Source organism: Natator depressus, chromosome 11 (genome assembly GCF_965152275.1).
Source record: "Natator depressus isolate rNatDep1 chromosome 11, rNatDep2.hap1, whole genome shotgun sequence".
In the NCBI taxonomy this organism is placed as follows: domain Eukaryota; kingdom Metazoa; phylum Chordata; order Testudines; family Cheloniidae; genus Natator; species Natator depressus.
Genome location: NC_134244.1, coordinates 8,406,037 through 8,694,394, shown reverse-complemented (window position 1 = coordinate 8,694,394; position 288,358 = coordinate 8,406,037). Strand labels below are relative to the sequence as shown.

The 288,358-nt window shown below is 42.2% G+C and overlaps 4 protein-coding genes across 10 annotated transcripts; 1 reads left to right on the top strand and 3 right to left on the bottom strand.

Annotated features, from left to right (window-relative positions):
* Positions 1-95,471: 95,471 nt before the first annotated feature.
* Positions 95,472-104,357, bottom strand: INHBB (inhibin subunit beta B). The gene is made up of 2 exons (XM_074967078.1): positions 103,958-104,357; positions 95,472-98,065 (listed from the first exon to the last, which is right to left on the bottom strand). Exons 1-2 carry the CDS (start codon positions 104,355-104,357, stop codon positions 97,290-97,292), a joined length of 1,176 nt encoding a protein of 391 aa, XP_074823179.1. The 3' UTR covers positions 95,472-97,289.
* A 20,307-nt stretch (positions 104,358-124,664) lies between these two features.
* RALB (RAS like proto-oncogene B) lies at positions 124,665-203,366 on the bottom strand. 3 transcript variants are annotated; one of them, XM_074967077.1, is made up of 6 exons: positions 176,661-176,820; positions 146,827-146,991; positions 145,974-146,182; positions 134,040-134,217; positions 130,733-130,756; positions 130,375-130,507 (listed from the first exon to the last, which is right to left on the bottom strand). In XM_074967077.1, exons 2-5 carry the CDS (start codon positions 146,938-146,940, stop codon positions 130,745-130,747), a joined length of 513 nt encoding a protein of 170 aa, XP_074823178.1. In that variant the 5' UTR covers positions 146,941-146,991; positions 176,661-176,820; the 3' UTR covers positions 130,375-130,507; positions 130,733-130,744. The 3 variants fall into 3 exon arrangements, with proteins under 3 accessions (XP_074823176.1, XP_074823175.1, XP_074823178.1); XM_074967075.1 differs by lacking the exons at positions 130,733-130,756; positions 176,661-176,820 and adding an exon at positions 203,240-203,366 and having other exon boundaries at positions 124,665-130,507; XM_074967074.1 differs by lacking the exon at positions 130,733-130,756 and having other exon boundaries at positions 124,665-130,507.
* LOC141995742 (kelch domain-containing protein 3-like) lies at positions 176,883-254,973 on the top strand. Of its 5 annotated transcripts, none has more exons than XM_074967069.1 (8): positions 176,883-176,946; positions 242,864-243,130; positions 244,141-244,220; positions 244,616-244,694; positions 246,501-246,547; positions 247,331-247,451; positions 248,986-249,172; positions 249,844-254,973. In XM_074967069.1, the coding sequence occupies exons 2-8, from the start codon at positions 242,968-242,970 to the stop codon at positions 250,541-250,543; spliced, it is 1,377 nt and encodes a 458-aa protein (XP_074823170.1). In that variant the 5' UTR covers positions 176,883-176,946; positions 242,864-242,967; the 3' UTR covers positions 250,544-254,973. The 5 variants fall into 5 exon arrangements, with proteins under 5 accessions (XP_074823170.1, XP_074823171.1, XP_074823172.1 ...); XM_074967070.1 differs by lacking the exon at positions 176,883-176,946 and adding an exon at positions 204,371-204,446; XM_074967071.1 differs by lacking the exon at positions 176,883-176,946 and adding an exon at positions 225,572-225,957 and having other exon boundaries at positions 250,021-254,973.
* Positions 238,285-288,099, bottom strand: LOC141995743 (band 4.1-like protein 5). Its single transcript, XM_074967073.1, has 13 exons — positions 287,712-288,099; positions 287,323-287,495; positions 285,459-285,553; positions 278,541-278,669; positions 277,895-277,956; positions 276,941-277,051; positions 271,067-271,160; positions 269,800-269,877; positions 268,945-268,986; positions 268,180-268,313; positions 245,912-245,953; positions 245,327-245,470; positions 238,285-239,347 (listed from the first exon to the last, which is right to left on the bottom strand). Exons 1-12 carry the CDS (start codon positions 287,822-287,824, stop codon positions 245,386-245,388), a joined length of 1,158 nt encoding a protein of 385 aa, XP_074823174.1. The 5' UTR covers positions 287,825-288,099; the 3' UTR covers positions 238,285-239,347; positions 245,327-245,385.
* Between the last annotated feature and the right edge of the window lie 259 nt (positions 288,100-288,358).

The following is a 288,358-nucleotide window of genomic DNA, read 5'->3' as shown; positions in this document are numbered from 1 at the left end:
GGGTCTTTAATACTGTTTAGACAATCCATGTCACTTTTAAATCAAAATTTTTAACAGTGAGGTTATAATCCATTGGAACCAACTAACAGTTGATATGGTGCCATTTTTCATCACTTGGAATCTTTAAAACAAGACAATGTCTCTCTAAACCATATGCTCAAGCTCAACCACAAGTTATTGGGCTCGATGCAGGAATCACTCGGTGCAATTCCATGGCCTGTGTTATTTAGCCTGACGTCCTGTATAATCATGTCTCTTTCTTGCCTTAAAACCTATGAACTCTCAAACTAGGGCCCCTCTCTGCCACCTGATGTGGACATACAGCCACCACCATTACAGAAAACGAGAGATGCATGTGCATATCCAAGAGCGGGGGAAGGAGAGTTGCGAACGTTTCTACTGAATCCATACACTTACAATTTAGAAAAAATTACAGTCAACATTTTTTGAGAAAAAACAAAAAACAAACAAAAAAACCCTAGTGATTTTGGATGCCCCTATTTTTGGATGTCCAACTTCAGAAACTTTAAAGGGGCCTGATTTTCAGAGATGAAGGTGTCTGAAATTGGGCAACCAAAATCACAAGCCAATTTTGAAAATCTTGGCCTACACATTTCTAAATTTGGAACCTTGCATATGTAAATATTGATAGCTACTGAAACTGGACTTATCGAATATACAATACTGAGGCATGTGCAATTCATTAAACCACTCAGTACAAATGTAAGAAGTGATATCTTCTGATATATTCATAAATGTGAAAGCATTAGATTTATACATGCTCAGTATAAATGATGATTTAGATGGCACAAAGAACCTTAAAAAAAAAAGAAAATTAGGTCTTACCAGATTTTTGTTTGGACAAAATGCAAAGGATTCTGGGATACAGAGTCAAAGAAGGAAAAAGAGGGTGATTTTGAGGTCCTGTGTAGAAAAGAAAGTTTGGGAACCCACACCTAAGTAGGTCTTTTCCCTCTTCTAATTACTTCAGGAGGCTATAATTAGCCCTGCAGATATATCCATGGGAAGAATCTAAATAATCCAGGAATCTGTGAGGTCAAAGTATGTTGAATATAAATGCAAGTAAAAATAAGAAGGCCAAAGAAATGGAGCAGTTGGGCAATTGTCACTGCTGTTTCGAGACACCGTATTTTTGAGAAGTTTATTTTACTCTCTCCACTCAGTTGTCTCCAGGGGCAATGAGTCTGCTTAGTGCCAGGTCAATGCTTGGTCAAGCTGTAATGCTTCATGGTTCTTGACACAGCTCTGAAATAGAAGCTTTTACTCCAGAGGCTGCAAACAGCATGGAAGAGATAAGTGGGGTTTCTTTTATTTATATCTCAGTATAGTCAGTATTCACTATTCTATGTTGTCCTGTCTTCTGAGTAGTCCAAGGAGAGTTTTGGACTTCAAGAGTTGGTTAATTTTGATTGGAAGAGAGGTGTGTATGTGCAGATATTCCTTCAGAGTTTATTTATCACAATATTTATGTATTTGTTTTAGTCTCTTCACATTTTTGTCCATCACAAGCTCTAGTTCTTTAATGTACATGCTGCAACACGTTTAATACCAGAACAAGTATATATCCACTAAGCCCTAATGAGGCCCCCTGAAAAAAACGTTCTCAGCCATCAACATGGCCTCCATGTCAGGTTTCATCATAAATCCCCCAATACCCCTTCAACATGCACATCCACGAGCAGGTTCTGATAATCATCTCTGACAGATGAAGATGGGTCAAAATGAGTTCCAGCTAAGGACACCTCCCCATGAGCACTCTATGGCTACTCCCACCTCATAAAGCCTGTGGGTGCTCATTCACATCCTACAGTTGGATTCCGTGGCAAAGTTTTAGAAGAAACAGATCAACCATTTGTGAGTGCTGTAAGAGGGACAAAAACAACTTTTTAGGGTTTAACACCAACCAGGTTGATTGTGGTATCTCAGACTTTAGCTTGTGGTTAGTTCTCAGTGGCTGTGTGAAGTCTGACACCCAGCATCAAAGCCTGAGCCAACATCCATTGACATCAACAGGACTCTTTCTACTGATTTCAGTGGCTGCTAGTTCAGAACCTAAACTGGCACCTATGGAACAAAAGCAACAGTAAAGTTGTGAACAAAAGAACGCCCATACTGGGTCAGACCAAAGGTCCATCTATCCCAGTATCCTGTCTTCCAACCATGGCCAATGCCAGGTGCCCCAGAGGGAATGAACCTAACAGGTAATCATCAAGTGATCCATCCCCTGTCGTCCATTCCCAGCTTCTGGCAAAGAGGCTAGGGACACCATCCCTGCCCATCCTGGCTAATAGCCATTGATGGTCTTATCCTCCATAAACTTATCTAGCTCTTTTTTTTAACCCTGTTACAGTTTTGGCCTTCACAACATCCTCTGGCAAAGAGTTCCACAGATTGTGTGTTGTGTGAAGAAATATTTTCTTTTGTTTTAAACCTGCTGCCTATTAATTTCATTTGGTGACCCCCAGTTCTTGTGTTATGAGAAGGAGTAAATAACACTTCCTTATTTACTTTCTCCACACCAATCATAATTTTATAGATCTCTACCACACCCCCTCTTTTCCAAGCTGAAAAGACCCAATCTTATTAATCTGTCTTCATATGGAAGCTGTTCCATACCCCTAATCATTACTGTTGCCCTTTTCTGAACCTTTTCCTGTCCATCCTCCTACCCCACAGCCCTTTCACCTTATGGAGGTGTTGATTTCAAAACACCCATATAATAATGCAGTGCAACAATCTTGATTAATTACAAAGTTATGATGTGCCATGTGTAGTCCATTAGTGCTTAAAGGCCCCAACAGAGGCCAGGGCCTCATTATACTAAGTGCTGTGAATACAGAGAGAGTAAGACATATCCCCCACACAAAAGAGCTTAGTAAATACTAACTTAAAAAATGTAAACTCTCACGCACAGCTCTTCCCCCACCTTGGGGGAAAAAAAGAAATGCAAAATTTAAAGGTCAGGAAACAACATTGCTCAGTCCACCTGCTACCATCTGCTCTGTAAAGTTAAGGCTGAAATTTTCCATGCTTGACCTCTGTCTGAAAGCGGGGTTTTCTGCTCTTATTTTTGTGAGGGTTTTTTAAAGTTTGAGCAAAGTCTCTTCATTTGGTTTTGAGATCAGAAAGGGTTAAAATACACTTTTAATGTTATTCAGATTTGGTAATGAACCAAATTAAGCTACACCAGTGAAAGCCCCACTTTGCATTGATACAGCCCATTACATGAGAGGTTTGCAAGGGGGAAACTAAACTGAATTAATGGAGTTACACCAATGTAAATGTTCTTAATGTAGATAAGGCCTTTGGATGTAAACCCATCAGGGCAGGATTCACATCTGTGTGTTTGTACAGCACCCAGCATAATAGCCTCCTGATCCCAACTGGGGCCTCTGCACACTACCACAATACATTGCTGGAGCTGGTAAATTCTGCTAACCAAATAGATCTGGGGTTTAATTTTCCCGCGCCCCACCTCTTTTCTCCTTCCTTAAAAAGCATGAAAAACAGACAGAAAAAAAATATGCTCCAAAAATTCAACATTATCTGCACAGTTGAAAAATCACAAAAAGGTAAGAAATGCAGATATTAAAGTACAATGGCTTTGCGTAGATAATACTTTTATTATTCCTGTTCTTGACAAATGTGTATCTTAACCCATAACTGTTTGTCATTTCATATGTGCAATAAAACATACAAGATGTGCAGTATATCCATGTCAGCTGCTGGACCCTTACTTTTTGATTTTCCTTCCCTTTTGTTGATTTTCATGTGTGTGTCTGAAATGTCATAGAAACACACTTTTTTTTATTTAATAACTAAATAATTCCCTCAGCAAGGGATGGACTCATTAACATTAACAAGAAAGAGGACAATGGTGAGTGACATTTTATATAGGCATCATGGTCACTATTTTCATGAAAGAGAATCCTTCTCCCTTAAATCCCGCAGAAAGAGGCTACCACTTTGAGACCCTAATCCTTGTTTAAACAGATGACATCTAAAGCTTTTCTCTTATTATAGGTGGGGCTTACTTATGACTCCTTCCCCAACAATGCAAACAAGAGTCCATGGCTAGTTTAATGAATGTGTGTACAGGCCTGAAGAGAGACATAGAATTTCCATGCTCTTTATTAATACATAAAAAGAAATGATTTTTCCCTCCCTTTTTCTTCTCTTCCTTTTTGCATTTTTGGAATGAAATAGGAAATGATAAAAGCCTGAACAAAAATAAAGATGCTAAACTTTCAATACCGGCCTGGAAAAAAAAATCACCTACCATTGAGATACTGAGCTTGTTATAAAGAATCATAAGAGAGATGGCAAACCCATACATCCCTTCCTTTCCAATGCCAAGTATTCATAACAATGTTTGCTAGTGCTTTTTCTCAGCAAGTTTTAAATCCCTCAAAGGTTTGGGTTTCCAACACTTCAACCAACCTTGGATGCTATTTCAGCAGAATCAGTCCAACTGCGATTGTAGAGCCAACTGCCCACAACTTGTTATCTTGTCAGACTTCATAAGATCCCACCAACAGCCTTAGACCCAGTATATACTTGGATGAGTGACCTACAGATGTGATCTAAATTGGAAACTCCCAAATGTTTTCATAGCGTGGACCACACCTCAATACAGAAGTTGTGTCCTGGAACACATGTTCCCTACCATTAGCATTGCATCAACCACTTCATCTTGCATTGGCAACTGAATAATAATAATACTGTGGTAACTAAAGCAGTTCCTTACAAGGAAAACTAATATAGGAAAATATTTAATATATTCTTAGCTGCCTTTTAATGCAATTGCTGATGGAAAGGAAGAGGGATCATGTCTCCATAGTCCACCACCAAGTGTTACATGGACCACAGATCTAATCACCTTCAAGACAATATGTTAGTGAATCAGTAGGTGGCACTCTTCCTTTTGTGCTTATCCTCAGTTAATTATCTAATGTTGAAATATGGGCAGTGCAATCCCAGAGAGGCTGTTATATGTAAGAGATGCAAGACTTGGAATCTGACTAGAGAATGTAATTAAAAATTCCATCCTACTCTTAGTGAGAACAGGGTTATTTATCCTGTTGGCCTGGCCGTTTACATCACCCATAACCCCTTTAGTTTCAGTCAGAAAAAGTATTCTCCGTTGTCTGTCCTGAGCTCTGTTGTATACTGTCAAACTTTTGTTGTGTTTCACCCAGAGTTGGCTACACTGGAGTAAGTGATCCCTCAGTGTTTGTATATTCAGTTTAAGATTTTTAAATTCCATTAGTACAAAAAGTGCTGCATAGATATAAGATCATTATTTATTTAATAGGTATTTTATCTAATTAATTTAAAAAAAAAAAGACAACCCTGCCCCAGAATAATTTCTTCACTGGCATTTCTGGAAGAGCAAATACTCACCTTAGCCACCTGTGTGGAATAACTCAGAGAAAGTTTCTTCTCTGAGCACAGAAATGCTGCCTCTTTCTAAGCTTCCTTTACTGAGTTGTTGAGTGATTATTAATTATGTAACAGTGACATTTTGTAAAGTGTCATCGGTAGATGCTAGTGAATTGGAAATAAGAGAATGTCTTCCACAAAAATGAACTTGTCAAGCCTGCTCACTAGCTGGTTTGTGGGACATAGGAGATGGGATATAATCATGCAGTAATCATAATACTCTATTTTACTCAGAGATGAATTAGAAAAAATACTATTTAAAATACAAACCAGTTATAACGGGCCAGGACATAGGCAGTCTGGCCTAGTGATCACAGCTCAGCTGGGCTCTGCACATCAGGGATGGTAGTCACTGAGCAGGAGTCAGAGGAATTGCAAGGGCTAGGTTTGGTAAGCAAGAGTCAGGGTCTGAGACTAGACTTCAGAGGTAGTACCAGGCTGAAACCAGGAGGCAGGAATCAGGGTCAGAGTGAGGTTTGAGTCGAAGACCAGGAATGAGATATAGATCCAGGGTGGAGTCAGGAGGCAAAAGTCAGGGTTAGGATCAGGCTGGGATCAGAGACCAGAAATCAGGAGACAAGCTGAGGTCGGGAGTTGCAGCAGGCCAAAAAGTCTGCGTGGTTTCTCGGGCAACCCCTGGGGTTAAATAGGGCACTTGGCCAATCAGAGGGTGACAGGATACTGTTACTCTGGATCCCTTGGGTGGTACTTCCTGCGGTGCTTACTCTCCATAGTGCTCCCTGGCTAGGGTTCTGTATGGCCTCCCAGGGGCACTATGGGCACATCAGCCATCCCAGGTTATGCAGACCTGGGTTCTAGTCCATGGACCCTTATGACAGCATTAAGAAATTCCAGAATACTCAAGACTCAAATTAACTAACTGTTACTAGGATGCCATCAACCCCTTCAGAGATCCAATAATTACATCGTCTCTCTGAAATATTCAATGAGTACTCCAGTTGTACAGCAGAAACGGTAGCTCTCCAGTGAAGATGGTATTGAGTCTGAACACCACTAAACTTTGTGGAGTTTCAGATCTGGATCTAATCCACAATTTACATCTGGTGCCTGTCTTTATAATGGGCAAGGCTAAATCCCCATCAGTATACTCCTGAACTTTAGATCCATAACTGAACATCAAATCCATCTTTGCTCGCTATCCTCCATGACCCATATACATAAAACATAAAAAAGTGAATGTCTCCATTACCAGGCTAGCTGCATCTCTGACCCCTTTCTCTGGTCTCTTCGAGTATACCCTCCCAGGCGTCAGGTCTCATGCCTTTACCTCTGTTAGGGTGGAATCACACAATTTTCCCACTCAGACCAGATGATGGGCTACAAATCCTGTGGAATCAACCGTGTTTCCTAACAAGTCCAACTGGGTTTGTTGCTTGCCTTCAAGAGATTGTGATCAGGAGTAAATACAGTGACCAGAGAGCCACTCAAGCTAAAGTATAGTTTAATATTAACAGTAGAAATAAGAGAAAAAACTAAAACAGTCTTGCGCAAGTCTATCTTACCTTGAGGCTTGCCAGTTCTAGGCAGGCCTCCCTTTACTCTCTCCCAAACAACTGCCCCTTGACTAGACAGAGAGTCACTTTTATATCCACTTTTATGGGTCCTTTCCCAAGCCTTTTGGCTCTGCTGCCCAAAATCAGTCCAGGGCACTTAGAGTGTTGGCGGTAGACTTCAAAGTGAATGGCTTTTCCATTTTCCCTGGAGTGCTAGTATATAGACGGCTATATGAAGCCATTGTACTCTTTCTTGCCTACATGCAGAGAGCCTCTTATTGAATTAACCCCATGTAGTCATACAGTAAACTCCTGTACAACAATCAGACAAACATGTAGTACATATACTATTCATAAGTTACAGAACAACTCATACTCTCATTTTTTTGTGAAAATTTTCTAAAGGTCGCATTTTGTTCTGTGTCAGAACAAAAACAGATTTTGAAACCTTGAAATGTTTCATGAAAGGGAATTATTGTTTTTTGGCCAACTCTAATACAAAATGCCATAAATGCTAAACAAACTCACACTAGAAATAAGATGCACGTTTTTAACAGTGAGGGTAACATCCATTGGATCCACTTACCAAGGGTTGTGATGGATTCTCTATCACTGGAAATTTTAAATCAAGATTGGATGTTTTTCTAAAAGATATGCTCTAGTTCAACCACAGCTACTGGACTTGAAGCAGACATTCAGGGAAGTCCTATGGTTTGTGTTAAGCAGGAGGTTAGACTATATATATATATATATATATTACATGCCCAAATGGACAGAATTCATTGTTTTACCTTATCTAAAGCAAACATCATAGGCTTAACTGCCTTTTAATCATGTGAATCTAGTGCAAACTACATAATCTAGCCAAGTCATGCACCTATTGCCAGAGCAGTCTACAATATTAGGAATAAAATTATATATAATAAATTGAAATACATTATGAGAGAATGACAATAGTGTAACAAATATAGTATTCTTTAGAATAAGTTGTCACTTTCCAAGACTGCCTCTGTTCAAATATTTAGATGTCACTGTAAGACTCTTCCATTATGTAGGGCCAAAACTTGAAATCCTTACTCTGTCAAAACTCCCATTAACTGTGTAATGTGTGTAGGATTTGGCCTATGTGAAGAGTCATGCCACATACCAAAATTAGCCTTCCAAATCTAAAGAAGATCATAAATTCAAATTGCCATCAGATAACAAGCTGCTGTTTCTCTCAAGCACCGTACAGGGGACTAACTGCTCATACAGAGCTTATTGCAGGATCCAGGCCAGTGTGAAGTTCAAAAACTTTCCCATGGTGACATGTCAAATTTACCTCAGAGTCAAAAACAAAACTCAGATCTCCTGATCCACATCCTGGGCTTTCACCACAGGAGACCACTCTTCCTGTCTTCATAAACACATCAATCCGGCATACATATATTGTTGTTGGTGCATAGCAAATTTACATAATGAAAATGAAATCACCACTGTATAACAGTTAAGAATTTCATTTTTGTTTGTTTGTTCCTTTTAATTAATTTTACTTTGCCCCAAGCTCTTCATTTTCTATTAAATAGTGTTTGCAGACACGGCAGAATTGCACAAGAGGAATAAAGAATGTGTTCCTTAAGCTGATTACATTTATGGGAAAGTATGTGTGCCAGGCAATTAAGGAACTTCAGTGTTCCGTTTATACAATGTTAGCTCACCTCTATCATCTTTGCTAAAGATATCTACAACTTACAACCACCTCTGTGCGTCACAACAGCAGGATCAAAGATTACTCATTTTGCTTAGAGTGTTAGGTTTTTTTATTTGAAGGGAGGGAAAAAACACACCTTTGAACTCCTGTGTGTTTTAGCTGTGAGTCCTAAATGGAGTCTCCCATAAATAATTCAAGTTCCTCAGTTTCTTATTTTAGCATGAGAAGTCTAATAGTGCATGACTTAAAAGAACCGTAGCCAAGATTTTATTAAATCCTAAGTCAAAAGGAAAATGTAAGAGATTTAATAGAGGATTGTAAAACAATGTTTAATTAAGATGGTGCTGTTTAGTGCGGTTAAATGATTTTGTTTAGCTCTCTCTATATTGTTTTATGATACTGGTTAAAAATTGCTAAACTAAAATTAAACTATAATTAGACAGGTGAAGCTATAAAAAAAGACCACAGACAATTTTGTAATGTTTCTTCCTTGGGATAGTCCCCAACATCAGCAAACAGTGAAAGGATAAAAAAGGTGGGTGGTTCTATTTGCATTACGTAGCAACTATTTCTTCAGAAAACAAACATAGAACAGTTTTTTCCTTAGTATTACATCATCTTCACAATTGGACCAGTTTAGCCAGTTTATTACAAGGAGGAAATTATTCAGATTTCATCATCACAGTCTGATTCAGCGTTTGTTTTTGTTTGAAAGAAAATATGTCTCATGCAATTTCTAACCACATCTCTTGAAAGGATCCTGTTGTTGTTGAAATCCATAGGGCATTTTGCCTTGACTTTACTGGAGTCAGGATAGGGCCCTATAAGAGTTGGTTTTGATAATTTTTTAGTTATTTTAGGGCCTATGCCTGCAAACCTGAATCATATGGAGTAGTCCTCTTCAGAAGCCATGATGCGAGGGCTGATGATGTATGTGGAAGAAAGTAAAGAGGGTACACATTCACCATCCACCACCAAAATAAACTGATAAAAAATCCTATGACTAGGCAATGCCTTGTCCTGTGGTAGTTGGGGAAGAGAAAACCTTTAATCGCTCTGCAGAAACCCATCTGGTAGATTCAGCAGCTGGATTGGTCTCCAGAGAGAACCCTGTGTAACCTTGATTGTAGTGAATCTATATCTACGAATCTATGATTGTGATCACCACGTGTCATCTGCAAATGCTGCCACCTCACTACTCATCCTGCTTCTCCAGATCATTAATAAATATATTAAACAACACAGGCCCAAGTACAGAATCTTGAGGCCCCTACTGTTAACCTTTTGCCATGATGAAAATTGACCATATTCTTTGCTTTTGGTCCCTTGGCCAGTTTTGGATCCATGCCAATACTATATCGCTAACTTATTACTATTCAGCTTCTTTAGTAGCCCCTTGTTTGTTGTGTTGTCAAAAGCCTTTTGGAAACCTAAATACATTATGTCAACTGCTTCTTCTTTATCCACTACTTTACTGGCACATTCAAAGAATTTGAAGAGATAAACAAGATAGTATTTTCCTTTGCAGAAACCAACCTGGTTAGACTCTACCATATTATGATCTTTCAGGTGTTTTGTTATTCTGCTTTTCATTATCATTTCAACAAATTTGTCATGTACAGATGTAAGGCTTACTGGTCTATAATTCTCAGGATCACCCCATGGCCTTTATTAAATTTAGGTTCACCATTTGCTACTCTCCCATCACCTGGAACAGGGGGTGTTCTTAATGAAAGGTTGAATATTTGTGTGCGCAGCTCAAAAACTTCATATTTAAACTGCCTCAGAAATCTTGGATACATACTATTCAGGGCTGGTGACTTATTGTTTTTCAAATTATCAATTTGCTCTAGAACCTCTTCTTTTGATACCTTCAATCTCCCAGCGCACCGCATTTTTGTTGCCCAAAAAGAGCAGGCCTGGGGTAGGTATTTCCTCAACATCCACTGTGGCAGAGACAGATGGAAAAAAAAATCATTTAGCTTCTCATCAATGTCTTTATGTTTTTAATTATTCCCTTTAACCCCTGATGACCCAGCAATTCCTTTTGTCAACTACCTGCTTATGATATACTTAAAGAACCTCTCATGCTGTATTTTTACACATTTAGATATTTGCTCTTCTAAACCCAGTGTGACTAATTTTCCTCTTACTTATTTCCTGCTGTACTTTATACTCCTGTTTATTGGCTTCCAGATTTTGTAGGACTTCCCTTTGTTGTGAATAGCCTCTCGATGCTTGCCATTTCTCTACATTGCTCCTCGCCTTTGTGATTCCCTTTTTGTTCAGTGGTACACATCTTCGGAGCCTTTTTTTAAAAAGTTGTTCCATGTCACCACTAAGGATTTTACCTTTAACTTTCGGGGACCTTTTTAATTAACCTCATTTTACTGACACTCTCTCTTTTTAAAGGTTTTGGTACCCTGCCTGCCCCTTCAATGTTTAACCTAATTATTCCTAGTAGTGGCTCAGCTATCATCACTTCCTGAATTAGCCTGTGTGTGTTACTTAAGACTAAGTCAAGAATAGCCTGTCTTTTTGTGTGCACTAGAATTAACTGTTCCGAGAAAGTAGTTCTCTACTTTTGGTCCTGTTGTGCCACTTGACCAGTTGAGAGTAGTTGCAGTCCCCCAACACCACCATAGTCATTCTGTTAGCTTTTGCTGCCTCTCATCTCCCAACGTTGTGCACTCAATTTCCTTTTCTTGATTCAGAAGTCAGTAGTATAGTGCTACTAATATATTTACATTCTTACAGCTTGGATTTATAGCCATATAGATTTAACCATGTGATCCTCTTCACTCATACATTTTATCATACTATCTAGATACAGCACTATTCCTCTACCTCTTTTTCCAAGTCTGCCTTTCAAGATCCCCCCTTTTTTCTTTTTTGTCATCATTCCACCAAATTTATGTAATGCCTATTATATCAAAGTCCTCATCCATTGCAAGACATTCTAGCTCACCTATTTTTGCCTTTACACTTCTTGCATGTGTATTTAGACAACTATAGTTTTTCTTCTTGACTAGGTGTGTGTTTTCCTTTAACTTCTTGATCTCACATTTGCACAGAATTAACCTCTATTGATATTGTTATTAGGGGTGTCAAACAATTTAAAAAATTTATCATGATTCATCGTGTGATTAATCATGCTGTTAAACAACAATAGAATACCATTTATTTAAATATTTTTGGATGTTTTCTACATTTTCAAATATATTGATTTCAATTACAACACAGAATACAAAGCGAACAATGCTCACTTTATATTATTATTTTTATTACAAATATTTGCACTGTAAAAAACAGAAGAAATAGTATTTTAATTTACCTAATACAAGTACTGTAGTGCTCTCACTTTATCGTGAAAGTTGAACTTTCAAATGTAGAATTATTTCCAAAAAAAACTGCATTCAAAAATAAAGCAATGTAAAACTTTAGAGCCTACAAGTCCACTCAGTTCTACTTCTTGTTCAGCCAATCACTCAGACAAACAAGTTTGTTTACATATGCAGGAGATAATGCTACCCGCTTCTTGTTTACAATGTTACCTGAAAGTAAGAACAGGCATTTGCATGGCACTATTGTAGCCGGTGTCTCAAGGTATTTACATGCCAGATGCACTAAAGAGTCATAGGTCCCATTATGCTTCAACCACAATTCCAGAGGACATGCATCCAGGCTGATAATGGGTTCTGCTCAATAATGATCCAAAGCAGTGTGGACCTACGCATGTTCATTTTCATCATCTGAATCAGATGCCACCAGCATTTTTGGTAGTTCGGGTTCTGTAGTTTCCGCATCGGAGTGTTGTTCTTTTAAGACGTCTGAAAGCCTGTTCCACACCTTGTCCCTCCCAGATTTTGGAAGGCACTTCAGGTTCTTAAACCTTGGGTTGAGTGTTGTAGCTATCTTTACAAAGCTCACATTGGTACCTTCTTTGCGTTTTGTCAGATCTGCAGTGAAAGTGTTCTTAAAACGAACGTGTGCTGGGTCATCAACCAAGACTGCTATTAGATTAAATATATGGCAGAATGCGGGTAAAACAGAACAGGAGACATACAATTCTCCCCCAAGCAGTTCAGTCACAAATTTAATTAATTGATTATTTCTTTAACGAGCATCATCAGCATGGAAGCATGTCCTCTCGAATGATGGCAAGAGCAGGAAGGGGCATACGAATGTTTAGCATATCTGGCACATAAATATCTTGCAATACCGGCTACAAAAGTGCCTGCGAATGCTTGTTCTCATTTTCAGGTGACATTGTAAACAAGAAGGGGGCAGCATTATTTCCCGTAAATTTAAACAAAATTGTTTGTGTTAGCGATTGGCTGAACAAGAAATAGAACTGAGTGGACTTGTAGACTAAGTTTTGCATTGTTTTGTTCTTGAGTTCAGTTATGTAACAAAAAAAAATCTACATTTGTAAGTTTCACTTTCATGATAAAGAGATTGCACTACAGTACTTGCATGAGGTGAACTGAAAAATACAATTTTTGTTCAATTTTATGGGACAAATATTTGTAATTAAAAATTATATAAAGGGAGCACTGTACACTTTATATTCTGTGTTGTAATTGAAATCAATATATTCGAAAATGTAGAAAAACACCCAAAATATTTAACATATTTAAATTGGTATTCCATTGTTTAACAGTGTGATTAAAACCGTGATTAATCACGATTAATTTTTTGAGTTAATTGAGTGAGTTAACTGCAATTAATCGACAGCCCTAACTGTGAGATTAACAACATCTTTAATAGAAGTCTCACTTGTATGCTCTTAAGCTCCCACTGGCTTCCCCAAGCTCGTAGGGTCAACATTCTCCCCAAATCTTATTGATTTTACATGCCAGCAGCCTGGTTCCATTTTGATTAATGTGGAGCCCTTCCCCTCGTATAAGCTCCCCTCTTTCCTCAAAATATTCCCCGGTGCCTCATAAACTTAGACACTCTTTAATACATGATCTTCTCAACCACACACAAAGACCCTGAAGTTCCCTTGATCTAGCTGGATCTATTCATGAAAATGGACACATTTCAGAGAAAGCTACCACTGAAGCCTTACACCTAGTAGTCTAAATTTTGCTTCCAGGACCTCTCTCCTACATCACTGGTACCAATACACACCATGACCACAAGTTCCTCCCCAGCACTCTCAGGTATGTCAACCTCACAACAGGCGTGCAAGTCACCAAGCTGTTCTCACAGTCACCAAACACCCAACTGTATGTTTCTGATTATGAAGTCCCCTTCCAAAATAGCCTGTCTTTGCCACCCCACTGTAGTTCCATCTCCTAGACCTAGAGCATCCTTCTCGCAAGAGGAACTGTCAGCCTCCACTATCCCAGTCGGAAGGAGGGTCCCATCTAAAGGGGCATGTCCCTCCATTCTGTCAACAGTCCTTCCATCATTAGACTTGTTTCCTCAAGTGGAGGGATTGGGGAAGTCAGTTCTGAGGTGGGCCCACTTAATGATGTCCCTATATGTCATGTCTAAACACAGTTCTCTCTCTCTCTCTCTCTCTCTGCTCCTCCTGTTCAATAACTCTGGTACCTGGGTTCTGAGGGCCAAGAGCTGCTAGTACATGTATGATACTTGGCCACAAACCAAGCAGTTACATGTTCTGCACTCTGGGCAACAATCTGGGTAGCACTCACCCTGGTCAGTGTGCTGCTGGTCTTCTTCCTGCATAGTTAGACTAGCTTTAAACTCTGAGTAGAAATTAATCAAATGTATCTGGGGTCTGTTAATTATTCAGAGAAAAAGCTTTATTATGATCGTTTGAATTCTTCAGTCTGCCAGCCTATTCAGTTAAATTTGGAGCCAACTCCCCCCCCCCATCCCAGTGCCTAACATCTACTCAGTCCAAGCTCCCCTGTGCTCACTCCATCTGTTGCCTTCTCACTCACTCTGGGGCCTCTTCTTGCTAAGAAAGGCCTCTCACTGCCTAGCTCTGTCGCTACCCAGAACAAAGGCCAAAAGCATTAGCTCCTCCCACCTGCTTCAGTTGCTGATTATTAGTTTCCTGAAATCTGGCTTCCAAGAGCCTAGCAAAAAGCCGAGTCTAACTAAGGTCCCAGAGTCCTTTGAGTTAAATACTCACTTCCACAAGGGGAGAAGCTGAATGTTGGGAAGGAGAAGCCTGAGGACATTAGTTCAGGGGGAGTACATAAGGGAATGAATGACTGAGGAAAGGTGAAGGAAGGGTATTTATTTAAAGAAAAAAAAACCACCCACCAAATCTATGCCTATCACCATACTAATTGTCATGCCTGTATTTTGTATCCCTTTCCACTCCATTTGTCGTCTTAGACTGCATGTATTCTGGTACAAGGAATGCACCTTCCTCTGTGCTTGGAAAGCACCTACCACTTGTTGGATGCTATTGCAGTCTAAAGAGGAAAATAAATAAACAAACAATGATAATAATAATGCGTTAAATCAGCCATGTTTTGGTCCACTGTATCCAAGCCACAATTTAGCAAGAGCAATTTCAGACAAGAACCAACCTCCAGCATTAGACCAGCTGTTTCTTCAGAGCATATCATGGAAATCTTGCATGGGGAGCAGGTCAATTATTTCCCAATAGATGAGCAAGAAAAATCTTGACTATGAAGTCAATGGGATTACTCAGACGCTTAAACTAAATCATGTGCTTAAGTGCTTTGCTGGATCAGGGTCTATCACAGGGGTTCTCACACTGGGGGTTGGGACACGTCAGGGGGTTGCCAGGTTATTACATGGGGGGTCACGAGCTGTCAACCTCCACCCCAAGCCCCGCTTTGCCTCCAGCATTTATAATGGTGTTAAATATATTAAAAAGTGTTTTTAATTTATTAGGGGGGTTGCACTCAAAGGCTTGTGAAAGGGATCACCAGTACAGATGTTTGAGAACCACTGGTCTATCAGATCTACATGCAGAGAAACTCATAAAAAAACAAAAAAAAACCCCAAAAAAACGTTTTCTTCAAAAGGTCAAGCTCAGAGCCAGTTGAATATCCAATATGTCATCTCTCAGGAGACTGAATCCTATATTCCCTGGGTAATTAAAACAATTTCCTAAGTGTCATCACAAAAGTTGAGATCAGCTTGAAACATCTGGAGCCTTCTGGTAGGTTCTGCTTGGGCCCTTGATGCTAAAACACTTTTCCTTTCCGTTTGTTGACTTTTGGCTGAAAGCTGGCTGTGTAGTATGTATATAGCTTATACAGGAGTTTCATTTCTTTTTGTTGTTGGGGTTGGCCAATCCATGGTATATTTAAACATTTGTTGGTATTTGCTCTGGCATTGGGAGCATTATATATCTAAAATTTTACAGGTTTTAGGACTTTTCAATCTAGACTGCACAAAACACTAACATTTACATGATCAATGAACAAGCCAAAAACTGAACAGTCCTTAATTTGCTGGGAGATGGACTGGATGACCTAATAGATCTTTCCCATCTCTCACTTACATGTATCAGCTCCTTTTAAGTACTTGCTCAATGAATCATGGGCAAAATTGAGATTCCTACAGTGTGTGAAATATCAGGGTCCAGCCTCATTGCAAAACCAAACATTACAATTTCATTGGAAAATTAATTAGAATCAAGAGCCATTTGAAAATTTGACACTTCCTGATTTAGTTTGTCGTATCATAACATTTCAATTTGTATCATATTTAGCTGCCTATAAAGAGACCATAAGATTCAAACTAGGGTGTGATCATTTCTGTTTCACTTTTTACTAACTCAAAGTGCAGGACATACTCTATTAGACTGATAATTACAGTTATTGACTGATCAGATGCCCCGCACAGTAAATAGGAAGTTTAGCCATTTTTATATTTCTAGGTAATTATTTTTCCAACACCAATAAACATGAAATAAGAGTGGGAAATTATTGCTCAGAAGTCTACAGAAATTATCTTATAGTTACCATTCTATTATATCAGTAAAAGGTTGCAGTAAAGGAACCTGCATATAATTTCATTTTTCTTGCAGTATCTACAATGATGCCCCACTAGAAGCATTACATAACCAGTCACGGAGTTATGTGCCTTTAGATCACACTTAATGTCTCATCAAAGTTGCATCTCAAAGGAAAGAAAATCATAATTTATTAAATATGAATACATGATGTTAAGATTGATTTTAGTGTAGTTATGAAATATTAATTGTTCTGTGGCTAAGATGATGCATAGATCATATAAAGATCACATATGACAGTGTATTTTTATTACACTTATGTCAGATACATCCCTAATAACTTACTTTAAATGTTCTTGTCTTCTTGTTTTAGAAGGCATTTAAATCACAATGTGCAGGGGAGCTGTTATATTCCAAATAATTTAGAAGCCAAGGGAAAAATAATTTAGAAGTTTCTCTTTGGAGATCTTGGTTCGCTATCTGAATTCAGGTGGCAGGACTAATTAACGGGCTCCATTTCCATTTAGTCTGAGATACCATAATGACAGTTCTTGGGGCCTCCTTCTCAATCTACTATGTATATTCAGCCCGAGTAGACTCTGGCACTGTTTCAACACTGGAAGGATTTGGTAGTCTCAGCCTACTTCAGTGACTATATTTAACCACATCAAAAAGTCACTGCACCGTTCAGTGCGATAGCCAGAATCCTGATCCAGAGTACAAGGGAATGTCAGAGGGGTCAGAGCTGAGGTACATGGCTAGAGCTGTGTGGGGAGCTTTGCATATCCCTTACTCTTGGCACTAGCTGGTAACATTCAATCCTCTATTTCAAACCTTCCCTCCCCCCCATTTGCCTTACCCTTTTTTCTTCTTTTGGTAAGCAGATTTAGTGCTATTGATTGAAAGCCATAGAGACTGCAGTCCTATTTATCCATCCAACAGCTAGAGCACAAGCAAAAGCAAAGAAGCAGTGGAGACTTCCAAGCCCTGCCACACCAACATGTTTCAACCTTGACCTAGAGGATGACAGTAAAGTTCAGATTCCAGGCCCATTCAGCCTCTGGCTTCTGCTGGGACTTCAAACGTGACTGTGACAGTGACTTATACATACTGTCTTCTACTATAATAAAAGAAACTTTGGGGCCTACAGAAAGGACAATAATGGAGTGATTCATTCCCTGGAATATTTTCTTTGCACAACAAAAAAACACAGTCAAAACGAACAAACCCCCAGAAAAAGATGTTTGACCAGAAGGTCTCTCTTTTCAGTGGGGGTCAATTCCTTCTTTGATACAAGCTTATTTCCTGATGATGGCCAACACAAATGACTGTGCATCAATGATGATAACGATACTTAGCACATACACTTGCACTGAACACATTAAGGAGTTAAACTTCACAATACAGATATCAGAGTAGCAGCCATGTTAGTCTGTATTCGCAAAAAGAAAAGGAGTACTTGTGGCACCTTAGAGACTAACAAATTTATTTGAGCATAAGCTTTCATGAGCTACAGCTTATGCTCAAATAAATTTGTTAGTCTCTAAGATGCCACAAGTACTCCTTTTCTTTTCTTAATACAGAGTAATTCCATGGACTTCAAATGGAGAACAGGCCAGGTCCTATCCAACTGAAATCAATGGCTAAATTCCAATGGCTTTCAAAAGGGAATAAGATCAGGCTCTTGCTCCAGATATGCAATGGTGTAACAAAGCAGAGTTTGACCTATAATACAGAAAAACCCTTTTTGTTAATTGGTGGGACATGAACAAGCCCCATTCAATTTAAACCACTCCCCTCTATCAAAGAGGACAAAGCTAGGCTAAACCAATCGACATATGTACTAGCAATGGATAAACCTCCACAAGTTTAGAGAATCTGGGTTTTCAATTAACCAGATTAAAGCTTTTTCTTACTGTGATAAACTAATTCTGAGCATGCACTGTTTGGTAAATTTTCAAGGTACCACTTGTTCACACCCAGAAGTAATTACTAAGTGTATTGTATAGTATCAATGACTGGAAAAGCAGTCAAAACATTTATTTGAATGGACTGTAAGCATCAATGCAAATTCTTCCATCCTGAAGATGGCCAATATGCAAACATGGGTTATTTATTAATTTTTGTCATCCCTGATTGATATCTTGATTAATTGCCAGAAGGCATTAGACCAGGTGTTAACTATGTGCAGATTGGATGCACTGTTCTGTGAACTTCATGCTATATTAGAGGCACAGCTATGCCCAGTTGGAGCAATAAGCCTTTGTTTGATTTGGCAGAACTAGCAGCTCCCCGGGGCCAATGCCATAAAGAAGTTTCTGTTAAAAGCAGCAGTCCTCAATGTAGAAAAATTGCCCCTCAAAAAATTAGCATAGTACAATGAAGAATGCATAATGTTAGGCAAATGACAGCTGCTCAGCTGAAACAATAGCTAGGAGATGGCTTTTGCTGAAGTGCATGTCTCATGTAAATTAATTTACTAACTGCTTAGAGAAAAGAAAAAATGTGGAAACCCAAACCCTTAAAACCAACTTATGGATCCATCCTGCAATTCTTATGTACCCCAAACCCACAGTGGTATCAAAGAACGTAGATTTCAGCATTTAATGGGTAGCATTCATAAACTACAGGTTTCAGAGTAGCAGCTGTGTTAGTCTGTGTTCGCAAAAAGAAAAGGAGTACTTGTGGCACCTTAGAGACTAACAAATTTATTTGAGCATAAGCTTCCGTGAGCTACAGCTCACTTCATCGGATGCATTCAGTGGAAAATACAGTGGGGAGATTCATAAACTAGGGAGTGATTGGGTGAGTGTAGATTGGCAGCAAAAAGTTTAGTCTACTATGGCCAAAATAGATTCAAAGTATTCAGAACCTAAAGTTAGTTATAGCAGTGCAAATCCAGAGTAATTACACTGAAATCAAAAGACCTGCAACTGCTAACCCACAGGGATATGTTGCCCATCCCAATTCCCATCTGTAGAAAACAAGTTCTGCATTACAATCATTCCCTGGGGTTTCTGACCCCATGTACTCTCATCTGATCTTTGCCCATCTCTTAGAGCATAGGCTTAGCAGCTTTGATCTCACACTGCAGTATGTCACAGACATTCTCTCCCACTCACACCAGTTTTGCTGAAGGGAAAATCCATTGATTTGGCTGGAATTTCTCCCGATTTACCCTAGTGTGAGTGGAAAATCAGGCCTACTGACTGGAGTTAAAAGTCCATAAGTTACATCAGACTCAGTCCCCATATTTTTCTGTGTTCCTTCCACAGCAAAGAGTATACTGGTATTTCTTAATGGATTAGAAATAGTAACCAAAATCTGGCCCCAGAATGCAAACCAAACTAAAAGGTTGCAGTGCACAAAAAAACCCAACTACTTAATGTTAGAAAAAATAATTAGCAATTAGCTCTCTTTTGGTTCATCTGGTGCCAATTTTGGATCTTCAAACCCAGATCCTAAATAATTATCGATGTATCTTGTTAGAAAGTAAGCCTAGCGGGACCTCAAAGCAGAATCCGTGGGAGGATGGGGGGGGGGGGGGGAATATGGGCTTAATTTAACATCAACAAGCAGAAGGGTGATCATTTCTTTTGTCACAAACCAAATGTGTTGATAGAAAAAAAAATACATTAACGCCCTGGAGCCTGGACTGTAGAAAGCTCCTGATGGCAGAGCATGAGGCAACCAGTGAGTGGAAGGAAACAGAACAATCAGTTCAGGGTGCAGTGGGGAGTGAAGGAGAGGATGGAGCATTGGTTTGATTTACGTAGTCTCCACTGAAAAGAAATAAGGACTCCAAAAGCAGACATGATGTTTTGGATTTCTCAGAGCCAGCCGCATGATATTGCAACTGTGGATCATCTCATTAGCAATGCGGGAACAGAAAAAAAACTGCTATAAAAGGGGAGGGGGGACTTGACAGCAAACTGAGGCAATTAAAACCTAAAATAAAAGGTGGTTGTGAAACCTTCTTTGCATTAAGGGCACAGCCAACAAAAATGTTTACTTTGAAGCACATCAACTATAATTGCTTGAATAATAAATTGAAACCAAGGAATTACTCATCACTTATTTGGGTATGGAAAAAAAACTATGATGAGGGGAGGCAGGGCTCAGCTCTGAGAAGTCCGGATGCATTTAGAGAGAATTCAGCTTCTACTGCTGGAATTAAGTTATATTTGCATAACACAGCTGTACACTTCTCACCCACAGCATCAAAAGAAAGTGCCTCTTAAAGGGATAAAAATAAAAGATGGACAAAAATATGTCTCCTTTAAATCACATAGTTATACCTAGTGGTCCATGGAGCTCTAGACTTTCCTCCCCTTTCCACGTACCATCCATTTGGGAACCTTTATTACTAAAGCAGATACTAAGACACCTATTTTGGATGGCACATTTTGGATTACTGACTACCTAAATTTGAAATTGCATCCTCTAAATTACAGCTGTTGGGTGATAGAATAGCTACTATGGAATCATGCTTAATCAAGATTAAATACCAATTAAAATTCAACACATTAAAAAAGGCTATAGTTAGCACAGTTCCTGGGTAGCCAGATGTTTTGAGCTCCTTGAAAAATCAGATCTGCTATAGAAATCTCGTGGTCTGTGGAGTCCCCAAAGTTAAAAATTTTGAACAATTTACTGACTAATAGAAACTAAAATTCCAGCACTGGTGGATATGAACTTAAAGAAGAACCCAGTGTATGTAGTAAAGTGCTATAGAACGCTCTGAGAAAAATCTTTGGACAGACTCAAGCCAGAACCTGTGGGTTTTGTAGTCAGCTGACTCAAGTGTAGTAACTTTGATCCTCTTGCCCTTCGTTCCATTCAGGAGCCCCCATTTCTAGGCAATCCTACTGTTCCCAGAGGGAGTTCAGCTCACAGGGTCTTTTCAGAACCCAATTTACAGTCCCCCTGTCTCTAACCGCTGGTGGTGCTTCCCAGGACCCACCACAGGTCACTGGCTTGAAATAGCTATCTTGGGCCTTTGCTCTTACCAAGCCTGTAGTATCCATCTGCCTCAAACAGGGGGGTTGAAGGAAGTGTTTAGCAACTGCCTTAGGCTGAGCTCCCCTTATTACTGGAGCTCACTAGCAGTCCCTGGCAACCTCCCTGTTCCTGGGAAAACTCCCCCTCTTTCTGTGGCCAGTCTCACCCTTCTCCAGGTGTAGCACATTCTGCAGGTGCACCTAATTGGTACTGCCTTAATGCAAGTATGCTTGTTAGCCTTTCCACCAGAGACATGGGGGTGTGTCTCATCACAGGTTGCCATTCCAACAAGTTTTTTTTGAAGCAGGGAAATTGATGCAGCTCTGTTGACTTTAAGTTTTCCAATTTACATCAGCTGGGAATCTGGCCTTGTATTTCAAAAACAAAATTTTCCTGCCTTATCTTACTCTGTTCTCCCAAATTCATGCTTCACCTGATGTCATTTGGAATAAAGATTTTTTTTTAGTAGACAGCAAAGTCTATATAATCTAATCTTGAGAGACAGCTATTCCACAACCCTATAGATTAGTTCCTGGGGCCTAACTCCACAAACATTTCTGGGCTTAGTACTTTCTACCATGAGTAGCTGAACTTAATGAGGCCCAGCTGAATTCAATGGGACAATCAAAGCAGCATACTTCGTAGGAAGTGTCTAAAGGTTCAGGTTCATGGTGAGTATGGGAGAGGAATCTCCAGATATGTTACTTCCCAAATCTTTGGGAAAGCATATGAAAAATGATCAGCAATCTACTTTTTTCTTTACCTACCCATTCACTGAACTGCAGCACTTTTAGGTTTGGCAGGACATATGAAAGAAAAAGATTACTATAAATACAAGATTAAAACCAAAAATAATGGGAATGGTATTGTTACAGTCACATGACCTTCAGTAATCTATAAAGGAGACAATATTGTTCCTAGCAAATCTCTCTAATAATTTACTGTCCTTGGAAATTTTTAAATGCAGTTTTTATCTACCAAGTTCTCCCTCGGCTCTTAATATTTAATTTGACCTCATGCTTTGATAGCATTTATAGAGAAGTAGTTCTAGTCCTGAAAGTACGTGTATAATTGAGTTCAGGACTGCTGTGAGCCTGCAAGAGACCGAATGATCTGGAAAGGGGCAAGGATTCATTCTGTATAAAGCTATCTCACTTTAATATATCTTTAAGCAGGGAAATACAATGGTACAGTTTATATGCGTGGAGGTTGGTCAGTATCATCTGTCATTGTTTTCCACAATGATCATTTACAAAGACTAATCCTATGTTATATTGCTTTGCCAGACAAATCCCTACATGACAGGAAAGATGTGAGAAGGGGATCTGCACTAATATGAGATGGCGCTGTTACATAGGCCTACTAGTTCTTTTTCTTTGCTTGCAAGCAGTGTAGAGTCTTTGAAGAAATGTTGCATTCTTGTTAGTTGCTGATTAAATTTGTCCTTGCGGAAAGTGTTGCAAACAGCAAGAGAGGATACTTTCTACTCCAGTGTCTCTATCTAGAGCCAATTCTTGAGTCAGAGTTGCTTCCTGCAACAGACATTGGCTAAGATTTCTGAAAGAGACGATTGCTTATGTGCTGTTTGTGAACACCGCTATTCAGGGACCAGTTAACAAGTGATGCTAAGAATATACCCAGATGTCACATCCCTGAATTCTCCTCTGACAGGAAATCAAGCTGTAAGGCCCCAGAATCTGCCACAGGTTGGCAGGAGGGCCACAATTCAGTCGAGATGTTTGATAAAAGTGATTTCAATACACTGATTCTGAGACCCACAAGGAGAAGTACTTTTTGTTTGTTTGTTTTAGAGAAAGTCTATGAAAGTTTGGCCCTTGATTGGCCAACATTGAATGAACATATGGGGTTTGTGTCTGTCTTAAAGCATCCCAGATTGCTGATGGAATATAGGAACCAGCTCTGCAAGTATGGGAAGAGTGGGGGTATAGCTCTTTCTCATATAAGAATCCTGTGACACAGAGCAGATGTTTGCATGAAATCAAACACTCATAAGAACATAAGAATGACCATACTAGGTCAGAACAATTGCTCCATCTAGCACAGCATCCTGTCTTCCAACTGTGGCCAGGGCCAGATGCTTCAGAGGAAATGAATAGAACAGGGTAATTATCATCATAGAAGGAAATTAGGTTAGACAGACATCCTTATCCACATGCTTGTTGACCCCCTTAAAGGATTCTGATAGATTGGTGAGGCATGATTTCACTTTTAAAAAGCCACGTTTGACTCTTTCCCAACATATTGTGTTCATCCATGCGTCTGATAATTCTGTTCTTTACCATGGATTCAACCAATATGTTTGGTATTGAAGTTAGGCTTACAAGCCTGTAATTGCCAGGATCACCTCTGAAACCTTTTTAAAAATCAGTGTTATATTAGCTATCCTCCAGCCATCTAGTACAGAAACCCATTTCTCTTCTGAGAAGTAAAATATATTTTCTTGTCATGTATATTTAAATGCGTCTCTTGAATCACAGTCCACAAGGCTGCAGTCACACCACCAGCAGGGGACATGAAAGCAGCCAACCTCCACCCCATCGGAAAAACTAATAGCTGTACTCCAGTCCACACATCAGCCTTTGTATTCTGCAAAATGCCAGCCATTGTCATGAATCAGTAAGTTTGCTGGTGCTACCCTTAGTTCAGAGTTTCTCTCCTGCTGGTAATAGCTCACCTTACCTGATCACTCTCGTTACAGTGTGTATGGTAACACCCATTGTTTCATGTTCTCTGTGTATATAAAATCTCCCCACTCTATTTTCTACCGCATGCATCTGATGAAGTGAGCTGTAGCTCACGAAAGCTTATGCTCAAATAAATTGGTTAGTCTCTAAGATGCCACAAGTACTCCCTTTCTTTTTGCAGATACAGACTAACATGGCTGCTACTCTGAAATTTGAACGTTAGACCTGTGTCAGCCTTTACTGTGATTGCAGCATCTCAGGAGCATGAGGTTCATCACCATGAAAATACTGTGGGGGTGAGATGGTTTTCTCTTGAAAGCCACTTAATAACGGGTCCTGCCAAAGGGTATTCCAAGAAGTTGTGAAATCCCCATCAGTTTTATGTACGCAGTGGCTGCTGTATTTCCTACTAGCTGCCAGTATTTTAGGTCTTGCCTAATCTGTAACTACATTTGTGCCGGAAAATTTTAGTTACAACATCTTTATATCCAGACAGCAAGCCATGACACAGATGTCCTGTTTCAGCTGTGTTGTAACGTAGTTTGATTTGCCTGTAGAGATATGACCAAACTCGATTACCACCTTACAGCAAATGTGCTGCTGTCCTGAGAAGAAAACATATTGTCGTAGCATTTTTGCCTTGACTCGGTTATGGAAGTGGTAAGATTCCATCTATATAGGTAAAACCAAATCAAGTTATACCAAGATGAGGGCATAACTGGGTTATAATAATTGAATACCCCAACATGGCTGTAATATTTTACACAAAATCTAACACTCTGAAAAGAATAGTTTCTAACATATGAAACCAAATTCCAGTCTAGCCTCGTCCCTTTTTAGGGAGTCATGCAGAATGGTCAATTATTCTGTTTATGAACAATTGTAAATAGCTAACAAGCCATTTACAACACACACTTTGCTTCTCTACAAAAGAAAAAGGACACTAAACTTTCTAAACTACTACATGCCACAAGGGGCCACAGCAATGGTTCCCTCAACCCACCCAGCAATATTGTTAACCTAATCAACTATACTCTTAGCCCAGCAGAAGCAGCTGTCCTATCTCGGGGCCTGTCCTTCTGCCCCTCCACCCCCACGAACATGATACAGTTCTGTGGTGACCCAGAATCCTATTTTCGACGTCTCCGACTCAAGGAATATTTCCAACACACCTCTGAACAGCATACTAATCCACAGAGACCTCCCTACCAACACTACAAAAAGAAGGATTCTAGGTGGACTCCTCCCGAAGGTCGAGACAGCAGACTGGACTTCTACATAGAGTGCTTCCGCCGACGTGCACGGGCTGAAATTGTGGAAAAGCAGCATCACCTGCCCCACAACCTCAGCCGTGCAGAACACAATGCCATCCACAGCCTCGGAAGCAACTCTGACATCATAATCAAAAAGGCTGACAAAGGAGGTGCTGTTGTCATTATGAATAGGTTGGAATATGAACAAGAGGCTGCTCGGCAGCTCTCCAACACCATTTTCTACAAGCCATTACCCTCTGATCCCACTGAGGGTTACCAAAAGAAACTACAGAATTTGCTCAAGAAACTCCCTGAAAAAGCACAAGATCAAATCCGCACAGACACACCCCTGGAACCCCGACCTGGGATATTCTATCTACTACCCAAGATCCATAAACCTGGAAATCCTGGGCGCCCCATCATCTCAGGCATTGGCACCCTGACAGCAGGATTGTCTGGCTATGTAGACTCCCTCCTCAGGCCCTACGCTACCAGCACTCCCAGCTACCTTCGAGACACCACTGACTTCCTGAGGAAACTACAATCCATCAGTGATCTTCCTGATAACACCATCCTGGCCACTATGGATGTGGAAGCCCTCTACACCAACATTCCACACAAAGATGGACTACAAGCCGTCAAGAACGCTATCCCCGATAATGTCACGGCTAACCTGGTGGCTGAACTTTGTGACTTTGTCCTTACCCATAACTATTTTACATTTGGGGACAATGTATACCTTCAGATCAGCAGCACTGCTATGGGTACCCGCATGGCCCCACAGTATGCCAACATTTTTATGGCTGATTTAGAACAACGCTTCCTCAGCTCTCGTCCCCTAACGCCCCTACTCTACTTGCGCTCTATTGATGACATCTTCATCATCTGGACCCATGGAAAAGAAGCCCTTGAGTAATTCCACCATGATTTCAACAATTTCCATCCCACCATCAACCTCAGCCTGGTTCAGTCCACACAAGAGATCCACTTCCTGGACACGACAGTGCTAATAAGCAATGGTCACATAAACACTACCCTATACCGGAAACCTACTGACAGCTATTCCTACCTACATGCCTCTAGCTTTCACCCTGACCACACCACACGATCTATTGTCTACAGCCAAGCTCTGCGATACAACCGCATTTGCTCCAACCCCTCAGACAGAGACAAACACCTACAAGATCTCTATCAAGCATTCTTACAACTACAATACCCACCTGCGGAAGTGAAGAAACAGACTGATAGAGCCAGAAGAGTTCCCAGAAGTCACCTACTACAGGACAAGCCTAACAAAGAAAATAACAGAACGCCACTAGCCGTCACCTTCAGCCCCCAACTAAAACCCCTCTAACGCATTATTAAGGATCTACAACCTATCCTGAAGGATGATCCAACACTCTCACAAATCTTGGGAGACAGGCCAGTCCTTGCCTACAGACAGCCCCCCAACCTGAAGCAAATACTCACCAGCAACCACATACCACACAACAGAACCACTAACCCAGGAACCTATCCTTGCAACAAAGCCCGTTGCTAACTGTGCCCACATATCTATTCAGGGGACACCATCACAGGGCCTAATAACATCAGCCACATTATCAGAGGCTCGTTCACCTGCACATCCACCAATGTGATATATGCCATCATGTGCCAGCAATGCCCCTCTGCCATGTACATTGGTCAAACTGGACAGTCTCTACGTAAAAGAATAAATGGACACAAATCAGATGTCAAGAATTATAACATTCATAAACCAGTCGGAGAACACTTCAGTCTCTCTGGTCACGCGATTACAGACATGAAAGTTGCGATATTACAACAAAAAAACTTCAAAACCAGACTCCAGTGAGAGACTGTCAAATTGGAATTCATTTGCAAATTGGATACAATTAACTTAGGCTTGAATAGAGACTGGGAGTTGCTAAGTCATTATGCAAGGTAACCTATTTCCCCTTGTTTTTTCCTACCCCCCCAACAGACGTTCTTGTTAAACCCTGGATTTGTGCTGGAAATGGCCCACCTTGATTATCATATACATTGTACGGAGAGTGATCACTTTAGATAAGCTATTACCAACAGGAGAGTGGGTTTGTGTGTGGGGGTGGAGGGGGAGAAAACCTGGATTTGTGCTGGAAATGGCCCAACTTGATTATCATACACATTGTAAGGAGAATGATCACTTTAGATAAGCTATTACCATCAGGAGGGTGGGGTGGGGGAAGAGAAAACCTTTTGTAGTGGTAAACACCCATTTTTTCATGCTTTGTGTGTATAAAAAGATCTTCTATACTTTCCACAGTATGCATCCGATGAACTGAGCTGTAGCTCATGAAAGCTTATGCTCAAATACATTGGTTAGTCTCTAAGGTGCCACAAGTACTCCTTTTCTTTTAGCTCAAGCAAAAGTTACAATGTACAATCAGACTTTCCTTAGAACCCCAAATTTCCACATGTTTCATAACTGTCCTCTTGGGCTGAAACATTCCTTGCTCAGTTTCATCCCAGAAGTAAATGGTGCGGGAAAGTCTGAGGAAAATCTGTTCAGCTCTTTGAGAGTTAGGGGAGAGTGGGGAAAATACACTTTCAGCTCGAAAACAAACCAAAGAAAAAAAACCTTAAGCCCTATTTGCCTATCAATAAACCCAAAATGGCAGAACAGAGGGAAAACACTCTAAAATTTGGTGTGTTTCCCATCCTCCACTGGGAATAGTGTCCATGCTAAGAAAATATATAAAAAAAAAAACCTTCCAAGCAATTGAAAAAAATCACGTTTATAGCCTAATGAAATCATAGCCTGCTTGCAGCATTGCTAAGTACTGTGAGAAATCCTTCTCTTCTTCTCTAGCCTGGCATGCACCAACATGGCTGCTGGGCAATTTGCATGAAGGCAATTGTAATATCTCACTGAGAAAGGCCCAGCAAAATCTCCCAGACAGTGCCATAGAATCAAAACCAGGTTAACCTTAAACATCAGCAACTCACCAATATTGCCAAAGGAAAGAAAAGTTTGTCTCTCCTGTCATTTTAGATTCTGTGCACAACTTTTTCTTTTCTGTACACTGAAATTTTCTGAAAATCCTAAACTTCTGAACTCAAATAGTGTTGGTAGTCCATTGCTGATGATGATGATGACAATATTGTTCCAATTCTCATCTATGGCTACAAATATGACTCTGAAATCTGAACCCTGATGCACAGAGTCAGCTACACTGAGGGCATGGGAAGTCCATATCTATGATGTTTGATGATGCAGCTCTGTGGTGCCTTTCTCATGTAGTCTGGAGACTATTTCGTCGATCCTGCTTGAACCTGTTGCATGTTGATCTTGTCAGAGACTACCAGTGAGTCCTGTTCTGAGCGATTTGCTCAAGTTCATAGAGATTGATGCCAGCCCACTGGAGACTGCTCTTCAGGTTATCTTTGAAGCACTTATACCAACAACCCTTTTCTTTTTCCCTGACTCAGTTCCCATACAAGATCCATTTTGTGAGACTGGTCTTCCATTCTGATGCCATGTCCAGTCCACCTAACTTGTGCTCTCAGTAGCATTTTCTCAATATGATTGTTTGCTCTCTCAAGGACCTTAATATTGGCCACACTGTCCTGCCAGCAAATGTTCATTATTGAGCAGAGAGAGCACATGTGAAATTGCTTAAGCTGTCTAATGTGCCATCTATAAAAAGTCTATGTCTCAGATCCATACAGGAGAGATGTTAGAACCACTGCATTGTAGATCTTCAATTTGGTGGAGAGAAGAATATTGTGTTGGTTAAAGATTCTTGTTCGGAGTCAGCCAAGAGCCTGGCTGGCTTTACTGATTCTGGAGGCAATTTCCTTATCAAGGGAACCTTCACTCAAGATGGTGCTACCCAAATACTTGAACTGATCCATATTTTTCAGCTGTATGTCTTGGATGAAGATGCCTGGTGCTAGGACATTGGAATGAGGTTCTGGTTGGAACAAGACCTCTGTCTTACTCAGATTGATGGTGAGGCCAAAGAGCTGGGATGCTTCAGAAAACCTATCGATGATGACCTGAAGGTCATCATGTCTATGGCCCATCAAGGCGCAGTCATCTGCAATAAGTGCCTTGACGAGAAGTCTCTCCAACATCTTGGTCTTAGCATTGAGTCATTGAAGATCAAAGAGGGAGCCATCGAGTCGGTAGCAGATGTATATCCCCGATCCAAGTCCCTTGTGGCATGGCTGAGGACACAGGCAAAGAATAAGTTGAACAGCACTGGGGCAAGTATGCAGCCTTGCTTCACTCCATTCGAGATTTCGAATGCATCAAAAGAGTCACCACTGGAGAGTATTTGCACTGTCACATGGTCATGGAACAGACGGATGATTTGTATGACCCTTCTTGGGCAGCCCAGTTTATGTAGAATAGCACATAGTCCCTCTCTGTTGACCATATCAAAAGCTTTGATCAGGTCAATAAAGACTGCATCCATGTTCTACTCTAAACATTTTTCCTGGACTTGCCTTATGACAAAAAACATATCCATAGCACAGACCTGGTCTGAAACTACACTGCGCTTTTGACAGATTCTCCTCAAATAAGGTTGCAATGAGTCTGTCCAGTACAATGTTAGCTAGTATTTTCTCTGATGTACTGGAGAGGGAAATGGCTCTGTAGTTTCCACAATCAGCTTTGCTGCCTTTGTTTTTGAACAGGGATACAATAATAGCATCTTTGAAGTCTTATGGCATTTCTTCTTCCTCCCAAATGCTACTCAAGATGTCGTGAAACACCTAGATAGCCTTTGGGCCTGCTACTTTATACAGTTCTGCTGGAATACCATCCTTTCCAGACACCTTGCCAGAGTTCAATTGTTTGATGGCTTTCATGACCTCTTCAACTGATGGAGGAATGTCAAGATCCTCCTTGATGGGTTTCTTGGGTAATTGATCAAGTACACACTAATGGACTGTGGATGGTCTATTAAGTAGACTACTGAAGTGTTCAGCCCATCTCTGGATGATTCCCTCCTTGTATTTGATGAAAGTTATGCCATCTGCCGACTTCAGGGCAGCTGTGCCAGATTTAGATGGTCTGTAGACTGCTTTGAGAGAGTCAAATAACATCTTTGCATAATGTTGAACTTCTGCAGCTTTCCTCTCACCCCTATTCTTCTCAGTTCAAACGGCCCTTGCTCTGTAGGTACTTCAACCTATCTTTCTTTGAAATAGAAGTGAGATCATTCTGCCAGTCAACAAATGCTTTCTACTTTTCACTTAGGAGTTTGGAAATGTCCTCATTGTTCTCATCGAACCAATTCTGATGTACCCTTTACTTTGGCCCCAGCACTGATTTAGCTGTGTCAATAATCACGTTTGAACTGGTTCCATTTTTCTGTTGGGTTGCCAGTGAATGGTGGGCATAAGAAAAGCTTGTCATCAAGGAATTGCTGAAACTACACCTGATAGTCAAAGTGCTTGAGCTTTGCTATGTTGAAGGCTGTTCTGTTGAGCTTGAGATGCCTGCACAGTGAGGAGATTATATGCAGGTTGAGCAATGCTCTTACCCATCTGTGGTCTGTCCAGCATTCTGTACCACACACGGCCCTGGTAATTCTGACATTGCAGATGTCTCATTGGTGGATGATAACATAGTCGATCAGGTGCCATTGTTTAGTGGGTGCATTCATGTCATTTTATATTTATCATTTTGCCTAAAGATGGTGTTAGTGATGAAAAGCCTATGTTGCTGTTATCTTTCCCACTCCATGTCATCCTATCATACCTCTCCAGTCATTGCTGTCTCTACCAACTCCAGCATTGAAGTCTCCCAGCAGGATGAGCTTGTCATGTGCAGAGGTTGTTCTGAGGATGGAGTCCAGGTCAGAGTAGAACTTCTCCTTGCTTTCCTCTGTGCTGGTCTGTATAGGTGCATAGGCACTGATGACAGTGACATTCCATAAAGGATTCAGGAGGAATGGAAGTTCCATGAGCCGTTCATTCAGGCCAACAGGGAGGTCAGGAAGTTGTGTCAGGAAAGATGTTCTAATTGCAAATCCAACTCCATGGATCCTGTCTTCATCCTCTGCTTTTCCTTTCTAAAATAAAGTATAGTCATCTCCTAGCTCACTGATAGAACCTTCTCTGGCCAATCTAGTATTACAGTGTTTCAAGTTCAATATGTTCTGGACAAGTTCTCTGGAGATGAGCAGTTTTTCTCTCAGGCCTTCGTGCATCGCCTCCGTCCATAGGAGTGTGGACGTTCCATGCTCCTAGAATGAGTCTTTTCTTCTTTATTGTTTTTTGACTGCTGTAGGATGATCTGCCAGCCACGGTAGTCTGGCCAGATGTTCTGGGGCAGGAAATGTTTAGTGCATCTTTTCTAGTCCCCTCCCTAAAAAAGGGTGAGCGGTGCTACCCTAAAAAGGGCTGCTCAGGATGCTAGGATGCCTAGGATGCTGCCAAACTTTTCCACTGTCCTGGGGGCAGAGCTGAACGTCCACTAGTCTCAAAGCTGCCTATGTGCAGGACTGTGGCTACAAAGGCCAGTGGTCATCTCCATCTGTCGCTTCACCATGCCCCCATCGCCGCAGGACTTGGGCTAATGGTATAATGTTCATGATGATGAGATTTGATAAAATGATGTTAATGGGAAGAGATTTGTGAGAACATCTCTGAGGGGAACTCAGATAGTAATAGTACAATAATTGCTAAGGGTTGCAGAATCTGATCTTAAAGGAGAACAAAACAAACATTTATGATATTAGAAAAGAACTACTGTGGAGGATAAACTAAATAGAACATGCTACGTAGGCACAGTGAAATGAGCGTTAACTAAATATTTGTATTTATTAGAGAATTTGAAGTATGATGGATTGTATGGGATATGATAGGATAAAACAGATTTTGAGACCTTGAAAATACAGTGAAACTTCTTGAGCACATTTTTCAAACCGTATCTCTCTAAGCCTCAGGTGTTGCTATGGGCCTGATCTGCAGCCCACTGTAGTCAGTGGAAAGACTCCAGCGTCTGTAGACTTTGGATCGGGCCCTAGTACCCCAGTTGCAATGTGAACATTACAATGAACTGGAAGGATCTGGAACTTAACTGTACATGGGTTAGCATAAGTGTGTGCACTATATTCTAAATAACCAGTTATTTCCTTTGATGATTGCAGCGTTAATATATTTTGAGTCATCTGAATGTCATATCCCTGTGTTAATAAAAGATAACTGCACCTCCGCTTTGTTAGAGTGATACAATTTCTAAAACCTTATCAGGTGTGTAACATTTGGCAAAATCTTTAAAGCTTTTAAATTTACAAACACTCTCCATCTCTCTTGGCTTATCTTTTATTTACCCTACTGGGTATACAACTGAATTGCTGCTTCTTCAAAGCAAGGACTTCACAGCTGATTAGCAGTGCTGAGCTGGCTAAGCTTATTAAAGATGATTAACGCATTCAAGTAAGAGGGGTTTTTTTCCTCATTGGTTCAATTTCTTGTTTATTATGCTACTGTCTTTTTATATTAAAAGAGACCACCTGGATAGCAGAGATCTTCATAATCAGCATCAAACAAGATCAACACCTGTTGTATGGGTGATGTAATTAATCATAATGCACTAGCCTTTTGTCAGTTAAGAGGCTGAAGAACATCTGTTGACAATAGAAGTGGTGCTTTGTGTTAACTCAACCAGCTTCTGGATCCTCCAGGATTCAGGTAAACTCAGAAAAGTGAGTCGGTAGGAGGTTCATATTTATTCTCTCAGTCTCGCCCATTCCACATGGCATTTGTGAAGTTTACAGGTCAACATACAATTTTCCAGCAGCCAGTTCTAAAAATTCCACCTGCGTTCAGAAACATCCAGCTGTGGCCTTTCTGCTGCAGACACTTCACTCTGCAGCTGCAAATCAGTGACAGGTTTGGGATGAGATGTCAGGCACAGTAAGAGCACAGAGATGCAATGCTGTCTAGTGGAATGAGCATGAGTTAGGAATAAGGAACTTGTTTGAGTTTTCCAATCCTGTGTCTGCCTTCAACTCACTGTGTGGGTTACTTAATCACTGGCCTCAGTTTTCCCATATGTACAGTGTGGAAAATGATACTTACCAATCTGGTGAGAAATAATGTATATAACATGTTTCCATTAGTAAAGCACCTGATGTATATTATTAACCCGGGCCTGCAGTGCTAAAAGGAAAAAACTCTTTGTCTTAAATAAAGCAGGCAGCTATACCTTTGATCCACCCAGAACTCTGAGAAAGATGTAAATTTTCTGCTCAGAACCAGTGTTTTAAATCTGGTGTTTCAAATTTAAGTAGTACAAAATACAATATAATACAACACAAATTCTACAAACTTAAACAAGTTAATAGAGACAACCCATATAATTACCAAAAGAAATAAGGTACTAATCCTAAAAAGATATCAGCCCAATATATTTGAAATCCCTCCAGGTTCTCATTCAGTCACATGCTTCAGTGCTGTCAGGCAGAGAAATGAAAGACATGGGACAAATGATAAAACTAACTTCATCTATCAGTGTTAGTATTTTATATGAGTGGAGTAAGAGCTATTAAGAAGCAAAACACTGCATAACCAATGTATAAAAACTGGTACACATGAGATAGTCCTGGGGTTGAAGTATAAATACATACAATGTGTATGTTAAATGCCACTGTTTATGCATTTTCCTATACAGCTGTAGATTCTTATGGGATCAGAAGTGTTGTGGTTTTTATCACAGCTGAGCAGGTGTGGCAGGATTCATCCCAAGATTACTGGTCTCCCTTAGTGCTAACAGCATACAAGCATCCTGCCTGAGTTTAAGTTCATAAATCTGTCTGGTTGAACATGCAGCCCACACTGCCAAGTTTAACAATCCTAACTGTAAATAAATTCAGACTTGGTCTGGTCACATGATATTTAGTGCAGAGCCGAAAACTCCCAGGACAAAAATCTCCTACATCTCCTTGTTTGCTTGTTCCTATCCCTCCCCCATTCTGCTCTACTTACTGACCTCCAAGTTCTTCATTATTATTATCTTTATTGTTATTTATTACTTCTATTACAACAACATCCGGAATCTGTCATTGGGATCTTCTTTTGCCATTTTTATGTCAGTAGAAATGGGCAAATATTACAAAAAAGTCAGTGTTTTTCTTAACATCCATGGCTCTGCTTTGACTCTCTTGCATTCATTGTCTGCAAACATTTTTTGTTCTAAAAATTTTTTTAGGAAAACAAAGGACTCACGTGGACTTAGGCAGTCGTGTGTTTGCCTATAGGTTAGCCCCAGGCATGGCCTTGCAGCCATCTTCAAATTGTTTGATTTTTTTCCCCTCCAGATGGAGACTAGCCCTGTAGATCATATCTTAGTATAAAAGGACAAGCTGCCATACAAAATGAGGCAGGCAAAGCTCCCACCCTATTCTCCCCTGACTGATCATCATTTACACTGCTCTTCACTGAACTGCAGCCAGTTCATTTCCACCTCTGCCAAGCACTAAAAATGCAAGAAGAAAAGGAGGACTTGTGGCACCTTTAGAGACTAACAAATTTATTTGAGATTAAGCTTTCGTGAGCTACATCGGATGAAGTGAGCTGTAGCTCACGAAAGCTTATGCTCAGATAAATTGGTTAGTCTCTAAAGGTGCCACAAGTACTCCTTTTCTTTTTGCAGATACAGACTAACACGGCTGCTACTCTGAAACCTGTAAATGCAAGGGAACCGGTAAATACAGGTTCAGTGGGGAAAAGATCTACAGCTGAGTGTTATGCACATGCTGGAAATACTTCACAATCTCCCATATTGAGCGTGGAGGGGCACGGAATAGACTAAATAAACCTGAAGTCTATTTTCAGTCTTCAAATGCATCTTTTTATATGGTATCTGAATCCTTATGTCTGAACTAAAATATATTCCCCACTGATGAAACTTGTGAAAGGTCTAAGTCACTGATTATGCTAACACAACAAAGATACGTTTGAGGATTGCAGTGAGCTAGACGTCCACAGCAAAAAAGAAAAAAAAACCATGCACACAACTAACCTAAACTTATGCAACAAATGTCTGGGAATCTGGACACTTCACATCAATGTTTGCAAATGTTTGATTAATTATCTTAACAGAACTGTATCAAAAACCTTGAAATGTTTAATTTCCAGTTGCCATTTTTTGTTTTACCACTTTCAGAGAAAGTTATGGCTACACCACGAGTACTGAGTCTACTTAATAAAATTTATGAAGAGTTCAGTACGAATAGAAATATTAAAATATCACCATTCCTAATTTATAATTTCACACATATTGTGACGGATATTTAAAGTAGACATGCCTGTGTTTGCATACTCTCTTTGGTTTGAAGTCTTTACAATTCAAAAGTATCAAAAAATAAATATTCTTGACTCTTCAAACAAAGCTAGATCTAGAATCTTAGTCACTTGTTGGCTACTATTCTGTCCTTGCCTAGATATTCTCTCATCTATGTAGTATATCCTTCTCAAAGAGACTCCCTACAACCAGGCCACCTGAGACTGTGATCGTTTCACAAGCTAAGCACAGAGAGGCCTAATTAGTACATGGATGTGTAACCTAAAGAGAAAACTCATAGTTCTGGAAGGTAGGGTACTGGCAATTCAGTATGTGGCCCTGAATCGGCAGTGATCCAATCTCCAAAATGTCATAAGAGTTGCCACCTTTCAGATGAGGCCAATAAAAAATACTAAATAATGCACATCATATATTTTCAAAACACTACACTAACATATTCTAATGAAAACTAGAGCTGATTCACAAAGAAAAGCTATCCTATGAGTCACACAGAAATGGAAAATTTTCATTTGGGTTCCCCCTCTGTAGTGACAAATTGGGAAAAGGAAAAAGGGAGAGACAAAGGGCAGAGGGTGTGGAAATCAAATTTTTTCAAGATTTCAGGGAGGTTTCACCCTCAAAAAACAGAGCGGGGGGGGGGAATTTCTGCAAAAAGTTTCATTTCTGTAAAAAGACCGTTTTCCATCAAAAATGGTTTTGAACAAAAAATTTAAACTCAGTCTAATAAAAACCAAGGCCCTCATTACTTGTAGCATTTGAAGATCCCATGGCACTTTCTGGAAGAGCTACAGCTCTCATCCCTAATGTCTTGACCAAATTCTGATGTAGGTAACTGCCTTCTGTCTACCTAAGTCCCACTGCTCCACTTGCAATTTCAAAGTGGGTATTTGTATTCATTACCTGAAGTGTTGTGTAGGGAAACAAGGAGCACTTGAAAGATCTGGGCACATTTGTCTCTTGGAGGAAACTGTCTGCAGAACATTTCTGGTCAGCATTGACAAGCCTGACACCTCATTCCTAGCTGCCACCCACCTAACCCCTTCAGTGAAGGACAAGCTCCTCCCATCTCCAAAACACCCCTGAACCCTCATCCATTCACCTTAAGCTGCAACAATCCCCTCAACCCTCCCACCAGCTCCTTCCAGGATTCAAGTTCATAGCCAAATACATGTATTTGGTTGCCATACTCTAATTACCCATGCAACTGGGGACATTGTAGGTCTGAGGGGCAGGATAATGGTACAGGGAGCCTTCTACCTCAAAGGAACTGGTGCAATCTGACCAGAATGACGGTGTCTGGAAGTTACCACCCACCTGATGGCTGTCTGGGGGCTGTGTGAAGTGAGTCCATTTCACTCAGCAGTCACTGTAAAAGTTCCTAAACCTGATTCACCACAACTGGCATCATTATTAAGAGACTCATCAGAGATGTCAAGGACTGAATTGGCAAAGAGGTTAACTACCCCCTCAAACATAGAGAGGGTCCCTCCAGGTCCTGGTAGAAGCACACTGAAGCACTGACTGAGTGGTGCAGGGAGGACTGCATTTCTGTTGTCCAAGTTGTACCGGTGCGATGGGGAGCATAATAGGGTGAAGTCTTCTGGCAGCAACTTCCAGAAGAACTAAGCTCACATGTAGCAAGTGTATCTGCCAGCTGAGAGTGGCCACAAGCCAAGTTTGAAGTTTTAAAAATTAGCCTCTTTTGAATTATGTGAGTACACAAAAAAATGAACACTTTTATTTCAGCTCAAGAGAAGAGTTTTTATACTTTACTTTATACTTTTATACAAGGAATTCTTCTGAGATTGTGATTATTGATTGAAAACGAGCTTGAATGGAATGGCTTTTGGACACTCAATAAAAAATGAAGTATACACTTGGTTTTTCCTGATAAATAGTTAACTTGTATATGAGCACGGGGAATCTAATGAGCTTTTAGACAACATTGTCTGCTTAGAAGCAGCTCTGAAACAGATTTCCTGCTCCGCGCTGACTCTAGACTAAAAAAAAAGTACAAATTATAACATTATATACAACAGTGTGAATTTCAAAAATCTTCTGGCCAACAGCAATCCACCAACTCCACCTTAGCCTATATGCACAGAGCACAAGGTAGATATTGAATCTAAAAATCATGTTCAAGAATATAAATTTCCAGATTGGCAATAACACTGAAAAAAATATTCCACAAAAAGCTACATTTACAAAGCTACCTCACTACAGAAGACTGGTGGTCGAATAGATCTTTATTCCTTGTGGCTTAGATCCACAAAAGCACTTACATACTGAAATGTTTAACTTTCAGGTGCCTTGAAAAAAATCACTGGAATACATAAAGCTTGAGTTAGGTGCCTACGCTCCCTACAAAACACACAGGGAGAGAGAGGCACCTGAGAATAGGATCCACAAAACCCCATATGCTAGGTGGGGAGCTGCCAAGAAGGATGTATCCTAAATCCAGTCAGTCTCACTGAGTTACATGCCAATCTCTGCTTGTGATCCACAACAGGAAACCCTTCTCCTGGTGCCACGTGACTTAGGCACCTAAGCTGTTTCTTGCAGGGATGGCTTAGACACCTGCCTAACTCCACACAGAACCATTGCAGGTGGTGGTGGTGTATGCCTCACTTATAACCTTTAGCCCAGTGATTAGGATATTCCCTGTGATCTGGAAGACTCTGGTTTAATTCCCTAACCCCTCTTTCTGTGTGACGAAGGGAAGAGTTCTGAACAGGGATCTCCCACCTCTCAGGTGAGTGCTCTACCACTGAGCTATAGAGTCATTCTCACTCTGTCTCTGATACAATTATTTAATTAATTATGGCACACGTTTCATCCGAGGATCTCAATGCCCTTTGCAAACATTAATCCTCATGACCCCTGGAAGGTAGGCAAGTACTGTCCCTAATTTACAGCTGGGAAAACTAAGGCACAGAGGAGTTAAGGCCAATTTTTCAGAAATGGTTTCTGATTCTGAACAGCCACCTTGAGACTTAGGGCATGGGTTTTCAGAAGTGCTGGGCACCTGAAGTGAACAGGGGATGCAGGTAACCCAATACCTCAAAAAATACCAGTCCCAAAGTGACTTAAATTGCTCAGCCAAAAAATGAAATACCCAAAATCAGAGGCCATATCTGAAAATGTTGACTTAAGTAACTTGGACAAGATCCCAAAGTGATTTAGTGGTAAAACAGAATCCAGGAGTCTAGTGATTAGAAAAGGGGCCTGGGAATCCAAACAAACTCTCTTTCTCTATCTTATAGGTAAACCTCTCAAGGCCAAAGCTTTCAGATGCATCTTCTGATTTTGAGTGTCTAACAGGAGACAATGTCAGTTCATAAATGTGTCTTAAATTGAGGCACCCAAAATGACATGACACATTCAAAACTGTTGACGACAGTGTTTTGCTACTAGATATTTATAATGTTCCCAGACACTGGATTTTTGGCCCTAATAATAGCATTATTACTATGATGCTAAAATAAATGCCATCAGAGACCGCTGAAGAAAAACTGAAAGGGTTCTGTAGATTCATCGAGCACTCGTTAGCATCAGTTTAGACATTTAGCTGTGATTAATTCCCCAGCATAATACCAGCTTAATTCTTGGAGTGTAAATATAGCTTCTATTTATTTTTAGCCGTAATTTGACAACGACAACTGCAAGATTTATCTCCCTGCCAAAATCAGTTTACATATGAACCAAACAGGGCATTTGTGCCACAGAACACTATGAATCACTAGTCTATGAAAAATTAAAGTTGGCAAGTAATCTTTTACTAATTTTGTAACCTCCCTGACTCTATCAGATCTCTCAAGCTAAGCAGGGTTAAGCCAGGTCAGTACTGAGGTGGGAGACAAAGGGTATATATCTACACTGCAAACAGAAATGTGAATGCAGTATGTGTATGCATACCTGAACTAGCTTGCTAAAAATAGCAGTGAAGCTGCAGTAGCATAGGGTAGCCACTCAAGTATGAAACCGCAGTCCCAGGTTGACTGGCACTCTGGCTCAATCAAAGCTTGCACAGGTGTGACTACACATGCTGCCATTACACCTCCATAAGAAAAAGCCAGGATGCTGCAGGAAATGGTGGTGGTGATCCAGTAGAGGGAGAGATTTCTTTCTCTTCAGTCAGTATCAAATGCTCTAGGATGGTGTTGGGGATCACAATGCAGCTGTGGAGCAAACCTGAAGTTCTACCTACTTGTGGTGATTAAATATCTCAAGCATGGGAAAGTGAACAGTGGTTACCAGGCCAAATTCCATTCTGCCTGTATTTCCCCTGCAATACCAAATGGAGACAATATTCTTCATTTCCCGTGGGGAAGCATTCCCATGTGTAGTACCTGCTGCATTCTACCCCATTGGTAGCCATGTTTCAGTGGTGGGTGATGGGATTCTGGTACAGAACCAGTTTCTTCAAAGCTGCATAGGGCACCACATTGTAATGGAAGAACTGAAACGCTAACAGGAAGTTCACGGCTCACGCTCCATTGGCAAAGCTCTATGGTGCTAAGATCCCCTGGAGAATCAAGCTGAATCTCCCATTATTTTAGCACACCACAAGCACCCTCCTCCCCCAACCTTTTTAGTTCTACCCACTCTTCTCAACTTTGTTCACCAGTTCAGAACCCATTCCTCCTCCAGCCTCACATAGGGCCAAACTCTCCCTGTACACACACACCAGAGCAAACTGTGGTACGTATGTGCATGGCACAGGGAGGAGAAAGGAGAAAGCTTGTATCTTGGGCATTTTAGCAGGGCATCTCAGATGTGCTTCAGTCAGCCTTGTTCCTATCTGGAAGACACTGTATATAAAGCACTTTGGGAGCTTTAAAGATGCACATTCGAAGTGTCAGGTGTTTTGAAGTCAAGGGAGGGCTCTTATGTCAGCACTTCGCTCTGATTTCTCTCACAGTCTCCTCAATCCGTGCTAACCGCAGCCTTGGGCCTGGTTGGACTAAACCCATTGTCCTTTTCTATGAAAAAGAAAAAGTACAACTTACTTCTAAACCTTTGGACTTCGTCTCTCTCTCCAGGCCCTGACACAGAACAGCACTTATCACTCACCCCAGCGGATGCAAACTATGAGCTATACAATCAGGCACCTCAGCATTATACAAATTAGAAGCTCCTTGAGAGTTCAAGCCAAATATCTCCTGACAACATAAATGTCCGCTGAAATTAATGAGATGATTTGGGGGTTGCCTGTGAGGAAACTCAAATCCCGCCAATTAAAACTTGCTGAACTGTGAGAGTGATGAATTACAGTCATTGCGGAAGCTGCCGCTACTTAAAACCTGTCCTCTCTTTCATTAATATAAATGATTCAAGAGTCTTGGACCATTGCTTTCAATTGTGCAGTTAATAATAATAATGAAAAAACCCTCCACACTTATTCAGTGCCTCTGTATCCAAGCCTCTCAAAAGAAATCAAATTAATTTCCCCGCACTCTGTGAGCTTGATAAGCACATACCCACTTTACGCAGTACACTGACAGAGAGACACTATGTAACTTGCCCAAGGACACACAGGAAGTCATTTGCAAAGCTCGTTAGGAACCCAAGCGTCCTGGCCACCAGTCCTCAGCTTTAACCACTAGGCAGCACCACAATGCTACCTGTCCGTCTAACGATAACAAAGCACTTTACATGTATGAAGGCCAACGTATTCAAAAATGGGTGTCTAAGTCCACATTTAGACACCTAAAAAACTGGCCTGATTTTCCAGAAGCGCAGTGCATCCAGCAGCTCCCATTGGACTCACTGGTTGTTCAGCCCTTTTGTAAATCTTGTGCCCCTCCCCCTCCCCGATGGTAGGATGGTATAACAACCCTGGCTAATCCCTTCAATGAGTGTTTCTAGCTATGCTTATGACCTGCTTCTACAATATTTTCCCCATGACTGGATGGCATGGTGTATATTAACCTAGATGACTTGACTGTGGAATCATTTTCTGAGGATCTTAACCCTTTCCAAACCCCCTCCGCCACAGCTTTTTAAAAAAAATATAAAATGCAAGGGGAAGAATAAGGCATTCAGGGTACATCTACATAGCCCACAGCAGCAAATCTCCCAACCTGGGTCAACAGATTCAGGCCTGTGTGACTTGTGCTAGTGTTCTAAAAATAGCTGCATAGACAGCTCTTTGAAGCTGCAGCTGGGGCTGGAGTTGGGGCTATGAAGCTGACAGAAAGGGTGGGCTTTAGAGCTGTCTTCGAAGTACTATCTACACAGCTATATTTAAAGCCCAAGCACAAGCCCTGCAAGCCCAAGTCCATCAACTCAGGCTGGGAAGTTCATGGGCACAGCAGATGTACTTTAGGTGATTCCTGGGCTATCCTATGATGTGCCATCCCCTCTTCTGTGAGGAGCCAGCCTTCAGATGGAGGATTTAAACATTGATTGTGGGCAGCTTTGAGTGAGGTGTTCGCGTGTGCGTTCAGGATCAGATGAAGGCACATGCATGGTAGGCCTACGTCTAGGGCCCTGGCTGGAGTCACTTGGTGAGATCAGAATCTCAGCTTTCATTAAAAAAAAAAAACCTTACATTTCTGGTCTCCCCTGGCTGTGAAGAAAAGCTCGAAAACGTGACACAAGTGTTACCAAGGTCTGCCTATCTCGGCATCCTGAAAAACAGCTCTGAGAAGTGTGACTCACCCTGCATCTTAACTCTGAAACTTGCTTTCCCGGGGTGGGGGTAGGAAGCCTCCTACCAACGTCATCCCAGCACAGAGCTCTGTGCATGTGGAGAGTGATGGGCAGGAGGAGGATGTCTCACTGATGCTAGCTACCACAGCTCTGCTGATTCACCCACAGAATCCTCTGCACAGGTGGGAGAGGACAAAGTCTTCCCTCTTCAAGGACAGGCCCCAGTCTGCCAGAAGACAGTGCAGTGAGGTCCAGGGAGGAGGGTAGGATCAGCTTTCCCAAAGATTAGCAGCAGCAGGTCACCCACCACCCAACAGACAGCTCTTATGTGGGTGGCCCTTGCTACTGCCAAGTCAAGGAGCGAATGGGCTTTGGGGTGGGTTATGGCTACAGTGCAGGAGAGAAGCTATGGGGAGCCTCACATGTAGTTCTGCCAGGACCTCAGATTGCCTTGTGTGTGCACACAATGTCATTAGGGGAATTCCAAGGATTTTCACTATCATGAGCAATCACAACCCCTGGGAAAACTCCCAGAAGTGTATGGAATGTCCCCAGTGCAAGGAGCAATGTTTTGACCTTCTTACTTCCATTTTGCCTCAGGGGAAGGGAACAAACACAAACAAACATGCTTTCTAAGTGTGTTAACTTGTTGGTGTATTCCTGGATTTGTCAGTTCACTCGCTCAGGTTAGCCAGGGTTGTTTTCCATATCAGACTAGCTCACCCACGTTGTGCCAGTAATTTCAGGGCAGGTTTATTTTGGCCATTAGAGCTGCGCAAATAATTTATTATGTGAATTTAAGCCCATTGTGAACTGTCTGCACATCATAGAAGCATAGAATATCAGGGTTGGAAGGGACCTCAGGAGGTCATCTAGTCCAACCCCCTGCTCAAAGCAGGACCAATCCCCAACTAAATCATCCCAGCCAGGGCTTTGTCAAGCCTGACCTTAAAAATATCTAAGGAAGGAAATTCCACCACCTCCCTAGGTAACGCATTCCAGTGTTTCACCACCCTCCTAGTGAAAAAGTTTCTCCTAATATCCAACCTAAACCTCCCCCACTGCAACTTGAGACCATTACTCCTTGTTCTGTCATCTGCTACCACTGAGAACAGTCTAGAGCCATCCTCTTTGGAACCCCCTTTCAGGTAGTTGAAAGCAGCTATCAAATCCCCCCTCATTCTTCTCTTCCGTAGACTAAACATCCCCAGTTCCCTCAGCCTCTCCTCATAAGTCATGTGTTCCAGTCCCCTCATCATTTTTGTTGCCCTCCGCTGGACTCTTTCCAATTTTTCCACATCCTTCTTGTAGTGTGGGGCCCAAAACTGGACACAGTACTCCAGATGAGGCCTCACCAATGTCGAATAGAGGGGAACGATCACGTCCCTCGATCTGCTGGCAATGCCCCTACTTATACAGCCCAAAATGCCATTAGCCTTCTTGGCAACAAGGGCACACGGTTGACTCATATCCAGCTTCTCGTCCACTGTAACCCCTAGGTCCTTTTCTGCAGAACTGCTGCCGAGCCATTCGGTCCCTAGTCTGTAGCGGTGCATGGGATTCTTCCGTCCTAAGTGCAGGACTCTGCACTTGTCCTTGTTGAACCTCATCAGATTTCTTTTGGCCCAATCCTCCAATTTGTCTAGGGCCCTCTGTATCCTATCCCTACCCTCCAGCGTATCTACCTCTCCTCCCAGTTTAGTGTCATCTGCAAACTTGCTGAGGGTGCAGTCCACACCATCCTCCAGATCATTTATGAAGATATTGAACAAAACCAGCCCTAGGACTGACCCTTGGGGCACTCCACTTGATACCGGCTGCCAGCTAGACATGGAGCCATTGATCACGACCCGTTGAGCCCGACAATCTAGCCAACTTTCTATCCACTTTATAGTCCATTCATCCAGCCCATACTTCTTTAACTTGCTGGCAAGAATACTGTGGGAGACCGTGTCAAAAGCTTTGCTAAAGTCAAGGAACAACACATCCATCGCTTTCCCCTCATCCACAGAGCCAGTTATCTCATCATAGCCAGTTATCTCATCATAGTTTGTTGAAATCTCCTATTTATTCATTTTTCAAAGTTACTCACTAAATTCTTTCTGTGAAAAATAAATCTGTGTCTGTAGGTTGTTCATGAGCTGATTGTTATGAGCATTTGTTAATCAATGTTCATCAGTCAGTTTGATTAAACATACAAGTCACATTTCTAATCCCTGGACATTGCTCTGAAAAGCAGGTTCCAGTGCACATGTTCATGTTCACAAATTCAAAAGTTTTCCTCTCTGTGAATATTCTCTAAAAAAAAAAATGTAATCCCATGTCTGTGAGCATTCCTGCCATTAAACTCAATTTTATGGGAAAATGGATCCGTTTCTGAGCCATAGAGAGGATGACATTTTCAAAAATGCGTGAAACTGGGGAAAATTAGGTCAATGTTTAAGCAAAGGTGGCTGTGCCATTAAAAACAGTCAAGAAGTCACATGTCCAGGTGTTCTTAAAGCATCTGGCCTTCACCACTGTCACATTCAAGATACAAAGCTAAAGTGATCTGGTCAGACAACTTGATCAAACACTTTGGTAAGTGTATTCTGTCTTCTTCAGTCCCATTCCATTTCAATTTCACTACACCTTTGTGCTATAGCTCCCCTTTAATGCTGCTGCATTCCACCCCAAAGGAGGCTGCATTTTTGTTTTAGATGAAATAATACCACAGGATATAAATATAAATATGTAGATATAGATATATTTTCATTAAGTTTGTAAAGTCCTGTGGGATCCTTCAAGATTCCAGAATACATAGATGGATGGATGGATGGATATAGTTTTTTTAAAATATATATATATTATTCTCTTCTAGCACAGCCAAACTAAATTATGTATGTTACAGTCTAATAAACAGAGAATGTTCCACTGAGACAGAAAGGCTAGTAATGGTTACACCCTTTAGCCAAAGGCTGATCAGCATTATTTTTGAGTACCTGCTCTTAATTCATCAGTTGTAAAGAGTGTAAGTATACATGTAATTTCTATGCAAGCTGAGCCATAGCTTGTGGCTATTTAAAAGTTGGAAAATGTCTTCTTAAGTGGATGACTTGCAAGGTGGCAGCTGATGCGAGGGATAGAATGCATTCTACCAAAAATGGCTGTGAAAAGTTCCCCCAAAGGTCAGCTTTTTGACCAATGTAAATGAGCTAACTCTCTCAACCTACTGCACTGGGATTTCTATTGCATAATTGAGTTTTAAGAAGATTGCTCAAGCCTCTGACTGGGATTGTGCAATGGACACAGTTTTCTGTGCTTGACAGCCGGAGTAGTTGTCACTTACTTCCATCTGGTAGAAAGACGAGCATTAATGAAATGTTATGCTTAATGTTATAGCTCAATGGCCTGATCCTGCAAGGTGCTGAGCACCCCCTAAAAGGTGCTGTGCACTCTGAACTCCCAGCTTACTCAGAAGGAGCTGAGGATGCTCTGCCACCTGCAGGATTGAGCACTAACTTTCCTTGGGAGAGATATGATTTCCTCCCACAGCATCATTTCTGGATTCTTTCCATTTTAAAACTCTCTCACAGAACAAACTTACTGCCCTTTGTAACTGTCCAAGTTGCCATTAATATATATGGTGCAAAATAACTGCAAAAATATGACTAGCTGAGCTGACTGGACAGGAGATGTCAGTGGATATGAAGCAAATGCTTACAGGTCTCTTGGGTTCTATGGTTCCAACAAATCAAACCCTTCAGCCCTGTCACCACACTAAGTATGAATTATCTTGGAGCTCGACATTTGGAAACAAATTAAAAAAACAGAGTTAGGATTCCTGGGTCCTATTTCTTGCTTTGCCACTAATTTTAGACCCTGATTCATCAAGGGGCTCTCTGCAAGCAAGCCCGTGGGTCTGTGCAGAACCCCAGTGAAGTCAAAATAGCTCTATATAGGCACATGGATCCACCCTGAGAGATTTCCTTAAGAGATCAGGGCCTTACTCTGTGACCTTGGTCAATTCACTTAATCTTTCTGTGCCTCTGCTAACCACCTGTAAAATTGAGCTAATAATACCTATTTAACTATCAGGGGTATTGCCATGTTAAGTAATTAACATTTCAGAGTGCCTTGAGATCCTCAGAGGAAAAGCAATGTACAACTGCAAAGCACGATTATTTTATTAAATGGAGTACTTATCACTATTTCAACATCAGTCAAATGACTGCTGAGTCTGAATTGCCTCTTCATGTTCGTTATGATGAAAACAAATGCATTAAGAAGCGGTGACAAGAGAAATGCAATTCATTCTTCACTCAGCAAAAGAACAGTAGCTTTGCACTTCTGTGAAACAATGTTACTGGATATTTGAAATGAAACCTGTTAGAGTTCTTAAGTGGGTGAACAAGTGGCAGCTAACGGGAGTTTGGAGAGGGAGTGTGGTTCCCTCTATTTAAGTATGGATCTACACCACATAGCATATATAAACGATGAGGGAACAACTGCTGTGACTTGCCTTGGAAGTACTGTGTTTTCCTTTCTGCCAAAGGACAGAAGAGATTTTCAGTGCATGAAGTGCAAGATGGTGGCCATACTGGAGGAAAATGCACGTTGTCTAGAAGCACAAATTTCAACACTATCATCATAAAAAAAGAAGACGACTTCTTGGACAACCAGATTCTGAAATCATTGTCACATACCCCACAGGAGGACAGATCAGTAATAAATGAACTGGAGAGAGTAAAAACTGAAAAAAGCAGACTGGTGATTTGTGACAAAGAAGGAAAAGAGAACCCGAAGGCATTCAACCCAGCTAGAAATATCAAATTGTTATCAGATACAGGGCAAGTCAGCTTTCAAGGAACCTTCCTCGGGAGGAACGTAATAGAAAGCTAGAAGGGGACATACCTGAAGGGCTTCCTTCTGGTATGAAGCAAGCAGCTACCAAGAAAGTTTTTTCAGTCATCCTAAGAAGGCACACAATCATCACTGGTGACTCCATATTAAGAAGCATAGACAGAGAGTTCAACAAAGGACAACAGGACAGTGTTCTGTCTCCGCGGAGTGAAAATACAAGATGCTAAGGCCAGGTTAGGCAGAATTATGAAGTCATCTGAAAAGTCTCCACTGGTGATGATTCATCATCATGTAGAACTACACAAATTATAGGACTCTTCAGGGATCTTGAAAGGGAGCTGAAGAAGAAGAAGAAGAAAGTCCTAGTGATCTTCTCAGAGATCCTTCTGGTCCAAGCTAGAGAAAGTAGAAAATACTGGAGGTTAATATTTGGCTGCATGATTGGTGTGAAGCTGAAGGTTTTGGTTTTGTGGAACACTGAGCCATGTTCCAGTGAAAGAGGGGTCTGTATGAATGAGACGTCCTGCATCTCACAAGTAGAAGGAATTAATCTTCTCATTTGGAGAGTAGTTGGATTGGCCAGGAAGATATTAAACTAGCAATACAAGTGGAAGGTAGTAAGAAGACAAATTCAGTGCAAACTCAAACTCAGTATGTCACAACAAACTCAACTGATGTGGCAAAGAATGTGAGGAAAAGAAATTTGTCAGTATCTTATATACCAAGGGTAGGAGTCTGCATAACCAAGAGGAATTGGAAATTCTCACTGATGAGAAGAAATTAGATATAACTGGCATTATTTAAATCTGGCAGGATGATTCACGATTGGATGTGAGATATCTATTTATAGCCAGTTCAGGAAGGATAGGGTAGGTATAGAGGTTGGGAGGTGACACTCTATATTAAAAGATGCTTGTTTTAGACCATCGCAACAAACTCAAGAACAGGATGAGTCATGGGTGCCAGACGGGGGACACAGTGGGGGGGCCAAGACCCTCCCACTTTTGAAAGTGGACAGGCCTGGCTCATCCACTTTTTGCCATGGGCCCAGCCCCCCACCCCCAAGGCTCCATTCCTCCAGCCAGGCCGGAAGCTGGAGCCCAGCCCAGGTAAGAGCTGCCCAGGGAGACCAGGCAGCTGTGGGGATCCGCAGACCCTCCACCTGGCCAGGGGCTGGGGGGGGGGAGGGGGGCACTGAGAGCAACCCCCAGTCCATGTCATCACCCCTGGGGGCCTCTGCCCAGGGGAGGTGGAGCATCCGCGGCTCCCAACAGCTGCCCGGGTGGCTCTTACCATAGCCCGGCTGCAGCTCTTTGGCCCCCGAGGCCCCACCCTTGGGCCAGGCCAGAAGCCAGAGCCGAGTCGGGGTAAGAGTCGTGCGGGCAGCTCTAGGGAGCCACGGACCCTCCACCCTACCCTGGCCAGGGAATCCGGGGGGTGGGAACATGGGCTGGGGGCTGCTCTTGGGCCCCACCCACCACCCCGGGCAGGTGAAGGGGCCCAGGCTCCCCAGCCCAGCTCCGGCTCAGCTGGGGAGCGAGGCCTCAGGGGGAAGAAGAGGGGCAGGAGTGGGGCAATGGAGGGGGTGTGGCCTTTCCCCCCCTTCACACACACTTTTAGGAAAAATCCATTGCCTCTGGGATGAGTTACTCCTTAAGCAAATATCTGTAATGTGTGGAAAGAAAAATTGTGTTATGGGGGACTTCAGTGTGGGAGACGTATGCTGAAAGTCTCATCCAGACAGTAGTAAAACATCATTAGAGTTTCTAAAAATTACAGATGATAATTTTCTAACACAAAATTTACCGCACCCAATATGAGGTAACTATTTTTGACTCATGATGATGGATGAAGATGAATTAATCTTTGGACAGGAAGCTGGTGGTTTCCTAGGAACCAGTGATCATGACCTGATTAGATTCAATACAGGCAAACAGAGGACAGTCCCAACCGTTAATATATATACTCAGTGCTCCAAAGGGCTAACTTCCCAAAGCTGAAGAAAGTTATAAATGAAATTAATTTTTTTAATCCCATTCAGAGAGAAAAACGTGAATGAAAATTGAAAGTTCTTTAAGAAGAACTGATTGTAGCCAAAAAGTCACAATCCCATAATCAAGAAAGAGGACACCTTTAGCTAAAAGTCCATTCTGGTTCAGTGGGAAAATGATGGCAGCAATTAGAAATGAAAAAGCACTATATAAAACTTAGAAAAAAGGGGAAATAATCAGCAGTCAATATAAACTAGGAGTGACCAAGCATGGAAAATTGATAAGGATAGCTACAGACTAAGGTCAATAAGAAGGCATTTTTAAGTATATTAGGAACAGAAAAAATGCTAGCAATGATAAAGGCCCATTACTGGATGGAGATGGTAGAACTGTAAATAATGATGGAGAAAAGGCAGAAGTATTCAATAAATATTTCTGTTCTGTATTTGGAAAGGAGGAGGAGGATGGACCTGTATCACATGAAAATGGCAAAGTACTTCAGTCTATTAGTAACCAAGGAGGATGTTAAACATCATCTACTAAGAATAAACATTTCTAAATCAGAAGGCCTGGATCCAAGAGTCCTTAAAGAGTCTGCTAGCCCTCTGACGTTCATTTTCAGTAAATCTTGGAATACTACGGAAATTCCAGAAGACTGACAGAATACTAATGTTGTGCCAATATTCAAAAAGGGCAAATAGGATAACCTGGGTAACTATAGGGCAGTTAGCTTGACATCAATCCCAGACAAAATAATTGAAAGGTTGACACAGGACTCAAAGAATTAAAGAATAGGAACATAATTAATGCCCATTAGCATGGTTTTATGGAAAACAGGTCTTGACAAAAAAATCTGATTTAATTCTTTGAGAAGATTACAAGTTTGGGTGATAAAGGTAACTGAATAGATGTAATATATTTAGACTAGAGCTGTTGATTAATTGCAGTTAACTCATGCGATTAACTCAAAAAATTAACCGTGATTTAAAAAATTAATCATGATTAATCACAGTTTTAATCGCACTGTTAAACAATAGGATACCAATAGAAATTTATTAAATATTTTTGGATGTTTTTCTACATTTTCAAATATATTGATTTCAATTACAATACAGAATACAGAGTGTACAGTGCTCACTTTATATTACTTTTTATTTCAAATATTTGCACTGTAAAAATGACGAACAAAAGAAATAGTCTTTTTCAATTCACCTCATACAAGTACTGTAGTGCAATGTCTTTATCGTGAAAGTACAATTTACAAATGTAGAATTTTTTTTTTTGGTTACATAACTGCGCTCCGTAACAAAACAATGTAAATCTTTAGAGTCTACAAGTACACTCAGTCCTACTTCTTGTTCAACCAATCGCTAACACAAACAAGTTTGTTTAAATTTACGGTAGATAATGCTGCCTGCTTCTTATTTACAGTGTCACCTGAAAGTGAGAAGAGGTGTTCATATGGTACTTTTGTAGCCAGCATTGCAAAGTATTTACGTGCCAGATATGCTAAACATTCATATGTCTCTTCATGCTTCGACGACCGTTCCAGAGGACACGCTTCCATGCTGATGATGCTTGTTAAAAAAAAAAAAATATGTTAATTAAATTTGTGACTGAACTCCTTGGAGGAGAATTGTATGTCTCCTGCTCCATGGTTTTACCCATTCTGCCATATATTTTGTGTTGTGGTAATCTTGGATGACAACCCAGCATATGTTGTTTGATTTAAGAACACTTTCACTGCAGATTTGACAAAACACAAAGAAGGTTCCAATATCAGATTTCTAAAGATAGCGACAGCACTGGACCCAAAGTTTAAGAATCTGAAGTGCCTTCCAAAATCTGAGAGGGACAAGGTGTGGAGCATGCTTTCAGAAGTCATAAAAGAGCAACACTCTGATGCAGAAACAACAGAACCCGAACCACCAAAAAAGAAAATCAACCTTCTGTTGGTGGCATCTGACTCAGATGATGAAAATGAACATGCGTTGGTTTGCACTGCTTTGGATCATTATGGAGCAGAATCCATCATCAGCATGGACACATGTCCTCTGGAATGGTGGTTGAAGCTTGAAGGGACATAAGAATCTTTAGCGCATCTGACATGTAAAAATCTTGCAATGCCGGCTGTCATAATGCCATGCAAATGCCTGTTCTCACTTTCAGGTGACATTGTAAACAAGAAATGGGCAGCATTATCTCCTGCAAATGTAAACAAACTTGTTTATCTGAGCGATTGACTGAATAAGAAGTAGGACCAAGTGGACTGGTAGGCGCTAAAGTTTTATATTTGAAAGCAGTCATTTTTTTGTACATAATTCTACATTTGTAAGTTCAGCTTTCATGATAAAGAGATTGCACTACAGTATTTGTATTAGGTGAATTGAAAAATACTATTTCTTTTGTTTTTTACAGTGCAAATATTTGTAATCAAAACTAAATATAAAGTGAGCACTGTGTACTTTGTATTCTGTGTTGTAATTGAAATCAGTATATTTGAAAATGTAGAAAACATCCAAAAATATTTAAATAAATGGTATTGTATTATTGTTTAACAGTGCGATTAACCACAATTATTTTTTAATCACTTGACAGCCCTAATTTAGACTTTTGTAAGGCATTTGACTTAGTCTCACATCATATTCCGATTAAAAAAACAGCACTAAATAAGATCAATAAAGCACACATTACGTGAACTAAGAATTGGCTAACTGACAGATCTCAAAAATAAGTTGTCAATGAGGAGTCATCACCAAATGTGGGTTTTTCTAATTTGAATATGTCAGGCATTAACTTTCAGACATTGGTTCTTTGTAATTCCTTCCTCTGCTAGATTCATGAGCTTCAGTTAGGAATTTTTAAGGAAGCATCAGGGAAATATCAACCGGAATATCCCTTTTAAAAAAACAAACACACAAACAAAAAACAAAAAATAGCTCCTTCCCCGCCCCAACAAAACCATTTTTCCTGGAATTCAAACAGAGTGCCGATTATAGTAACATAAATCCATTGTCACCTAACACTTCATGATTGTCACTACACTGTTATACACCACTTCACAGTACAAGTACAAGGGTCGAACTCTCATCCTCCAACTCCAGAAGCAGATCCTATGCTTACAACTAAAGGATATTTTCCTTCAGCTGTTAGCAGTACAAAGCCGATAACACAGCTGGGCAGTTCTGATTACAACCAGTAGAATGCAGTGGCATACATGCACCTTAAACTCTTCCTTGGTAAATGAAAACAAACAGCAAGTAAGTTAAGAGACTTGCATATAATTAGTACGATTTACACAGATTTACAGAATCCATGTATATCACTAGCAGATAAAAATTACATCATAGGAGCCCTGAATATTGTATCTGTATCCCAGCAAAGTCTGAGAAATCTTTGTCTAACCTCTACACATGTAAAGTGAATGTCCACACTGAGCGCCGCATAATAAGAAAAAGAAACTTTGAAAACCTCAACAAACCACATCCACATCTGCACTTCAACAAACTACATCTATGAAGCCAACCAACAACACTCCGACACCACCTACTATGAAGAACTCAAAGATGACTCCACACCACAATTCACCCAGGAATTTAAGGATATGCTTCCCAAGATACCCGCCCCCCCCAAAAAGGAACCCAGGCAGACCTATCCTATCTGGCCTCAACAGTTGTGCTGAAGGAACACAGGGACTCATAAAAACCATCTGTGAGGCTAGCAGACTAGATGCCAGCTCTTGCCCAGGCTGCAGGTGTGTTAGCTAAGAACTGATAAACTTCTAGCTGGAGACCAGACCAGTTCACCTGTATGTTACTTTTGCTCGGAATAGGTATTAGTCTTATAAGAATGTATTTAGTGAATAGACTCTATGAAATGCTTGTAAATTGCTGCATACATTACTCTCACTTGCAACATCTATATTCCATGCTATAAGAAAATATGCAAGTTTTGAGTTTTAAAATGCTCGCTCTGAACTTGTGAGCTCAGGCATAGGAATCGTCCCCCACCATCCATCCCAAAGGATTATCAATCTCAGATGGGTCATCAAGGACCATCTCCTCAACACAAAAGATTGGTTAATGGCCCTATTCCCCACTGGGAAATGCTACATGCAAGGAAGCTTGTCCTGTGGGCTTGGAAGCTCAATGAAGGAAATCAAACAAAGCCACAGGAAAAATGTCCGTCTTTTGGCTGTTTGCACTCTGAAGGGCCAGAGACTCCAAACTGAAGCCAGAGATCCCCAGTGGCTGCTTCCTCGAGCTGCCCTGAAAGACCCTTTGAACTGACAACTCTGTCACTCTTAGGATTTACATGGTAAGTCATTTGTGTGTGTGCATTTGCTTGCTTTAACCTATAAATAACTCATTTATTTTTCTATTTACTAAACCTTCAAATAGTTTATTACAGGATTGGCTACAGGCATTGTCTTTGGTGTAAGATCTAGGGTACCAATTGAACTAGGGGTAAGTGACTGGTCTCTTGGGACTGGAAACAACCAGAATGTGGTGTATTTTTGGCATAAGTGACCTTTATCACTAAGTCTAGTTTGTCTGGGTTGCCAGATAGACTTAGAAGTCTAAGGGGATTGTCTGTTACTCCATGATAAGACTGTTATACTGATCCAGGAGTTCACATTTATTACTGGCTTGGTGAAATCTAAGTATAGAACACACCAGCAGTTTGGGATATCTGCCCTGTTTTTAACAGTCTGCCCTGAGGTCATGAGCCTCTCCAGATAGCATGACACCATCCTCAAACTACTCACCACACAAAGAGCCAGTTTCCTCCAAGATACAACCAACTTCCTCCAGAAAGTCCACATTAACAACCTTGCTGAGAACACCATATTTGCCACCATGGGTATCCCTATATACCCTCATCCCTCACCATGATGGCATCGCTGCCTGCCTCAGATATCTACAACACTCAGATATCCACCCTGAGCATGTTGCCAAACTTATCCATTTCATCCTCACTCATAACAACTTTACATTTAACAACAAACACTTTGTCCAAACCATAGGATACTGCGATTGCTCCCCAATATAACAACCTCTTCATGGTCCACCACAAGGAAGAATTTCTGGACAAATGCACCATAAAACCAATGATATACCTGAGATACAATTGATGATATTTTCATCATCTGGACAGACGACCTAAATTCCCTCACAGATTTCCACCACAACTTCAACCATCACCACCCATCCATCAAACTCTCTCTAGAACACTCCCACACCAGCATCAACTTCCTGGACACCACAATCAGCTTCAGCAATGGAATCCTACAGACAGCTACATACAAAGAAATGCACGGATCACCACAATTACCTTCACAGATCCAGTAACCACTCCAAACACACCAAGATATCTGTTATCTGCAGCCAGGCCCTCAAATACCACAGAATATGCTCAGAGGAAAAAGTCCAGGATACACACCATAACACACTTAAAACCACCTTCACCAAAACAAAGACACTCCACCAGAGAAGTAGATTGCACCATGGAATGGGCCACCCAAATACCCTAAGAGAACTTGCTTCAATACAGGGGGAGGGGGGAGGGAATCTCTGACCGCACACCCCTAATTTTCACCTACCACCCTATACGAGGTGTCATTAAACAGTTACAACCCATATTTGATGGGGACCACATCTTGAGAGAAATCTTTTCTGAACCTCCATTTCTGGCTTTCAAACAACCCCCCAACCTCACGAAGCTCCTTATCAAAAGCAAGCTCCACACAGACCAGGACACAGCAACTCAAAGATGCACCAGACCTGGCCAGAATGACAGATACAGACATATCTCCACTGCTACAATGATCAAATACTCCCCACAACATAACTTTCAAGATCCATAGGTCCATAACCTGCCTATCACAACATGTGGTGTACCCCATCCAGTGCACTAAATGCCACCATAACAACTATTTGAAGGAAATGAGACAATCACCATACTCTCGACTTAACTCAGACAGAAAATGATAAGATAAAGCACCATATCACCTGTGTGTGAACACTTTTCACAAAACAATTATTCCACATCTGACCTCTCAGTCCTCATCCTTAAAGGAAACCTGTACAACACCTTCAAAAGACAAGCCTAGCAGTTTAAATTCATAACTTTGTTAAACACTAAACATTATGGACTCAATAAAGACACTGGACTTACAGCTCATTACAACAATCTCTAACCCACTACCCCTCACTTGTCCCATGACTGCCGAGGTGTTACCCATTTTACCTTGAACAGTCTCTTACAACATGTTAACTCTGTATGCGAAACAATCTGTTCCACCTTGTGTTTAGCTGTGACACTCTGAATACCGTTCCCAGATCTGAAGAAGAGCACTGTCTCTTTCACCAACAGAAGCTGGTCCAATAAAAGATATTACCTCACCCACTTTGTCCCTCTAAGAGGCTGAATACTTCTCTGAGCCAGATGGGTAACAAATGCTCTTCTTGGCCTCGGTCCCAACCCAACTCCCAACAAAGCCAATAAGAGTCTTTCCATTTATTTATATAGGAGGTTGTCATAAATATAAAGGGAATATACAGAACTATAAAACCCCTCCTGGCCAGAGGCAAAACCCTTTCACCTGTAAAGGGTTAAGAAGCTAAGATAACTTAGCTGACCAAAATGGCACCTGACCAAAATGACCAATGAGGAGACAAGTTATCTTCAAAGCGGTGGGGGGGAGGGAGGGGAACAAAGGCTCTGTCTGTCTGTGTGATGCTTTTGCCGGGAACAGATCAGGAATGCTCTTCAGAACTTCTGTTAAGTTAGTAAGTAATCTAGCTAGAAATGCATTAGATTTCCTTTTGTTAAATGGCTGGTAAAATAGGTTGTGCTGAATGGAATGTATATTCCTGTTTTTGTGTCTTTTTGTAACTTTGCCTAGAGGGATTCTCTAAGTTTTGAATCTGATTACCCTGTAAGGTATTTACCATCCTGATTTTACAGAGGTGATTCTTTTACTTTTTCTTTAATTAAAATTCTTCTTTTAAGAACCTGATTGCTTTTTCATTGTTCTTAAGATCCAAGGGTTTGGGTCTGTGTTCACCTATGCAAATTGGTGAGGATTTTTATCAAGCCTTCCCCAGGAAAGGGGGTGTAGGGCTTGGGGGGATATTTTGGGGGGAAGACATCTCCAAGTGGGCTCTTTCCCTGGTCTTTGTTTAACACGCTTGGTGGTGGCAGCATAGGGTTCAAGGACAAGGCAAAGTTTGTACCCTGAGGAAGTTTTTAACCTAAGCTGGTAAGAATAAGCTTAGGGGGTCTTTCATGCAGGTCCCCACATCTGTACCCTAGAGTTCAGAGTGGGGAAGGAACCTTGACAGAGGTATATTGAGCCCCCATTTATTTACTTAGGTTTGCACACACACACACACACACACACATGAGCATCTGCCCATATGCTCTAGGCACTCAACACAACTTAATACAACCAGAATAATACCCAAACATTCTTATTTAGATAAGCGCATTTAATGGGGTAATTCAATAGACGCATTTCAAGCATTCCAATAATATATGATATCCACCTCCAGGCCATGTTTAAACACATTTTGATTAATTCAGGGACTCAACCTGATTTTGTAGCTCAAGGCAGGGGCAAGAGTTCTCAGGGGCAAGGTTGGAAGGGACCTCAGGAGGTCATCTAGTCCAACCCCCTGACCAATCCCCAATTTTTGCCCCAGATTCCCCAAATGGCCCCCTCAAGGAGTGAACTCACAACCCTGGGTTTAGCAGGCCAACGCTCAAACCACTGAGCTATCCCTCCCCTGTACCCCCAATAGCTATGTTGGCGGAGAAGTACTGTCTACAGGAGGGTGGGGAAGGGTTAGGTCAGTGTAACTACATCGCTCAGCAATGTGAATTTACACCCCTGAGCAATGTAGTTATGCCAATATAGGTCTGTAGTATAGACCAGACTTCACTGACTTGCCCCAGGTCACACATGAAGCTTGTTATCACAGCCAGGAATTGAACCCAGATCTCCTGAGTCCCCTCCAGTACCGGAACTCGAGCTCATGCTTCCACCTCATATGTTCTTGTCTGTGTGAATTCAGTCAAATAATACAAACAAAGATGTGCAAATAAAAGCAGCAAGATTGGTTCACTGTTATTAGTGGAGTCATTAACTCTTCAGATGTACTTGGATGGTTGCCCAGAACAATGTTCACAAATAACAAAGTTTCATGAACCTTAACGAAAGATTTCTTGTATTCTTTTGATAATTCGTATCACATTTGAACCTGTATTCATTTTATAATTCGTATCACAAAGTGTATTATTTCACTGCTTTTTGTGCTTAAAAGGTTTCAGTCACCCAGTGAGGGAGCAATAAATACACTGTGATGCAGGTGACCAGTCACGTATCCTGAACAACAAATACCGCCTAGTCAGAGTCAAGAGCTCTCCAACAATCCCTAGGTGGGAATTTGTTCACAAACTCTTTGGTAAATATTTATAAATTACAACTAGAAAGCAGGGTTTGATTATGAAGGATTTGCAAATAGACAAAAAGCTAGAATTTGCAACAAATCATTTGACAAACTTTAGTTGCACAAAGAGAGATTTGTCTGTTTTCATGACTGTTCAACAAGCTACTGCTCTTAAAGTAGTTTGCACATTGCTACTTTGTGTTCAATATGCTCTGGGAATGGCATCATTGTTCCTGTCTCCCTCAGAATTTTTCAGCATGCTCATACATTAATTGGGGGAGGGGGTGATCTAGTCCCTGAAGCTGGTCATTTTTCACTTGCCAGTTTTATATCCTCTGGTATTAATTTCAATAGGATAGGATCTAGTTACTCTGCTCACTCGTGATCTAGCATTTCATCTAAACATCACTCTGAAAACATGGATCTAGACTTCTTCCTGGAAACAGCATATTTCTGATCCGGTGCTTAGACCCCTGCTATTGCAATGACATGATAGTTTAAGGCAGTGTTGCTAATTTCAGAACATGAAGATTACAAGGTGATGTCCATACAGCTCACTGTCTGGTGCTGGCAGATTGTCTGGCTATTGGGCAGTTATCAGAAATGTTTCCTGAGCCCCACTTGTGGCTTTCAAACAACCCCCCAACTTCTCCAAGCTCATCATCAGAAGCAAGCTCCCCACAGACCAGGGCACACCAACTCAAAGGGGCACCAGATCCTGTCAGAACAACAGATGCAAAACCTGCAGACATATCTCCATGGCTACAATGATCAACACTCCCCACAACACACCTTTCACAGAATCATAGAAAATTAGGGTTGGAAGAGACCTCAGGAGGACATCTAGTCCAACCCCCTGCTCAAAGCAGGACCAACCCCAACTAAATCATCCCAGCCACGGCTTTGTCAAGCTGGGCCCTCTAAGGATGGAGATTCCACCATCTCCCTAGGTAACCCATTCCAGTGCTTCACCACCCTCCTAGTGAAATAGTTTTTCCTAATAGCCAGCCTAGAACTCCTGCACTGCAACTTGAGACCATTACTCCTTGTTCTGTCATCTGCCACCACTGAGAACAGCCTAGCTCCATCCTCTTTGGAACCCCCCTTCAGGTAGTTGAAGGCTGCAATCAAATCTCCCCTTACTCTTCTCTTCTGTAGACTAAATAAGCCCAGTTCCCTCAGCATCTCCTCATAAATCATGTGCTCCAGCCCCCTAATCATTTTCGTTGCCCTCCACTGGACTCTCCAATTTGTCCACATCCTTTCTGTAGTGGGGAGCCCAAAACTGGATGCAGTATTCCAGATGTAGCCTCACCAGAGCCAAATAGAGGGGAATAATCACTTCCCTTGATCTGCTGACAACACTTCTATTAATGCAGCCCAATATGCCATTAGCCTTCTCGGCAACAAGGGCACACTGTTGACTCATATCCAGCTTCTCGTCCACTGTAATCCCCAGGTCCTTTTCTGCAGAACTGCTGCTTAGCCAGTTGGTCCCCAGCCTGTAGCAGTGCCTGGGATTCTTCCGTCCTTGTCCTTGTCGAACCTCATCAGATTTCTTTTGGCCCAATCTCCAATTTATCTAGGTCACTCTGGACCCCATCCCTATCCTCCAGCATATCTAACTCTCCCCCAGCTTAGTGTCATCCATGAACTTGCTTAGCAATCCATCCCATCATCCAGATCATTAATGAAGATGCTGAACAAAACCAGCCCCAGGACTGACCCCGGGGCACTCGGCTTGATACCAGCTGCCAACTAGACATTGAGCCATTGATCACTACCCATTGAGCCCGATGATCTAGCCAGCTTTCTATCCACTGTGATGGGGCAAGGCCACATGGCTATAGTAAAGTAGTTGGAGACAGATATATTAGCCACAGGCTAAACAAATCCCTGTTACCAGGATAAGCAAATGGCAGCAGCTCCAGGTCAATTAAGATACCTGGGGCCAATTAAGATCTTTCCAGAAAGCAGGGAGGACAGCTAGGTTGATTGGACACCTGAAGCCAATCAGGGGCTGAAACTAGTTAAAAACCATCCAGTTAGTGAGGTGGGGGCGTATGTCAGGAGCTGTAGGAGAAAGCTGTGCTGTTGGAGAGACTGAGCAGTACAAACCATATCAGGCACAAGGAAGGAGGCCCTGAGGTAAGGGTGAAGTGGATATTGAGGAAGTGGGGGCTGCTGTGGGGAAGTGGCCCAGGGAATTGTATGTGTCCTGTTTTTAAAAAGTCAGCTACCATAGCTGATACTATTAAGGTCCCTGGGCTGGAGCCCAGAGTAGAGGGCAGGCCCGGTCTCCCCCCTTCACCCCCCCCCCCGATTAATCACTGAGACTGGGAGACAACACAGACTGTGCAAGGGAGGGTAGCTTCTCCTCACCTCCCTTGCTGGTGTATGATGAAAATGGCTCAGTAGGCTGTGACTCTTGCCTCTAGAAAGAGAAGGGCTACATGGAGGGTCACAGTGAGCCTCTGAGGCTAACAAAATCCACCAGGAAACACAAGACCCACAGAGATAAGGACAGAGCTTTGTCACACCACCTTATAGTCCATTCATCCAATCAATACTTCTTGAACTTGCTGGCAAGAATACTGTGGGAGACCGTATCAAAAGCTTTGCTAAGGTCAATGTATATCACATCTCCCATATCCACAGAGCCAGTTATCTCATCATAGAAGGCAATCAGGTTGGTCAGGCATTACTTGCCCTTGGTAAATCCATGTTGACTGATCCTGATCACCTTCTTCTCCTCCAAGTGCTTCAAAATGGATTCCTTGAGGACTTGCTCCACGATTTTTCCAGGGACTGAGGTGATCCATGGAACCTACTGATGCCTATCACAACATGTGGTGTACCTCATCCAGTACACTAAATGCCCTAACAACAACAACTGTGGGTGAAACCAAACAATCACTATGCTCTTGAATGAACTCACATGGGACAATGATAAAACACCATATCACCCATGGGTGAACACTGTTCACAAAGTGGTCACTCTATATCTGACCTATCAGTCCTCATCCTCAAAGGCAGGGGTGCCCAACCTACAGCCCATGAGCCATACACGGCCCAGGAGAGCATCTCATAAGGCCTACAGCCTGCTTCAACACAATATATTAACAACCAATTCATTCGCGTTTTGTCATCATGTTTACATCATTTTAGTTTACACTAGTGTGTAAATACAAAATATTGTACATAGAAACAAGCTGAACGTAAAATATAAATCAATACAGGTGACTTAAAATCTTATTAATATATGTAGAATCTGTTTGGCCCACACAAGATTGCGCTTAGGTTTATGTGGCCCTCCTGTATAATAAATTGGGCACCTCAAAGGAATCCTGCACAAAACTTTCAAAAGACAAACCTGTAATTCATTACTCTGCTAGACACTAAAAGTCATGGACTGAACAGAAACAATGTATTTATGGTTTATTACTATGAAAATTTGTAATACACTAAGCCCCTCTTTTTGTTTTATGGCTGCAGAGGTGTTAAAGGGCCTCTCTACCTTGAATGGTCCCTTAAAATATGTGCTAACTATTTATGCTAAACAATCTCTTGCACTTTGTTGTGATGCTGAGAGTACCTTCCCCCAACCTGAAGAAGAGCTCTGCATGGCTCAAGAGCTTGTCTCTCTCACCAATAGAAGTTGGTCCAATAGAAGATATTACCTCACCCACCTTGTCTCTCTAACATCCCGGCACCAACAGGGGCTCCAACTACAATGCATACTAATCGGGCAGTAAGGCAGTTAGCATGAAAGATGTGTTTTCAGGGCAAGTGAAACTTTTCTCTAGGGTTACCACTACATCTATCGGAGGACCCAACTGTCTAGTAAACAGTTGGGTTGCTGGCTTAATTAAATCTTGCTTCATGCACAAATTGTGAATGAGAAACTTTCCACTGGTAACTAGCTAAATGATGCACACAGACACAGGGAGGGAAAAATACATATGTTTCCAGTAATGACGAATGTGAACCAACATCCCAGATCCAAAAACTCCCAGAACTTTGGCACAGCAGTTCAAAATCTGATCTGAATGTTTCTATTAACATTTAGATTGAAGACACACACGCACACACACTCTAAGTCCCCATTCTTATCACTGTTTAGTACAACAGATAAACTTGAAAAGACAACATTTAGTGTTTTCCCAAGAGAAGAATGTGTTGTTGTGTTGGAGAAGATTATACTGTTATGTCTGCAAACTAGTAACCAGGCACTGGCGCAGACTTAGTTAGCAAAGTCCCCCAATCTTTTGCCTCAGATTCTGAGGTGCATTTTAACATATTTCTACAATTGATGTCTGATCAGCTGCAGCTTATGTGGATTCCTGGCAGCAACCATACCAGGTGACCCATGTGGGAGCCTGTCTATTTCCCAGTCAGTAGGAGCCAAGCTAAACTTGTCTCAGCTGGAAATCTCTCCCTATATGTAACATATGCATTTATTATATGCCAATTTCTAAGGTACCCTGATGGTACAGGGAGAGGTGCAGACAGACAGGCAGGTCTAAATGGCATCTGCCGTCTATGGATCTCAAAGCACTTTTCAAACATCAAGTCTCACAGCCTCCCTCTGAGGTAAGCCCTAGGTTCTACTGTTTTTAGTTACATTTTTCACAGACTTTATAATTCCACAGGGAGCCTTTTACAGAGCTGGAATAATGTGAGAACTGGTCTTCTGGAATTTCGGTCTTCTGGAATTTCAGTCTCTGGATGGTGAAAATACCATACAGCCCAATCTCCTGTTCTCTTTGGCCCCATGCAGGGTTCCCCAAGGCACTAAAAAAGCACCAACCCAAATGTCTACGAAGATTCAGGCTTTATATGGGTTTGCTCTGAATACCCTGTTTCAGCTTTATTTGAGTTCCCCCAGGAGCCAAGAACATTGCATTGCCAAGCTAGTTTTACAAATGGGGAAACTTAAGCACAGTTAATGGATTTGCCCAAGGTCACAAAGGTAATCAGAGGCAGGGGCTGGTATCAAATCCAGTCCCCCACCACCACTCTGCTCTGTCACTAACAACAGCCTCAGTCCCCCCTTCGTTTACGTATCTCACAAACATCTCTGTGCCTTCTCCCATGACTTCCCTTATCCTTGGAACACCCATCTAAAATCTAGTGACCAAGCATCACTCGTCACCTCAGACAAACCACTCCCGAGAAATCCCTTTGCCAGCAAATATTGAGAGCCAGATCCTCACATGGTATAAATAGGTGTAGCTCTACCCACTTCACTTGAGCTACACTGATTCACACCAGCTGAGGATCTGGCCTTCTGCATTTACACAAACACAGAAGCCACCCAAGATATATATATATATACACCTATGTCTAAACTCAGTGAGTATGTCTACAATGGAGTGGGGGAGTATGAATTAAAGCTAACTGAGACATACCCACACTAGCTCTGATTGAGCTAGCAAGCTAAAAATACAAGTGTAGCTGTGGCAGTGCAAATGGTGGGAGAGGCTAGCTGCCTTGAGTACATACCTATGGTCTCAGACAGGATCAGCTAGCCCCTCCGATACTCACACCACTGTGGCTTATGCTTCAACTTTTAGCATGCTAGCTTGATCAGTGCTAATGTAGGTATGTTGCTTTGAGTTGAATTAATACCTTCCAGCTCTCAGGTAGACATAACCTAGAGCCCTCCTTGGCCCTTAACCCATCATCTGGATCCCTCCTCTGCCCTTCCCATCCCTAGTGGCTATTATATCCTCCCTGTCTCAAGTCCATTATTTAGAAAGTAAGCAATCTGGGACAAGGACCCAACCTCTGAGTGTATCCTGTGACATACCAGGAACACAGGCATTATGCAATAAAACATCAGTAATCCCAGTGGCCAGCTCAGAAAGCACAGTAATAGTTTCAGACAGAGTGACTAAAATCCTGCGAAGGCAAGAAAGCAAATGGAAACATTCTGTTTTGAAAATATGATGTCTGGGCATTTTCCCATGGTTGAACTTATTTTTCGAAAGGGTGTTTGTCTCAAAAGAAGTTAAGCTTTCTGAACTTTTCCCAAGAATAAAGAAGCATATCAGTGCAGAATTCCAGACGTCAGTGAAACTTGTATTTTTTAATTCTATCCCTAGCCTGTCTGACCTCTTCCCTCAACTAAGCCAGTTTGTCCTCAGCTGAATCCTCTCCAGCAGTCCAGTCTGTAGAGATCAGAGGTACTCCATGGTCAAAGCTACTGTCGTAAACTCTGCACTGGATTTTTAAATGTACCAAGAAATAAAGGATGGGTTCTTCGTATTGGAAAAGTTAATACAAGGAATAATACAAAGTACTCTTCTCAGATTTTTCACTGTCCTTGGAGGAAGCATACAATGACATAATGTAGCAGTTTGCCGTCATTCTCAGCTAACCAAATAGAAGGCCTCAGCACATCTATTTGTCTAGCACAAAGAAAACTAGAAAAATGGGTCCAGTTCATCCCAGGTGTAACTCCTCTAAAGTGTGCTGCTGGAACAGAAATAATAATAATAAATGAGTAACTCACTAGAAATACAACAGGTTGACAATAATTCTTTTACCTTATTGAAATACAAATTTATTTTTTGCATTATTGCCTTGAGTTCCCAACAGAGTTCAGAACCCTATGGTGCTCGGTGCTGTACAAATACAGAGAGGAAGGGACAGTCCTTACCCTGAAGAACTTACAATCGAAAGAAACAAGACAGACAAAGGGTGGGAGATAGGAAGTATTATTATTTCCTTGCTATATACAGTAGAACCTCAGAATTACGAACACCAGAGTTACAAACTGACCAGTCAACCATATACCTCATTTGGAACTGGAAGTACGCAATCAGGCTGTAGTAGAGACCCCCCAAAAAAGGCAAATACAGTACAGTACTGTGTTAAATGTAAAGTACAACAAAAATAAATGGAGAGTTTAAAAAAAAGATTTGCCAAAGTAAGGAAATGGTTTCTGTGCTTGTTCCATTTAAATTAAGATGGTTAAAAGCACCATTTTCTTCTGCATAGTAAAGTTTCAAAGCTGCATTAAGTCAATGTTCAGTTGTAAACTTTTGAAAGAACCACCATAACATTTTGTTCAGAGTTACAAAAAACCTTCATTCCCAAGACGTTCTACTGTATGTGGAACTGAGGCAAAGAGAGACTATGGATGTGTCTACACAGCCAGTGGCAGCAAGCCTCCAAGTTCAGGTCAACGTACTCCGTCTCACACTACAGCCCTAAAAATAGCTGTTTAGACATAGTGGCTCGCCCAAGCCACAATGTCTGCGCAGCTATTTTTAGCCTTGTAGCACAAGCCCCATGAGCCTGACTCTGTGAGGCCACAGGCTGTGTAGACCGACCTTAAGTGACTTGCCTCAAACATTTCCTGTGTGACCTGGAGCAAGTATTTGCACCATATGATTGGACCTGAAATTTTATTTCTGTGCTGTGACCTAATGATCTACACAAACTAAATTTGGTTTAATCATGAAATGAATACAAGTTTGATCAGAAGAAACAGACACATGATTGGAGCACTGCTATTGACAAGAGTTTGAATTTGAGCCTTCAAAAAAAAACCACATTGTTACGCAGGACCACATAAACTTCACCAGAGATCTTAGAAACAGTGACACTTAGCTAATCATTTAACCAGCACTTCTCTCAAGGTGCTAACTTTGGTCTCCAGAATCTCAACTTTCATTTTTTAAAAAGAGTTTATGGAAAAAACATGAACGGAGTGTACACAAATGCAGAGATGCCTACATAAGTCTGTAGAATCTGGAACCATAGCTCCAAGAGGTGTGATCTATCCCATTTAACTCAGAGACTCGTTAAGTCAGATGCCCAGTGGTAATTAAATTTAAATGTCAACACTGTTAACGATTTCATTACGCATGTAGAAAGGAGAGGTTGGCTTGCAGATCTGCACAACTGGCGAGGGCATTTGGGTGGTGTTTGGGAGCTATCACCATTTATTTTTCCCACAATTTAAAAGGAGCCACACCCAAGGAGTCTAGAAGAACCCATAGGCATATTCAATCCAGACAGCCGACCTCAGGAAGGCCAGAGAGTGCACACAACCAGGCACTGTATTGCTCTTCTCATTAAAGCAATGAGAGCTTGTATTGAACAAGTTCACATTTTTAATTAAAGACCACCACAGAAACCAGAGCCCGCAGCTCATTCTCCATCTCTGCAGTCCAGGGCTGGCCTTCCAATATGGAGGGTGACCCTTCTGACCTCCGTAGCCATGCCTCCAGCCTTACATAAAACAGCTACTCCTTTACTAATGTACTGTGAGCCGCAGCTCATTTTGGCAACTCCTGTAGACTGAGCTTATTTTGCGGCTGGAACTAGAGTAAGAGTAACACCACCATTCTTTCCCCAAGTCTGACCCCTTCATTTAGTAGGTGATTCACCATTACAATTCCTATTGCAAGTGATGGCTAGTTCAGTAATTTCAGACCCATCCTGCTCTCTGCTGGACAACGGTCTTTGCTTGTGAGATCTATGCTGGCTGCATTAAACACTATTTGTAAACCAGTTTCCCAACACAGGTCCACAACCATTTCCACGACTGATGATCCTCAGGTATTTGCCTTGGCCATGGGCTCCTTGAGGCTATGTATATAAATGACCCAGGGCTGGCCTGAGCCAGCTAACTCAGGCTCATGGGGCTTGGGCTGCAGGGCTATAAACAGGTAGACTTTCGGGCCCAGGCTGGAGGCCTGGCGCTGAGACCCTTCGTGGGCACAGGGTCCAAGAACCCAGGCTCCACCCCAGGCCTGGATGTCTACACAGCCCTCAGCCCAAGCCCCACAAGCCTGAGTCAGCTGCCCCAGGCCCACTATGGCCTTGCCCCAGGTCTTTTATCGCAGTGTAGATGTACCCTAGGATTAAGCAATGTAAGGCTGATGATTGCTGACTCCTCCTGAAAGAATGTGCTAATCAAAGCAGAGTAAAGCAGCATGCAGAATGTAGAAGTGGCAGGGCTGCTGCAGCTGAAAGTGGACACCTGGCCTCTCCAAGCATGTGCACCAAAAGGTGGCAGATGTTTGCAGGGAAGGGAGGTAGGTGATCATGCAAGTTGTAAGCGCTAAAACCATAAAACAGCCTCCCTACGAATTAGCACGACGTGTCCAGTGACCTTGCTAGGGACAGACTGCCAGGGAAAGCAGCAACATTGGGATAGTTATATGAGGAGCAAACTTGGTGACCTTTGCAAGTCTTTGTTCTGCTCTTCTCAGGTATGATTTGATTACCTCCAGAATGGGCCTGAGTCACAAATTTCAGATCCCGAATCAAGTCTCCATCTGAACACCCACTAGCAACGAGAAGTGTGCTGATTTGGTGTTCCGACTCAGTCCATGACAGACATAGGTCTGAGTCATTATGTTCAGATGTGGATGGGAACCTTCCTCTAAGCTCTAACAGGAGAGTTAGATCTGGTGTTCCAGACTGAGCCCATTTCTAATTTCCTCAAGAAAAAGTAACAGCTCCAGTACAACCCAGTTAAGCCTGTGCTGCCTGATACACTATGCCCAATGCCAGCTTTCTGTGGCATGATTTGCAAACAATGCCTAATTCAAATGAGCCTAGTTTAGTGCAGGAAGCCATAGGCTTGTGCTGATGTGTCAGCATGCCAAAGTGAAGGGCCCTGACTTACAGGAGGGAGAAGCAGATACTCATAAATGCTATGAATATTATACCAGCACACCCAGGATGCATCTAAGAATCTGAAGCTCTGTTTAACACGTGTCTGGGTGATTCTCCAATACCATCACTATAAAGCACATGAGAGCCTCTGACAAAGGAATGTCAAGTCACCCAAAGAACATTACACACAAAAGAACAAAAAAAACCCACAACCATTGCTGATAATCTCTACTAATTCCATAATGTTTTTTTCATTTCAAAGGCTCTTATATATCCATTACATGCAAAAAACCATTCAAAGAATATTACTGAAGTTGCAAAGCCAAGCACTCACAAGTTAGGAAGTGCCAGAATTAAGACTGCCTGTACAACCTTAATTTAGCCCAGTCATGCATAATGCTTTGAGATACAGGTTTTAATAAATCTCATCATTCATCACTACAACTGAGTGAAATTTTTCAGCAAATAGTAAATTCACTGAAAAATGCAGTTTCAATACAATCAAAACCGTTCACGAATTTGGCAGAAATTTGGTGAATAGTTTCAGCCAAATAAAAAAATTAGGAATTTTTTTTCAAAAAAATCAGAACGGTTCATTTTAAAAATGATGTTTTGTAGTGACATTTCATTTAGAAAATGTTGATTAGCTCGACCCAAACAAAATCTTTCAGGTTTTTGTTTCAACAAGAAAAAGAGGGAAAAAAAACAGTTCCAGTTCCAACAGAACTATTGTCCCTCCTATCCACTTTGGCCACCTAACTGGAAAAAAATAAAATCAATTATTCGCTCAGTTCTATTCAAAACTGAGATGCAACTACCTCTGGGGTGGAATGCAAAAACTATTTAACAGTGCACAGCAAGACTAAATGACTGTTTACAGAGGGAGAGAAGAAAACTGTATGTAACTGAAAATACAGAGGGAGTTTATAGCACATAGGCACTATACAGCTACCTAAACTGCAATGTGAATGGAAACTTTGAGATTGAAAATACACTTTCAGCGGTGTCTCCCCCCCCACCCCCACCAACACACACTTTGTAGTGGGGGAAAATCTGAAAGATGTAGAGATAAACCTAACTTCTTTGGACTCTCCTAGCAGAGATCTAGTGTCTTTGACTATGATTTTGAATAGTCACACCTTTGCCAGCCCAAAGCATTCAACTATCATAAGTCAGGCCCTAAAAAATCATGAGATTGGCTTAAAATCATCAAACTTCAAAAATAATTAATAGTGGGATCTTCTTCTTTATTTCCTGATATACGAACCTTTAGGATGAACTCTGGTCACATTTTCAAGCTTCTCTCCACAACTATGAGAGCTAGAAACTTACTTGTTTTAAATGAAAGCTGAGATTCTCGTGTAATATCATGTCAGGAGCTGACCCTTTGGGGGAAAAAAAAAAATGTTGTGAGACTAATAATTAATATAATGGGAGTTGGTAACGTTGTAAAAAACAACCAGAAAAAGTTGTTTTATTTTCTAGTACGTTGTCCTATCTGATTTATATGCCTCCAGAGAAGGGACTTCTCCAACTTCCCGCAACAGACTGTGTCACAGTTATGTTGATTTCACTTTCAGAAAGCTTTTACTCTGGTTCTGGTTCTTCCCTATAGGACTGGTGCTAAATTTCAAGATCCAGAACTTCAACACCCTTCTTTGTTTACTTCCTTGTTTGTGCACCAACATCACTGAGGATACTTAGCTACTGAGAGAGCGGTTCTTAATTAACTTATACTCCCTCTGCTGGCGAAAGGGTGGTGTAGCAAAAAACATTTAAATTGTTCTGGGTTCTTTTAAGTCTCTTGGCAAGTAAGTGGGGGGGGGGGTTTCTGAGTAGTAGTTCGGGTGGTGGGTTGTTTGTTTTGTTTTGTTCTCCCCTACCTCTCGAAGCAGAAAATTAGAATCCAGATGAGCTTCCTCATCAGATTTTAGCAAGTTCAAGTAAGGGCAAATTTTTAGACTGAAGCAACTGGACAGTGTCAGTGATGTACCTCTGTGTTTAATTACGTGTCCTGAACAAACCAAGATAATTCATGGTTCTTGTAGTATCAGCATAATGTATAACAGCAGACAGCTGCTCATTCTTCCCAGAGACCTTGATATCAGCAGCAGCTATGGATTGCACATATTCCAGCCTTGTTATATATACACAGAGTTGCACATTGCCTGATCTGGTATTATACAGATGAGTTCACTCTGTACCTAGGAGATGTTGTGGGGGAGGGGAGTTAAGGCTGTGCCTGAAACATCTGAGAAATTGTGAGGCATGAGGATTTCAGAGACTCCTAGAACTTGGGTATGGAAAACACCCATTAGGTCACCTGCTCCATACCCCTTTGCAAGATTTTTCACTGCAGCACATTTCCTAGTGTTTCTAGCCTGGCTTCAACATCCCACTTCTCCTGCGAGGTTATTCCTGAGTCCTAGACTGATTCCCCAATTGACAAGCTTTCCCTGATAGTCAGCTTGAATTTCTCTCTATTTCATCACATTTCCCCGAGATACACCTTCTCGTATCACACTGACCAGTTCCTCCCCACTAGATGTTCATATGGAGAAGTTTGTCCCGCACTAGACAATGGTCAGCCACCTATTACCCAATTTTCCTCATTTCCATGGTCTTCTCCTCTCTCTGTAAGCCTTCTGACTATGCATTCTTCCTTGGTTCCCTCTTCTTTCTCCATTTAATTATAATCTGATATCCTACCGTGAGATGCTGTGATTCTCTAGAATTCCAATTAACAAATGAGACATGTGTGGCCCATTCCTAGTACAACACAGTTGTGATTCAGCCAGTGCTTTCAGGACATTTTGAATGAAACTGAGTGAACAGGAAAGAAAAAGGTTTCTATGGATATTTGTTTGAGTTTGAAGGTGAATTTCTGGTTCATCATGTTCCTGACTTCTCCTTCATTTTCTGTGAATATCTGAGCGCTCATGCTTCATCCTTATGAATATTCTTGTGTCTGAAGCTTGAATGTACAAATGTTTGCCTGAAGTGAATTCCGGATTGTTTTTAATGTGCAGTGTTGGTTAGTTATATAAATCACATGGTATTGTTTCTGTTCCCTCACTGGATACCATAATTAATTAACAAAACAAATTGCCAACTGCAAAAATTACAAATGTACGATTTGAAATTTATGTTGAAATTTATGTGGCTTAGTTGATGACAATAGTTATGTAAGTTACCACAAAGATTGCCTATGGCAAATGACCTACAGATCAAGAAATTATTCACTGAAGAAATTAGTGAATAATTTCAAATGACAAACATTAAAATTTCACAATTTGCCCCTGGAAAATTCACAAAGAGATAAAAGGTAAAATATTAATTTAGCAAATTAATTATTTGTTGTGAATTAGCCAGTTGGAGCTGTGAGTCTTCATCACCTCTGAAAATCAAACTGTGTGTGTCTAAAGAAACACTTCTCCCCCAGGCAAAGTGGGTCTACCTCAAACGTCAGATGTTTCTATTAGTTAGAAGGGTTGAGAATACAATTAAAGAAATGGGAGTAACAAAGCATGCTAGATGGGCTTTAGACAACCTGTGTTCACAGCTTGGTTTTGGAGGCTCTATATAGCATGTAAAAATAACATAACTGAAGGCTTGTAGAGCCAAAGAGTTCATATATAGAACCTCTGCATATAGACTAAGCCAATAACAAATGCAACTTCTCATCTTTAACCATAGCATTCTCAGGCCCCAATCCTGCAAAGACTACTTACACAGGTAAAATTACACACATGCTTAAGTCTTTGCAGGATCCAGGCCAGGACCATGTCTTTGTTTAGTGCCTAGAAGAGTGGGGCCTTGATTCTGTTGGTGCCTCTGGGTGCGACTGTAATCACTATTATTACTAAAGCCATGAGACAAAACAAATAAATGGAACTAACAAGGTTTATACATATCACTGCCCCAACAACTTGCTTGTACCAGTATTCCTTTCCCCCAGCCTTCAGCTGTATTTTGATTTACTAGACTTCAAGTTCGTCTGCTCAGAGACCATGCATTCCTTTAGGCACATTTTGGATGCTAACACACACATGTAACAGATCACTCACAATAAGATCCATGAGGTTTTCTGTACTGCACTACACAATTATGACCACAGCAACAGGTAGCCTTTGAACAGTGTTACATATCTAATGACATGTACCCAGCTATGTGTCACGCAGCTGTATTTTTATCAGGAGGATTTGATGACATTATAAAGCACAAGAGAGTTAATACAGTGGCTTGTTTGCTCATGTCAACAGAGCCCTAAGATAAGAAGCTACCAAGGCCTGAAAATGTACACTTTGGGTGGTATCCAGAACATGTGGGCAACGAAAGGCCAGCTGCTTCCTCCTGCTGAAGTGGCATTCCCTGGTTTCTCACCAGCACTAGGGTACCACTTGACTGTACAGTAACTACAATTCACTTGACGACAATACTCGTTTTCTAATATTTCCAGATGTGCCATTACTATTGGGAAAACACACATGATCCAAAGGTCTTTAAACCAGTTACATGGCTGAACATCTTCACAACACAGCATGCTGCCCTAGCCAGGTACCTGCACATGCCTGGGGTGTATCGAGAGATATGGAGTCATCAGCACCTGAAACACTGTGGTTCTCCCAAACACCTGTATCTACACACCATGACGACAGCTGCTAAATATCTATAGGTAGGGGGACAAGAATAGGAAGGGTGCTGTGAAGGGTACTGAAAACAGAGAGGCAAGAAAATACAAGGAGAGCTTGAAACGATTCAGACAGCATAACTTAAAGAGAAGACGAATAAGCCGAGATATAGGTATATAAAATAATCACTGGTATAAAACATGTCATTCAGGCCCTCCTATTTGCCCTTTAAACCAAGACCGACTATCTTTCAGAGAGACAGACAACAGCACAAACAAATTGTGGGCTTGGTGCAGAAACTACTAGGTGAGGAGGTCAGAACAAATGATCACAATGGTCCCTTTTGACCTTAAAATCTATTAGTTGGCCCTCTCATGTAACTACTAGAGCAAGAGGACAGAATAGTATTTGAAAGGCAGCACATTTAAAAGGAGAGGGTTAACATGGTAAAACAAAACACCCCTCCCCCCCCACACACAAAGTTGACCAGTGGAACCCACTGCCACACAATGTTATTGAAGCCAAAATCTCACTAGGGTTCAAAAAAGGATTAGCCATTTACATGGCTAATAAAGATCTCCACAGACACATTATCCAGGATAAAGAAAGCACTAAAGGTTATGAAGTCATCATTCTTCAGGGCATAGGCCAGTTGCTAACTGTCTGGAGTTGGAAATAAATTTGTCTATGCCCATTATCAGATTTCTTGGACCTTCCTCAGAGGTGTTTAGTGCTGGGCACTGTTGGAGATAGGATGTTGGACTGAATGGTTTCAGCTAGTTTGGCAGTTCCTCTTTTCTTATGGTCTGTATTATTCTATTTAGAAAATGGTGAGTAGTATGTGTGAAAAGGAAGATTAAAGAATTTAAAATAATGTAATTTAGAGATGGAATCAGATTCCAGGAATCCAGCTAGTGCAGGATTGTTACCTATAGCATATCTGAGTAATTCTAACCACATGGTTATTTCAGGTTTCAGAGTAGCAGCCGTGTTAGTCTGTATTTGCAAAAATAAAAGGAGGACTTGTGGCACCTTAGAGACTAACACATTTATTTGAGCATAAGCTTTCGTGAGCTACAGCTCACTTCATCGGATGCATCCAGTGGCTATGGTTATTGTCACTGAATTGCAAAGGTTGGAAATTTAACTAGATAATCAGATGCGTGCCTTCAGTCCAGCCCATTTTCTTACCCTGCATTATCTAAGCAATGGGAGCAGCACTGTGCAAGGCAGTGATTTACTTTGGATAGCATCATGTTTCCTTATCTTGTTTCTAGATTAATTTCCTGACCAAAGCACATAAAACCAAGCTAGTTAGCCAACATGTGGCAGGAGCCACGTGCCCAGTTCAGACTTGAAAAAGAGAAAAGCCAAACTGACCTGGAGACTGGCTTGTTTTGTTTTGTTCCTACTTCTCTGGCTTCCCACCTTCAACCATGCCTGGATTAATGCATAGGCATAATAAACCTGTGCCTAGGGCCCCAGCTCCTGGATTCATGCCATTACACATCAGAATCTCTGTTTTCTTTCTTTGTTTTTAGTGCTTCTAGCCTTCATGGATGCAGAGAATGGCTTGAACGTGCAACCCAAGTGTATCTGGCACCTATCTGAATATGCAGATAGCCTAAAACAATAGGCTGAAACAATAGCTCCAATAGGTGTGAACTTACCTTAACTCTGAAACCTGTTGCCATCCCAAGAAGGGGCAAGGTCAAGGAATGAGGGAAAAGACATGAGGACACCATGTGGGGTGTGCAGATGGCCCCAGGTTGCCTCCATCTCCAGTCCCCTTAGGAATGTTAACACTTTTTGGTGTGTGTGAAGGAAAAGGAAAAAAAGCAAAAATCTATCCCTGAGCCAGTTCTAGAAGGTACATCAGAAGAGACAAGAATTGAGATCACTGAAGGACTAGAACCAAAGGAATAGTGTGACATAAACCAAACTAAAATGTCAGGTGAATATCCAGAAATGTCTCCTAATGGCTTGATAGTCTAGAGAGTAAGGTCTCGTGGTTAAGGCCTGGACTGGGACTCAGAAGATCAGAGTTTTACCACCATCTCTCCCCAGACTTTCTGCATTGACCTTGAACAAGCCACAAGGTCTCTGTGCCTCAATTTACCTTCTGTAAAATGGGGCTAATAGTACTTAAGCCTGACTCTCCGCTGCCCTGCACCTTGTGTTGTATTTACACCTGTGCAAAGTGAGAGCAAACTGTTGCCATATCAAAAGTATGCTAATGATTTACACAGAGTTTGCACGGGAGTATATGACAACACAAGGCAGTGGAATATCAGGCCACGTGTTCTCACCTGCAAGGCTGTGCACAGCTCTGTTTCACCTAGATCTCTTTACTCCTCCACTCTACCTACTTCTCCTTCTTTGCAGATCCCTGCCTCTCCTGCACCACACAACTCCACTTTTCCCATGCTACTCTGTACATGGGGAGCGGCCTCCTTTTTCTAAGCAGACAGGGGTACCCCAACTCCTTCCTTCCAATCCCTCCTCAGAACCCACGTTGCTTGGCTAGCTTTCCACTCCTGCTCTCTGTTCCGCTCTCTCCCAGGGCCTGACTTTCCTAAAGGAAGTCCAATTATACTATTTAATATAAATGTTTAAAAGCCTCAGTGCCATGGTCTGGAATTCAACATATAGAACAGCTACAGATTGCTAGACCTTAGCCCCATGCATTAGGATCTCCCTGTGACATTGTCTCTGATATTCTCATTGTTCCCCATTACGTTTAGGTTCTGAACAACCTGGGACAAAAATCATGGGTGAAATCTTGGCCCCCTTGAAGCTGATGGGAAGTTTGCCACTGACTTCAGTGAGGCCAGGATTTCACCCTGTATCTTCTTGCTTGCAAATATGGTACCATGCACTCCGATTACACTCGTAACCATATATAACAACAATGAGCAGGGGCTAGCAAGAGATCAAGCTACAGCGGAGAATCTCTTGGCAATGGCTGAGAAGGTGGACAATCACTGAACTGAGCCACATCAAAAGAAATGCAATACATGAACTGCACTAAGCACAAAATGGAGAAAACCGATGGCTGGGACAGCCAGCAAGAGAGGGAAAAGCAAACTGCAAGCCTTTCCCACACCTATGCAATTACATCTGACCCAGCATAGAAAGCCTTACAGATCCCACAGTAGGACATTCACCCAGCAGTAGACTGACTGAGGCTATGCTTGAAATAAGTTCTATCATGGCCAACACCTGTTTACTGAAGAATATGGTGATATGTACTGAAAAAAACCCTGGCTCTCTATGGAAGTAGAACAGCTCCAATGTGCATCATAAACCTCATACAGTTAAAGCTCAAATAGCAGAGTTTTGAAAATGGAGGATCTGAGTTCTATCCCTGTTGTAGTCACGAATGTTCTGAGCTGCTATGGTCTGTAGCACAATGACAGCAGTGAAGCCCTAGGCAGCCGTAAATTTGTTACAATTTTTCCAGTGCCTAGAGGCTTTCATTGCCAACTCGACATATATAAAGAAACCAATAACGTTTTTTTCTTCTCAATAGCACCTCTATCTTCAGTACTGAATCAAAAGCCACATGATGGAGATGCCCCCTGAGAATTAGGAAAAAACATACCATCTAATCTTGCTCCTTGTGAAAATTCCTTTGAATTCTGCAACTATCTAATTTAGTTTGATTGGTGGTTTTTTTCCTTCCTTTTTCCCCCCTCATCTGTGCTGGCCAGAAACAGTTTGCAGGTGTTCCATTTTTTAAAAGTGATGATTTCTCAACATTTTCAGTGCAGCTCTTTCTCGTGTATCATGTTAACTTCTGATCACCTTCACTTGAAGTCTTCTCCAGTTAATATCTTACCAGGCATGCAAGCCCCCACTGTTTTGCGTTTGCACCTTGAATGCTATAACAATCCATAACTAAGGGGAGCTTAACCTTAAAACAGCATTTGGAAATACTGACAGTCTGAAACCCAGATCCAAGCAGAGCTGCAGCAGAGACATAACAGAGATAATTTTGCTAGCATTCTATCTAAGCAGAACAACAGTGGACAAGGGACAAAAACAGAATACTTATGTCTCAATATATCCAGCAGGACTTTTTAACCACCCCTCTCCTCCCCCCCTCCCCGCATCAGATAGGGCCATTGCTCATGCCATGGAAAACATATCAAGGGAGACAGATAGTCAAAGGCCCAGAGAGAGAGCAGTTAGGCAGCAGCTTTGAATTTCTCCCCCAACATTCTTTATAAAACAGCAGCACCTAAGACTCCAATCAAGATTGAGCTTCCATTGCACTAGGCACTGTACAAACACATAGGCTGAGATTTTTAAAGCCACTGAGAATTTAGGCATATAACTTCTGTAATTTTCATGGGAGTTGGGCATCTAAATCCTCTAGTCATCTTTGAAAATTCCAACTATATTAAGGCCCTAGTCTATACTTTAAACTTAGGTCAACATAGCTATGGTGCTCTGGGGTGTGAAAAATCTGCATCCCTGAGCGCCATAACTATGCCAACCTAACCTGCAGTGTTGATGCAGCTGGGTCAACAGAATAATGCTTCCATCAACCTAGCTACTTGGGGAGGTGGAGTTCCTACAATTATGTATGAACCCCTCCCATTGCTGTAAGAAGCATCTATACCCAGTGTGACCAAACTGTGGCTGACAAGCTGCATGTGGCTCTTTTACAGTTAAAGTGCAGCTCGCAGAGCTCCCCATCCTCCTACCATTCTCCACTTATCAAACTGTGGAGGGAGCTCAGGATCTCTGCCTTGCAGCGGGGTGGGGGGGTAGGGGCTTCTGCCCAACCGGGAGGGGGGTCTCAGGGCATAAGTAATTAGCACATATTCCAAAGGACCGTTCAAGATGAAGTGGCCCGTTAATATTGCTGTTGTCATAGGAGAAAAATGTGGGTTAGTCGGTTACTTTGTGACAGGCCCAGTCCTGTGAACATGGGGGCTAACCTGACAATTCTGTTAAATTTAAATTTAAGCAGCATTAGTAAGAGTAGAGGACTGGAATCCAGGTTCCTGGGTTCTAGTCCCAGTTGGTTAAGTGACTCACTGTGCAATCTTCCATGAGTCACATCCTATCTGCAACCCACTCTCGCATAGAATGGTCATAATAAGATACTGACTTGAATATCAAGATGTATTCAAACAGGTGATAAATATTGACAGAGAAAAAAATAAACATCAATATTCACCAGAACAGGAAGTCAGTAAAGACCATCCTACATGAGAGTTAACTCACCCAAGTTAGAGTGATGGCTCCCAATGAACACAGTACTGCTAAAAGAGAGCATTGGTCTTTCCCCCTTCCAACCTCGCCAGAACTGAGGATAAAAGTTAAATTAAGCACAAGGCAAAGATGGAGATTTATCTGCATGAACAGTACAGCTCTGCCTTTTTATTCTCATCTGTGCTGGCCAGCAAGCAAAACCAGTTTTGCTTTCAGCCCTTAACTCATATTTCCTTCAATCCAGCAGGGACTGACTCCTCATGAAAAATATACTACTGACACCATTGTACGCTGCACTGTCTGGTACCATTACTGCACAGCTTTGAATGGACAACATTTTCAGGGATGCAGAATTTGTGTCTGATTAAACCTTTACAGCACATTTTATTTCCCCCTGCCGGTTTAGGTTTTTCAAACGTTCCCAGCAGTGGAGCAGCTGCTAAAGGAGGGAAAATGGACTCTCCATCTCCTGGAAACTGAGGCAACAACTGGTAAAACCAGCATTCCTGTCTTCCAGCATAGAATGAAGGGCTCCCTCCCTTTATACTAGTGGGTTCTGAGTCTGGGGATGGAAGCACTAAAAAGCTGATCAAGAAAAAACACAAATGCAGCTAAAAAGGTTCTTTGGTCAGCCTTTTCAAGGCAGGGCCCAACCATTAGAGGCCAGGAATGGGAAGGTAGAGGGATGGAAATTGTCCCCTTATGGGAAGATTTATATTCTAGGGGTGTAAACATTTTCAGTGCCCTGAATTTGTGTCGTGCACATCACAGAGTACACACTCTGTGGAGGTATGTGACAATATCATTTATATAACCTGAATGAAGTGGATGAGTCCAATGGAGATGAAATAGACACATGGCCTGGCTTCCACTTTAGAAGTTCAGTTTCCCAAAGCACATGCTGTATGAGAATTTCAAGGCCTATTCTATAATGCTGCATCAGTGCTCTGCATCACATTAAACTGAACTCCTTGTTTCAAGGTTCAGTTTTAGCTCCTGCCTGCTGCTCTACTGTTGTTTTGCCCTCGACCACATGTTCTGCAGTATTCTATTGTAATGGTCCAAAAGGCATCCTCTTCCTATAGTGATACTACACTGTGTCCTTCTCCCACTGTTGACTCCACATTTACTCCCATGTTTCCACAATTATAAAAGAAGGGGTTGTGGTTAAAATACTTGAGTGGGACTCAGGAGATCTGGAGCCAGTTCTCACTCACACCTCTGCTTACATGCAAAAGTTGCACTAAGTTAACTTAAATCAGTTCTTAAAACTACTGCAAGAGGCTCTGTGGGGTCTTATTTTGGTTTAAATCAGGCTTTTTTTTTTTTAAATGTAGCTTAAACTCTTTTCCAGTTGACATTAGCAAAACTGAAATAAATCTGATTTAAACTGAAATAAGACTGTTCACACAGTCTTTTGCACTGATTTTTTTAAGTCACACCTCCAGTTAAAGTGGTGCAACTTTCTCCAGATGAAAAACCCTGTGATTTTGAGAAAGTCACTTCATTTCTCTGTGCCTCAGTTCCCCATCTTGAAAATGGGGCTAATATTACTTCCTTTCTCTCACTTTTTATCTACCTTATCTAGTCAGATTTTAAGCTCTTTCTCTGTGTAGGGGGCTGAACTAGATGACCTCTTGAAGTCGCTTCTCACCCTACGTTTCTATGATTCTATGTTCAGGGGCCCTGACCTCAGTTGAGTCCTCTGTTCTCTATGTTAATACAATTAAATAATCATGACCACGGCCATTCTGAACTCTTTTCCTGACTTGATTCTGCTACTGCTTCTCTCCCTCCTTCTTCAAAACACACTCCTTCAAAGGCACCTATAATCCCTACCATAGCTCTGCTCTCAGAAAAAAGTTCACAAAATACACCAGAGGAGAGAGAAGATAAAATAGAAACTCAAAACAAAAATTATGTAACTAACAAACTCCATGCTGGATTTTACCACTCAGTCACTTTGTTTTTGGTTGCATCCCATTCCCCATGCTTCATCTGCATTTTGACTGTAAGTTTTTGGAAGGGAGTGTGGCTGAAAACCTGATCTTACTGAAGTCAGTGGGAGTTTTGCTATTGACTTCAATAGGGCTGGGATTTTCACCCTTTGTCTTTATACGCGTCAATAAAGCATTTAGCACACCTTTGGCACTATATAAATGTTAATTAACTAATATTGGGATTAGGTCAACATTTTTTCAAATTTCAAAATTTGACAAAATTTTATAATTCAGAAAAAGGAAATTGAGAAAAAACTGATAACATTTTAGTAATTTGATCCCCCAATCTGCTAAAATTTTGAGTATTTAACTGTGCAACCTTAATATTCTGCTAATTCAATTTTTTCCCTATGGAATTACCAGGTTATTTTTAAAAAAGGAAAAAGATTGAACAAAGTAGAAAGTAGTTTCACTTTCCAGGACTGTGACGTTGTACAGATTTGCAAAAAAGCCCATGTAAATTCCTGAATCTGAAGCAATCTCGCTAGACACCATCCGTCTGATTTCTCCTACATATCATAGGAAATCTGCCAGATAGAATCCCACTCCTGGTAACCTTAGGAGTTACACAGCGAAGGAAAAAGAAAAGGAGTACTTGTGGCACCTTAGAGACTAACAATTTTATTTGAGCATAAGCTTTCGTGAGCTACTGCTCACTTCATCGGATGCATGCAGTGGAAAATACTATGGGGAGATTTAGATACACAGAGAACATGAAACAATGGGTGTTACCATACACACTGTAACAAGAGTCATTAGGTAAGGTGAGCTATTACCAGCAGGAGAGCGGGGGGGGAAAAAACTTTTGCAGTGATAATCAAGGTGGGCCATTTCCAGCAATTGACAAGAACGTGTGAGGAACAGTGCGGTGGTGGTGGTGGGGAAATAAACATGGGGAAATAGTTTTAGGCTTGGATAAAGACTAGGAGTGGATGTGTCATTACACAAAGTAAAACTATTTCCCCATGTTTATTTTCCCCCGCCCCCACTATTCCTCACACGTTCTTGCCAAGGTACCACAAGTACTCCTTTTCTTTTTTGCGGATACAGACTAACACGGCTGCTACTCTGAAACACAGCTAAGGAAGACATTTGGAGGGAAGGTGTTTATTATTTGTATTACACCACCACCCGGAAGTCTGAACCAATAACGAGGCCCCATTGTACTATATGTAGGGTTGCCAACTTTCTCATTGCTGAAAACTGAACACCCTTGCCCTGCCCCCATCCTGCCTCTGCCCCAAGGCCCTGCCCCTCCCCCGCCTCTTCCACCGAGGCCCCGCCCCCCACTCAGTCCTCTCCACCCGCCCCCTCTCAGACTCCCCCCTCTTCTGGGACTCACCTGCAGAGCCAGGATGGGAGGAGCTGATGCGGAGCCTGCCCACCTGTCCAATCAGGGCACAGCGGGGGTCAGTCCCCGGAGCAGAGGGCTGGGAGGGGTCGGTCCCCATAGTGAGGGGCCAGGGCAATCAGGGCACAGTGGGGGGGTCAGTACCCAGAGCAAGGGGCCAGGACGCAAAGGGATTAGCGATGGTGTAGGGCTGGGGCAATCAGGGCACGGTGGGGGCTGGTCCCCAGAGCAAGGGGCCAGGGTGGGGAGGGGTCAGACTGTTCCATGGCCCAGAAGTTGCTCCCTGCCGGGGGTATCCTGTGAGCCCTGTGAACAGAGCCCATCAACTGCATGGTTCGGTCCTTGAGCCACACTGTAGCTGTCGCCATGGAGATGGGCCTAGCAGCCTAACCCAGCACACTGGAGGCGCCTGCAGCCACTGGCCCAGCCCTGGGTGCATCCTCGGGGCCTATCCATGAGAAGGCAGCTTGCAGACCCCTCATCCTGGGCTCAGGGCCTTGTCACTTCACCTGGGTGGCTGATATTTAAGTGGTTCAGGTTCTGTAGTTTCTGCATTGGAGTGTTGCTCTATTAAGACTTCTGAAAGCATGCTCCACACCTCATCCCTCTCAGATTTTGGAAGGTACTTCAGGTTCTTAAACCTTGGGTCCAGTGCTGTAGCTATCTTTAGAAATCTCATTTTGGTACCTTCTTTGCGTTTTGTCAAAAATGCAGTGAAAGTGTTCTTAAATCAAACAACATGGGCTTGGTCATCATCTGAGACTGCTACAACATGAAATATATGGCAGAATGTGGGTAAAACAGAGCAGGGGACATACAGTTGTCCCCCAAGGAGTTCTGTCACAAATTTAATTAAAGCATTTTTTTTTAAACAAGCGTCATCAGCATGGAAGCATGTCCTCTGGAATGGTGGCTGAAGCATGAAGTGGCATACGAAAGTTTAGCATATCTGGCATGTAAATACCTTGCAATGCCGGTTACAGAAGTGCCATGTGAACGCTTGTTCTCACTTTCTGGTGACGTTGTAAATAAAGAGGGCAGTATTACTTGTTTGTCTTAGCGACTGGCTGAACAAGAAGTAAGACTGAGTGGACTTGTAAGCTCTGAAGTTTTACATCGTTTTCTTTTTGAGTGCAGTTATGTAACAAAAAAAAAATCTACATTTGCAAGTTACACTTTCACAATAAAGAGATTGAACTACAGTACTTGTATGAGGTGAATTGAAAAATACTATTTCTTTTGTTTATCATTTTTACAGTGCAAATATTTATAATAAAAATATACACTTTGATTTAAATTACAACACAGAATACAATATATATGAAAAGATAGAAAACATCCAAAAATATTTAATAAATTTTGGTTAGTATTCTATTGTTTAACAGTGCAATTAAAACTGCAATTAATCGTGATTAATTTTTTGAGTTAATCACATGAGTTAACTGAGATTAATTGACAGCCCTGCTCTGAGGTTCTACTGTAGTAGTATCCCCATTTTACTGGAGAACCGAGACACAAAGAAATTAAGTGTCTTGCCCATCATCACACAGGAAGTCTATGTAAGAGCAGGTACTTGAACTGAAAGGTATCTTGAAAGGTATCTTTCAGGCCCAGTCCTTCAATCACAAGACTCTCCTTACCCTCAAGATACTAGGCAAGTGCTAATTATTAAGTGCTAAACATTACTGGGAATATTGGAGGGGCACATGTAATATTCCCTCCCCAAATTGCTCCTGAGCTTGAGAGTAACTTTCCATTCTTGTGCAAGTCGTAGCCCCCTGTGTGGGCCTTAAGTAAACATTAGCAGATTTCTTTATCATTGCTGTGGTTTCTGTAAGTCTCCAATACAGGAGCTTTGTCAGGCTCTGGTGTTTGCCAGCAGGAACACAGTCAGTTCTCTAATCAGTTAAACCAGGTTTGGTGTGAGGGTGTTGGGGTTTTTTTAGCATTCATAACTTCAAACTTTCTTCATTTTGCTCTCCTGTAGCTCCTTCAACCAAAGATCTGAAAGCGAGTGAATGAATTAAACCTTCCGACACCCCTGGGAGAGAAGTAAATCTGATTATTCCCATTTTAGAGATGGAAAAACTAAGGCACAGTAAGGGTTAAATGCTCAGTGTCTAAGTCCTGTCTCTTAGCCATTTCTACCGCCTGATGACAGCTTTTGAAGTGTAACGTGTCAGACTGCTATCTTGGAATTACACATGCAACCGTCCTCCCTAATCTGTCTTCCCCGAACTCCTCCAATTGATGCCAGTTTTCCTCATTCCTTCAGAAAAATAAGAACAGCCGTATGCCATCAGAACAACAGACCCTCTAGCTTGGAATCCTATCTCCAATAGTGGCCTGTAGCAGATTCTTTAGAGGAAGGTATAAAAAAAAAACAGTAGTAGTCAATTATGCAATAACATGCCTATGGGGAGAGGCTGCTCAAATACATATTGCCCTAATTATACATACAAAAGCTTTCATCCCATCTGAGTATTTCTTTTCCATGATACTTTGGATTTTCACTGTATTGGAAATAATCATCGTGAATTGCATTGCCTTTACCATACTCTTACCACCATCAGATTATCCACTATCAAGATAATCCCTTTTCCCTCTTTTTAGACAGTCAAAGCATATAGTTTCCCTCATATTAAGTTTCAGAGTAGCAGCCATGTTAGTCTGTATTCGCAAAAAGAAAAGGAGTACTTGTGGCACCTTAGAGACTAACAAATTTATTTGAGCATAAGCTTTCGTGAGCTCTAAGGTGCCACAAGTACTCCTTTTCTTTTTTCTCATATTAGGCTTGGGTCTCGTTACACTGGTGACAGACAGGAGTAATTCCAGTTGAGTCAGAACCAGTGGAAGACTAGTATAAGTGGGATTAGAATCAGGTCCCCTCTCTTTTAGCCCCTACATAGTTTATTTGTTTTTTTTCCCTGCACAAGCACCAGTGCTTCAAGTTCATGGGGAATGGCTATAATATTTCTACGTTATCCTGAGTGATGTGGCAAAAAGGTAATTACAGAGTCCAGGGAAGCTAAGCAACACTGTTGAAACAGTGAGTGGTCTAATGGCTTGAACACGTCCTGTGCACTTGTGTTCTAGTGGGAGTCCTCCAGACCCCCACTTTGCACCCTAGGTTATTTAACCGCTCTCTGCAACACTGGCCTTTTTGTCTGGGACATCTTGGCACCAGCATTGCATAGATATATCTGATTTCTTTCAGATGGTCTGCAAATAAACTTGCTCTTTATGAGTTTGTCATCAGTATCCACCAGGTTTCCGCCACCCTGTTTCAGACTTGAGCTTTATGCAGAAATATATTGAAGTCTGCAGGAGGACTTTATCAAAGGCAGCTACTCCACCTCTACAGGCTTTTGCCCAATATAAAGCTAACTTGGGCTTCTCTCTAAGACCTACTTTTCCAGTAAAGGAGCCATTTTCCATGTCTGATGTGGGGAAATACTTTGCCCCAGCACATCTGGTCTAGGCTATCTAGAATCTATAGACCTTCAGCCAGAATTTAAAGCTGGCCTCCACTGGCAGACCCCTCATGGGAGTTCAGTAACCACACCATAGGTACAGTGGGCTGTATGTACAATTTTGTCAAAACAGAAATGGGAAACCTTTAAAAGGACAGGTCAGTTCTATCAGTTCTATCACAGGTCAGTTCTATCACAGGGCTTGATTCCTGCTCCCACTGAAGTCAACGTGAGCTACTGAGTACTCAGCACTTTTGAAAATCAGCCCACTTATTTAGGTGGCTAAATATGCACTTGGGGTCCTTATGTTGTGCTGCGTTTTTTAAAATCTTGGCCTGTATGAATATAGTGATGTAGTAAACAGGGAAGCTTTTAGAGTGCTGATTTTCCCCTGGTTGATTTTCAAGCTTCAGCTTCACCTAACTATATGGGACTCTGCTTAGAAATAGAATTGAGAGAGACTGTGGAGTAGGATTTTCTGACCTCATGTCCAGATCCCCACAAAACCTTGGCAGCATTTAAAATTAGATGGCGTAAAATCCCCATCACACGCCCATGTCTCGCTCAGAAACAAAACCCCAACCATCAAATTTGCCTAAAGGTCATTCCCCAGATAAAGAAATTACGAGGGTTTTAATTATTAATCTTTCAAGATCAAAAATTCCCTTCAGCACAGCACAGTGGGTTGCACTGGAGGTGTTCAGGGGAAAGTTTATCAGAGGCCAGTGAGCTGAATTTTGTAAGCATAGTACTACAGGCTCATTTCTACTCCCATTGAAATCAATGGCAAAAGTCCCAGCTTCCTTCAAAGATCAGACCTTGCTAAGTTTACTCCTGTGAGTCCCCCTTAAGTCAGCCACATAACTAAGAAAGGCAGGATTCAGCCCTTAAAGAGCTGCCAATGCCTAACAGTGCTGAAAAGCCTCTGAAATAATTCTGCTCATACAATGCATTGTATGTTTTCAGGGATGTGAGTGGATTTCTTGATTTAAGACTAGGGATATTTGCATGAAAACTGCATCTATCTGACTTAAGAGCTCACCTGCTCCTGCACCTGCTCATGATTATTCCTTGTCTGAGATCATATTATAGAGAGGAAGGACGATCCAGTGGTTAGTGTTAGCCTGGGACTTGGGAGATCTGGATACAATTCCCTGCTCTGCCAGACTCCGTGTGACCTTGGGCAAGTCACTTAGCTTCTCTGTGCCTCAGTTCCCCTTCTGTAAAACAGGGATAACCATACTTCTCTACCTCACACAGGTGTTGTGAGGATAATTACATTACAGATTGTGTGGTGCTCAGATACCACACTAATGAGAACCATATAAAGAACCAAAAATAGAGCAAAACTCCCTTCCTGTGATATGGAATCTAGAGCGGCCCAACACCTGCCAAATCATCTAATTCTTTTCCCTGCCCTTGGAATATTGTTGTTGAAGTCACTAGCATTTTGACCTGCCAAGCAAGGGGTATCCCTCCACATTCCTTGAGGACAGAGTGAAGCAAATACTTCACAAAATTATTTATCTGAGGACTTCTACCTCCTTTTCTGCTCCTGGGCAGATTGTGATTCCTCTTCATTCGTCGTATTTATTTGACAAATTCCTACAGTTTGATCAGCAAATGTTTTGCTGCAAGTATTTAAAATGTTGGTTTTGTACATCCCATGGAATGGGTTCTGTTGCCTTAACCAGGTGAGCCCACGGGCACTCCTAACATGAGGACCCTCAAATGGAAATTTCAAATTCATTAGATAAACCGTTCATTGCAAATTGCTGAGCGTCAACGGAAGATGCTGGTACAGAGATGGCACTCATCAACCACCGCCCAATAGGCCAGGTCTAGATTCCCTTCAGTCATAGAAGCAGGGGACATATTCTGACCCAAGGAACTCAGAATCATAGAACCCAGAGATGGAAAAGACCTAGAGGGCCATTTAAGTCCATTCTCTTCACAGGGCAGTGTTGTACACATTCCTGTTTCAGCCGAATACCCCTAGTTAAAATAACAGAGAAAGAGAAATACAGATGACAATCCATCAGCACTGCAGAACACATCTGAGTGAGAGAGAGAGAGAGAGAGTTTCAGCATGGTCTATGAAACGCTGTTGAGTCTTTCCAGAAATGTACTCTCCCTTCCTGCTATGTACCCTACTCTAATTCCAGTTTAAAAGCTTTTGATTCAGAGGAAAATGGATAACAGGATTTAGAAACAGATACAAATAGTAAAAGTAGGGCTTTGTACAGTCCCATAGCTACAGGGGATGGGATTGTCCAAACATAGGCTCTACTAATCCACCAAGAAAATGCCCTTAAAACCTGTTCAGAGTCAGGCTTAAACTCATAAAATCCAGGAAATTCAGGGCTAAGCCTGGATATCTGGACTGATGTTCTATCCTCAGTTCACCTTAGTGGGCAAATGCTGATTAATTCATTCATTAATTCCCTGTTATGCCTGCACTGAAATATCAACAATCAGATTTTATAGGAAGAGGAGAGATTATTTTTCTCTTCTAGTTGTGGTAGGGTCACTCAGTATCATTAGCTCCTTTTCCTGGTAATGGTTTATCACCCTATGCAGTAGTTCCTTTCAGATCTCTAAATCTAGCAAGCAGCTGCCTTGTTAGTCTTTGGATAAGAGACCTCTAGGGAAACTCCAAGCTATTACAGGAAGTGAGGTTGGTTATCAATAGGTGGCAGCCTGTCCACTGCATCAGTATTGAACTAATGTTCCAGTGTAAAACAACCATCATCTTGTGCTTCTAGGACTTCCAGGGACAAGAGGATGAGACTAAGGGCCATGTTTCTAAAGGTACTTAGACACCGAATTTCCATCAATTTCCATGGAGGTTAGGCACCTAAATACCTTTAAAAATCTGGCCCTAGATCCCCTAGTTAGAAGCTGCAGATCAGGCACACGAAACACATACAGAGCCATGAGTTAGACCAGCCTGGTGTTATTAGAGGGCACTGTGCTACTAGAGCTGCCATCTTTTGGATGAAACATTAAACCACTTCTATCTAATTTAGGTACTTATACGACCCCCCCATTACCATAGTATTTGAGTGGCGCTCAACCTGTAATATATTTATCTTCAATACAATATTTATCTTCACCACCCCTGAGGTCACCATTATCCCTATTTCACAGATGGTACAAAGAGGCAGAGAAACTATGTGATTTGAGCCATGGTCCCACAGGAAGTCTTTAACAGAACAAGGAATTGAGTCCAGGTCTCCAAAGTCTCAGGCTACTGCCCTAACCACTGGACCATCCTTCTTATCTTCTGGTAATTGAAGTTCCTAGGGTACTTTACAGGCAGGACAGCCTATTAACCCCAGCATCTTGGCCAAATTCCAGTTTGGGTAAATACATTCCACTCAGCAGCAGTTTCCAATGGATACAGTGGTTCTTACTTCTAGTTCTAAACTATTTTGCAGGGCAGCTGTTTCATCCTGGTGATGACTGCACTTCAGTGAGTGAAGGGACCTGATGGGCAAAATAAATTAGGTCCCAGCAACACTAGAAACCCTATCTCCATCTCTGAACCACCAAGACAACTGCATTCCTCTGAGACACACAAAGCCCAAATGTGCAGACACACAAATGCAGCTCACAAAGCCCAGGTCAAAGCAGACCAGAATGAAGCACAAAGCATTCTCAATCAAGAGGATCTGTTTGTGGAATGAATTTCCAGCAGAGATTAGATGGATCCACAATCTTCCCATGCTTAGAAACCTGCAAAACCTTCCTATTTGATAACGCTTTTCCACCATACCCAAGATGATACTCACAGGATCAACCATTCCTTTCTCTCCACCACCAGAATAAACAAAACATCAACAAATGCAGGCCAAGCAGCACTTCCTATAATCTGAGAAGGCAGAGGAGCCATAGAGCTTGCTACTTCCAACCTACAGTGATGAGCAGCAGTACAAAACCTCAAGACAGATAAGACTCAAACTACTTATATCCAGATTCATCACTGGTGAAATGGGCACAATTCCACTGAAATCAGTAGAGTTGCACCAGCATACACCAGCTGTGAATTTAGCCCATGGCTCTTAAACTGCGTAAAGCACTCCAGAAAGAAAGGTGCTATATTTAGGAACCGTAGTATTGCTGTGTAGATATTTTCATAACCCCTAATTATGCGGGGGGGGGGGGAATTGCAAGCTCTGTAGTATTAACTAGATTGGATACATATATGATTAGAGAATGTTTCAACATGTAGACTCTTGACACTGGAAGCTTTATCAGCTCTTCCTACCTTCCTGATCTGTTTTGTTTTGATTTTAAAGCTGTTTCTGTCAATCATGGCAAGATTTACTCAGAGCACCTACGGCCACTGTACATACTAGCATAAAATGTACAAGTAACAAACTTGTGTTCAAATCATCCTTATACTACCGGAAAGAGAACTTTACGTTGTTGTTATTATTGTTATATAACACCCAACACATGCTAGGAGCTAAACTGATCAGACAAAAGCAACTGATCAGACAAGGTCACTGCCTAAATCGCTTATAGACTAAAGCCCTCCCCCCCACAGGGCCTCCATGAGCTCATGTCTGCAGGTGGGAAGGGGTTCAGACGGGGACTTCCTTCCCCAAACTCTCTCTCTCTCTCTGCAGAGTAGAAGACCCCTGAACCAAAGGCACCAGCTCCTGCAGAAGTGGGATTAGGCAGAAGTGCTGAGCCATGGGTCATTAGAATAGATGCCCGTTCTTTCCTGTAGATCACCAAGATGCACAAGTATCTTAGAAGATCTGTGGATTTATGGAAGATGTTCCTTAAGGTGCCAGTGGCAGGATGTATCAGGCCCTAAAACAAACTAGAGTTGGCTAATGACAAACAAAAGTGGAGGGATTGCCTTTTGGAGGGGCAAAGGGAGAATATTTCATTTTTTGTCAAAAATTCCATATATCACTGAAGTTAGAAAAAATATTCAACCAACTTTCTTAATAACTCATTTTTAAAAACCATGCAACTCTAGGATTTGCATTTCATTTCTGTGTATTGCTGAAGTGATTAGTTCGTATTACTATCTATTGCCTGCAAAATAAAGATTTTTTTATTTTACTTGGGGGGATGGGGGCATTCTTTCCTACTCAGAGATAACCAAATGGATTTAATTGCCAGATTCTGATTTTAAAAAGCTTTTGTGGACCCAGTCTTCTCATGCCAATTTCTAGCCCAATGAGAATGTTAAGGACTGGAGTATGGGTATAGGCACCCCAAAGCATGAGTTAATAATAGAAAGAGACAAGCATGTTGGTATAGTGAAATGATATGGCTATTCTAATAGTCTTGTAACCAAACCACTATTGTGGCATGATTCATAATACCCAATGCCATGGACATCATAGAATCATAGAATATTAGGGTTTGAAGAGACCTCAGGAGGTCATCTAGTCCAATCCCCTGCTCAAAGCAGGACTAACACTAATTAAATCATCCCAGCCAGGGCTTTGTCAAGCCAGGCCTTAAAGATATTAAAAGATATTACAGAATAGACCAATAGCAGCTATCTCTGGAGATGTAGATATAAAGGAACATAATACAAGGAACCCTCGTGCTGACTGATTTAAAATAGGGTTCTTGCCTTCAAGCTAATGGGATAAATTCACACCTGGTTTAACTGGGTGCCACTCAATTGAGGATAATGGAGCTGCAGCCTCTGAAACTGCCCGAAAATATTATAGGCCTTGTTCTCCAATATCTTGCACTTTGTGCAGTCATGTACAATTGTACAAAATGGGTGTAAAATGCCTGCATGCCATGCCAGTCACATCCCCCTCCCAGCCACATGACGTGCAGACACCAGTAATTACAAGATTGCTGCATGGTGGCCACTGCTTGTGTGTGCAGCTTAGAGGGAATGTAGGTGCAGGGAAGAAAAAAAATGGCACATTTTCACCAGCAACTAGCAAAGCACTACAAAATCCACCCTGGACAGTTAAAAACCAGCCAGGTGTCAACCTTACCAGCATCCCCTGGCATCGGAAACATGACTAGGTAAGAGGTTGTGAAGCCAAAGCACCACTGTACTCTGGATATTCTCAGTCATTGCAACAGCCCCTTGGGATTATAGGCACCTAGAGAGAATATAGGACAGCCTTCGGGTTGCTCTACCCTGTCCTAGAGACTAAACCAGACCCTGACTCATCATAAAATGAGGGATAAGCAAAGGTGGTTTGCCTTCCTCTTTGAGTGCTGAGCTGACTGGAGCTCAGCCACACTTGAAAATTCATCCCATTGCCATCTCTTTAGCTATTTTATGGGCACGTACACATTATATATATATAGTGTTACAGGGGAGTACTCAAGAGTCAAGAAATGCCCCCTTGTGCAAAACCTATTATAATATTGTCACTGAAAAGAAGATCATATGATGGCTACCACAGCATACAATATACTTTGTTCTTATAGAGAACCATACACTCTTCAAGGTACTGTCTCTATAAACATTAACTAATTTATGTATATGTGTGTGTGTGTGTGTGTGTGTTTATATACACAAACACACCATCTAGAACAACTGAAGTGAAGATCAAGCAAAATACACAAACCCACACCCATCTAAAATACAAACACAGATTCTCATGAGTCATTATTAACCACCTCATAAATGACAGGGTTTTACAAAATATTATTACTGGAGATGATTCACTCCAATGGACCTGAACTGCACATACATAACTCCCGTTAGTAGTGATAAGAGTTGTTTGCTTTGCCTTCACATGACACTGGAATCCCAAGGCCTGGATTTACAGAAATGCTGAGCGCCCACAGCCCTGCCCAACTAGAGTCCGGGGAGCTTTGGGTGCACGGCACCTCTGGAAAAAAAAATCCAATCCAAAGATTAGCTGGGGAAGACTAAAACATGGTTACAATATGCAGTCTGAGTAATGGAAGGTGGGGGGGCTGCTGAGGAGCGCCTCATGGCATAAGGGGTTCAAGAATCCATTTCTACTGCCATACCACAGGGATGAGAGAGCCACCCCCTGGGCTGCAGGTAACACTTACAATTCCTGTATCACTGCTCCTGGAGGGAATGACTACTTGAGCTATGCAGTTCAGGCTCCACTGTCCCTTACACCATTCCTCCCATGTTGCCCCACCAGTCTCAAAACTCCCCCTTCCCCCATACCTGACCTGGGATATAATGAGCCCCTGAGGCAATTAGTTTCTTGGCACTAAGTGAACATAGTCTTAACTGCCCTGATTCTGTGCTCAGCGTAAATACTGCTCCCTGAAATGGGGAAGGATTAGCACATTTCCACAGATACCAATGAAACAAAACTCATAGGCAATGAGCTCAAACCTGCACTCTCTACTTAGGAAAAATGCTAACAGGATGCAAGATTGGGACCATCTGACTGATGTAAGTTCTACACAAGGTGCTGGCTTTCTTAGGCATATGTATAAGTTTGCTTTTCTGCAGTGTCTTCTTTTCCCTCTAATGAATTTGTCACCTTCATGGCACTTCATAACACATTTTGCTGCAATATGGTGTTGGACAATTCTCCTCAGAACCAGAAAATAAAACCTAGGGGCAAGGCTACTTACCAGCTGGAAGGAAGCAAGAAATGTGCAGCCAGCAGCAGCTAATTACAAAATGGCCATTTTAGGGCTGCAGCTGCCTCATCCTGCCATATTTAAAAAGCCTATTCCTCAGAAAGGCATGCTGGGGAAAAGAGGGAAGCCCTACAGTAAGACGAGGCAGTGGGGACCGGACAGTTGCTAAGAAAAGCCTTGCATCAGTGTATCTTACTGAGGCATTACAGTATTATAATTATTTATAAAGTCTGCCTGTGAAGCGTACATGGGTCATAGATGTATTTTTACAGTACATTGTTTCAGTTGGGGCTGGGTTGTGCAAGGCATAAAGCATCCTGAACTTCCATGAGGTGCTCAGCGCCTTGCAGGAGTGAGCCCTTAACTGGGAGATGCAGCATGCTTCAGGCCACATAGAACAGGACTGAGACTTTGAAGCTCTGGGCTGTTGTCCCAGATGTTCTGCTAGTCTGTGTGAGCCAAAGGAAGTCACATGGCCTCTCTGTGCACCAATTTCCCATTCTCCCTGTCGTCTGTGTTTATGTATTTAGATTGTAAACATTTCAGGGCAGGGATGGTCTCTTACCATGAGTATGTGCAGTGCCTAGCACAATGGGGCCCTGATCTCTGCTTGAGCCTGTTGACACTACCATCATACAAATACTTCACAATAACAGCTGTGCCCTAATCCTGCATGGGCAGACCCCTGTACCCCCACTGAGCTCATTGCAGGATTCAACCCTACAACTACAAAGCATACACTCTTACCACCAGTCACTAGGGCCCAGACCCTGAAAAGTATTTAGGTACCTAACTCCCATTGTACACCCCACACTGGAGGCCATGCCACTGCATCTTTACTGCTATTTTTAGCTGTGCCAGCTAGATTAAAGCTAGCACAGCTATGCTTACCGGAGCTGCTATCACAACTCCAATTCCAGTAGAGATTTAGCCTTAGTCTATGAATCGGATTGATGTTTTGCCTTTAAATTTTGAGCGGTGGATAAAATATAGACAACAAAACACAGGAAATCAGCTTTAATATAAGGCTGCCGTGTGCATACATCAGGATTTTGATGGCGCCACAGAGTTCTCAGCCACTGCTGCTTGTGTTTGCCATGACACCATAAAGCTTTAGCTCATCACTTTGCAAAGGGAATCCCAGTGACAACTGGGTACATTCAAAGAGGGTTCTTGCTGGACAGAAGTGGCGAAACCAGAGTAAAATAAGAAATTTATAAGATTGAGCCTGCAAGCTCTCTGCACACAGACATTCTATTGAAGACAACAGGAGTTCTGTGCATGGGATCAGGCCCTAGATTTGATATTGAAAAAAAACAGGCTACAGCTCATGTCTCACAAAGATTTTAAAATACGGCATGTTACACAGAGTGGTTATGTGAGTCCAAGTAATCACACCAATTATGTAATTTCATTTAATTGTGGTAATTACTGAAATACACAACAGCTTACTAAAAGTTATTCCAAAAGCTACACCCGAAGACCGTGATAGAGCCTAATTCTGTTTTCACCTATTCTGGCACAACTCAGGAATAACTCCACTGAAATCAATAGAGTTATACTGATGTAAAAGTGGTTGCTACAATTGTGAGAGACCAGGGAAATCCATCATTTGAATAGAGATCTTGACCACTTGAAATAATTAAAGATCCTGTGGTACTTTGCACAAGAGGCAGGTGCTAGTTCCTGGCCAAACACCAAGGCATGTAAGTAAATAGCCCCTGTATATTCAACCTTCACTGCTTAGTTCTAAACTGATGTGTAAAGTTGTTGTACTCAGTTAAGCAGTTGCTGATTCCAAACCAAAAGGGTGGATGCATTTTAATGGTGTACAGAGTATATATATATAGAGAGAGAGAGAGACTGAGACAGAGAATCTGTGCTTACTTGCACTAGAGTGTATCAGTGGAATTACTCCAAGCTGACACCATTAGTGAAAGCAGAAACTGCTCTCAGAGAAAAATCTTTTGCTTTATGAAAGAATCTTGAAATATTTTGTAAAGTGCTTCACAATCTTTTGAGCAGAAAGTCACTGTCCAAATGTAAGTTAGTTTTAAGAATAATTAATTCATTAAGCATAAAAACTGGGATTTTCAAAGGACCATAGGGGAATTGGGTACCTTATTCCTGTTGGCGCCTTTGCAAAATCCAAGCCTAAATCCTCAGTACTTAGGCACAACTGTGCTTTTTTTTTTTTTACTAATATTATAGATCTGTAGCCAGTTGTGGCAAAGTATATAAAGTTTAACCCTTGTTTTTCATGATCTGTCTGTACTGACTTTCATTTTCATATGTTATTGCTGTGTGAACAGACTATACAACAAATACATTGTTAATTTCCAGTTCTGACTTCTCCTCTCTCACAAGTGACAAAGCAAAGCAGGTGAGTCTTGGATGATTTCTGAGCAATTATCTATTACCAGTGGAAATGCACAGTGTGCAAAGTCGAACCGTCGTGTGTTCTGTTGGTGCACCATATTGTGACATGCCTTTCACAGAACGCTCATTAACACCAGTAGGAGTTCCATGTAGGGAACTTAGTTTTTACTTCTGTTAGAATATTTTAAATGAGGAAGGAGCATGGATTTCCAGCTCCAGAACCTCAGTGCACCAGCAGGACTGAATAATAATATGTAGCATTTACAAGGCCTAAGCCGAAGCCCACTGAAGTCAATGTGAAAGACTCCCATTGATTTCAATGGGCTTTGGATCTGGCCCACTGTGCACTTTTGCAAACATTAACTAACCTTCACAACACCTGCTGTGACCTGCGACCTTTGCAACAGCTGCAGATAAGTGCTATTCCCATGTTATAGAGAGGGCAACTTGAAGCAAAAAGATGAAGGCCAACATTTCCAAAAGTGGCCTATCATTTTGGGTGCTTCTTTTTCTGGGTGTTCAACTTGAGATACGTGGGGCCTGCTGTTGAGATGTGCTGAGCCCCTACAACTCCAGCACCTCTGAAAACTAAGCCCATAGTGCCTCAAATTGGCACTCAAAATCAGAGCCCACTTTTGAACATGTTGGTCTAAGTGATCCCTGGGCTGGGTCATTGTCAGAGCCAGGATTAGATCTCATGATTTATTAGCCCCCAGCTTTGTGCTAAGACCAATAACTCATTCCACACCTAAGAGCAACAGACGTTGCCCAGACATTGGGTAAAATGTTAAAAAGTGCATACATGACTTGGGAGCCCAAATCTTATTTTCAAAAGTGACCTAGGCCCAGATCCTCAAAGGTACATAGGTGCTTAACTCCCACTGATTTCAATTTAGATGCCTAAATAGCTTTGAGGATCTGGGCCCAAGTCATTTTTGTATGCCATAATTATAGAACCTGCTTGCTTAACAACTGACTTTTGACTGTCCCTTAAGTGGTGCTTGAAGACAGATTTCATGACATACAAAAAAAACCACATGAACTGAAAATACTTCTTTGACAACTGTTCAGGTGCCTGAAAAGCTGGAAAAGCATAATATACGATTTTCAGGCCAGGATCGGGGCCTGACACCAGACTTTGCTGTGGTGAGCAATGTTAATACAGTCTAGGGTTGCCAAACCTCCAGGATTGTCCTGGAGCCTCCAGGAATTAAAGGTTAATCTTTAATTAAAGATTATGTCATGTGAGGAAACCTCCAGGAATACATCCAACCAAAATTGGCAACCCTTATAGTAGTCTCATGCTCCATCTTACCCACCCTCCTCACCCTTAATCCTGAGAGTTGTAAATTATATGTAACCAAGCTTCCCAGGAGGTGACATGCATAAAAGCTCATCCAGTTTTCAATCTTTTTATTTACTTAATCTGTACACAAATGCAAAATACTTCACAGCAAATCTAAGTGAAACTTGTTTGGTTTTAAATTACTATGGAACAGAACCTAAAAGGAACTTTATTAAATAAACATAAAAAATGGATTTAAAGGATGTACATATTGTAATGTATTCTAGAACAGTCATTTTTTCACGCTACGTTCCATGTGCGTACGGTATAGAAAAGACATCGAATAGAACAAACAATCCATTTTGTACCCTGAAAGAATCGGTAGGCCTTGTGAGGGATTGCTCAGTACAACTACATGATATACGATGGCTTTGCCATCTCATAAAAATTATAACTAATACGTTGGCCTCTTTGGTTCCAAAATTTATGTATAATACATTTAAATGTATTCATTTTTGCTGCTATAAAAATAACATTTTTTTTCAAATGGCAGGTTTTTGACTAATCATGCAACTAAATCAGTGCAAACATTAAAAGCAATCATTCGCTTTAAAAAAGAAGCAAAAGATTTAATTTCAAGTATAAAAAAATATAAAAAAGTCATATCATAAGTCCAGTTTTGTCTAGTATGGGTCAACACTTTAAATTGCATAGCTCATGCGGCACCTGTTTACCTAGATAGTGAGCAAAGATAAGTGCACTATCAAGTACCACTTTTCAAGGCATTGAAATCTGCAAGTGCTATAATATGTGCATTCAAGCAGTTTGCAAGTGCTATGCTGTATCTTTATTTTCGGATCTTTATGGCCATCCTTGACACTTCCTGGTAAAGAAATTGAAAGCACTCTCCTCTCTCCTCCTTTCCAAGACTTGTTAAAATGTTCTTCACCTTTTATTAAATGCACAGCATTTTTCAGAGTGTCTCCACCATGTTACTGTAATTCCTTTTAGGGTTCATTGGTTTAGTTGTGGTAGCATTTGTTTTTGTTTGTTTGTTTTTTCTCCCACATTACATGTCCTTGCGGAGTCTCCTGCTGAAACACACAGATTGCAACTTTGATTTTTTGTTCTTAAAACAGCGAGATGCTAATGGTCAGCACAATCCAGATATGACAGAAAAGCCCCTTTTCAATGGCACAACAGACATAGCCGTCCATGGATTTCTAGCAGTCAGTTAAAGCATCAAATAATGCCAACCAAACGTGATTTAGAAGAATACAGCAAGTCTCAGAATTACAGTAGCTGCTTAGGTGTATCTCTCCCTCTCTCTCATGTTACCATGTGATATTCCTTACTGGAAGTGCTGTCGGAAGATAAGGATATGTGTGGTGTTTATATTAGGAGATTTTAAATTAAGAGGAAGTTATCACCTGCGTAGGCAGGTGGACTGCGGCTTCCCTTTGGACCTAAGAGGTGATGGTCATTTTTAAGTTTGGTGATTTTGACACCTGCGTGCAAGAATATATTATGTTCTCTCTTTTTTGTGTTCTTTTGTATGAGCACATAGAGCTCATTTCAGTCTGACTTTCCAGGCAGGTGGGGAAACAGGTGCTTAGCCATTCACTTGTACTGGCAGGCATTTTAGTTATGTTGTCACTGGTGACTGACTTCCTGTTGCTTGTATCTCTTTTTCATGTGTGTGTGTGGGTGTAGGTGTGTTTAAAGTATTTCATAGCATTAGTTTACAAGTGGTAGAATATTTAAATATCCAAGATCCACAAACTGCCACTGTCCTGACACCGATGTGAAACTTTTTTTTTTTTTGCCAGACTTTTCCACAGTGACTTAACACCGATGCCTGGATACACAGTGAAACTTCCTCCAACACCATCTAGTATGGGAATGTTCTCTTTCTCCCCCCCGAAACACACCTTAAATCAAGCACAACCACATTCTTCCACAATCATATTGGGAACGTCCCTTTTCACAATGTTGTATTCATCGTCAAAGTACAGCATTGACATTGTGCTAAGTTTGGTTGGAATGCAACAGGAGTTCACGGTGCCTGGGTTCAGCCCTCGCATGCGGTACTGATTCACTACCGCAGTGTGAAAAGAGGAAGCTGATCCTGGGACTCCAGCCAAGTAGGCTGGGCAGCTCCCTTCACAGTAATTCCCATAGTAACCTGATGGCGCTATGATCCAGTCATTCCACCCAATGAGTCTAAAGTCAATGTAAAACTGTTGCCTGCAACATAGATTGGTCCTGCCATCACACTCCAGGCCTCTTTTCCGGATCCTGTGTTTGTTATCAGCTAACCGGGCTTGCACTACTAAAAAAGGACGGTGGGATTCCTCCCCAGGGTCCACATAAATTGGCAGCACTGAATACTCTTCACAGCCCTCACATTGAACATCCAGGTTCAGTCTCCTTTCTCCTTTCTCAAACAGAGCCTGGATCACCTCGGTCATGGGAAAAGTGTGCCAACCACTTCTTTTGAGATCAACTTTCTTTTCGACCACATTCCACTTGTTGCTAGTGTCCAGGTCTTGGAAATAGATTTTGACTTTTACTTTTCGCCTGCTGCCTTTCTCTAAGACATACGGAAGCAGCTTCAAGTAAAGCCACAGGCTGGCTTGAACGACAAACAAGTTCTGGTTCCCTTCATTTGAGATGAAGAAATAGAGGCGGACTCTAGATGAGGCCATATCATCTGCAAGAGAAGGAGAGACCAGCAACATTAAGTCAAGAAGAAAATGCACTATTTGAGCAATTCTGGATTCAGAAAAATGCTAGAACATAACTGATCAAAACTGCTGGGAGAATTTATTAGCCAGGAATAATGCACTGAATTAGAGATCCAGAATTTGTATTAGAAATACATTAAAAAGTGACTTCCCAGAGCAAAAATCTAACCAGGCCATAGCTGAACATGTCAGATCCAAAGAAAGCAAGATAAATTATTCAGAGGAATGGCTCTGAAGAGCCAGAGAGATTCAAGCGGGTATAAGAGTACCCTGAAAAATACAGCATTTGTATCTTGATATCTACTAATTAGTTTAGGAAAAGGTTCAGCCTTCAGATACCTTTTGGATTTTACAGGAAAGGCTTTTTAACAACCAGTGAAGCTTCAGTGACTAACGAAGGATTTTGTTACAATTTCCCATATGCGAATCTTAACAGATAGCATCCAGAACACCAGGGAAAGTGTTCTCAAAAGCATGTCCACTCGTACAAAGGGTTAAACTAATCTATATCTACTTTTCCTAAGTAGCAGGGTATCACCCATCAGATTTTGATCTCTGCCTTTCCCCCGCCCATAAATGCTAAAAAGAGGTCAAATGAAACAGCCATGGTCATTGTAATATCCTTCTCATTGACTGGTCTTAATGTATTTCTTAATGTCAGAATTAAATGAGTGAAACTATCACTGATATTCCACCCAATGTCTAGCTTTAATACATTATTTGCAACCAAAAGTGTTCACCGCATGAAAGGTACCAGAACTACTTGTATCTGCTGGAATCATGTGCTATGAGCATCACACAGCTATGCTTTAGGTGATAAATGTCCAGTCTAGCCTTTTTAGTGTGCATTTAATCTACATGTTCTAATTACATTCTCCTGACTGCTATTTAAAATTATTGGATGGACAGGTATTTCTAATCTGTTACAATCTGTTTGATTGCGTTCTGTATATTGCCAAGCTCAGATTTGTATCCCTTTCGGTTGCCCAGGAACCTTTCTTCTTTTTGTCCACCTATATATCTTTCGGGGGTTTTGTAAAGTCAGAGTCTTAGTGTGTCACCCCAGATCCCTTCAAAATATGTCTGTTAGGCCCAGGCAGTGCATATAATGTTTCTGGTGCCTTATCATGTTTGCTGTGTCTATGTATGTTTTATATAAAACAGATTTGGAAGGTGTTGAAAAAATAAGTGATTGTCAATTGAGTACTGAATAGAACTGCAACCCCAGCAGTGATGTCATAGCATTAGACTTTTAAGAAAATGGTAAAAAAAAATCCTATTACTTGTCAACACACAACTTTTCTATAAACTGTGATCACAGTTTATAAAGGAAATCAACAGCATAGTATCATTATATCAGTACAAAAATGCATATTACCTATGGTAGAAGAGCACCTAAGAGAAACATATTCATATGTAATATATAAACCTATAAATATTGATGTGATTATAAACAGACAAGCATGTATCTATTTTGTTTATACACAAAAGATACTGTAAATGTATGCTTTTGATAGATAGCTGCGTAGATGCTGTAGATAGATGGGCAGTATACATACAAATAGATTTTGTAGATGGGTGGGTAGTCAGATACCCCAGAGAAATAAAAATAAATTTAGTGATACAGCAGATTGATTGAGGGATACAGCAGGAAGACAGGCATGTACTTATGGTGGATTGACAGTGTAGATGGATATGTAAAGGACATAGATCCAGTGGATGAATGGAAGGATGGATGGATACTGCAGGTTAGATAGATAGATACAGTGAATGGATCAGATGGATGAACAGGACTGATATGGTTGATGGACAGGTATTGTGGGTGGATGGATACAGTGAACATGCGGCTGGATGGATGGACAGCCAGAGCAGATGGACAAACATTGTACGTAAAAGGCTGAACATAGTAGAAGATGGATACGTTAAGTGGAAAGATGGACTGACAGAGTGAGTGGGTAGATCAATAAAGTGTGTGAATGGGTGAATGCACTAGGTAGCTGGCTGGATAGGTAACATAGGTGCAGGTGAACCATGGATAGATGGGGTGGGTAGGCAGATGGATGGGTACAGTGAATGTGTACAGTGGATACATGGGTACACTGGAGGGATGCAACAGAGGAGGCTGAAAGACATACAGAGATGGGATGATGGAACAGACAGGGCTGTAAGGCATGCGAGTGGTGTGTGGATGGATGGAGCGAGCTGAGGGCATATGGAAGGAGGAGGTGAATGGATATAGCAGTGAGGCTGGAGGGTGTGGGTGGATAGACGGATGGATGAGTATAGCAAAGGGGGTGGAGGATATGGTGGTTAGATGGGTAAAATGGATGTGGTGAATGGATGGGTGGGTGTAGCAGAGGAATTAGAGGGTATAGAGAGATGGATGGAGTTGATAAGTGAGGGTTGCAGAGATTGCTGAAGGACAAGTGGAAATGGATGGGTGGATGGATGGATCTGTCAGTCAGGCAAAGGTGATGGATGGGTGACTGGGTATAGCAGGGGGGGTTGGATGGCATGGGTAAAGGAATGGCGGTAAAAGAGGAGTGGGGAATGGAGGTAGCAGAGGGAGTTGAATGGCATGTGAGTAGAGGAAAAGAGGATGGATAGATGTATATATGGATGGAATAGCTTGGCAGAGGGGTGGATGCAATGGTGTAGCAGAGGGACGGATGACATGGGGCGGGTGGATGTGATGATGTAGCAGAGAGATGGATAGCATGGGGGTGAGCAGATGGAATATTGTAACAGATGGGTGGATGGCATGGGATGGGCAGATGGTGTGGTGTAGCAGAGGGTGGATGGTGGGGCAGGTGGATGGCATAGGGTGGGCAGCTGGAATGATGTAGCAGAGGAATGGATGACATGGGGTGGGCGGATGGATGGATAGATGGAGAAGAGGGGTGGGTGGACAGATGGATGTATAGATGGATTGATGGGTGAAGCAGAGGGGTGGCTGTCATGGGATGAATGACTGGGTGAAGAATAGAGGTGGCAGGCATGGGATGGATGGAGGAATGGGTGAAGCAGAGCTGTGAATGGATGGATGGACGCATGCATGGATGGATGAACAGGTGTGTGGGCGGGGGGGTGAAGCAGATGGGTGGCTGCCACGGGGTGGATGCATGGATGGATGTGGGAAGCAGAGGGGTGGATGGACAAATGGATGGATGGGTGAAGCAGAGAGTTGTCTGCCATGGGATGGATGAATGGATTGATGAAGCAGAGGAGTGTCTGGCATGTAGGAAATGGATGGATGGACAGATGGGTGAAACAGAGGGGTGGCTGGGATGGGATGGACAAATGGATGGGTGAAGCAGAGGAGAGGATGCATGGATGGCCGAAGCGGAGGGTGGCTGGCCTTGGATGGGTGGATAGATGGACAGATGGGTGAAGCACAGGAGTGGCTGTCATGGGATGGATAGATGAAGCAAAGGGGTGGATGGACAGATGGGTGAAGCAAAGGAGTGGCTGGCCTGGGTGGATGGACAGATGAAGCAGAGGGGTAGCTGGCATGGGATGGACAGATGGATGGGTGAAGCGGAGGGGTGACTGGGATGGATAGATAAATGGATGGGTAAAGCAGAGGGGTGGCCGGTATGGTTTGAATGGATGGGTGGGTGAACAGAAGGGGTGGCTGGCATGGTGTGGATGGACAGATCAGTGAGGCAGAGGAGAGGCTGGGGGCGGATGGTCAGGTGGGTGGGTGAAGCAGAGATGGCTGGCCTAGGGTGGATGGACGGATGGTTGGGTGGAGTGGATGGATCATTGAACAAGTATGTGAAGCCGAGGGGTGTCTGGAATGGATAGATGGACGAACAGAAGGATGGGTGGCTGGGTGAAGCGGAAAGGTGGCTGGGTGGGATGGATGGGTAGGTGACACGGAGGGGTGGCTGGCGTGGTGTGGACAAATAGGTGGGTGAAGCAGAAGGGTGGCTGGGATGGGGTGACTAGTGTGGGGTGGATGGATGATTGGATGGGTGAGTAAAGTGGAAGGGGTGGCTGGCATGGGATAGATAGGTGAATGGATGGATAAGGCAGAGGGATGGCTGGGTGGGACGTATGGGTACGTAACACGGAATGGTGACTGGCATGTGGTGGATGGACAGATGGGTGGGTGATGCAAAGGAGTGGCTGGCGTGAGATGGTTGGACAGATAGGTGGGTGGGATGGACGAACAGGTGGGTGACACAGAGGGATGGCTGGGATGGACGGACCAGTGGGTGGGTGATATAGAGAGGTGGCTGGCCTGGGGTGGACGGGCAGATGGGTGAAGCAGAGGGGTGGCTAAGTGGGTGAAGAAGAGAGGTGGCAGGCATGGGGTGGGTGGATGGATGGATGAAGTGGAGGGGTAGCTGGGACAGATGGATGAACGGATGGGTGAAGCAAAGGGGTGGCTGGGATGAATGGGTGAAGCAGGGGGATGGCTGGGTGGATGGATGGACAGGTGGTTGACGTGGAATGGTGGCAGGCATGGGGTGGATGGACAGAAGGAGGGTGACACAGGGTGAATGGATGGAAGGGGTGACACAGAGGGGTGGCTGGGACAGGGAGGATGTATGGAAGGGGGTGAAGCAGAGGGGTGACTGGCATGGGGAGGGCAGATGGAAGGGGGTGGGATGGGGTGACTGGGACAAGGTGGACGGATGTAAGGGAGTTGACGCATGGAAGGGGATTGACGCAGAGGGGTGGCTAGGACGGATGGCCGGGGAGCGTGGTGAGATGGGGTGTCTGGGATGGACTGACAGACAGCTGGGTGATACAGAGATGATACAGAGGTGGGAGGGATGATCGGGTGATGGGATAGGGTGGCTGGCATGGACCCATGGACGGATGGAAGGGGGTGACACAGAGGGGTGGCTGTGGGGGATGGGATGCAGTGGCTGGCACGGGGCGGACTAATGGAAGCGGGTAACGTGGAGGGTTCGCTGGCCAGGGGTGGGATGGTGGGATGGTGTGGCTGGCACGGGGAGGACAGGTGGAAAGGGGTAATGTGGAAAGGTGGCTGGGACGGATGGCCAGGGGTGGGATGGGGTGGTTGACACGGGGTGGACGGATGGAAGGGGGTAACGCGGAAGGGTGGCTGGGACAGGTGGCTGGAGGGACGGGGTGGCTGGCACAGGGCGGACAGGTAGAAGGGGGTGACACGGAGGGGCTGGGACAGGGTGGATGGATGGAAGGGGGTGACTCGGAGAGGTGGCTGGGATGGACAGCCGGGGGTGGGATGGGGTGGCTGGCACAGGGCGGACAGGTGGAAGGGAGTAATGCAGTAGGGTGGCTCAGACAGATGGCCAGGGGGATGGATGGAAAGGGGTAACATGGAGAGGTGGCTGGGACGGATGACCGGGGGGAGAGGGTGGCTGGCCCAGGATGGACGGGTGGAAGCAGGTAACGCGGAGGGGTTGCTGGGACAGGCCGTATGGGTGGAAGGGGTAACGCGGAGGGGTGGCCGGGGTGGCTGGCACAGGGCGGACAGGTGGCTGGGGGGGATGGAGTGGCTGGGATAGGGCGGATGGGTGAAAGGGGGTAACGCAGAGGGGTGGCTGGGACGAATGGCTGGGGTCACAGGGTGGCTGGGCAGATGGGTGGAAGGGGGTGACGCGGAGCGGCTGGGACAGATGGCTGGGGGGACGGGGTGGCTGGGATGAATGGCCGGGGTCACGGGGTGGTTGGGCGGATGGGTGGAAGGAGGGGACGCAGAGCAGCTGGGACAGATGGCTGGGGGGACGGGGTGGCTGGCACAGGGCGGACGGGGGAAAGGGGATAATGCAGAGGCTTAGCTGAGATGGATGGCCGGGTGGCTGGGACGGACCGACGGCCGGGTGGGTGAGGCAGAGCGGTGGGGGGAACGCGGAACCCACCTGTCTCGGCGAAGCTGATGATCTCGGACACTTGCTCGTGCAGCGGGGGCCCGCCGCTCGCCTGCCCGTCCAGGCTGGGGATCTCCACCCGACCGTCCTCCCGCACCTTGCCGGCGTGCAGCTTGCGCAGCGCCGTGACCATGGCCGCCTTGGGCACGGCGTGGGTGATGTTGGGCCGGTCCCGCAGCTGCAGCCGGCTCAGGATGTGGCGCTTCACCGCCTCCAGGAAATCCCCGTCCACCTTGCCCGGCTCCTCTGGCCGCCGGAAGCCGCAGGACGTGCAGGTGTCCTGGGGGGCGCCCCCCGCGGTGGGTGGCGGCGTCGGGGAGCCCCCGGCGCCCATCGCCAGCCAGCAAGCCACCAGCGCGGCCAGGACCCCGCTCCAAGTCGGCCCGTCCATGGCGGGCAGCGGGCGCTGTGGCGGGGGGCAGAGCTGGGGGCCGTCCCGATCCGCTGCTGGGAGTCCGGCTAAGTCCCGGCCGCCGGCAGCTCGGCTCAGGTCGCTCCCCGGCAGCAGCGCCCAGGGCAGGGGGGCGGTGGCAGCCAAGCTGGGATGGGGAGGGGTAGCAGCGCCACTAGGGGGGCGGGAGCCAAATTGGGGGGCAGCGGAGCGTAGAGGCGGGGAACTGAGGTCTAAAGTAGCGGCAGCAGATTGGGGACAGGAGGTGGCAGGGGAGCCCGGTTAGGGGGCAGCAGGCTGGGGGGGAGAGGGTGCCAGGGGAGCCCGGTTAAGGGGCGGCAGGCTGGGGGGGAGAGGGTGCCAGGGGAGCCCAGCTGGGGACAGAGGTGCCAGGGGAGCCCGGTTAGGGGGCGGCAGGCTGGGGGGGAGAGGGTGCCAGGGGAGCCCAGCTGGGGACAGAGGTGCCAGGGGAGCCCGGGTAGGGGGCGGCAGGCTGGGGACAGGAGGTGCCAGGGGAGCCCGGGTAGGGGCAGAAGCAGCAGGCAGGTTGCAGGGGGCGCGGGTCGAGGAGGAGGGAGGCTGTAGGGGACAGCAGCAGCTGCCCCCGGGGCTGCGGACGGAGCTCCAAGCACAGGGCAGGCGGCTCACTCCCCAGCGGACATCCCCAGGGAGAGCCGTGCGGCTGCCTGTCCCTTCGCGGCGGCTCTCAGCTCCCCAGGTCCCGCCGAGCCGGGGGCAAGCTCTCAGTCTGGCGTCATCGGGGCTGAGGGGGGAGAGGGACCCGGCCGGGTTACGTGCAATCCAGCGGATACCCGGCGGGAAGGAAACCAGGCTGGTGCCCCACACCCCGCCCGGCAAAGCCACGCCAGGGGCGCTGGGTGCAGGGCGGCTCCGCTCGGTCCTCTCGCTGGGCAGCTCCCCTGCCGCCAGCTCCCGGGAGTGGGAAGTCAGCTCCACACATGCAACCCCTTCCCCTCCCTGCTGTCGGTCCCGGCTCGGCGCTAGCGTCCTGCCAGGCTGCCCTTCCCGCGGGCCCCAGGGGCACGGAACGCGAGCCGAGCAACTCCACGGGCTCAGCGCCGCGCCGCTGCGCGCTGCTCCGGCCGCCTCTCCCGCGTCTCCATGCCCAGCGCGGCGCCCTGGCGGCGGGTGAAGCTCCGGCTCCGCGTGCGCTGCGCTCTGCCTGGCCCGTGGGGCTGGGTGGCTTTTAACGCGCCTGACGGTCCGGCTCCGAGCCGCAGCTTGCGGGGGCGGGGGGGGGAGGAAAGGCTGGTGGGGGGAAGCGGCTCGCTGCTCACTTATCTGCCGCTGGTCTCCGCCTGCTCATCCCCCCCCTCCCGCGCCCCCCGCAAAATCACGACACTGGGCCACTTTCGCCTGAAACTTTTATACAGGCGTGAAAGCCACGTGGGGACTTCAACGTGCCCCCGGGACGCCACAGGCTCCTCGCTCGGGAGCAGCTGGAGCCTTCGGCCGCCTAGGCTATTGCAGCCACTTCCTGGTGTGGAAATATTCGCTTTGCCGGTTCTCTAACCACACACACACGCACACACACACACACACGTCAAGCCGTGGCCAGAGTCAAAGCGGCGTCCGACCAGCCCCCCGAATGGCCAGTTTGCTGCAGTTAACACCCCCCAACCCCCAGGAGCTAGGTGGGTCTGAGCCCGGGGCTCGTCTCCCTTTAACACCCGGAGTTGCGGGAAGTTCGCGGGTGGGGGTACATCCGAAGCTGCGAGCTCCTGGCCCACAAATGGGGACCGAGGGCGAGCGGAGAAGAGCCGGACGCGCGGGGACCCGGCAGCGTGGTGGGTGGTGTCACACGGGCTGGGCTCCGGGGGCCGGCGATAAGGGGGACCCCGTGGCGGGCAAGTGTCAGGCAGCCCGCGCTGCTGAGCTCTGGGCGGGGGAAGAACGGCAACCCGGTCACCTAGTCCTGCTCAGCTCCCCCGAGAGAGCCGGGCGCTGCCTGCTGCAGCCGCCCGCCTCCCCTCGCCCCGCGGGGGCTGCGCTCCTACGGAGCGAGTCTCCTCGGGGAAGCCTCTGGCTTCGGTCTCCGCCTGGCGCCCCGGAGAGCAGGACGGGGACCGCTCGGGCTGCAATGCACAGAGACTCCCCGCCAACTCTCAGCACCGGGCACAAACTCGGGTCCCACTAGCTGGGGGTGCACAGGGCGGCTGGCAGGAGGCTAGAAGCAGAGGGTCTCTCCTCCGACTCAGCAAAGGGGACCCACCAACCAGGAGATCACGCAGCAACAGGCGCTCTACGGAACTCGGCACCAAGCCGAGCGCACGCACACGACTATTAGCCCCCTACCGCGTCCACACAGCGAAACAAACCCAGCCCTCGCTCGCCAGCTCAAAGCGGCCCCACATGCCCAAAGCCCGTGCGAATGACACACCGCGCACACTGCCCGCCACCCTCACCGACATAAGCTCCCCCCCCCCGCGCGTACAAAGGCCGGCACGCTGCACACACTCACAGCCACACAACTCCCCCTCCCCCCCCAAGCCACACAAACAGGCGCACGGCATGTACTCTCACAGGAAAAACAACACAACGTGCACACCAGAGCTACGCTCCCAGCACAGCTCCACACCTGAGTCACACCCCGCACCCGCGCGCTCCACACCACACTGCTGACCTTGGGCGGCGCAATCCTAGCGCATCCGCCAAGGGCTCACCTGCTGTGGGCAGGGCAGGTGCTTTTCCCGCGCTGGCTGCTGCCCGGTGGGTTTCACGCCGTGCCAGGGCGGGGCGAGGGCTTGGTGGAGCAGGTAAAAGCAGCGCTGCTGGGCACGGGCACGGGCACCTCCAGGGTATGGGGCAGGCAGCAGCCTCCGGCGTGGGAACGCTGGGGAAAGGGCGCCGCCTGTCGCTCGCGGCTGGAAACGGGCCAGCTGGCCCAAGGCAGCTTTCTGCTTAGCAGCTTTGTGACAGTGCTCAGGTTGCATCAAGGGGACAGAGGGTGATGATGATAAATAATAACAGCACCCAGTAAGTGTTACATTTCAATTAATTAGTGTCTTGCTCGTAGCTCATCCTTCACTTGGCCAATTAGCGCTGTTCATCTAAAGGGCTCAAAACAATTATTTTTCCAGATGAAGAAACTGAAATACAGAGGAGGGGAGGGGAGGCAAGGCTTCCCCCTCCCAGGTCCAGAAGTGGTCTCTCAATGTGGGTGATCAATTTAATTTTGAGACACCTGGGGTCTGTACAGGAGGGAGCCTCTTGCAAGCCTGTCCCATGGTGGGGAAGAATCCATCTAATATTTAAAGGCTGGGAAATAGCAGCACACCCTAGGGCAGATTTTTTCTTCACCAAAGGAGCTTTGTTGTCATTTTGCCAGTGATCCAAGAAATGCCAGGTATGTGTCATGAGGTAATTGGGTCAAGTGCAGTTGCCCTCTCTGTTACAATCTGGGCTAATCTCTGCCCAGCACTGAGTCTGCTCAGTTGACAAAAACATATTAGATCACATCTGAACACCATTCTCATTGCCAGGGGATGGGTGTTGGGGCTCTCATAATGCTTACATATTACTGCATGGACAGCTAACCCCTGCAGATTCTAATCTAGTTAATGACCGCAAACCTTTTGTTTTAATTCTGTAGTGTGTTTCTGGGGGATTTGGGAATATTTTGCCCAACATATTCTTAAGTATTAACAAAATCAATAACTTGATCATCTCCTTTGCAGTTCATATTACAAATGCAAATGTTGATGTTTTAGTCCACATTTTTTTTAATACCTGGACTGGCAAAATACTGACCTACTACACACTATTAATATTTTAAACTATAAGGAGGAAGGGTAGTCTTGTCGTTAAAGAAAGAGCTGATCAGGACTTTTTCAATTCAACTTTTTTCAAAATGCCATTTAATCAAAACAAACTTTTCAGGGAAATGTATCCATTTTGACAACATTTTCATCCAGTATGTCTCTGACATCTGCAGTGGAATTTCTGGTCAGAGGGAGTCATCCCAGTGGTTTTGGCACTCACCTGAATTGTGGGAGATCTAGATTCAAGTCCCAGCTCCCTGATTGATTCAGAGCACTTAAGTTTCCCACATTCCAGGCAAATGCCCTAACCACTGGGCCTGAGAGAGAGTCTCTCTTTCAATCTCTCCTGGTGGAATTGTTCTGCTTTGAATAAATAATTATATATCAAGTAGGCCAGACAAAGTCCCAGATTTGGAGCAGGGATTTGACCCAGGTCTCTCATATGAATGCCTTCACCACTGAGCTACTGCCTATTCTAGATTCTTGCTTTGTTTGAAAAACATTTGGAAATGTCTATAGTTCCAATACAGAACAAAAACAAATGTCAAATGTGCAACATTGTTCACAAAGTGGAATACTTGTTTGTCAGCCAGCCCTAGATTCAAGCACAGCACTGGGACACATGAGAGCTGAGTTCATGACTCTGCCACAGGTTTCCTGTGTGACCTTGGGCAAGTCACTTAAACTTGTTGTGCCTCATTTGTAAAAGTATGTCTTTGTATGTCTTGAGTATTCCGGGCAGGAACTGTTTACTATGTACAATGCACAACAGTGCCATATCTGCGGCTGGTTGGAGGGTCCATATGCTACTGTATACAATTATAACAATTTTTTAGAATTTAGGGGATAAATATTGTTGTTGCAACACATGCTTTCTGCTTGTTGTTCTATGCCATAAATTAAGAGAATGAATTATAGAATCAAGTCTGACTCATATTGCAACCCTGACCACTTTGTTCATCATGTATTTAATGTTAATATAGTCTGATTTCACTCAGAGGATTGAAAACTAGGAGTAAATCCATCAACAGAACTGGAATTACACCAGTGTAAAACTGGTGTGAGATCCAAATCAGGAGTCTCCTTCCCACCCCATCAATTTTTGAATGGAAAACCTAGAATGTAAAAAAAGAAATAACGTTAAAAATCCAATCACTTTAACAGCCTGTAAACTAATAAGAGAAAATGAATGCAATAAGCTTAGTCCTTCTGCTGTCAAATTAATTACAGTGGAGCTAAGGAGAAAACAGCAGATCCAGCAGTAATGGCTGGTTCACAGAGATCGTTTTCAAATGTAAAATGTGTAAACATTTTTAGAAGGGTCCATTTCACATTTGCAATAATTGAAGGTTGCAACCACAATCCCTCACAGTTTGAAAACTTACTATTGTCATTAGCCTAAGTGGAAGTGAGATGCAAAAAAGGAAAACTATATCTTCAGTGGAAATAATGAAATTCAAAGGTATGATCTCTGTCACCTTAGTGGTGTGTGATGGTGTTTGTTGTTTGCTTGTTTTATCAGTTGAGGATATTTTGCTTATTTTAATATTGAAAAGGTCCATGTTATATCGGAATTACTTTCTATATATTAATAAACAATATAAACATTTAAAATATGTTGAACAATAAATAATCTTGAATATGGGGCCCTGAACAATCAACATCCTCTGGGTTTCCTTCTAGATAAGAATGTAATTGAATCATGGATGCACTCAGTCACATGATTGAAGAAAACCCTACAGGGGAAGCAATCGGGGTTATAGAAAGAAAAGTGTTATTAGACTCCTAATCCCACTCAGAGAGCAATGCCTACTAATTGATTCATAAAGCTCTGTTAATTTCAAGTCTTCTTAGTTTTCAGCACTTTCCCTTGGGCATAAACTTGTTGCATATGCACAGAAGCTGAACTATCAGTAGGATGGTTTCTTCACACTGCTGAGTTCTCTCTCTCTCTCTCTTTATTTGAGCTATTTGTTCTGAGCTCATCTGAACAAGGATGAATTTTCACACACACCTTCTCAAACTGGCTTGTATCCAGCTTATTCAGAGTCATGCTTTCCCATACATTAAATGCTGATTGTAATGCAAGAAAACATTAACAAAAAAGGAAAAGGATTAGATTTGTGCTGCATGGGGAAATTTGTATTTAATGAGAGAAACCTACCTTGAGAGGGTAAAATGCGTTATTCTATGAAAGGACACTTTTTGTGGGGATTTCAGGATCACAGGTGGATCTTAGTTCCTATATACTGCTGATGATTACGGACTGGCTCCTCAGTGGGTACAAATCACTACTGATGTCAGTGGGACCATGTTGATTTACGTCTGTTGAAGATCTGTCTCTATGGCAGTAAGTGACTAGTGATGTATTTTGATAGCCTGCATATGAATCAGTAAATGGACATTTTCCTCAGGCGGTGGCAAACATAAAAATCACATTTATAAAGGCTGATTAAGTGCCCAGGTATCAAGAATTTCTGGTATGAGGTAGGTCAAAGGACCAACTTGATACTGGATGCAAATCTGGAGTCCTCCCCCTTAAGTTTCATTCCTGGTTATATTCCTGATAACTGGAGGTTACCTGGTAACAGGGCAGCGTGATTCCAATGTGCAGCTTTAGTCACTAAAAAATGAATCCTGCAAAAATGGAAAAGGCAATTCCCACCAGACATTGATGCCTGGCTCAGTGCTATGGTTGACTTTGCAGCTAGTGAACACCTGGCAATCCACAGACGGGGAATGACCAAACAACTGAAAGCAATTTGGGCTGACTTTTTATAGGTCTGATTAATATAGCTCCTGAAGAGAGAAATATGGCTTCCCCTCCCCACCCTTTATCCTAACCTTCTTTACTTACTTTGTGCATGATGCTGAATCTGGTATTTTAATCTATTCATTGTATTTGGGAAAACATACAAAATATATAAATAAAGGCAGATTAAGGGCAATTCTTCACCTTTCTGAATCAGTAGGAGGTTCAGAGAACAGATACCATCACAGGGGAGCTCCTCAGGCTGCGTGAAATTGTCATAGCTAAAATTGTAGAGTTGTGACAATTCACAGCAAGTGAGAATCTGCTCCATGTAGTCTTAGCATACCTTTCATGCCAAGGCTCTCAAAGCACTAATATTCATTAATTGACTCTCCTAACTCCCCTTTGAAGTAGGTGTTTAACTCATTGTACAGGTGGGTAAACTGAGGCACAGAGGTTAAGCATGGATAATGCTTCATACTATTGCAGGCCTTGTTTACACTGGGGAAGCTATAGCTATACCCAGTATAGCTATACCCTCAGCTTATACAGGCAAGAAAAGTGTTCTTGCAGGTATCATTTTTTTCTGAATGAAATAAACTATGTTGACAAAAGCACCTTTTTGCTGGTATAACTGCATCTATGTTAGAGATTTTACAAGTATAGAAATGTCACAGAAAAGAAGTTACGCTCCTAACTGACATTATTATTATACTGGCAAACGCTTCTAGTGTAGAGCGGAGCTTAAAGCATTTAACCAAGATGGTTATGATGATCTTGCTGTACAGTTTGAGAAACTGAGGTGGCAGAGGGGCTGGTGGTGTTCCATGGTACCTAGGAGAGGAGGGCAGCTTGATCCCTTCTCTCTCCTCACATGAAATTGTATACTTAGCCATCAGCCTTCTGATCCCCAATTACACAGAGCCCTTTAAAAAGCAACACTGGTGGGATTTTCTAAACTGAAGCATCTGAGTGATTTAGGAGCATGAGCCACATTGAAAATCATTGAGGCACTTCTGAAAATGCCACCCTAAATGACCTGGGAATTTTCTGATTGGTAAGAGAGAACTGAATGACAAACAGATAATAAAGGCACAGGGGCCTCCTCAGTGTGACAGTGCAGCTCTCAGGGGATTCCAACATCAACACAGACATTCCTTCCTTGCGAAAGGAGGCATTAAATCCCGAACATCTTACTTCAAAGATGAGCAACAGAAAGTGGTAACAGAAACCCAAGAGATAAAAAGGGGAATGTCTTCACTGCAGCTAAGAACAAGCAGGTGTAATGAGACTGACTCATGGGGAAGAAAGGCCAAGGGGAAACACTCTTAATTCTGTTTCAGAGTAGCAGCCATGTTAGTCTGTATCCGCAAAAAGAAAAGGAGGACTTGTGGCACCTTAGAGACTAACAAAATTTATTTGAGCATAAGCTTTCGTGAGCTACAGCAATGAAGTGAGCCGTAGCTCACGAAAGTTTATGCTCAAATAAATTTTGTTAGTCTCTAAGGTGCCACAAGTCCTCCTTTTCTTTTTACTCTTAATTCTGGGCATTACTGAGTTTTGAGAAGGTAAACATACCCTCACTTTTCTTTGGCAAGTGCTCTGAGTTAGACTAGAATCACAGCTCCCTGTGTTTGCTATAGACGGCTTGATCCTGTTATTGCTCAGAAAAAAACCTCTCAGTGAAGTAAATAGGTGTTTGGACTAAGTAAACAGGGCAGCAGTGAGCCCTACTTTCTGCCTTGACAGGGAGACTGGACTCATTGATCTGTTAGGATCCCTAAATGACTGGGATTGTTAGCCTTGTGAATGCTTCTGGACAGCTGCCATTTATGACACTCAGAAAAGCAGCCATTCCCCCACCCTTGCCTGGTTTTGTGGCTGGGCCACGTATCACATTTGGAATATGGGCCAAAGACACAATCAATTTTCAATCTGATTTCCTCCTCCCAAACAGCAGCACCAGGCCTCCAGTAGGTCAAGGAGATGACTCAGATGGCGTGAGAAGCTGTGCATGCTGTATGTTAGAAGAGCTTGCTTGGTAAATACACCGGTCAAAGAACAGGGTGGTAGTATTAGTCCAGGTTCACGGGAAATGCTTCAAGGGGAAGTGAAGAGGGATAATCTGCATTTAAGCGCTAAGCACACAAGCTAAACTTGCCCTTGTGTAATTTAAACACTACTTGCTGGGGGGATTATTAAAAATGCAACCCCGCTGTACTTTAGCCACACTGAGACTATGACACAGCTAACAAGTCAAGAAATTCAACAGTAGGGCTGATGGTTGTGTTAACATTAATTGTCTTGAACGGAATGGATGATTCTGGGAAGTGGAAGCAGGATACAGCGCTTCTCTCCTTTAATTTCAAAGCCAGCCCACCTCAGAAGAAACTAACAATTGCTACCATCTCTGCAAAAGTTTATGTGAAATGCGTTGGTAAGTCCCGATGGGCAGCTGTCAAAAACTGACACCTAGTCTCAGCAGAAAGGACTGAGCGAACCAGGGAGACTGAACTATCCTCTCTTCTCTAAATTTCTATCTCCAGGCAAAGGCTGAGGAAGTGTTTTGGTGGGGGATCCTGCACTGCTGCTGCATGTATGTATTGTGTGGCCAGATGACCTGTAGCCACTGCTGCATTCCCCCCTCTCCGTGCCTCAGTTTCCCCATCCATAACATGGGGATGATACTAGAATTGTGTGAATAGCTGATTTGCCAGTTCATTGGCTGTTCTACAAAATTAGGGGGGAGGGGGATGGTCATTTCAAGTCAACCCAAAACAAAAGTTTTTCAAATTTTTCATTATACCAAAAATATATAGATATATATCATTTTTGGTACAGACAACACATTTAGCTGAATCTGAAACAAAATGTTTTGTTTCAGTTTTGAATTTTTTTACAATATATTTTAAAAATTATTTTTAAATAAAAGTGAAGTACAGTTTGAAGTAAAAAGTCATTTTGAAGAGAAAAATCAAAATGTTTCATTTCAAAAGAGTTTAATTTTTTTTTCAGGTTTCTCTTGACTGAAACAATTGGACGAATTTGTGAAATTTTTGCTCAACCTGCATTTTTATTTTTTGACGAAAAAAGTTTCCACCAAAAAAATTCACCCAGCTTTAAATGATATTGACATCCTTGGTAAAGCAATTTGAAATCTACCGATGAAATGCACTACATAAGAGCTAGATAGTCTTAATTAGTGTTCACACACAAATTTTACTCTCTTCTTCACCAACTAACTGATATGTCATGCATCCCTAACATAGTTCATGCTCTTTTTCACATTTTAAATTTCCCTATTTTATTTGTTTTACATGAGGTCAAAACTATTCTACACATCAGGTACTTAGACAACATTTTTAGGCAAAGGCTTTTTAGTACCATAAGGCAACAGATCTAACACAATGTATTTTAGTAATGTGTTCATTATTGGAGACAGAAGTACATGTAGAGAGAGCCTACCAGATGGCCTTTGGTTAGTTTGGGTTATCTGAATACAGTCGTGCTCAAATCAGTCACTTTAAATGGGTACAAATTACAGAGATATAGGTGCCATATCCTCTGCTAGTGCAAAGCAGCATAGCTCTATTGCAGTCAATGCAGTTATGCCAATTTATACTAGCTAAAGATCTGGTACATATGATTTAGTAGACACTTGTCTGACCCTGTTTTGTCATGTTAAATTTCTAGCAAGTATGTTTAACCTACCTCACCCTTCCTATTTTCTACATCCAGATTAGCTACAAGCAAATTTTTCTACCACCACCCATCACTAACATTCCCATACCACTAAATCATGTCAAATGGTTTATTATTAGTGTTTGGAAATGCCTTTTGCCCTGTACTATGTATATGATTTATACACCAGAACGATTTGCCCCCCTTTCCTCCAGCCTTATGAGGAATTAACCAGAATACACAGTGGGATTAAAGACCAAATTGCAGACTGTATATGATGAGTGCTGAAATCTACCATGTGTTCCTAAGTACCAAAAACCTACATTATCATACATGCCCCACCCTTGGCTGTCCCTTTAACTGAAAAGGTCCTCAAAGATGTGTTGTAAAAATTGTATGAGTTTTGCAATCTCCAAGTGACAGCTGGTTCTTCTTGTTCTATTTACCTGGCTTTTATCTACTCAGTGCTGGATTGGTTAATTAATCTAGGAAGAACCCCAAAAACTCCATGCAATATTTCAAAGTAATGGTCTAAATCTTAAAATAGCGTTCTTGCAATGGTTTGGATCATTACTATAGTATTTTAAAGGGTAAATAGTAGTATTTAAGACCATTACTATGAAATACTGTAGCATTATACTGTTGTATATGAAAACAAACTAAGACCCTGATTGGCCAACACTTACATACATGGCTAACGTTATGCTCGTGCATAGTCTGATTAGGTAGGCATGTATTTAAGTACTGGCAGGATCAGGGTCCCAAAGACATGCATTGCAGTAGTTTGGTTGCCTCGAGGGTGAAGATGAGTGTGATTGCCTTTGGGAGGGGACCACATGAGAACTATAAAGGGAATGTTTGACATTTTTTGATTACTTGAGATGGGTTTTTCTCACTTCAAAGGCCTGGAAGACTTTAAATGATTAAAGTAGCCAAGCCCTGAGGAAAATTATGCTTAAACATACTAGACCTCAGTGTTTGGGTAGGAGGAGGCTGGGAAGCTGCCTGGCTTCCAGGTAAGTTGCATTTACTATTGTTCGTGTAAGTTAAATCGTTTGCCCAAAAAGCAAATCAACACAATGCACTTGTTTTTTTTGTTTGGTTGGTTTCTTTTCCACAGAAAAGAACATTCCTATATTCTGCAATAATGGTCCAAAACATTAATGCGTATTCTTAAAAAAAGCTATAGTGCATCTACTCACATGAGTAAAAAAGTGAGAGGAGCAGATCCTATGTTTACATCAGGCAGTGAAGGAGTGGGATTGTTTTTAGTTTACTAGCTAGAAAAAAATTTTTTTTTTAAATATCCTTATAGCTCCTCTGGCTTTCTCAGTTAGATGTGGTATGTTTTTCTTTTCTTAAATCATAGCAATTCTTTTTCAATAACCATCGGGCAGGGAAGGGTGTGTGGACAAGCAGATAAAGATGATTAAAACATACAAGGACTGTGGAGTAGGTCCATGAAGTGATATAATCCCTGACTCCTCTCTGCCTCAACGTGTTAATGCATCAACTTTAGTACAGTGATACTTTCAGCCGTAGGTGGAAATTCACACATGAGAAAGAGGTGGTGGAGGATTTCCAGATGGTCAGACCTCAGGGAGGGAGGAAGAGGGGGGAAATTGCTGGAGGGAAAGCGGACCTGGTCATGTCAGTAATTTCCAGCTGAAAATGAAAATGGCATTTAAAAATGATCCAATACTATAACCAGGTGCATTCAAGCTTTTGGACATTATGTATGACAAATCCTCACCATTTCTGGTCGTTAAGAGATCCCAGGGTTATGATGATTTGTTTATTTGTAACAATAAAGGTGTGAGCTTTGTTTTCTTGGCCAGATTCCAACATGGGTATCCCACCTCAGATCCAATTAGTGACATGATTCCTCACTTCCCCTCTGTACAATAACTAGTGCAAGTACCCATTCTGCAGTGAGCACTACACATATTGCACCCCAGCAGATGCTGGATTTGGGTGTTGTGTGAAATAATGCACGCTGCAAAATGCACTGTCCCTCTGGCAGCAGCAAAGGCATTGAGGTGGAGTAAGTGCAGGATTGTGGCCACTGGTTCCCCATAATACCATTAGCCAGGCCCGTACTTCCCCTATTACACAGCTGGGCTTCTCCAAATAGGCCTCATTTATGGCAGCCTTGTGCAGGGAACTGGGATATAGTCCACGGTCTAAAGTTCATGGAGGTCTGGTCCTTCAGGATGAGAAGTGCTAGGGCTGTGTAAAGAATTAGTCTTAGATGGCACTTTCCACAGCCATAGCACATTCCATCTGTGACTGTCAGAGGAGCTTTAAAATCATCAATGTCTTCAGCATCCCAGCACTGTTTCCCACTTTATTATCCTCCCCCCTTTACATATGAGGAAACTAAGGTGAAGAGACTTGCCCACGGTCACAGCACAAAGCTGTAGCAGAGTCCAAGAGCAGACCAAGTCCTGGGCTTTAGCCACTAGACCACACTGCTTCTCCCTACTAACTCGGGAGCGACCAGATGCTCTGACAAACCCTTACCAATGCAGAGCCTAATCCTAGTCACATGGACTCACCCATTGACATCAACAGTGTGATTAAGGCAAGCACAAGTTGGTTCATACTGAATTTCCAAAGGGTTCCTCTGCATTTAACTTACTCCTCAGCATAGTGCATTTCCCATGGTACTACTGATGTCACCCCAATACAGACACCGAAGAGTGCAAGTGGTAAGGCAGACATGGGAGAATATATTGTTGAGTAGCTTCTGAAGAAGTGGCGTAATACGCGTATTACCTTCATCTTCAGGAAGGTGAGATGCTCCATAGCAGCTGAGTGTGAGGTCTCGCCTCACTCCAGACTAGCCTCATGAAAGTCTAGGTGATTATGTACTGTTCTCACTGTCAAATGTGTGCCAAGGTGGATCCCCCTGTCACACACAATTTCCAGTATAAACTCTCTGAGGGGTACCAATCAGGAATAAACTTGGGGAAACAAGAATCTCTTTCTTCCCCTTCAAAACTATTTGCACATCTTAAGCTCCAAATTGTGAGAATCACTGTTTTCAGTTGATGCTGAAGGCCCATAGGTTATGAATTAAATATGCTTTTTAAAAAATCTCTAGCACCAAAAACTAAGGCTCTTTTTCTGCTTTCAGTACAAGTTCTCTAACAAACTACAGCCACAGTTATTTTGCATAACAGCAGACTGAGCTCCTCTGGTATCTAAATAGCTCTGTAATCATTTATACCACCATCAGCATTAATTTGTACCTGCCTACAGGTGCTCAGGTGGCAAGTATGTGTCAGGGTTGAATAGGTCAAAACTCCCACTAAGAAGTAATGGGGAGTTGGAGGTACTTGGCACCTTGCAGGATTGAACCTTGGGGCAAAATTCAGCCGACATAACTCCCTTAGCTAGAGTATATGCACTAGGGCTGAATTTGTCCCTCACATTCAGTGGCTGTTAAAGGGCAAAAGAAGGCCAAACAGGATTAAATGTATGGTGTATTTACACATGGCATGTGATCACAAATCAGAGTTATTTAGACTGGAAAGGAAACCAGAGATAGGAGGGGAGTTGATGGAGGCATTTCCCACAATGGAAGGAGAAAAATGTTAAAGAGAGGAGGGAAAAGGTAGGATAATTTCAACTGCTAACGACTGTAACTATTTAACATAGAACGATAAGGAGTAATCCAATTGCATACTTCAGAGCATAAATTAATTGCCGGCACTGGTCAGGCTGGAATTCTGCCCTTCACATACCCCTTTGCATCAAGAAAAGGCCATTGCTGGACCGTAATCCAGCAGTGCAGATAAAAGCTCATAGTGAGAAGAGAATTAACGTCCAGAAACTATAAGTAAACGGGATCATGGCTCAACATATTCTGCCCTAGACAGTCTGTAGCTGGGGATATTAATGGCACCAGGGAAACCCCTACTTTGGGATTGCCTTGCTTAGGTAAGTTATGGTCAAGATTTTCAAAAGTGACTACTGATTTTTGGTGCTTAATTTGAGACCATTAGAAAGGACTTTAATTTCAAGAAGTGCAAGGGGTCTCAAACTGGGCACCCAAAATCTTCTCCTCCCCCCAAAAATTGATATTACCAATTGTGCACGAGGCCCTTTACAGGCAAGTATAAACATCAAGATCTCTGCCAAAGGGAGCTTGTGATCTAAACAGAAAACAAGAGTGTCTAGAGATGAAATAAGGGAGTGAGTGAGTGTCCAGCATGCCTCTCATTAGTTCTACTTTTACTTTGATTAGCACTTTGTGCAAAAGGGAGGGGCTATAAGAAGGTGTGTGGTTGGAAGTGGGCCTAGCCAGGGAGAGAGTCTTCCCCCATTAGTTTTACAAGGGTGAGGAGAGGGCTCCAAGCCCACTCTGATTTTTATATCAAGGCAGGTGGACTGATTCCACAGAGATTCTTGTTACATAATCATGCTACGTGTTCAAAGAAAGCATTCCCCCCAGTACTGCTTATTTACTGGCAGTTGGAACACTTCAAAACCTAATTTAATACACTTGGCTTTACTATATTTTGGCATGATAACAGTTATTTCCTCTCTCTGCCCCAAAAAAGTCACCATGACATAGTTCTAACTTGGTGTTGCATCAACATTCACCCCACCCAGTACAGTGTAAACAACCCAACTTGGAAAGCTCATGTAAAAAACGTGAAATGTAATCTTTACTCAGTTCTTGTTCTGCATAATTCAGAGGAGACAAGGAACAACAAGGCAAGACACGTCTCTGCTACAAGTGTGAACTTGATCCCGAAGCCACAGCCTTTTCCATGCCTGCTCAGAGGTGGGTTGGCAATACGAAGGTAGGTTACAGGTAACAAGATTAAGAACATAAAAAAACCCTGTTATTAAACCAGGTGTAAAGTCTCTAGAAAGTTCATCACAGCAGCAGAATTCAGCTCTGGACATTAAGCCCGCTTCCAGTGATCACTTGGAAGTTAACATATGTTAACTTTAGAATATCCAGTTAACTAAAGGTAGAGAAAAGTCAATAGCAGCTAACCCCACTTTCACCTCCCAGGCAACAGCCAGAATTAGACTCTATATCATTGACTTGTTACAGGTTTTCATTTTATAAGGAAAAGCAAAGACTTTGATTTAATTAGAGGCCAACACAAGGTGCAGCTGAAGGGCTAAACACAACCCCCTGCTACCCTCTCGTTGTAACCACTGGGGGAGAGGAGCGCTGATGAACTGCAGGGTGCAGAAGCTGGTGCACTCAAGCATTGAGCTACTTCTGTTTACAGCTCATGGGAGCCATGTGTGCAAACATCAGTGTGGTGCATTTGTTTAAAAATGTGCAAATTTATCAAGAAATAAAGTGCATGCCTCGGGCTCCTGGCAAACTGCTAAGGCAGCCATTGGGACTGCCAATGCAGGACTTCACTTCAGTGTTTTTAATCCTCAGGACTCCAAGGGCAAGGACATCTATCCAGGGAAAATGGGGCCAGAACATTCTGGGTACCCTAGATTCCCCCACCACCACCACCACACCACCAACTCCCATGATATTTGGTGGTTTTATTTATAAATAAATTTGATGCTGGAATAGAGAGACTGCATGAGAATCTCCACTTTCACTTTAAAAAGTTTCTAGCCCTCATGGTTGCACAGAAAAGTTTAGAAACATGAAGCAGATGTACCCAAAAAGCTTAGAAATCAGAAGGAAAAGCAAAAGAACTCCAAAATCATTCTTAGGAACTTAACTCATGCTTTTGAAGTCGGCAACAATGCAAATGTGACCTGTATCTCTTGCCAGTAGTCCCACCCATGAGTCCTCTCATGCTTTGACTGTTCCTGTTTGAAGAAGTCACACCACAACTTCAACAGGCAGCCTACCTCACCACCTGCTCACTGAGGACATCCTCCTCTGTAGAATGGAGACTCGGGTAAAGATGCAGCTCTCACTGAGGGGTTAGACAGTTCAGACTTCCCCAAGTCACTAATAAGGCATGGCTGGGTAACTTCCTTCCAGCAGTCTGATCAAGTATTCAGCTTTCACTCTCATGCAGCCCAGATGGCTGGAGTTGAGGGCGCCAGCTACATCTTGACAAGTGAATGGTATCCTCTGTCTTTCCATGTGATTTTGTCCCTACTATCCGACAGTCTGATTAGGGATTGGCTGTCCAAGTCACAAATCTGACAGAAATGCCAAAGTCACAAAGACAAGAGGGGCTAAGTCCTAACAAAGCTATTTGAAACTAAGCAGAATGTGAGAGTATAGCTAGAGTCACAGAACTAAGGCAACATATTACACCATGGCTTAAATGAACTCTGGGATGCAATGGATTTAGAGGGTTCTGAACCCATGTAGTTATCCTTCACACATCATCTGCGAGGGCTTTAAAGCAATTCACTGCTACTCCACAAAATGTTTTCAACATTCAAACTAATATTTTAAATACAAATGTAAGCTGTCCTTCTTGTTCCTTAAGATGCAAATACTATCCCTCCACAAGGATCAGCCAGAAGTCCCTTTCAAGTGTGGAAACTGTTTACAGTACAAGTCTGTCCTTCCATTTCTAATCCCAGGACCAAACGTGCATTCCTTACTCACTAGAGTAGTCCCACTGATTCCAGCGGCATGCAACTCATGTGGAGTAAGGAAAGCAGGAACCTTCATCCTCAGCTGCTCTTTTGGGACAAAACCACCAAATTCTCAAAGTGCTTTTGTGACTGCTGACACCAGGGATTGAACCAGAGACGTCCAGAGCTGAAAGAATGAGTTGCTTCAGCTGAAGCGGCAGGCTTTGTAGGAAGGGCCATACACTAACATCCTCTGTGGATGGAGCTGAGCACTGGCTTACACACTTCCCCTGGACAGAGAAAGCTTGTCCCAAATGTTTCAGGTCCACAGTAGTTTGGATCAATCCTCTAGAGGACAGCTGTTCTTAACAGAATGAGAAGTCAAATTGAGATTTAATATTTTACACCCAACCCCTACCTCTTTGGCCTCAGCACTCTACAAGGTGGCATGTGGTATTGATTAATGAATAGATCCTCACTGCTTGAGGACCTTCCATGCATTGAAGTGAGGGAAACTTCCCCTTTAATCTGTGTAAGAAATAAAAATAAGTAAAAGTCTAACTTTTGGTTTGGTTACCAAAAAGCTCTGAACCACATTCCAGAAACTGAACTATCACCACCTTTATTTGTAACATAACTCACTGACAAGGCAAAGATCATCAGGGTCTTTTTGTGTGTGGGTAAATAAATCTGGGTCCTATCCAAAGAGAGATCTATTCTATCACATCATCTTCCACTGTGTTGAGGGCACACACAAATACATGCAAGTTTCTGTGCATCCAGAATTTATAGGCCAATAAACACCAGTATTTACACTGATTTGTTAAATAAACAGCCTTCAGTAGTGAGTGCTTTTATGAGCTATTAAAAGCAACCCATGAATGAAAATTGCCTACACAAAAATAGAACTCTCAATCCCCAAAGAACAGTCCATTCAATGAAGGAGCTATATAGTGGATTCTTGAAGTCAAACTGGCTTTATCAGAACAAAAGCAAATCCCAGAGCAGATGGCCTCAATTTCACCCCAACATTCTGCCTCCAGTCCTCTAGAGTTAAAAATCTCAGGGCCATTAGCTGCCATTTCCTTGCTGCTCTTTGCTACAAGAATGGTACCTGATAGTTCTTAAACGGAAGATACCATCATTCCCATCACTTAGGTGTTTATATGGTGAATTAAAATCAGCACCTTGAATTACCCCTAGAAACAAATGTTTGTGAAATATTGCAGAGTCCTATTGAACATACTTCCCTCTTCACAGACGTGCAAATCCATCGGTGCTCAGTAAGCAGCACCAGTTTCCACTTTGCCATACAAACTAGTTTAATGCCATAGAAATCTTACTAAAGCCACTATCCTCATGAGAATCTGGAGATTCTGTTGCACACTGAAATACTTCAGCAGGAATTTAGTTTAGTGTTTGTATGAAAAAGGAAACTTTTAAATTGAAACAAGGACTTTTACTGCATAAGAGTCACCATAGCGCAGAACAACCAGAATAAAAAGAATCCCATTTGTATGGCTCTTTATGGATGATTCAGATAACAGATTATATACACACCTGTTATGCTCACAAGAGCAATTTCAAATAGTCTCTCTCCATGGTATTTACACATCCAAGTTCTCCTTTGAGGCCATAAGGTGGAGCCAGCTTTTTTCAGGAACTGTAGACTAGAGTGTTTCCTACAGTACCACAGAAATAGACAGCACTTTGCATGCAGGAAAAATAATCACACAACACAATACAATGTTAAAGTTGGGACAGAATACAGTACAACTAGGAAGGCTGGGGCCAGGATAAGTGGAAGATACAACAGGGCATATGAAGTGTTCATAAGGTTTTGCTCTGTTGTGCCTAGCTTACAGAAGACATTCCTAAATGTGAAGGGAGGTAGATGTATAGCAGAGATTTCTACTATCTACTTTGTGTACAGATTAGAACTTTAAATGACTCAAACCCACATACTGTATACACAGCTGGTCTACGTAGCTGGGTGTTCCTGTTCCCACTGTCCATCCTCCCTCGTTTCCTCCAATTGTTTGACACTCAATCAGAAATGTAAGGCTGCAAGGGAAGTCATCAAGTTCAGCCCCCTGTGCAGTGGCAGGACCAAGAAAACCTAGAGCATCCGTGACAGGTGTCTGTCCAACCTATTCTTAAAAACTTTCAATGACAGGGATTCCACAACCTCCCTTGGAATCCTATTCCAGAGCTTAACTGTCCTTACAGTTACAAAGTTTGTCTTAACATCTAACCCAAGTCTCCCTTGCTGCAGACTCAGCATATTACTTTTTGTCCTACCTTCAGTGGACACAGAGAACAATTGATCACCATCCTCTTTATAAGAGCCCTTAGCATATCTGAAGACTTGTCAGGTCCTCAGTCTTTTATCAAGACTGAACGCGCCCCGTTTCTTTTAACCTTCCATCATCTGTCAGGTTTTCTAAACCTTGTATCATCATTTTTGCTGTTGTCCTCCGGACTGTTCAACCCTGTCCACATCTTTCCAAACGTGAATCCAAAATTGGACACAGTCGCATCTCGTCTTGGCTTGTAAACTCTAGAATTACACCACGTGTCTGGACAGTACCTAGGGCGACAGGGCCTTGGTCCTGGCTGAGGCTCTGGACACCATTGCAATGCTAATACCAGGTTCCCCTCTCACTCCCTCCTGAAGGCCTCATATTCTGATTGTCACATCTATACTGCTAGGTCAACAGACGTTTTTCTTCAATTAAGGATGACATTTGTTTAATCCACTAGGAAAAAGCCACTTTGCAGACCAGACAGGACTCTGAGCAAAGCTCAGATAAATAGGCTGTGTGCTAGTGAAATCCACAGGGACTGGAATCCAACCCATGAAGAAAGCAGAGCTGCTTTATGGCCACTACTGCAGTGTCACAACTGTGGTAGCCTCTGTGGTTAGTGTGCTGCCCTGCCGCTCCCCAAGGAATCTGCTATCCAGTCCCACCATCAGGGACCCCCTCCAGTGCCTGCTCTAGTATCTAGGAAGTCCTCATCCCCAGCATTAACAAAAGCCCAAGCAGGAGATTAACTTAAATTTCTCTGCAAGGGGCAAAGTTTGGAATGAAACCTCATCCCCTCCTGACTCTCCAACCCATGCCCTATGTTGTCTTCATCAATTGCTTTTTAAACTGTTCAGCTTGTCTTTGCAGTACTTTGGCCAAAGACCCACACTACAGCCCTTTGGTCAACAAATGGCACCCACAGTTTTTGAGGCCCTGTACTTTAGGATAGACTCAAGAGGATTCTTGGAAGATCAGAGAGGAATGTCTCCACAAGTTCCTATTGTGCCACTAGTTTACTTAATCAACAGTTGCTTTTAGCCAGGTTACTATGCGGAAAAAATGGTCTTGAAAGACTCTAGCCTAGGGCAAGCTAACTAGATTGATAATTGTGGGATAAGTGTTTGCCAAGATAACTGTAAACACAGTTACATAGTTCTGTGACCTTATGGTCCAATAATGATGAGTGAAGGCAGTACACTAATACAAATAACCATCAAAACAAGCACAAAATACAGAGTATTGTACCTATTTCTCTCTTTTTTATTAACAATAGTAATACAAATCAGTTGGATTAGCAGGATAATGAATACAAAATGGCTAAAATACATTTTTATGAACAAGAAATGTTTGTGCAACATTTGAGAGCAAAGCTTTTCTTGATCTACAGAAGAAAAGTAGAACTTACACTGTGTAGCACAACATACATACTTTAAAAAGGCAATTTCTTTTTAATCCTTCCTGTCATTAGTATCACTTCATTATGGTAAACATAGTTCTTGGGGCTCCACTGAAAAGGACATTCACTTTCCTTTTTCATCCCAAAATTAACTCCTGCTATTCCTGTGCAGTCTGAAGATTACAGTGGAAGTGCTATTAGAATGAACCATAGGCCTGAACCTTGATTTAAAAGCCCAGACAACCTATGTAACAGAATCAAGTCCCATATGTCAATTGCTATTATAAAACCACTTTCCTCACCACTTTAATGTGTTGGATAGCCATTCAGGGAGGGTAGGAGGAAGTTAGGCATTGTAATTCTGTTGGCTCTTCTCAAAACCACTAACTCATAATTTTGTTTAACTTTCTTTTTAAAATGGATTTAACATGATGGTGTGTTGTGTAGTTTGGTATGACAAGGAATTACCCTCTATTACATTTGAAAGAAGATTCATGTTTTGCAATTTTAATACCCAAGGTTATTTTAATTTGATTCTATTCTAAAATGCATAGCAAACAACTTTACAGGGTAGAATGGGAACTTTTATTGGCTGCCATTGAAGTCATATCAACATATAATGCCCAGTAAATATGTAGGTGTGCTTCTTCCCACGGACTCAAACAAACCTCATGTGAATTTGTCCAGGGTGCTCTCAGATGTTAGATTAACATATCCAATATACATCCCTCCACAGAACAAGTAAGTAATGGATAGCAACAGTGAAAGCTTCTCTCCACACTGTTTTATCAATGTATCAACCTGACCTGGAGAGATCCCCTCCAAGGATGAGAGGTCAGGTCAGTTTCCATATACATTTAATCCTTGGCACCTTTCAGAAACAGGATCCAAGGGTGCTGGTAGGTTGCCCTGTGGATAACTGTCTACACAGACTAGAAATGAAACCTCTGACATGGTAGACAGCCTTCAGAGTGTAACCACACTCTCTACTGAAGTGGACTATATTGGGACCATCAGCAAAGGAAAGAGATTGTGTATCCCCATTCCATCCAGTTACCCCCCAATTTTAATATTTAAAATCACATTTTGCAATAGTAATATACTCAAGTTCTTCTGGCATTCTTCTCCTGCATGACTATCAGGCTCCCATCGATTTCACAAATACTTGTTCTATGCATCCATATTTTAAGGAGTGCAGATAATCATTGGAAAGCTCTGCCATTCTAATCTGATGGGAGAGTTTTTTCCTGTGATCCCAACCCTGCTTTAACCTGACCTTCAAAACCTGCAGGTGTATAACCTTCAATTGCTTTAATTCACACGGGTAGGAGGATACACTTGTTTGCTAGCCTACCAAGTTCTCTTCACTTTCCACACTTGAATTATGATTGCTCATCTAAACTTGGAACAGTTCAGAAATTAAAGTTTCCTTCAGCCCCTTCTTAAAGCCCCATGACAAGAAGCCATATTTCTTTCCTCCACCCCTTAATTACTACTGAAGTCTCAACAATCCTCTGTAGAGCTAATGTACCTCCAGCCAAGCAGAACTGGAAATCACTTGAGGCCACTCTGGTACTCCCTCTGCTTGGGAAGGCAGAGAACAGCTGAAGTGTAAGGCACGTCCCAAGACAAGGGGTTGAATGCATCACCTCCATGCAACTTCCAGGCCAGGGGTACACTTTATTGCCTGGTATATTAAAATCAGACTAGTAGTTCTTCACACAAGTATTTCCAAAGAGAAATGTTGCTCACTTATGTAATTTTGTTTGAATCAAGGTAGCTACCTTGTTCACAGCCACTGAACTAAGAGACTTCCACGAAAGTTTTCTTTTCTGCATTTGTCATAACTGACAGCTAAAACTGAAAAGCTGCCGTATCAAGTTCTTAAGTGACTTTTTGGTTTTGGAAAAGAGAGAACACACTGAAAGCTCTAACAGAATGTGCTCTTAAGCCTTCTGCCCCACTGATGCAAATGCTGTGATGTTTAGAAAAAAGTGTTAATGAGTAAAGAACATAAACCTGCTAAGCATCTTCCTCAGAAGCAAGTCTAACTCAAAAGGACAAAATCATTTCTTACTACTGTTGAGAGTCAGCGTCCTCATTCTACGTTAAGAATAAGTGCTACTCTCTCTCCAGTAAGTCTGATGGGGGATTACAACACACTGGTATGCCTTGTGCAAGAACAACTCATCTGTTTTGTTTTTAAAAGTCTCTTATCAAATACTGCAAAATTTCTAAAAAGATTAATGGGATCTTTGGGTATTAGCTCAACATACATACTCGTTTCTACATCAGTTCTAAGTGAGCTGCCTGTTTGAGACCCTTGCCGAGTGCACTCTGATTTGTGAGCAACTTGAATCACTTTCTAATTAAATCTTACACTCCAGTAAACCTTGATTTAGGCATATTTTATGTGCTTGTTTCTCCTCTTGATGCTATTAAAGAAAACCAGAGGTCAGCATGATAGTTGCACTTAGACTTGTAAGAATGTAAGATTTTAAAGTGAGGTTAGGAAGAGAGATTTGGACCAAAAATACATACGTTACTTAAACAACTTACCAATACCTGTGTTCCCATCAATCTTTCTAAAACTCCAGTGAGAACAGTTTCTTCCAAGAATGAAGATTTATATGCTATATTTTCAGTACAAACACTGAAGCATTGTGCTTACCCATGAGAATTTGAAAGGGACTTGTATAGAGAGACTATGAACAGAAGTAAAACTGACTAGACTATATTCATTTTTCAGATCAAGAAATGCAAAGAGTGGACAGTCAATGAAAAAGTCAGACTATCAGAAATGAAAAGTTTAAGCATTTAACACACTATGAGTGACACTGTAAAGAAACGTGTTATAACATCTCACCCAATTGCATCCCTTTAAGTTATATAACATCTAACTACACCCAGTGCTCTTGCATAGATAAAAAAATAATAACCTTGTTTACAGATATTTTAAGAGCCAAATGGCTCCTACATTTTCATGTTTCTATGCTCTATAATCAAGCTAGCTTTGTAGTGCCATTCTGACCCTTACTGTCCAGTTCTAAAGGCTAACATTTTCAAACTTTTATGGATAGAAAAAATGGCCTGCCTAGAACTATACAGGAATTTAACCTGACAATAAAACAGATTACAGCACCCTTGATTTAATACATGATTCTCCCACGCCGATATGTCGCTTGACAAATAGTAAAATCAAGATGTGGACGACAATGAATTAATGGGATAGGAAACGCAGAAGTCCACGCAAGACCTCAGTCTCATAAGGTCCACTCCATATTGAACTTTGTTTTCCTTTTCAAATCTCCAAGTGGAATGCACAAGAGCAGCAATCTAGCACATCTGATAATAAGAATAGGTTTCAGTAATCCTAGATGTTAGCTACGTTCAGGCTTGGAAGAATTAGATTTTTATTGGTAAGTGTTGATGTCACGACACAAGCACAAACGAAAAAAATATTTCCATTGATGATCATCAAAATTTACAGAGAGGCAGACAAAGAAAAATGCTGCTTGAGAACTTATCAGAATGTGACATAAGGATATTTATTTTGTAAATTTTAACATGTGATGTTGACAATTTGTGTCTGGTTAAAAAACTAACTTTTTTGAATCTCAGTGTCACTAAATAATTAGTGCCTGACCCGCTCCCCATAAATTCCAGCAACTGTGAACATTTAAAATAAATAAAAAATGCTTAAAAATAATTGATGTCAAAATTATAAAAAAAGAATCAAATTCTGCCAAGCCTAGATACTTGATTAAATTTTGAATTAAGCCCTTCCTGCCTCTGCACTTCTCCCACTCATTTAAAGATTGAGTTAACGATACTAGTTTGTTTAGTGCTTAGATACCCTTCACTACACTGCTCCTTTCCACATCTTATTCCTTTCTCATTGTAGCTGTATATGAAGTCACAAATCAGATGACAAGTTGAAAAATGATTAGTTTTCAGATAATATATTTGTCTACTTTTTTAAAATTCAAACAGGAGTTTTTCTATGATTCATTGGGAAACTGTACAAAATGTATTCCAGAAGCAGGGTAATTATAAAGGTTGACAATCTCCACTACAGCAACGAGATGGAAATACATATTTTTGGCAACAGAACTTGATTGACACCATTAAGTTGCAAAAGGTATTTAAGTGAAATACGTCTGACACAGAGACAAGAACTGCTAAATATGTTTCCCATATATTTCCCCTATTTCTATTCTAATGTAGCTGATCATTTAGGACTAACTTCAACTGCAGCTTTAACAGCGAAACTCAGCAAAAATGTCTTCATATTTTAGATAAATGTGCAGAAGAACAGTACAGTAAAAATTAACGGCAAGTAACATAATATAGGACAGTTGCCTAACTTCATTTCAGCTTTGTTTCTGACATTTAGCAACTTACTTACTAGCCAAGTAACTGTGTCGAATTGCGAGGTAGCACAAAAGCCTCACACTGGTTCCACTTGCACAGTTTTGTGATCGGTGGCCTATGTCCTTTCCCAAAAAGAAAAAAAAAAAAGTTTCTCTTAAACAAAACAGAAAGCAGAGATGCAGTAGTTTTCACATCTCCATGACATGAATACACGTATTACAATGTAACAAAATAGATAATCTGCACTTTAAACAGTTAAGATAATGATTTTGAGGAAAAGGGGAGTAAAGAGCAGATGAAATAGAAGCGACTGTATGAGTCTAGCCTCAATACAGAATGCTACAAATTTTCGGGTTTGTTTTTTTAAATCAGTGCCAATTTGTTTCCTTTCTTAAAAAAAAAAACACTATTGTTTTAGGTCACTTACCCACCCAACAAATAATTGCTTTTTGTTTTGTTCTGTTTTTTTAAAAAAAAACATGAGAGGAAACGAGCCAATTGGGAAGACAACTAACCAGTATTTAAATACTAAATGTTGCATTACCAAACAAAGTCCGATTTCAGTCAGTAGGCTCAATTCATGAATACTGCATTGACTCATAATCAAACAGACACAGCTAATTTGCTTTTGAATGACAACTCCCAAATCTTCAAATGTTGGCATTCAAGTAGACTTCTGATAGTCTGAGAAAATATCAACAGCCACTTAAAGACTTTGAGGTTCTCACAGTCTTGCCAGGTATTGGTTTGTCTATAATTATTATTAATACAAAAATGACTTAAAGTCAGCGAGTGCACAGACACTGAAAAATGTGGCTGAACTTAAAAAGACAGCCAGAGATGTTTGGTGAGGCTAATACAGGTGAGATCAGATCTGAAAAGACATCAAGAAGCTACTTGACATGACATGGGATTATTTCCTGCAATCAGACAGAAATAAAAATGCCCAAAGAACCATATTTGCTGGTAAAATTCTAGCTTTGAAAGTTGCTGGCAAGGTGAGCCCATTTCAGTGTACATGGGCTCAAATTTCTGTTGACTAATGGTTCACAAATTAATTTTTTTTCATTTTAAAAAGGCGGTAAGTGAATAAAAATAGCATACGGAGTCAATACAAACTTCCTTTCATGAATCCAGCCCTATATCCTTAGTAGTAAGTCTTATTCGTTCCATCTGTAGATATTTACAGGTCCTAAGGATCACAGTAAACAACATCTTTCTTTAAAACTTTTCTTGCTCTTGCCACTTTTCTTCCCATTCTTGTCTTTGTTTTCTGACATTTTCTTTGCTCTGATTTCCCTCATTAGATCAAAGAATACCTGGAAAGTTAAACATATGGGAGATTAACACAACAGTTCAGCCAGCAGAAAATAAATTGGTATATTGATGCATAAACTAGAGTATTTGGCAAACAAAAATGTAACACAAGAACAAAGCACCTAATAAAATAAAAAATGAGTAGTCTAAACATAGATCCCAATGCTACAAATTCAACACCCTGTGTTTATGCAGTACATGAATCAGGGGAAGGGAGAAGGACTTACCTAGCTACTAAGTCATTCGGCAGCCTGTTTCAAAATGATAAAAGCCTTTTTTAATGAGTTTCACTATTAACTGTAGCAAAGCAATATGCAGTGGCATGCACGGTTTTTATAGGGATCTATGAGATTTATACTAATCATAGGAGAACGTTTACAATTAACTCATGAAAAATGAAAACACATTAATGAATTAATACAACATCACCAGGAAATATTAACCTTATTTTATGGAGGGAAGAACTTAGGTGCAGAGAATTTAAGTGAACAAACAAAGGTCACATGGTCAAGTAGAATCCACTTCTCCCAACCCCTAAGCCAGTGGTTCCCAAACTGGGGTTCGCGAAATGTTACAGGGGGTTCTCGGGGAAAAAATTCCCTAATGGTGGACAGAGCTGTCCCTAGGGACACTGGGCAGCAAGGGACCAGAAGCCCGGAGCCCCTGGACTTCCAAGAGCTAAGCAGATCAAAGCAAGCATATCTATCACACTGAGGAGATTTAAACTTCAAAAACTCCTTATAAGAAATGGAAAGGGAGGTGGATTTTTTTGCTGTTTTTAAAATTAAATAGGCAGCTAGTATTGTTTTTAAAGTTATTATGAAGAACAAGTTTAAGTTCTGTTGTAACGCGCGTTGTTTGCCTGGACTGCTCAAGACCTGAATGCTTGTGCAGGAGGAACTCTTTGAGTTGGCTTCTTAAATGCCTTCATGCTGTTCCACATCTGATACTCCTTGATGAAACATAGGAGCCTTGTCTTATAACAGGCTTATTCAAAGTGATACAAGCTACGAAAGTGAGATCTTGGAAAAGTGTTGCCGTTTTCATAATGTAATAAAAATACTGTAATGATAAATAATAATTAATAATAGTGTGTAATAAGCATGTCATAAAAACAAATTTTATATTCCCCAGATCACTGCTTTTATAATTTATACTCAGGTAAAGAGAAAATCCCTGGAAATATTCATTTTTAGGAGGGGGTTCAAGAGACTTGACATTTTAGTGAAAGGGGTTCACAGGTTGTTAAAGTTTGGGAACCACTGCCCTAAGCCCATATGGTATCCGGAAAAAAACATCTTTCCTCAACTAAAAATCAGAACGCAGAAGGGAAAAACAACAACATTTTAAAAGACTGCCAGGGTCAAACTTGTTTTTTCCCTCTACCCTGTGTACTAAAAATTCTAGACACAAGAATATGATTTTTAATAAAGTGTAATTTTACTCAATTTCAATGTTTAGATGGACAAAAAAATACCAGCTGAACTGTTAAAACCTGGTCTATGACTAGTCTATAGTTTATAGCTAGGAAAATGGAATTCTCAGGATTATAGAAGTCTATTGGAATAATCCTTTTAATCCTTAAGAGTTAAGATTTGTGTGACAGCTAGCTCTTGTTGTTCCCCAAGAAGCAGATATTTTATTGGATTTAATAGACAAGGAACAAAGTAATTGAGACACAGCAAAAACAAGGCCTTCAGATACTGCATTTGGAAAGCACATGTATAAGGTCACCCCTAAAAGAAGAAGAAAATGCTTCACACTGCTCCAGACAAGGAGATGTAAAATAAAACCTACTGATTCTTAACTTGAACACGTGTTGCCACTGACACATTTCAAAGATGTTCTTTATGTGGCAAATATAAAACTCTGTTTAAATTTAAGCCACTGCCACTGCAGGAGTGCCCCTAATTTGAATGGATTTGGGTTGTCTGCACAGACATCAGTTTCCATGTAGGGAGAGTATAGTAACAATAGAGTGCAGTAACAAGTAATATGGCCAATACATGCCTATTTTCAGACTATACAAATGCCAAAAGTTAAGACTTAAAAATCAAGATCCAGGGTGAATTTACAAGGCAAGTGCAGTGTGCTAGGCACTTTCCAACAGACGAGTCTCTGACCTAAATCACTTAAAATCTGCGATATTAACTCTCTCATTTTACAGATTAGAAAACTGAGACACACAGGTCATGCTGCAAGTCAGAGCTGGTCTTAGAATCCAGATCTCTTGGCTTGCTTTCCCGTGCTCTAACTGTGCTGCTGCCTTGATAACTAGACCATTGTCAAACCAAACTAGGAAGATATGGATTATTTTAGCTTGCTCATCAAGAAACCTGACAACATTTCCTAGTGAGTGTATACGTATTTGGATGGGAATGTTAATTTAGTCTAAAAAGCTGCAGTACAGACATTGCCACAGTGAATATGCCTCATGATTTATATGGACTTTCTAACAGACTGAACAAGGAAACACTTTACTGAGCATAAAAGTCAAAACTAGCCCTCAGATATAGTGAAGCTTCAAAACGTTCACCCCTAGAAGAAGAGCCCAAAAAGTTTTGTTCTCAGACTGTAGATGGTAAGCAATTCAACTAAGATTCAACCACTGTGGATCCACTAAGTGTCCTTTATTATTTGTTCAAACTTCTCCCAACATTGCAAGTCTTCTTCTGTGGATGTGTAAGAGGGTGTATTTTCATATTCTCCACAGAAAAAGGAAGAGAACCCTGATATCTAAGACACTTCAGGAAGCACATATGTATGTCCACTTGCTAGAAGGGTTATGAGAATCCATCTGTTCAGAAACTGAAAAGCAATTTCAATCCAAAAATGCGACAAGTGACATCAAGCTGGAGAATACAGAGTCTTAGGAAAGGCAGGTATGGAGGGCATGGGGAATCACGTTACAGGATAGGTATGCAGTAAAAAAATGTATATCTATTTTTCAGAAATTGCAGATAGTCTCATTGATCAGAAAGTAAAGAACTGAGAGTTTGTCAGTGTTTTGGCAGATATTTAACAAAATATCAGCTGCACCACACGTGAGTTGAGGAGACAAAAGAGGGAAGAACCAAACTACAGAAGTGCTGAAATTATCCTCATTTTAATTGTTTTATGATGGGCTGAACTACAGTTAGTATATATCATTATTAAGCATTTCAAGCTATAATTTAAATGAAACCCTGCACTTCAGTGAATTCTCAGAGCTAATAAATCTACTATACTTCAAACCATCATCTGAAAATTTGCCATTGTATAAGGGCTCACCACACTTGTATCTATATAAAGTAAGTTAATGGGATTTTCTTGACATGTTACATAGACAGCAACAAAAACCAAACGTTTGCTTTAATTTGCAAGGTATTCATTAACTGAAACATTCAAACATTACAAGTGTAGACTATGGTAAGAGGAACAAAAACCCAACCATGAATTGTGCCTGTCCCAGAAAGTAGTAAGAATTAGTCAGTCATTCTCAGTACTGAAGGACTGCGATTCTACTACTGTAAAAATGTAAGCTAGTTGCCTTACCTTATCTACATTTGCTCTAGTTTTGGCAGAAGTTTCTACATACTGCACACCCCACTCCTCTGCTTTACTTCTGGCCTCCTCTACAGGCACCTGCCTCCGCTCTTCCAGGTCAGATTTATTTCCCACCACAAGCAACGGGATTTTGTCCTCTTCAGCCTTCACGCGCAGGATCTGTTCCCTAATTCATCAGATATTAAAAACAGAACAGCTGAGTTAGCTTCCTGAGAGCATCAAAAATAAAGCACTTGACACCAGGAATAAGCAAGCAGCCTTCACACTGTGCCAAGGAGTATCATATTGTACTTCGAAAAAGCCATTTCAGGATGGCCTCATGCCATCACTAATGGGTAAAGGATTCCAAATTTAGAGTGGTAACATTGCAAGCTCAGAGCCAGTACTGCCCAATGAAGATAGGAACCCAAACTGTAAGTTACAGGAAATGGAGGTAGGTTACTTGTAACTGGAATTTCTTTCAGATATGTGATCCCAATGTGTATTCCATATGCGGGATATGCATGTGCACTCCATGACTGAGACTGGAAATTCTTGCAAGTATTGTCTGTTTGTCCGTGCCTGTGCCCTGGATTGTCTTCTGCTCAGTACCAAGGGTGTAAGGGGAGATGCAGATTGACCGCATCTCTACTTCCTTCTCTACCACAAATCCAGTCATGAGGCAAACCAGAGGGGAAGGTGGTCGGGTAGCAGAATTCAGATAGGGACAACACATCTCAAAGAATCTTGTTACAGATAAGTAACTTCCATTACTACTTTGAGTTCTAGTCCTTGTGTGCATTCCACATATGGGTGAATGTCAAGCAGTGATCAAATGGGGGTGGTGGTGGTGGATTTGAGGATTCAGGTGGTATAGCTCTCTAACACTGCAATTCCAAAGGCTGTGTTGACAGAAGAGACTTGGACTGAAGCATAGCGCTTCATGAAAATACAGATAGTGCTCCAGGTTGCCATCTTACAAAGTGTCCAGCATAGGCACTTCCTGAAGAGATGCTACTGAGGTTGCCAGTGCTCTAGCAGAATGGGCCCTCACCCCATCCGGGGGAGGAAAATACACTAATGGATAGCAAAGGAGGATATAGCCAAGAATCCACTTAGAGAGGCTGAGCACATATTGCTTGTCCCCATGCTTGCTCCACATAGCGACAAATAGTCTGGGTGATTTTCTAAATGGTTTCATTCTTAGATGAGCATTGCCATTCTACCTTCAGACGTCAACAGAGTGTAGTTTCCTCTTCTTGCTGGAGGCAGGAGACTCCGGAAAGAACCTGGAGCGAATAAGTGCACAGTAAGTGAATTGATTGGCTTATGTAGAACGTGGAAGATACCTCTGTGATGAACTTTGGGTCAAGTGAAGGGATACCTTTCTCTTTATGAAATGTAGCATATGGTGAGTCTGCTGTGATTAAGAATAGTTTGAATGGCCTCTGAACATGAACGCTCTAGGTCTGACACCCATCCAAATACCCAGGCATGAGGTGAAGCGAGTCCAGGTTGGGATGTGTGATCCTGCCAGTCTCCTAAATTAGCAGTTCTGGGAAGGACCGAATGCTGACAGGCTGCTGGGTTGAAATTTGTAAGAGGGTCCAGAAACCAGAATTCTGGGCTAATTGAGTCAGATGAGAATGACTTGTGTTTTGTTTTGACAAATCTTCTATAGAATCTAGGGTAATAGTGGGATTGGAGGGAAGGCGTATCATGTGGCCTGTCCAGAACAGGCAAAGGGCATCGCCACTGGAGTCCAGACCTTGAACTGCTCTGGTACAACATACATTGAGCTTCTTGTTTTTCTGGGAGGCGAACAGCTCCCAAGATGGTGTTCCCAACTGAGGGAAAATGCTGCCCAGCACTGAATTGTGTAAATCCCACCCATGATTGCTGGAAAAGTGTTTGAGCACCTGTGAGTTCTGAGCACCAGGTAGGTACATTACAGTGATTTTGGATACACCAATTCCATAAGTTGACCACCCCATATACAGTGGGAGGAGCCTTGCCCCACCTTATTTTATTTATATAGAAGATAGTCGTTATCTACATTATCCAAACATTAGAGAGAGAAGGTGGGTGAGAAGATCCTCCTCCTTCCAGTAGTATCCTCTTCTGGGGTTAGAACGTTCCTCAGAAGAACTGGGTCTGAAAGTAAAGGAGATTGTGGGTCTGGGAAGGGGAAGATATCCTTTGGGGTAGTATGTGTCTCACTCTGTCCCAGATTATGAGGGGTCCCGGTTATTGGTTATGCCAGATTCTGTGCCACAATAACTTAGTTGTTGGCAGATCCTTATGGGGCCAGGCCAGTATCATTAGAGAGTGTCCTTCCTGGAGCTTTTGGCTGGCAATGGTGGATGCTGATCCTTCGCCTTGCTAGAAATCCTAGTCAGCACTGGTGTTAGTATGGGGGCCGGAACTGTTAGAACTTTGCTCCTACATGCTCTCTGCTTTCTTTTTGTGGTCAGGAGGATTAGGTAGACCTAAGTCCTTGGAGCTTGTATGTGAAGACTCACCCAACTTGGAAGGCATCAGAGAGGGAAACCTTCTCTTGGAAGCAGACTTAAAGGGGAATCAGTTTTTGTGTCTATGAGAGTGTTCCTTACTCTCAAGAGAAGCCAGAGGTAATGGGTCTTTGTCTCCTCTGGTCTCTGCTCCAGAGCTTGTGCTCACAGACATGCTGCTAGAGGATTGCGGCCAGTATACAAGAGGGTCTCCCGGCTTTCTCCATGATGTATTTTCTCAGTCAGAGCTCTCATCCCTCTTGGGTCTGGGGTGAGAAGGAATGAAAAATACTGCACTTTGCAGGGATATGCACCTCTCCAAGGCAGTAAAGGCAGCACTGGTGTCATTGCTGACTGAGAAGGAGTGAGGACAGGAGATGCAGTGTTTAAATCCTGGGATTCTAGGCAGTCATTGTGGACAGAGATGGTCCCTGGGGTGGAGAAATTAAGCTAACTCTGCAGATGCTATAAAAACACTATGAAACACTAAAACCATATACAATAATATTTACAGAGATGAAAACAATAGAAGGATAACTCCAGACACAGAGGATTCCGACTCAGCACATGCGATGGCAAAAAGGAACTGGAGAGGCAGTCAGTCCGCACCTCCTTATATACGCTCGGTAGTGAGCGCAAGGAGATCCAGAGCACAGGAGTGGACCAATGGACACTATTTGCAAGAACTTCCAGGCTCAGTTTCATGGTGCACATGTGTACCCCCACATGTGGAATATGCATAGGAAGCAGCACTTGGAAAAGGTTACATTTTGCAGTGTGTGGCTGAACACCATATCTGTCTCTTCATCTGACTCCAATAAAGGAGAGCTTCTATAGTGGAGTACAAATGGCCTTTGAAACAAAAGTCTTGTACCATATATTTATGGTTGATAAATCTTTATGGTGATAAACTCATTTGGTTGATAAATCTAAGGGCTCTTCCACACAGCAACTCAGTGCGCAGCAGACTAGAGCGCTGCAGATTTACACCCAAGCTTGCCGTGCACTGTCTCTGTACAGTCAAGTGCTAAACAGAAAAGCTGTGATAGTATTAATAAGATCTGTCAGACATCTAATGTATATTTTTATTTATCCATACTCCACAAATGGAAAATAAATTTCTATAGCACCTTCCTCTGGAGGATCTCAGAGGGCTTTATAAATAGGTACATATCCCTCTAAATTGGGGAGTAGTATCTCCATTTTACAGAAGGGAAAACAGAGGGAGGGAAAAGTTCAAGAATTTGTGGAAGGTCACATTGCCACAAAGCAAAACCCTGCTCCCTGGCTCCAGGACCTGTGACCTAACCACACAGATGTCCCTTCCTCCACGAGGAAGTATGTTTGCTTCTACTAAAAGACTGACTAGAGCACTTTAAGGCTCAATGAAATAAGTTTGGAAGGTTACAGTTCGATAACTGAAGGCATCTTTTATTACCCCTTCAAGTTGATTTACTTTAAGAAAAACAACCTTTTTAATCAATAAAAATAAGAGTTTAAGACAATAGCAAGCAGCATAATTTTCAAAGGTATTGTCTAAACATCGAGGAAGCTAGTGAAAGTTATGAGTTCCTGCCAAAACTAGGAAATCTTGTGTTAGCAGCATATGCTGGAGTCAACTTGTAGTTTCTTTATTCTTATAAGAAATGAAGTGTATAGTTCTTTTTAGCTCATTTTTCATATCTTTTCATTATGTGATGAAACAATATATAATAAACACCCACAACTGTGTTTTTTCATGCAATCAAATTAATACAATATCTCATCTATCAAGATTAGGCAGAGAAGCTAGTACAAGTAGCTGCTTGCAGTTTATTTCCCATTAATAGCTGATTGTATTTAACAGATGCTCCAATTAGGGTCACTTCAAGTGCACGTTATACAAAACTGAAAAATTATGCACTTGAACACAACCAGCTATTAGAATCACAAGATACTAACAGTTAGCTTTTCAGAGTCGCATAGGCAGGTAAAATGACAAAACAGCAAATATACATATTAACTATCAAAATCTGGATATCAGCAGGATTTCTAGCCTGACTTGAAATAAAGCTATGATAAAGAATCTGATCACAGAAAATCTAATAATCATTTACATGAATTTTGTCATGTCAGTGCTTTTCTATACAATTTTCAAAAACTCAAAAGATTAAAGAAGTGGTTGTCAGCATAAGATTTAAATTAGTGTTTTGTCCAATGAGATGGGTAGGTAATCCTTCTTTTCAATGGTGAAAGGGGAAAACTCCCATATTTTCAAATTGAGGGAGTGTAGGGCAAGGTTGCGGAAGATTGGCGAGGAGCTAAGTGGTGGACTGAGTATGTGACTGGATGTAAGAGGAGGATGCAGGCAGTTTCAATGAACTTTGTCCAACAGACCCTGCCAAAAGACATTGTAGCATAGCTCAGCTTATTTTGCCTGTAAACGAGTCAGTTTATATAATAAGCATAAATCGTACATATAAGAATGTAGCCAGCTGTTGACCCCATGTAACCCCGCGATAAGCGCGGAGAATATAGCGCCGCAGAGGACTCCCCCCTGGCGGAGTCCTGCCTGGTCAGCTGTCCTGAACGACCAGAGTCCCCTGCAGCCCTTCCGCGCGTCCTAGGGGCTCCCCACACAGATTAGAGCGTAAGTTCTTCCTTACTTCAATAAAGCATAGTTTACTATTCTTAGGCCTGAGTGTCCTCCTTTTGCTGGTATCTTCCCCCCCCAGCCCTTGCGGGCACAGGGAGGTATCAAAATCTTTCAATTACCAGCCCAAACACACACTACCATTAACGACAGGTTTCAGAGTAACAGTCATGTTAGTCTGTATTCGCAAAAAGAAAAGGAGTACTTGTGGCACCTTAGAGACTAACCAATTTATTTGAGCATGAGCTTTCGTGTAGCTCACGAAAGCTCATGCTCAAATAAATTGGTTAGTCTCTAAGGTGCCACAAGTACTCCTTTTCTTTTTGCGACTACCATTAGCTAAATTCATAATCTGCCTTATTCAACTCCTATTGAAATCAATGGGTTTCCTGATCACATTTGATAGAACATGTTGTCTCTGGGTCTTGTCTCTTATCTCCAACCCGGTTGTTTACCCTTAATCCTGTCCCCAAGACTCCACAATAAAGCAGCCCTTTCTCTGACTGAGACGAAGCCTGGATGCATCTCCTCCAAAAGTGCAGAGTCTTCAGTCGGATGGGGAGGTCTCTCTCTGTTGCACCTAAGGAGCTTGTCAAAATTTTACCTATCCCCTAAGACAAGAAATGCACTGCCTGAACAATGCTCCCAAAGTGCTGGGTCATGGAGCAAGTACAAGGAACAACTGGAAAGAGGTGCAACAGAAAAAAAGAACCAATTGTCTTTCCTGCCTCAGAGCTCATTAAAGAAAGGACCATAAGCAAATCTGAATGACAGCAACTCCACTTGGAGACTTCCCTGTAGCGGAATTCCAACAACGCTGAATGCTGTCTGGATAGATGAATCCTTTAAGTTCCCTCAAGGTATCCATCTCATTGCTGGGCATCTTCCTTCTAACTTGAAAAGCAGGAGGGTACAGGGATTGTAGGTTCTCTTGAATATGGATTAATTCCAAGTTTAAAGCATCCATTTCTCTTTCCCCAGGAAACACAGGGGAAAGGACAGATTAAACAAAAAAAATTAAAAATGAAAAAAAAAACAAAAAACCAAAGAGCCCCATTTTTATCATAGGTTGATGAGGTAGTCAAATTTCCTTGTTTGTCATCAGAATGCACAAGAGTTTTACTACTAACTGGATGCAGGGCTAGTGTTTTGATTTATTTCTTTATACTGGACTGTTGATGCAACAACTGCAAAAAAAATCACAGTAGGATGGCACGCTTTGTGAGGGGCTACATTTGAGGTTTTATTCAGGGCTTGTCTACATGTACAGTGGCACAGCTGCACTGCTTTAGTGAAGACACCAATATGCCAATGGGAGAGCTTCTCCTGTTGGGGTAGTTAATCCACCTCTGCAAGAGGCAGTAGCTATGTCAACAGGACAAGCTCTCCTGTTGATATAGTGCTGTCTACATCAGAGGTTAGATCAGAGTAACTATGTTGCTCAGGGGTGTGGATTTTTTTTTAACCCCCTGAGCAAGGTGTAGATGTTACACCAGTGTAAGTTTCTAGCGTAGACCTGACCTCAGAGAGCAGATTCAGTATTTCTGTAGTTCTCAAATATTTTTATTCATTGTTAAGAATCAAAGGGTCCTGTATCTTATTCCAAGTTATTGGTACTTTATTGCATATATGTACACAATTCCCATTACAGATTGTTAATATTGTTATCCACAAGGCTTTTTTATTATACACAATATAAGTATTGGTTTTCAGCTGTCTTATTTGCTGCAGAAATACCACTTTGAGCTGTAGGCAGTTATTTTTAAGCAACTATTTGAGAGAACCAAAAAATAAGATTCTGTTCTCTTTCCTGGCTCAGCAATCAAAGCTATTGTCATTTCAAAATATCTGGTGTTAAGACTATAAACTGAAGATGCTCAATAAAAGTGAGAGAAACTCTGGGGGTGATATTCCAATGGAAGACAAAGGTCAGATCAATATCAAAATATACCACAGGCATTTTAAAGGCAAGGCAAAAATACTAACAGCTGAAGCATTTAAAGGATCATTTTTACCAACAAGAAAAAATGAACTGACCAATTCTCTAGCAAAAATTTACCAAGGAGCACTGTCAAGGTTTCAGACCAACAAGCGTAAATTACTGGCTCCAAACTAGAAAACAGACTTTTTGTTTTCCTTCTCAGTTAGGAATATTTAAGTGACACTCCAACTTCTGAAAGCCTCAGAAGAAATAACGGGTCCACACACCTTAAAGCAATGCTGGCATCAGTGTTTCTTATGCACAGACTAAAAGGTTTTGCCATACAGTATGTTGCTACACAAGACAAAATTATCTATGTTAAATAGGAACATTTTGGGATTTGCAGCCACTCTCAGATGATCTACACCAGTCCAGATGCTTGTGTTTCAGATAGAGATCGCCCATCTTAGTTGTTCATCTGCTCGTTGAGAAGACGACTTGGTGGGCCACTTTTGTTCATGAACATTAGCCAACAACTTAGACCCAAATATTCCCATTCCTTCTTTCCACCCGAACCCAACCCCCAATGAATCCACTGGGTCAAACATGCTTTCCATTTCTCAAGTGCTTCTTCGGCCTCAAATCAATTCTTTATCCCATTTTGGAATCTGCTTGGCTTTTTCTTGGTCCTTAGCATATGAGGAACAGTCTCTAAAAGCCAAGTTTTGCCACTCTTTTTAGGTGAGCTCCTAGTGCCATGTAGGCATCCAAGCAACTAGGTCTATGCTCCTTTGCAGTTTCTGGGGACTGGACAGAAAATGGGCAGGGCAACTTTCCATTCTACAATGGAAAACAGATATCATCCTTGGAGTGACGTCTGGAAAGGTTCTTAAGAACAAACTTCATCCTTATGGAAAATCATATAAAGCTCTCTCTCTAAGAGCACCTTTCGCTCTTCAAGCCTTCTGGCCAATCATTTTGTGATGAAAAACAAATTCTGTAATAATAATAATGCAACATAATCCTTCTCCTAGGCTCAGCTGGAAGGGGTGCAAGAGCACTGAACACCAAGATCGAAGTCCCAAGCAGGAACAAGGGCAGAAGATGGTGTTGCCCTCATGGGCTCAGATCTCCATGGCTTTCAAAAACCTCAGTATCCCATTAGGTATTGAATTTACCTTTTCTCTGAATTCTGTGACTTTGATTTAGTTGGTACAGTTAGCCCAGCCTGAAAATATTCCAGGATACTAGGACCAAAAGTCTACCTTTGCCTTATCACACCCAAGAGAGAAGGCTCTCCAAGTCTTCAAGTACTCTCGTGAAACTAATTATTGCCAAGATTATAATATAGCTGGTATCTTTCTCTGCCAGACCTCTTCTTCAGGCTCATGCACACAACTGTCAGGCTGTAAGGGTAAATCCTACTGTGTTGTCATTAATACTGTTGATAACAGCTGAACTGGACTGTCCCTGGACATGTTCAATAATCATGGCCTCCTCTTTGATGTGATCTTCTGGGCCCGCACAGCACATCCCAGGGTGGGAACACAAGAAAGTTCACAGATCTATGGTATGGTCTGGGTGCCCTCTTAACTCAGCACTCCAAGGGTGGAGTGATTACTTTGGCTGGATGCTTGGACCATGAGTGATTCAGGGATGATGGACACTAGTTGAAACAAAATGACCTATTAACAGGACTTTAGATCAAGACAGTGAGAATTTTCAGAGCAAAATGAAGTGTCAGAATGAAGATTAACTGTAATTACTGTGGCATATAAACTGTCAAAGATGAGTATCTGTAGACTGTTAATAGGATAGGCAGATGTAGTAGAAAGAGGGCCTACACACACCCAGCTGAATTGCATGAATGCTCTCTAAGCCACTCATGAATAATATACAGGGAGATTCTAGCCAATTCTCCCCAACCTGTTTGTCAGAAGCTGGGAGTGGGCAACAGGCGATGGATCACTTGATGATTACCTGTTCTGTTCATTCCCTCTGGGGCATGTGGCATTGGCCACTGTCGGAAGACAGGATACTGGGCTAGATGGATCTTTGGTTTGACCCAGTATGGCCATTCTATGTTCTTGCACTCTAGTAACGTACCATCTTGCACTGCTCAAGATGTTCTCTTGAGAAATACAAGCTCATTAATTAGTTCGCCACTTCGTCAAAGAATAGTGAACATGCACCAAGCCTTTGTAATCTGAGCAGTTTAGACAAACTCACCGGTAAGGATAAAATATTAAAATAAGTTTATTAACTACAGATTGATTTTAAGTGATAATAAGTGTTAGGCACAGAGGTCAAAATTGGTTACATAAGAAATAAAAATAAAATTGCATTCTAAATCCTAAATTTATCAGACTGAGTAAGGGTATGTCTATACTTGCAGAGTTTTTGCACTGTAAGTTTCACCAGTGATAGGGAACCGGTGAAAGAAAAGCGGTGGTTTGGGTACTCAATTCCTCAGGCGTCAGAGAGAGTGTTTACACTAGCAGCACTTCATCACCGATGAGAGCAGTGCTGCAGGGCAGCTATCCCACAGTGCAGCTCTCTCGATAGGTCCTGTGGGAAGGGTGAGCAGAAGGCATTCTGGGTCCCTGCTCAGTGCCCCGTGATGTACTACTTCATGTCCCAGCAGCCCCATTACTTCCCTGTTTCTTTTGTGGCATTTTTTTTTTTTAAATCCCCTGCTATCTGGCTACTTTCCCCATCACATCTACAAGCAAAGGGAAAGGGAGTTTCAAACTTCCAGGGGTTTACGGGGGGAAGGGCGGACAGCCATTTACCTGGCGTCAGAGCTGTGGAGATGCTAGCCAGAGTGGTTACTTTTGGGAATGTGGGATATCCTCTGGAGGCCAAAAGGTGTTTACACAGGTAGAAGGTGTCTTCACTTTCACAACAGCGCAAAAAGAACAGCGGAAAGAACTGTATGCCTCTCGTGAAGGTGGTTTTCTTTTGCAGTAAAACTTCTGAGTTTCACCGCAAAAAGTCATTTACAAGTGTAGAGGCTTCCACAGTTTTAGCACAAAAAAGGGACATTTTGCACTTTAAAATGGCAGGTGTAGACATAGCCTAAGATTTGAATCAAACAGTTTTTCTCAACCCACAAGATGTTCCAGGCAGTTTACAGTTCTTAATACACAGGCTGAATCCTCTTCTCAGCCTGGGACCAATCTCCCCAGTTCACAGTCTGTCTCTTCCAAATGATCTTCCAGGTGTTGACACGGGGAGGAGAGAGGCCACGTGGTGAGGTCACTGTCCCTCTTTTATACTTTCTTCCAGCTGCTAGAAAGATCCTTGCTGTGTCACAGGGGTAAGGCTGCCTCCATTGTATAAGTGCCCTCTGAGGAGTCTCTGAGAGGGCCACTGGGAGAGTTGGATTCTCCTTAATGGGCCATCAATGCCTGTCTAGCCAATCTTGATGTAAATCTGTTTTGTCAGCGTTAGTTGCTCTGTTGTTGCCACTGAATGGCTGGCTGTGGGTGTTTCCCACTTACCACATATTTCAGTAACAAATATATAGTAATACTTCATAACTTCACATACAATGATAGTGCATATAATTCAACAGGATATTAATGTTCAATAGATCAAGACTTTTTAAATGATACCTCACAAGGCATGCATTGTTCAAAACATATCATAATCATATCACAGTGGTGAATATATTTTGAGGTACAGAGTGTCAATGTGTATGTATATTTTGCAGGTCCATGGATCAGAGGAACTTGCTTGAATTCACTGCTTGTTAATGGACTTGCAAGCAAGCCAGGGCATGAAAACAAGCAGATAAACTAAGAGGGATAAATAAGATGTCAATGACTTGAACACTGAAGGATAAGAGTAGCTGATTGTTTGGAGAGGGAGAGCCAAGTACCAAAAACCAGAGACAGTGGATAGGGAGGAGTTAGGAGGGCTACCATGGATGCATGGGGGTGAGAGAGTTAAGAGTCTGAAGGAGTGTTGTTCAAAGGAGGAATGGAAAAAATGCTTGAAAGTGGCATGAAGAGTTCTTCCTGGGAACGATACTATGGCTGACCTCTTGCCTTGGATGGACTCCTCAAGGAAATCCCCTTCTTCAGAGTCTACAGTACTACAGTTTGTGGAAAAAGTGCCAGGCCCCAATGCCTCTGAGTGGGCCTATCCCAGCATGGGACCCAGCTCAACCTCTTGACAAGGCCACTGGCATTTCATGCAAGCTGTTACAATCATAGAATATCAGGGTTGGAAGGGACCTCAGGAGGTCATCTAGTCCAAACCCCTGCTCAAAGCAGGACCAATCCCCAACTAAATCATCCCAGACAGGGCGCTGGGACATGTGCAAGGACTACTAGGCCTGTTTTGCTTTCCTTTCAGCAGCATGCCTTTGGGATACAACTGAAATCAGAGATGGCTATACCTCCTTTGTAGTGTGTGTATGTGGGAAATGGGGAAGAGAGTGGCAAATAGAGACTGAACCATCTGCTAGCTGTGAAAAACTTGCGCAAGTATCTGAATTAGTACAGAAGACAAAAGAAAAACATTTTCAAGCTACTTGGTGGGAAAAATGGAGAATTATACAAACCAAAATTAAAGAATTGTGAAGAGTTGCTTACTGTCCTAATATATAAACTGAAGTTAAATATGGAAAATGGGTTAGCTCAGATACAAGATTTCTGATGTCTTACACTCAATGTTCTGTTTGCCTATGCAACTCAGGAGCAGTAAGTTTACCTTTTTATCCTTTACCCATTACTGAGCTACAAAATGCACAAACACAATTCCATATTCATGTTATCAAACCTACTCAGATCTATGTAAATACATGCAAAATATCAAAAAGCAGCTTGCGGAATTGAATCTTTTTCCCCCCTCCATCCAACTACACTGCTTACCTTAACTCTGCTGTTGCTGTAAAGGATTCGTATTCCGTTATTGAGAAGACAAGGAGAAATCCCTCCCCACTGCGGAAGTAGTTGTCTCGAATAGCTGCATAATCCTCCTGTCCCGCTGTATCCAGAATGTCTATCTGGAATTCATCCCCATCCAGAACTACTTTCTTTCTATAACTGTCAGCCTTCGTAGGTTCATAGTCTTCTACAAACTGAGGAACATAAGAAGGGGGAAATCATAATAATCTACAGTACCCCTGACTTTTTCAGATGTGGCACTCCTCCCTTTGGATATTTGCTTCAGCACATTCCTCTCCACTTTTAATGGCCATTGTACGATGTATATATACTCCTGAAAGACCTTTTTATTTTAATCATTGTCAACTATTTCATGCCATAGGCTATTTAAAACAGAACTAGAGATTGCATTTTTCACCTATTCATTGAAGTTGTGATCCTGCCGTTTAACAGATGCACATGCCTCCCTGAGTACACCTTGCAAAATTAGCTACAGAACTTAAACTGATTTACAAGACATGCATCTGCAAACTGAAAGCAGGCTTGAGCCCAGTATATTAGTACTAAAGAACTAGCATAAAGGAAGCCTGCAATCTTCTTTGCATTGTTTCTTCATCAACATCTGCCTCAAAAATAGATAATAAGAGTGTTTACTTCTACTTGAATCGTAACTTGTCTCAAAAAACCTCACAGTTTAACTGCACCAACAACACTTGAGACAGTGTGGTGGACTGAAACATCTCTAGAATAATTTTACTGATTGCACAAAGAAAATCCAGCAGAATGACTGTCAATTATTCATGGAGCGTAATAAGCAATTTGTGCTAACTCTTCTTACCTCATCATACATGAACTGAAGTGTAAGTGCTGATTTGCCCACGCCTCCACTGCCAACCATGATTACTTTGTGCAGGGCCATAGAACTCTGGTTCTTGTTCTTGCTGGCAGCCATCGTCTTGGTTATCTACAGTTATCAAGTGCCAACAAACAGCTAATTTAAGAGCTGCAGGAAAAAAAGATAGAAGTAGTCACACAGATGAAGTATACAATCTTTTGTAAGTCTGTACATGGAATATAACAGTATCCTTGGTGTTAGAGAAAAAAACTGCTAAACACCTCTAGCAATCAAAAAAAAAATCACATTGGAAGAGTCTGCACATGGTATTGCTGAACCAGTTTGCATGTTTTCTTGCCATTTATTGTAAGCATACTTTTTAACTGTTAGCGTTGTCAGAAATAGGAACCAGTATTATAGGCCTGTTGATAACAAACTCGAAGTCTGAAAAGAACAACTTTCAAGAAGTGGTGATTAAGTCTCAATTCACAAGAGTTTAAACAAAAAACTTATCTTCTGGACAGGGACTACACATGAGAAATTTTCTGTGGAGAGGAGACTTCTGCCTCTTCCCCTTCCACCTAAAAGGTAGAAGAATGGTCAAGATCATGCTTAAAATAAACTATAAAGATACCATTATGACATTATTAACACCTTCCTAAAATATTTCTTTTCAATGTTTTGCTCCTTAAAACCTAAAATCTGACAGTAGTGTTATGCCTTAGATCGCCTTAAAAATAATGGGATTACTTTTGCTGTTATTGTCTACAGACAAACTGAAAGCAGACAAAGATCAATAGCAAGTCTTGGCAGACAAGACAGAAAAATACATTTAACTGAACATCTCTATTAGTTATGACATAACACTATTTGTTTTATGTAGTTCTGCCTTTTCTTTTTGACAATCTCTTTGCTTCTTTGATGTTGCAAGTCTAGTTCTTCATTCCCAGGTCTCTCTTGTAAGCCCAAGGAGGAAGTGTCAATCACAATTTCCCTTCCTCCTCTAAAGTGGTTGGCTAAAATAAACCCATAACAAACCTTCATACTTGAACATGGAAAAAGTTACCCCCAGACACAAAACTACAAGCAAAGTACATATTGTGTGTAGTGCAAACTGGATGTTTAAGACTTTCACTTGTGACAGATGTTCTTTCAATTAATCCTATTCTATCACAGACTAGCTGGAAGGAAGGGAAGAAACTAAGCCCCGCTATCTCCTGACTCAGATGTTGCCAGAAAGGGGCGGGGGGGGGGAGGGAGGTGAAGGAGAAGAGATAAGGTTTAGTGGCTACATTTTCTTAAACAGGATGTATCCAACATCATCAGCTTCATGAAAATGCAGGGACCTGATGGTAGGCTCAATGATAGCATGCAGATACAGCTCAGAGAAAATCCTAGATATTTCTGGCACTGGCTGTCAGTCTGTGGAGGTAAGCATCTTATAAGTCTGCGGACAGAATCACAGTTCTGATAGACTCCACTTTTGAACCATTTGGGAGACAGGGACATGCTGATTTAGAGTCCAGGATGAATAAGCTGCTCCCAAACAAGGAACCACATGTTAACGGAATAAATATTTACATGGTCCAATAGACATATACAGTGCAATACAGATATACAAGGACAACATGGTCCTTATCATGAGGACTTTAAAATTAAGGGCTTGATCCTTGAAGTCAACGAAATCACACACTGAGTAGTGGCTGCAGGACCAGGCCCTAAGTCAAAAGACATAAGCAATGCCACACCATGGAAGAAGGGAAGGAGAAAAGAATATTAACAGAGAAGGGAGATTTCAATGGAAAGTAACTCCACCAAAATGTGGCTGGTGTAGCCAACTTCATTCCAAGAAGTTTGGAAACACTGCTTTTGTAAGAAGTGGGACAAATCTCCAACCAGATAAAAGTCACTAACCAAACAATTTCAGAATGGCATATCCAAGACTGTAGAATAATGAGTTCCAATAAGACCAGCATGCAGCAAAACAGCATGTAAAGGGACAGACTATTAAACTTTATGTTCATGCAATAAGAAATCTAGATTAATTGTTAAATTTCAAGGCATTTTCATTGTTATAAAACACTCAGGGATGTCCTGCTATGTGATCAAATTGCTGGACAGACTGAAAAACTCTAAACTTAGAAGAAGGGGTACATTATTCCCTGCCATAAAGCCAACTGTCCGTATGTTGTTTAAGAAACTGACGATAAGTCTTGCTTTTAATTAAACAATTAGTTTGTATATCAGTTCCCTTACAAAACTGTACAACATGTAGTGTCTTGAAGACACTCTAACAGGTTTCAGAGTAACAGCCGTGTTAGTCTGTATTTGCAAAAAGAAAAGGAGTACTTGTGGCACCTTAGAGACTAACCAATTTATCTGAGCATGAGCTTTCGTGAGCTACAGCTCACTTCATCGGATGCATACTGTGGAAATTGCAGAAGACATTATTATATACACAGACAGGTGGGAGGAGGTATTGTTTCATGGTGTCTGTGTATATAATAATGTCTTCTGCAATTTCCACAGTATGCATCCGATGAAGTGAGCTGTAGCTCACGAAAGCTCATGCTCAAATAAATTGGTTAGTCTCTAAGGTGCCACAAGTACTCCTTTTCTTTTTAAAGACACTCTAGATTCACTTTAGAATGGGACAGCTTGTAGTGACTCCATACTGTGTATTCCACTAACATCCTATTCATTGTACTGTTATGGTATTGTTTGGTACAACAGAAATGAAGTCACTGGAAGAGAAGTCTGTTCCAGGGGAAACATCTTAGTTTCCATTCACCAGCAGAAGACACCCTGCAACATCACCATTTTCCTTTCATAGTCTTTACAGCAATATGTTCAAAACAGAACAGCATATCTTTACAAACAGCCAGATCCCTGAACTTGTGGAAGGCCCAGGACTCAGCAAAGACAGGACTCAGGGGAAGAGAAGATGTAGGCAAGTGAATCAAGGCACTCACTATCCCATCATGCTCTTCTGGTCTCCCTCCTACCCTGTACACAGGGCACTTTGAGACACAGTCAGTGAATTCACAGCTACTTGGAACCAACAGCCATTGACTAACAGAAGAAGCTGATGGAGGACACAGTAGCTAACAGTGGCTCAGCTCTGCATGAAAACGTTGACATTTCCTTGGGGTACTCAGGACTTTTTACTCCCTTGCCTCCAAAGAAAGGAAAATCTGCTTGTGTTTCACTTGGTGTCAGCTCCCAACAGCAGCAGTCTGTTTGCTACCCACACAATCTCCTCTGTGCTCTGCCAGCCCTTATTTTGCCTTGCAGGACAACAATAGGTGCACCCCAATCCCTGAGCTGCCTTGAAGCATTCCCCTGCAGTGTCAAGACCTTAACCATTGATCACTCAGAGAAATTACAAGGTAAGCGGTCCCAAAAGGAACAGTGCATACATCAGCTTGTTTGAGTCAAATGAAGATTAGCTCCAATATAACATCACAGCACTGAGATATATTTATAGTGAAAACAATCATAAGATCATCATCAAAAACTAAGATTTAAGAGATTGTGAATAAGGATAATGATAGGAACAAATTCTTACTTATAAACCAAAAAAGTATAAAGTGCTTCCCAGAATCTAAAATTTTAACATGCTAAAACCTTTGTCTAAAATAGTTTCTTGCCTAAAGCAGTCACCCAGAGTCTCCAAACAACAAGGCTGGGATCCCTCTTACTGCATTCGTGAAATGCTTTTTGCTTCCTTGGTGAAGCATAGAGAGGTGTTCTTTTGCCACATTGTATCCCCAGAGTTGATTGTTTTGTCCCTAGGGTCAAGGAGACCCCCCGCCCCAGTTTATTCCTTGATGTGCTGACCAGTGTTCCCTCTAATTTTCCCACACACACAGGCGTAATTAATTTAGTTATGTGCACCAATGTAGAGGTGATGTGACACATCACCTTTATATTAGTGCACATAACAAAATTCATGTGGTGGGAATTAGGCCGAGGGATTCAGGCTCCGGGGTAGGGCTGGGAATGAGGGGCTCAGGGCTGGGGTGCAGGCTCTGGGGTGGGGCCAGGGATGAGGGGTTTGGGGAGCAGGCTGCCCCAGGGCTGAGATGGGGAGAGAGAGGACTTCCCCCCAGCTCTCTCTCTCTGCAGCAGCACCTGGGCTTGGGGGGGGCGTGCGGGGAGAGGGGAAGGGGAGAAGAGGTGCCTCTCCCACAGCAGCAGCTCTGGGGTTGGGGCCCTCGGAGAGGCGCATCTTCCCCTGGCTGTGGCAGGTCCAGGTCAGGGCTGGATTCAGGCTGAGGGAGGGGCGCCCTGGCCGTGGCAGATCCAGGCCATGGCTGGGTTTGGGATGCCCCTTCCCCCGTAGGTCCCAGCCAGGCAGGTTCCCTGAGTGTCTGCGCAGTGCTAAATAGGCTGCTGCATGACCGCGCAGCTTACAGGGAACATAGCTGCTGACTTCATATCTTCAGGCTGACGTCATATGCAAATAGGCTTACAATGCTTATTTTACATGTGAACCAAGGCAGTAGCTTGTTTAGATGTTTTTACATATACCTACATTAGATATGAGGAAGAAAGAAGCTAGCTGTACAATATGTGCTAGAACACAGGAAAGAATGGGCAGTAAACAATGGCCTTTATTTGAAAGTACTCAAACAGAAGTAGTCTTAAAGAATTTCCTTTTGCCTAATTACAGGAGTTAATTAGGGTTTCGATAAATACTGGATACTAGAAAGGAAGGTGGCTTTTATTAAAGGGAAAAAAGCCTCATTTTTAATCAGAGTTTTAACATACAATCACTAACACGAGAGACTGACAAATGCCAGCGCACCTGTGCTATTTCTGCAGTAAGGTACCACACATTATGTCCTTATAGAAATATACATTTTTTTAAGTTGCTCAGCATTAGAGAAGAATCCTTCTCCGCACAAAACTAAAAATACAACCCTGCTTAAATATTAAATGAAAATTTAATGCTCAATCATGTAAGAGCAGGGTTCATTAAAATGTTTGCTCAATTAACTTAGCAATTTATGCTAAGAAAAGTGTCAAATAAGGTTTTGGATTTCATACATCCTCTCAGCATATCTGATGCACACTCCAAAATCCAGTACATGCAGCTTCAAGTCAGGGCAGCGTGAGCCAGGAAGATACATCATATTAAAGCTTCATAAATAGAGATCTATAACTAAATCCCTACTGTCCCAGCCTGCCCATCTCAAGCAAGACACTCAGGCTTTTAAGAATTGGATTCCTACTCTGTGCACGGAATTTCTACAGCTGTGCATGTAAACTGGGTGATTACAAGTGGCCAGTAAGATGAGTAACTGGTTATTTACAATCAAAATCAATGTATTTATTGCCACAGACATTTGCACAGTGCATACATCTGCCACACAATTATATGCATGTTATTTAAGAAAGCCAATTATTAGGAACCAGTGTATGTATGGCTCTTTATAGCTAAATATGAATACTGGGTCCTTCCCCACAGGGCTTAGACCGCCAGAAAGACATACAAAAGTGGGAACATTGCTCTTTCTGCAGAAAACTACTCCCAAAGAAGACAGCAAACATTGTTTGCTTTGCAATTTCCTCTTTTTAATGCGATCCATCATTTTGTTACACCCTCAATAAACTGTCCATCCCAAACGGCAGATTAATGTTGAAAGGCTTAGCAGAATTCACAATGCCACAGACACAGTGACAGCACATGTGCAGTCAGTTAAAAAAAGACTGCACAGCACACTGCAAGTTGTATGACAGGGAGCCATCCTTTAGTGGACAGGAGCCTGAACGGTTTTCTCCTCAACCCTCTTTAATTTGTCTGGGGCAAGTTATTTTGTTTCAAAATCTCTACCCACTTTATCATTTGGTTGAAGTGTTGGGGAATGTCAGCCGCCTCCCTCACGAGAAACATTTGTACTTACAGACAAGATCTTCAGATTGCCATCTTTAAAACTTGATTGATTCTTTAGGTTAAGGCAATAAGAATTAGCAAAAGCAGATTTTGAACTCCTTCCTAAAAGAAAATTAAACCTCCAATTCTCTGTTTTAATAAGAAACGTTTGCTATGGAATTAGGTTCACTAATCTTGTTTTTGTAACACCTAGAGTAGACAGCTTAAAGAGACCTTTGCCTGAAGCAGTCTAACACATCGCCCACCCTGCATGGTTATCACAAAGTCTAGCATTAACCTCTTGTGCTATGAGTGCAATTTCTCCCCAATACTGTTAAATTTCTAATCTAATATCATACAAACAGATTTTGCTTTGTTAAAGAGTAAAAACAAACATACTAAAAGCATTTTAAAAATATTTTAAAAAGGGAAGAAAGAGAACCCGGGGAACTACAGACCAGTCAGCCTCACTTCGGTCCCCAGCAAAATCATGGAGCATGTCCGCAAGGAATCCATTTTGAAGCACTTAGAGGAGAGGATGATGATCAGAAACAGTCAACATGGATTCACCAAGGGCAAGTCATGCCTGACCAACCTGAGTGCCTTCTGTGATGAGATAACTGGCTCGGTGGACATGGGGAAAGCGGTGGATGTGATATATCTTAACTTTAGCAAAGCTTTTGATATGGTCTCCCACAGTATTCTTGCCAGCAAGTTAAAAAAGTATGGATTGGATGAATGGACTATAAGGTGGATAGAAAGCTGGCTAGATTGTCGGGCTCAACGGGTAGTGATCAACAGCTCGATGTCTAGTTGGCAGCTGGTATCAAGCGGAGTGCCCCAGGGGTCAGTCCTGGGGCTGGTTTTGTTCAACATCTTGATTACGGATCTGGATGATGGGATTAATTGTACCCTCAGCAAGTTCACAGATGACACTAAGATGGGGGGAGAGGTAGATACGCCAGAGGGTAGGGATAGGGTCCAGAGTAACCTACACAAATTGGAGGACTGGGACAAAATAAATCTGATGAGGTTCAACAAGGACAAGTACAGAGTCCTGCACTTAGGAAAGAAGAATCCCATGCACCACTACAGGCTGGGGACCGACTGGCTAAACAGCAGTTCTGCAGAAGAGGACCTGGGGATTACAGTGGAAGAGAATGAGTATGGATATGGATATGAGTCAGCAGTGTGCCCCTGTTGCCAAGAAGGCCAGCGACATATTGGGCTGTATTAGTAGGAGCATTGCCAGCAGATCGAGGGATGTCATCGTTCCCGTCTATTTGGCACTGGTAAGGCCACACCTGGAGTACTGCATCTAGTTTTGGTCCCCCCACTACAGAGGGATGTGGACAAATTGGAGGGCATCCAGTGGAGGGCAATGAAAATGATCAGGGGGCTGGAGCACATGACTTATGAGGAGAGGCTGAGGGAACTGGGCTTATTTAGTCTACAGAAGAGAAGGGAGTGAGGGGAGATTTGATAGCAGCCTGCAACTACCTGAAGGGGGTGGGGAGATTCCAAAGGAGATGGAGCTAGGCTCTTCTCAGTGGTGGCAGATGACAGAACAAGAAGCAGTGGTCTCAAGTTGCAGTGCAAGAGGTCTAGGTTGGATATCAGGAAACACTATTTCACTAGGAGGGTGGTGAAGCACTGGAATGGGTTACCTAGAGAGGTGGTGGAATCTTCATGCTTAGAGGTTTTTAAGGCCCGACTTGACAAAGCCCTGGCTGGGATGATTTTGTGGGTGTTGGTTGATTTGAGCAGGGGATTGGACTGGATGACCTCCTGAGGTCTCTTCCAACCGTAATCTTCTTTGATTTATTACAGTAACAGGGTTTCTGAGGTGCTTACACTCCAAGATGACAACACCTTAGAAAAAAGATAAATGAAGTCATAGGAACTAAATCAGATACAGGGTACAGATGCAAGAGCCATTTCATGAAACAATATACGAATCAGTGAAAAGCAGTGTACTCTAAAACAGACACGTTATTCTGAAAAGCATTTAAGTCAACCTCCCCTAGAAGAGAGGGAAATCAACACAGCATCCTTCAGGAAGCACTTGCGTTGGTCCTGAATCTTGCAGTTAAAGTCATCTGCCAAGAAATTTGCCTGGCCAACAGCATGAAGAATGGCATTAAGGGCACTGTTCTGAAGGAGTATTCCCACAAACCATCTCCCAGTGAGAACAAATCCCGTCAGCCCTTGCTGGGTTGGATAGTACCTACCAGCCATGTTTTCCCATAAGCAAATGATGGTTCCTTTAATGACAGGAGAGTAGAGGACTAGTCTTATGGGTATATCTGTCCTTTGATTTGGGGACAGCTAACTAAGTATATTGTGAAGTATGGACCACTAAATAAGTGAGTCTCTGATAGACCCAAAGGTACTTAAAAGAAACTTAAGTTAACTGCAAGTGCAAGTTCATTTCAGGTTGATCTCAGTTTACCCTTAACCCAATGCTCTGAAACAGAGCAAATGACATGTAGAGCTTAAATTGCACACAAAGAGGAAAACCTCTTTGAATAACCAATTGTTAGGTAGGGAAAGACTAGCCATCTGTGAGCAGAAGTAACTAGGCAGGTAGAATTTTTTTCTGTGATGATCTGAAGCTTTTCATTTGAAAAAAAAACTGATTAGATTACAGTAGGTGGCACAAACAAGACTTTGCCCAGAAAAAGGACCCCGAGGGGCCTCTCCCACTTGCTTCCCTGCTCTGAAAGTAAAAAAAGCTATTCAAACAAAAGACCATCAAAGGGACTGCTGGTCCTTAGGGGACATTATATTCTCACATGAAACTTAGGGCTTGTCTATATTTCTGGCTAAATTGGCACTGCTGTGATGAACACAGCGGTGTCGATTTAGCGAGTCTGGTGAAGACAAACTAAGTCGATGGCAGAATGCTCTCCTGTCGATGTCTGTAGTCCACCTCCCTGAGAGGTGGAAGGTAAGTCGGCAAGAGAGCTTCTCCCATTGTCATAGCACAGTATAGACACCGCTGTAAGTCGACCTAAGTTATGTTGACCTCAGTTACGTAACTTTCGTAAATGAACTGGCATAATTTAGGTTGTCTTACAGCTTTAGTGTAGAGCAGCCCATAGTGCTTGCTGCACAAGATCTACTGAATTCCATTACTGGTCTTCCAAAAACGCTTGCCAAATAACTTTTTTTAAATGTAAGTTAAACCAACTGGGCAATCAATGGGAGGTTAATATTCCAAGACTGCTCACAGGAGTTTCCTAACTAAACCCAACCCTAAGGAGTAAAAAACAAACAAACAAAAAAACTACAAATCACAGAATTACCATGACATTTGCAAATCATCCTTCTGCACATAAAGTACACCCCTTTCTGCTACCCTTTGTCTTGTTATTTGGATTGTAAACTCTTCGGGGTAAGGCCAGTCTATTACTCATCTTTGTACAGTGCCTAGCACAACAGGGCTCCATTCTAAGTTGCCTCCTAAGAACTACTGTAATACAAACAACAGCAGAAAGAAAAAAAGAGGGCAGTTATGGGAGTAAGGCCTTTTACAACAGTTGTTGGAACACCAGATCTGCAGACTAAAGAACAAGTCTCCCTGCCCTTTCTCCAAAATGATTGAACAGCTTTAGGGTGGTTCTTGGAATGTGAGGCACAGCATTCAGTTCAGCTCCTACTGCACAGATCTGCAGAGGCCATTTTGTTAGAGCCTACATTTTGAGCCAGATTTTAACTTGCAGCATCCCTTTTAGTTTATCTTTACTAAAAGACTCATGTTCCATGAGTTCCATAATGTTCCATAAACATTAAAAACCTTCCAGAAATACAAAAGTTTCTCTTTTCACCAGAAGTGTTCACAATACAACTGCAAAATATTTTCTTCCCAAATACTTAGAAGAAAATAAGATGAGTACAAAAAAGGTACTGTAAGCATCAACAAATGTTACCGTAACTTCCCTATGTTTTACTGGGTAAGGAATTTACACCACAGACCATTTTAAACAAGTTTATAGCCTCGCTAAAATAAATCTTAGCTTTTATTCATTTTAACTTTTCTTTTTGTACTCCTTTTCTTTTTGTGAATACAGACTAACACGGCTGTTACTCTGAAACTTTTCTTTTGTAACTCATAAGTCCATACATTCATATAAATACACCTAAATAGTTTGAACAGACAAGAAAAAAAACCTTAGAATTTTGCACGTAGAACAAAAACTTGGTACAGCTCTAAAAATTCTACTTTTAGCCTCTGAATGCAGTGGAAGAAACTATCAAGATTAATCTTGTTTCTTGTTTTCTTGCTGTGCAACTGATACCCTTGAATGTTTCCTTTTGTTGCTACCCTGCCTCTGAAAGCAGCTATTCTATGGGTTTTTTTTTTAAATGCGAATCCGAAATTGCATGGCCAATGATTGAACAGAAGTGCTTTGTTAAATCCTTCCAATACCTGCATCTCCTATTTGAAGATACAATGTTTAACCCATTAGCTCCAAGCATCAAGATTTCATGACATCAAAAGCAAGTGCAGCAAGAAACCCTCACTGTCCACTACTGCAATGTTTCAATGATCACACCTCTGCAGCAACTATAATACTTAGGCCCTGCCTACACTGGCAAGTTTCTGTGCAGTACAGCAGCTTTCTGCGCTGTAACTCCCGAGGTGTACCCACTGCCAAGCCACGTAGCGCACAGAAACTGTGCAGTTGTAGCGCTTTAAAAAAACAAACAAACCACACCCACCCCAACGAGAGGCGTAGAGCTTTCTGCCCCGGGGCTACCGCACTGCGGTGCTAGTGTAGACACTGTGGTCGATTACAGCGCTGCAGCTGGCCTCCAGGAGGTGTCCCACAGTGCCTGTTCTCACCTCTCTGGTCATCGGTTTGAACTCTACTGCCCTGCCCTCAGGTGACCAACCCTCATCCCCATCCTGTAAATTCCTTTGGAATTTTGAAAGTCCCCTAACTGTTTGCTTGGTGATGCCTGCAGTGGTCTCAGCGCATCTTTCTGGGTGGCCATGCCTGCTCTACGCATGAAGCGATCCCCCGCTTGGAACAATGCTGAGTTGCTAGACCTCATCAGCATTTGGGGAGAGGAGGCTGTCCAGTCCCAGCTGCGCTCCAGCTGTAGGAGCAGGATACAATTAATGACCCCGCTGACTTCCGTCAACATGAGTCCAACGGTAGACTTTCCCACTCCGAACTGGTTAGCGACCCATCGGTAGCAGTCTGGAGTAGCCAGCTTCCACAGTGCAATCGCCACGCACTTCTCCAATGGCGGGACAGCTCTCATTCTCGTGTCCTTGTGCCTGCCGCAGGGCTGGGGTGAGCTTATCACACAGTCCTATGAATGTGGCTTTCCTCATCTGAAAGTTCTGCAGCCACTGCTTGTCATGCCAGACGTGCATCACGATGTGATCCCACCACTCAGTGCTTGTTTCCCAAGCCCAAAAGCGGAGTTCCACTGTGGTCAGCACCTCCGTGAATGCCCCAAGCAATCTCGTGTCGTAGCTATTACGCATGGTGAGATCCATGTCGCACTCCTCTTGCCTTTGTAGTTTAAGGAATAACTCCACTGCTACTTGTGACATGTTGGTCAGAGCGAGCAGCATACTGGTCAACAGTCCAGGATCCATTCGTGCAGCCCAAAGAGGCAGGGAGCGCAGTACACAAACCGTTGACAGATGACACCAAATGTGGACGGAAGCACAGGGATTGCTGGGATGCAAAGCAATGCATCACGGGGCATTGCGACAGAACCCAGGATACCCCGCGACCCCCTCTGCCTTCCCACAACTCTTAGCGGCAGAAGAGAAAGAGGTGCTCTGGGGGATAGCTGCCCAGAGTGCACTGCTCCGAATACCGTTGCAAGTGCCACAAGTGTGAACATGCTATTGCGCAGGCAGCTGACAGTGTGAACACACAACTGCAGTTTCCCTTCAACGCTCTCTGAGAGGTGCTGTAACTCCTGGTGCTGTAACTCTGCCAGTGTAGACATGCCCTTAGTTACATTAGAGTAATCAGACTCTGTAGTACCTTCAGTTGGTGGGTCATTCACAGGTTAAGTATGCCAAAAGTTGTAACTTAATACACACTCTTAATGAGAGACACACAAGTCTTGACTTTGCATGAAGCACAAGGCCAAAGCTGAAATGCCTCTACCATACAAGAATTATCTACATGCCCTGCAATCACAATGTACAGTGCATTCTAAAGCAGTTTTAGAACATGCCTGAAGTAGTTAACTTTACATGTTAGACAGACATCTTTTATACCATGAGACATTGTTTATAGCAGAAGGATAGAAGAGCTAAACTATAGCTTTCTGACAGTTTGTGACTTATGCATTAATCAACTTAGTTCATTTAAGCAGGTGCCAGTCCAGGAGGAAGAATGATTTTTAAAATGTCACCATTAAGGGAAAGTATCAGCACAGCCCAAGTTAAAGTATTCACTCTCTCTTTTTTCTTTTTGTAAAAAAGAGAAAAACAAAAGCTAGAGTACATTAATACTTTTAAAATATTTTATATAAATTTATGATCTTTCACTATAGTGGTCTCACTATGATCACATGGGATTATCTCTGTTCTATCTTTGAAAACTCATGGTGATCGGGGGAAGTCCCGGATGACTGGAAAAAGGTTAATGTAGTGCCCATCTTTAAAAAAGGGAAGGAGGAGGATCCTGGGAACTACAGGCCAGTCAGCCTCACCTCAGTCCCTGGAAAAATCATGGAGCAGGTCCTCAAGGAATCTATTCTGAAGCACTTAGAGGAGAGGAAAGTGATCAGGAACAGTCAGCATGGATTCACCAAGGGCAAGTCATGCCTGACTAACCTAATTGCCTTCTATGACGAGATAACTGCTTCTGTGGATGAAGGGAAAGCAGTGGACGTGTTGTTCCTTGACTTTAGCATAGCTTTTGACACTGTATTCTTGCCAGCAAGTTAAAGAAATATGGGGTGGATAAATGGACTATAAGGTGGATAGAAAGCTGGCTAGATTGTCAGGCTCAACGGGTAGTGATCAATGGCTCCATGTCTAGTTGGCAGCCGGTATCAAGGGGAGTGCACCAAGGGTCGGTCCTGGGGCCGGTTTTGTTCAATATCTTTATTAATGATCTGGAGGATGGTGTGGATTGCACCCTCAGCAAGTTTGCAGATGACACTAAACTGGGAGGAGAGGTAGATACGCTGGAGGGTAGGGATAGGATACAGAGGGACCTAGACAAATTGGAGGATTGGGCCAAAAGAAATCTGATGAGGTTCAACAAGGACAAGTGCAGAGTTCTGCACTTAGGACGGAAGAATCCAATGCACCGCTACAGACTAGGGACCGAATGGCTCGGCAGCAGTTCTGCAGAAAAGGACCTAGGGGTTACAGTGGACGAGAAGCTGGATATGAGTCAACAGTGTGCCCTTGTTGCCAAGAAGGCCAATGGCATTTTGGGATGTATAAGTAGGGGCATTGCCAGCAGATCGAGGGATGTGATTGTTCCCCTCTATTCAATGTTGGTGAGGCCTCATCCGGAGTACTGTGTCCAGTTTTGGGCCCCACACTACAAGAAGGATGTGGAAAAATTGGAAAGAGTCCAGTGGAGGGCAACAAAAATGATGAGGGGATTGGAACACATGACTTATGAGGAGAGGCTGAGGGAACTGGGGATGTTTAGTCTACGGAAGAGAAGAATGAGGGGGGATTTGATAGCTGCTTTCAACTACCTGAAAGGGGGTTCCAAAGAGGATGGATCTAGACTGTTCTCAGTGGTAGCAGATGACAGAATGAGGAGTAATGGTCTCAAGTTGCAGTGGGGGAGATTTAGGTTGGATATTAGGGAAAAGTTTTTCACTAGGAGGATGGTGAAACACTGGAATGCGTTACCTAGGGAGGTGGTGGAATCTCCTTCCTTAGAAGTTTTTAAGGTCAGGCTTGACAAAGTCCTAGGCTGGGATGATTTAATTGGGCATCGGCCCTGCTTTGAGCAGGGGGTTGGACTAGATGACCTCCTGAGGTCCCTTCCAACCCTGATATTCTATGATTCTATCTTGCTGTCCTGCAGACTGCATTTTATAGATATCTTTTTTTAATTTATCTACATATATTCCATCAGTGATTTGGAATCTTAAGCAAATATACAGAAATCAGTACACCTTTAAGGGTGAACTCAATCTCCTGTGTTGGACCCTAGAACTAACATCTTTGTAAGACAGTCAACAAGATGCACTCTGTTGTCTAACAGTTGGATGGCATCCAGTTTCCCTTTCCATAATATTATTGATACTAAATCAGCTGGGAATCCTTCAGAGACAGCCTCTATCAAAAGACTCCCCACTAACACCAATATATGTCCTGCTCAATGGCAAATATGCAAGTTAAATCAGTTATCCTCAGGGCCCTTGTCCCCACACCTATATTTTAACAACAGTTTAAGTATACAGTAGGAGATAGTAAGTTCCATTACTTTTTTATAGCAATGTAACAACTGTGACAGTTCCAGATGACTATGGATTCAAAGAAGCTGCATTCCTTATATCTTATTCCACATCAGATTGTTATATTGGCAGCTCTCTCTTTGATAATTACGATATTTGAAAGACTTATGAAGATGTAGTCATTTAATCTTCCACAAAAAGCGTCATTAAATGGATACAACAGATAATCTTAAAAACTACAACAACGAGGAGTCCTTGTGGCACCTTAGAGACTAACAAATTTATTTGGGCATAAGCTTTCATGGGCTTCTAGCCCATATAAATTTGTTAGTCTCTAAGATGCCACAAGGACTCCTCGTGGTTTTTGCGGATACAGACTAACATGGCTACCACTCTGAAACCACATAATCTTAGTCAGCCAACATGGATCCCCAAATTTGGGTCATGAAAGAAAACCACCTGTAAGTACAGGCATTAAAATGCTGGGATATGTAGGTAACATCTACCCTTGACAGACTGAAAGTAAATTTTCTTTATCTACACAAGAAATTTACAGCACAGTTAATTAATTTTGACTACACTGTTTTTACCCAGCAGTATTCTTGAATTTTACTGGAACTATTTAAATCCAGTTGCTTAACATTCCACGATTGTGCCCCAAAATAGACCAGTTAGTTATTTTACACTTTCTGCATTAAACTGTAGCATTAAAAAGCACACAATATATATTCAGTCAGTGCATTTCTCCACCCTGAATGCGAGCCAGATTTCTTTAGAAATCATATGCTGAAATACAGATGACTGAATCTTTCTCTACGCAGGAGTGCCATTAAAATTCAACAAAATATAGCACTGATAACAGCAGGCATTTACTTATTGAAACAGATTAATAAGATATCAAAACATGAGAAAATCGACCATTCCCTCTGTCATAATAATCATCCAAGACATCAAAAAATAGATGTGACTAAGTTCTGAACAGCAGTTTCAGAGTATAATCTTGAAAGTAAATTACAACAGCCTATGAAAACTACAGTCATACAAAGTATCCAAAAGAGATTTGATACAGGTCTGAACGAAGCGGCAAAGAGTCCTGTGGCACCTTATAGACTAACAGATGTATTGGAGAATAAGCTTTTGTGGGTGAATACCCACTTCATCGGATGCAACGAGGGTTCCATATTTAAGCAACAATTGAGACTTTGTTAGCATCGTCACCAGAGGTATTTTTAGGATCTGTTTATCATCTCACGTGGTCTTTAAAATGAGCAATTCTAAGTCGCTGTTCTTTGATCTGCTTTCTTGAATCTGGAAGTGAATCTTTATGTTGTATGCATTATATAACAGATGCACATACATCCTTTTGTAATCTTCAAGATTCACATCTGAGGAATGTTTGAATTCAATATTACTAAACTTTCATAGAGCTTCTCACCCAGAGACGTTAAAGTCATTACAAAAGGAGGGCAAGTATAATTAGCCCTATTTTACAGATGGAGAAACTTGGTCTCCTGACCACCTCCCATAAGTTCTCCTTGCTGAAGTACTCCCTCTCCACACTCATTCTTCAGTGCAGGTGATAGAATTGATGTTGCACACTTCCCTTTTGGAACAGCAATGAAGCCAGATTTCCAGCACCAAGTATTCCAGGTGATGTGTATAGGACCATGTGCTTGGAGGCTCTGTGCCTTGACATCAATTCCTGAACCCCCTTCCTCCTTACGGTTCCCTAGCAACACAGCCACAATGGAGCCTTGTTACCACTGACTCCACAAATTATAGATGTACTAGACTGGTGCTATGAGAAATTCGTGTGTACTTCAAAGATGTGGTTTTAATCAAACACAAACTTTTATAAAGTCTCTTGGAATTTCACTTTAACACCCCTATACCTGTATGTTCACATCATTAGAGTAATTTGTCTTCATTAGCTTAAAAAGCCCTAAGAGCTGTGTGTTGGTGAGTTTTAGATTTTCTACATGTATTCCTATTATAACAAAGGTTGAGTTGAGAATATAGTTGCAGATGTCATTTCAGTGGATTGTATGTCTGTAAGAAGCACTAGGACATTGTTATTAACATTTTGACTAACCACAATTTACCAGGTTACTCCAAATTCAGTTACATTTTTCCCCACCCACACAAGTTACAAAACAAAATTTAATGACTGGTATTCTGCAATTACTCTTCCAAGTACAGTTAATTTATCACTGTCTCAGTAAACAGAGCTGTCTTTAATTTACAAGTCAAGAATTGGTGATTAGCAGCCTTAACACTTTATGATTACCTGTTCTGTTCATTCCCTCTGGGGCACCTGGTATTGGCCACTGTTGGAAGACAGGATACTGGGCTAGATGAACCTTTGGTCTGACCCAGAATGGTTGCACTTATCACTTAAATAGAAATGAGACACACCCTAGTTTTTGAACTGTAACATTTCTGGTTTAACATGTTGTACTGTAATTATTCAACATATATACTTATAGAGAAAGCTACTAAAATTACTATATGCCTTTTCCTTCTTCCATGGGGGTCTTGATGCCCCCATTGTTTTAACATGTGAGGGATTCTGGTATTGATCCCAATTTGTTTAAACCTTATTTTAGTGAATGACTATTTAGAGAAGTTCAACGGCTATTAGCCAAGATAGTTAGGGACAACCCCACGCTCTGGGAACCCCTAAACCTCCAACTGCCAGATGCTGCGACTGGACAGGAGATGGATCACTCCATAATTGCCCTGTTCTGTTCATTTCCTCCGAAGCATTTGGCACCAGCCACTGCTGGAAGACATGATACTGAGCTACACTCATAGAATATCAGGTTTGGAAGGGACCTCAGGAGGTCATCTAGTCCAACCCCCTGCTCAAAGCAGGGCCGATGCCCAATTAAATCATCCCAGCCTAGGACTTTGTCAAGCCTGACCTTAAAAACTTCTAAGGAAGGAGATTCCACCACCTCCCTAGGTAACGCATTCCAGTGTTTCACCACCCTCCTAGTGAAAAACTTTTCCCTAATATCCAACCTAAATCTCCCCCACTGCAACTTGAGACCATTACTCCTCATTCTGTCATCTGCTACCACTGAGAACAATCTAGATCCATCCTCTTTGGAACCCCCTTTCAGGTAGTTGAAAGCAGCTATCAAATCCCCCCTCATTCTTCTCTTCCGTAGACTAAACATCCCCAGTTCCCTCAGCCTCTCCTCATAAGTCATGTGTTCCAATCCCCTCATCATTTTTGTTGCCCTCCGCTGGAATCTTTCCAATTTTTCCACATCCTTCTTGTAGTGTGGGGCCCAAAACTGGACACAGTACTCCAGATGAGGCCTCACCAACATCGAATAGAGGGGAACAATCACATCCCTCGATCTGCTGGCAATGCCCCTACTTATACATCCCAAAATGCCATTGGCCTTCTTGGCAACAAGGGCACACTGTTGACTCATATCCAGCTTCTCGTCCACTGTAACCCCTAGGTCCTTTTCTGCAGAACTGCTGCCGAGCCATTCACCCTAGTGAATACACCCTAGTCTGTAGCGGTGCATTGGATTCTTCCGTCCTAAGTGCAGAACTCTGCACTTGTCCTTGTTGAACCTCATCAGATTTCTTTTGGCCCAATCCTCCAATTTGCCTAGGTCCCTCTGTATCCTATCCCTACCCTCCAGCGTATCTACCTCTCCTCCCAGTTTAGTGTCATCTGCAAACTTGCTGAGGGTGCAATCCACACCATCCTCCAGATCATTAATGAAGATATTGAACAAAACCGGCCCCAGGACCAACCCTGGCAATCAGTCTGACCCAGTATCGCCATTTTTATGTTCTTAGACAAGTTAGATGTCTTCAAGTCACCAGGGCCTGATAAAACATCCTAGAATACTCAAGGAGCTGACTGAGGAGATATCTGAGCCATTAGCGATTATCTTTGAAAAGTCACGTATGGCGGGAGAGATTCCAGAGGCCTGGGAAAGGGAAAATATAGTGCCCATCTATAAAAAGGGAAATAAGGACAACCTGGGAAACTACAGACCAGTCAGCTTTACTTCAATACCAGGGAAGATAATGCAGCAAATAATTAAGCAACCAGTTTGTAAACACTTAGAAGATAAAGTGGTAAGTAACAGCATGAATTTGTCAAGAACAAATCACATCAAACCAACTTAATAGTTCTCTTTGACAAGGTAACAAGCCTTGTGGATAAGGGGGGGGGAAGCAGTAGATGTGGTATATCTTGACTTTAGTAAGACTTTTGATACTGTCTCGCATAACCCTCTCATAAACAAACTAGGGTAATACAACCTAGATGGAGCTACTATAAGGTGGATGTACACCTGGTTAGAAAACCATTCCCAGAAAATAGTTTTCCATGGTTCACAGTCAAGTTGGAAGGGCATATCGAGTGGGGTCCTGAGGGATCAGTTCTGGGTCCAGTTCTGTTCAACGTCTTTCTTAATTACTTAGATAATAGGATAGAGAGTACACTTATAAAGTTTGCGGACAATATCAAGTTGTGCTTGGAGGATAGGATAAAATTCTAAATGATCTGGACAAACTGGAGAAATGGTCTGAAAAAAACAGGATGAAATTCAATAAGGACAAATGCAAAGCACTCCACTTAGGAATGGACAATTAATTGCACACATACAAAACGGGAAATGACTTCCTAGGAAGGAGTACTGCAGGAAGGGATCTGGGGGTCATAGTGTATCACAAGCTAAATATGAGGCAACAGTGTAACACTGTCAAAAAAAACCCCATCATTCTGGGATATATTAGCGGGAGTGTTGTAAGCAAGACACAGGGAGTAATTTTTCCACTCTACTCCGCGCTGATTCGGACTCAACTGGAGTATTGTGTTCAGTTCTGGGAGCCACATTTCAGGAAAGATGGACAAACTGCAAAAAGTCTAGAGAAGAGCAACAAAAATTAATCAAGGTCGATAAAACATGACCTATGAGGGAAGATTGAAAAAACTGGGTTTGTTAGTCTGGAGAAGAGAAGACAGAGGGGACATGATAACAGTTTTCAAGTACATAAAAGGTTGTTACAAGAAGGAGGGAGAAAAATTATTCTCCTTAACCTCTGAGGATAGGACAAGAAGCAATGGGCTTAAATTGCAACAAGGGTGGTTTAGGTTGGACATTAAGAAAAAACTTCCTGCCAGGGTGGATAAGCACTGGAATAAATTGTTCAGGGAGGTTGTGGAATCTTTATCATTGGACATTTTTAAAAGCAGGTTAGACAAACACCTCTCAGGGATAGTCTAGATAATACTTAGTTCTGTCATGAGTGCAGGGGACTGGACTAGATGACGTTTTGAGGTTCCTTCCAGTCTTACAATTCTATGATTCTAATGATAGTTTTGCGATTGGACTTATTCTAGAGGTATTCTGTTCATTCACATAAGTTCTCTCTCAATTCCATGATATTTATCAACATTATATGACTTGAGCATGATTGACTCATTCTACTACTGACTGTGGGACTTGAGACAAATCACCGTGTCTACCTCAGTCCCCCTATCTGTGAAACGGAGGTAACAGAGGTGATGCAAGAATTGTTGGTGATTATTTTACAGGGCTTGAACCACAAGTTGCACTAGTATTATGGGGCAAGATTCTCTGGTTCACTCTAGAAGTAAAAAGGGACCAGAAAGCAGCTATCTGGAGCCTGCTAAGAATTCCTCTGGCATAGCGGAGAATTCTGCTGACAGTGCCAGCACACCAGGTTTCTACATCACCCTTCGCCCCACCCCCTCGGACCTGGGTTCAGCACAAGGGACATTTTGGAGTGGCAGGAGCACACTACTGTCTGGGTATCCTCAACTGGCACAGTACCCTGGGGACCACTACCAGCTGGCATAGCTTACACCCACAAGTCTGCCCTAAGAATCACAGTGGGACCAAGCTCCCCGATGGGCCTATCTCCCGCTCCACTGCGTCAAGCAGAAACTCAGTGCAGTATCAAATGCTGGCTATCATCTTACTCTGCAGATGAAACTGGATTTATTTTTCTTCCAACCAATGCAAAGGCAACACTTTCATGTACATGTTCTAAACTAAAAAAACTGAAACATTAATGTTCAATATTAACCAATATCTATGTTCAATCTGTCACTTTATTTGGCTCCAATGTTTTTTAAGTTCTCCGTTCAGGAGCATATTAAAAGGAACAGTGGGAACTGCTTTTAAACAGTTCAGGAACACTCAAACACCTACTCAGACCTACCTATTGCATGGAACTTTCATTTTTTTTAGTCCCACCATCCAGTGGCAATATCTATTCATGCTGTGTATTTCCAAGCTATTGCTTCCCTATTACTTTCCAGGAGAACATGATCATGGAAAACTGAATGTTTCCACTTTTTAAAATGCAGATGCTGGGAGCTAGGGTTTTTGCCTATTACATCTGTCACTTGATTTTATATATATATATATCTTCTTCAGATAATCAAGTTTGTAAATAGAGTAAATTATTTAAAGCTAAATTGAACAAATGCATTTGAAATCTCATTTTTCTACCTTGGAAGTTGCCCAACTTAATTGACTCCTATTTATTTTATGGGAAGTAAAGTATTAAGATTTCTAGTTTGAATATTGCTACAAAAGTATCAAGATTACTTAAGAGATAGTATCAGTGCAATATAAGATCATCACTGGATAACAGTCTCCTGCTGCTAAATAAAACCAAGAGTGATTTATTTTGAGTCATTTCAGTTTCACAGTAAATGCACATCATGTATTTAGGTCAGCACTCATTACATTGCATTGCATTAGTTGAATACATATTTTGGGGTATGCACTCTTTTGGAAATGCTGCTGTTTTAAACCTTAAAGGCTCTGACACATTTTTATTAAGAAGAAAAGGAGTACTTGTGGCACCTTAGAGACTAACAAATTCGAGCTTAAGCTTTCGTGAACTACAGCTCACTTCCGATGAAGTGAGCTGTAGCTCACGAAAGCTTACGCTCAAATAAATTTGTTATTCTCTAAGGTGCCACAAGTACTCCTTTTCTTTTTGCAAATACAGACTAACACGGCTGTTACTCTGAATCCTTTTCTTCTTGCGAATACAGACTAACATGGCTGCTACTCTGAAACCTATTTTTATTAAGGTATCCTGTGGGGAAAAAAAATCAATTTAACAGAACTAAAGATCACTGGATTAATGTTTAGGCAATAAAAATTAATAAATTCATACATACCTTATTTGTATTAAATGCATTTTTGGAAGTGGGCTGTTGGTGTACTTGGGGTGCATGGAAAGTGGGAGGGAGGGGTTCATTCAAAAAATAGCTAAAGGTAGTCTTCAAAGCTTTTATCTAAGTTTCTACACAGAGCAATATTTTACATCAGTGTTAGATTTCCAAAAAGTAACATGCATGGTTATAATATTAAAAACCCCAAACTAATGCATCATGACCAACATTATTCTAATAAAGACACTTAGAACATAGGTGGCACTTTGGAGGTAAAAAAGTTTGGAACTGATGTTCCTACAAAGTTTCACAGATTGTAACTCAATACATACTTCTACCCACACAGTACAATGGCTTTGTGACAGTAATCCAATGAGATACAAAATTAAACATCAAGGAAGACTAGATACCTCAAGTAGAGATCTTACATTAAAATCAACCACTGCATGATAATAATATCTTAAAAGAAGTTACTTCATAATTTCTCTATCCTTCCAAGCAAAATTATAAGGGCACATACCACTGTGGTTTCCTTACACTAAATTTCTCATGTAACCAAGGTCAAAATGTGGGACAACCAACTGAAGCAGCTTTTAATTACTAGTATTTTTTCTACTAGATTTCAGAGTTGATTAAGCATTTGATCTGTACCTGAAAAGCCATAAGAGGAAAGGTTCCCAAGATGCTATGAGAAGGGCACGAAGATGAAGGGCAAAACTCTGCTCACTTTACTCACACGATTGTCCAAAGGTGATCAATGGGACTATTCATGCAAGTAAAGTGAGCAGCATTAGGCCTGAATTGTGCTCCCATAAGCACAAGCCTTCTAGCTAATAGTCTCCACGCTACTTAGTCCCCTAAAGTTTTCCCCCATCCATACAAGCTTGAAAGTTGTATATTTTGTTAGAAAATCTAGTTTGGTCAAAAGGCAGTCTGAAACAAACAGGAGAAATCAGATGGCGCATAGTGCCTTAGAGTGGAAGAGGAAAACAAAGTAATGCCCCATCAATATTATGCTTTTGGGAGACATTTCTGGTAATCCCATAAGGATACATATTCAGCAAAAGCATTTTACTACGTAATAAACAGGAGGAGTGAAGCTGTTGGGAGAGTCAACTAACCACCAAAAAGTCCTGTTGTCAGGAGTATCTGGATAAGTGTCGGCTCTTGCAGTAAGTGAAAAGTTTAGCAGCAAAATAGGACAGTGGGGAAGAAAGAGTCTCTTGCTGTAGCAGAAATACTCATAGGAAGCCAGTTTTAAAAGAGATGGGAGGATGGACATATTTCCAAAGGGTTTCGTTATAAAAAATTTGTTAAAATAACCAGAAAGGATGTTACCTATGTCCATCACCACAATGAAGTGACATTATTGAAATCTTGATTTCTTTTTAGCGTAAATGGTCACGTCAGATCACATTGTACACTGACATCCCATGTAATGCCACTGCAGCCTGTGCTTTACAGAGTTTTCCCTTAGGGTGGCAGATTCCACCTACTTATACTTTCTAATCCCATCCCTGAAAGTTAATCCCACCTTTCAATTTGGTCTGAAATAGCAGCAGATAAATATAATAAAATAAAAAAACAAAACGGTCATTTTTATGATTCTCCACCAAATCCTGCTTTATCTCTATCCTTCCTTAAAATCTTGGGGAGGAAGCTCCTTCTTCAGATCACTGGAAGTGAGTGTTTAAAGTCACAGAAGTACACTGAATTACACTGTATTTTGATGAATAATCTGTTTTCAAACTGACAGGCTTATTCTGATTTACATCAGAGGCATTTAGCCCCATGTTTTTCAATTTAACACCACCTGAGGGTCAACCGTGTAATAATTTAATCAATGGAGACTGATATAATACTATGTACTGTACATATGTTCATTTTAGAAGGTTACTGAAAGCCCAACCTGGGACCTAAAATCTGTAATAAATAATCAATGCACTTTTTGTTTCCCCCCTCAACCACCAAAATATTCCATAACCCACTAACCTGAATCCTGAAAACGGTATTGGGGCTGTGACCTCCATTATACAATATAAAATCCTGGTTTACTGCAACACACATGAGTGTGGAGTTTAAAGCAAGATTAAGATTAAATTGGTGCGGTTATACTGGATAGCTGCTAAACCCTAGTTATGTTTGGAAATCAGTTATATTTTTAATCAATATCAAAGGCACATAAAGGTTGCGTATCCATGTGCTCTTGACATTTAAATCCAAATAAAAATACTCAACACTCATTTAATACCAGAATTGTTTCTGTCACTTATGTACTGTACTTCTATAGTTTTGATCTTTGAGTTACTAGCTTTTATGGATCATGGTTCAGATACAATGTTCTCAACCACACACTAGAGGGGATTTTTTGGGTTTGTTTTGGTAATATTCCCTAGCGTAGACATTTCCCTTAGATAGGGAGGAACTTTCCTGTGTTTAGCATAAGTAGTTTTCAATTTACTGCTGTTTACAAGCGTTTCATTCACTGCCACTCCATCCTCCCTGTATTCCATTTCTTTAACCTTGCCAAATCCAAAGGCGTATAAGAGAACAGATATTTGAGGAGGATCACAAGTTGACACACAAACTGGTTTGATGAAATTTAGTTATTAGGCAATCATTTATTAGTTTCAAAAGCACCTCTATCTGGCCTTTGTTAGTACAAGTCTAGCTCTGCCCTTAGCATGTAGGACACAACAACAGCTGTCAACAACAACAGTTAGTCAAAACAAGCAATCTGAGAATCACTGGAGAAATCTGAGTAACTCAGTAATGCTGTTACATTTAAGGATCCAAAAAAAGTCTTTATTGAAACCCTAATATTTAGGAGATTACTATTCTGCAACACTTGGTCCAAAATTCAGTAGAGCCAGCACAAGAACTGTCTGAAATGCTTTGATTCTATTATATTATGTTTTGAACTACCATCCCGAATTTCCTTTAATTCAGAGATGAGGTGGACTGGTTTTAGCACACTTACCTGTGGACAGGTGTTCCCATTCAAAAGCCATCTCAACTGGCACTCTTGTTCACAGATTCATGTGTGCCAGGATCTGAATGGATGTGGAACCTGAACTACGCTTTCACTCCTGGAGGCTGTTCTTACTCGTCAAGGTTGAGGCACAATAACAAAATTCTAGTATTTAGCATTTAGTGCTCAAAAATGTTTACAACCCTTCTCTAATTTAACTCACAACACCCATATGAAATAGATGTTGTTATTCCCATTTAACGGTAGTGAAATATCATGTGGTTCACAAATGCCACAGAGGATATTAGAACCAGGATTAGAATTCTATTCCCAGTCTTTTTCAATTATTACGCCACTCAGTGTCCTGTTTGCATAGCATCTCCTCTGCACTGCCTGACTAGAGTGTAAGACTCACAAGGAAGGGACAATTTTTATGCAGCATTTCACATAGCAACGAGCCCACAGACTCCCAAACAAATGATTGCACCATATTGCTTTCATTTGAAAGACCGGTCTCTCTTCTCAAAGCTAAAGTACAATGTAGATGGCAGATTCAATATTTCAGCCATGAAATGCCACTTATGTACATATAAGTAGTCATCCCTTGAGATATACCAGTTCATTACTGCCTTGCACAGAGCTGAAGTGCCGATAGCTGACTGTTCTTTTATGCAGACACTCAGTACACCTGAACTGATGTTAAAAATCTGACATATCAATTAGCAAATGGAATACTCAAAAAAAGGTACTGTCAGGTCAAATTATGCTCCAAACTGGGGTTTTGTAAAAATAATCTTTTACAAAAACCAAGACTAGTAGAAATGCAGAATTTTTATTCCCATAGAATAGATTTTAAAAAAATCCCGCTGTATGCATGAAACAAACATGCTATTGTATGAGAAACTGAAATTGAAGTTGATAAGGTAATACTTAGAGGGAAAAGTGTGAAACTCACCTATTTTCATTGTATAAGAGGAGAAATGTTTACAATATTAAAAACTAATAATAAAAGGGTAAATTAGATTTAATTAGTTTAAATAATCTAAGGTATTATTTGTAATACAGGTAAGTAAATATTCAGTCAACTCTCATTAAATATTTAAAACTAGAAGAGGAGGCAAGCAACTGTCTTTACAGGAATTCACGTTATAAATGCCTTGTTTGTGCTAACAACTCCGTTTATGACTGTGATAGATGATCATGATTCAGGATTACAAGTTTTGTTTACATCAACGCTGTCCTTGACCAATCCAGCACAAATGAATAAAGTGGAAAGTAAATATGCTAATACCATATAGAAGACAATAAGTAAAACAGATTTGGAATTGTTGGACTTCAGTCTTCTAACACCATTATTCAGGGATGGTCCACAGTAACGCTGTAGATCTATCTAAGTTATGCTAGTTCCAGGGTGGATAAAAATCAATGATTTTTTTAAATTGGATTTTTTTGATAAAATGCTTTTTGGGGAAAAAAGCATTCTAAAGATATTAATTAAATCTTATTTAAAACTCTTTATAGCTCAAAGATATCTCATCATGGAATAGGGATTGTAAATTCTAATTCTATAGTATGAGACAATATATTCATGTAATGTTTAAGAAAAGTTTTGTAAACGAGTTCCAATAGCTCATGGATTAGGGACCCAATCTTATGAGGTTGCAGGGGCTTCTGTATAGATTATTTAGGTTAATCTTTCTATCTACCCAATGGGACTCAGTGCTCAGTTTAGAAGATACCATCAAAGATGCTTAGTTCTGCAGTTCTCAAACTGTGGATTTGTGTCTCCAGAGATAACATGCTTGTTAACAGCAAAAATGTTCAGAAAGAAAGAAAGAAAGAAAGAACAGACCTCAACCCTATTGTCCCTCTGCAAATTTGTGTACACAGAGTCAATCCCTTACCTCTCTTTAAAAATGCAAAGTTTCAAAAAGTTCAATGAACAGAAGATTGTTGGGGGCGGAATAGATCTGGACAAGGAGGAGAAGTCTGGAGATAAATGTGAGAAGGTAGGGACAGGCAGTAGTAACAAAAGTGAAACTGTTTGAGCAGCATATTGCAGAAGTCTTGAGGTCTTTCTGAGTGTAGCCTTCATTGATTTGAGATCTACCAATACCATTCTCTCACTAGAAGGGAAAACCTATAATGGCAGCAGGCCGTAAAAGAGACCCAGTTTGGGAATAAGAACCATTCAAGAAATATATGTTTGCTGATGATGTTTTAAAGAAAGTCACATCAGTGAACTGGAGGAAGTCACTTAAGCACTTGGATTCAGAGACTGTTGAAGTGATAATCTCACTTAACAGCAGTAGCTTCTTCTGCTGGTGTAGAAAAAATATTTTCTTCCTTTGGATTAATTCATTCAAAATTGAGAAATCATTTGAGACCTGAAAAAGCAGGAAAGCTTGTTTTCCTTTTCCAGATTATGAACAGGAAAATGAAGGTGAAGATGACTGAGTTAGCTGCAGAATCCAATATTTTAAGTTTCTCATGTTGACCAGGCTGACATAGTCTATTTTTTTTTAAATATTTCATTTAACTATTTTAGTTAAAAACAATTTAAACAAAAACAAACCTGATTTTAAAAAACTTGTATGTTTAACTAAATTCAAAAATTCATACGCTTGTTTTGTTAAAATACTATATGTTTGCTATTGAAGAAAAAAAATCCAGAATACATAACGTTGTTGTTTTAGTGAAATAAAACAGTTTAAATGTCTGTCTGGTGATGTTCTCCTCCTAATACAGCATGGCAAGAAAATCCTCCAAATATTAATGATTAACCTGTTGAATTGGCGATAGCTCATCTCCCAATGACTTCATAAATAACTGCTTCAATTACTAAACAATCATTCATTTTCTGATATAGCTGTAAAACTAATCTGAAAAGTTTTCAAAAGAAATCACTTTAAAAATGTATAGTGTATACCTTCTAAAAATGAAACCTACATCTATCTCTGAGTTGTGAAGAATATGTATTAAGATTATAACAACCAACAAGAAAGCACTTTTATGTAGAAATCCATGATTAAATCGAGTGTTCCTGACTAGTGATTTAAATCATGATTTAAATCAAATACACCACAGCTAGTTCACTTACATAAATTACATAACTGAAGTCCATGTAATTTAGCACTGTGTAGACACTGCTGTAAGTTGACCTATACTGATGGGAGACACTCTCCCATCAACGTAGCTTCTGCCTCTCAGGGAAGTGGCGTACAGACATCTACAGGAGAGCGCTCTCATCGACTTAGCTTGTCTTCACCAGACCCACTAAATCGACACCACTGCATTGATCGCAGTAATGCCCATTTAGCCGGTAATGTAGATATGGCCTCATTTATCAGCAAAGCCGGGCAGTCAATCCATCTACAGAAATATCTACAATTACAATCCAGTCTGCACCACTTAGTCCCTCCTACAGCTTTAACTACTGATATGTTGAACATTTAAGAGAACATCAGACAGTGTGCATTCTGAATACAGTCAACCACCAAAATTTCAGAATACTAGTCACACAACTTCCCAATCTTCTCGTGAAGGAGGAAAAAAAAAAATCAGGTCTTTCTCACAGTAGCAGATGCTTAAGGAGCAGAAAATATTAAATATTTCAAAGGTTTTTATTAACCCCCCCCCATGCTACGTTTGTGCATATCTGCAATAAGGATCTAAAATCTGGGCTTTAAATTAGAAAAAGCAGGGATGGTCCTAAACACTTGTTGAATCTGTATGCCTCCCTTCCACCACCCAAACATACATGACCCAAAAAGGAAGCAGGGCACAGATGCCAACTTTCCGAAGTTCCAGGGGGTGCTTGACCCCTGGCTCTGCCCCCACCCCTTCCCCCAAGGCCCCGCCCCACCCCACCTTTTATTGCCCCCAGTCCACCCCGCCCCGCCTCTTCCCGCCCAGTTCTGCCCCCTCCTCGGAATGCGCTGCATCCTCACTACTCCCCCAGTGAATTGCAGCAGGTGGGAGGCGTGGGGAGGTGCTGATCTGCAGGGCCTGCTGGTGGGTGGGTGGGTGGTGGGGGGGGGGGGGGGGAGTGTTCAGCAACCACCATTTTTCCCCCATGGGTGCTCCAGCCCCAGAGCACCCACAGAGTCGGTGCCTATGAAGCAGGGCTTGACTATATTTGTTTTAATTCTTGCAAGTGGCCTCACAGGACCTCAGGTCCCACCCCTTGGAAAAATGGTAAAATCTAGCCTAACCTCCCCCTTAAATTGCATAATTTGGCTGGTTAGTTTGCCCCACATCTCACCTTCCCCTTCTAAAGTAACACTACATTTGGGCACTGCCTTTTCCTCTTTCAACATCTATACCAGTAAGGTTTCAGGGAGAAAGAAAGCATCTTTACAGATCTGCAACAGGTAAAGAGAACCCAGCCATGTAAGATAAGGTCCTTCAGGCGATGTCCAACTCAGGTAAGGACGATACCATCTCAAACTCCCACACCATCTTGCCCAGTTTTCTGAGGTGTTTTCTCGTGCCTACCCACAGTAGTTTGGGAAAAATAAAGATCTCTGCACACATGGGAGTGGCAGCCTAAAACACAATCCACAATTCCCAGAGGACTCAAACGAAGCAGCACCACTTATCAAAGTGTAGCATTCATAAACATATGGCAGCAAGACAACCTTGCCCCAAATTCTGAATTTCATACAGGCCCAAGGGATACAAGTTCTCTGACTTAAACCGGGGGGGGGGGGGGGGTAACCTCCGATACATGCCCAAAGGTCATCCCCACATTCCCGAAGAACAGGGACATCCCCAAACACTCCTGCCAGGGGAGGGATTTCCAGCCAAGGACTTCTCCAAAGGTGGCCTGCGATATACAGGAGATAGATGACCACGATGGTCCCTTCTGGCGCTGGACTCTAGGAGGCTGTGAGTCTCCTGAAGCACCCCCTGACCTACAGCCAACCCCTCCCCGCAACTCCACCTGGCTGGGCCGGGGGGCGCAGCCCCGCACTCCCACACGCCGGGCTGCCGCAATACTCCTCCCAGCCAGGGATCCCCGCTCTGCTGAGGGGGGGTCCGCCATGGGCCCGGACCCCAGCGCACAGCCGGGGCAGCCTGCCGGCAGGGAAAGCCAGCCTCCCCGGGGGGCAATGGGCGAGCCCCTCCTGCGGGCAGCCAGCAAGAGGCGGTGGCGGGCTCAGAAGCTCTGAGTGAGAGGGAGCTGGACCAAGAGACCCCCCCCACTGGAGAGGGGGGCCTGGGCCAGACCCGGCAAGTGGGGGGGCCCCCCCATCCCTCGCGGGGAGAAGCAGCGGCGTCCGGGGCTCCCAGCCGCTCGGGAGTGACAGGGTCCCGGACCCCCAGGAAGCCCCGGCTCGGTCCCAGGGGCGGGGGGACAGTCCTGACCCGCCCCTTACCTGGGGCGGACACCCGGCTCCTGGCCCCGCTCCGCCGCGGCTCGGGGCGCCTCCCCTCCCAGAAGGGCTCCCGTGCATTGGGGTTCCGCTGCGCGCTCCCGCCGCGGGGCACTTCCGGCCGCGCGCAGCCCCCTCCCGTCACGGTCACGCCGCACAACCGCCCAGGGCGCGGAGGCGGGCCCGCTTCCGGGTCACGTGCCGCGCTCCGGTCAATCGTAATGCAGCTGCTGGAAGGGGCGGGGCCTGGCGCGGGCTCGGGAGAACCGCGGAAAGAGGCGAGAAGGAGGTGAGGCGGGGAGGGGCGGTGCGGGGATAGGTGGGGGAGGGGCGGTGTTGGGATGGGTGGGGGAAGGGTGAGGGAGGCTGGTGTTGGGATGGCAGGGGGAGGGGTTGGAGAGGGGTGGTGTTGGGATGGGAGGGAGAGGGGAGGTTTGGTGCTGGGATAGGTGAGGGATGACAGGGGGAGGGGTGGTGTTGGGATGGGAGGGGAAAGGAGAGGTTTGGTGCTGGGATAGGTGAGGGAGGATTGGGAGGGGTGAGGGAGGCTGGTGTTGGGATGGCAGGGGAAGGGTTGGGGAGGGGTGGTGCTGGAATGACAGGGGCAGGGCTTGTGTTGGGAGGGGGTGTGGAAGGGTTGGTATTGGTATGGGAGGATTGTATAGGGAGGTGGCTGAGGGAGGGCTGGTGTTGGGAAGGGAAGGCCTTGGCAAGAAGAAGGAGGGGAAGGTGGTTTTTGGCTCCATCATGCTAGAGATTAAAATCCAGAGATACTTCACCATCCGAGATCTCAAGGAGTGCGACACAAACACTCCCTCAGAGGAAGAAAAATGTGCTCAGGAGGGAGGGCAGAGAAAGATGGCAGCAATACCACTGCTCAGTATAGCAGCGAGCTGCCCATCAGGAATGGACACAGGGGGATCAAACACTCAATAAGCTGTGGGGCCTTGTCTTGGGCCAATGCTGGATGCTGCTGACATGCATTCAGGGTTTCTCTGTCTCTCTCTCATACATCGTAAGATGACAATAAAGTATATTTTATTTGAATTGGGGTAGTAAGAGGATAGGGATGGATGGGTGATGGGATGGGAGGAGATGGTTTTGTTGTGAGGGGACAGAGTTGCTAAAGGTCCAAAGTGCTCTCTCTTTTTAGGAGTGCCATCCTCACCTAATGAATCAGATAAGCAGCCAAAGAGCAGCTTGCAAAGTTTTTCAATGCAGTCTACAACTGCCTGCATATTTAATCTAAAGAAGTAGCCTATGGAGATAGTTGTCAGCATGTCACACTGGCTTAAACTGAGCATCGCCGGCCTTGTGGAGACTTCGGGTATGTCTGCACTCCAGCTGGGATCAAGTCTTCCAGACTGGGTAGACTCAGGCTAGCTGCTAAAAATATTAGTGTGGACGTTGCAGCTTGGGCAGCAGCTTAGGCTCTCAAGCCCACCCGACCGCTGGGGTGCTGGTGACTAGCCCCACTCTCCACACTGCTATTTTTACATGCTAACGTGACCCTCAACCACATCTATCCTCTATTTATTGGACACGGGTGAAGGGGAAATCTACACTTGTAAAGTAATCCAGGCATGTCAAAGAATATTGTTTGATATATTGATTTGAATCAGTATGCGCTGTGACGAGTATAATGTGCATGGTTACCATAGGTATTATAGAGTGTATTTTTGCCTCATTACTTTGGGAAGGAATTTTACACATCAATTTAGAGGAGAATAAGTTCCTTTGTATTATTATTTGCATTGCACCAACTGTATCCCAGATGCTTTACAGACAGTAAGACAATGAATTCCCTGCCTCAGAGTGGTTAAAATCATAGATAACATTCAAACAGATGGAGGTTTATTTATCTCCAACTGTTCTCTCTTGTCATATGTTTAGATTGTGCGTTCCTTGTGGCAGGGACTGTATTTCTTATAGGTACATACAATATCTAGCACAATAGGAACCTGACTGGGTGCTTTTTGTGCTACAGCAATAATTATTATTAACAATATCCTGTGTGAGTGAGCAGTAAAAGTTTTTTTCATTTTTTTTAATTAAAGGAAGAGTAAGATATATAGATGTTTTATAAATGTAAATAAACTAAAATCTGGGGAGAATGTCAACGGGCATGAAGGAACTTAGAAATCATGGTGATGAACATGATAGGTAAGTTAGATTTGCTAGTGGTGAAATGAGTTGACCAAAAGAAGTAGGTGTTAAGTAAGGATTTGAAGGCAAGATTGGGTGGCACATGGGTTCAGGGAGGATGTCCCGGGAAGAGGAGGCAAAATGAGAAGAGACAATATATTGAGCCTGATTCTCCACTGCCTTACTCTCCCCACCCAGTGTTGTCATTTACACTTGCAGAAAATGGCATGAAATTTCAGCACCTGTGTGAGTGGAAAATTTTGATTTGGCAATGTTTTACACCCCTTTGGCTCTCACTTTGGACAAGTGCAAATGACTACAGAAGGAGCCAGTAAGTGGAGAATCAAGTCCTTTGGCTTCAATAGGCGTGCCACCCAGTCATACCAGTTCTCAGTTTGGGCCATTGTGTTTAATACAGAACTCCTTGCATGCAGAGTTTAATGATAATGTTCCATGAATGCCCTTCTGTCTCATTCCAGTTTCTCTTCGTTAGCTGGGATCATCTGGAATTATCCCTTATAGTGGAATACTGGCAATACTGAGTATTGGTTGGGTGGATCAATGCTGCAAGATCCCTCAGAAAACTTCCTTCCATATTTCCATTTCTTCCATTAGTTTATTGCTGTCACTGACATATTTTAAAAGCCATTATTAGTTTTTGGTTTGTGGAGCCTGAGATTTTGTAACAGCTCATATGACATTTTGAAGAGAGCATGTTCATACCAAGGGCTTCCACCTGGAAAGTTCGGAAACAACTGTCCTTCCAGGTGTTAAATTCTTGAGTGCCACATATAGGTATTGGAGTTTTCCTGACATTCTTGGCTTGGATCTAAACTTCATTCTGAAGCTCCAGCTCAGGCAAAAATTCCATTGATGTCTGTAGGGGTTTGCCAACATAAGGGCTTCAGGATTCATCCCTGTTTGATTTTGAATCATAGATACTTGTTTTACTGATATGAACAAATTTTCGCCACTGTTTCCACTGAAGATTATACAAGTTAGGAAGAATGAGTTTGTAATCATCCTTGCCTTGAGTATCATCAGTGTAGTTGTCAGCTAAACAGCAACTGCAAAACCTTTATAATTGAGGAAGTTTGATTTGCAGAAGCTAGTTGTAGTTTGTGGCACCGACAGTTAGAAAAATAGGGCAAGATTCTTTCCTCTGCTGAGAGCTGCTCAGTGCAAGGGACAGCAGGGTGTGGGAGCCAGTTACAACTCCCTGATTCTCTGCCCTGCACAACTCCAGCCCCAACCCTGGCATAGGGTAGAATGACCATGGGGCTGCTCTGACCTATGCTAGCTGGCAACAATTCCTAAGGTACTACAGGACATCTGAGAAGTGAAGGAACACAGCTAGCTGTGATCCGTCTACATTCCCAGGATGTCCTCTACACTGGAGTAGGGGTGTGGGTGAGGGGGTGTTGGCTACACCTGCACAGAGTTTCCCTCCACTCACTGAGGGTATTCACAACTGGCCATGTGTGGTCAATGTTCTGCAGTACCTGAGTCGCACAAAGGGGTGGATCAGGGGAGAGAATCAAGCCCATCACTTTTTATTTATTAATTTAGCAAAAGTCATAGCCTGATTCTGATCCCATATACAGGATAATTTAATTAACATGGCTGTAAGTCAAGGAAGTTACACTGGTATAGAACTGGTGAGATCAGAATGAGGCGGATTGATAAAGAATACATTGGGATGCCATTTATTTTTTAGCAGAATCACTTTTCACAATAGAACTGTGCTGCATGTGGGTATGAAGCTTTGATGCCCTTTGTTTTCAGAGTGTTAGATCTTACATTTAAAAGCACGCCTCCCATGTGCAGAGTTTATCAGCCAGTTTATTCTCAGATACCCTGACGGAAGAGACACACACACAGCGTGTTCACTCACGCAGACTTTTGTTCTTTCTTACTTTGTTGTTCTCTCAATGTAAAACAACACAAAGATCTGTTTGGTCTTTGTGCATGGAGAAGCATAATAAAGATGGACTACAAGCCGTCAGGAACAGTATTCCTGATAATGTCACGGCAAACCTGGTGGCTGAAGTTTGTGACTTTGTCCTCACCCATAATTATTTCACATTTGGGGACAATGTATACCTTCAAATCAGCGGCACTGCTATGGGTACCTGCATTGCCCCACAGTATGCCAACATTTTTATGGCTGACTTAGAACAACGCTTCCTCAGCTCTCGTCCCCTAACGCCCCTACTCTACTTGCGCTATATTGATGACATCTTCATCATCTGGACTCATGGAAAAGAAGCCCTTGAGGAATTCCACCATGATTTCAACAATTTCCATCCCACCATCAACCTCAGCCTGGACCAGTCCACACAAGAGATCCACTTCCTGGACACTACAGTGCTAATAAGCGATGGTCACATAAACACCACCCTATACCGGAAACCTACTGACCGCTATTCCTACCTACATACCTCCAGCTTTCACCCAGACCACACCACACGATCCATCGTCTACAGCCAAGCTCTACGGTACAACCGCATTTGCTCCAACCCCTCAGACAGAGACAAACACCTACAAGATCTCTATCAAGCATTCGTACAACTACAATACCCACCTGCTGAAGTGAAGAAACAAATTGACAGAACCAGAAGAGTACCCAGAAGTCACCTACCACAGGACAGGCCCAACAAAGATAACAACAAAACGCCACTAGCCATCACCTTCAGCCCCCAACTAAAACCTCTCCAACGCATCATCAAGGATCTACAACCTATCCTGAAGGATGACCCATCACTCTCACAGATCTTGGGAGACAGACCAGTCCTTGCTTATAGACAGCCCCCCAAATACTCACGAGCAACCACACACCACACAACAAAAACACTAACCCAGGAACCTATCCTTGCAACAAAGCCCGTTGCCAACTGTGTCCACATATCTATTCAGGGGACACCATCATAGGGCCTAATCACATCAGCGACACTATCAGAGGCTCGTTCACCTGCACATCTACCAATGTGATATATGCCATCATGTGCCAGCAATGCCCCTCTGCCATGTACATTGGCCAAACTGGACAGTCTCTACATAAAAGAATAAATGGACACAAATCAGATGTCAAGAATTATAACATCCATAAACCAGTTGGAGAACACTTCAATTTCTTTGGTCACTTGATTACAGACCTAAAGGTCGCAATATTACAACAAAAAGACTTCAAAAACAGACTCCAACGAGAGACTGCTGAATTGGAATTAATTTGCAAACTGGATACAATTAATTTAGGCTTGAATAGAGACTGGGAGTGGATGTGTCATTACACAAAGTAAAACTATTCCCCCCTTCCCACTGTTCCTCAGACGTTCCTGTTAACTACTGGAAATGGCCCACCTTGATTATCACTACAAAAGGTTCCCCTCCCCCCCCCGCTCTCCTGCTGGTAATAGCTCATCTTAAGTGATCACTCTCCTTACAGTGTATATGATAACACCCATTTTTTCATGTTCTGTGTGTATATAAACCTCCTCACTGTATTTTCCACTGAACGCATCCGATGAAGTGAGCTGTAGCTCACGAAAGCTTATGCTCAAATAAATTGGTTAGTCTCTAAGGTGCCTCTAGTACTCCTTTTTACCAACCACACTGTAAAGATGATTTTGGACCTTTAAAAGGTTGGGACTGGCTCTGTCATGCTCTACGAACTTCAGGGTTCAAAAAACCCAGGAGGAGTAAACTGAAATAGTGGCTACATGTGGAAAACAACTCATAGTATATGAAATATAACTGTTTTTGGCCTCTGAGGAGTTAATGGCAGTTTGATTTCCTCAGCCATTTCCTCTTTGCTACAGACAGCAGAAGACATCACAGTGAAACAGACTTTCAACGGAAAATCATCTTGCAGCTTCAGCTAAAGCGGAGATTTGTGACAGGATAAAACCCCAAGGTAATTTGTAAAAGGAAGATTCTTAATGACCTCTCCCAGCTTTCAGAGTAACAGCCGTGTTAGTCTGTATTCGCAAAAAGAAAAGGAGTACTTGTGGCACCTTAGAGACTAACCAATTTATTTGAGCATAAGCTTTCGTGAGCTACAGTTCACTTCATCGGATGCATACTGTGGAAAGTGTAGAAGATCTTTTATACACACAAAGCATGAAAAAATACCTCCCCCCACCCCACTCTCCTGCTGGTAATAGCTTATCTAAAGTGATCACTCTCCTTACAATGTGTATGATAATCAAGTTGGGCCATTTCCAGCACAAATCCAGGTTTTCTCACCCCTTGGAGGCCCACCTTGATTATCATACACATTGTAAGGAGAGTGGTCACTTTAGATAAGCTATTACCAGCAGGAGAGTGGGTTTGTGGGGGGCGGGGGTGAGAAAACCTGGATTTGTGCTGGAAATGGCCCAACTTGATTATCATACACATTGTAAGGAGAGTGATCACTTTAGATAAGCTATTACCAGCAGGAGAGTGGGGTGGGGGGAGGTATTTTTTCATGCTTTGTGTGTATAAAAGATCTTCTACACTTTCCACAGTATGCATCCGATGAAGTGAGCTGTAGCGCACGAAAGCTTATGCTCAAATAAATTGGTTAGTCTCTAAGGTGCCACAAGTCCTCCTTTTCTCTCCCAGCTTGTGAGGCAAGGGATTTCACATTCCAAGTGGTTTAAGAGTCTTGCACCTGCAGGACAACGTAGTAATCAGTAGCATGATAAATTTAGGGCTGGATCTTGCAACCTCACATGAGCTATCTTTACTCATGCTTGCAGTCCCACTGAGCCTGATCCTAACCCCCTTACTCAGGGCCTGATCCTGATCCCATTGAAGCCAAATATCGTTTTGCTATCGATTTCCATGAAAATGGGGCTTGCTTAGGAAAAACTCCTATAGAAGGCAGGGAGAATTTTTCCTCAGTAACAGTGGACAGACAATATTGAGAATGTGGCTTACTGAGTTAATTGGTACGATTCAGTTGAGTAAGGGATGTAGGATAGAGATTTGAACCAGTATGGAAAATGTTGCATGCTGGGAGAGGATCAAATCTCAATTGTGTCACTTATTCAGAAGTCTCCACAATAAGGAACTCAAATTAAATTTTCCAGATCACATTATTGATATATGTATCAGTTAATAACATGAGTAACTGGATGTGATAGCAACCAGACATCTAATATGAGGTGATGAATATTTCAAAATGAAGCCTTGTCAATGCAAAGTACATTAAGAAATCTCAGAATATCTTTTTCTGTATATATAGTGTCTAATTAAACTGATTTATTCTCTTACAAAGAGACGACGTCAATATCCTCTTCTAGAAATAAAAACCATAGCTTGTTATGCATTAAAAAGAGACCTGCATATTTGGCTTTAATGTCATTATTTATGTTTAATGCAGGTTTTTCTTTTTAATTTTATAAACAGGTATTGCAAATATTGTGAGGCATGGAGACCTTCTATCCAATTAAACCTAGTAGGACTTTTTTCCAAGCACTGTATTTTACACAAGATAGATTTTTGGATCTAAATTTAGTTAGTTTCTTTCATTGTATTAGTCACGTCTCATTACAATACTTCACAGAGTTACTCTGACAGTGACTGAAAGCCTGTGTGATGTATACAACTCTTTTTAAAAATCAAAAGGAAGCAATAGCTTTCACTGCACCTGCAACAATACCACTCTGGACTATGATATTATTAAATCTCCCAGTCTAAGGATTGGTCAATACTTGACTGGGGAAGCTCCCCTGAAAACCCAGATGCTGCAGGAAGTGATTGTGGTGATTAAGTAAATGATGTGCTTTTCTCTAAGTCATTTCTGAATCATTGTCCCAACAAGGTTTCAAGAAAGCACCATACTCCCAACTATGCAGCCTTCTGCATGAGCTATGAATCCAAGTACCAGTAAGCTGTAGTCCTTAAATATCCTATGGCACTTTTTCCAAGAGTAAAAGTGTTAACCCATGTGAATTGAGCAAATTCAAGTTTGTATTGTTATATTTTGCATACTTAAATTCTTCCTGTAAATTCGCTTTGGTGTAGATTCTTCCCCTCATAAGCTTGTGTAATGTGTTGTGCACTGTTAATCAGCAGTTGCATTTCACCCCAGAGGTGACAGCCCTTCAGCAGTGGGTAAAGTAGTTCCTTTCTGTAGTTTTTCCAATTAGTAAAGTTGATAAAGGGATCCAAATAGCCAAAAGGTGCTACATAAATATAGTACCATTGTGACATGATTTCTGTTCATCTTAAATCATTCAGTTGTTCAAAGTAGTACTGGAGAAACAACCTGCATGGTAATCTTCTGGGCTTCAGAACATCTTTACTACAGAAGGGGCATTTACCAGTAATGCTGTTCAGGGTTCATATGTTCATTTACACAGTATTCTTCTATAGAAACAACATGTTTCTTTTGGTGGGGAAGCCAATATACCAACAAACAACTTCTCATTTCCCTTTGACTAAAATGATTAAAAAGTATGATATACTTTAGGTTTGATGATTATGGAAAATGATTTAAAAATGAATGTACCTTGTACCACAACAGTATAGTATAACAGCTCCTCTAATGTCCCTATCTTCTCAATCAACTGTAGCCTACAGTTAAAGGCTTGTCAAAAGGAGTTGAAATTAACTTTTCATGACAACCCTAACTGCAAGAAGATAATTATGTTAGTATAAATTACTAGTGCTTGTCCTGCTTATACGGGCCTTACTCATCCTATTAATTAGCTCAGATAATGACTGAATACTTAAGTGCCTATAGAAACAAAATATATATCTTCTAAGTGACATCCCTTATTTTCTGCTTTATTCCTCTTATGTATGTCCTGCTACTATATTGAGATGCCATTAAAACTCAGGGATGATATTCCTTTAAAAAAGCATGGAATAGATTATTGAACTTCTATGTAACAGTCCTCAGCCTCCATGTGGCATGGAAATAAAAAATAATTTGAGTACAGCAGGACTCTCTCTCTTTCCAGTCCTGAACTTTAATGCTTTCCAGATTTCCGTGACGGATTTCTCTCTTTTTTTTTTTTTTTTGCATAAACATAAAAATGTAAAGCACAAAAGCATAAAATTCTACATTAAAATACTATTGAAGGAGGAACAATTAACAAGAGCCAGGAAATTCTGAGTAAGGACTTATTAAACCATAAATGATTCTTAGCCCAGGGCTAGCGCATAATGTTACACACAACATACAGTGTGATTCTTAGGCACCAAAGGAGGAGTCAAGAACCTTCATTCTAGATAATATGTCTGTATTTTGCATTGAATAGGGTTCTATATTTGATTTAGTGAGGGCGGTAAGTTTTATTAGGAAACTAATTAATACCCAAGTTAACTAGAACAGAAATATGCTGACAAGTTATTTCAAACAACACTTTAAATTGAAGTAGAGGTGCCCAATCTTTGCAAACCTGAGGACTGCTGATGGGGTTCACCTAACTTGTATGCACTGTACTGTGTAGGGCCAGTTCTTTAGCTGGTGTAATTCAGCATAGCATCATTGACTTCAGTGGAGCTACATTGATTTACAGCAGCTGAGGATCTGACTTTATATGTTAACAATTTTTTTCAAAAATAAATGCCAGTAAACCTAAATTTGTCTGATTTGTAGCATAACAGATCTGGCCTTGCAGATTTTGTCCTATCCCTTCGATTAACATTTTAGGACTGCCCAGCATTCCTGGGCGTCTTTGGCCATTCTTCGATCAACCCAAGTTTAAAGTCTTGATGCTAACCCTGGGCCAGAATCCAATCTCAGTTTTAGCCCATTGACATTGGGCTAAAATTGACATTGACATTTAGCCCATTGACATTACTCCAGATTTACACAAGTATAACTGACGCCAGAATCTGGCACCATGTATCTGTACTGAAGACTGCCAACAAATTCCTTTAAGGGGGTGCTGTCCGTTCACCAAATGGAAAAAAATGTGCCCAAGACTCGTCTGTACCTGTTAAGAGGCTTGAGAACTATGATTTTACTTTAATCGTACAATAACCTTTGTACAACTTTGGGATCATGTTTATTAGGTAGCTTTACACAAGCTTTTAGGGGACAATTAATCAAAATTTGACATTTCTGATTGTAAACTGCTCAAATCTATTCAGACCTGAAATTCATCCTCAAGCCAGATTTTGTGAAGGACAAAACTGGAAACTTTGGCTTCATTTTTCTGATCAGACTATTAATACCAGAACATTAATGCATCTGAACCGTCACATATAGCTACATTCCTTTCATAATCCAAAGCCAAGCGCTTACCTGAACACACAAGACCTGTGTTTCTGCTGCCTTGCATCTTTTGTAGTCTTTTATATCTGTAGAAAGTGGATGTAAAATGCTACCAAATCAAAATTACACTTTGTACTGGTGAAAATGACATAGAAAATGCAAGACAGTGGGGAATTGGGGCCATAATGTATGCATGAAGCTCTACAGACTGATCCAAAGTTCATTAAAATCAGGCCAGAAAATGCAAATGTAGTCCAGAAGTGGTTAATTAATGTGCAGCATCCAAACACTTCCATATTAGTGAGTGTGCTAGATTTTCAGTCAGTTTTACTTGCTGTAATCTGTGTTTACACCTCATTCTCATGTGCTGGTATCTTCTGACAATCCAATCGGCATTACTTTTCCGATCAAAAATGAGTGAAAGTGTACCTCTCTTCAAAAGTGGAATAATGGCTCAGGAAGGAGAATCTAGAGGTCTTCAACACTAGCTGATAAAACTGAACCCAGCACAGTAGTGACCAAAAATCATTACCAATAGATGTTTGGTGGCACATAGCAAATGCTGGTCTCGGGCTGCTTCCCATGGGAAGCTTAGTGGGGATATGAATAGGGGCAGATATTCCAGGCATACTGGATGGCTCAGAAGCACGTACATAGTTGGGAAATAGCAAAAGAGGCAGATAGGTAGACCCATATTTTAAAAGATGGATTTTTTCTTTATATGTGTATTAACTCCTGAAGTTACTCCCTTGTAAATTCAGAAAGGGTCTTTAAATAAAACAAGCCTGAGACCTTATTGTAGAGTGGAGGCAGCTGTCACTTCCCTGCAAAGTGTGTCCTCCCATGCACTTTGGAAACCAAATTTTTGCCAACGTGGCGTAAGACATGCAGGCAGATGCTAAATGCATCCATGCAAACCCACCTTTTTCACTTTCTCTTTGCAGAGCCTAAACCATGTCCATCTCCCCAACTTGATGCAATCCCACCTTTTTAAATTTCTCTTTGCAGAGCCTAAGCAGTATGACCACTTGCTGCTGCATCTCTCTTTTGATTAGCTCGTGAAGAATGCTTTGCTTGAATCAGCTGGGGATCATCAGAGTCTTCCAGACAAAAGACTCAGCAGTGATTGTGGTTTACTTAAAACTTCTCAGGGGATTTTTTGCAGAGGTTTCAATTCAGCAGGAAATTGATATAAATTCAGTTGAATTTTTTTAAAAATGAGTTTGTATTTTATTCATCTGTGGCTGATATTAGCACAGATGGGCCTGAGCTATCATGTTCCAGTATGATCTTTCTTATATTGTGGCGGGAAGGGGTGCAGACCCAGTGTTTTGGTTCTGCCCATTACAAAAATAGGGTCCATTTGCAAAATGCAAACTTCCGTAAAGATCAGGGCTGTTCAGATTTGAGAGTATGCCTCACACTCATCTTAGCTATTTAGTTGACACTGAGTTGATATTTACAATTCTTTCCAGAATGCTTTGTTCAGGGAGACTCCTAGTTCTTACTAACTTCTTCACTATATGAATAAATCATATTCAAGTTCTCACACTCTCTGCTTTCAAGCATTATCTTGCTGCAAACTTTGTTTAAAAAAAATAAAAGGCCAATAGGCTACATTGCATGAAAGTTAAAAGTAAAAGCATAACATTTTGGAAGAAACAGAAAAGTAAAACATTTTGGAAGAAACAAAAATAAAACAATAACATTTTGGAAGAAACAGAAAAACCTTAGGATTTGAAAACTGAAATACGGAGAATTTTTTGGCAATGGAAATAAAAAGTTTGAGCCTCTTGTCTATAGCTGGGACTCTTTTCTGCACCCCCAAAAATCATCTGTATACATTAAAATATAAACATTTTATAAATTCTTGAATCTGTATTGGTCATGCATTCTTATTACAATTCCAGCATGTGTGTCCTGACACAACCTCAGTTATGCTACTGTGTTTTGGTTAAATGAGAATGAGATTTATTTCCTAGCTGTGGGAAACAAACTCTCCTCTACCTCCAGAGCTTGCCAAGTTGATTTAAAGCTGTCTGCATTCTCATGCAGTTATTGCACATGCAACAAGTTCACTGTACCTCATGATTGAACTGTTGATCCTTGAGACAGCTATCACATGGCACAGGTGAACTTTCTTGTAATTACTGGGTCTTGTTTCCCTGTAGCAGGTATAAATTAAAAGGAATGTGTCCTGTCAGTTCACAGAAGCTCCAAGTGTAAAAACAAGTAGATGTGATTGATGTGTTTTTGCCCTTAATTGCTGTACCTACAACCTACCGCATCAGTTTCACCAATTTCTTTCTTCCTCCTCCAGTAGAGAACTCCCCAAGCTGCAGAATAAGCTCTTTCCTTCACCTCCTCACCTCACCTCCTCTTGCGAGAGCTGATAGCAAGAAGGCCAAGCAAAGGCAATTGTAATAAATCTTTGGCTGTAAAGACTTCAGTCATAAGCAGGCACCACATGGCCTCATGGGCATCAAGGTCACAAACTGGGGATGGGGGTGGGCAGGGCAATAGACAGTGTGAGATTTCTCTCCAAGAGACCAGCCCCTTACCACCTGAGCTAAAAATATGCCTCTACTGGCTGCAGGGTTAATGGTAAGGCTTATTATTTACAGACCGGCCACTAGAGGGTGCAACATATTTCATGCAGTAAAGGGCAGTGCAGTGCTTCAAGTGTGGGGTGCGGGGAGAGAGGGAGGGGAAAGTGCTGCAAGGGGTCAGAGACCCAGCAAAAAAAATTTACTGGGAGCCAGGTTGCTAAGGGGCACACTTTAAGCACTGTCTTACTGAAGCTGTTGCTCCCAGATTATGACAGACCCTCACTTTTTTCAGACCGGCACCGGACCATGCTGCACAAATACACCAACCTGAATATTACAGACTAATTCATATCTGTCCCTTCTTTTCTATCTACATAACCCCACCTCACCAAGGGAAATTCCAACAGCCATGTTGCTCTTCCCTTGCAGATTTGGAGGGGTAGCTCCCAGATCACAGTCATGCTCTGCAACAGCTACTACAGTTGATGTGAAATGCATTCTCCCAGACCCATGAGGTGCTCCCAGCTGGACAGCAAGACATATGAGGTGACACCATCCCTCTGGCTACTACTATGCAATATGGACCAGTCCATCAGTGAAGTGGTTATGGGCTGGGTTCTGGTTCAAACCTAGCCTAGGACAGTAGTGGCTGGAAATTTGTTACCATCACAAAAACTACAAATGCAACTGACACCTTAGCAGTCTCAGCAGAGGCAAAGGATTGAACGGGCTCTGGAAACTGAGCAACGCTCTCTGCTCTCAGGTCAGAATTAAAGCATATTGGCATGGCATAGTGGGGGAAGTTTACACTGCTACCGCCTGTTCTGTGGATAAATATAGGCCTTCAGTTTCCAAGCACTGCCACCTGTAACCAAAACTCAATATACTTCAAATTAACTAACAAAATGCAGCAGCTGTTTAACAGTGGGCAAAAACACTCTGCTATACCTCTCTAGAAAAGGAAGTAAGGACTAACTTCTTCAGCTGAGGCATTTTGTGGAGGCAGGACGATAATTATGCAAGTTGGAATTTGCCCAGGACACCCTGGCTAACTACCCTGTACCTGCAAAAAGTATGATGGGATCTCTGATGAACCTCAGAGTGGTCAGTTTTGCATCTCCTCTGAATATATGAGCAATTCCCAGTGGATTAGAGCAAAGCCAGAAAGGTGCATTGCACATCTTTTTATAACAGAGCTCTGCTTCCATTGTCTGGCAGGTGCTGCCCACGCCTAGCTCAATGAGCACTTTTTCCACAACGAATGCTAGCCTCGCCTTGCTGATTGATTAGCTTGAGTGGGCAGGATGCCCACTCTTTCCTATGGAATAGCTATGAAACAACAGGAAGCACTCTCTTCCTTCCCTGGTCTCAGCTTGCTGCCTCAACAGCAACCCCTGCCTTTGCTGGCAAGATATCCCAACCAAATGCCAGTGCAAGCAATTACACTCTGCCTGCCTGAAAATTCCCCTGTGGTTTCAGATGGATAGAGACATCTTACTACTTCCCTCTCATAAGCTGTTGTGTAGTGCTGTTAAACAACTGCCATGTTTCATCCCAGCAGTGGATGCATTTCAATTGTGGGAGAAGTGATCACCATATAATTTTATTACATTGGTGATGATTATGGCACATAAGATTGCTGGGCACTTATATTAGTTAGTTTGTAAAGGGCTATGGCACCTTTTGGCTTGGAAGGAGCTATGTTAATGCAAGATATTTTCTTAATTTTCATTACTAACACGATATGTGCTTACAATTTTTGGTTTTTTTTTTTAAATCCCAATTGTGACACTTGTACATGTCTGGCCCCTATAGCTATGGACATTTTCCCCTACTGACTAAGAGAAAATGGAGTCTTCACCCACCCTTTTACAAACTCTAAACATTGCTATTAGGTGAGAAACATGCATGTTCCTTACGCAGGACAATTCTTAGCACCATACTGCAGGAGGCAGTATAGAGGCAGCGTAGTCTAATGGACTGAACACCAGACTAGGAGCCTGCAGTATTCATTCTGGTTCTGACAATGACTCCCTCTGTGGCCTCACTTAGCATTCAACAACTCAGCTTCCCCATCTGTAAAATGAGGATAGTGTTTACCTTTCTATTTCACAGGGTGTTGTCCCAATTATTTAATATTTGTACAGCACTTCTAAGATATAAAATGCTAAGTATTATTACAATAGGCACATACATATGGCAAAGAGGGCATTACTGTGTTTGCCATTAGCATTTTCTCTGTATCGTGACTCATGGTCACATTCTGCTCTGGATGTACACCTGTATAACCAAGAGCAGAATTTGCCAGCTGTTCCTGTAAGGCTCATTTGCATTAACATAAGAACGTAAGAATGGCCCTACTGGGTCAGACCAAAGGTCCGTCTAGCCCAGTATCCTGTCTTCCGAAAATGGCCAGTGCCAGGTGCCCCAGAGGGAATGAACAGAACAGGTAATGATCAAGTGATCCATTTGCTCATTCCCAGCTTCTGGCAAACAGAGGCTAGGGACACCATTCCTGCCCATCCTGGCTAATAGCCATTGATGGACCTAGCCTCCATTGTAAGGGAGCTTTTTTGTTTCCTGCTTCATTTGTATTGATTTACATCAAATCATAGACATGCATGGTGCCTAGAGGTGCATAAAAACACACGGCCCTTCCCTGTGAAGATTACAATAAAAAATGAATAAATGCATTCAAATGAGTAAAAAGAACAGCGGATGCCAATTAGCAAGGGAATCCAGCCCAGGGAGTATGCTTTTCCACAGACTTGATTGAACATGCATTAATAACTCATCATCTGTAACTGGACAGATGATGAGTTATTAATCATCTGTCCAGTTTTTTTTTTTTAAGAAGTAGATAGCAACGCCGGGTGGATAAGCACAGAAATGCTTTATAGGAGAAATGCATTTTAAGGAGGGATTTGAATGAAGACAGAAAGGTGTATTTGTTCAGAAAGACTTCTCCATAAAGATTTACACCAGATAAAATAACTCACACTCTTTTACACCAAACGTTACTTCCTGAGGAATGAGAGTATAAGAAATAAAGCAGCTTTTCCTAGAGTATATTTTTATTATTATTATTGAGTGCCCTTACACACAGCGCCTGGAGTGACATTAGCAAACTCTGGCTGCACTTTCATTACAGGATTACCTTCAGAAAATCCCCTGCCATTATCAGACACGCTGACAAAACCAGAAATGTGTGCTTCGTCCAAAGAGGAAAAATGTAATTATCTCCCGTCCATCTAAGTAAGGAGGTGAACTTCATAACTGAGAGCTTTTGTAGCTTTCCACTGTGTGTTAACTGTCTGCCTGCATTGAAACTGAGCCAGGGATGAATCCAGTATCAGTTGTGCTTAAGCAGGAGTTTCAGCTGAAACTTACATCCATCTCAATCAATTAACAAAAGAGTTTCCCTGAAGATAAAGTAATTGTTTCAACTTGTATTTCTGTGACTGTGTTCAGTTTGGTAATTTATACCTAAATCATAATAAGATTTACACTGCTACTTCAATTAAGATTCTTCTCAACGACTCTTAATTTTTGGACTAGCTCAGGATGTGCAGTAATTTATACCTGATCCTGGTCCAAGTAGCATCAATGAGAGCTTTGCCATAAATTTCAATGGGAATAAGCTCTAGCCTTGCTCACCTTCTCTCCCCACTGCTCAGCCTCTATTATCAACAGTACATAAGGCCCAAACTACCAAACCCATTGAAGCTGATGAGATTATTCATACAAGTAAAAGGTTTGCAGAATCAATCCATAGTCTGATCCTGCAGACCATGCACATGCAAGATTTCCATTTATTTTAATGGGAGCTGTGCACTCATAATTACTGCAGTTGTGTGTGGAAAGCAGCTACATGCACATGAATATGTCTAAACAAAGGGTATGCTGCAGATTTTGTTTTCTCACTGCGTGATATTGAATGGAAGAGTAATGTTATTAACTAAAAGTCTAGGGTTGGATTTTCAAAAGCAGTTAGCATTGGCCTAATTACTCCCACTGACTGCAGATTCAGGGAACAGATTTAGGCCAATATTTGAAAATCCCATCCCAAATTACTACACAAGGGTTTTATTCTAACCCCAATCTTTATGCAAGCTTCCCATCACCAGTGGGAAATCCACTGTTGGTAGAGGAGCCTACAGGAGCCTAGCTTTGTAATGTTGACCCACAGGCAATAATAAAAATGTTATTGGCTCTTGCCCAGAATGGGTTAACACCCATGGTCTACGTGATGCTGGAGCTCTTGGCCTCCAGTAGAAACCAACAGAGATCAGTGAGAACCATCTGAAGATTTGTAATGCAAACTCTTAATCCGGCAATTAAATTTAATCAGTTATCTTATTCCTCAGTTATCAGAAGAAATTGAATTTGTTATTATGACTCTTTATATCCTAAAACATAGGTCAAGCAGCCGGAACACAGACCTAGAAGCCAGGAACTGAAATCCAGTATTAGCACTGCTGATTATTTACACCGTGGGCATGTCTACAATTGAAATGCTACAGCTGCAGTGCTGCAGCTGTAGCGTTTCAGTATAGACACTCCCTATGCTGATGGGAGGGGTTCAGGTAGGTGAACCACCCCCCCAAAAAAATCTTCCGTCGACCTAGCACTGTCTACACCACGGGTTAGCTCGGCTTAACTACGTCATTCAGAAGTGCAGATTTTTCAGGCCCGAGTGATGTAGATAGGTTGACCTAACTTTTTAGAGTATACCAGGCCTGTCACTTAACCTCTTAGTTTATCCATCTATAGGAAGGGGATAATATTTTTTTACCTAATCCTCAGGGATCTTGTGAGGATTCATGAATTAATGGTTTACTGGAATGGAATGGGTTACCTGGAGGAGGTGGTGGAATGGGTTACCTAGGGACGTGGTGGAATCTTCATCCTTAGAGGTTTTTAAGGCCAGACTTGACAAAGCCCTGCTGGGATGATTTAGTTGGGCTTGGTCCTGCTTTGAGCAGGGGGTTGGACTAGATGACCTCCTGAGGTCTCTTCCAACCCTAATATTCTATGATTCTATGGTTGTAGAGCGCTATGGAGAAATAAAGTTCTCTATAACTACTTAGTATTATTACTAATAATAGACTTGCCACCTTTCTAGTTGCTGGTAACTGGACCCCTGAGGCCTGCCCGTGCTCCACCTCTTCCCCGAGGCCCCACCCCCTTCTCTACCTCTTCCCTCGAGACTCCACCCCCATTGCATGCACTCCTCCCCTTGTTGATTGCTGGATCATCTCAAGGAGCCTGCCTGCAGTTAGGAGGCAGCCTCGGCTGAGCAGGGGCTAGGGCAGGTTAATAAACCGGGATCTCATACTGCCCTGCAGTCACCTGACTTTTGATTCAAGTTCCATTGTGGGTGGTCAGGTCCCCTTTTCGACGAGACTTTCCAGTTGAAAACTGGGCACCTGGCAACCCTAAATGGCACCCGGACAGAGAAGCCAAAACCCGGACTGTCTCAGTAAAACCCAGACGGGTGGCAACCCTAACTAATAGACATATCTCCATATCTGCCATGGCTAAACATAAAGAAATATATTAACACTACTAATAGTGTTATTGGATGTATAGAATGTGTCTCGGTTTATTGCTATGACGACTGTCTTCCCTTAAACATTCCTTGATACTGCCAGAATATCTGCTAATTCAGAGAGAAAGGTTAATTAAACACATCCACCTATTAAAGCAAGGTGCAAACACTGCTCTGTGGCCCAAAGCTAGTCTTCTAAACTGTCATTGTTGAAACCCAGCCATAGTTGGAAACAGAAGCTAGTCCTTAAGCAAAATAGGTTCCGATGAAATTCATTTCTGCAACAAACACAAAAGGCTTTCTCCTAAGATTAATAGTTTTCATCTTGTATTTGTCTAACTGAACCCAGTTTCTGCAAGAAACATTCCTATTGGTATTTGTATGTTGAAAGAGCCAAGATATTTTAAAAACTTTCTTTATGGTGCTATGATTAGCACACGAAGATGGAATGCTGGGGGAAATTTTTACCTTGCCTACCTTGCAAACACCACGTTAGATAATTAATATAATTTAAGATAATGAGATAATTCATTTTTCAACATCTATTCTGTTTGTTTACTTTGTGCCTTTTATTCAACTTGCACAGTGAAAACAGACCAGTCAATTCACTTGCATTTATTCTCTGTTTTTTCTCAATTTCAAAAAGAAAAGGAGTACTTGTGGCACCTTAGAGACTAAAACAAATTTATTTGAGCATAAGCTTTCGTGAGCTACAGCTCACTTCATTGGATGCATTCAGTGGATCCACTGAATGCATCCGATGAAGTGAGCTGTAGCTCACGAAAGTTTATGCTCAAATAAAGATGTTAGTCTCTAAGGTGCCACAAGTACTCCTTTTCTTTTTGCGAATACAGACTAACAGGGCTGCTACTCTGAAACTTCTCAATTTCACTTTCTGTTTTTGATGCACTAGCAACACAGTGTTGCATTTGCATTCTTAATTCTGCAGGGAGAGTTCAAGGACCCTTTCTACAAGCCTTGCATGATGAATACTTTGGCTTACCTTCTCTGAGCAAAGATGTGGCTGTACCTCAGTTTCTTGCTCACTCTCTGACAAGGGAAAAGGGATCTCTTTTGTATCCTTTTCCCAGCGTGCACTGCTGGCATGTCTACAACTCCCATCACTTCTAGGAACTACTATCCCCAGAATGTGCTGAAACAATATAACAAGACCATTCAGGACCTATTTAAAAACATTAACTAGTAATGGGATGAGCTACGTGAGTAAAGATTACTCGAGTTTTCACTGTACGTTTTTAAAATAAATTTGAGGCTTAAAGTGAAGTGACATGATGTCATCTTAGTCATACAAGCTTGTAGGTTATCTGCTCCCGAACTCTCTTCCCCAAAAGATGAGAATATCCATAAGTCCCACTGCCTCCAGGATAAAAATGTGAGCCCCATCTCTTTGCCAGAGCTTTATCCACCTAATAATAATAAATTAAACACTCTTCCTTCTCATTCAGACTGTCCACGGGCAATTTTCTCAAATTCATTCATTATTCAAAGATATTTGCGGAATAGTTTCTGTGAATATATTTCTTAATCTATAGACTCTTCATGCATAGCTCTTTGTTGACAACTGAATATTCACATTCTAGCTGTTCTCATTAGTTTTTATCAGGCACATTGGCCACATATTGTTTCAATTTCTGGATTAGATGAGTAACTCAGACCTGGGTTTCTGTCAGAATACTCACATTTATGATTCCCAAGTTTGCTTTGCACAAATATTCTCAAGTGTTTGATTAAAATTTGCAGTTTCCACAAACATTCCTGCTGGTAAACTTGATTGCTAGATTGCTCATAGCAACTGTACACAAAGGGAGCATAGTGAATATTCATGGACTTTTTTAAAAGTTATTTATTCAGCTTTATTTGCATCTGATCGAAAATCCACTAAAGTCAGAAGGAGTCTTTCCATTGACTTCAGTGGGCTTTGGATCAGGCCATTAAATACCATCTGCCCAGTAATGAGTATTAGATAATAGAGCCCATCGTCTCCAAAGACAGAACCTCTAACCGCTGTTAGATGCACATCTCTGTAGAACTGCCTTGCGTACTGTCATCATTTGGCATCAGACCATTTTCTAGATTCTGATTCAACACTGAAATCTGTGAAAAGACTCCCCTGGACTTTAATGGTAGCTTGATAGGTTCAAGTACTGTACCGGGGTCCGGTGATTTTCTCACCCAAAGGTGAGTGCTGTTGACTGAGCCATAATGATGCATGCAGAATATGCTCATTGTTAAAATTTGAAAGACCAGGTAAAACCATTCAGAAAAAAAAAAAAAGACAGTGGGTTAGTTATGTTAACTCAAAGGAGGAGACAGAATAGCATTAGCTTTCTAATGTAACTTCCCCTCACCAGAACTGAATGAACCATTTGAATGCTGCTTGGCTTTACCTAACCTCCTATACATGGGATAAAATACACTTGCACTTCTGCATTATATTCATAATATGGTGAGTTCCTTTTGAATTGCCTATATACCATGGAATGCCAACCCTTAAAAGAACATATCTGAATGCCGCCACCACACAGGATTTAAATTGCATTCAGTTGTGAAGAAGCTATACTTTTTGTTTATTTTTCTGATTTACTTACAATTAGTTTAGCAGGTTGTTTACAAATCCTTGCTCTGTATGTGTGATGTTATATACAGCTTTTTGGGGGGAAGTCAAGAGGTAGTTTGGCTTGTATTGGTGTCCTGTAGGCAGTGATGAGCTGCCAAAAGCTGAAGAACCAGTTTCTTCAGTCGCTCCGGGTCTTCAACGGCACTGAAGGACCTGCCGCCGAAGTTCCGCCAAAGACCGGGAGCGAGTGAAGGACCGGCCGTCGAAGTGCCGCCGAAGACCTGGAGCACCGCTGGGTGAATAAAAATTAAAAAGGGATTCTCAGCGGAGCCTCCCCAGCTGAGAGCTCAGGCGGGCCGAACAGGACGGTCTCACGAGCCAGATGTGGCCCGCAGGCTGGAGTTTGCCCATCCCTTTAACAACTGGTTCTAAACCGGCTTCAGAGTTTAAGAACCAGTTCGCATGAACCGCTGCGAACCAGCTCCAGCTCACCACTGCCTGTAGGTCAACACAACTGTTGTTGATAACACCCTTGGTGCCATCTGCCTTGCACTGAATTCCACATCACAGGCATGCCTCATGATACTCAATGCTGTGCAGGGCCATTGATTTACACCAGTGTAACTGAAAGCAGAGTCCTATACCTAGTAAGACATGCGCTTGCTACTTAATATTAACTGAGCAACGAAAGGATTCAAATTAGTTCTGATTTGGGCATGCATGTTCAGTCTAACGGCTTCCACAGTCTCTGGGGCTTGGGAGAATGCCAAGGTGACACGATTCCCTCCCCGCACCCCAACCTAAACATGTTTTTGGCGCATTCATTCTTCCCACAATTAGACAACAAAGTGAAGTATGTAATCCCTTGTTAGCAGTGCGATAGGAAAGTCTATGGATCACATGAACCCAGACAAATAAGCAGAGTATGCTCAGTACATCTATCAAACTTGTTGTGGCTTGCTATAAGCCTGTACCTAGGCAGTATTAATTTAAACCTGTTTTCAGTGATCGTATCTCTTTGTGCACTGTTTTATTCAGAGATGACACCACACACAATACAGAATTGCACATCCAAGCAGATACTTCTTAAAGATGCAATTATTCTCATGTGCCGAAGGCAACATTTTCGTTTAGAGAGGAGAACGTAGCCAGCAGCAAGATCTTTTAGGCTCCAGGGGGCAATAACATTGTTATGCTCTATTTGCTAAAGTTATGTGCGTTACTATGTGTAACTGCCACAGAGCATGAAAAAGGGCATTGAAACGTTGTCAATAAAGAGACCAAAATGTGTTTTAAGTGTATGCCTTGTTTTTCAGCAGAGATCTCTTTAAGAATAGTTATCTGGGGACGGTCAGTGTTACTATGAGCAAAATATGGCAAACTGGTAAGTAGAAATGACTCCTTAACTGAGCAAACAAAAACCAAAACACTAACCAACCATGTTGCTAAAATTTCTCCTTACTTAGGAGAAATTAAAATATAATAATCAAGCATGCAATTTCAAAACAATTGTTTTCATCGTCTTAGAGATCTATCTTGAGCTATCTAGGGGATAAGTGTGGTCTGTTGAGTAGAGCACAGGACAGGGAGATGAGACTGGATTCCAATTGCAGCTCTGGCACTGACTCACGGTGTGATGTTGGACAAATCTTAATTGTACCTCACTTTTCCCATGCCACTCTGTAAAATTGGGTAGGGGGAAATGATACTGACCTACCTCACAAGTTCTTTGTGAGACTTAATTAATTAAAGTTTGTGACACACTTATAGGTTCTTGGATGGAAGGCACTGCAGAAATTATTAAACACAGAGATGAACATGATATTATAGGGTCACACCAGCATGGCTTCTGTCAAGGAATGTCAGGTCTATCCAATCTATTAGACAATAAAATAGTGTACAACAGGAGAACCAGTCAACAAAGGCTCTCAGAAAAGGCTATTTAAAGAAATGTGGCAGTCATGGCTAGGCTATAGCAAATAGAGGAAGGATGAGTGATCAAATCTTCTGTATGGCAAAATATTATAAGAAGGTAAAATGTGTTGTCCTCTCTAGTTATTCAGAAATAAGGTGATATCCAATGCAATTGAAAGGCATCAAGTTTAAATCTGGTAATATGAAATTGAAAGTTTTTATCAAAATCATAATCTTTGGAACTCATAGTCACAAGGTTACTGGCCTTGTGGACAGGGGAGAAGCAGTAGATGTCATATATCTCAATTTTAGTAAGGCTTTTGACGTAGTCTCCACATGACATTCTCATAAGCAAACTAAGGAAATGCATTCTACATGAATTTACTATAAGGTGGATGCACAGCCGGTTCAAAGACCGTACTTAGAGAGTTGTTATCAATGGTTTGCTGTCAAACTGAGAGGGAGGATCTAGAGGTGTCCCGCAGGCGTCAGTCCCGGGTCCGATACTAGTCAATATTTTCATTAATGCCTTGGATAATGGAGTGGAGAGTATTCGTATAAAGTTTACAGATGACCAAACTGGGAGGGATTGCAAGCATTTCGGAGGACAGGATTAGACTTAAAAAGGACCATGACAAATTAGATAATTGGTCTGAATTCAATTAGATGAAATTCAATAAAGATAAGAGCCAAGTACTTAACTTAGGAAGGAAAAATCAAACGTACAACTACAAAATGGGGAATAAAGGGCTAGGTAGTGGTGCTGTTGAAAAGCATCTGGGGGTTATAGGGAATCACAAAAATGTGATGCAGTTGCAAAAAATGCTAAATATTCTGGGGTGTATAATCAGGAATGTTGTATGTAAGACACGGGAGGAAACTGTCCTGCTCTGCTTAGCACTCGTGAGGCCTTAGCTGGAGTAGTGTGTTCAATTCTGGGTGCCACACTTCAGGAAAGATGTGGACAAACTGGAGAGTGTCCAAAGGACAGCAACAAAAATCATAAAAGATTTAGAAAACCTGACCTATGAGGAAAGGCCAAGAAAACTGGGCATGGTTAGTCTTGAGAAAAGAAGATTGGTAACAGTCTTTAAATATGTTAAGGGCTGCTATAAAGACAACTGTGATCAATTGTTCTCCATGTCCACTGAAGGTAGGACAGGAAGTAATGAGCTTAATCTGCAGCAAGGCAGATTTAGGTTAGCTATTAGGAAAAGCTTTCTAACTATGAGGATAGTTAAATACCGGAGTATGTTACCAAGGGAGGTTTGGAATCCCCATCATTGGAGGGTTTGAAGAACAGGTTGGACAAACACCTGTCAGGGATGGTCTAAGTTTACTTGGTCCTGCCTCGGTGCAAGGGGCTGGAGATGACGACTTCTCAAGGTCCCTTCCACTCCTACATTTCTATGATTCTGTGATAAGATATCACTGAGACCAAGACTCCCCTGTCCACTAGGCCAGTAACCTAGGATTCAAAAAAGGGATTGAACATTTATATGGTAATGAGAATATCCACAGTTACATCAGATGAGATAAAAGAGAAATAAACCCTCGCGTTTCAGGACATAAGTCAGCCATTAACACATGGATATTAGACAGAAGATTCCCCTATGAACAATTTATTCCATACACTTTCCACTACAGGATTTCTTGCATCTTCCTCTGAAGATCCGATACAGGATTCTGCACTAGGTGGACCACTGATTTGATCTGGTACAACAACTCTTATATTCCTAAATCTAGATCCAGCAGCACATAGGAGGATATTAGACCGACATCATGGAACTGGATGCACCGTGCTCCCACATCTTTACCAGCATGCTTTGTTTCATGAAAAGAAGTCTTTTTTTTTTTCCTCCTGGGTTGCTTTCCACTGGTATCCTAGCTGCACTGGAGAAGCAGACTTTTCTAAGTGAGGAACAAGCATGTAAGAGGTTTCCCTCACCTTCTAGATCTGAGTGGAACTATCAAAATGGAGGAGGAGCCAGAAAAACAACTGTTTGCAATGGATGAGTGTCCAGTAGTCAGCTGCCTTTAACTTCCAGACAATTCTAAACTCTTTACCTTCTGAGTCGTCACTGGAAAACTCACAAGACAGATGAGATGACAGTAGACAAAGATGATCCTCTCTACTGTTCTCCTGCTCAGGCGCCTCTATAAATGAGCTGATAAAACTGCAGTAAGAGAAAAGATGGATAAGAAGCACAACAGGAAGGTAGAGGAGGATGCACTCAGGCACCACATAATGAAAAACGTGCAGCTCCTGCTAAACTCTGATAGGCTAAACTATGCCTATATTGTTAGCAAGTCAAGCCACAATTATTGGCCCCTCCCTTTCATTCACAAAAATATCACCATGCGATCTGTAGGTCCGACTCAAAATGAAGCGCATGCATGTACACCACAGACAGAGGCGGCTACTGGCTTTGTGTGTGTCTTATAGAAAGTATAGCAAGACTCAGACTGGCATTTGCTACTATAACAGCACATCTTTTGCAAGCAGGTAGGAAGGGGGTTGCTTCATGAACTAGATATGGGGGATTGATTTGAGTGTTTTATATGGCAGTTATAAATTTTATACTGAATGTTGATATTTTAAATCTTGTGAAGTGTATGAGTGACATAAAATCTAAGGGCAATATTCTGCCATTCTTATCAAGTAGTACCTTATTCTGCGAGCAGTCCCATTAAAGTCAGAATAAGGTAATACTCAATGTGAGTAAAGAGTGGCAGAATCTGGCCCTATGTTTAAGAGACTGTTAAAGTAAGTGAAATGTGAAATTGGACAGTATCCTTTTAAAATAAATCAGCTTTCTGTGTTAATGAATAACTTAGCTTGTATCTACAGAACCACATTGCAGAAGGCAAGCTGAAGATTTCTCTTCACTATAAAATTCCTTATGCTGGAAGTGGCTGCACATTGTACTTCTGAGATATTCTAGCATTACACAGACATCTAACACAAGAAGGTCCAGTCCTTGCACCACCAAGAATGGTAGAACTATTTACATTTAGATCTTCCTTTACTCTAAATTACAGAGCTAGAAACAGATATAGATTAATGCAGAAGGAGCAAGAACATTTGGTAGTTATGCTAAGGAGTGTCAATGACTCACTCTTGGTAAGTTTGCTCAGTCTGTGAGCTTTAGGGATGAACCAAAATTAGCAGAGGAAAATGGCCTTTTGATTCCCTTTATATTAAGTTTACTGCCATCTAGGACTGTGAAGCTCATTTAAGTCAAAGGAGATGCAACAAAAGTAAGAGGTGCTTGTCATACAACATTATTGCAATGTCAAGTTTTCATTCAGTCACATCTAAACAAAGTAGTAGTTTTTGTTCTTGTATCTCCACAGCGAGTGCTACATTGCTTCATACAGTGAATATGCCTCGTTCCTCCCCTGCCACTCACCAATGATCTAATTTCTGTACACTAGACAGCCCATCCACTGCCCCTTTCACTCCAGCTATGTCAGGAAACTCAGCCGTTCCTTGTTTGCTTCACTGATGGAAAGTGAAAGTGGGGTGTTGTCCTTTGGCTTTTATTAACTGTCTAGGGTGCGCACACAGTTTTCTTGATACAGCTTTCTGATTTAGAGAAATTGTTGGCTTAATTAGCTGATACTCACTGTGCTCAGAAGGGCTGTTAGTCTTCTAGCTGGTATTTCTTAGAGAGCACGCATGAAGCAGGCAGTCAGTGGCAAAAGCAGCCCCACACAATCAGCTACAGCGTTCCAGGCTAGTTCACACAGTGACTGCGGCTGGACTCCTCCTAGTGCTTCAGAGGGCAAGGAGAAAGGGGAAGGGCTCAGGATATGATATCATACACTCGTTCTAAACACCAGGAAACAGAGAGAACTGAAATGTCAACTCTTCTGAGCCACGGGATGGACAATATCTCTGGCCGCCTCTCAATAAAAGTTAAAATAAATAGACATGACTACTTATAAGACAATATTTAAGATATCACCAGGCTCAGCCTGAAAGCAACATCGTGGACTTGTTGCTAAGGTCTTTGTCCTTCTTTCCTGCTTCCTTTATTTGTTCCCCTCATTCATCATTTTATGAGTAGGAGGCCCTGATCTTGCGATGAGATCCGTGCAGGGAGATCCTTGTACCTGCACAGGGCTCCACTGACTCCAGCAGAGCTCATGCAGGCACAAGAGTCCACTTGCATAGATCCAATAGCAGGACCAGGACCCTTATCTTTTAAATTCTTCAGTGAAGAAACCATGGGTACAATTTTCAAAAGCATCTCAGGAATTGGGGAGCCTAAGCCCCAGTTTCAGAAGTGACTTAAGCACTTGGGTTTCTAAATTTCATTGAAAGTCAATGTGCAAGTTCAGATCCACACTCTGTGTAGGTTTGGATCCGGCTCCAGACGTTGTGTCTCAAGACAATCTCTAATTGTAACCCCTTGTAAAAATAATCCAGGCCATGTCATTATAGTCTGTTTCTCAGATTACCATTTATATGCTTTAAAATAGGAATGAGTAAGTCTTTGGAGCAAGGCAGATGTTCTAAATTAACTGTCACCCATTTCTCTCCCTCACATTGTCAGGATACCTGTTTATACAATGGCCTCAAATAGCAGTCAGGAAAAAGCAATATAATTTCATTACACAATCATCGAGCACATAAAAATGTTTTTTTCCATGCTGTTTGCTGTGGCCAACTATTGTGTCATGCATTGCACACGCCTTCCAAATCTCCTTCCCAAGTTTACAATTCCCCATTTGCTGGACTTCCTCTCTAGTTGATCTCCTGGCTGCAGCTCATTCAGGATTCAGCATCGAGGCTACTCACCGGGACTAGGCCTTCACAGCAAACGACACGGTAACTCCTATTTCTGTACTCTTGTATCAGCCTTCGGTAGCAATCTGTGTTGATTTTTAGGACTTTCAAGGCATTTCAGTAGCTGGGTTCTTGGGAGAATTGTTAGAAAAACCTTCCATTCTGATCTACACAGCAGAGTGTTGCTTTTTCAGTTCCAGTGTTTAAACAAGTCCTTAGGTGCCAGTGTTCTTATTCTCCTTGTGCTCTTTGCCAGTGGAAGTCACAGCCTTTCAATTTCAGGAACTAGTCTAGGTTATTTAAGAAGAGAATAAACAACAATAGTTTACAGCTTAATAACAGCAGCAGCATCTGGTAAAATGCTTATTTATCAAATGATAAGATTCCCAAAGAAACCTCCCAAAAGAGCAAACAACCAACAAAAGAAATTGAAACACTTAAACATTTTGGCTGTAAAGCTTTTATGGTCACATTTTGGGGCTTTTGTAATTGATTCCACTTCAGAATGGATGGTTAAACATCTCCAATTACTATGGAGGCTTTGAGCTGTGGAGGCTTGTGGCATCTGAAATTGGGCAGACAAATCTGATGAAGTAAGGCCCTCCGATACTAGGGTGGTGAGTATGATGTAGGAACCTAGATCAATAGACACACGCATCCCCTCTTGGAGACTATGAAGTTTCCCCCCAGAAAAAACACAGGCAAATTTTTGTTTCTCTTCCCTCCACCTTGATTTTTAATAGTACGGTGAAACCTCTACAAGAGATCACACTTATTAAGCAATCTCCTATCTTAAGAAGCTGCCCGAGAGTAACTCCAAACGCATTGGGCCCAATTCTGTTCTCAGTTACACACTGATATTTCACCTGTGTGTGTTTGATCTGATTGACCCCGGTGTAAACATGATTAGAATAAGGCCTACGATGTAAAATTCTGCCCCACTTTTATTAAGCCACCTTTGTTATGCTACCAATTTCTGCTTGTCCCTTGCATGGATTCCTTGGGCGCTCTCATGCTCTTTTCTCTGTCAGAAGGGCCTTTTTCTCCTAAATGTCTGCAATTTTCTTTGATTCTCAAAGGCTCAGTCCCTTGAGCTCTGCCTAGCCAGGGCCTTGATCTTAGAGCTGGACCTTGCCTTAATTTAGGAGCTGAGTTTCATTTAACCTTCTGACTCCTTCATTGTACAGCACTGAAGCACCGCATGGATTTTACGTATTGTGTTATTATTTATATGGCACTACAGGCATGTGAGAAGGTGCTTCCTATAGAGCGATTCAAGAGTGTTTGAGGCCAGTTCATAAGAAAAGAGCCTCCCTTCTCTGGATTCAGGGTGTCTTCTCTCATTATCAGACAGTGAACATGGATCTGGATATTCTGGGAAATGATGGGTATTAGGTGCTGGAGAAGGCCATGAGAGTGAACCACAGCTGGTGAGAATGGAAGAAAGGAGATGTTAGTGTTGTGGAGGGCAGCAGGAGAGAGCAATGGTGAGTAGGAGGTAGAAGGAAATGATCATGGGAGGGAGGAAGCCACCATGGAGGTGAGAAGGAAGGAGATTCTCAGGAGTTAGGGACAGACAGCGAGTGGCATCAGGAAATCACCTAGAGGCAGCAGGACTATAATTAAAATGGCCACCATGTAAAAATTAGTTATTGCTTAAGTACCTATCACATTCCTAAATAAAATCTCTCCAGTTTCTTGACAGTGGCTGGCATATAAATTGATTTACAAAAGTCTGAAGTTCATTCTACTTCCTTAGGTTTCTAGATAATTTCAAGTGTATACTGCATTCTTTGCTCTTAAATTACTGCACAGAGTTGCTGTGAACTATTGAACAGCTGCTGTGTTCCACCCCGGAAGTGGCTGCATTTCAGTACTTGATGATGTGATTCCTACAACGTGTGTGCGCATGCGTGCGGACGCATGCACACACACACACACACACACGCACGCGATCTGATTCTCCTTTCATTCCTCTGCAAATTAGGAGTAACTCTATTGAAGTCCCTGGAGTTGAAGCATTCTTTTCAAATGTATACTGAGATTGTTATTCTATGACATCATGAGTTACTGCAGTAATTAAAAATTCTAAAATATTTAGCTGTGAGCAATGGGAGGTGGTGTTAATTTCCCAACACTGAAACCAACAAACAAAAAAGCATAAATTGGAAAAGGAATCCTCTGCCTTTACCTGCTATTTCTGCACTCAGGAGAATTCAGTGTGACTGTGTTACAATTACTTTCAGGCACCCAGAGGCAACAGAGTCAGCAGAAAAAGTTAAGTGGGATGCAGATGCCGGAAAATAGCATAGAGGACTTAGCCTTACGTCCTGCAGTGAGCATATGGTCTCTTGGAGCTAAATCCCAAGAGGTTTAGAGCAGGCGGGGGAAATGCTATGGTTATGGATATTTGAATACTAAATCATACTTAGTGCTATAAACACATTAACTAATTAGTCCTCACAATACCCCTGTGAAGTAGGAAAGGACTGTGTTTATTTACAGATGGAGAAACACAGCTAGAAAGGGCTACGTTCATGTCACACTCCATGCGAACTTTCCCAGAGTAGTTTCTGATGGAAGAAAGCCTGCAGCTGGAGAGAACACCAAACCTTTCCCTCTACTACCATGAGGAGGGAGAGAAGGTCAGATCTGTTGCAGAACTGGGCCATGCTGGCATTATCTCTGTGAAGCCCCCAGTGGATTTTAAAGATGTTCCCACCCTATAGAAATCCCAGTGGAGGGCAGGCAGCAGCAACCCAACCTGTCCCCCTCTTTGGGATAAATCTCCTGCCCCACCCTCCAGAACAAGGTGGGAGGTTGGTCCAGAGGTGTAACTTACACCTTCCTGTGCCAGGGTCAGTGAATCTACTGTAAAAGATTAAGGCCTCCCAATTCTCCACTTTGTCCGAGCTGCAATTTATTGCAGGGTGAGGTGGGAGCCTCAGGGAGTTAGTTGTAGCTACCTGATCCTTGCCAGCTCAGCCCCAGTGGAAGTTACAGCAGTGAAAATTAGACTAGCCCCTCTGCTAGAATGGAGCCTATGTCTGCAGAGAATCAGGTGTAGTGGAGCTCTGCTCCCCCACGCTCCATCCAAGACATGCCCTCAGCCTGCTTCCAGCACATCCCCTCTTTGCCCTTACCACAGGGGTGGGGGAAGCAGTTGGTAAAGGAGTGTCAAGTATTCTTAGCTCCTAATTCTGTGGTCAGTTTGCCATCAATGGATATTCCCTTTACACAGAGGAAAATTCTCTGGTCCAAATCTGCAGCAGCTTTAAATTCACTTTGTGATGCCCTAAGTAACCAATCATCTGGCCCTAAGTAGCCAGGGCCATGCAGTGGCCAAGCCAGGTATAGATTTCAGGAGTTCCTTAGCTCCTAACCCCACAGTCAGTTATAAGATCATGTTGCCTTTCTGACTATTAACCGTATGGCCATCATCAGCTAACATACATGGTCACTGCTGCACTGGTTTTGCCAAAAGGCATTCCCCAAATCTCTTTAGTTGAAATAATTTGATTACCTCACAATTAAAACAAACCCAATCCAACTTCTTCCTGTACTGGTAACCGTGTAGTTCCACTGTTGTTCTGCCCGTCAGAAAGAAGATTTTGGAATTTTGTGCACAGAGGCTAAAGATACTGCAAGTGAGAGGCCACAAAAGAAAAGCTCCTTTGGAAACTCCCTTCACTGTAATTTTCTTTTTAATTTTTTTTTCTTTTTTGGGGCACGGTACTATAGTATCAAATCCCTGGACACCTAGAATGTCACTGTATCACACACCATGGCCCCTCAGAACTCATGATGACTGCACTGACTACATAACTTACAGCCCCTTGCTCCAAAAGCACTTTTGCTAAAGGAGAATCTCCACTGACTTCTAACAGTATAGGCACTATGACATACAGCTGTTCAGTTCTAAATTCATCCAATACCGTTTACATAGTCCTGTCTCCCAACATGCCTTGCTGAAACCCTAGACCACAACTCTTGACATGCCCTCAGTGCTGAGGGAGGGTAGTTTCAACCCACCACGTATTTTGGGGCACCAGTCTTGGGCCCCAGACAAAGTTAACAGCCAAGGTTCACTCCCAGACAACAAACTACCATCGGAGACCATCCTGATACTGTGCCAGGAGACGAGGTGCACAAAGGCTGGCTGGGCACCAAGAAGATACTAGCTAGCTCAGGAAAGAAGGAGGCAGAGAAAAACAGAATGTAGGGTGGGCTGCTGTAGTGTTTGGCCCACTCAGGGCAATTTAGTGCAGGTGAAGACAGCATTCAACAAAAAACCCTCAGTAACTGAACTATCCCATTCCAAACCACTCATTGATAATAATACTCTGTATGTATATAGGTTTCAGAGTAGCAGCCGTGTTAGTCTGTATTCGCAAAAAGAAAAGGAGTACTTGTGGCACCTTAGAGACTAAAATTTATTTGAGCATAAGCTTTCGTGAGCTACAGCTCACTTCATCAGATGCATTCAGTGGAAAATACAGTGGGGAGATTTATATACACAGAGAACATGAAACAAAGTATCTGACTTCAGAGGAGCTTAAAGTGCTGGACACCAATCAGGAGCTAATGCTCACACTACCCTGTGAGAGGCAAAGAAGGTCTTATTTAATTAGAGCATACATTGTGCCCATGATTTTGAATGGGGCAGTGTATTGGCCATACCAATACAAATTGGAAGTAGTTACATCTTGTAGGCCAAGAATGAAGGGCTCTGACCACTCACACTAGTGGAGGATAGGAACAACACGATTGAAGTCAATGGAGTTACACTGATATTACTGAGAGGAGAATCTGGCCCAAAGACATTAAATAACCAATCATCAAGCCAACCCCTTCATGCCCTGGGGAAAAGACTTCACAGGGATTTCATTCAAAAGGGATCAGACTCTTCAGCAAGTAAACAAGCTGGGTCAGGAAACTCCTTGCAGCTGCCAACAAGCATCCTGACTCCCTTTTCCCTTCCAGCACTCTATCTGCCGTCAGCAAGCTTCCTCTAGGCATGCAGACCCGACCTTCTTTTGGAAATTTACAGCCAAACCCATCAGCATTTTCCAGGGCCCTGCTATGTAAAATGCTGTGTCTCTGCTTCCATTTCGGAAATTCTTTGCCAGATTAGGAGCCACTTCCTCCCTGCTTTGACATGAATGGATCGGGAAGGAAAAGATCACAGCTTCAAAAACCAACAAAAAACAACAGACAAATGCTACCGTGTCCCCTCCCCGTCACATTGGCTTCTCAGTAACAGTGCAAACTGTACAAACTCAGGGCCTAATCCTGCAACTACATGTGCACAGGGGGATCCCTGTGCCTGTATGGAATCAATAGGATTCCACATGGGTGCAGGGGTCTGCTTGAGTGATACCTGTTGTAGAATCAGGGTCTCATTAGCCTACTACTTTGACCAAAATTCTCAGGAGAAGACAATAAGCATTCTGTTGCCCATTTTCCCCAGATTGTTCCTGGGAGATTGGGTTTGCCCCCACACCTCATAGTACAAACAAGGGGTTCTGCATCCGCAACACTGCTGATCCCCCAGAGCTACAAAGATACCTGGGAATTGAGGACCAAAAAAACTAAGTGATTTGCACAAGGTCACACAAAGAGTCTGTGGCAGAGCTGAGAACTGAATCCAGATCTCCTGAGTCCCACTCCAGCGCCACAGAATCATAGAATATCAGGGTTGGAAGGGACCTCAGGAGTTCATCTAGTCCAATCCCCTGCTCAAAGCAGGATCAATACCCAAATAAATCACCCCAGCCAGGGCTTTGTCAAGCCTGACCTTAAAAACTTCAAAGGAAGGAGATTCCACCACCGCCCTAGGTAACACTTTCCAGTGCTTCACCATCCTCCTAGTGAAAAAGTTTCTCCTAATATCCAACCTAAACCTCCCCCACTGCAACTTGAGACCATTACTCCTTGTTCTGTCATCAGCTACCACTGAGAACAGTCTAGATGCATTCTCTTTGGAACCCCCTTTCAGGTAGGTGAAAGCAGCTATCAAATCCCCCCTCATTCTTCTCTTCTGCAGACTAAACAATCCCAGTTCCCTCAGCCTCTCCTCATAAGTCATGTGTTCCAGTCCCCTAATCATTTTTGTTGCCCTCTGCTGGACGCTTTCCAATTTTTCCACATCCTTCTTGTAGTGTGGGGCCCAAAACTGGACACCGTACTCCAGATGAGGCCTCACCAATGTCAAATAGAGGGGAACGATCACGTCCCTTGCTCTGCTGGCAATGCCCCTACTTATACATCCCAAAATGCCATTGGCCTTCTTGGCAACAAGGGCACACTGTTGACTCATATCCAGCTTCTCGTCCACTGTAACCCCTAGGTCCTTTTCTGCAGAACTGCTGCCTAGCCATTCGATCCCTAGTCTGTAGCAGAGCATGGGATTCTTCCGTCCTAAGTGCAGGACTCTGCACTTGTCCTTGTTGAACCTCATCAGATTTCTTTTGGCCCAATCCTCTAATTTGTCTAGGGCCCTCTGTATCCTATCCCTACCCTCCAGCGTATCTACCTCTCCTCCCAGTTTCGTGTCATTTGCAAACTTGCTGAGGGTGCAGTCCACGCCATCCTCCAGATCATTAATGAAGATATTGAACAAAACCGGCCCCAGGACCGACCCTTGGTGCACTCCCCTTGATACCGGCTGCCAACTAGACATGGAGCCATTGATCACTATCCGTTGAGCCCGACAATCTAGCCAGCTTTCTGTCCACCTTATAGTCCATTCATCCAGCCCATATTTCTTTAACTTGCTGGCAAAAGTACTGTGGGAGACCATGTCAAAAGCTTTGCTAAAGTCAAGGAATAACACGTCCCCTGCTTTCCCCTCATCCACAGAGCCATTTATTTCGTCATAGAAGGCAATTAGATTAGTCAGGCTTGACTTGCCCTTGGTGAATCCATGCTGACTGTTCCTGATCACTTTCCTCTCCTCTAAGTGCTTCAGAATTGATTCCTTGAGGACCTGCTCCATGATTTTTCCAGGGACTGAGGTGAGGCTGACTGGCCTGTAGTTCCCAGGATCCTCCTTCTTCCCTTTTTTAAAGATGGGCACTACATTAGCCTTTTTCCAGTCATCTGGGACCTCGCCCGATCACCATGAGTTTTCAGAGATAGTGGCCAATGGCTCTGCAATCACATCCACCAACTCCTTTAGCACCCTCAGATGCAGTGCATCCGGCCCCATGGACCTGTGCTCGTCCACCTGTTCTAAATAGTCCCGAACAACTTCTTTCTCCACAGAGGGCTGGTCACCTCCTCCCCATGCTATGCTGCCCAGTGTAGTAGTCTGGTAGTTGACCTTGTTCGTGAAGACAGATGCAGAAAAAGCATTGAGTACATTAGCTTTTCCCACATGCTCTGTCACTAGGTTAAAAGAAAGGACTACTTTTGGCACCTTAGAGACTAACAAATTTGTTTGAGCATAAGCTTTTGTGAGCTACAGCTCACTTCATCGGATGCATACAGTGGAAAATATAGTGGGGAGATTTTATATACACGGAGAACATGAAACAATGGGTGTTACCATACAGACTGTAACAAGAGTGATCAGAAAAGGTGAGCTATTACAGGTGAGCTATTAGCAGGAGAGCAGGGGTGGGGGGAACCTTTTGTAGTGATAATCAAGGTGGGCCATTTCCAGCAGTTGACAAGAACAGCAGGGGGGGAATAAACAAGGGGAAATAGTTTTACTTTGTGTAATGACACATCCACTTCCAGTCTTTATTCAAGCCTAAGTTAATTGTATCCAGTTTGCAAATTAATTCCAGTTAAGCAGTCTGTCATTGGAGTCTGCTTTTGAAGTTTTTTTGTTGAAGAATTGCCACTTTTAGGTCTGTAATCGAGTGACCAAAGAGATTGAAGTTTTCTCTGACTGGTTTTTGAATGTTATAATTCTTGACGTCTGATTTGTGTCCATTAATTCTTTTACGTAGAGACTGTCCAGTTTGGCCAATGTACATGGCAGAGGGGCATTGCTGGCACATGATGGCATATATCACATTGGTAGATGAGCAGGTGAACGAGCCTCTGATAGCGTGGCTGATGTGATTAGGCCCTATGATGGTGTCCCCTGAATAGATATGTGGACACAGTTGGCAACGGGCTTTGTTGCAAGGATAGGTTCCTGGGTTAGTGTTTTTGTTGTGTGTGGTGTGTGGTTGCTGGTGAGTATTTGCTTCAGGTTGGGGGCTGTCTATAAGCAAGGACTGGTCTGTCTCCCAAGATCTGTGAGAGTGATGGGTCGTCCTTCAGGATAGGTTGCAGAACCTTGATGATGCGTTGGAGAGGTTTTAGTTGGGGGCTGAAGGTGATGGCTAGTGGCGTTCTGTTATTTTCTTTGTTAGGCCTGTCCTGTAGTAGGTGACTTCTGGGTACTCTTCTGGATCTGTCAGTCTGTCACTAGGTTGCCTCCCTCATTCAGTAAGGGGCCCACACTTTCCTTGACTTTCTTCTTGTTGCTAACATACCTGAAGAAACCCTTCTTGTTACTCTTAACATCTCTTGCTAGCTGCAACTCCAGGTTTGATCTGGCCTTCCTGATTTTCACTCCTGCACGCCCAAGCAATATTTTTATACTCTTCCCTGGTCATTTGTCCTATCTTCCACTTCTTGTAAGCTTCTTTTTTGTTTAAAATCAGCAAGGATTTCACTGTTAAGCCAAGCTGGTCACCTGCTATATTTACTATTCTTTTGACACATCGGGATGGTTTGTTCCTGTAACGTCAATAAGGATTCTTTAAAATACAGCCAGCTCTTTTGGCCTCCTTTCCCCCTCATGTTATTCTCCCAGGGGATCCTGCCCATCAGTTCCCTGAGGGAGTCAAAGTCTGCTTTTCTGAAGTCCAGGGTCCGTATTCTGCTGCTCTCCTTTCTTTCTTGTGTCAGGATCCTGAAGTCCATCGACCATCTCATGGTCACTGCCTCCCAGGTTCCCGTCCACTTTTGCTTCCCCTACTAATTCTTCCCAGTTTGTGAGCAGCAGGTCAAGAAGAGCTCTGCCCCTTGTTGGTTCCTCCAGCACTTGCACCAGGAACTTGTCCCCTACACTTTCCAAAAACTTCCTGGATTGTCTGTGCACCGCTGTATTGCTCTCCCAGCAGATATCAGGGTGATTGAAGTCTCCCATGAGAACCAGGGCCTGCAATCTAGTAACTTCCGTTAGTTGCCAGAAGAAAGCCTCGTCCACCTCATCCCCCTGCCATAACCACATGACTATTTAATCTAATGTCGTTTTGCTGTAGTATCTAGGCACCAGCTTATGTGCCTCTAGTGTATGAACTGCACTGGACAAATGAATCAGTTGCAGGTGTGCTAAAGCTATAGAGGCTCCATATGAAACAAACAAAGAATGAAATGCGTGGCACTGCTGAAGCCTTGAGCACTACAGCAAGAAATTTCCACTTTCCCATTCCTAGAATACTTTGGAAATGTATAAACTCTTGGGATCCACACTTTGTAATTTTCAGTTCAAACTGGAATAACATCTGTAAAATGTGGCCAAGGACCATCTGTTTTTCCATTCCCAAAACACTGAACTATAACAGCCTTTTTCCTGCCAGCTCTGGTGCAGAGTTAAAGCAGTTCAATAGGTCATTCTGCTCTCTCCCTTTGTCAGCTTCCTGTGAAAAAGATGGCAAACAATAATAGTAAGAAGAAGTGGAGTGAAGCTGCTGTGTAATGTAAACATATTTCCAAGGGAAACAAAACAGTTAACTGTTGGCCAAAGAGTCTGCAGACTCATCTGAGCTGGCTTACTGAGCACTAGGAAGTATACTGATGAGTGCAGGAAGACGGGAGATTTAGAGCCCAATGGTACTTCCTCTTACATCGTCAGGAATAAACAATCTGATCCAAAGCCCACTGAAGTCAATGGAAAGACTCCCATTGGCTTCAGTGGGTTTTGGATTTGGCCTTAAATGGTGGGATGGTGGGAGAACTCGCGTATGGTAGGTGCCAGGGTATTAACCACTGTGTTTTCTAACCATGCTCAGAGTAGGTCTAGAAGACACAGTGATTGGAGAGCCAGGGGTTGCTGGCGCATTGTGTACACTAGTGCTCCCAAAAGTGCTGCCGTCTGGAGCTCAACTGGTGATAGCAATAATTGGAACCTGTAGCAGTGGAAAAAGGCCTAGAGTAGAAAAGGCTACAGAGTAAGTGTCAGTTCTGGGCAGAGGTGAAAGTAAGCCGGTATGCCCCGGCACAGCGTACCGGGACCGGCTTTCCCAGGTGGCAATTTAAAGCCCTAGGGTAGCAGCAGTGGGGCTCCGGCAGGGATTTAAAGGGCCAGGGCGGTAGCGGCTGCCGGAGCCCCGGGGTTCTTTAAATCCCCGATGGAGCCCAGCTGCCGCTACCCCAGGGCTCGGGCAGCAGGGCTCAGGCGGGGATTTAAAGGGCTCTGGCAGCCTCTAGCATAGCGGAGCCCCAGGCCCTTTAAAGCTCTGCCAGAGCTCAGAGCCCCGGGGTAGCGGTGGCAGCCGGGAGTCCCCAGGGCTCCTCAGTGATTTAAAGGGCCCGGGGCTCCACTGCAGTAGCAGCAGCTAGAGCCCTGGGCCTTTTATATTGCCCCCGAGCCTCAGGACTCCCAGCCGCCTCTGCAGCTGGTAGCTCGGGGGTGATTTAAAGGGCCTGGGGCTCCCAGCTGCCACTTCTGCAGCTGGAGCCCTGGGCCCTTTAAATCAAGATTTAAAGGGCCCGGGCAATTAAGGCCCTGCCTCTTCCGGTTGAGGCCACGCCCCCTGCTCAGGACTCTGACGTACCAGTAAGTCCTTTAACTTACTTTCACCCCTGGTTCTGGGAATACCCAACAGGAATCCTGACTCAAAGTCTTCTACTTTAACTTGTAATTCATTTGCCCTTAGTTTCCCATCTGTAAAATGGGGATAATAATACCTCCTTTGTTTGCCTTACCTATTTAGCTTGTATACTCTTTCGGGGAGTGAATGTCTCTGGCTATGTGTATGTACAGGGCCTAGCAAAAAGGGGCCTTAGCTGAGATCAGGGTCCCAAGATGCTACTGTAAAGAAGTAATAAAAATAAGTTCACTACCAGTTATTCAGGTGGTGGGAAAAACAGTGTAAAGAGCTGTAAGAGCCCCTTGATGAGCTGGAGGAGAGGAGAACTCCCCTGGCAGAGTCACTGGGTAAGTCAGCTGCAGATTGCCCTATGAGCTTCCCAACCCTGTAAGCCCCAATGTAAGGGGTGGGACTGCAGGAGTGTAAGGGGAGTGTTTGGAGCAGGGTCCTAGCTTCCAATACTGAGGCCATTCTAAGTAAATCCAAGATGCAGAGCTATTCATAAGCAGATCAGGCAGGTCTCCCAGAGCTGTTCTAAATTATGCAGGGGGCCATTCTGACCCCCAAAGCAGCCCAGAATCAGGAGGGCATCAAAGCTGGCTTTAAGCCACCTTCGCCCACTTTTCCCAGGGGCTACAAGTTCTGTTCTGTGCTTCTATACACATACAGCACTTACAGACATTAAATAATCAAGCACCATAGAACTCGAGGTTTGCAAATATTATCAAAACTATACTCATTCTACAAATAGATAAGCAGAGGAACAGAAAAATGGCAGCAGATCAGTGATATCCAGGAATAGAATCCAAATTCTTGGATCAGCATACCATACTTTCTGCTATTGGTTAGGCAGATAGATCACACAGTGCTCGGGCTCTTCTACTTCTGCTTCCAGCCCTGGCTGGAACCCAGAAGTAAAGAAACAGCCCTAAAATGAAAAAAGACAGGGTTTTTTCGGTGAGTATGGTGAAGGAGTTCCTGGGCTGATTCAGCCATCCGTGATCTTCAGGGTGTCATATGGACTGGTCAGCAATGGAGTGGAGGGCAGCCATGCTCACTCATAAGATTGAAAGGAATTCCTCCTCCACCACCACCACAAGAAAAGGAGAAGAATCACAACATGACATAAAGTTACTTCCCTGTTCTTCAAATATAACTACAGAACATCTCTGACACTCTTCCATATCCCATACTGATACAATACACATGCAGGATGTGTTAATCAGAATAGGTTCACATGAACAATAAATTGTTATGGACATGATTCTATTTTTCACCCTACTAGAGATCAAAGCTGGTCAAAGATTTCTGAATTAAAAGTTTCATCAGAAACTAGCCTCTCATTTGAAAATTAAATCTCTTTGTGAAAAACAAAAAACAAAACACAGTTTGGGTGAAAAATGTCATGCCATTTTTCAATTTCTTTAATCAAAAAGACAGGTTTTCAGAGTAACAGCCGTGTTAGTCTGTATTCGCAAAAAGAAAAGGAGTACTTGTGGTTAGTCTCTAAGGTACCACAAGTACTCCTTTTCTTTAATCAAAAACATTATCAAAAAATTTCATTGGTAAAGTTAAAACTTCATTAATGTTTTCCATAAAAAATTCAAATCATGATTTAAAAAAAGAAAGATGAGTCTGTTTTGAACACTTCACATGAAAAACAACTGCAAAAATTGGGTATTTTTTGTTGTTGTGAAAATAGGTTCTTGCTTTTCAGCCAGCAGTACAAAAGATATTTTTGGGGTAACAGAATGCTGTACGTAATTGATTTCATAGCTCCAGTGGTCTAAAGGATAAATCATTGTGGCCACCTAAAAAAATGTTTGAGAGTTCCAGCCCCATCTTGGTGGGATTATTCGATTCAATGTAAGGATTAGGGTTTATCACCATGGATGGAGTTGGGACTGGATGTTCTCTGTCTTTTGCACCTATTTCTATGACTGCTGTATATATTTAATGTGCACATATTTTGTTTCTATAAACATTACTGACAAAAAAATTCCAAAATATTGCTTTCCATCATCTGGTTCAAATTCTGTTCTTAGTACACTGGTGTAAATCTAAAATAACATTACTGCCTTCGATTAAGTTACTTCAAATATATGATGCATACAAAAGATGAAGTTGGTCTTTTGTCTTTAAAGGAACTCTATATTTACAGGCCAATAAAATCACATAGAATTGTATACTCTATGGCACAACAGTGCCATCCAGCGGCTATTCCAAAATGTGCATTACAGAAGTCGTCCCAAGGGAAGTTATCAGTAGCCAAAGATCGCTCTTTAAAGCTGGCAATCAGAACTAATCTGGGCATCTACTGCCTGGGTCAAGATGATCATCTTGGGCACAGGTAACTGTTTTTAGTCATTTTTCCATAATGAAGTGGCTTAGACACAAAATTTAAATTTGCTATTTGTTTAAAAATAACTATGAAGATTAGAAATGGCTGAACCAAAAGGCTCAGAGTTTGGGTTCAGTGGAATTGTTATCCTGATGTATAAAATGCTATTCCGAGACTAATCTGAATTTATTTGGTCTGCAAAACTGGGCTGGAAGTCCCACAAGAAAAAGCTCGGATATGAGATTCCTAATCTTTCTGCTTCTAGTGCTGGCCAGAAATCAAATGTGAAGAAACATCTATCTGAAAATATGAGAATCTCAAAAAAAAAAAAAGAAGTGCAAATTCCCCTCTAAATAGCTGACAGTTCAGAGGGCAAGAGAAAAGGTAAAGTTTCTCTTAACTACCCATCCTTCCCTGTTAAAATCATTGACCTACATTTTAAAAATGAAGGGCCTCCAATACTGCAGGTGCAATTTTTTCTTCTGCACTTGCACATGAATGCTAAATTGTGACAAAGAATGGCATTCTGCACCCATTTAGATGCCCAACTACTTGATTTGCAAACTTCTATTGAGTACCACCACAGGGTACAATAGAGGGCCATCGGTTCCAGTTCCTCCCTGTTGGAACTCCATTTGAGTCAATGGAGTTTCTCCATCAATGTGAATTTGATCCATTAAAGTAAGTTTGCCCAGCTTCAAAACAATTCTGGTAATAACCACTCATTTGATGTGGAAGTTAATGATCCACTTTAATTTTTCTCTCCAGTCTGTAATGCTTCCCTTTGTAGTTATCGGCATCTCATGCAGTACAGCTGCATTAAAATGATTAATGGATTTGTTTGGCCTGATTGCACACTGATTAAATCATTTTGTGCAGTGTTCCTGTTAGTGTTCCACATTCATCTTAGTTTGAACTGAAATTCAATTACCTGGGGTTCTGAGGTCAGAGCTGCAGACAATCCTTGTAGGGCAGAGAATTGCCTCCCAGAGACCAATAGCTTCTGCAGTGGGCCCTCTCAGTAGCTAGAAAAAGTTGGTGAAAGGGCCCCAGATTTCTCAGCATCACATTTTACTCTGTGCTAGAGGATGCCGAACTATGCCCAACTAAAATTGTTTCATCGTATTTTAACTAGGGTTATATCCAAACCAAATTCTCATATCCAAACATCTCTAAAATGTTAAGAAGGGTTAAAACAAGTACAAACATTCTCCATGGAAGAACAAGTACTTTCAACATTGAAAATTTGTTTAGTTTCTCTGGACTAAAATTAATACAATCTGACGCAAGCAAGATAGCATAGTATAATCAATTTGATATACTGTACAGTATGATCAATAGGTTAGCTCTTTATACATTTCCTGAGACCGTGCATATTACAGTAAAAAAAAATTAAAACTTTTTTTAAATCAACGCAGACATTATTGATCGGGAGCTCAGGCTCAAAGTATGCTCATGCAAACTACAGTGCAAACCATATTTTATTTTCAGAACTTCAGAAGACCACATTTAGTCTCATGCTTAAAAAAATTAAATCTATTACACTAATTCTAAAGACAAAGACAATTTAATGTTTGATTGGAAGAATTGTAACTAACTACATTACATCTGCCTAAGAAAGCCCCAGTCCTGCAAATCCTTACTCAGGTGAGTATCCCTTGTCTAGGTAAGTTTGTTGGACTAAGCCCTTAAATAGTACTTGGGCAACCTGCTGCCCCATGTGACATATCTCTTCTGAAATACAGATATTCTGTTGCAGCTGAGAGACTGCAGTGGGTAACAGCAGAGACAGGGTTAATGTTTTTTTCAGAAGGAGCTTTGGGGCAGAGATGGGTGATAGAGCAAACCAAGCTGCTCTGCCTGAAATGCTACTTGATGATTATGATCTTCTAAACCCAGCTAATGCTTAATGTTTAGAAATAAAAATGAAATCTTGCTGCATAGAGGCCCAACTTTGAGGGTAAGAGAGACAGAATCTTTACAGAGCCCACAAAAAGGCCAGTCAGTCGGTAGTGCATCAGTTCAGGACACTTGGATCAGCCCATACAGAATAGCAGAGGTGCTCAGCTCCCACAGTGATGTGATACATAGCTGGACCAGTTTAACGGTCACCTTCTGGTTCTAGTCAGGGCAATGTAGCTTCCCACCAAGATGACTGAAACTATCATTTAGTCTTATTTAAATAAAAGTGTTTAAGAAATGGTAAAAATAAATACTGATTCATCAATAGCAAGAAAAGTCTAGTTCTCATACAGCAAATTTTAATCATTAGATCTCAAAGCGCTTACGAAAGACATCAGTATCATTATCCCCATTTTTCTGATGGGGAAACTGAGGCACAGAGCGAGGCAAATGGCTCACCGAAGGTCACTCAGCAGGCCAGTGGCAGAGGTGGGACAGGTCTCTTGAGTCTCAGTCCAGTCCAGTCCTCTATCCACTGGGGCCATGTAGCATCCCCTCACATGTATGGTCATATTGCTAATACCTTCTGAGGGGGCTTCTGCTTTAGCATCTTGCCTGAGGGACTGCTGCTGCCACTGAAGTCAGTGGGCGTTTGGCCAGAGTCAGGAGTCCTCCATGCATGATGAGTTGAGGGCCTCCCTCATATTATCAAATGGCCTCAGAATTCCCTTTGTGTGAGGAGTGGTTTGTTGTTTGGAACCAATAGCAGGAAGCCAGGCAGAGGGGCAGGGGAAGGTTCTGGGCCGACATTCTAGAGTGAAACAAAGAGAGACAGACACACAGATGGTAGGTTTAGCAGTAATATTGCTATACCCTCTTGGCCTGCTACCGTTCATGTTTTGATCTGCAACCCACAAGATGACCATAAAAAGTCACCTTATATTCTGCAGTCCCTTTCAGATGTGTCAGTTCCTGTCGTGCATGGTGAGGAGCAGGAAGATTTTTCCAGCCCTTTTGTGTGCTGTAGACTAGAACATGTCTAGAACCACCAGTCTAGAGTGTGGAGCATGACAAAGGAGCATGCCAGTTTGTCTAAATAGGTGAGGACCAGCAGAACTGGGCTTAGCTCATATGTATTTTACTGAATAATCTGAATGAACAGAAGGGAGGGTGTGAGGGTGCAGAATTAGTTGCAAAGACTGGATAGATCTCAACCTGGGGTCATGACCAGGGGATTTTGAGACCACCCTCCCTTTCTTTATAGCTAAACAGGAAGGGGTTTCCTAAGCTTTTAAAGATAAGGTCACAGTATGGAAAAGTTTGAAAATCACCTGAGATAGTCATAGTCTTTGTCGGGATGGGGAAGGAAATAGCTGAAGCAGGCAGGCAGGTTTGCAAACCCCATTTTCCTTATCTGTCAGACCAGTATCATAAAATGCTTTCCAAATTGCCTTGTGCAGAGGTGACAACAAGGGAGACACACAATGAAGCAAAACTACTGTAACCTATTAGATGGGAGGTAAATCAATTTACTTACCAATTCTGTGCTATAGAGTTCTTCTCTCTGACAAAATATTTGCACAGACCAAGAATTTCTATCCTTGCAAGAGATTACAAGGATTTTTTGTAGGAACCTTTCCAAATACTAGAAGTGGAAATAATAATAGGATTCACTTTCTTTATCTTCCTAGGAATCCAGTACCAGTCTTTACCAAAAGACAGTTACCCATTCACAAATAATAATTTCAAATTCCTTTTATGAATAACACGCTAAAGATCAACGGTTACAGCACAGCAGTTACAATGTACCCTAGTTAGACTAACATCTAACTAAAGATTTATTTGTCCATTTAAATAAAAAATATAACACAGGCCCTAAACCCCTAATAGAATACCTTACAAAATCAATACAGGGATTGGCATTTCTGACAATCAGAGATCTTCTGCTTTCACATAGGCTCATACTGGGTATTATATTGACAATTAAATAAAACATTTAGCTGTTCTGCATGACCAGTTGTTTCAGCAGCCACATAATTAAGGATGTACACAACTTCAAAGAAGAAAGAAAAAAACCTTTACAATGACTGTAGCTGTTAGGCTCACGCACTGTCTCTGGTTCAGTGATGTAGTACACCTCCTGAAGACATTTGGCCTCCAGACTGTAATTGCTTCTTTATGGTGTTTTCCCTGTCTCAATTCCACCGACTTCTGTAAAATTACAGGAAACTGCTGCGATCCAACCCACAGATAAGTCTGCGTTACCCATGGCAGCTCTATCTTCTCCCTGCAGGAATGGGCTAGATCTGACTGGTGTTCTACTAGTCAGGGCACAGGGCCATACCTTGCATCTCAACAATATATATATTCACACAAACATAATTGCCCTACTTACTTAAGTAGGCTTCTAAGCTTACTTCTTGGAATAACCAGAATAAGGTATCAGCCTTTTAGGCAAGTAGCAAACTTCCATATCCCCTTAACTATAATCCACAGCTATTTAAAAAGATACTTATTTTCCTTCTTGGGACTAAGGACGGTACAGACACCTTAACATATAACTGCTGCAGACCAATAATGTCCAACTAGTTTGTAAAATTACAGGAAACTGTATTGAGATCCAATTCTCAAATCAGTCTGGGTTACCCCTGGCAGCACCTATCTTCTCCATGCAAGCTGGGCTGGATCTGACCAGTGCTCAACCTGGCTGCCAATTTTGTACCCCTGACAGAACTCACTACTGATTGCCCAGGAGCTTTCAGCTTCTGACTAGGTGGTGGGGAGTTATATGTATACATGCAGGAATGTCTGCCCTGAATAAAGCCTTCTACGCCAGCTTCAAAACTAGGGTTGCCAACTTTCTAATCGCAGAAAACCAAACACTCTTGCCCCGAGCCGCCCCCCCCACCTGCGCTCACTCCATCCCCCCTTCCTCCGTCAGTCATTCTCCCTCACCTTTGCTCATTTTCACCAGGCTGGGGCAGGGGGTTGGGGTGCAGGAGAGGGTGAGGGCTCCAGGCTGGGTCTGGGGATGAAGGGTTTGGGGTGCAGGCTGGGGGCTCCAGACTGTGGCTGAGGGCTCTAGGCTGAGGCAGGGGGTTAGGGTGTGGGAGGGGGTGTGGGCTCTGGGCTGCAGGCTCTAGGGTGGGGCCAGAAATGAGGGGTTTGGACTGTGGGAGTAGGCTCTGGGCTGAGGCAGTGGGTTGGGATGCAGGTGGGGGGGCCTCTGATGTGGGGCCAGGGATGTGGGTGCAGGAGGGGGCACTGGGGTGGGGCCGAGGGGTTCAGAGTGTGGGAGGGGGTGCAAGCTCTGGGAGGCAGTTTGGGGGCAGGAGAGGGTGCGGGCTCCTGGAGGGAGTTTGGGTGCAGGAGGGGAGGAGGGATGCAGGGTCTGGGAGGGAGTTTGGGTACAAGAGGGAATTCTGACCTGGATCAGGGGGTTGGGGTGTGGAAGGGGGTTCGGGGTGTGGTCTCCAGGCAGCGCTTACCTCAGGTAGCTTCCGGAAGTGGTGGCATATCCCTCTGGGCGGCAGCTAAGCAGAGGTGTGGCCAGACGGCTGTATGCGCTGCCCCCGTCTGCAGGTGCCGCCCCCTTAGCTCCCACTGGCTGCAGTTCCCAGCCAATGGGAGCTGCAGAGCCGGGGGCAGCACGCGGAGCCCCCTGGCTGCCCCTGTGCCTAGGAGCCACAGGATATATTGCTGCTTCCAGGAGCCACAGGAAGCCTGCCTTAGCCCTGCTGTGCCACCAACCGGACTTCCAGGGTCCCTTTTTGACTAGACATGCTGGTCAAAAACCGGATGCCTGGCAACCCTATTCAAAACAGCTATTGAGCATGGTTACCCACTTCCTCTACTGTGCTGACATAGCAACTGCTTTTTGTTTGTGTGCAGTCACTCAAGGCTGTATACCAGTGGTTCACAACCAGGGTTACACATACCCCTGGGGGTACGCAGAGGTCTGCTAGGGAGTACATTGACTCATCTAGATATTTGCCTGGTTTTACAACGGGCTACATGAAAAGTACTAGCAAAGACAGTAGAAACTAAAATTTCATATGGACAATGACTTGTTTATACTGCTGTGTATACTATACACTGAAATGTAAGTACAATAGTTATATTCCAATGGATTTATTTTATAATTCTATGATAAAAATGAGAAAGTACGCAATTTTTGAGTAATAGTGTACAGTGACACTTTCGTATTTTTATGTCTGATTTTGTAAGCAAGTAGTTTTTAAGTGAGGTGAAACTTGGGGGTACACAAGACAAATCAGACTGAAAAGGTTGAGAGCCACTGCTCTGTACTGCCACCTTTTCTGAGAGCAGGTAGAAACAGCAGCTGTAATTACAGCAAGTAGTGTTTTTGGCTGAGCACCAGGAAATAAGAAAAAGAAATTGGGGTTATACTGTCATAAGTCAAGGCAGCGAGCATAGGGAGGAGCCTAAGGACTGAGGTGTGTGACTGGTAGAGCCCTGCAAATCTGCAGGTATCTGTTTTATGTCTGTGGATCAGCTGTGGATACAAATTTTGTATCTGCACAGGGCTCTAGTGATTAGAAATATTGTTCTAGCATTTGATTAAAAGACTGATTATTACATCACTGCAGGCACAATTACAGCTGCTCTATTAGGCTTATTGGGCTAGTGTTTAATTATTAATTATGATTACAACATTATGGAATGCACTGTTACAACCCCTCTATTGGCTCTACTGTTTGATTATCAATGATGATAAGTTTACTGCACACCTTACTGTCATACTATGGGGTTTACTGTTCCAGCATTTGATTATTAATGATGATTATAACATTTTTGCATGCACTATTACAGTTGCTACTGGGTTTATTGACCTAGGGTTTGATTATTAATTATAATAACATTACTGCCATACTAACACTGGGTTTACTGTTCCAGCGTTTGATTATTAATGATGATTTTCACATTATTGCATGCACTATTACAGCTGCTATGAGGTTTATCATTCTAGCAGCATTTGACTATTAATGGTTTTAACACGATTGCATGCACTATTAGAGCTGCTATGTTCCAGCATTTGATTATTAACAATGAGTTTGACATTATTACACAAGCTATTGGGGTTATCATTTTACCAGTTGATTATTAATGATTGTAACATTACTGCATGCACCATTAAAGCCACTCCATTGGGCTTATCGGTTCAGGGTTTAATTATTATTGACGATGATAAGGTTACTGCATTGCACTATTGCAACCACACTATCAGGGCTGATTGTTCCAGCATTTGTTTGCTTGTGAGGATTAAAATGTGAACAGCTGTACTAGTATATTGTTGTAGATTTATTCACCCATCCCTACTTATTACACCCTGCACTGGTTATATTAATTATAACCAAATAATGTTATTGCAAACCTGTCTGGCATGCGCTACCACGTTCACCTCCATTCCCAATGGGCAGCTGGGCCAGTGACCCTCAAGGCAGCAGGGGCGCCCTGCTTCCCCCACATGTGCCCGGTTGCTCACCCGAGGTGACCCAAACACAACAGCCCTGACCCGCGCCAGGTGTGTGCCTTCCACCTGCAGGCACGCGCCGCCTGCCCCTGCAGTTCCCGCACTCACTGCTGCGTCAGGTGAACCCTTCCCCGGAGGGGAGCTGCTCCCCAGGGGCCAATGGGAAGTGAGGGGGGCCCAGGGCTGGGGTGTGCATTGCCCCATGGTGAGGGTTCCAGAGCCATTATAGCAGGGTGGGGACCGTCCCGTGTGTGAGAGAGAGTAGGGGGCTGTTCCCCTCAGCTGTTAGTTGGGGAGGCTGCTGAGTCTCCCCTTGCTGGCTATTTGGGGGAGCTTTGGTTCCCCTGGTTTCCTGCAGCTGTGGGTGGGAGAGGGGCCTTTGTCCCTCCCTCTTGTCCTCCCCCCCATTCTGTGGGGTATGCTCTGCTCCTAACCTGCCCCCCACCCAGTGTTTTTGTGAAGGGGGTTCTGACCCTGGCCATCTCCCCCTCCGTGCCCCCCATGTGTCTGTTCAGAGTGGGCTCTGTCCCAGCCCCTCAGTGGATGTGTAGATTGGAGGGGGGAATTTTCTCTGTGCCTGGTGCCCATAAAAAAACACCCTGGAGGGACTCAGGCCTTGTGTGAGGTGGGTAGAGACTGAGGCTCCAGTTTGCGTGTCGTGGAGAGCTCCACTACGTGTGTGTAACCTCTTTGGGGTTAAGAGAGCATGGCCCTTTAAATCTCTGTCCTGAGGCGGAGGAGGGGAGTGCTGATTGTGCCTGAAGGAGGAAGTGCAGGGGAAGAGCGACAGGGTGGGTGTCTGGCACTCCAGACAGAAGGGCTGCAGCCCCAGGCCCTCACAGAGTGAAGCAGCCCAGAAGCTGCCCGGAGCCGGGGAGGGACAGAGCAGCGACCGAGCGGGGACACCAGGACAGGAGCCAGGAGGAGCAGTGCGCCAGGAAGGAATCCTCCGAGAAAGACAGACCGGAGCTGGACCCAGTATCACTGCTGCACGGGGCCGTGAGTACTGGAGCTTGTGGCCTTGCAGTGGGGATAAGGAGGGAGGCTGTTAGCTAGTTCAGTGGGGAGGTGGTCGCTCTGTGTGGCTTTGCAGAGAGTGGCAGAGGGCCCCAGAGAGGTTTGCTGGGGAAAGTTCACTGGCTCCAAAGACGACTAGAACCACTCAAGACTCACCCGTGGACTGGAACTTTGCCCAGCACTCCCGAACTCTGAGTGCAGACATTGCTCGGTGTCTGCCCTTTCAGACTGTGCTACCACTGGGCCTGTGGGGCCTTGTGTTGAATGCAATTCTGTTTGACTGCTCTCCCTGTCTTTCCCCCTCTATTTCTCCATTCATCCTCTGTGAATAAATGTTTCCCTTTCCTGTATTCACTGTACAATTCCCATGTGTGTTCACTTGGGGGGGGGGGGGGTTGGAACAGGAGCCCCTGAGGTGAAAAAGGGACTTTCCCTGCTGCATTCCTGCATGTGCCTTCTCTTGGCTAGAGCTGCCTGCAGAGCAGACCCCATCTGGCCACATGTGTCTGTGGGCACTGGAGTCTTTGACATTGGGGGATGGGGTTGGATCCCCTGCTTTGGGGGTATGTTTTGGGAGAGAGCACGAGACAGTTTGTGCTATGCGGGGGGGGGAATGCCAGGGTCCTTCCGCTTTTGCAAAGGGGTCCAAACTGCTTGGGTAGTGTGTTGGGTTGACAGCTTACCAAGGGTCCAGTTGTCATGGTTGCAAAAATATGGTGTAATAAAAAGGGGAGGAATGATATAGACTGCATTAACTCATCCCTTGTATTCATTTTCTCAGAACAACAATCCCCGTGCATTAATTTGCCAGACCACGTGTGAAGCGACTGGCTGCCTACCAAGTGGCCCCTGTTCCAATCATGGTCTGAGGTTGCTTTGCAGGCCCCTGCCTCTGCTTCCCTTCTCTTAAATGCAGGGCCTATGAACTCTGATTATCAGCACAAATTTATCTCTGATTCATCTACACCCCAGCTCAGAGCTGAATTTATTAACAGAAAATAGTTTCCAAAATTAAGTTCTCAGAATGCCCCTCAAGACCATATTCCTAGGCCTTCTCTGCCTGAAAATTTTTCCATGAAGATTCAAGGTTTGTTACTGTGTTCTGTTCATTCCAAGCAGTTTCTGTAGTATTTTGCTCCCACTTCATAGTGGTGGTTAGTCTCCTTGAGCACTTCCTGCTCTGTAGCTTTCTGTTGCTCTTCACTGGGGAATCAGCTCCTAAATGCTCAGCTAGTTCTAATAATTAAACCCCACTCCTCATCTCAGCTCTGACAGGCCGGAGTAAATGGCCAAGGCTGGCTGATTCCAGACCTCCAGCCTTTAAAGGTGCAAGCTGTCCTATCCCACCCTGTGTAGAATCAATGAGGTTACAGCATTTCCAGTCACACTGTGAGAAGAGTTTGGCATTTAGACCCTGCTAAGGGATAGTCAACATGACCATTTCAGATGGTAAGTGCCACCTAATACATGTAAGCCAAAGTAGCTTCTTGATGTTTTCTTATCGTAGAAAAGTACATTCTCTTCCACATCTTCATAGGGGTCAAAAATAGCTGAGATTATCAGAATTGACAATAATGTCCAGAAGCTCCAACTGAGATCAGGGCATATTGTGCTAGGTACAGTATGTATACATAGTAAGCAACAGTCTTTGCCCCTAAAAGCTTACAAAAGATAGACAAAAGGTGAGAGAAGGGAAGTTTTATTTCCACTTTACAGATGGGGAGCTGAAGAAAAGAGACACCAAGTTACTTACCCAAAATACACAGGAAGTCTGTGGCAAAGCCAGCAATTGAACCCATATCTTCTGAGTCCCAGTTTAGTGCCTTTACTACAAGACCATCCTTTCTTTCATTTTGTTTACTTCCTGTTGCTGCCCCACCCCACCCTGCCCCACCCCAGCTATCTCTTGGCTGAGGAGAAGCTTGGGCAATTTTAGTTGTAAATGAGAATTTTTCAGAAAGTTTGGCTCATGCAAGATAAGAGACCGTCTCTTTCTGGTCCTTATCTGATGTGAGAACAACTTGCCACCGTTTCTTCTATCCCTCTAGCAAGGTAGTTTGTCAGATCCTACAAACACATGCACATCAGCAACTTTATTCACATGAGTAATCCCACTGAAGTTGTTGGGATTATTTTTGTGAGTAAATGTCACTCACATTCATGCCCTAAGTGTCTGCAGCTGCAGGCTCTATTACAGGGATGCACATAATGTAGTCCAAGAGTCAAAGAAAACAGCAGCATCCTTAAATGCAGCCCTTGTAGTTCAGGGTAAGGATAAGCTAATCAACGAAAGATTTTTAGTTGATTAGTTTATCCTTACCCTGAACTATAAGGGCTGGTGCACTCAAACAATAGCCCTTGTCATTTTGATAACTGTAGCCTTCTCCTACCTGGCCTCTCTGCCTGCCTCTCAGGTCTCTCCAGTCAAGGCAGACCAAAATCTATCCATTTTTCTCACCAGTCCAACCTTTCACCTCCCTCGCTGCTTGAATCTCCCATTTGGCTTGTGTCTCTTACTTTGTAACGTTTAAAGTCATCTTCCTCTGTAATGTCCTTACTACTGAATATTGCCCCATGCTACGTGTTAGCTCTCATTTTGTCCTCTACTCATTCCCTACACTCTTCCCCGTTGCACCATGCAGCTCCTTTCCCCCATTCTCTTTCAGTACTTTTCCCATGCTGGCCCCAATGCCTATTTAGGTTTATGCATCCATCTACATCACATTTGAGCACGTTAGTTTCTGCCATCTGGTTCTTTTTCTTGACTTCATGGTCAAGTGCCCTTTCTCTCCACCTTCAAATTCCTGCTTAAAATTCCCCTTCAAGTAACCCTATTTCTATTATCATAATTAATACCTTCACTGACCCTTCATCCCATTTGCCACTGCCCTATGTTTTATTTAGATTGAAAGCTCTTTGGGGGCAAGGAATGCACATTATATCTTCTATAGAGTGCTGCATAAATTAGTGATTGTATCTAAAAGTATTATAAGTTTCTATTCCTATAAATCACAGTGGAATAGAAACTTATTATACATTTAGCGACAATCACTACTTTACGCAGCACTCTACAGAAGACAGAAGTACGGTAAGTGCTCAGCTGCAAAGTACACACACATTCTATGAACTTTGGCCTAATTCTTTGATGGAAGGGGAATAAACAGCCATTTGACTTCTATAATAAATCAATTTCTCTCACTGGAGCCTTGAAGATTTTGAAAGTTGGAATAAGCAGAGTCTCCCTTAGGAGATAAAGTGTTTGGAAGTTGCTTCACATCACCTTGTGCACTATTAAGAAGATATATGCAATCACACGATTGTAGATTTATGGCACTGAATCTCTAGGGCATTTAACCTATTATAGTTTGGAGGAATCTGGCTAGTGGTTAAGTCGCTCGCAGTTATTGCGACATCCCTGAATGAAATCTAGGAACCAAAAATTGCCCATCTCCCAAAAGGCCAATGATTCAGTTACTTAGGTACCCGGTCTCTAATAGTGGGAAATGCTGTATGCTTCCAAGGAAGGTGTAAAAACCTGAGAATGCACCTATTTGTGCAAGAAAGAGTCTCTTCTTGATTTCACAGGGGGATTCCTTGAAGCAGTAGGATTGAGAGTCTTTTTTTTCTCTCCCACCATATTTAGAACACAGCAAAATTACCCATTTTATCAACACATAACATTATGCTAAAGTCCTGCAAAACTAAGCAAACAACTTTTCAGTGCTTACCTTATACAGGAAGTGGTACAGCCTTAAGTCTGACAACTTCTTTTGCTTGTTGTGTGTGCACTCTGCTATTGTTGAGTTCTGTAAGAGAGCTGGTGTAACAGTTATATTGGTAACAAACTTTGCAGCACATAGCCTTATGGAATTTCCTTGTCTGGACTCCCGCTTTTTTTTTTAAAAAAATCCCTTAATAAGTTTGTATTAGCATTTTGGATTTGCAGTGGCTTAATCTTGACGTGATGTCATACCAAAGACTTGCAATAGCTTCTTCAAGAGAACTTTATAACAATGACAAGTTACATTTATGGATTCCAGTAATGTAGTGAAATCACAAAGAAGAGTGAACTCCAGGCATGGTTATGGCTGGAGCCAATAATTTATATTGAGTAAGATTTGAGAAGCATATTAACTTCCTAAAGTATGTATGTATTTCTGGTAATTAAACAAAATGAGGGAAAGAACATCACTTGTTACCATTGTAGACCTGATTAGCCTTTCCACCTATGCTAAAGTGTGGCTGAAGTGTTGGATTTGTGCATAATCTGTCACTTTGGCCTTATCTAAAAATCAGTGTATACTTTAGGAAGTTATTCCTCAGAGGCTTCACTCAGAAGTGCAATAGCTAATTGAAATGCTGGAGTTCACAATTAAGAGATACCCCTGGGGGAGACTTCCAAATGGGACGGTCTCTGAATACAGACTTAGTTAAAAAGTTATTTTAAGGCAGAGGTCCCTAAACTGTGCGGTGCGCCCCCCCAAGGGGGACATGGACGAACATTCAGGGGAGTGCGGCGGGGGGCTGGGAGGGAGCACCACCCAACTCTGCTCCTGGTCCCAGCTGCTGGCTCTGTGCCCGGGGCCCTGGCTGCCAGCTCCACGCCCGCCCCAGCTGGGTCTCCAGCCTTGGACCCCTTACCTCTGTCTGTGTCTCTCCCCCATCCCAGATCTGCGACCCTGCTCCTGGCCCAACTCCGGGTGGGAGGGGTGCAGACAGGATAAAGGAGGGTGTGGCCCTGAAAAGTTTGGGGACCCCTGTTTTAAGGGCACTGAATGGTTGATCTTCTTGACTGCTAAGTGGACTCTGAACTCTATAGTAAAATATTTATTCCACTATGTAAAAAGAATATAGTTGAAATCTTACTTTGTTTAAAAAAAAGCCCAGAACAAATTATAGTATTTAATATTAAACCTCATCTTTTTATTTTTCATCTGTATTGTAAAGCTAGTCTAAATAAGGAGTTGGATTGGAATTGAGCCCTGGGTTAAATTTTTGACTTTGTCACAGACTTCCTCTGTGACCTTGGGCAAGTCACTCTCTCACAATGCCTCTTTCCCCATCTGTAAAATAGGGGTAACAGTAGTTCCTTCTCCCACCTTTTGTCTTGTCTGTTTAGACTGTAAACTCATCAAAGTAGAGACGGTCACAGCACCTACACAAGGGAGCCCTGACTTTGGCTGGGGCCTCTAGGCATGACTCTGAAATAAATAAAGAATCACAATATATGTAAGGAACACAGGCCTGTGCTTCTGAGGTGCTTAGTACCAAGAGCCACATCAGACTTCATTTTGAAGTTCAGCAGCTCTAAAAATTAGGCCTTGTATCCTGGGAAATGTGGTTTGAGTTTAATAGAGCCACAATTTAAGAACTAAAATTGCATCCTAAGAACATTGAAATTTGTAACAGAAGCATTCTGGCATTGCAAGCAAATGTGATTTAGTGGAACCAAACCTCTGTAGGGACTGTCAATTAATTCTAAATAGGTGGGGAGGTTTTAAGGGTAATACTTCCTAATCCCCCTTGCAAACCAATGTTCATAGTGTCATCCTTTCTCATGCAAGGAACCCAACAGCAATATTTGCATGAATAAGACTATTCACTGGAGAAAGGGCTTGAAGCATAAGTTCTCTCATGAGGTTCACCAAAAGCTGTCATGTATGTATACTTCCAAACAGTGCCACCACTATAACATCTGGCTGCCCAACATGAAATCCACTCAAACAGTACCATTTGCAATGGGAATTCTGGGTGGAAAGGCTGCAGGATTGCATGCATAAGATTTTGAATTTTATTTAAAAAACAACAAGTAGGAAAAACTTTAACAGAAATTCTTTGTTTCTGTGCACATGAAACATACATGTTGGGATGAGAAATTGCTACAGTTCTAAAGCTTTGATTCTCTTAAAATCTGAAACTTTTCTAATCAGCATATTAAAAACAGAGGAAAATGAATTAGAAGACCGGTGCTGGGAAATCAGATTGTATAGTTCAATTAGTTAACACTCTATTACAGGAAACCTGAGCTTCTCATCTCCTTGAGAAATCATGTTCTAGTAAATATAAAAATAGCTATTTAATGAACATATAATATGCATTTCCTGAAATTATTTATTTTTTCCCCTGTATTTCCTGAAATTGTTTTTTAATTTTTCTATTATGAAATACCAATGGGGCACCATTAATTCAAAAGTGTATTCTGTGCTATGGCTAACACTTTGTATTTTCCCTTCTAGGGAAAAAGCTCCCCTTCCCCCACACTCCAAGTTGTCCAATTTGCAGTTAGATTGTGTGGTAGATACTAAGAATGAAATGACAAAAGGGCTCTAAAAGCAGCAGCCATTTTTTGTTCTTTACTACTGCTTTGGAAACAGTCATTTGAAAAGGTTCTGAATTTATTTTTTTATTCGGCACTGGTGCAAAAAAAGGTGGCACTTTCTTTTGGAGAGGAGATTTTATGTAGATCTGCAAGTGCATTCTGTGTGTGGTTAACCTGTTGCCAACTGCAAGTATGTCTGGTTTTTGGATTTTTTTACTTGAATGATCTGCTATTTAGAGATGGGAGAGTATCAGAAGTAATTGGTGTAGGTCCCTCTTTCCTTCTCTCAAATAACCACCAACATTTAGCTCAGCAGGTTTTGTTATCCAGATTTATTTATGAGGGGTAAATATTTACACAAAAGGTAAAACTGAGATCAATATTTAATCCTAGGGACAAATAACTTGCTCAGCAATGTTTCCACTATAGCCATTAATTTCAGAAATGTAGCAGTTTTCCTTTGGAATCAGCGCTCTAAATGGAGATTATGAAGTACTCATGAGGGGCACAGTACAAAGGCACACTTGCAGACAATGCATGCCCAAGAAGTTTACAGTTTAAAATGCAGACACTGATAAGGCAAGACTTACTGGGAGACACAGAAGAGAAGGCGGTTAGAGCATTAAATATATTTTCTAATCAAACTTTCTTTTCCTTCTCACACTCTTCCTTAAAAATAATGGAATGGAGAGGTCAGTTAACTGCTTGTGGGCCTGTTGTCAGAGTCCTCAGAAATTATTTGAATTAGGAGATTAAGGAGCCCTGATGATGCATTGAGATTGCAAGGTCATTTAGCAGTGGTGCCCAACCTTACTACATGAGAGGTCCACATAACCCTAGGCACAACCTTGTGTGGGTAAAACAGATTCTACATATTTTAGTAAGATTTAAAGTCACCTGTATTTATATTTTAAATTCAGCCTGTTTTGTATATAGACAGGTTGTTTCTATGTACAGTATTGTCTATTTAAAAAAAAAGAAATCAGTCAATAAAATGAATATCAGGATGATAGAAAACAGGAAAAAAAAACCCAGTAAAGAACAAATAACCGTCTCCCTAATCACAAATAAAGAGTGCACTTTCTGAGTTAGTGAGAAGTCTAAGGTGATTTCTCAGCAACCGGTTTGTTGAAGTTTGGCTCAAAGTTAGAGACACTCATCTGAAGTACAGCAGGCAGGTGGTCGTCTGTTAGGAGCTTAGACTTATTCTGCTTCATAACTGAGAACTTTTGTTCGCAGATGTTTGTGCTGCCGAAAATTGTGCACATTCGTCGAGCAAATTTTGGAACCGATCATTGGGCAGCAGTGAGGAAAACTCCACCAGTTTCTTTTTGTGAAACACGTCTTTTAAATAGCAGTTAAATGGCAGTTCAGTCAATTCCATTTGCAGAGAAACAAGGACATTATCCACGTTAGCAACAAAAGGGTTTTCAACAGATAGATGTCACTTGTGTATGACTTGAATTCAGAAAATCTGACCTCAAAATTCTGATCCAAGAGGCCTAATAATTTTACCATTTGGGCACAGTTCGGTGTGCACCTTTGTATTCATCAGACTTTCCCTGTGTTTCATGTCGCAGTCTCTCTCGATGTTATATTCCTTCCATACTTCAGCTGTTTCTTTACAAATCAGACCTACTGATTTGTCTTGATGGGGCACAAAAAAGAATTGATTGGTCCACTTAACTTGAAAAACACAATGTTCAATGCCCACATTCTGTTTTTTGTCGGAGGCATTTTCGCATCCACCCGTCAAATGTATTGCATCTGGGACAGGCTATAGCTCATCTGCGCATGTCCAAAGGCGTCTTCCTGAATTTTTATAGCAACAATCACTAAGGAAGTACGTACTTAATTGGTCTGGTTAGTCTACAGCTGAGCTGCGGTTATTATTTACAAGATTGCGCTTATATGAAACGTGACACCACTTATTTTTTTTAATTAAACTCATTTTTTATCACAGTTTCCGATACTTCCTTGTGTAAACTACAATGATGTAAACATGACAAGAAAACGCTAATGAATTGGCGGTTAGTATATTGTGTTGAAGCAAGCTGTGGGCCTTATGAAATGCTCTGGTGGGCTGTGTTCGGCCCGCAGACTGCAGGTTGGGCACCCCTGAAGTAGTGCACAAGAAACAAAATTGTAGAAGGCACGAATTCAGTTCAGCCCCAGTTTTCCATTTTTAGCCTTACTTTATTCACGTAAGTAGTTTCAATGATGATAATAGGACTGAAGTAAGGCAAGGAGGATTTGATCCATAATTGACCACATAGGTATCAGGATGTCTTCCTTTCTGACTGTTTGCACTAATATATGGAAGAAATGTAGCTGTCATATAGCATTTTCATCAGTAGATCTCAAAACAATTTGAAAAATAGGAAAGTATAACCGTCCCCATTTTAAAGACGCGTGAACTGATGCATAGAGAGGCAAAGGGACTTGCCCAAGGTTACCCAATAGCCAAGCCAGGAATAGAACTCAGGACTCCCGAGTCCCAATTCAGTGCTTTTTCCAGTAGGCCACATTACACCATAAAACATTAGGAACTCTAAACATGCTTCGAGTTGGTTAGTTCTTCAAAGTGAAACCTGCTGGTCCTGCTAGAAAGAAAAGATACACTCATTCTTAAGCAGTGTCCTCAAACTTTGTGTTTGAGGAGTGTTTAAAAATATGAATAAGGAAACTAGATTGCAATGTAGCTATAAAATTTAGCTTATTTTGTATAAAACAGATTAGCACATTCTAACAACACCAGCTATCAAAATTGCATTACAGTATTGGTGAGAGGCTCTCAGACATGTATTGTTCACTGGATTTACTCCGGTTTTACAAATGATAAATATGAAAGGGCTTTTTGTAATCCAGTGTAACATGTAATCTGGTGTCTCCTCCACTAACATCAGAAATAAATTGAAGTTTTTGCATATTTTGTATTCCAAAGCTACTTTCATGTAACTTGTTTTTCCTTAGCCTCTGTACTTCTGTCTTTTATTACGTGATTTTAAAAGTTAAAATAAATTGAAAAGAAATCTAATAATAATCAACAAGCTTTCCCATAATCAAGGCAGCATGTGATGGGGCTGAATTAAGGCCTGATCCTGTAAACACTTATTTGTGAGTTTAGTCCCGTTGACTGCAGTAGTGCTATTTAGTAGGTAGCACTAAGCTCACTAGTATAGTCGTTCAGGACCCTACACTGCACTGCTGGTTTGTTTGTTTTTACGCAAAGAGAATATTTTTTGTTGCAAACAAAATATTCAAAAAATCAAAAATGATTTTTTTTTATTCCAAACGGTACCTATGCAATAATCTGAGCTTGAGCTACTGTGATCTCCAGAGTGAGGGTAACACTGTATACTGTGCTGCATAGTTTCATTTTGTGCACCCTATTTGTTACAAACTGTATCCTGAACTATTTTACATGTGTAACTAATGAAGGTATGAAGAGAGATCAATAACAGCAGAGGCAGAGAGAGACTGAAGTATAAGCAAAGGAGGAAACATGTGTGTTTGTTTATTTGAAATGTAAGGCGAGATGGACGGTTGATGTGAGTTGAAGAGATACGGGAAGGCGGTTCCAGGTGACAGGAGTTGCAGAGAAGGAGGCTATTGCACTAACAGCGGAGAGATTGTTTGAAGGGGCAAAGAAGAAGGTAGTGCTTAATGAGTGGAGGGAAGGAGCAAAAGAAGTAGAGACAAATAAGGGCCACGAGGTTGCCTGGAATAAATCCATGGAGGTTTTTTAAAACCAGGACAGCCATTTTTAGCTAGTTTTGGAAATGAATAGGGGACCCAATGTTTGAAAACCTGTGGGGGTACGGCTCCATATGTCTGAGACCCTCTCTGAATGCGGGAGACTGGCATAAAGTGACTGAATACCGAGAACTCTACGAAACAAGAACTTGGGTTGGAACATGGTAGTGAAATCTAAGATATTATGCAGCATTTCAGAGGGGAAAACAAAGAGGGTAGGTTGATTATAGGAGGTTGTAAGAACAAACAAAGGATTATGCAATTGGATCATTCCTGACCGCTATTACTCAGCCAGCGTGTTTATGAACACAGAAAGACAGTCTTACAGGATCCTTCTGTGATCAGGATTTTCTTGTGTATTAAAGAGTTCATTAATCCTTGAATCTAGTGCAGCATCAGTTTTCCTTTTCTAACAACGTAGGAACAAACGGCAACTTGACGGAGGTCCAAGTTACTTCGTAGTTTCTGTGTCATGGTATTGCCCTGATCCTGCAATCAGAGCTATGTGAGCAGACCTGTGTGCCTGTGCAGAGCCTCATTGACTTAAGTATGGCTAAATATGGTTATAAATCCTGCACTTCAGGCACCTATGTCATACTATGTGGATGAGCACAATATAAATACCAAAATGTAGGTCTGAGAAACTGGCCCTTTAGAATCTAATCACTGTGCTTGCAAAATGCCATCTTGGCCCAGAGCAAGCTCAGTTGACTCTGTGCAGCAATCAAATCCTTTTCTGGAAAGTGGCTTCTCCTCAAAGAAAATTGTGTGTAACCATGTGTTGCCACTTACACTGTGTCCTTGTGATCTCACCTGCATGGATGAAACTTCATGTCTGTATATGGTAATAGTTGGACAGAAAGCGGATACTAAGAGAAGATACCTTGCTTCCCTGGTGCAAAGCGTTTTTTTGGGGAACAGATCCTCACAAGCCTCATTCCACTTCAAGAGATGGCTCATCCCAAGTTGAGGACAGAAATAAATCTAAAGAAGAAACTCTTGCAATGTGAGGTAATTTGGATAAATGCATTGCCAGCTTTGTCACTGCTCTGATTGAAAGAGGAGTTTAATATGGTTTGTCCTTTGCCATTTAAAAAAATATTTCCCTGCACTTACCCGTTATTTTCACATTGCTTGTTATGGGATTTCCCTGCAGCCTCTAGTAGAATTGTAGCTAATAACATAGTGAGCCTGTTAGATTATGTTGCCTGTGAAGCAATACTGGATGCCTCTATTAGTTCTTCAAACAGGAAGATAAAAAGAATAAGTCCTACTGCTAAAATGATCTTGAATGATACTACTACAGCTGTATACTTTGAGTGAGGCTCAAAAACTTACTAAGCAGGTTCCAAAAACTTACTAAGCACCTATTAGCTAGACTCAGCAGTGTTTCTCAAATGCAGCCATCAGGGGCTTTTCTTGTGGCCACAGCCTGCTGAGCGATGACGGGGGTGAGGGGAGGGAGAGAAATCAGGGGCCCCTCAATTGGGACCACCAGCAGGGGTTGGGCCCTGCCCCCCTTTGGAGACAAACAACAGAGGAGCAAGCAGACAGCGAGTTCCCCACTTTCCAGGGGCAGTGGGGTTAGGCTTCAGCCCTTGGGTGATGGGGTGATGAGCAGGCTCCACGGCATGGTGGTGGGCTCCATCCCTGGGCTCACCACCCCTCCCCATCACCCCTGGTCCCCGCTGCCTCCTCCAGCTTTGGGCTGCGGCTGCCTGGTTACAGGCTTTGGCTTTGACCCTGGCTCACTGCCTCTTCCCCCCCCCCCTCCATTGCCCCTAGCCCCAGCTGCCTTCTCCGGTCCTGAGCTTTGGCCACGCGGTGGTGGACTCCATCCCCCAGCCACAGGGCTTTGGGCTTGGGCCCCAGGATCTGGTCACAGGGCTTGGGTCCAAAGGCTCTGGCCACCACCCTCAGCAGCGTGATAGTGGGTGCCTCCCTGACTCCTCTCACACAAACACCCATCGCCCCTGGTCCCCACTGCCTCCCTACCCAGAGCTTAATTTGTCCCCAGGCTTGCTGGGGCTGAGCAAATCTACTGTGAAAATCTGATATTTGTATAAAGAAAAGGAGTACTTGTGGCACCTTAGAGACTAACCAATTTATTTGAGCATAAGCTTTCGTGAGCTACAGCTCACTTCATCAGATGCATACTGTGGAAAATACAGATGATGTTTTTATACACACAAACCATGAAAAAATGGGTGTTTATCACTACAAAAGGTTTTCTCTCCCCCCACCCTACTCTCCTGTTGGTAATAGCTTATCTAAAGTGATCACTCTCCTTACAATGTGTATGATAATCAAGGTGGGCCATTTCCAGCACAAATCCAGGGTTTAACAAGAATGTCTGAGGAATGCGGGGGGAGGGATAAACAAGGGGAAATAGGTTACTTTTTATAATAACTCAACCATTCCCAGTCTCTATTCAAGCCTAAGTTAATAGTATCCAATTTGCAAATTAATTCCAATTCAGCAGTCTCTTGTTGGAGTCTGTTTTCGAAGCTTTTTGTTGAAGGATAGTCACTTTGAGATCAGAAATCGAGTGACCAGAGAGATTGAAGTGTTCTCCGACTGGTTTTTGAATGTTATAATTCTTGACATCTGATTTGTGTCCATTTATTCTTGTACGTAGAGACTGTCCAATTTGACCAATGTACATGGCAGAGGGGCATTGCTGGCACATGATGGCATATATCACATTGGTAGATGTGCAGGTGAACGAGCCTCTGATAGTGTGGCTGATGTGATTAGGCCCTGTGATGGTGTCCCCTGAATAGATATGTGGGCACAGTTAGCAACGGGCTTTGTTGCAAGGATAGGTTCCTGGGTTAGTGGTTCTGTTGTGTGGTATGTGGTTGCTGGTGAGTATTTGCTTCAGGTTGTGGGGCTGTCTGTAGGCAAGGACTGGCCTGTCTCCCAAGATTTGTGAGAGTGTTGGGTCATCCTTCAGGATAGGTTGTAGATCCTTAATAATGCGTTGGAGAGGTTTTAGTTGGGGGCTGAAGGTGACGGCTAGTGGCGTTCTGTTATTTTCTTTGTTAGGCCTGTCCTACAGTAGGTGACTTCTGGGAACTCTTCTGGCTTTATCAATCTGTTTCTTCACTTCCGCAGGTGGATATTGTAGTTGTAAGAATGCTTGATAGAGATCTTGTAGGTGTTTGTCTCTGTCTGAGGGGTTGGAGCTAATATCACTTTTCACAGCAGAGTTAGTAGCTAGCTGGGAAGCTGTGAAAAGTTATATTAACATACAAGTATCACTTTTCACAACAGCAGACTTACTGGCTACCAAGTCTAAAAAACAGAAAAGAAAAAGAAAAAGAAACCACAACAAAAAAGAGAAGAATGTGCAAAGCACCTGATTTGTGCTGCTATTCTGTTTAGGTCCAATAAAGAATAGAGACAACTATACATTATTTTTACTATTGAGTCTGCAAAAAACACTACATAAATAAATTGCAATGATTTGGACATGTATATGTGCATATTTATTTGTTTTTCCTAAAGTTAATTTAAGTATTTTAGAAAAACTTGTCAGAGCGGCCACCAGCAAAATTTGTTGGCCGCACTTTGAGGCCATCAAAATATTTGTTGCGAGAAACCCATAGCTAGAGAACTACATCACTAAGCTAGACGTAGATATGCAATTCCAGTACCTGTTTTTGCTACTGCTTGCTGCCAAGCATGAAACTGACAGGTTTAGTGACAGTTTCACTACTGGCCACAGAGTTATGAATAGTTGCATTGAAAGTTTCCACTCTTGTTAATTTCACTTTGCTACCACTCAGTAAAGCTGTGAGCAGCAACAGAGGCAGTGAAGCTCTCTGGCTACAGACTCAGATGATGTAATTGCTTTATATGCAAACCACATTCAGATTTGTATTGCACCTCTGATCCATTGGGATGCCAAAGTGCTTCATATCCTGTACACGGGAATAGCCTCTCTCACCATTAAGATACGCAACTGTTTCACAGCACACAGTAACTGTGTACACTAATAGTAAACAGGAAGTGAAGTGTAGCCCCAGTCCCTTCAGACTATAAGGAGGATGTGAGATTAGCAGCATGTACTATTAATAAGAGGTTTCAGAGCGGTAGCCATGTTAGTCTGTATCAGCAAAAACAATGAGTCCTTATGGCACCTTAGAGACGAACAAATTTATTTGGGCATAAGCTTTCGTGGGCTAAAACCCACTTCATCAGATGCATGGAGTGGAAAATACAGTAGAGAGGTATAAATACACAGCACATGAAAAGATGGGGGTTGCCTTACCAAGTGGGGGGTCACTGCTAATGAGCCAATTCAATTAAGGTGGAAGTGGGCTATTCTCAACGGTTGACAAGGGGTGGAAATCACTTTTTGTAGTGCTAATGAGGCCAATGTAATCAAGGTGGTCCATTTCAAACAGTTGACAAGAAGGTGAGAGTATCAGCAGGGGGAAATTAGTTTTTGTAGTGATGGAGGGAGTCTCAACCAAGCAGACATCTCCTCCCTACAACACCAACAAGGAGAGGAATCTGTATTTTAAGGGCCCTTGACTCCTCCCCTTTCTCAACATGCTTTGCCCTGGATAGTGACAGTCAGCCCTCTTCTTCCTCCACTGATAACAATGGGGGTCCTTCCTTTTTTGCTCTAGGAGCAGGCCTGCTAGCATCATGTCCTGAGATCAAGAGGATAAAACTTTCCAGAACCTGCTTTTTATTCCTTTGCTTCATCCTTAAACTGAACCATTCTAGTCTTTTAGCACTGAAGACAGGTAGCTCTGATCGCCTTTTCTCAGATGTCCAACCTTGGAACCATAAACAAAACAAAGATTGGGAGAGCTAGCATCTATTAACCACGGACTTATTCTGTCCATAGATTTTTCTTTTTCCATATTGGCAGCTTGCCTCTTCCATAATCCTTTACTTTCCACTTAGATTTAATGAAAACGTAAGGGCAAACTTTTGCATATGAGTGGGGGTTTTTTGTTTTTGGCTTGGCATGTCTATCTTGGCAAACGAAAGGTTTCAGACCCATTCATCTAGTTAGCTTTAGGATATTTCCAGATCCTCAGTCATTAAAGAGAGTGATAACATATCCTCTTTTTTACTTTGTAATTATTATATTCAAAGCAGATGCCCTAGGAGTAGATTTCACTTAGTCCTGCAGCAGGGCAGATGGTTCCCTAGAGCACTAGCTATTTAGTATACATTCACACCTATGACTACTGACTGATATTTTCAAATGTGCTTTGCCTGCTAGTCTGTAATCTGTAACCTTAGGATTTCCACCTTTAGCCTCCTTCTCAATTCTTGTTATTCTGGACTCTGGCTAACACCAAGAGTGTCCAGTTGAAAAAGGCAGACTCAGTTTCACAAATGGTGTATCTTTTAAACTGAATGGCTACCACTATTGAAATTATCTGTGCTCCCATAAAATAAGCAGCCTTTAAGCATTAGCCATGCCCCAACAAGAAAAGGGTTAAATCTTAAAAAAAAAAAAAAAAAGAAAAAAAAAAAGGGTAGTTGAATGCTCTTGCTCTCTTTACACCAAATACAGTGATATCTTGTGGCAAATTAGGTTAAAGTATTATTTTGTTTTCTCCAGGTCTACCTTGACTCCAGATGCCTTTGAGCGTGGCAGTCTAAATTCAGTCTGGGTTACTTCTTGTGGCCCACTTTTAATCTTTATGTTTTATCCTCCCAACTTTGTATCAGACACAGGTTACAAGAGGTTGTAAAACAGACCTAGCCATAGTCCCTGTGGTTTTATTTCTGTACACCTTTCCTAGACAAAGCCCATTGTCTGTTACTTCCCTTTATTTGCCATCTTTCAATCACTTTGCAATTCACAGAAGTCTTAAATTCAAACAGTAGTTTTTAAACTTTTTTTCTGGGGACCCAGTTGAAGAAAATAGTTGATGCCCGTGACCCAACGGAGCTGGAGATGAGGAATTTGGGGTGCAGAAGGGGTTCTGGGTTTGGGGGGGCTCAAGGCTGGGTGAGGGATTTGGGGTGTGGAAGGGGGTCAGGGCTCTGGGGTGGGGCCGGGGATGAGGGGTTTGGGGTGCAGGAAGGGGCTCAAGGCTGGGGCAGGGAATTGAGGCGCGGACTTAACTCCGGCAGCTCCTGGTCAGCGGCGCAGCCGAGGTGCTAAGGCAGGCTTCCCGCCTGTCCTGTACCGTGGACTGCACTGTGACCTGGAAGGGGCCGGAAGCGGCCAGCAGCAGGTCCGGCTCCTAGGCTGAGGTACGCAAGCAGCTCTGCGCGGCACACCCCCACCCCCAGCTCCCATTGGCCCGTTCCCAGCCAATGGGAGTGCGAAGCTGGTGCTCGGGGCAGGGGCAACACGCGGAGCCCCGTGGCCCCCCTGCCTAGAAGCCAGACCTGCTTCTGGCCGCTTCCGAGGTGCAGCATAGGAACAGGTAGGCACTAGCCTGCCTTAGCTGGGCGATGGGATTTTTAACGTCCTGGTCAGCAGTGCTGACCAGAGTTCCTAGGGTCCCTGGCTGCTGAGCAAAGCGATCCAGTGCCTTACATGCCGCGACCCAGTACTGGGTCGCGACCCGAACTTTGAAAAACACTGGGTTCGGAAAGGAAGATTTTGTGAGTCAACATATCAAATGCTTTACTGAAGTCCAAATATATTATAATCAGTGTGTTACCCCAATTGACTAAAGAAGTGGTGTTGCTGTGGAGTTCATTAACTGACATAAGTTAAATGGTGTTAGTTTTGGTGGGGCAGGCAGAAAACAGGAACGTTTTGTATCATAGGGCTGCATCAAACTTCTGACACTATTTTAAATTCTCCCTCACTCTCATTCGCAGACTGTACCAAGATGAGACTGGGTCCCTGACTTTTCGGGGGGATCTCCCTGGTATTGCTACCCTTTACAGAAGACAATGGATTTGGCAAGAACCCAAATGTAGGGATGAAAAGGAAAACTGCAATGTGCCTATGGAAACCTGTACCACAGAGCAAGCCTTTTCCATGCGATCGGTTCAAACATGCCTGCAGCATCTGCAGAGGGTTTGTTTATCTTTATGGGGGTCGGTGCAATAGCAGCCTAAGTGACTTCTGGCGGTACAATATAGGTAAGTGTGTCCCTCCACTGTACGACTGGATGCAGAGTCACACATGGATCCCTGTGAAATCGGAGCCACTCCATAGCATAACAAGTCTCTAGGCCACCGGCTTCCAAACTTTAATTGTTCACCTGCTACCTTCTTAAAAAACTGTAAAGTGAATAGATGGACTGTCAAGTTCACATTCCACAGTTTGGGAATGGTAGGATTTGCCATATTGATCCATTGAAGCTGGTATTCTGCCTCTCGCAAGTGCCAGAGCTGAATGGTTGCGGTGTAGGTGAAAAGCCCATAATGCACCTACCTAATTATGCAATGGGGTGCACATATGTTCCTGTTGTCATTACGCACCAAAGCATCGGATTTGTTTTCCCTTATTTTAAGCTAAAAATAATGCTCTCCTTAAAATACTCTGATTCAAGTTACATATTAAAAATACAGATAATTACGGCAACATTTTAGTACAAAAACACCTGGATATTGTAAGGCTGAATTATCAAATTTGCAACTTTCATTACAAAGAAATTAAAACAAACACTTTTTTTGTGAAGTTCATTTAACACCCCAGTGTTTTGTGCTCCTCATTCTGGCCCAGTCAGGGTCAGTTCACAAGCATGAATCCCAGTGCTATGCTGAAACTGATGCTTGTGGGATACCAAGGCTTTGGTGTACAATACATAAAAACCAGTAACAATTTTAACTCTGTTCAAACCAAGAGAGAGATAAAATTGTTTGCCAAATAGAAAAGTACAAACCTATTTTGTGGGAGGAATTAATTCAACCTTCCATGCTAATAGAAAAAAAATGGTGAATGAACAATCCAGTTAAAGTTGTTTACATTTTCACCTTCCCACACCAGTCAATGGGAAAACTGTGTTTGATCCCAATATCAGTCATGGCTCATTTTGGAAGTGCAGGCAGAACCAAAGATGCCTCCTTCAAAGCATCTCATCTTCACCCTACTGCTGACTTCCATGTGGTTTGTGTGTATACATTTTAGCGCTCCTTTTGTTTCCTAGCAAGCAATGAATGGGAAAAACTGGATTGTTCAGAAGATGGCCCAGAAGAACTGGAAGAACATTCAATGGTGGCTTATCAGGTGAGTTTAAATTAGTCCTGCTCCTCAATAGATGTTTTTCTTTGGTGCTGTGGCACAAACTGTTTCGTTGCTGTGCCCTGGGAAACAATTTGTCACCTTCCCCCCAAGACATGGCTGCATTTCAGGCATGATATCTGTATGTGGTTTGTAAAATGTTTTGATAAATAAGAATTACTATACTATCACTAACTGTATCACTGGATGATTTTTTGCTGTCCTTATACAGCACTCAAATAATAATAAAAAATGGCTTAGTGGCATTCTTGTTGACTGGTTAAGACTGGCTGTGCATTTTGGGGTATTTTATTTGGTGATGGGGGCTTTGTCGTTTTAAAATTATTTTTAGATTTTTGTACTGCACTCTGGGTGATAAATGAATATCATTGTGCTTGCAGGGCATCCTCTATATTTTCGGTGGGATGGTGGATTCTGCTTTTACGCAGGTGAAGATCCCTCTCTGGATGTATGACATTGGTATGGAACAAGATAACCAGTTTTCTTCCAAGAGACAGCTCAAATACACAGTAATTCCACAGAGGGTAATAAATAGCAAGGGCCCAGTTGTGTCCTCTGATGTACGTGTACGTACACACGCTCACATTTCCCTTTGGCTTCACTGCGAGTTTTACATGCAAAACCACAGACAGAATTTTGTCCTAAAAAATTAGGCTGTTAAACTGTCAAACAATCAATTTTCCTTTCCAGCGGGAAACATTTTGTAGCAACATTTCTGTACTCAAGGTTTTCAGCATTTTCATTAGACTCTTTACTTTTAGAGTTTTATAAGTTGATCTTTAAAAAGTTCTTTAGCAGTGAAATAGCAGGCTTAGATATGAGGGGATTTTTTTTCTAAATTATGTCCAATGTAAAGAAAAGTCACAAGTTTTTGTCTATTACGGGAAGAAAATAGTAACGTATTTTGCACTCTGAGAAACACATAGAAAGGCTGGCACTAAGGCCTTGTCTATGCTACAGGGGTAAGTGGACCTAAGTTACGCAACTCCAGCCACATGAATAATGTAGCTGGAGTCGATGTAGCTTAGGTCAACTTATGGTGGTGTCTACACTGCGTTGTGTCGACATGAGATGCTTTTCTGTCAACTTACCTTATGCTTCTCCTTCCGGTGGAGTACCGGAGTTGACAGGAGAGTGATCTGTGGTCGATTTAGTGGGTAGTCACTAGACCTGCTAAATCAACCCCCAGTGTATCGATTGCAGCAGCATCGATCCCCGGTAAGTGTAGACATGCCCTAAAAAGATCAAATAAAGTAGAAAACTACTTAAGATGAAGAAAAGGGAAAAATGAAAACAGCATTTCTTAAAATTTTTCCTGACTGTCTTGAAAGACCAATTTTTTTGTTTTGTTTTTATCACTGATTTAGCTCTAATAAAGGCAATGGGACATTAATATTCTATCCAATAATATTTTATATATTTTCCCTGGACAATATTGCAGTATTTAATTTTATATGCTGTTAAATAATTTACTATTAATATTTCAGTGCAACATTACATAAGCATATTATATTTATTTTCCCACGAGCGGTAGCATGGTTAGTGGCTGGAGGCGAAAACTGGGAGTGAAGACTCCTTGCTACTATTCTCTCCTTATTTCACTATGTGATCTTAGGCAAGTTCTTCCCTATCTCTGCCTCAGTTTCCCATCATGTAAAGTAGAAATACTCACTCACCTGCCTGAATTAATGAATCTTGAGATCCTCAGATGAAAACTCCTATCAAAGTGTAAAGCATCGTATGAAATAGGCTTCCCTGAGTCATAGCACTAAATTACTCATCAGTAAAAATTGGACTCTACAGAGTATCAGTGAAAGATTTACTTTTTTTTTTAAATTGCCCTTATTAAAAATATTCACTACCAAGATCTCAAGGTAAATGGAACTTTTGCACATTTAGACTACATTATGGTGTTACAAAAGAAGAGCATTCCCCAGCTGAAAACACAAACTTTTTATGTATAACATACAGAATGGCTGATGGTGATATTTACATTGAGAAACCTTGGTATAGGAAGTCTATAATACAGTGTAATATTTTCTTAGCTCAGAGTATGAAAAGACAACTTAGATAAAGGCGATTAAAATATGCCCTTTGGTGGCTCACTATACTGCTATGTTAGTATTATGTGTTTCATCCTTGCTATATGGTAAATACACCAGGATGACACTTAAAAAAAAAAATCAGAATAGCAATTTTAGAAGGAACAGTGTCCTCTTGTGGTCCTAGATATAAACTACACTTTGTTAAAAAAAATCCTTTTAGATTCAGCGAGATGGACTGAGTGCCGGCACACAGCAGTGGAGACTGAGGTAAGGAGCCAGGGAATGTGTGAATCAAATACATATTGATTAAACAGGTTGCTTTAAAATGTGTTCTCCAAAACAGTTCCAGTCTAGACTCCTCAGGGACATGTTGCTGTAAAGTACACTGCTTTATTTCCCTGCAATTTCAATAGCTGAGGTTTCCCCCTTCTGAAAAACTGGGATGCTACCTACCTTTGTAAAACACGTTGATCCTAGGATGTAAATGCTGAATGTTATTACCTCTACTGTTCTTTTAAAACACTTCAATCAAGAGGGCCAATATTAAGCATGGGTTGCCACTTTACAAGCGGCTTATTCTCTTAAAACTAGGATTGTTTAAAAATATTGACGATATTCATAAACCTCAAAGTTTGATGTGCTCTGTTTTCACAAAAATCTGGCAATTTTTTCATTTCTTCACTCTAAATTAGGGACTTATTTGGATGAAAGTGAATCAGTACACACAAAAACAAAAAACCCACTCCTGTTTTTGAGTGAAAACCTCAAAATGTAAACATTGACTTCTTGTTCGGATATGGGATCAGTTTTCACATCAGCACATCTGAAGATTTGAACTTTCATGTTTCAGTGCAAAAATTCATATTTCATACAATTTGGAACATGAAATCACCCAAATCAAAATTGCTAAGATTTTCACCCAGATATCACTAGATTTTCTTTTCTTAATTGGGGCAGAAAGTGGTGCTGAGATAAACCTACATAAATCCAGGATGTCTATGTCAAAGTTTGTTAAAGTGATTTTTCATTTCATTACTAAAATGTTTTCAGAGCATTGCTCCAGCTAACAGAAAGGGCCACAGCGCAGTAGTGTACAATTCCAGCATGTACATCTATGGGGGATACTTCGACATCAAAGGGATTTCACAAGAGTTTTGGGCTTTACGTTTTGGTAAGTTAAAGCTTCTCTTAGGATCTGATCCAACGCCCAGTGAAGTTAATGGAGAGCCTCCATCATGACTTCAGTGGGATGTGGATCGGCCTCTTAAGAAACCCCTTATCAACAGGGATGGTATAGAAACCTGTGTAAACCCTCAGATTTTGCTATGGTGGGCAGAATTTAATCTTTCATTTAAAAAATTTTTTTCCCCTTACATTCTGATTGCAGAGAAAACCCATTTTAGGCTGGAATTAATGCTAGCAGGGCAACGTAGTTCTGAAGGAGTCTGCACTAGTTCTCTGGGCTGAGGTCTCCAACACAATTTCAGCGAGTCCACTGAACAGAGATCAGCTGATAGGTTTTGCTGTCTACTGTCATATTTTTCACCTGTTCAAACAGGATTGCTAAAAACCTTAGGCCTCAGCTACACTGGTGATCCTCCCTGATCCCATGCATCAGTGCTCAGCCTCCACTATAGCTGTCCTCATTCAAACCTCTCATGTCGCCTGGGTAAATTGCTGTAAGTTGCAATTTGTACTGGTGCACCTTAGCCCTGTTTCAGTGGCTTTGCGTGTCTACCTCAGGCGTTCGTAGAGGTGCAGCAATATCAATGGTTTGTTACTGGTGTTAATATTCAGGGCAAGGCCTCAATGCTTGTTAGAAGTTAACCCATCTTTTGAAGACCCTATCTACCTCCCCACAAACATCCACTCTGTAAACAGAATTCAGTTCCTGAATTAGAACCCGACTTTTAATCTGCCACCCTTCACTATAAGTTGGTGCTGTTGCAAATGGCTTTTCAACTGGAGCCTTAAACTGCAAAGGAAGACAGCTATTCTCAGTCGTGTGCATCAAAGCTGCTCGACAGACAGGGTCTGCTCTGACAAAGTGTGTTTTACTGCAGAATTTTAAGCATCTCTAATTGCTGGGACTCAATGTAAAATACCATAGGGATCAAAGTCCTGCATTGGCAGGGGATGGTTTCATCTGCATATTTCATCACCAGCCTCTACTATCCTGGTTTGCAAACCAGAAAATCCCATGTTCAGAGTGACTGAAAGCATTTGTCATCTAATGGCTGTTCAATGGCTTGTTTGGAATGACTTGGTGTATCTGTATCATCCTGGGTTCCTCCTACCCATTGCCAGCAGAGGCACTAATGAGCAAGTGTGCCTGACGACTGGTGTACCCTCTCATCCCTGGAAAGCAAAGCAGTCTTTCCAGGTCAGAGTAGAAGTGCACGAGCAGAGCAGTGTTAGGAAGCCTGTGGTACCTGCTCTGTAAATAAATGACTCCAGTCCCCAGGGTTGCCCATCTGGAACTTGCATTAACACACTTCAAAATAGGTTTTGGGATTTTTTTTTTTTTTAATCACCATACTTTAGTTTTCATATATTACCATGGCATCTCATGCCGGATTAACTTGAGGGAATGGAAAGGAAATAAAACTATCCTCATAGCTACATGTTGCTTTGTTCTTTAAATATGGTTGTTCTCAGTTATCAAACATCCTTGACATCTCTGTAATGTTACCTTTTGCTTTCAGATACAGGAGAGTGGTCACAGGTATCTCCACAGTCTTGTGACACTGGTCCAGGACCCCGGCATGGTCACTCAGCTGTGGTTTATGGCACAGGCATGTACCTGTTTGGCGGACTGATGGGGCTGAGTGAACAGAGGGACCTATGGAAGTGGGACTTTACAAGCTGCAAGTGGTCCACTATCAGAACAAGGTAAACCTCATTCATTGTCATACTAAATAAATTAGTGAAAGAAAAGTGAGGCCCCACCCTATAGCACTGTATCGAGGCAAACAGAGCTTAAAGTAGTGGAAGTATTTGAATCTTTGAAAATTAGACAGAGGACTAAGGAATAGAACACCTGGAACAATTGTTCACCCCTGTAACACACAAGAAGATCTTTGCAATTTCTATGATTTCTTAGGGATTTAAGCTAACTGCATTGGATCAGGTTTCACTGTTCCTTGGATTTGAGTTTGAAAATTAGGGAAATAGAGCAAGGATGGAAAAGGTGTCGCTTCTGGTTGCCCTTATCTTTAGTAGGAAGAGGCAAGCTGCAGAGACTATGGGGCCCACGGTGGGATGTTGCCATTTTAATCAAAGTAAAAACTGTCCAGATTGAGAGGGAGCATTGCATCTTGGGACCTCTTGTCTCTGTGGATCACCCTTCCATATCAAATATGAGGGTGGCTGCAGTCTGCTGCATTTTATGTCAGGAAAAGATCCTTGATTTTTGGGCAAGTTGCCAAGGCAGCTCTTAGCTGGACAAAGTTTTGATGCCCCAGGGCCAGCAGAAATGTGATGACCATTTCCTTTTCCAACTGAAATAATGAATATTCTTGTTCTTCTTATAAGCACTAAATGTTGTCTGTCCTTGTGTTTAGCCAAGGACCTCCAAAAGTGGTGGGACACTCTTCTGTGGTCTTTCAAGACTCCATGCTGACTTTTGGTGGAGGGATTTCAAATTCTAGGCCTAACAACAGCCTGTGGAAGTACCATTTCAGTTCCCAGACGTGGGAAAAACTGGCTAGTACAACAGAGGTAATTCTTTCTTCTAAAAGGTATCACCGCATCCTGGGAATTGGTGTTGGTTTCCAGCTGACGCCAGGTTTCTCTAGGGCATCCCCCATCAATCACTGGTGTCCAAAGGGGAAAGAGCCTCAAAAGTCGCCGGCAGTCTCGAAGCAGCGTGCCCATTTTCACAGCTACTTTCGCCAGCAGCATGTACACCAACCATTCAGCAACGATGGTGGCACCGAGATAGAAATGAAAACCTTTAGCCAGCCTCTGGAGCCATTGGGCTTTTGCTCATTCCAAACCTCTTCAGACGCAGAGCTGTGCGCAGACAAAGCACAGAGCATATTTTCCAAAAATGAGCATCTCTCCCATCGCAGCTCTTCCAAAGAACAAGCTCTCACTGTCGCTGAAGTTACAAAAAACAGGAGAGGAACTGACTGTTGGCCTGAGAGACCTACAAGCGTGGCAGTTACCAACCATCCTGATATGCTGCTCCTGATTGGGGGCAAGCCTCTGTCCAGTCTCCGTGAAATCTCACTCTGGCAAATGGAGCTGAACAGCATTTAAATGACCTACACATACGGAGGGAGAAGAGAGCCATTTCCACCTGCTTCTCAGCAGAACTACCAAGGAAGTATTCTATCCAATGGCCTACTGCACATTCTGGATGAAAAATAGTCTTCCTAATACCTGACCTGAACTTCTTTTTATACAGTCTCTGTTCATGCTCCTGGTTTTATGCGGTGGAGAGACTCCTACCCAGATGCTTGTGGGATTTTCTTTTAACCCAAAATTACAGTAGATCTCCTTGCAACCCTCTCCCTGAGGGGAACCTGTTGAGCTCCTGATTCCACCCTTCTCTATAGTTGCCTTGTCTTCTGGCCACTTTCTAAGTCTTTTTTTAAGTTGGTGGCCAATTCTGTGTACAGATCATGGAACCCTTTAGGTTAGAAGGGTCATAGAATCCTAGTGCGTCCTTCTAGGCCTTACAAGCACTATTTATAGAGTAAAATGTGCCAGTTCTACCTTGACTCACACCCAGGCAACCCCATCAACATCAACACAATGTATATTGGGACAAAAGTTGGTCCTCTTGATAAATTAAGATTATGGTATTGGTTAATACATCCAAATAATGTTCAAAATTATGCATTTAAAATGCTACTGCCACAATATATTTGATTCATTTAGGGGACAGATTGCAGGTGGCGAACACAGGTCAGTGCAGACAAATGTCCAAGAATCAGACTTGAACAAAGGAAGAACGTATCGTGAAAGGTGTGTTAATGGCTACCGTGAGCAAGTCTGTGATCTGTAAACAATCACAGACCAGGTTAAAGCTCATGCATGTTACTTTCAGGAGCAATTAAATCCTTCTTTATGTAATGATAGCTAGAAGCAATATGAGAAGAGTGCATAAGGCACTGGGCCATATGGCAAAGTCTGAGCAGGTCTGAGGGTTTCCGTAAGGGGCCCTCTTGCAAACACAGAGGCTAGAAGATTGTTTGGCAAGCTGTGTATGTGTTCAAAAAGAAAGTGAGGAGAGTGCAAGGGAAGCAGTTGTGAAGATGGCCCAGAGAGGGAGGAGAGACAGCTTGCTGCAGAGGAAGACTTGGAAATTGTTAATAAAAAACTGCCTGTTTATTTCTACTGCGTTCAGGGAAACAGGACTTTGTGTTCAGTCTCTGTAGTGAAACAAGACTGCATCAAAAAATATCCCTGACTCATATTACCAGTTTATCCTTCTAACTGAAACAAACCTCCAAGGTCCTGAATACTGGCTCATCGTCTGGGCCAAGCGAGCAGCAGTATTATGCTATTTAAATGGAAGATTTGGGGTTTTGGAAACAGAAATAGACCAGCATACAGCAGCCATAAAATGAGCAAATGAGGTCTTGAGTTGTATTAAACACAGGGACTGAAGATAACACCAAAAGAGTTATATTGTTCGGCCCTGGTGGTACTTGGACCCCAGTTGACTGCTTTGAGCTATACTGATCACCAAGCTGCAGGAAGCATATGTGGCCATGGAGAAGGTATAACATAGTGCTGCAAGATAGATCCTAGGACCGAGGACATGATAAAAGGCTTGGACATTTTCTTACTGGAAAAAGAGAGCTTTTAAGTGAGCTTTTTGGTTGAACAAAACTGACTGAGAAACTGTTCATGCTGACCGAGCTCAAAAATTGGGGCCAGAGTCAAGGGGAAATGCCACTTCCTTTCTAATTTCTGCTTTAATCCTTTAGCTCTGTCATTTTTAAAAAACTGTTTTCACATGCCTTAAAATAGCAAAGTGCATATCACACATTTCTCTTCTACAGTGAGTGCAAAGAAAAAAAAGAGCATCTCCATAGAACTCAGTTGTGGCTCTCCTGCAAATGCTGGGAAAAGTTGAAAGGTAAAAGTACTGAATTTACATACACAACTTATTGCAAAAGTTTTTGGCTGGATGCTGCCATCTCATGGCCTGATCCTGAAGAGTCTGGAGCACCCTCAATTGCCACTGAAGTCAAGGGGGACTCAGGATATTCAGCAATTTTCAGGAGGTTCAGAACGTGGCAAGTTCAGGGTATTTTTCTCAATTTCATGACGTTTTTAATAATGTATTTTTATGACCCCTGGATGTGTAACTTGTAACAAAGGTCAAATATAGCATAAATGAACGAGGTGCAGATATATGGGAAAAGTGTTTGGGCCCTAATTTTATTTAGGATTTATTTTAGTATGTTTAAAAAAATCCCCCTCCATCTAGTTTCATTAACTAGATGTGTCACTTCTTCAAATAGTCACAAAACTTCTGCCTGTATTTGTCAGCCTAGCCCACAGAGCTATTTGATATTTCCATATAAATTAACTACGGAGTTATTTAACTTAATGGTTAATCTGTCGCTTTCCTTATTACTGAAGTCAAACTTTTAATGATACTGGTAGCAGTGCTATCTTAATACCAGGTACTTAACCCAAATACTGGTTTGAGCAGGGTAATAACCATGGAATTATTTCAGACTGCTGTGAAGGCAGCTGGGATGTACATTAATTCCTGCATCTGGAAAAGGAACACTTGTAACCACACCATCAGAGTACAGTAGTACCTCAGCGTTGCAAACACCTCAGGAATGGAAGTTGTTTGTAACTCTGAACAAAACATTATGGCTGTTCTTTCAGAAGTTTACAACTGAACAATGATTTAATACAGTTTGAAACTTTACTATGCAGAAGACAAATGCTGCTTTCCCTTTATTTTTTTAGTAGTTTAACACAGTACTGCACTTGCTTTTTTTTTTTTTGGTCTGCTGGTGCCTGATTATGTACTTTCGGTTCCAAACGAGGCATGTGGTTGAAAGGTCCGTTCATAACCCTGAGGTTCTACTGTACTAAGCCTGCATTACTTTTCTACACTCTAATTCATGATTTTCTACAAAGGGTTTTCTAGTCTCAATCACGGACTTATTTTCACACATTATAAACATCAAACAAGGAATCTACCTCTTGACACACAGACACAGGCATGTTTTCAACCACTGATTAGATGGTGGAGGTTCCAGGGGCCTCTAGGATTGCCCAGACTCACAAAAGTCTCAAGTCTTCAGTAGAAATGTATATATATGCTATCTTTTGCATTGGTGGGAAGTGACAGGTTACGGTGCAGGCTCTGACTGAACCCAGCTCCCTAACAATTGGGCTCAGTGACATATCAGAGTTAAGCACAGGCAGAGCACAGTAATCTGAAATCAGATGCATGTTTTTATGTCAGCCAGAGTGAGCTGTATGGACTGTATTGACTTTTATCTTCTCTAGGATTGACTGGGGGAGAGGGGGATGTAGCCACAAAAGGCAGCTGTAGAACACCCCTAGATGCCAGCAGAGACGGTTCATTCGCTGGCTGACTTACTTCTAAATCTTTAAAAACAAACATGATTTGATACTGGAAGGGAGGTTTTGAAATTCAAAGAGATGGGTCACAATCACTTACAGACAGGAGCTCTCCTCTGCGGGGGCATCCGAGTGCCTTTTTGCCATGAATGTTTGTATTCCTCGCCTGCTGCCATAGCAAGCTGCAAACAGCTTGAACTGAGCCCTCAGTAAGCAATATTTGCTTTCAGCACTGCATTACTGTCACTGGAGCAGCTTTCATTTCAGTGCTTTAGTAACAGTTACTGTAGTTAATGGCTGCGGTAATGTTTTCCAGAAACCTTGAATAGTGTCACCCTTCCCTTGCTTGTTACCTAGTAAGATTTTCAATGAAAATGTTTATTTCTCAAAGGAGGGGAAAAGTTAGCCAACTTGAACAAAACACTCCATAACCCCGTTACAGCTGCTCACCCTATCTATATATGAGTTTGGCAAGGATTCAGGAACTGTCATTAGTTTAACTCTGGCCCAAGTTAGTAATGACCAAAAGTCATTACCATCTGGTGGCACGGCAGTGGTCTGTGTGAAATAATCAGTGGATTAGCTCCAGTTAGTAGCTATCACCACCATTAGCATCTTTGTTGGCAAGTCGAGTGAAGGGACTCATTTCTCCACTAGAGCTGCTCCTTAAGCACAGGGAGCAGGCCAGCATGGGAGAGGCTTGCATTGCTGCCATCTGTCCTGTATCTCTTCACTGGCTAAACATACTGTTTTCCAAGGCTTGAAACATTTCATAAGCAGCACACTCACTTTACAAAGTGAAAGGGTATAACCAGACTATTTGTATTAACCTCTTCTGGAACTGCAAATGTATTGTTATAGCTTGAAAAGTGAGACTATTTTAAAGTCTCGTATATTTATAGAATTAAGATACAAGAACAAATCTGTCCTTATTGATTTAACAACTTTTTGTAAGACGCAGTAAATCTACATTAGGTCAGAATATTCTGATTCTTTGTTTACCGTTGGCTACTCCTGAGCAACAGAAGAAACTGTGTTTATCAATATCGAGGGCAGGGCAGTTAGCTGCAAAATAGACATTTTATTGTGAATGATAAGAGACAAAAGTAAATGTATTTTTTCTCATTCAATAAAATTATGTTAAGTCAAACTGTTTCATGGTTTTGTTTCAGAAGCAGGTTTGAAAAATATAGTTGAGTTAGAGAACGTGGAAGCTTTGTAGCTTTTGCTAGAGCTCTCACTTCCTTCTGATTTAACTCATTCTTCCTTTTAGTTATAGGGCTAGAAGACAATTTTGACCTGCTCAGCTCTCACTTTTTTCCAGTAAGGGGTAAGAAGTAGTGCCTTCTTGGGAGTCATGTTCTTAAATGGATGTAGCTGTGAAAGGGGGAGAGAGAGAGCACAAAAAATAATCCCATTTATTTTGACATTTTCCTGAATTTAATTAGCAATTGGCCTGTTTGTTTTCCTATAAATAGGTCTTCAATTCCCTCAAATCCTCCCCACCCCACCCCTTTTTTTTTTTGACGTCTGCAAGTCTTTACCTTGGGCTAATGAACTAGCAATTAAAAAAGTTATATTATAAACCTCCAACTAAGCTATATACATTTAGGGACTGTGATGAGGTGTCTAGCCCACACAAGACTGGAAGGGGTTAAGATGGCCAGGTGGGCCAATCAATTCCACAGGCTGCACCTGGAGCAGGAGCCAGGGAGCAGGAAATTGATTGGGAGCAGACTCACGAGGACAGAAACAGGAGGGGCTTGTATAAAGCCCAGGAGCTAGCAACAGAAAGGGGCAGCAGGGAAGTAGGCTACAGTCTCTCCCTGGGAAGAGGGAGTTGGGAGGCGGGTGAACCCAGAGAGGGGGAAGCCAGGAAGGTGGGGAAGCAGCAAAGCAGGTCCCTGCAGGCCTTGGCTGCTGACAGAAGGACCCCTGAGCTGGAACCTGGAGCAGAGGCAGGCCCAGGTTCCCCAACCAGCCACTGGGGATGTGGCATCGACAGGCTGAGGACAATGGACTTCCTGATACGTTCTGGAAAGACTTTGGGTACTCCCCCGGGAAGACTGACCTGGCTGGAGGGATGAGTCACGAAGAGGAGGGGTCCGCAGGATGAGAGGATGCCAGGAGGGACACTGCCTGAGGAGGGCACAATGCCTGGCCAGAGTTAATCCCCAGCGCGACCAGCAGGAAGCACCACCAGTGGTGAGTGCACCCTGTGACAGAGGTTTCAAAGGTGTTCAAGCTCCCATTTACACACTTAAATAACCAGTTTTTCAAATGTGTTCAGCAACCAATAGCCCCCATTACAAAATCTGGAACTTAATACTCTGAGTTATCCACGTTTTAATGTGGCTTAAATTGCATTTTAGTTTTAGTCACAAATGGTCACAGACAAGTCTGTGATGCGGGTCAGAATCTTAACCTATTTAGCCACGTATGGGTTAAAAGTCTTTCCATGAACAGAGTATCTTCAGCAAGCAAGCAAGGGGCTGCCAGCAAACCTTAACATTTGGGGAGAAAAATGTGGCTTGTATTGGCTGGGGCTAAAGCTTTATTATAGATGAAACAAGAACTATAACAAGGATAGAGTGTTTGATAGTCACACCGTTTACCTACCGTTTACCTTTTGCTTTGGTTTCATTGGAGCAGTCTTTCCCACACTGACTCTTGGCTAGCCTGCCCTGCTAAAGTCGCTTTCGCTGCCTTACAATTCTGTGGAAGTGACGTTCAAAGGAAAGATGACTCTGGGAGACCATTTTGAACAGATGTGGTATATTTAAGAGAAAACTACAATAAAAACAATTCACGATTGATTCTGAGTGGACTACAAATCACAGTTCTTGTTCCCATGTACAGACTCAATACAAAGCTCAGTGCAGTGCCTCTAATACAGTTTATACATTGGCTATCGTCGTGAAGCAGGAGGGTGAACTTTATAAAAAACCAAACAAATAAATTATACGCTGAGCTATTGTCAAGCTTTACATAGAAAACGTAAAAATACAGTAGCTAGTGTGATTTTTAACAAAACTGTCTAGCTAAAAAACATTCTTACATACTTTGAAATAAGTTTGTCCAGTTAAGGATAATTAGTAGTGTGTGTAGGAGGAAACGAGAGAAGCAAAGTGCTCAGCCAGAAAGTAAAATGGCCGGGAATGTCACAGAAGATTCCTACCTTCTTCCCGCATTGTACAATACCTGCTCCCTACCGCAAACAGGTCCATGGTGCTTCAGCACTTAAGCTGAAGGCGAATATCCTGATGCCTAGTGTCAGATGCTAATGCCGAGTGCTCCAGATCACAGGTCTCAAATGCAGACTCTTCAAACTGCCTGGATTTCACTGTCTAACCATAAAAACCTAGTGTGCTTATAAAAGTCATTTAATTTTAACGCATTTGAGTAGGGGGGCCTTCAATTATTTCTAGAGTCCGAAGAAAGATTCAGGTAGAATGAGGACTTCTTTGGGCCAGAAAACAACTCCCAGAGCTTAGCAGACCATAATGTATCTCCCAGCTTTTCACATCTTCAAATGGCTGCTCTGTTATAGACATTTTTAAACATGCCTCTGATGAGTCGTCTTGTGCAACCCATGCTCTTTGCTACTCTGTGTTAAACTGGGTTACACTTGCATCATTAACAACAAAGATTTTTTAAATAAAACTTTAGTATTGTCCAGCTATTTGTGAAAAGCCTTGGGTGTGACAGAGCATACTGCTAACAGAGTTTGCTGCTAATCCAGGAAGTTCTGATAAGACATCTCACGTGAAAAGGTGTTGGGCTGACAGTTGAGCTTTAAATGTTAGTCAAGAGAGACAGCTGCTAGGTGAATGCCCTAACCTCCCGGAGGTTTGGTTTCTAGCAGCACACGTTTAGTACTTGACAATATAGCCCCATGCTGCTTCTGAAGGGGAAGGATGATCACGTAGTACAGCATCTCCTGCAAGAGGCAGGAATGTGCTGAAGACAAAAAGTAAGGTGTGGGGTAGGGGAGAGATTGGGAAGGAGAACAAGACTGAAAAGAAGAGGTTTGGATAATAACCCAGTTCAAATTTGGATTTCTTTCCACAGAGTCTCTTTCCTGGAGCAGCAAGTTTTCCCCTTCAAAGTTATTTGTTCAGAAAACAGTCCAAAATAAAGTCCTACTGTGCTACCTAGGCTAATGCTCAAATTTGAAGAAATTCAAACTTACGTATGTAACTGGCTAATGGGTGAGTATACCTCTACCCCGACACAACGCTGTCCTCGGGAGCCAAAAAATCTTACCGCGTTATATCGAACTTGCTTTGATCCACTGGAGAGCGCAGCTGCCCCCCCCCCGGAGAGCTGCTTTTCCGTGTTATATCCGAATTTGTGTTATATCAGGGTAGAGGTGTACTGCTTTATACTGCCGGTCTTAATTATTAGCAGAGCCATATTCCTTTAATTAAAGTGGTAAAGAGGCCCGTGGTTTTGGTCTCCAAGATCCTGCACTCTAATTCTGATGCCACATGTATATGGCATAACTGAACATATGATGTAAGTAGCTATGGCATTTATTACATAAGCATTTCAATGGAAATTATTACTTGAGGAGTTTAGATTCTCCAACCTGCTGCTGTGAGGCTCCTCAGATGAGATCGGTGCTAGAGCTTTAAGAGCCATCACTTCCTTGAGGTTAATAAGGTAAATTAGTTTCTATTTACATTTCCATGATCAAGGTGGTCACGTGGCCCAGCCACCCTTCTGCAATGTGTTTACAATAGTCACATTTTAATTCCAGACATAAGAAAGTATTTTACTAATCCGTTTGATATCTAGAAACTAAACACCAACATAGTAAAAGAGGAAGAAGCAAAATGCAACATTTAATTACTATAAACTAGAATAAGCATCAGTAAAAAGTGGGATGATGGTTTCGTAATTCAAATGGAGATTAAATCCTTGGTTCTGGGAGTTGGGTTTTTCCCTATTTGAACACCACATAGTGAGTGGCACATGTTGCCTACTTCTCACGCTTTTCTAATTTTAAAAGGGCTGTTTTGCTGTACTTTGTAACTATTCAACAATGTCATCGAATGTCTCAACAACAAATTCAAAACCTGGACGGCAGAATTTTATAGATGAAGCACTCAAGTTAAAATAACTAAATGCCAGTGGGCAACATTTTACAGGCTAGCTGGGCCTTCTATACAACCAGTAGAAAACAGGAAATGGTAAGAAATGCCCCCTTCTGAGTGGACGAAAGGCAGTAATTGATACTCTATAGGTGTCACGGTTCCTGTATTTTTCTTTGTTTTGGTAAATATGGGTCCTCTGTAATGTTACAATATGATTCAACAGCCAATCAAGGCTACTGCACTTATATCTGCCATTTTGTAAATAACATTTTAGTGAAACAAAACTATAAGCGTCAGATCATCATTGGAACAGAACAGGATTTACAGGTCACAATTTTCCAAGTGACTAGCAATTGTGTGTGCCCAACTTGACATTTAAAAGGCCCTCATTTTCAGCAAGTGGGGAGCACTCACCCTCTGAAAATTAGTGGTAGAATCCTTGTCCCCCTTTAAGTCATTAGGAGTTTTGCCATTGACTTTGAGGGGGCCAAGATTTCATCCCAAATATCTGAAGCTGAGCACCAAAAATCCAGGCATCTAAAATCACTAGTTACTTTGGAAAAATCCTGGCCATAGTTCTAAGGGATTAAAAGGATCACACTAATTAATTCAGCATTAAACTGTTTAGATATTAGGGGCACAATATTTTCACCACCACGTATAATTTATTGGACACAGATGGTCACTGGGGAGAGGAGGGGGGAGGGATTGCACATACTATGCACTATGCTTAATTATTTTATTTTGTTAAGAGGCTACTGAGGCTAGTGCACAGTTCACCTCAACCTGCTGTATCAACCAACCAACTTGATTTACATTAAAATTCTGCTGTCATCTGTCTGTTCACAAAACCAGCAGCTCTCTCTGGCGGGTGATGCTGCTGAGCAAACAGGTTAACAGGAAGTGCCAAGTTTCTCCATCACGGTAATGGCTTTGTTCCAGCACCTGTAGCTTCCCATTGCTGCAGCAACCTTCTTGGGCAAATGTACATCCCCAGGCTAAGCTATGACCCAGGGAGCCACGTCCCTCCGAACCTGCCACAAAGCCTGGACTTGCAGAGCAAACAATCCAGGGCTCTACTACGTTGGATACAGTTGAATGGGGAGCGAGCAGAACCACCGCATCAGGCCTAGGACAGAAGTTCAGCTTTGAGGATGAGAAGTGCTGGAGTCAGTGAGGACGCGGGCTGCTCCATTCCTCTCACAATCAGTGCACAGAGAGCGTGGGAAACCCTGGAGTACCAGCCACAAATCACGAGCACTGGTTCCTGTAGCAGCGCCCAGGAACCACTGTCCACACATAGTTACAGGCTGGTCTTCCGAGCCCCACCGCTAGTTACATTTTCTATTCTTCCCTACGTAAGGCCTTTTTGGGGGGGGAGGGGGAGAGAGGGAAGAAGAGACTGAGGAGTGACCGTGGGCCATGTACAATGAACAAGATCACTCTCAATAAGCATCTTGCAGACAAAGGTACTACAGCAGCCCCTGACAGAATCAGCCACATTCAGCAGCAGCAAACTCTTATGTTGAGGGAAGAATCAACCCCAAACTAACCCATTCTCATCCACCACCACAGTGCTTTAGTCCAGTTTTTATTTTCCACATTTAGAAATGTGCAGATTTTAAGCGAGCAGGAGTGAAACTGGGCAAAAGTTTAAGAATTTTCTTTAAAAGTGTTTCCACCAACATGAGCTATCTGCATGTAAATATTTATAAAATACAGCACTATGCAGAGACTTGCCTCTGGCCCCAGTCAGAAACAGAAACCTACCCTCCTTGCTATTTCAGCCATGCATTCCTGTTCGGACAGGGTCTTGATAAAGGACATCAAATTATTGTCCAATTGGGCTCCTATTTTTCTCCTTCCTTTGACCTTCTGTTAAAAGTTTTCTATAGCACTCATCACCATAGTATCTAAATGCTCATCTGTGTGGTTTCTCCTGGGGACCCTATTGCCTGCAGCCCTAATGGCCTCTTCAAGCTGACTTACTGTCCGTATCCTAATCCTCCTTAGTATGTGGTAGCAAACACTTTCACCATTAGTACAGGAAGGTCAGCACTTTGCAGTGTGTAGTCTGGTCACCACTCTTGCACAAATGGGTGAACTGCCATTAGGAGACATTTGACCCTTGATCCTCTTTCTGTTCCCAGCTGACCTCTTTCCACTCTCACTCCCACCCACACCTGATATTGAAGTTTGGAACTGAATACAGGCAGGATATTAACTGTTCTGTTTGTATGCTTGTGCCACTAACCAGCTAGTTGAGTGTTCCTAAATAACAGCAGCTCAAAACACCGACAGATCCAAGATCAACAGTGAAAAGTCCCTCCTAGCCCTAAAAAATATAACAGAGACCAACCTTTGGAGTCCCAGTGTTCATGCCCTTCATCCTTAGGTCTCGCTTCAGCATCCAAACTAGGATGCATATCTATGGCTTAAAATACATCTAAACATATTTGTTAAGTCTTCTAGGAAATTAAGATGTCTGGGGAAAAATATGGGACCTCCCTACCTTTCTCTTGGAATGCTAAGCTGTTTGGCAGAAGAATTTTTCCTTTCTCTGGCTACGAAGAGCAGCTTAAATCCAGTTACTGAGGTAAATGGGCACCCATGGGCTGGATTTTCAGTTCTTTCCAGGTGCTGTAAAGAGAAGGTACAAAGACTACAAAGAGGGTTAAGGCCAAGAAGGCTTGTCCATGTTTGTACAAAGGAAAACAGAGAAGGGACATTCACACAGAAAAGAATGGCCTTGATTGTATAAAATTACCATGATCACTATTAGTCACCGTTTATATTCATAACCAGCAGGTGGCCCTAGAAGTTCTTCTAATTTCTCCAAGAGTCAAGTTATGAAGCTCTGGGCCACGACTTTTCACAAAGCTAGTGGGCTGATATCAGAGTGAACACTTTCCATCTACGAAGCAGTAAAAGGTAAAGAGACTAAGTCGAATGCGGATGGAACATTCCAAGATTTTGTTATTCATGCCCAGAACTAGTTCCAGTGTGTGTTTCATCTCTCCTGAGAGAGAAGCTCGTGCATCCTTGGAGCTTTATGTCCTAGTTTATACTATAGTTCTAGCTGAACTGCAATAAAGGTGAAAGTTTCCCTCCAGATTCTCAGCAAAGCAGCTGGTTGTTTGTGTCCACATCCAGCAAGAGCTTAATCCCAGGTAGGTCCTTCCAAAGGGCTCCCTGAAGATGCTAGAAGGTTTGAGTTTTCAGCAGATTGGAAGCACCTCCTCTCAGAGTTCAGTGGTGAGTAAACATTTCGGCCTTATCGCAGGATCCTCCGTGACGGGGCTAAAGAGAGGAAAGCAAAGCAAAGACCCTGTAAATACACTCTTCCACAGAACAATCTGCTGGGAGGAGTGCAGGATGCTACGACTGGGGCAAATACCATGAGTTTAGCTGTGGCCCAACAACTCTATGGAAAGCTGGTACTGACTGGACGGTAAGAGCTCACAGCTGCTGAGGAGAAAAGGATACAGTCTGCTGTCTGTCGCTAGCCTACATTCTTGGCTGCTCAAGAGGAAGGTTCAGAAGAACAATTAGCACTAAGATGTCTGGGCACACCTGGACTTCCAAGACCAACACACATTAGCATGGTTTAAATCTGCTCCAAATCTGACTGCAGGGAAGGGCGCAGGATTTTAATGCTAATTTAACCCACACTATTTTTTCATCTAAAGAAAGTCAAGTGCATGTGAAAGGAGACAGGCTAACAGTTGTACTGCACCTGTGCTGGTGAAGTAGCAGCAGTACAAGCTTTCTCCACACTACCTCAGCAGTGCATCTCACCTGGGACCTGGAGGGATCCCTAGGGATGAAGGGCAGTTCAGTCCCCAAAGCTTCTCCTCTGAGATTCCAACAAACTTCAATAAGGTCCTATGTTTGGGGTATAGATACCTGCCCATTAGAGCATGCACATTAATGAGTTGTATTTATGTCTGAGAGCAGGCAATGTTGCACATTGTTCTCTTTCAAGGAGAAGTGAACAATGAATGTTAGCAGCTTCCGTTGTAATGCAGCAAACGTCTAAGATCCAGATTTGTGTTGGCTGTTTTCAGTGGTTGCGAGAAGGAACAGAGCTTCCTATTTTCTCTAAAAGGGACCAGCTGCAGAAGGACAAGTTGGAATGGATTTTGCCTTGTGCGTCAGCAACAGCACTGCCAGCTGAGACCTGGTTGCAGCATCTTTACTGGTAGTGCAGTGCAAAACAGAAGAAAAACCCACTGAGCTGAAACTCAGAGTGGGGACTCCCATGCGGAGAGTCACAGAAAGCCCTGTTACTCCAAGTACCCAACTGGCATGGGATCCATGGGGGGGAATGGCTACCAATGGCTCCTGTTGTCTGCCTTCCAGCTAGTAGCCCCCTCCCTGACATCAGAGGAGTTAACCATGTCAAGGAGAGAAACATGAACACTGAATGCTCATTGGTTTTGGTGTCGGAGGTTTGGTGGCCTTGTTTGCATAGCGATACTGAAATCCTTGCCCTCAGAAACTGAAATCTGACCCACCTGTTGAGGCCGATTATGAGGTTTTCTTTCTCTCCGGGATTTTTGCCTACAGTGATGTTTCCATTTGGGGAGTGTGGCTAGAACCCTCTTTTTAAATGAATGGCCTGAGAGATAGAGGCAAGGAGTTTCTGCTGAGTACCTGTAACAGTGCTGCTCCCTGTAATAATTGCCATCTGTACTTGATAGACATTTTATGTACAGTTCCTCTTTTGGGGTCTGTTAGTGGTTGCCTGATTTTTATATTTTGGGCAATAATAATTATAGCTATTACATCACCTGAAGGTGTCAGAAGAATGAAGTAACTCCAAATTCGCTTGGACACTTTTCACTCTTATCATTAATCCATAACTCAGGTACAGATGTGGTTATTTCTCTGCGTCAACCCCTCTCCCACCCTTATCCCTGAGCCAATGAATGTGTAATAGCATTCTGACAGTGAATGCAAATGCTTCTGATTTGGATGTTCCTCTGAATGCTGTTAAAACCTCAAAGACCCCCTCAAGCAATTAGCATATTTCAATAATAATACACAATACTTAGCCCTTGTATTGAGTTTTACATCTCTAGATCTCAAAGTGCTTAGAGGTAAAGTTTGATTCTTAAATGCCACAAACTGTTAATTTGGAGATCAAAGAGATGTAGATTCAAAATCATTTAAAGAAGAAATCTTTTTGCATTCTGAAACCGATTAATCTACATCACTCCTAGGATATCAGACACAGGTTCATGTGCACCTGCATCGCAAGGAAGAGATGTTTGTAAATCTCATAACAAACGGACATAACAAAGAGACTGCACCCGTCTGTGTATGGGTGCAGGGGTACATCCTCCCAGAACAGCTGGCAGAATTGGGGCCCAGTTTAGTTCTTCCTTTAACCTGGGCATGGACATGTCCAACACTGTATCTGTTAGATTCTTTCATGTGGAAGGGATCTCTGATCAGTGCTCTAGGCAAACTTTTTTGTGCATTAATTCGGTCCTTTTCCTCCATGGAGGGGAAAAAAAACATGTTATGTTGTTAATTTGGAATCAAAGGAGTATTCTTTGGCTTAAAGAAATAAATACATTTCCTGATTTCCGGCATTACCTATGATCAGAGGAAAACGTTCACTTCATTACAAAACAGTTTCAGGGGTGGGTGGGCGGACATTATCAGGAGCAGAATGGCAAAATAGGAATTCTTTTTTTAAAGATCAAAAGCGTGGGGCTTTTACAACTGCGATGATTTCAGCAGATTTGATTGACTTGCAAAGTGAACTGGAGAAAAAAAATGAAGGAAAGGGCTGGAGATTGTATAAACTCAGTTGAAGAATTTCTGGCAACAGTTCTGACCAAATATCTAATTATGAGCTCTATATTTATTCTAATTTCCAACATGCTTTTAAATCTTAAATGAACCAAACTATACCACAGAATCTCTATGAACAGTAATTCAATGCTCGAATAATAAAAATATAGCAGTAAAGATATATTACCGACCACCTGACCAGGATGGTGATAATGACTGAAATGCTCAGGGAGATTAGAGAGACTATTAAAATAAAAAACTCAATAATAATGGGGGATTTCAACTATCCCCATATTGACTGGGTACACGTCACCTCAGGATGGGATGCAGAGATAAAGTTTCTTGACATCTTAAATGACTTCTTCTTGGAGCAGCTAGTCCTGGAACCCACAAGAGAAGAGGCAATTCCTGATTTAGTCCTAAGTGGAGCACAGGATCAGGTCCAAGACGTGAATATAGCTGGACCGCTTAATAATAGTGACCATAATATGATTAAATTTAACATCCCTGTGGCAGGGAAAACACTACAGCGGCCCAACACTGTAGCATTTAATTTCAGAAAAGGGGACTACACAAAAATGAGGAGGTTAGTTAAACAGAAATTAAAAGGTACAGCGCCAAAAGTGAAATCCCTGCAAACTGCATGGAAACTTTTTAAAGACACCATAATAGAGGCTCAACTTAAATGTATACCCCAAATTAAAAAACATAGTAAGAGAACAAAAAAAAGCCACTATAGCTAAACAACAAAGTAAAAGAAACAATGAGAGTCAAAAAGGCATCCTTTAAAAAGTGGAAGTTAAAATCTAGTGAGGAAAATAGAAAGGAGCATAAACTCTGGCAAATGAAATGTAAAAATATAATTAGGAAGGCCAAAAAAGAATTTGAGGAACAGCTAGCTAAAGACTCAAAAAGTAATAGCAAAAAAAATTTTAAGTACATCAGAAGCAGGAAGCCTGCTGAACAACCAGTGGGGCCACTGGAGGATTGAGATGCTAAAGGAGCACTCAAGGACGATAAGGCCATTGCGGAAAAGCTAAATGAATTCTTTGTATCGGTCTTCACAGCTGAGGATGTGAGGGAGATTCCCAAACCTGAGCCATTCTTTTTAGGTGACAAATCTGAGGAACTGCCCAGATTGAGGTGTCATTAGAGGAGATTTTGGAACAAATTGATAAATTAAACAGCAATAAGTCACCAGGACCAGATGGTATTCACCCAAGAGTTCTGAAGGAACTCAAATATGAAATCTCAGGACTACTAATTGTAGTCTATAACCTATCATTTAAATCAGCTTCTGTACTAAATGACTGGAGGATAGATAATGTGATGCCAATTTTTAAAAAGAGCTCCAGAGGTGACCCTGGCAATTACGTGCCGGTAAGCCTGACTCCAGAAGCAGGCAAATTGGTTGAAACGACAGTAAAGAACAAAATTGTCAGACACATAGAAGAACATAATTTGTTGGGGAATAGTCAACATGGCTTTTGTAAAGGAAAATCATGCCTCACCAATCTACTAGAATTCTTTGAAGGAGTCAACAAGCACGTTGACAAGGGGGATCCAGTGGACATAGTGTATTTAGATTTTCAGAAAGCCTCTGACAAGGTCCCTCACCAAGGCTCTTAAGCAAAGTAAGCAATCATGGGATAAAAGGGAAGGTTCCCTCATGGATTGATATCTGGTTAAAGACAGGGTAGAAATAAATGGTCAGTTTTCAGAATGGAGAGAGGTAAATAGTGGTGTCTCCCAGGGGTCTGTACTGGGCCCAGTCCTATTTAACATATTCATAAATGATCTAGAAAAAGGGGTAAACAGTGAGGTGGCAAAATTTGCAGATGATACAAAACTACTCAAGACAGTTAAGTCCCAGGCAGACTGCGAAGGGCTACAGAAGGATCTCTCAAAACTGGGGTGACTGGGCAACAAAATGGGAGGTGAAATTCAATGTTGATAAATGCAAAGTAATGCACATTGGAAAACATAATCCCAACTATACACATAAAATGATGGGGTCTAAATTAGCTGTTACCACGCAAGAAAGAGACCTTGGAGTCATGGTGGATAGTTCTCTGAAAACATCCACTCAATGTGCAGCGGCCGTGAAAAAAGCGAACAGAATGTTGGGAATCATTAAGAAAGGGATAGATAATAAGACAGAAAATATCATATTGCCTCTATTTAAATCCATGGCATGCCCACATCTTGAATACTGGTGCAGATGTGGTTGCTTCATCTCAGAAAAGATATACTAGAATTGGAAAAGGTTCAGCAAAGAGCAACAAAAATGATTAGGGCTATGGAACGGCTGCCTTATGAGGAGAGATTAATAAGGCTGGGACTTTTCAGCTTGGAAAAGAGATGGCTAAGGGGGGGGTATGATGGAGATCTATAAAATCATGACTGGTGTGGAGAAAGTAAATAAGTAAGTGTTATTTACTCCTCCTCATAACACAAGAAGTAGGGGCACCAAATGAAATTAATAGGTAGCAGGTTTAAAACAAACAAAAGGAAGTATTTTTTCACACAATGCACACTCAACCTGTGGAACTCCTTGCCCAGAGGATGTTGTGAAGGCCAAGACTATAACAGGGTTCAAAAAAGAACTAGATGCATTCATGGAGGACAGGTCCATCAATGGCTATTAGCCAGGATGGGCAGGGATGGTGTCCCTAGCCTCTGTTTGCTAGAAGCTGGGAATGGGCAACAGGGAATAGATCACTTGATGATTACCTGTTCTGTTCATTCCCTCTGGGGCACCTGGCATTGGCCACTGTCAGAACACAGGATACTAAGCTAGATGGACCTTTGATCTGACCCAGTATGGCTGTTCTTACGCTTATTTGATATTTCATCTCTCTTTTTCAATGTGGGATCAGTTTCAAAGGTTGTACCTGTAAATGATGATGTGCCTGTTCTTGATGTCTTTGAGGTTTTTAAACATGCTGGATATGTTGTTTTATATTGCTCCAGTGGAGTGTGGAACAGATTTCCAGAAATTCACAAGTTCTTTTCCTCTTCTTTTTCATACACAGCTGACTAAATTGCTTTGTTTTTGGCAGACTTTATGGGGACAGATTTACTTCTGAAGTCTACAGCCGCATTTCTATTATTCATTGTGCTTCCTTTTCTTTATCTGTTAACATATTTTCTTATAAAAAGGTTTGTTTTTTATACAGTGCTTTTCGTCACTTGCTCTATCTACTGATATACAAACTATACACAGCAATTACTTAAACACTGCAAGGTGAAAAGAAGCCACTGTATCCCCACAGTACACGGAAGATTAGGAGAGGGAGCGAAACATACTATACCCAACTGCAGGAATGGACAGAACATAACCACTCAGGCTGGAATTGGAACAGGACACCATTCTCCCCAACCTCCACGCAATGCAGCCTCAGATAGCAGGGACAGAGCCCTTACCTTGCAAGAATTTCAGCTGGCTGCTGCGATGATGGAGATCCAGCTGGGAGTGACAATGCTTCAGTGCTGCCTTTCACTGCCTTTAGAGCTAAAACAACATCATTCCCCAAAGGCCCATTGGAAACCAGCCCACTCTGAATTAGGGAGAATGAAACAGGAAACGGGTCAAAAGCACTGCTGTGAGGGGACAAGTACGTTTGTCAGTAGTACCTAACTGGTTGGAAGTCACGTCAGAGGAAACTAACATGTTCCTAGAGTTTGGGGGCGGGGGGGGGGGGGGAGGGAAGGGGTGTCAACCAAATGGAAATCATTAAAGAAACTTTATAGAAAATAACTCAAATAGAAGACTGTGAAAATGAAATTTATCTTCTTAAAAAGAAATAATCCCACATCTGAGCATGATTAGTCATGGCCAGTAACACAGAAGGAGTTTCAAATGTGTATTGATGTTGTCACCCTATGTTTGTTTGATTCACTTCACTCAGACTGGACAATGAAACTGCGCAAGTCAGTTTTGTTTTGTTTCTTGTCAGTTTCATTGCCTGGATCCCAACAGCACAATACTGTTGTATATGGCTTTCGAACAGCAAAGAGGAATGATTTTTAAAAAAAATAAAAATCTGTGCCAATGGATTTTTAGATTTAAAAAAATCCCATAAAAATAGCTACCTGTATAAAATTTAACACTAAACTATTTTTGAGAACATCCCATTAAATCTCCACTCTGAATTATAAATAAATAAAAAGAATGATTGAATAACTCACTGGCACGATCCACCTGGGTGTAATTGTGGGCGGCGAAGACACCTGCAAAGGAAAATAAACATGCTGGAAAAGTTTCAGTGAAATGCAAAATGCTTTAGAAACATTATTTCCTCAAAACAATTTGACTCAGAAGTTAATTTGTTGCTAGCAGCACTGTCACATTATTTACATCTTGTCAGCCTGTACCATTGCTAAGGGCCCGTCCAACACTATGGCTTTGAATCAAGCTGCTTGTAACAGTGACTGACTCCAAACATGATTTGTGTCTGCACACCACATGGCTAATAATTGGTTAGTACAGTGGTCAGCTGACTAGGTTTCAGCACATAGCTGCCTTCCAGTAACCAGTTTTTTGCAGTGTGGATCGGACCCCTTTTCTGCTACTGGTTTGGCAGGTCCTCCTCCTCTCCAGTTCTCTGTGCAGTAAAGACACTCCAGAGCACACTGACATGGGTGCTGCTTTGGGTGCATGCCTTCCAAGTCCACTCTATCCCTGCTGAGTGCTTGGGACAGCTGTCCAGTTTTTTCCAGAATGCACTGATAAGCAGTGCAGTATTCTTCGGGAGGGCAGAAAATGCTACAAACTAAACTATGATACTTGTAACCAATTCAGGTGACCTCACTTCTGGTTCAGAGCCATAATGAGGAGAGCACCCATATAGTGCCCCAACAGATCAGAGTGATAACCTAAGGCACACATGAATTATCAGACCAGCAACCATGCTACTAATAATATCAGACACAAATCCAATGGACAGATGTCTATACATTTTCCTTTATAAATAGTCAATAGTTAAATCAAATCTGTATGTATGAAGGAGGCTCCCTTTAAGCAACTGGATTTAAAACAGTTACCCGAGGAATGGTTTCTGTAAAGTCAATTAGATTCTCCGTCAGTGATGTTAACAAAACATCAAGGTCATCTGGATGGCTCTGTAAAATAAATCAGTTATTAATTAAATCCCCATTCGTCACCAGATAGAGTATTTTAGTGGTTTCTTGATTTCTGAGCGCCCTCTTCAATTTACTGTTCCATTGCCAGGCCTGGTTTTTGTTCATCTTTTAAACAAAAATGAATATTATCAGATCTTTACTAACAAGCCCTTCTGTTCTCCTCTCCCCAGCCTAGGCTTTGTGCTAGTAAGATTTTACACCTACACTCATGTGTAGGTGTAAAAATCATCCACTGCACTTGTGCATGTGGATGACAAGTGTTTAAGTGGAGTCTTTGGATTGAAGATCTAACCTTGGGAAAAGTGGATATAGCTATGCGCTGAAATCAGCAGCATACAATCGGTTACAGGTGCAGCAGCTAAGAAGTCTTCTCTTTTGGGGATCCAGAATCATACACGGAACCCCTTAGCAATGTTCCCTCTAATTTTTGACAGTCCGTGTTCACAAAAAATTTCTTCTGTGCAAATTGTTGTGCTTCTGTGCAAATTTTTGTACATGTGGTGTTTCGCCGTGTGCGTGGGGTTTAGGATCTGTGTGCACGCGCACAGCTTAGAGGGAACAGTGCCCCTTAGCCTAGTGAAATATCCCAGGAGTCCCATGTTACTGTCATTTAATTGTCTGGAGATGGACACAGAGATGCTGACCATGTCACATGCACATAAAACATCTACTATTTATGCTCACTGGTGCCGCCATAGAGAACACACTATCTTTGAATCAGAATCAAAATCTAAGCAACACAATAAAAACTTCAGGATCAAACCCTGCCCTTGCTATTGACTTCAGTGGGAGCTACACCTGTGCAGTTAAGTGGCAGAATTTCATTCTTAGAATCTGTTCCCTGAGACACCAAAACTGCGGGATAAAGCAGATTCATCCACATGCCAGTTTAGAAAATGTTGTGCTCCAGGTTGCCATCCTGAAGTATTGGGGAAAGCAGAGTGTAGGACAGACAACACAAAGGGACATAACCCAGAGTGGGGTTTAAAATGGAGTCATATGATATTTGTTATTACAGCAGAAATCACGATTTGGTAAATGTGTGGCTATAGCAAGTATGCTACTGTAAAGTTTATTATGTGCAGAGCCATTCCTCTTGTATTAGACAGTGGCAGTGTCTCAGTGTGAAATGAAGAGCCCTGCACACGGACAAAGAGGTAGTGTGTACCTTTAAAACTGCAGTCTCTTCTGCTGGAGCCAGAATAGCTGGAATCAGTGATTCTTCAGGGCCAGGGATGGCATTATCCTCTTCTAATGCATTACTGAAAGAAGAAAATATTCTCATCACACTGCAGAGGCCGTGTGAAATAACCAGTGCTTCTTTCATGACAGCTGAGCCTAGAAACACAACAACAAATCAATATAGGGCAAGGAGGAGATTCAAGGGGAAGGAGGGATAGCTCAGTGGTTTGAGCATTGGCTTGCTAAACCCAGGGTTGTGAGTTCAATCCTCGAGGGGGCCATTTAGGGATCTGGGGGCAAAAATTGGGGATTGGTCCTGCTTTGAGCAGGGGGTTGGACTAGATGACCTCCTGAGGTCCCTTCCAACTCTGATATTCTGTGATTCTATTCTAAGCTTATGAAGAAGAAAGATGCTGATGTGATTGCCAAGTGACCCGTAGCCATCTCAGAACCTGCTACTGCAGGCTAGCGCTATGTAGCATAGACTCCATAAAGCAACTGTGCTGCAGACATCCCAGGCAGTGAACAATGTCAACATCTTCACCCCAGAGGGGTTTTGTGTTTTTGTTTTGTTTTTGTTTTGAACAGCGCTCATCTCAAACTTGTGTACAGAAAAGAAGTAGTTACTCACGTTATGCAGTAATGAGAGTTCTTCAAGGTGTCCCCTCCCCATGGGTGCTCCACTGAAGGTATACTTGCATTCCTGTGCTGCTGATTGGAGAATTTTGGTAGCCGTGTCCTGTCCCCACCTTTTGCTCTTCCACAACGCGAACCAGTGTTAACGGAGGTAAACCCTCCTCGGTTCCTTGTCTACCGCAGAGTTTATGATGAGAGCTCCAAAGTAAAGGAAAAGAGGGTGGGTTGTGGAGCACCCACAGGGGGACACACCTCGAAGAACCATTGGTACTGCACACGGGGAGTAACTTCCTCTTCTTCTTCAAGTATGTACCGATGGGTGCGCCACTGTAGGTGACTCCTGAGCAGCATCCCCTACGAGCGACCGGGGCCTCAGAGTTGAGTCTGTTATGGATGAGAGTACTGGGATGCCCACTCTGGTGTCTCCAGCGGAGTCCCCCAGGGCAGCATAGTGTTCTGCAAAGGTAAGTGCAGATGCCCAGGTAGCTGCTTTTCAGATTTCTGATATAGAGATACCCTTGAAGAATGCGATAGGCGAGGAAATCTATGTTGCAGAGTGCATGCGGATTACGGATGGAGGCGCTAAACTGCAAATCCGATAACAGTTTGAGACCCATTTGGAGAGTCTTTGAGCTGAAATTGCTGTGCCCTTAGACCTATCTGCAATGGAGAGGAAGAGCCTAGGAAACTTTCTAAAAACTTTTGTCCTGTCCAAATAGAAGGCCAAGGTTCTCCCTTAGATGTAGAGGGTTGCGATGAGGATTCTCACCATGTGAAGTCTTGGCATGGGTCTGAGGGTGGCTGGAGGGCCGGTTCCATTAGAAGAAGCTTAAGTCTCAGCTCTATATCTTATCTGGATCTGGGTTTCAATTGCCGGAGTAAACCACACTGCTGGGGAATGTGGTTTTCTCCCAGACAGTGGACATACTAAGAATGTCCATCAGTCACTTCGATAGATTCTTTGCAGCTGAGACACTTCTTGAAGAGTGATGAACCGGGCACACCCTGTCCAGGGGGATCCCCAGATAGGAAGGGGTCAAACAAAAACAAAATATTAAGATTTAAAAAAAAAAAAAAAGACCAAAGGAAGGACCAAACATAAAGGAAACTCTAAATAGTACCTGAAGTAGGGAAATGATTAGCAAGACTACAGAAGTTAACAATCTATTAACAGACACCTACAGTGCTGCCTCTAGCCAGGGGCGGTTGAGAAGGAACAGAGGAGGGTTCGCCCATGCAGCACTGGTTAGCCTTGTGGCAGGGCACAAGGGGGAAACAACACATGTGTGGGCCGAACGGACACTGCTACCAAAATTCTCCCATCAGCTGTGCAGGGACATAAGCACACCTACAGTGGAGCACCCACAGGGGCACTACTTGAAGAAGAATTGGAGTTTTATGGCTGCCTCCTTCTCACCTGTGTTCTCTGCATCTTTAGGGGCAAAACTGGAGAATGCCAGGTATTTCAGATTTCTCAGAGAGAGCATGGCAATCTCAGACAGATCCAGAATATTCCCCCTTCTGCTCTGTAATGCGTGTATGCCCACACTCAGGCCAAGTCTATATGCAGAAATTGTACAACTTTAACTAAAGGCATAACATTAAACCCATTTAGTAAAACTGGTTCAGCTGTGTGTGTGGACACTCTTACATTGGTTTAGCCAGAGCTTATACTGGTTCAGTCTGCACGTAGACTTGAAACAAAGGTAAAAGTGCCCATACACAAAGTGGCCTCAGTTTAACATCACATCTTTCATTTAACCTGTGCAATTCCTGTATGTATACAAGCCCTCTATATTCTCCAGTGTTGCTTAATATATTTATTATTTACAGTAGAACCCCAGAGTTACGAACACCAGAGTTATGAACTGACTGGTCAACCACGCAGCTCGTTTGGAACTGGAAGTAGGCAATCAGACAGCAGCAGAGACAAAGGGGGGAAAAAAACAAATACAGTACATTACTGTGTTAAAAATAAAGTACTAAAAAAATAAAGGGAATGTTTAAAAAAGGATTTGACAAGCTAAGGAAACTATTTCTGTGTTTGTTTCATTTAAATTAAGATGGTTAAAAGCAGTATTTTTTCATCAGCACAGTAAAGTTTCAAAGCTGTATTAAGTCAATGTTCAGTTGTAAACTTTTGAAAGAACCATAACGTTTTGTGCAGAGTTATGAACAACTGAACTCTGAGGTTCTGCAGATCTGGAAATGGGGTAGGCTCTCAGGTAGAAAAATCTGCAGATGGTTAACCTAGATAACTGTGTCAAGTCTAGAGAAGACTGTCAGAAACTTCAGAATCTAAACTAGCTGAATGGGCAACACTGATGGTAAATGAAGCCCAATGTTGATAAATGCGAACTAATTCACATTAAAGGGGAAAAAATTATCTACTTATACTCCTTATAGGGTTCTAAATTAACTGTATCAACTCAGGAAAGAGACTTGGATATCACTCTGGACAACTCAATGAAGACCTCAGCCTACGATGAAAAAAAGCGAACAAGATCAGGATGCACAACTAGTAGCATGGAGAATAAGGAAAATATTATAATACAATTATATAAATCAATTCCATCTCAAATTATATGGCCTTATCTAGATTATAGTGTGCAGTACTGGTCACCCCATCTCACAAAAGATATTGCAGAATTAGAGGGTTCACAGAAGCGGCCACGAGAATGATCAAGGACATGGATACACATTCTTATGAGGGAGATTGAAAAGATTAAAAAGAAAAAAGAAAAGGAGTACTTGTGGCACCTTAGAGACTAACCAGTTTATTTGAGCATGAGCTTTCGTGAGCTACAGCTCACTTCATCCGATGCATCGGATGAAGTGAGCTGTAGCTCACGAAAGCTCATGCTCAAATAAACTGGTTAGTCTCTAAGGTGCCACAAGTACTCCTTTTCTTTTTTCTTTTTACGAATACAGACTAACACGGCTGTTACTCTGAAACCTGTCATTGAAAAGATTGAGATTGTTTACCTTACAAAGGAGACAAATAAAAGGGGATGTGATAAAACAAGGAATGGTCTAGAAGACAGATCAGAAACTTCAGTTCTCACTGTTTCAGAACACAAAAGAACAACAAGAGTTAATGAAACTGAAAGATGACAAATTCCAAAATGATAAAAGGAAATACTTTTTCGCACCACATGTAATGACTGTGGAACTTGATGCCATTGAGGCGAAGAATTTAATAAGGTTCAAAGAGGGATTGGACATTTATGTGGATAACAAGAATTTCCAGAGTTGTTACAGTTAATGCTAAGAAAAAATTTGGAACAGATATAAACCACGTGCCTTCAGCGTTTCAGCCAGTCTCAAACTAAGGGATCAGGATGAGACCTTCATGGGGGGATATTAGCCTATATCTGCCGACTGTGGGGTTCTTCCACCTTTCTCTGAAAAATCTGGTGCTGGCAACTAACAGACACAGGATATTGGGCTAGACGGATCATGGGTCTGATCCAGTCTAGCAATTAATGTGTTCCTACTTAACAGGAGTTATTCGTACAAAAAGAGAATGCAGGCAAATTGATTTAAGTATAGGAACAAAGAGAAGACAAATCATCCTTGTCCCCGATGGAAATCTCATGATTATCTGTTCTCTCAGATTACATGACTTTCTCTTTACGATATGTGGTGCTGTTGACCCCACTTCAGCCAGCTGCCAAAACACTCATCAGCTCTTCATGTTTATGTTTGATATGGCTAGAAAAACCCCTTAGAAATGAAGGCACTACAAGCAGTAAATCACAAAAAATCCTCACTTCTACCTGGGAACAGATTAAGCAAATGAGGAACCACATGGATACACATTTCCCACCACAAACACATGTGCAATTAGAGTATTTAGTCTACGCACAAGGGAAGTCTAGCATCAAGGTCAGCAGCTCAAAAAATAATGTTACAAACTACTGAAAATCTTCATTAACACACTGATTTCCATGGAGGTTGTAGTGATGTGACTAGAATGAAGCTGGTGTACTAATGTGTCTCAGCATATCAACAGAATCATTTACAAACAGGACACTGCCAAGATAAATATACTAGGGGCCAAATGCTGATCTTAGTTACACCCCTAATTTGAGAGCTGGATACAGATCCATCTAACTGGGCAAGAAACACTTACTCATGTCACTAAAATCTAATGCACCTTTTCCATGATTTATATTGCTTACTTTTTTGCATTCCATTCAGCCAGGATAGTTAAACTAGTAACCCTTAGCACAGGTGATGCTCTCTAGACACTGGAGGACCAACTACTGTCAAAGTTTAACTTAACTTCACCGGAAGAAAAAGGTCATGTGGTTTAGGCATTCGACTGGGAATTGTGTTCTGTTTCCACTCATTTACAGACATCCTGTCTGATCACGAGTAAGACACACTCTCTCTCTGAGCCTAAGTACCTCATCTATAAAATGGGGATAATACTTCCTTGGCCTCACAGGTGGGTTGTGAGGATAAATTAATTTGAATGAGTGGCTCACATGCAACAGTGCTGAGTGCCAGAGAAAGGCTTGCAAATAAAACTAGTAATGACCATTTTTAGCCCTTTTCATCCATAGATCTCGATGTACTTTACTATGGTGGGTAAACAGTAATCCCCATTTTACAGATGGGAACATTGAGGAATGATTCCTTCAAGGCCATTCAGTGAGTCACTGGCAGAGCAGGAATAGAATCCAGGTCTCCTAACTCCCGGGCTGGTGCTCGTTCCTAGCTTGCTTAATTTCACTCTCTTTCCCATCAGTTCTCAGGCACTGCTGTTGCGTTTAGGTTCATGTGGGGATGTTTACATTAAAAATACCCTGTTCTCACAGCAATCTAAAAAACCTCAAACACACTTGCATTTCTCTTCTCTTTTGGTATGTTTTTGACTGCACTTCCTTGATCGAATTCCTTTTAGCTATTTATTTGATTTTAAACATTTTAACAGGCAATTGCACAGGCTAAAGGATAATATTAAGATCAATAATCTCTGCTGCATCATTCTACTCTGTTGCCATTTATTTTCATGCACCCTGAAGACCCTAGTGAGTGTGTGTTAAAGAAAACTCAGCAGACGAAGCCAGTCTCACTTTTCTCCTCCTCCTCTCCTTGGTGAGGAATTGTTGTTTGACTGCTCATCCTGCTAGCTAACAGCTGTTTCTCGTCTTTCCCAGGCTAATCTCTGAGCTGTTTCCTTATCCCCAGTAACATTCCTTCCCAGAGCACTTACGGAAGGAAGACATTTGAGGCAGAGATTTCTTTCAGCACCTCTCTTGATTTCTGAAATAGTGGATTGGTTGCCAACAGGCTGCTCTGTGCTTTTCCTGAGATCAGGACGCTCCTGCAAAAAGGAATAGGTACTACTCCTCATTGCCAGTTCTTTATCCATCTTCAGGAGAAAGACATTTTCTTCCCTGCTAAACCAAACTTTTGTCAGTAACTTGACTATGCAAGTGTTCTGGGGCCTGCCACATAATTATCTCAGATGACTTGTCACAAAGTTACTGACCCTTTAACCTCTATGTACCTAGTTCAAATCCAGCCAACCCTGGCAATGAGGCATGTGAAATGAGCTGTCGGTGCCAGTTTCTTGCATACAGGTGTTTGCTTTATATAAACTCCATTGTAACAGATCCCTTTGCTGGCACTCTGAGCAGTGTGGCCAAAAAGTAAGCCATGGAGACTTAATTACCCTCTGGACCCTAGAACAGAGTTGAAATACTCTAGTGGGGCAATGTGGCACAGCCTGCATGGTCACTGCACATACTGTGCTTGTTCTGTGTATCAGGATATGACTTCAGTGTAGCACGTAGCACCTTTCACCATGCTAAATTACCTAACAAAAGGTAATGACATTAATGGATTAAGGAAGAAAAACATGGAAAGCTCAGATTGAGTATCTGAATTATCTTATACATAACAAACAACACTTGGCAAGTACAGTGCATAGTGATGTTTATCTTTGAAGTGCTTTACACATATTAAAGAATTAAACCTTATGGGATGCTAAATTAACAGATGTGGAAACACAAATTGCCCTCTTTTCACAGGTGGACTTAAATGACTTGCTGTAAAGCACTGGTAAGAATCAGTATTAGGAGTATGCCTCCAGCACTCCAGACTCCCAGTCCTGTGCTCAGATCTCGTGAGCACCCTGCTTCTTTCCCCCAGCCCTATGCAGTACCTGGCAGTGGCATCGTGAATATTGGAGTTCTTGTTGTCCAACATGCTATCCTCTCTCGTGATCTAAAAGGAAATGAACACGAAAATAAGTTTCCAAAATTTAATTCCATCTTTGTGTCATGTTAGCGATTCATGGGAAAATCTGGAGTATCCCTTCTCAAAGGGAGAGTGCGCCATGTGTCTGCTATTCAAACAAAGCAGAGTCAATTATTTTTTTCTCATGAAAACCTCAATGCTAATGCAAAACAATCCAGCCAGGTCCTCCAAGAAACAATTATCATTACTTAATACATCTGCTAGCACTACAAGCACCAAGCTTGTTCAGATCCTTATCTCTGTTGAAAGGAAAAGCTGGAATATGCTGAGAGGGACCCCATTAAGGCCCAAGACCAGCAGAGTAGTCAGTGTATCTCCCTCTGAAGGACGGAGGGCAGTTCTACTCTGCCACTGTTTGACCCCCTAGTTACACAGAGCCTTCATACCTAAAGACTAGTCCCGTACAGCAGCCTCTCCAGGACAGCGGAGTATCAAGAGAGTCAAACTCAATGCAGAGGGTTATGCTTTGAGGCTTGTTGATGGTGTCCCCTCTCGCCAGTCCTAAGGGGAACACCTGAGGATGGCATAATCCTTCTGAGCAAAGTATGTACCTTGGGCACTGCCTCTGCCTGGGCCTTCAGGATGTTGCTCTTTATGTCTGCAGGAAGACGCTGTGATGTTGTTACTGGGCTCTCAATTGCGTTATTAAGACACTTATCTGTCAACTTCACCACCTCATCCTAGAAATGGAAAATGTTCATTAGGAGCATCCCCTCCATGACAAAACCTGGGCTGGGCTGAGTCCATAAACATCAACACAAAATGCTAAACAGCAAGGCTTCAGTGGGGGAAAAATATCAGAAAAGGCGAATATTCAAAGAACAGAGAAACAATTTCTGACTTTGTTTTTAAACTTGATTGAATAATAGTAGTTAAAGGGTTAACTAGCAAGGGTCTGATCCTACACAGCACAGGAGCTGAGTGTTGCATTTAACGCAAGGCAAGATGAAGTATGCAAGAAGTGGACAGCATGGGACTCTGATCCCGCAATAATGAGCGAACTGCTGCAAGGCCACATAGTTACACCTCCTGACTAATAACAGCAGTGAGACTTCAGGGGAGCACTGAGTGAAGTTCTTCATTACCATGTCTCATCAGTCACATTCGTTAGCCCCACCCAGCTCTTCTCCACCTTGCCCAGGTGAATAAGGGAGTAGGTGCATAATGGGGGTGTTAGACTTACCCACTGCTCAGTGCAGATGATTGTGCCTGGTGCTTAGACTTACTTGTGTTATGTGCAGTGTCCATTTGCCTTGTGGAGCAGAGCCCTTGTGCACAATACTGGACAGTACACAAGGACATGAAGGATCAAGGCCTTGGTGCTTACAAAACGCTCTCAAGACTAAATGTGCTAACTATTCTAAATCCTATCATTAGAGAAATGATGCGTTTTACTAATAGCATCTTGGCACAGATCTGTTTCTACAACCCTGTGCGCATAATGCTTTGTACGAATATAAAGGCTTTTGAAAACCAGGAGCTAAGAATTTACATGAGCAATGCACAACTTTCCACACCATGTCACTCTGGTGAGTGTAACCATATGGAATTACTCACCTAGCAACCGGATGGGGTTTTTAATACAGTTTTAAATCCTATTAATGTAAACAATGAGGTACCTACCATCTTAAATTAATTTATCCCAAGTAGGCAGCTGAATATTTGCTCTCAAATGCAGCTTCAAGAGATTTTTTTTTCCTTAGACCCCAGTAGTATATTAGACTAAACAGCCAGACATATAATGCTCTCACAATACTTTTCCCACTAAATTACTTCAGAAGTAAAGTACTAGTCAGACGCACACTGAGATCAGTCAAAATCTGCAATATCTATTCTACAATGGTTTGGAGTTTTCTGGTTATATGTACTATTTTTCTTAACTGCAAAGTATTAATCAAGTTTTCAGTCTGCTAACTGCTATGTTATTAGTGACAGATGCTAATCAGCTGAGTGGAAACTAAACCTTTTGACCCTTCTCTTCAGGGTGCGACTCAGCAGGGGAAGTTCCAGAGCCCTACATTCCTCACTTAAGTCACTTGATAAGCAAGACTGATTCTTCTTCTGCAAATCTTCTCCCCCTACAGTACTTAATGTATTGCCAAAATACTGCAGCCCTTAAACACAGGAGAAATCCCACTGAAGCCAGAGGAGCTGTTGGTGTGCATAGAAAGGGCAGTATTTAGCGGAAAGCATTTTTTTTTTTAAACTATCCATGCTCATCACCAAAGCCAACAAGAGAAGGGTAACCCCTTCACTGCTGACTGACATCCCCCCTTCACTCTTAACCCTTTCCATTAACTGGAATGACAAGTGAGGAAGATTTTCAGTGAGAGCTGCTGGACGTTCAGCTCTTTTGAGAATCAGGCCACTTATTTAAGTGTCTAAGTATGGATTTATAAGTCTAACTTTAGGCACACAGATTTAAAAATATTGGCCTAAGTCAGTAATACCCAAAGGCAAAAGTTGGTCCAATCTTGAAGGGCCACTGTCAATGTAAAATAGGCTGTTTTTAATTGTTGCCAATCTTTTTTTTTTTTTTTTTTTGGGGGGGGGGGGGGGAGAAGAGGGAAGACACATTCACTCTAAATATATGAAATGCTAATAAAAATATTTAGTGGATGGTTTGTAACTTTATGGAATAGTTTAACAAAAACAAGATTTTTATTGTACCAAATCATTAACCCTCCCAATATCCTTGAGATCTATCCTTCCCTTCTCAGTGTTTCCATCTCTCTAAATCTTCCTTACTGTCCACTCTTGCTGAGTGCTACATGGAGGGCCAAAGGGAAAAAAGTTAGAATATTCAGATATTTGCAGCATCTTTACGTAATTTTCCAGCTCTAGTTAGAGTGTTTTGTGGATACAACAGTCAATATTTGACAGGAGAAGCGAGTAAAAGAATCACACATATGGTCATTGTACTGACTACTCCACTGCTTTGATTTCAACAGAATAAAGTCTCTAATAAATGTCATTCCAACCTTATTGCTGTGAAATATCCTTACAAATTAATCCAACCACACCGGGTTTCACAGTTAACATCCCACTCAAAAGAACAGGAGACATTTCTGATCTCTGAACTAACGATTAAGGGCCAAATTTTCAAAAGTGCATATCGTCTACAAATGGGGCCAGATGTTCTGACATGCCCAGCATCCAGCAGCTCCTATTGTTTTTAGAAGGATCTGCTTCATGTTGAGCACTCATAATGCTTAAATCAGAGCTGAGCTCTTTTCAAAATCTGGCCCCGAGTATGTCTGCAGACTCACTACATCTTCTCTGCACTGGTTCACATTTAGAAGGTTATTGCTGCAATCAGATTGTTCTATAAATGAAAGCTTTACATTCTGCAAAAAACATTGGAATTACAAAAAATCTAGAGACTCTCAATAGGTATTACAGTATGGAATTTCTACAATTCATTGTTCCAGTAGTGCTACCAGGAACTTTGATTATTAAAACTAAAAATATATATACATATTATTTACTTTTCACTATTCTGTGGTTTATTTTTGTTGCAGTTTCCTCAGTATGGACAGTGAATCTAGCCCAATCACTTTCAATCTTCTTTACCACCAGTTTCACTTTCTGGTTCTCATGCAGTAGCATGTGTTTAGGTTCCCAACATTGTAGGGGAAATATTTAAATAAAAACTTATTTTTTTTCTTTTAATGCTAAGAAAACATTTCTATTCAGATTAACATGCATCTCCCTGTGCCAGTTTTATTTTGTGTTAAAGGAAAGGGAAGAGTAGAGAAATCAGAAATGGTGGGGGGATAAAATATTTGGCACATGACACCAACTCACAATATCTAAATTACATGATATTTAATTTGGGTAGTTGGCAAAGATATCTAACTCTGCAGGTTTCTAGATATCCCAGGTCCATGGCAGTTCTCATTGTTCCTGCCTAGTGGAATAAGCCTAGACTGTTCATTAGTAGGTATCTGATCTATACAGCATATCTATAGTACATCAAATTACATCTGAAAACTATACAAACACGGCAATGTAATGACAGAGGGAGAGATCTTCAAAGGCACAAATGAGAATTAGGAAACTAAATCCCATTGACTCTGAATGAGAGTTTGGCATTTACTTGTCTTTGGTACCTTTGAAAATCTCCCAGAGTCTGGTACATCCACACTGTCAAGTCACTTTTCTTCATGATAATTTAAAGCACAAGACTAAGAAAACCAAAAAAACACCCTTAGGAGTAAAAACATTAATCAGGAACTAGGGCTAGGTTTCATTGTTCATTTCATTCTAGAAGCTGATGAAAGTGAATTTAAGAACTAATTGCTCTCCTTTGTTAGGCTCCTGAGACTTGGCCAATGTGCTAGTCAAAAGCTTAGGAATGACAAAGTTACATGCTTCCATTCAAACAAAGTTTGGAAGCGAGCAGCTAGGAAACTCCAGCAACCGACTTGGAAGAATAAAGCCATTCATTCCACATTTGCAAATTCTCATTCAAGAGATTCTGCCCTTTCTAAGGGGATGGATAGATCGGTAGATATTTCCCTACCAAAGAACCAATCAAAAGTGGATGTAAATCTAGAATTCTCTAGAGATGATTCTGAGATACAAGCTCTGATCTTTACAGAAGAACGTTCAAGTTTTTCAGCTAACAGAGTTGATGAACCACTGGCATTTGGAAAAGTTATTTTGCTCACTGGTGCAAGACACAGCTTTGCTTTCACAATCAGAGAACTAATGACCCATTCTGCTGGCAGTGCAATTTGTTATGCTTCTTACAAACTCTTGCCTTGTACATTCCAGCATGCTACAACAAAACTGGAGATATTTTATATATTATTACAAAGAGAAAAAGACATAGCATGCTGAAATTAAGAAGCAAAAAAAACACAGAAAGAGAAATAGCTGGGATAATAAAATAATCAAAAATACAGTTAACTTCAAAATTTTACTTTAATTATTTCTCTTTATAGTGTGGCAGTTTATAACTAGTCTGATGGCAACAGGTACCACAAGCCTGTCTCACATGAGCAGACTAGATAACAATGGGACTGCCTGCAGGATCAGGTCCATAATTTCTACATATGCATTGTGTAATAGATTTTAAATCAAAAAGGGGGCAACTCCCAAACTAGTTTTAACTACTGTTCTTTGGTCACTGTTTTGGGGATCATTTCATGAGAAACATTTGATCTACAAACTGACACCCTCTAAATGACCTTGAAATTTCTGTCCAGCTCAAAATTGACCTCCTCAAACAATCTCTAGCTCTTTTTATTTTTAACAATCAATCATTCTCAAATTACCACTTGCTTAGGCTGGGTCTACACTGCCACTTTTAGCGCTAAAACTTTTTTCGTTCAGGGGAGTGAAAAAACACCACCGAGTGACAAAAGTTTTAGCTCTGAAAAGCGCCATTATAGACAGCACTTTATCACTGGGAGCCGCGCTCCTGGCGATAAAGCTACCACCGCTCGTTAGGGGGTTGTTTGTTTTTATCGCTAGGAGAGCTCTCCCCCACAGGGAGCGCTGCCACGGTTGCGCTGTAACGTGGGTAGTGTAGGCATACCCTTAGAGTCAGCATAGCTTGAAAACCTTTAGTCAAACAACTTTCTCCTTTTCTACCAGAGGAAAAATACTAATTCAAATAGAGTTTACACCCTACATTTTCACAATAATCAGTTTTAGAATGTCATCCGCAGGTCCTTACTGATAGGTGTCTTTGCCTACAAAACTAAGTAGTCGTAGTATAATTCATCCTTAATTATCTAAGCCTCAACTGTGCAAAACGCCGTTATCTAAACTGCAACATGTTGCCCAGTACCTAGTAAACTGAAAATTCTTTTGATTATCCAGAACTTCCATTATCGAAAGTTATTCAGTGTCCTGTGTGATATCTGCATAATCAGGGCTGTACAGTACAGGCATCTGTTTGTTAGATTAGCTCATTATATGAGTCTCAGTGTGTTTAGTTTACCTTAGCCACAATTTAACACTATGAACAGAGGATTTCATTCTATTCTCTCTTGATTTAATCTTCAGAATTGTTTCCCTCTTTATTTAAAGCCAACAGGGAGATGAACAAGTCAAGAGAGTCTGAAATAAATTGTGTTCATTTGCTTTTGTTTACATTCGGCATAACAAGACCCACAGGCTACCCACTAATCTTCTTAGAGGCTTGGTAATCTTTGTAATGCAGTCACCAAACAGAAAGGTACACAAGGCATCCCAGTTGTCAGCCCTTAAAGGAGACATGAACACAATACCCAGTAGCTATGAGCATGAAGAAGCCACGGCCTTTTCTCAAAATAAGGAGGAAACGTAGGAATGGGCTCAGCAGTCATGCAAGTCAACCTACACATGTACTTCTCCAAACCTTTAATAGATCCTGATCCACCTTAACTGAAAGAGAAAACCCCATTGACTTCATTGGGACGTATATCCAACCTTTAGCCCTCCTGGGCTAATGCTGTGATGCAGTCTGTGTTGTTTTGCCTTCTCTTCCTATTCAAAATACAAGTATCCTGGGTTTGTAACATGGAGGGAGAGGACTAAGCTGCTTTTAACCAGATTGCGTTGTAGCAGCATCTGGAGGGAAAACTAACCCAAATTCTTGGGAAATAACAACGGACTCATAGGGCTGTTATGGGAAAAGGCATATCACCCTTTATTCTACGTGATGTTTGTTTATAAATAGTTTTTATTAGGCTAATACTTTATAGACCAGGGCCCCATGCCCTGCACCCCATAGCACCTTTTCTCGTATTTGCTCGAAGGGAATTACTGACATTAATGAATTAAGATGCACAACTCCCCTGTAAGGAAAATAAGCACGGTGAAACCTGCACTAAATATCCAAAGGACTCATAAATATAGGTTATTTAACAGAAGTGGTCTCCCAACAAAGAAACAGTTATTATCCCCATGTAATAATAATAATTATGTTTTGCAGAGGGTGAACATGAGGTGCATGGGGTAAAATCCTGACCCTACTAAAATCAGGGAGAGTTTTGCCAGGGAATTTAAGTAACTTTTGTTATAGTGCATGCTTTATTGTGTATTGGATTGACAAATATACTGGAAACAATAAAATAGACTAAAAGGTTAAAAAAACAAACAAAAAAAAAAAACCTCTCCCCCTCCTCTGTTCTTGTATGAAATTGAGTAGTGCACCAAATTGTGCACCATTTGCATACATGGGAGTTAGGTGTCCAGGCACTCTTGAAAATCCCACTAAGCTCCTACCTACATATTTAGGCATTTACAAAACCTTTGTAAATCTGGTCCTTAGCTAATTTCCAGCAGAAATTATTCACTTATCATGCAAAAGATTCTATAGAACAAAGTATATGCATTTGATTTGCTTGTGTCTCTAACATCATTTATAGACATTTTCAAACAGCCTGCAAGTGGGACATGGTAACCAGAAAGCAAAAGGGTTCTCAAAATCATCACAACACACTCAGTAACTTTCAGGAATGCAACCAGAGTACCTGTTTATTAATATTGACGTTTATGTTAGAACGGGGCGCTGACATCGGGCTGGGTTCTGTCTCCAGATGTTTCAGTTTCAATGTGTCTTCAAATGCTGAAAAAGATGGCAGAGACAACCTAAGGCCCTGTTAGTGCAGCTATGGGGTTATTTGGCATTTCAAATTTACCCTTCCTGACCACGAATTATCAGAAGATCAAGCTATCTGGGCCAGTATGAAATAAAGCTGCTTGTTCACACTTGAGCAATTTAACTTCCATGGATTGGTCTGTATGCGCTGAATCCAAAAGAGAGGGAGTCTTGTACTAGTACAAAGTTCAATACAAGTGTGGGAAGGTAAGTGAATCTGTGTCTCAGGAATTATTTGCAAGTACGAAAGTAGCTCCTCAGAAGAGAGTGCATTTATACCATTTATGGGTTATCTCACATGTTCTGTAAAGAACCATTATACTTTCTCTTGGTTCTGCACTCACACATACTTGATTTGAGAAATAAATTGCTCCCAGCCAAAACCACTAACTGTCAAGCCGTGCCTGGCTCTGTTGTCCTAAACAGTCACAGTAACGTTTATATGCTGCCACAGAGTTATTCATGGCAAAAGACAACAACACAGTTTTAAAAAAATCAGAGTTACTCTCTTTAAAGTGGTAGTCTACTACCCAGCTTGCCGATTGTGCTATCATGCATGCTGCAGCAGGCTGGATTACTGGAGGAGCAGAAATGAAGCATGCAGGTCAGCTAGATTTTAGGCAGCTGTGGTGGTGCTATATCTTTAGCCTGGCATTCTTTCTGCTCTGCAATGGGGAATTCAAACCCTACTTGGGGAAAATTATTTTGTTTGCAAAAGTCTGTTAGCAGCTGGTTTGTGGGTTCCCCTATTACCACCACAGAGAGTGGTTGAGACATCAATGAGTGGAGTGTGAAGGTTGCTCCCAACAAGTAAAAAGAAACACACCAGGGGGCAGTAATGATGGATGCCCACAACTGCAACAGGAATAGAACAGGAAAGGAGTGTGTGATGTGGTCATGTGGAAAGTTTCCTTTTCAGCGGAAGGGAGCTGGAGCACCCATGTCTCCACAACACCATGTCTTGTAAACAGTGGGTGAGGCTAGAGAAGAAAGATGGGCAGCAGTTAGGGTGCTAGCCTGAGACTCAGCAGATCCAGGTTCAAACTCCCTGCTCAGCCACAGACTTCCTGTGAAACCTTGGACAAGTCATTTAATCTGTTTGTGCCTCAGTTCCCTATCTGTAAAACAGGGATAACAGCGCTTCTCTACCTCACAGAGGTTTTGTGAGGATAAATACATTGAAAATGTGGGGTACTGAGACACTAAGGTAATGGGAGCTATTTAAGTATCTAAGAAAGATAGATAGTCTATAGATACACCAGTAGGAATACCACGATGCTAGCAGTGACAGCTTGGATCACGTACTAGCAGGCTTATAAGCCTTGATGCAATCAGCACACAATATGGTTGGAAATGCAGGCTATGGAAAACATACCAGTACTATTTGTGCTGTTTCTGAATCCTGAAACGTATTTTTACTGGAATCATCAATACAGTTATACAGCATGTTCTATCTACCAAGACCTTTTGCCAGTATTGTCAGTGATACTTAATTTTCTTTTCTGAACTATAGTACAGTATTGCTGTGTGCTATTAAAACAGCTCCTATATTATATTCAGGAGGTGGCTGTATTTCAGTGCTGAGCACTGAGAGCCGTATACATGTAGTTTGTCATATCTGTAGAGTCTTTTGAGATTTTGGAGGAAAAATACTCAGTCATCACAATAATTCCATTATTATGTACCACTGTTTCTATATGGAATGATAACGGCAATGATTCAGGAAATTTCCTTACCAGCAAGATCTGTTTTTTCAGCAGCTGTCTCCTTTGTGCCAGGAGGAACAAAGCTAAGATCTGCCTCTTCTGGAACTCCTGCTGTCAAACTAGCAACAGGCAGGCCTGTTGCTTCATCAATGCAAGTCTCCAGCAACTCCTTGCTGTCTAGTAAATCAACAATCAGAGGCATGCTGCAAAAGTAGGAAGATGGACAGAGATAGGTAGAATCATTTCAGAAAAGTGACAACACAAGGCAAGGATTTAAAAAATGCAACCTCAGGTAAAAAAGCAGGTCACTTTCCTTTTCCTGTTGTTTTCAAGCACCCATGCACATTCTTTAAAAACTGTTTCAGATAACAAGTTTACACTAGTTTCCAAAGGAATTTAAAAATCTGCAAGCTAGATACCTTGAAGAACGAGCTTCAAAACTCAGGACAGGTCCATATATTATCTCCACTTCTTCCGCTGTATGAAAAATCAGTTCATAGTAGAGGAAAAATTCTCTGTGGAGTGTGATCATCAGCACAGCATGACCAGACTGGAAGCAAAAAGTGTCTTCAAACAACCTCACTGGAGTCTTTGCATACAAACATAGCAAATGGGAACGGCTGCACTGTGTGACACCTTTACTTCTTAAAATACTCAAACAGCTAATCCAAATCCTTCCCAGCTAAGGGGAAGTTGGAACCCGAATCAAGATCTGGATCCAAGCTTTGTAAAGCAGATCTATCCATTGTTGTAAAGGTGGACAAGCAACTATGTAAATTTAAGGAGTACTTGTGGCACCTTAGAGACTAACCAATTTATTTGAGCATGAGCTTTCGTAAGCTCCATACACACACAAACTCACTCTCCTGCTGGTAATAGCTCATCCAAAGTGACCACTCTCCCTACAATGTGCATGATAATCAAGGTGGGCCATTTCCAGCACAAATGGACTACAGATGGACTACAAGCCGTCAAGAACACTATCCCCGATAATGTCATGGCTAACCTGGTGGCTGAACTTTGTGACTTTGTCCTTACCCATAACTATTTTACATTTGGGGACAAT

What these genes read in the sequence shown, in the direction of transcription:
- LOC141995742 (XM_074967069.1), top strand. Translation starts at nt 242,968, where the DNA reads ATGAAAAGGAAAACTGCAATGTGCCTATGGAAACCTGTACCACAGAGC. An exon ending in ACACAGCAGTGGAGACTGAG is followed by an intron (nt 246,548 to 247,330) that starts GTAAGGAGCCAG and finishes AAATGTTTTCAG; the next exon opens with AGCATTGCTCCAGCTAACAG. An exon ending in GTTTTGGGCTTTACGTTTTG is followed by an intron (nt 247,452 to 248,985) that starts GTAAGTTAAAGC and finishes TTTTGCTTTCAG; the next exon opens with ATACAGGAGAGTGGTCACAG.
- INHBB (XM_074967078.1), bottom strand. Translation starts at nt 104,357, where the DNA reads ATGGACGGGCCGACTTGGAGCGGGGTCCTGGCCGCGCTGGTGGCTTGC. An exon ending in CATCAGCTTCGCCGAGACAG is followed by an intron (nt 98,066 to 103,957) that starts GTGGGTTCCGCG and finishes CTTCTCTTGCAG; the next exon opens with ATGATATGGCCTCATCTAGA.
- RALB (XM_074967075.1), bottom strand. Translation starts at nt 146,940, where the DNA reads ATGGCTGCCAGCAAGAACAAGAACCAGAGTTCTATGGCCCTGCACAAA. An exon ending in TTCAGTTCATGTATGATGAG is followed by an intron (nt 146,183 to 146,826) that starts GTAAGAAGAGTT and finishes TATGTTCCTCAG; the next exon opens with TTTGTAGAAGACTATGAACC. An exon ending in CTAGAGCAAATGTAGATAAG is followed by an intron (nt 130,508 to 134,039) that starts GTAAGGCAACTA and finishes TTAACTTTCCAG; the next exon opens with GTATTCTTTGATCTAATGAG.
- LOC141995743 (XM_074967073.1), bottom strand. Translation starts at nt 287,824, where the DNA reads ATGATCACACTCCACAGAGAATTTTTCCTCTACTATGAACTGATTTTT. An exon ending in TTACAGAAACCATTCCTCGG is followed by an intron (nt 268,987 to 269,799) that starts GTAACTGTTTTA and finishes TTTCCTTTGCAG; the next exon opens with GTGTCTTCGCCGCCCACAAT. An exon ending in CCAGCTGAAATTCTTGCAAG is followed by an intron (nt 245,954 to 268,179) that starts GTAAGGGCTCTG and finishes ACACTTTGATAG; the next exon opens with GAGTTTTCATCTGAGGATCT.